Source organism: Geotrypetes seraphini, chromosome 9 (assembly GCF_902459505.1).
Source record: "Geotrypetes seraphini chromosome 9, aGeoSer1.1, whole genome shotgun sequence".
Lineage (NCBI taxonomy): Eukaryota > Metazoa > Chordata > Amphibia > Gymnophiona > Dermophiidae > Geotrypetes > Geotrypetes seraphini.
In genome coordinates, this window is record NC_047092.1 from 157,272,700 (window position 1) to 157,545,151 (window position 272,452).

At 43.3% G+C, this 272,452-nt stretch overlaps 3 protein-coding genes across 12 annotated transcripts; 2 read left to right on the top strand and 1 right to left on the bottom strand.

The window, feature by feature from the left end:
* Positions 1 to 495: 495 nt before the first annotated feature.
* Positions 496 to 140,681, top strand: TSC22D2 (TSC22 domain family member 2). 7 transcript variants are annotated; one of them, XR_004540622.1, is made up of 4 exons: positions 496 to 2,616; positions 42,924 to 43,083; positions 121,610 to 121,661; positions 138,917 to 138,954. XR_004540622.1 is itself a non-coding variant. In XM_033958176.1 (3 exons), the coding sequence occupies exons 1-3, from the start codon at positions 707 to 709 to the stop codon at positions 139,172 to 139,174; spliced, it is 2,220 nt and encodes a 739-aa protein (XP_033814067.1). In that variant the 5' UTR covers positions 496 to 706; the 3' UTR covers positions 139,175 to 140,681. The 7 variants fall into 7 exon arrangements, 3 of the variants coding, with proteins under 3 accessions (XP_033814067.1, XP_033814068.1, XP_033814069.1); XR_004540620.1 differs by lacking the exon at positions 138,917 to 138,954 and adding an exon at positions 83,851 to 84,010 and having other exon boundaries at positions 121,610 to 121,662; XR_004540621.1 differs by lacking the exons at positions 121,610 to 121,661; positions 138,917 to 138,954 and adding exons at positions 83,851 to 84,010; positions 84,589 to 84,606.
* Positions 140,682 to 189,002: 48,321 nt separating this feature from the next.
* On the bottom strand, positions 189,003 to 199,491 carry SERP1 (stress associated endoplasmic reticulum protein 1). 2 transcript variants are annotated; one of them, XM_033958742.1, is made up of 3 exons: positions 199,075 to 199,491; positions 198,907 to 198,982; positions 189,003 to 189,219 (listed from the first exon to the last, which is right to left on the bottom strand). In XM_033958742.1, exons 1-3 carry the CDS (start codon positions 199,213 to 199,215, stop codon positions 189,179 to 189,181), a joined length of 258 nt encoding a protein of 85 aa, XP_033814633.1. In that variant the 5' UTR covers positions 199,216 to 199,491; the 3' UTR covers positions 189,003 to 189,178. The 2 variants fall into 2 exon arrangements, with proteins under 2 accessions (XP_033814633.1, XP_033814634.1); XM_033958743.1 differs by having other exon boundaries at positions 199,132 to 199,461.
* A 108-nt stretch (positions 199,492 to 199,599) lies between these two features.
* Positions 199,600 to 266,001, top strand: EIF2A (eukaryotic translation initiation factor 2A). Of its 3 annotated transcripts, none has more exons than XM_033958741.1 (14): positions 199,600 to 199,743; positions 210,154 to 210,223; positions 213,870 to 213,944; positions 217,869 to 217,987; positions 224,230 to 224,329; positions 230,580 to 230,662; positions 232,490 to 232,563; positions 232,887 to 233,031; positions 236,401 to 236,517; positions 243,400 to 243,971; positions 252,264 to 252,380; positions 257,302 to 257,430; positions 260,719 to 260,784; positions 265,307 to 266,001. In XM_033958741.1, the coding sequence occupies exons 2-14, from the start codon at positions 210,177 to 210,179 to the stop codon at positions 265,370 to 265,372; spliced, it is 1,710 nt and encodes a 569-aa protein (XP_033814632.1). In that variant the 5' UTR covers positions 199,600 to 199,743; positions 210,154 to 210,176; the 3' UTR covers positions 265,373 to 266,001. The 3 variants fall into 3 exon arrangements, with proteins under 3 accessions (XP_033814632.1, XP_033814630.1, XP_033814631.1); XM_033958739.1 differs by lacking the exon at positions 199,600 to 199,743 and adding an exon at positions 209,580 to 209,698; XM_033958740.1 differs by lacking the exon at positions 199,600 to 199,743 and adding an exon at positions 209,669 to 209,780.
* The last annotated feature ends 6,451 nt before the right edge of the window (positions 266,002 to 272,452 follow it).

Consider the following 272,452-nt stretch of genomic DNA (forward strand, 5'->3'; position numbering starts at 1 on the left):
GGAGTTTAGAGCGAGTGACACAGAAGGAGGTGGAGCTGTTGCCGTCAGTGGAAGAATTTTTTTTTTTGTCTATTTTTTTAACACTTCCTCTGCGTTGTTGGTTTTTTGTTGTTTTTTTTTTTCGAGGGAGGTGGTGAGAGGGAAGAGATAAAGGCGAAAGATTTATATTCGCCACCCTCGGGGCCAGTCCTCCTCAGAAGTGCCGGAAAGGTTCCTGGGGCTTGTCGTGTGTCCTCGCTCAGGATGTCATTCGTTTTGGTCTCCAGGTAAAGGGAGAGGTGAGCGGAGAAAGGGATTAGGCCCGCCTCAGACTCTCCCACAGGAAGCCTTGCCTGGAGCCGAATCTGCGACAGCGGCCTGCTGACCACCCCGGAGCCCCGAACTCGGCTGATTTGGTCGTCCGGCCTCGGTGAGGGCAGACGGATCCCCCAGTTCTGAAGGGAGTTAAAAAAGACCGCCTTTTTCCCCCCTTGGATTAAACGAAGGTGGTTTTTTTTTGGGTTTTTTTTTTGTTATCTACTGGTTTATCGCAGAGTTGTGAAAAAGCAACGTGTGGTACAGAGAAGATGTGTAATATATGTACTTGTTTTATCAGACCTTGACCCACTTCTGCGTTTGAGTATTGCAGGCTTTTACGTTGATTTGAGTCGAAGAGAAAAGGAACTCTTAAGAAGAAGGCGGTCCCTAGCGCGGCTAGATCTTCACCATGTCCAAAATGCCGGCTAAAAAGAGGAGTTGCTTCCAAATCACCAGTGTGACCACAGCTCAGGTGGCGACTAGTATCACAGAGGATACGGAGAGCTTAGACGATCCAGACGAATCGAGAACGGAGGACGTATCTTCGGAGATCTTCGATGTTTCCAGGGCTACCGACTACGGCCCAGAGGATGTGGTCGAAAGGAGCTCTTCCGAGGAGACTTTGAATAACGTCGGTGATGCGGAGACTCCGGGCACCGTTTCACCAAATATACAAGAGGGACAAGTGGCGGCCATCCCCAGAAGCTCGGCAGCGGCACAAAGTACCCTTTCTAATGTGCTCCCGCAATCTCCCGGGATAGCCGCCCAGATGCCGTCCAACGTCCCAGGAGGCAGCGGACAATCGGCGGTTTGTTCTGGGCCGTCGAATGTGGCGGTTACGTCCCAGTCGACTGCAGCCACTGCAACTTGTAGTTCACGTTTCAGGGTTATCAAACTTGATCACGGTACTGGAGAGCCATATAGAAGGGGTCGGTGGACGTGTACAGAGTTTTATGATAGAGATTCTGATAACACCATTATTACTCGATCTGGGGATACCATTAGACACACCAGTACATTTGATCAGACTGCTGAAAGGGATAGTGGGCTTGGCGCCACTGGTGGTTCTGTAGTGGTTTCTGCTGTGCACACAGGGCACGGTCTTGAGTCTCTAGCTGACAGTTCTCTTACTGCTGTGTCACAGTTGATCCAGACGGAGAAATTGAGCCAGCCCTCGCAGCAGCAGCAGCACTTTGCCATTGGGCAGCAGCAGCCCTTGGGCGGGGTTCACGCTCAAAGTACTACTCAGTCTATGTATGCTGGGTCTGCAGTAACTAGTCAGCAAATGGCGCCGCAATCGCAGGTGAATGCACACAATATTGTTCAGAGCGGACACAATGGGAAAAGCACGCTACAGCATAATGTAGTGGTAGCGCAATCAAATATGTCTGTCCCTCAGCAGCAGGTGCAACAGACAAACGCAGCTGTGACTCAGCCTCAGCAATTTGTGTATTCCCAGACTCAGATTCCACCGGTTCATCTTCTGCCCACCCAGCCTTCAGGTCAAACGGAATACATTCAGCACATTACAGTTATTCAGTCTCAAGCAGGTTCTGTTATTCCAACTACCGGGCCTTCTGGTCTTCCAGTGAACCATGTGTCTGGCCAGAATCCTTTGCCTGGGGGAGCACAAATAATTGCACAGCCATCTCAGTCCAATGAATCAGTAGGCCAAGGATCAGGACTAATGCAGGGCCTGACGTCTACCAGTCAGTCTGCTATCATTCAGCAACCAGGAGGTGTGGTACAGAAAGGCATGACATCAACAGGACTTGTGCAACAGAAATCTGTGACTCAGCACCAAATGGGTGGAAGCAGTCAAGCCCCAGTAATGTCCAGTAGTCTTCACACTATGGTATCTGGAGTTCAGAATGTGGTCGCTGGTACAACTGTTCCTGGTGTATCAAATAGTGTACCTACTTTGTCTACCACTCCTGTTACTGTGCCAAACTTAACTGTTACTTTAGGACAGTCACAGCTGAGTAGCCATACACCTGTCAGCAGGAGTGCCAGTCTCACCCATCCTGTTGGGCTTCCACTGATACAAGGCACAACAAATGTACATACAAGTCTGCCACAATCTAGTGTTAGCCATTTTCAAACTCAGAATCCATTGTATGGTCACATGGATGACAGAAGAAAATCTGAGCCCCTACCTCATCCACCACTTTCCTTAATTAGTGACAGTAAGCCTTTTGGGAAACCTCCAGTTACAGATACACTCAGCAATCCTCTACATTTACCAGTAACTACACCTATGAATACCCTTGCCAGTTCTATGTTTGGTTTATCTATTCCAGTTGATGGTGATGAAGACAGGTATGACTTTTTGTATTTGTTAATATGTGGGAAAATGATTATTCAGTGTAGATTTTTTTTAAATTGTAAATTTTGGGCAATTACTCTGTCCTTCATAAAGTTGAACATGATTACCATTTCATATACAGTATTGAACTGATGTATTTTATTGAAAATTTAACTTCTGTTAAGAAGGTCTAAGAATAAGAAAAGTGCATTGCCATATACTTGACACATGGTACTATGCAAAAAGGGATTGAATTAAAAAAAATTTGTGTTTGACCATAAAGACCTATTTAGGAGTAGGTACAAATTAAGTTAGTAAGGCATGGACTGGGCACATTTTCTGAATGTTAGTTACCACCAACCTATTTGGCCTCTGAGCTGGGCAGTGGGAACTTTCATTCAGAAATTGAGTATTCCTGAATTACACTTTTTGTCTGTATGCTCCCATGTCATCCTATTCTGTAAATTTAAATAATTTAATAGATTGTGAATTCTTGATTTGAGTATCAAAATAACTTATTTAGGGATGGTTTTACATATGAATTTATTAAAAAACCAAAAAACAAACTGCAGAGATGAATGTACAAGTAGCAGGAATTTTATTGAAAGTCAGTAAAATATTCCCAAAGAATGGCTCTCTTGTACCTGGGGAACGGACCCAACACGATCCATGTTTCGGAGAAACACTCCTTCCTCAGGGGTCAGAGTTGTCTTGTGCTCCACTAATTGAGAACCATATGGATATCGACGATGTGGAATAAAAATCCAAAAACTCACCAAAGTGGCTGATGCTCAGTGTGAACACTGGATTCGAAAGTTAAATCATTATTCCTGAAATCTATTTAAGATTGATCTTCTTTCGATAAAAGTTGGTTGCTGTGGGTTCAGTCAGTAATTGAGATAAAAATTCTTAAATCTCAACAAATGTTTTGTTAAATAGGTTCAGATAACATCCTGGAAGTGTTGTAGACTGTTTTAAGTGCCTAAATGTTCACACTTTCTTGACATCAAATAGTGCGCTGTATATACTCAAATATAAACCAAGATTTTGGGGCCAAAATAGGACCAAAAATGGGGGTCTCAGTTTATGTTTGAGCCTACCATCCAGTAGGGTCCCTTCTCTACCCAGAATCAGCATTGCCTCCACCATCAGCTCCCGCCAAACCAGCAGTTTATCCGCTGACAGCATGCCATCTCTCCCTCTTCACCTCGCATCAAAGAGACACGGCCCACTTCCACCCACCCCCCAGGCCTACTGTGCTTCCCTGGTGGGACTAACAGGGCGTTGGGGCAGGAGTGCTTCTCACTCTTGCCTGTGCTCTCTTTGAGCTGTAAATGGCTGCCAAGACTCCCAGCGGCAGCTTCGTGAGACTGAGCCACTGAAAGTTTGGCATCCATTGTTGGTGCTGAGAGAGCACGGGCAGGAATGAGTGAGAATCACTTCTGCCCCAACACTCTGCTAGACCACCAGCATGATAGGGCTGGTGATCTTACCACTGGGTCCGGAGGGGGGTTGGGCTGTGCCTCTTTGGGGTGGTGTGAAGAGGGAGGGAGGAGTGTGTTGATGAGCAAATTGTTGGGTTGGGGGGACCATTGCGATACAGATGTAGGAGAGATACCACCAGGAGGGTGAGTGGGTAGGATGCCTGAGGGATGTAGGGGAGGATTGGTAGAATATAAAACCTTGGTTTATTTTGGAGTTAGCATTTTTCCCTTAAAACGGGTGTGTGTGTGTAAAAATGGTGTCTTGGTTTATTCTCACCCCTGAATCCGCTCAAGTATCTTTCTTCAGACCCTCAGAAATGCCACCACCACTCCAATAAACTTCATAGTGGTTGGATTTACACATTAAATCCTCACTGGGTCATTTATATTTATGGATATTTCAAATAGAAATGTGTTCTACGATTCACTAAACATATATTTTGAATATAATGCTAATACTTAGCTAAAGTGGTCCTTTCAAGAGATCTATCGCCAACATGTTTCACCCTGAACGGGTTTCATCAGGGCTCAAATCCCTACAAATGATGAATAATAAATAAATAATAATAGATTAGTTAATAAAAGTGATATGACTACCATTCAATCGTCCACTTCTCCAAACCCCTAAAAATCTAATAGGGTATCTTACCTCTATTCACAATTGGTTTCCCAGTGCATGACCACTCCTGATGAAACCCATTCAGGGTGAAACATGTTGGCGATAGATCCCTTGAATGGACCACTTTAGCTAAGTATTAGCATTATATTCAAAATATATGTTTAGTGAATCGTAGAACACATTTCTATTGGAAATATCCATAAATATAAATGACCCAATGAGAATTTAATGTGTAAATCCAACCACTATGAAGTTTATTGGAGTGGATGGTGGCATTTCTGAGGGTCTGAAGAAAGATACTACTTGAGCGGATTTATAGGTAGTGGCCTTTACTAGACCATTATCCTTCAGGAGTAGATGATATTTATCCTCTCATTAATAATATTTTGTAAACTTCCTGGACATAAACTATTTGGTTTATTCTCAGGCTTATATTTGAGTGTATATGCTAATAGTTTAATATTGACCTTTTCTACAAGTTTTATCTTGAAAATGTTTGATTTATTTCTAGTACTATAATAGAATATTTCTTGTTATTTAAACTGCAAGTGCATTACAAGGAACTCATTAGTATTAAAATGAGCATTCTATGTAATGCACAGCAAGGAACTCCCACCTTCTTCATTTTGGCTTGCAAACTTTTCCGGCAGGTCTGAGCTCTTGTATCCTTGTTTTTCTGTCGGGACCTGAGCGCTGATTGGCTTAGGCACTGACGGGGAAGTTGGGGAATTGCAAGCCTGACCCTCAAAAATCCCTAGGGATCCAGTGGATCCTCTCTCGAATGAAAAACTTTGGTGGTTCAGTGGACTTCTGAGCTGGCCAGGCCCCAGATTGACAGTTCTTCCTGCTCCCTCCCCCAGGCTGGTGGCCAAGCTAAACACTCGGCTCTCCCAGTACTTTTATTGAAGTGGTAGGAGGGAGTATGCATTCCTGCCTCCGGGCCTGTCTCTTCAACCTGCTCCTGCCTGGTGCATCCTGTGATGCAATGGGAGGGGCCTAAGTACCATATAAAGAGAAAAACTGAGTGCTCTGATTTGGGCACCATTTATCATAGTGTTTCCAAAGTCTGTCCTGGAGTACCGGTGCAACAGTCGGGTTTTCAGGATATCCACAGTGCATATATACTACCTCCATTGTTTGCAAATCCTTCTTGCATATTCATTGTGAATGTTCTGAAAAAGTGACTATCGCAGGGGTAGTCCAGGACCGACTTGGGAAATACTGATTTATAGAATAGCACTTAAACTGATATCCATGCCAAACAGAGCACAAGGATGTACACCAGCTGAAACCTGGTGTACATCTTTTAGTGAATGCCACTGACCCTCCCATGGCCATGCCTTCTGAGTTTGGTGCTATAAGATTTGCCCTTAGATCTGTATAGAATAATGCTTGGCAAGATGTGCACTCATAATATTGCTAATTAACAACATTTAATTAGTACTGATTGGCTTTAGTTGATTTTAGTTACGCACACATCTCGGTGCACAAGTTTGTGCACCATTTATAGAATTGCCCTTTTGTGTTGATGCAGTTCTAATGCAAGCATTCTGCATTGGCTTTTAAAGCAATATTAAATACTTTGAATTACTTCAACCTACAAAGTTAGGCAAGGTAAAAAAAAACCCCAAAACTACTGATCCAGTGTTGCCATAAATCTTCCTGAAGTGATTGCTGAGATACTATTAAGGCCTGCAAAATAAAGCACTTAGTAGCACAGTTCAGTCATAAATTTGTAGCAGAATTGACTGTATGAAAATGTGGTTATAATAACTTCTTCTGTCTGTTTTTAAGTACAATTTAAGACAATAGATAAAGCAGGAACTAAGTGATTGCATTTTTTTGTGTGATTATTTCTATGGTTACTTTGAAGTGTGACTAACTTACAGAATTATAGATTTTATAAAAACCTCTGGGAGTGTCACGTTAATATTCTAAGCCATTTTATATGTGGTTTGATGTCTTGACATTGGGCCAAATGGGGCATTACTAGTATAATTCATACTAGGAATTAAGATACATGCTATTTCTTAGAAAAGCATTGGCATATTTGGGAGAACAAAACACTTAGTGATGAAAAAATAAAGGGGCAGATGAACAAACTTTACCATGCTTGTAACATTTCATTTAGGCTGGTTTTAGCTAGTCTAAATAAATGTTCTGTGGCCAGTGCATAGAGGCTTTCAGTCACTGCTTTACTGTACACAGAAGCTGTGACCAAAAATCCCATGCTAATGAGTTTGACAGTACTAAAACGAGCTCATTAGCAGATCAGTGCAATGCCCAGAATAGGCACACAGAAAACTCCTGTTAAACTACCCACAGCTCAGAGCTGTTGGTGGGGGTCCCTTGCCTTGCTTTGTTGGTGCCTGAGCCAATCAACATTCATGCACTGACAGGGAAACAAGCCCTCAAACCTGTCCCCTCCCCCAATCACTGGTAGTCTACTAAGCCCAATGACCTGATTGCATCTTGCCTAGTGCATTCTGGGATGCACTGGGAGGAACCTAAGCACCATAAGGAGTATTTCCTTAGATGGTGCTTAGGCCCCTCCCAGTGCATCCCAGGGTGCAGCCATTTTGAAGAGGACATTCCCAGAGGCAGGAGGGAGTGGATATCCCTCCTGCCTACTTCAGGTTGAGCAGATGGTTGGGTGACTGTTGATCTCGGGTTGGACATGGGTAGATGGGATCATTAGACCACTATGGAATTTTTAGCTTGGAGGGGGGAGGTTGGGAGGACTCCACTGGGCATGTGCACACTGTGCTTACTGCACAGCTCTTGTCTTGCTTGAGAAATGTTCCAATCCATCCCCTCTAGCAACTGGTGGTGTTCTGCTACTGTAGAGGAACAGTGCCGGAGTTTTTTGTGTATCTCTACCAAGGTCTTTGTCATTCCCCCCCCCCCATTGTTAGTAATAATTTACTGATTAATTTTGAGGTAATTTTGAAGACTGTAAATTTGATCAGATTAAGGCCTGGTTCTATACATATGTGCCAGATCAGTGCTAAGCATGATTCAGTAAAGGGTGTGCACCCTTTATAGAATTGCATTTAATGCTGATTTCCATGCCAGATTTACACCTGCTGAAACCTGGCATAAATGCTGGTGCCCAAGTTAAGCACAAAAGACCTGGTATTATATATCACATGCACAACTTTATGGAATGTACCTGACATGACTTTGCCCTTCCCATTGTCACACCCTGTGAGTTGCACAGTAGGGGATTTGGGCACTATGCATTGTAGAATAATGCATGCAAATCCTAATTGGTGCCAATTAAAGCCAATTTGTACTTAGAAGCCAATTAAGCTGCATGTGAATCTCGGGATTGCGCCCAAAATGTTGGCACCATATATAGAATCTGGGGGAAGTTTTAACATCACTGTTCAGACAGTTTTCTGAAATCCTTTGCTAAATTTATTTCAAGAACAGAATGCTTGAATACAGCAGAGGTGGTGAGAGCTCCTCAAAATTTGCACATCACTGGGTCCCAGTTTTGGTTCTATAGAGCAAGAAGCACTGTTAGCTCTGGTTTTCAAATTCACTTTTGTGGCCAACATTTCATGAAAAGTTTTCACAATAGTGGTAAATGAAACTTCTTCTTGGTTCTCATCTTGCATCTTATCATGTTCCATTGTTTAATATTTGCTGAGATTTGTACCATTGGCTATTTATTTGGAATGAGCACCCCAAACTTTTTTTAAAGATTTTTTTTGGGGGGCGGGGGTAGCATCTAATGTTAAGGATTAGATTCAGTAAATGGTGCTCATTTGGGCACAGAAAAAAAGTATGCTGACCGCTCTTCTATAAATGGCACTCTGGGTTAGGTGTCGTTTATAGAATTCTGTAGTATGTAGTGCTGCGATCTGAACCCAATTTTGGGCATGAGGAGTTAAACCAAATGATACCTGGTGTAAATCCTTGAGTGCAAGTAGCTGTGGAACCCCAAAATTTTATAAAAGTGAAAGTCCCTGATCCTCCTATGGTCATAATGGTTTTCAATTGTGCACTAAAATATTTGTGTGCAAATCTTTATAGAATATAATTTAACAAGATGTTCATGCATGTAATCCAATTAGCTGCAATAATTGGTTTAGTGCCCAATTATTTCTAGTTATCAGCTCATTACTCAGTTATGCATTTAATTTGGGTGTCATAGAATCCGAGAGTAAGTGTGCAGAATTCTACATAATACACTTGAGTGTGCACCATGCACACAGTATGTGGTCTTTTCCCAGTATTGGCCCTGTGCCCTGTGTGCAAGAATGACATTTAGTTTTGGACCAGCTGCTCATCCTTATTTAATTTGCATGTTCAGTGGTTGGTGAAAATGTTTACAGTGATATCAACTTCAGTTTTTCACAACTGTATGGTAATGTTTGAGTGTGCCACATTTTGTTTTTACTTCATTGCTTTGGAATATTAAAGCATTTATCATATATTATTGAAAAACAGTCAAACCCTGAGACTTGGGACCAGACTTTTTGGTGTTATCTTTGTCTTAATAGGTTAGATATTATTGCTTCTTATTTAAGGAAATACCATATATATGCAAATATAAACTGAGATTTTTGGGCCAAGAAATGGTCCAAAAATGAGGGTTTATACTTGAGTCTTCTCCACCTCTGCCGCTACCCCCCCTCCCCCCCCCGAACTGGTAGACTTCAGTGTATACTCAAATATGTGCCCCACCCCAGCTACTGTCCTCTCTCTCCTTTCCTTCCAAGCAAGAGTAAACCCCTCCCCCCAAGTCTAACATGATTTCCTGGTGGTCTAGCTATGCATTGGGGCAGAAGTAATTTCCACTCGTTCCTGCCCATTCTTTCTCCGCTATGAAAATGGCTGCTGAGTCTTCAGCAGCCTTGCGAGACTGCCACTGGAAGTCTCAGTGGCCATTTACACTGTAGAGAAAAAATGGTCAGGGAGTGAGTGGGAATCGTTCCTGCCCCTGCTAGACCACCAGGAAATCACGGTACACCTGGGGGATTGTTTACTCTTGCTTGGGAGGGAGGGAATGCTAGCTGCAGGCCAATGGGGGTAGGCGTTGGGTACATGTTGAAGTCTGCTGGTTTAGGGGAGGGGGGGTGGCTGCAGCAGGAGAGGGTTGGTGACTGCAGAGGGGAAAGGTTACTGGGACAGAGGGTGGTAGGGCAGCAAAGGGAGGAATGGTAGTATATAAATCCTCTGGTTTATATTTGAGTTAACATTTTTCCCCCAAAAAGGGAGGCAAAAGTGGTATCTTGGTTTATATTTGAATAGGTTTACATTTGAGTATATATGGTCTAGTCTAGTCTTCAGCTTATATACCGGGTCATCTCCTAACAGAGCTCGACTCAGTTCACAAATAATTAAGACCAGAATACATAAAAGAATGCATACCTGAGAAGATAAATGTGAAAGTGCTATCAATTCATCACTTCAGTAGGAAAACCATTAAGATATTGTGTAAACAAAAAGTTTTTAGGGCTTTACGAAATTGTTGTAGCTGACCTATCAATCTTACAGAGTCAGGGAGTTTGTTCCAAGTTTCTACCATTTTGAACGCATGAGATTGGCTAAGCTTACCAACAGATTTAATTCCCTTAATGTAATTAAAAGCTACAAACGTATGTATTAAAGCTTCCAAGCTGTTTCCTAACAGCTAAACAAAAGTAGCAAGTAGAATAAAAATGTTTAATTAGAATTACTATAGAAGTGATTCCTTGAGTGAGTTGAGAATTTGAGCAATAAAATCTACACAGCTTTTGAATACTGATCATTTTGATTGATAGAATTGAACACTGAACACTTTTCTCTACAGATAATAGGGCTTAGATCTTCTGGATTTTCAAATTAAAATGATGTATATCATGCTAAGGGACTGTAAAATCACTATTTTAATTTTGAATGTAAAACATAACTGTTTTTCATTCCATGGCTGCTGTTTGTGTTCTGATTGGTCATGGTCACACTGTAATAAACGTTATCCCACGACAAGCAGGCAGCCTATTCTCACATGTGGGTGACGTCATCCACGGAGCCTGGATGTGGACAGCCTCGCAAGCAGACTTGCTTGAAGAAACTCACAAGTTTCAAGTCTGCTGCACTGTGCATGCATGAGTGCCTTCCTGCCCAGCACAGGGCGCATCTTCTCAGTTTTCCACGGAGCTGAGAAGTCCATCCTTGATGCTCTGTGCTGAACTTAGGTCGCTTCGTGCCTTCTCTCACCGCGGCTCGTGTTTTATTTCTTTATTACCATGTCGCTGTGCTTCTTTTATTTCATAAAAAAAAGTAGAATTCCTTAGCAACAGCAGCAGATGAATCCAGAGACCAATGGGATAGCACATATCTACCAGCAGGCGGAATCCAGAGACCAATGGGATAGCACATATCTACCAGCAGGCGGAGATAGAGAAACTGATTAATAGGTGGTCCTATTGGCTGGCACGCCTCTTGTATCTCCAGTATGCTCTATCTCCCAGCAGGTGATCGTCAGTGAGAACATGAAGACTGCCAATCAAGTGGAGCAAGCTTCATCCAAGGCAAGGCAAATCATAGGTTGCATACGCAGGAGTTTCGTCAGCCGTAAGCCTGAAGTCATTATGCCATTGTATAGATCCATGGTGAGGCCCCACCTGGAATACTGTGCGCAATTCTGGAGGCCGCATTACCGTAAGGATGTGCTGAGACTGGAGTCGGTCCAGAGAATGGCCACCCGGATGGTCTCGGGACTCAAGGATCTCCCGTACGAGGAACGGCTGGATAAGTTGCAGCTGTACTCACTCGAGGAACGCAGAGAGAGGGGTGACATGATCGAGACATTCAAGTATCTCACGGGCCGCATCGAGGTGGAAGAAGATATCTTCTTTTTCAAGGGTCCCGCGGCAACAAGGGGCCATCCATGGAAAATCAGGGGCGGGAAACTGCACGGGGACACCAGGAAATTCTTTTTCACTGAAAGGGTGGTTGATCGCTGGAATAGTCTTCAACTTCAGGTTATTGAGGCCAGGAGCGTGCCTGATTTTAAGGCCAAATGGGATAGACACGTGGGATCTATTCACAGAGAAAGGTAGGGGAGGGTCATTGGGGTGGGCAGACTAGATGGGCCATGGCCCTTATCTGCCGTCTATTTCTATGTTTCTATGTGATGGTTGCTATTCCACTAGCTTCTGGATTCTGGCTGTGACTGGCAACTTATTTCTCCTGTTGAGATTTTCTTTTCAGTGATCTGATATTTCTATTTCTCCTGTTGAGGTTTTCTCTTCAGTGAGACAGGAGTGTCCGGCTGAACGGTGCTGGCTTTAGGGGTTACACCTGAGTACCCCCAGGTCCCTGCCTCACCCTCCCTCCATTGATAGAGGGTCTGCCTGAATCTCCATTTTTTTCTTCTTTCCCTTCATTGCAAAAAAAAAAAAAGGGGGAGACCCAGATACTGCATTCTGCCCCGTTTGTCCTGACCAACCGACGTTTGCCGACTTAACTCTGAACTATCCAACAGCTTGTGCCTTTTTTGTTGGTTCCTGTATACAAGGCGGGTTTCTGAGTTGCGTGAGTACCACAACTGTTGTTTTGTGTCTTGTACGCTGAGGTTTCGGTTGGGCAGAATAGAAATTTGGTATTTCAAGTGTGCATGTCTGTTTTTGGAGGCCTCCGGTTTTGTATTTTGCTAGCCATTGCAGGGAAGACATTTTTTCCGCGCACCGACAATGTGCGCTTCATCTTTTCTGCTATCAGCGGAGTAGTGCCTGAGGCTGTAATTTCAGCAGGACCGAGCTCCTTCGCTGTTGGCAGTGCCGCAGCATTTCACGTGGCAGTTATTTTTGGCGGGCCAAACTCCTTCGCTATCGGCTGAGCTGCGCTGTTTACCAAGGCGGTCATTGTGGGTCCGAGGTGCCTAGGTTATCAGTCATGAATGTGTTGGCTGTTCTTTTTTCTGCAATTAAAAAAAAAAAACAACCAAAACCCATAACAAGGACGCAGTTTTTGGTCTCGGGAAGTGTTTCACCTTGCCTGAGTTTTCTAGTGCGTGCTGGCGTTATACACCTGACTTGTTCGGCGTGACAGCGTGTGTCATGGAGACTTTTACTTGGTGTTTGCCTGCCCAGTTCAGATGCCCTGTGCACCGGTTTGGCACACAGCGCATCGTGGCTGAGTGCTGTCATGTTTGGAGATTGCCCAGTGCTTTATGCGGGTTCCTCCTTCTCTCTCTTGGGGTCTCTTGATCGGGGGTTTGCCTACTGGGATGTTTTCTGTGTCTGCATAGCGCTGCGGGTGTTTGGTAACAGTTCAGACGTGTTTAGTGGTAGTTTACATCTCAATTTCCGAGTTACAGATGATTTATAGAGGGGCGCATGGAGCCGGAAGGCGCTTCTCCTAGTAATGTGACAGGACTGTCTTCCTCTCTTTTTTGAGTGGCAGGTCCTTCAGGTTTCAGACTCTATTGAGAAAATGTCTGGGACCGCCATCTTCTAATTCCTCATATTAGACGGCCCACCATGCAAACAGCAAGTGCTATGCAGCTACTTGTGGCCTGGGGCAACCTTTTGGTGGCCAAGGGATTGTCATTTTTTTCCCTGCACCTACACCTTTGATGGCCAACACAAATCGATTATGATCGTATCGAGTCCTCTTTTTGCCATTTTCTCCCGGGTCAAATCTTTACGCTTGCTCTCTCTATCCCGCAGGTTGATTTCGAGAGGGGCGTAGGATATATGGAAGAGGGTTCTCCCCTTTTTTTTTTTTTTGTAATGAAGGGAAAGAAGAAAAAAATGGAGATCCAGGCAGACCCTCTATCAATGGAGGGAGGGTGAGGCAGGGACCTGGGGGGGCCCAGGTGTAACCCCTAAAGCCGGCACCGTTCAGCAGTATCTTGCTCGCGTCTTTTATGTCTTCACTTCAAATGCAGTACTTCCCCCCCCCCCCCCCCCCCATTAACTTTGCCGGGAGTTAGTGATATTTTCAGTGTTCCGATCTACTCCTTCTGGCATCGTGAATCTGGGTTTTTCGTATGAGTTCCTTTCTTCTTCCGGCTCTTTCAGTTCTTGTCCGGCCGTTCCTGCTGCTCTTCATTCTGTAGGGGTCTTGGCTTCCTCTATAATCTCTTGAGGATATCTTGTGCGTGAGGATATGCTATGATCTCAGGTCAGGGGCTTTGACGATTTTTCAGGATGCTTGCAGCTCTTCAGGGTGATTTGCATACTTCTCCGATTTCCGATTCTTTCTCAGAGTCCTCTGTTTTGAACTTCCTTACATTGCGTTCGTGCGAGTCCTCCTTGCTGTGTTGCTGGACCTTAGGGCTGTTGGTTTTTCATTCTTCCGGAACTTAGGGAAGTTATTCCATTTACTTCATTGTGCCTAGGATGGGGGGACTTGGTCAGTCTGGGGCTGGGTCTCATTCTGCTGAATTAGTTCCTCTGAGTTAATCTTTCAGAGAACACACTGAGAATATTTTCCTTTTCCCTATGGGCACTGACTCAGCACTAACTTCGCTTGTTTTTTTTGAGCAGCGCTATCAGTTTTGGTGGATGCCATTTCGCCTAGCCAGAGCTTCACGAAAGTTCTAGACTTTGAGGGCAGTAGTGGCATTTGGCGCTTACAGGAGATTCAGCTGCTTTCTTAGCTAGCTGCTTGATTTGGACATCTTCCAGCCTGGTCCATTTGACAGACTCACACGGGTGATTTCTTTTTTCCTGTTCTTTGGAAGTGAATCTTCAATTTGCATCGAGCTCTTTTCTCATGCACTCATTCTTGGATTATCAGGGAGATGTTGTTGTTCCAGTAGGGGAGTACTGTGTTTCTTTCCGGAGCCTAGAACGAGGGTTGCTGTATCAGGTTTGCCGCCTTCTTCGGTCACCAAGAGCATGAGCTTGGGTTTCTGTACAGGTTCTCAGTTCTGGGGTGCTGATAATACTGGGATCTTAGGCTCGCTTGCATGTGAGAACGCTACAGCAGTCGCTTTTGTTCCGAGAGTTCCCGGTATCTCCAGGCTCCAATTGTATTTTTCATATGCTCCCCTGGCGTCGCTCAGTATCCTTTGGTGGCTCAGCGAGATTCATCTTTTCAGGGGCAAGCCTCGGTCTTTGCTGACTTGGCACAGAGTCACCAGGCTATAGGTTGGGGAGGTTCAGTGCCTTCCTTCCTCTGCGCAAGGAGTCGGGTCTTCAGGGGCGACTCTGTACTCGATCCTAATTCTAGAATGACGCAGGATCAGGCTACCGTTTCAGGAGTTTCAGACCATTATTCCGGTATGACGATAAGGGTCTTTTAGGACAGTGTTCTGACAGTGGTGTTTCTCTTCAGCCAGGACGTATGTGTTGTACTCAGTGGGTGAGTGAAGTTATGGTTCTACTTCAATGGGTGGAATCTCTTCTTCCTACTCTGTCAGTGCATCATTTTATAGGTCAGGAGAAGGGTTAAAAACATAAGAACATAAGCAGTGCCTCCGCCGGGTCAGACCATAGGTCCATCCTGCCCGGCAGTCCGCTCCCGCGGCGGCCCAAACAGGTCACGACCTGTCTGAATCACCAGAAGGGGCTCCCTTGCCACCTTGGTTTCTCATTGAAGTCCTATCTTCCCATCGAAGTCCTAACCCTCTGGTCTTGCACATGCACGACCTGGTTGGGTTTCTATACTTATTACCTGGTTAGCTTTCTATACTTGTGTTACATCCCAGCTCCTCCCTCAGTATCCCACGATCCCTTTATCCCTCAGGAATCCGTCCAATCCCTGTTTGAATCCCTGTACCGTACTCTGCCTGATCACTTCCTCCGGTAGCGCATTCCAATGTCCACGACCCTTTGGGTGAAAAAAAACTTCCTTGCATTTGTTTTGAACCTATCTCCCTTCAGTTTCTCCGAATGCCCCCTCGTACTTGTTGTCCCCTTCAGTCTGAAGAATCTGTCCCTATCCACCCTCTCTATGCCCCTCATGATCTTGAAGGTCTCTATCATATCTCCCCTGATCCTCCTTTTTTCCAGAGAGAAGAGCCCCAACCTATCCAACCTCTCGGCGTATGGGCAGTGTTCCAGCCCTTTTACCAGTTTCGTTGCTCTCCTTTGGAATTTTTTGCCATGCATTCTGAGTAGTGATCGTCTGTACATGTTACCATGTACAGCGCTTTTGAAATGATAAATAGTGGTAGTAGTATCATCTTCTACATCCTGGTAATTGGGAATTTTTGCTCAGGCGTTCCGGCTCTTTGTATAAAGGTGAGATCCTCATGGCCTCGTCTCGAAGTTCCAGGCTTCCTAGCCTCTTCAGCAGTTGTGGGGAGGGGCAGTCAGAGGGGGTAGCAGCGTTGCTTCTTTCTCGCCTCTGGTTTCTCTTTGTCAGTGTTTTCCCCTGGCTGATGATTGAATTTTGCAGTCTCAAGTTCGCTTTCAGGGCACATTAAGAATGGAATCTTTGGATTGGCTGCTCTATCCTTGCTATGTGGATCTGATGAATCTTCGTCAGCCGAATGGTTGAGATTCCTGGTATCTCTGGATTTACTTACCTGGGGTCTGCTCACCATAGATATTCATCCTAATTTGGTATTACGCCCTGGCTTTTGAAAAGTCATGGTTGACGTGTACGGGTTATGCGAACCTGGTTATTTATTCTCTTTTCCAGGTGAAATAGGCATCTTCGCCTGTGGCTTCTGCTCCCGTTTGGAGGCTTTTCCTTTCCTGAGTACTTCTCGACATTGGCACCCTTCCAGGGTTCTGTGATTTCATGGCTTTCTTTTTTAACACAGGCATATGGACAAGGGCTTAGCGTTCAATTCCCTTCAGCTTCAGGGGGCATTCTTAGCTTGTTGAATGGACTAGGTATCTCGCTCTTTGCTTACTTCTCGGCTTCCTGTAGTTCGGTTCCTAAAAGGGATGCAGTCTATTCGTACACCTCTTCAGAAGCCCTGTCCGGAGTACGTTCTTAAGGTATTTCTTCGCAGTTTACGGGAGGCTTCGTTATTTCTTGTAGCCATGGCTTCAGCTTGGCGGTTTTCTGAGTTGTAGGCCTTGTGCGTAGGGGATTCTTCTTTCTTATTTCTTCTTTACCAATTCTGGGGTGTCAGTTCGGACAGTACCTCAATTTCTTTTATGCCAGTCTCACTTTTCCTTCCTTATTCCTGGGAGGAGGAATGGGGAGGCAAGCTTTTCTTCACTGCATTTTGTACACGTGCGTTGCATTCTCTGCAATCTGTAGGTTTCTTACGACTTTTAGTCGTTTAGATCACCTCTTGGTATTCTTCAAGGGATGCGATGAACGTATGGCAGCATCCCATGCCTCCATCACTCGAAGGGCCCAGGTGGACGTTCTTTACGCTAGCTTGATGGCAGAGAAGCGGTTGTCGGAAGACCTTCATGTCCGTTCCACCGGCGCAGTGGTGCCTACTTGAACATAGTCCAGAGATTTTTTCCTTAGCGGAGTTTTGTCATGCGAGTATTTGGTCTTCCTAGATTACTTTATCTCCGCATTTCCGGTTGAATGTTGGAGGCAGCGTTTGGTGCTTCGATTGTTGCGGATGCGGCGTTTGCTTCCCACCCAGATTGAGGATTGCTTTGCTACATCCCATTGGTCTCTGGATTCATCTGCTGCTGTTGCTAAGGAAGGAAAAATTATGTTCTTACCTGTTAATTTTCTTTCCTTTAGATGCAGCAGATGAATCCAGAGTCCCACCCTTTCTGGATATTGTCTCGTTTTTTTCTTTTGCAACTTTCGTAGTTCGTTGTTATTGATCTTTGTAGTCTGTATTTTTACCTTTTTGAAATTTGTTAAGGGAAATAAGTTTTTTACATGCTAAGCTTATTGATGACTATGGATGCTTGGGCAAGGAGCTATACTGGAGATCCAGGAGGCGTGCCAGCCAATAGGACCACCTGTTAATCAGTTTTTCTATCTCCGCCTGCTGGTAGATGTGTGCTATCCCATTGGTCTCTGGATTCATCTGCTGCGTCTAAAAGAAAGAAAATTAACAGGTAAGAACATAATTTTTCCTTCTTCGTTGTTTTTTTGTTCAGTGATGGCGGGCCTTGCCACACGCCTTCAGCCTGTGGGCTTCAATTTTGCGGTGGCTATTTTTCCTTCTATGTCTCGGCCGGTCACGGGCTTTAAGAAGTGTAGCCAGTGCCAGCGTGTGATCTCTCTCACTGACCCACACCACTGGTGCCTTCAGTGTTTGGGGCCTGACCATTGTTCGGAGTTGTGCGTTCGCTGTGCTACCCTTCAACCTTGAGCCCTTAAACGTCGTCGAGTGCATGTGGAGAAGATTTTTTGGTATGGAAACCCCCCACTCCGTCCTCAGCCTTCAACTCAGTCAAGCCTGCCACAGGATATACTCCTGCTTCCACGATCTTGACTCATCAGACCTTCCTCGTTTGGAACGTCCTCGACCTCAAGTAAATTTGCCAATTCTTCTCCTGAGCTTCCCTCAGGTCAGATATCTCAGCAGACACTTCCAGCAGTAGTTCTCAAACTGCCCAAGAAGCATTCCTCCAAGCCGAAACATCTTCCTCTTCATTCTTGGAGCCTTTATCCTCAGTAAGTGGTCCAGTTTCTGACTCGGATCCACAATTGCAGGCTACCATCCAGACCATTTTGGAACAGGAGTTTGTTCAGTTACTGAGCAAATATAGTCCTGTCTCGACTCTGCTTCCTGCAGTCCAGCCTGGGCACTCGGTAGTCTCACAAGTGGTCGAGTCCTTGCTTGTGCCTCGAGCTGAATCTACACACTCTATGCAAGGAGTCCAGTCTTTGCAAGTGTCTGGTCTGGAATCTTCACACTCTGTGCAAGGAGCCGAGTCTTTGGGAGTGCTTTGAGATACCTTGATCCAAACAACTGAGTCTAGGGAGCCTTGTCTTTGATCTACAGCTTCCAGCCCTTTATCCTCACATAAGACATTGCCCGTTTCGAGGCATAGGGCGAAGTCTCCTTGACCTCGAACATGACTTGCTTCCAGGCAGCACTCTCATTGCCGGTCGAGACACTCATCAAGGTGCAGGTCCTCTTCAAGGGAAAAATCTTCCACATCCAGGCATTCCAGCTCTTTGAGACCTCCAACCCCTCGATCGAGGACACCGATAGCAGAACCTGAGGGTTCCACTTCTCCCAGTGACTCGTCCAAGTCTGCTTATTCACTGGGATATCAATACTCCAGAGAGGCCTCGCCTTCATTTTCTACTCGAGGCGCCTCGAATTTGAGTCCCTTCGAGGCCATCCTCTTGCGGATCAATTGTCTTTTCCCTCCTTCCTCCGTCAAATGGCTGAGGACCTGGATCTTAAATTGGACTCTGGTTCTAAGTACTCTAAGGAGTATTTAGAGAAAATGGGGTTGCCTCAGCCTCCTGTAGAGTCTCTCAAACTCCCTCTTAACAGGCTTCTTTCTCAGACTTTCAAACGAAACCTGGAGACTCCTTATTCCATTCCTGCTGTTCCAGGCAAGTTGGAATCGAGGTATAGAACTATACATTGCAAGGGCTTTGAGAACTCTCAACTATCTCATCAGTCCCTTCTTGTGGAATCTTCCTTGAAGAGGAGTCATCCTTCCACGGTCTATGCAACTGTACCTCCTGGCAGAGAGGGCAGGACCATGGACAAGTTTGGCCATCATCTTTTTATCAAAATTCGATGATGGCCTCCAGAGTTTTGAATTATAATTTTATCTTTACTATTTATTTCAAATATTTTATTGAAATACTCCCTGGTTTTACTAAAGACCTTTCTCAGCACAGGCTTTTAGAGTTCCAGCAAGTCATTGCTATACTAACAGTAACTCCTCCTAGATAAATTCTCCTCCAAAACCTCCACTTAAATAATCTCTTCCTCCCAAAACACCAACCAAGTATTCAGATCCCTGAAATGTAATGTAATCTTATTTGTACTCTAACTGTAATCTATTTATTATATCACACAGTAACATACAGTCAATTTAATATCAAATTTGCAAGTTCTTCTGGAATTAATCCAGCTACCTCTCCTCCCTTGTAACCAAAAAAAACCAAACAAAAACTGTTGTAACTTCACTGGAAATGTCCAGTTAGCTCTTTTGTAATCCGCCTTGAACTGCAAGGTATAGGCGGAATAGAAGTCCCTAATGTAATGTAATTCAGGTTACAACTTCTCCAGTCATCTTATGCCTTTGAGCTTTCCTTGAGGGTCACTGCTTTCTCAGTAGTGATGCACCGCCTTGCCTGGCTTCGCACTATTGATATGGACCCCAACATTCAGGATCGTCTGGCCAATTTTCCTTGTGAGGGCAATGACCTCTTTGATGAATCTATAGAGACCCCCACCAAGAAGTTGTCTGATCATGAGAAATCTTTTGTTTCCATAGTCAGACCCAAGCCTAAGCCAGCTCCTACCAAACCTTCTTGACCTCTTCTATCTTATCCGAGGTGTTATCTTCCCAGAGCAGCTCATTACACTCGAGCACCTCCTAAGAAACCACAACAGCAGCAGAAGCAATAGAAACCTCAGCCTTCTGCTGCACCCAAGGCTTCTCAGCCTTTTTGACTGTCTCAAACAGAGCATAACCTCCATCGTTCTGCTTCTGTCTTCTCCTCTTCCCATAGGAGGTCATCTCCATCATTTTTACCATTGGTGGAAGACCATTACATCAGACCTCTGGGTGCTGTCAATCATCAAGGAAGGATACTCTTCATTTCACTCAAATTCCACTGGAGCTTCCTCCAAGAGAGTATCCTGCCCAGACTGCCCTTCTTCTGGAAGCTCAAGCTCTGCTTCGTCTCCGTGCCATTGAGGAAGTTTCCTTGGAACAGCAGAGCAAGGGTTTTTACTCCTGTTACTACCTAGTTCCGAATAAGACGGGCGATCTGCACCCTATATTGCATCTCAGGGCTCTCAAATTTTTGGTCAAAGAAAAATTTCGCATGTTGTCCTGGCATCCCTATATCCCCTTCTAGATCAGAACGATTGGTTGTGTTCTCTAGATCTCAAGGAGGCTTACACTCACATTGCCATTCATCTAGCTTCCCATCAATACCTCAGATTTCGGGTGAGGAATCTGCATTTCCAGTACAGTGCTACCCTTAAGCCTGGCATCTCCCAAGAGTGTTCACCAAGTGCCTAGTGGTGGTTGCAGCAGCTCTGTGAAACCATCGTCTTTAGGTGTTTCCGTACCTAGACGACTGGCTATCAAAGATTCAACATCTCAGGGGGTTATTGTAGTGACCCAATGGACTACCTGGTTCCTACAAAGTTTGGGGTTCGAAATCAACTTTCCCGAATCCCACCTCCAGCCCTCTCAGAACCTATAGTTCATTGGAGCTGTTCTGGACACTACAACTCAGAGCATTCCTTCCTCAGCAACGTCTGGATGCTCTCCTTCAGCTTTGCTGCAAGGTGTCTTCTCTTCCTTCACTCTCAGCGAGCCACATAATGGTACTACTTGGTCACATGACTTCTACAGTTCATGTGACTCCTTTTGCCAGACTTCACCTCAGAATTCCTCACTGGACCCTTGCATCTCAACACATCACAGTGACTCCTTCTTTGAGGCAGTCTCTCCACTGGTGGATGCTCTCTTCCAATCTCTCCAGAGGCTTGTTGTTTCAAACACCCCTTCATCAGAAGGTTCTCACGACAGATTCCTCAACCTATGCCTGGAGGGCACATCTAGACAGTCTCTACTCAAGGCCTTTGGTCCAACACGGATCGTCAATGTCACATCAATCTGTTGGAACTCAGAGCGATCTTCAATGCTCTAAAAGCTTTTCAACATTTTCTTCACCACAATCAAGTCGCTATATACTTTGTCACCAAGCAGGGAGGCACAGGTTCTCTTCCTCTTTGCCAAGAAGCTCTGCAGCTTTGGACTTGGGCTGTCTCTCACAACATCTTCCTGAAAGCTGTCTACATTCAAGGGAAGAGCATTGCGACCTTAGAATTACAGGGTTCTACGTGACAATTTTTCAGTATTTTTAACTACATAGAAACATAGAAATTGACGGCAGAAAAGGGCCACAGCCCATCGAGTCTGCCCATACCAATGTCCCACTCCCTGACTTCTACTCCCCTATAGATCCCACGTGAATATCCCATTTTCTCTTAAAATCTAACACACTGCTGGCCTCAATCACCTGCTGAGACAGCTCGTTCCAACGATCGACCACCCTTTCGGTGAAGAAATACTTCCTAGCATCACCTTGAAACTTCCCTCCCCTGATTTTCAGCGAGTGTTCTCTGGTTACCGAGGGCCCTGTAAGACTGAAGATATCATCTTTCACCTCTATATGCCCTGTGATATACTTAAAGGTCTCAATCATGTCCCCCCTCTCTCTTCGCTCCTCCAGTGAGTACATCCGGAATTTTTTTAGCCTTTCCTCATACGTGAGATCCCTGAGCCCCAAGACCATCCTGGTAGCCATACGCTGAACCGACTCAACTCTCAACACATCTTTCCGGTAGTGTGGTCTCCAGAATTGAACACAATACTCGAGATGGGGTCTCACCATGGATCTGTACAGTGGCATTATGACTTCAGCTTCTATCTGACATGTAGATATTACAAAACACACAAGGATTTATTGCAACTTAACTGTTCCTTCATTTCATAAGAAATTACATGGTTCTATGTACAGAAATTAGTCTATGTAATTAGGATTACAAGGTTCTAACTGCGAGCCAACTTTCGGTAGAGTTAGAACCATGTAATTCTAAGGTCACGATTATTGTCTGGCAGACAAATTGAGTCGCTTTCTACAACCTCACTAATGGACTCTCAATTCGTCGCCTCTTCATCACATCTTCTCTGTGGGGAACCCCTCAGATAGACCTTTTCGCGTCTCCCCACAACAACAAATTGTCTCAATTCTGCTCAAGGATATGCTTCTGCTCAAGGATATGCTCTCCTCACCGCATGGAGGCGGATGCTTTTCTTCTGGAATGGATGAACAAGTTTCTGTATGTGTTCCCTCCATTCCCTCTGATTCTCAAGACTCTTGTTAAGCTCAAGAACGATCATGCCACCATGATTCTAATAGCTCCTTGGTGGCACAGGCAACCCTGGTTCTCCCTTCTTCAACTCAGCAGCAGGGAGCCATACCTTCTACCAGTTTTTCCATCTCTGCTTACACAGAGTCAAGGATCTCTACTTCATCCCAAACTGCAGTCTCTACACTTGACAGCTTGGTACCTCTCAACATAACTCCTCTTCAGTTTTCTCAACCTGTTCGGGATATTTTAGAGGCTTCACAGCAAGGAGCCTCAAGCTACCTCCTTGTTTTCTGTCTTGGATTATCTACTGCACTTATCTACCTCTGGCCTCAAGTCTATATCCATTCAAGTCCATCTTAGTGCAATTGCTGCTTTACATCAGCCTATTGAAGGGAAACCCCTTTCTGCTCATCCTGTGATTTCCCGATTTATGAAAGGTCTTTTCAATCTCAAACCATCTCTCAAACCGCATCAAGTGGTTTTGGATCTCAATAATGTTCTTGCTCAATTGATGAAGCCTCCTTTTGAACCAATGGCTACAGCTCATCTCAAATACCTTACTTGGAAAGTGGTGTTTCTCTTTTTTTAAAAAAAATTCTTTATTTAATTTTAATTTAATACAATAATCTCACTACAACACATAATCATCATTGAATATAATTCACAGTCTTAATAAACTAATAAAGATAATGCTGCTTATGTATCCTACTATTAAAACAATCCCATCCCCTACCTCCCCCACCCCCCTCCCAAGAGACCTGGATCCCCAATCTATAAGACTAGGATAATATACCTTTCAATTCTTTCATAAAACTTCTTTTTCCATTTGAATATAACTCTCCCATATCTCATTAAACTTTGCCCAATGATTTTTTTAAAAGGGCCAATAGTCTATATTTGTCACAGACTATTCCCAGACGTTCCCTCATATCTTTTAATGTGGGTACTTCTAGCATACGCCATTGCTGTGCTAATGTAAGTCTGGCAGTTATGAATGCCAAGTCCAAAAATTTAGATTGAGAGGATGTTAAACCTTCTATTCTTATTCCCAACAGTGCCCTTTTGGCATTCAGCTTAAGTGGAGTCTGAATTAATCTGCTTACATAGTCAAATACTTGTTCCCAAAACCTCTGTACCCTTTGACATTCCCACCACATGTGATAGAATGTACTTCTTCTACTACAGTGGAACCTTAGTTTACGAGCATAATTTGTTCCAGAAGTATGCTTGTAAACCAAATAGCTCGTATATCAAAGCGAGTTTCCCCATAGGAAGTAAGGGAAACTCGCTTTGATCCGTTCCACCTCCTCCCCCCCCCTTGAGGCCACCGATGCTGCTCCATACCCCCCCTCCCACAATCCGGCATCCTCCCCCATGATTCTACATCCCCCCCCCCCCCCGAGCACCGAAACAAAATCCCTTACCCCGATTGGGCACCAGCACCAATGCATAGAAACATAGAAATAGACGGCAGATAAGGGCCATGGCCCATCTAGTCTGCCCACCCCAATGACCTTCCCTTACCTTTCTCTGTGAATAGATCCCACGTGTCGATCCCATTTGGCCTTAAAATCAGGCACGCTGCTGGCCTCAATCACCTGAAGTGGAAGACCATTCCAGTGATCAACCACCCTTTCAGTGAAAAAGAATTTCCGGGTGTCACCGTGCAGTTTCCCACCCCTGATTTCCACGGATGCCCCCTTGTTGCCGTGGGACCCTTGAAAAAGAAGATATCCTCTTCCACCTCGATGCGGCCCGTGAGATACTTGAACGTCTCGATCATGTCTCCCCTCTCTTTGCGTTCCTCGAGTGAGTATAGCTGTAATTTATCTAGCCGTTCCTCGTACGGGAAATCCTTGAGTCCCGAGACCATCCGGTGGCCATTCTCTGGACTGACTCAAGTCTCAGCACATCCTTGCGGTATGCGGCCTCCAGAATTGCACACAGTATTCCAGGTGGGGTCTCACCATGGATTTATACAATGGCATAATGACTTCAGGTTTACGGCTGACGTAAGCCTGCGCTGAGCTGCCTGCGCTGGGCTGGACTGGGCCTTGAGCATTTTCGCATGCTCAAGGCCTTCTGGTCTCGCTGTCTCAGAGATTCTGAATCTGAGGATCTCGGTGAGAGCGAGACCAGAAGGCCTTGAGCATGTGCAAATGCTCAAGACCCAGTCCAGCCCAGCACAGGCAAGAAGGAGGATCTCAGACGCACCGTCCAGCCCAGAAGAGGGAGGATCTTCGGGCACCGGCATGTCCTATGCGTTGGTGCTGGTGTGGTGCCCAATCGGAGTAAGGGATTTTGTTTTGGTGCTCGGGGGGATGTAGGATCACGGGAGGAGGGGGGATGCCAGATCGCAGGGGGTGGCACTCGTAAATCAAGTCAAACTCTGTTTCCGAGGTGCCGATTTTGCGAATGTTTGCTCGTCTTGCAAAACACTTGCAAACCGGTGCACTTGTAAACCGAGGTTTGACTGTACATCCTTTCCAGCAAGTAGCATCACTCTGCTTGTTACATTTATTAATTAAAACCGGAGTAGTGTACCAACAGGAGTAGTGTACCAACGTGTTAAGAGTTTAATAGCATTTTCCACCAAAGTGGCAGCTCTAGCTGTCTGAAAAAGATGTGATACAATTGCCCCCTATTTGTCTATAGACCATTCCTTCCCCAAGTCTTTTTCCCATGCTTTCATGTATGAAGTTTTATTTACTTTATCTTCATTTATAATTTGATATAACTAGGAAATACACCCTTTTACCACTGGTCCCCCTAACCCTTTTTCAAATTCAGATTTCTTTGAAATGGAAAGTGGTGTTTCTCATTGCTTTCTCATCTGCTCGAAGAGTCAATGAGCTGTAAGCTTTAGTTCCTGATCCACCTTTCAGTTTTCCATCATGACAGCGTGGTTCTCCGTTCTCATCCTAAATTCTTACCTAAAGTGGTTTCACAATTTCATCTCAATCAATCCATTGTACTTCCAGTGTTTTTTTCCAAGACCTCATTCTCATCCTGGAGAATCAGCTCTTCATACCCTGGACTGTAAACGTGCTTTGGCCTTTCTACTTAGAGCACACCAAACCACACAGATCTGCTTCTCAACTTTTTGTCTCCTTTGATCCACACAAGTTGGGACATACATTTTCTAAGTGAACCACCTCCAACTGGATGGCTGCTTTCTTTCTGCTATGCTCAAGCTGGACTGCATCTACAGAGTCGAGTCAGAGCCATGGCGGCTTCAGTAGCTTTCCTCAGATCCACTCCTATTGAGGAAATATGCAAAGCTGCCACCTGGTCCTCGGTTCATACTTTTATCTGTCATTATTGTCTGGATGCTTTCTCCAGATGGGATGGCCATTTTGGCCAGGCAGTATTACTAAATTTATTCTCCTGAATTGCCAACACTCCCACCATCCCATTCTGGTTAGCTTTGAGGTCACCCACATGTGAGAATAGGCTGCCTGCTTGTCCTGGGATAAAGCACAGTTACTTACCGTAACAGGTGTTATCCAGGGACAGCAGGTAGCTATTCTCACAACCCACCCACCTCCCCTGGTTGGCTTCTCTGCTAGCTATTTGAACTGAGGAGACGCACCCTGTGCTAGGTGGGAAGGCACTCGTGCATGTGCGGTGCAGCAGACTGGAAACTTCTGAGTTTCTTCAAGCAAGTCTGCTTGAGAGGCTGTCCACATCCGTGCTCCGTTGATGACGTCACCCACATGTGGGAATAGCTGCCTGCTGTCCCTGGATAACACCTGTTATGGTAAGTAACTGTGCTTTCTCAGATCTAATCCTTGAGGAATGCAAACAGGAATATCCATTGTGGTTATCCTGAAACACAGATCTGTGTTCTAGCTGTTATTATTCTAAAACACGTTACATTTCATTTGTGATTAACATGTTTGATTACACATCCCATTTTCAGCATGCAGTGACACATGCATCTTTCAATAGTCAAGTGAAAAGGAGTTGCCTTCCTGTTTCTAGTGTTTTTTATGAGGCACAGATTGAAGATGGATGTAGAAATTTCAAAGTCTGAGTATGCTGTGTTGATATTGATAATGGATACATAAGCAATTTTATGTTGAATTATTAGTGGTTTAGCCTAGAGAACATTTTTATTAAAATTCTTGCTGGATTGGTAGGACATTAGCCTATTTGAATATAATACATCCATTATTTTGAATTCATAATTTAATTAAAAAAAAAAAATATTAAAGGCTGTGCCTACTGTATATACTTGAATATAAACAGATTTTTGGGCTCAAAAATGGGGGATCTCAGTTTATATTTGAATCTGCCACCCAGTAGTGTCCCTTCTGTGCCCGGAACCAGCAATTCCCCCCCATCAGCCCCCCCCCCCCCGACCCGACAATTTACCCATCGACAGCACTCCCCTCCCTCTTCACCTCACATTGAAGAGATATGGCCCACCCCCCCTCCCGGACCTGGCAGTAGGAACCCCAGGCCTACTGTGTTTCCCTGGTGGTCTAGCAGGGTGTTGGAGCAGGAGCGATTCTCACTTGTTCCTACCCATGCTCTCTCGGTGCTGAAAATGACAAGACTTTCAGCAGCAGTTTTGTGAGGCTTAGTCTCAAGGCTGCCACCGGGAGTTTCGGCAGCCATTTTAAGTGTTGAGAGCATGGGCAGGAGCGAGTGAGAATCACTTCTGCCCCATCTCCCTGCTAGACGATAAGGGAAGCATAGTAGGCATGGGAGTCCTTCTGCCGGGCATGGGAGGGGATGGACCTTGCCTCTTCAGGATGGCATAGGGAGGGAGGGGTGCGCTGACGGTGAGGAAATTCCTGGGGAGGGGGGGCTGACAGCAGGGGAACTGCCAGTGTGGTGCAGGTGGCGGCGGAGGAGGAGGGAGGGAGGGTGGGTGAGTGAGTAAGAATACCTGGGAGATGTAGGGGAAGAATGGTAGAATATAAACCCTCAGTTTACGTTCAGGTTACCATTTTTACTCCCCTTAGGGGAAAAATGGTAATTTAGTTTATACTCGGATAGGTTTATATTTGAGTATGCAGTAATTTAAAATTGATTTCTTGTGTAGTCGGAATTTTATTTGAATATTTTCAGCTACAGTATTAGAACATTTCTTGTTGGGCTTATCGTTTGCACTATATGGTCATCTGCAGCATAAAATGTAAGGTTTTGCATTTATTTGGAGGTATTTATACATCCTATGATGCTGGAAGAAAATGAGATAAAGCAAATTGTTACTTTTTTGATAATTTACATAACTACAAGTTATATAGATGTTTAAATCTATATTGGTTTAATATAGCCATAGACTCATGTGAACTAGGAATAGCAAAAATTTTTTTTACTCTTATTTACTCTTATTTGTATAAAACTTGCATTCATCCTTATTCATAAATAGTTGGTTTTCTGCTCTCCTCTTGTTTAGGACATTTTGTCCTTCAAACATTTAAGTCAACTGACTACTGGGAGCCATTTGCCAACTGTTGGGATATGACATCTTTTAATGTAATATAAATATCATGATGGGTAGGAAAACCTAGCTTTAAAAAAAAAAAAGTCCAACTCTGGATTTAGTTTCACCTTTTTGTTTTTTTGGGGTGTTTTTTTTTTTTTTTTTTTTTTACCTGGGTAGCTTAAGCTTCCAGTGTAGTTAAAATGCACTGGTATTGCTTCCACTATCTAGGCTACTTGAAGGAGATTACCTATGATTGTCATACGTGGATGAGTGGCTTGTTGAAATTTTGCCTGCCATAGGTAGGCATTATAGTACCAGCTATACCAGGTTCCAAAATATGGTAGGCCTGATCTGCGTTTTTGGAGATGAGCCATCGGTACTAACTGGAGCAGTCAGAGATGTGGATGTGATAGTTCTTACCAGTGATCTAGACTTTAATTGATCTGATATGTAGGTTTCAGACATTTGTACAGAAGGCATATATTCTTGTCTCAAAAGTTTGAAAAAAGGCAAGTTGAGATTGAGATTACTATGATACTTACAAAATAAACAGATGACAAGTACTACACAGTTCATAGCACACAATATATTTATATAAAAATACACCAGGAGTACTTATTTATTTTTTTAAAAAAATTTTAGTTCTAAGGCTAGTTACTTGTTCAAAGTAAAGGAACCTACTTTCCAGAGTGCAAGTGCAGTGGTCCAAAAAATCTTGCTCCATCATTCCTCATAGCTCCTAAAAATCTACTCATCAAATTTTCAAGATATTAGGGAAATACTTCATAAGCTGCCTTTCTAGTGCAGTAGGTGTGTCATTCTGGATGAGCGGTTATATCCCAGTGCTTGTGAGCCTTACAGAAGGAATCAACTCTGGATATTTTTCTGAATCCCTCCTCCTTCACAGAGGGCTCTGCTGCCCCTTACAGTTTTTTTTCTTTCTGTGCGTGAGCCAGAAGGAGTGTTTCTGATCTGCTCATTTATTTATTTTTGGTCAGTTTTCTCACATATTTTCCTCCTCTCTTTCGGTGCTGAGAGCTTCCCTAATTGAGGGTCCAGGAGGAGAAGTAGACTGAGGTCTGCAGCTGACAAGCCAAGCCCTTGTGGTACCTGTTAGCCAGCCTGCAGAAGCCTTTTTGGATCTCTGGGCTCTCCTCCAGTAGCATTGCTTTCAGGAGTTGGAGTGCAAGCTGTTAGGCATCTGTAGGGGACTTGGAGTCTTGCAGGATGCCAGCTACGTTTTGCCAACCACAGTCTGCGCGGGTTGGAGGCTTGGTCAGATTGGCAGCTCGAAGATTCAGCATTGTAAGGGCATTCTATTTGAGGCAGTGATTTCTTCTCCCAGATCCAGCTACCTTTGGAGTTGAAGCAGGCTGCAGAACATTGCCAGCATAGGTTACAGTGAGTAAGGCTGTTACAGCCTATGAGAAAAATCAGGGGGGTTTTGCAAATGGTGTGCTTGAAGATTTCTTCCTGTTCCCTGATAATCTCCCTCCTCTAAAATCCTAAAACTGCTAGTTTTTGTTTATCATTTTTGAGGTGTGTTTTGGCCATCTTGTGTTTTGGCCCTCAAAAAAACAAACAAACTTCAAATCAACTCGTTTTGCTTAGCCTCCTCTTTGCTCTTTAGGGCTGAAAAATGGCTGGGGAGCACGTTGGTTGGGGCAATTTTCCTTTCTGGGCTCTGAAATGGCAGTTTTCCTAAGTTCAGGTTTGTGGAGTCCTCTACAGGAGACTCGGTGTTGCCCAGTTTGGTGTTTTCTCCAGAATTTGTTAATTTGATGTGGAGAGCCATTCATCACAACCGACCTTCCAAAGGAAAGTCTGGCAATACTTTAGACAGCGAACTAGGGGGCAGGGGCTCCTAGGATGCATCTTCCTTGCTGGTTGCTACTAGCCAGGCTCTATGGGACCTTTCCAAGGGAGATTCAGATGTCTCGGGATGCGCCTTCCTTGTCGGGGAATGCAGGGTCGCAGTCAGGTGTGATAGACCCTAGTGATGGCTCTCAATCCTGAAGGGATGATCCCACGATTCTCCAGTTATTCAAACCCTCTGCTCTGTTGGATCTGATTACTGATTCACTTTGTGAGTTAAACTTGGACTCCCAGCAGGTCCCCTCTACTTCCTCCTCTATCATGAGTGGTGTGAGTCCAATTGTCTACATTTCCCTGGCATCCTGACGTACTGGTCAATGAGCATTGGGATGCTCCGGAAGGGTCCCTTAAAGCTGCTAGGATTATGCCATTGGATACTGTCGAGCCACCAGCTGGTTTGCTCAGTCTTAAGCTGGCACAGGTTACAAAATGCATCTCCCTACTGAGCAAGGGAGGCATATGTTAAAGGATGTGGAGGATCACAGAGTGGATGCATTTCTCAAGAGGCTGTTTGAAGCATGACTTTAAGAATTAAAATGGCCAGTGTCATCCTTTGTGATTTATGCCTGTCATACCAGGTTACAGAGTCTTGAGCATACAAGCAATAAGCCTTTTACTCCAGCTCCTACTAGCAGGAGTGGATTATGTAGCAGATGCTCTTTATGACATCAGAGTCATGAGAAAAATTTTAGCTTATTCAGTCTCAGCCTGCAGGATTCTCTGGATCAGGCAATGGGTTGGTGACTCCTCCTCCAACACTCTTAACAGACTTCCTTTCAAAGGGCAAATGTTGTTCGGGAAAGGACTGAATGATCTTATGACCAGCGTAACAGATCGTCGTCTGAAATCTTTGTCCAACAGCAGACTCAGAACTTCTAGAGGCTCAGGGCGATCTAATTTTCGTGGCTGCATATGGTCTCTGCAGTATTCAGAAGCCACTTCCCAGACACCCTTCCAGGAATACAGACAGTGAGTGATTTGCCAGATCCAAAAGGAACCAGGCCTCCTGTCCCTGTCCCATGTCATCCTCCAAAAAGACACAATGACACCAGGTCTGGAGCAGTCCCTCAAGATAGGAGGGTGGTTCTTGGACTTTCTACAGGCCTGGGCTCAGACAACATCAGAGAGGCGTGTACTGGAAATCAAGCTGGAGGTCACCCAGCCCTTAACGGACTGGTTTGTGGACTCCCCAGTGAGGTGACCAGAAAACATGGACAGAGTGGAAGCCACAGTGAGAAGGAGGTTGGAGAGTCAGACCATAGAACCTATGCCGCCTGAAGACTCTGGCTTGGGCAGATACTCTATATATGCCATCGTGCCAAAGAAAGACAGACGATTGGAGGCCCATTCTGGATCTTACGTCAATGCAGCACTCAAGGTTCCATGCTCTTGCACAAAGACAGTTTGTTCTGTCATAGTGTCGGTGGCTCTGGGGGAATTCCTAGCTTCTCTGGATCAGACGGAGGCCTATTTGCATATTCCCAAACCGCAAAGTTCCTGAGGTTTCTTGTTTTGGAAAACCATTACCAGTTCTTGACCATTCCCTTTGGCCTCACAACTGCCCCTTGCACTTTCACCAAAGTGATGGTGGTAGTGGCTGCCCACCTGTGAAAGGCAGACTTATAAGTTCATTCATACCTGGACGACTAGCTGATCAGGGCCCTGTCATTTGCCGAAGGACAGCAAGCGGTGTCTCATTTGATTCGAGTTCTGGAGAGCCTGGTTTGGATAGTAAATTTCTGAATGAGTCATTTGACTCTGACCCAGTCCCTGGAATATCTGGGTGTCTTGTTCAACACACCGGATGGCTGTGTCTTCCAGAGGCATGCAGACAGAAGCTTTGCTCTCAAATAATGAGCTTGCTAGCCAAGCCCACTCCGTTAGCTTGGCACTATCTCCAAGTGCTAGGTTCCATGGCAGCCACAATAGATGTGAGCTTTTGCCCAATAAACCACATGCATCCTCTCCAACATGCATTGCTAACACGTTGGTCTCCTCAGACAGACTCTGCAGAGGTCCCTGCCCAGAGGTCCCTGCTCTGGGCTCTGGAAGCCTGGGCCAGTATGGACTGGTGGTTCCGCCTTCAGTCACTAACCAAGGGCATAACCCTAAGCATAGTTTTCCTGGGTAACTGTGAAGACAGATGCCAGTCTCTTTGGTTGGGGAGCTCACTGCAACTGTTGGTTCCCATGGAGAACCCAGATCGTTTTGGTCTTAGGGCATGGCTGTTGAGTGCAAGGCCTTTATCTAAAAGGGTTATTCAGAAGTAATCATTGCTACTTTTCTTTGAGCTAAGAAGCCATCAGCGTTTGCAGCCTATGTTAAGGCCTGGAAGGCTTTTCAGGTCTGGTGCACCAAAGATCGTGATCATAGCAATCCTTCATTCTTTTCATGGCACCAATTCCTGTGATCATGGCATTCCTTCAAGCCGGATTACAAAAGGGCCTAGCAGTGGCATCTGTCAGGGTTCAGGTGGCGACCTCTCATTCTTCTGAACTTGAGGGGGGAAAACAGTCCCCAGCATCTTGCCCTGATGTAATCCGATTCTTGAAGGGAGCACTCAGGTTGTGGCCTTTTCCATCCTGGAATCTTAATATCGTTCTGAAGAGTCTGTTCAAGCCTCCGTATTAGCCTCTCCAAGAGGGTTTCTCTTCTGGACTTCCCAGTGAAGACTGTATTCCTGATAGCAATAGTCTCTGTAAGACAGATCTCTAAACTGCAGGCTCTTTCCTACAGAAAGCCCTTCCTAAAGATCTCGGAGGCTGGGATTTCTATGCATGAGATACCATCGTTCCTACCAAAAGTTGACTGCATTTCATGTCAACCAAGAGGTTCATTTACCTACTTTTTATTTTATGGTTTCAACCAAGCAAGATGATGTATTGCAGAGGCTGGATGTACGAAGAATATTAATCCACTACTTGGAAAGGACAAATGAGTTTTGCCTTTCCAACCATCTTTTTGTTGTAACCATTCAGTCCAGATGAGGGAGACCAGCTTCCAAGGCTTCTATATGCTAAATGGATTTGCATGGCAATTTCGTTGGAGTACATTGAATTGTAGATAAAGGCCAAAAGGCCTATCTGCAGCATCCACTATCTCTTCCTCTCCCTAAGAGATCCTGTTCCACGGTTTCTTGAATTCAGACAGTCTCTACCACCTCTACTGGGAGATTATACCACACATTATCCCAGGACAAGCAGGCAGGTATTCTCACTAGTGGGTGATGTCATCCGACAGAGCCCCGCTACGGACATCTTGCAAGCATGTCTTGCTTGAAGAAACTCAGAAGTTTCGAGATGCCCGCACCGCGCATGCGCCAGTGCCTTCCCGCCCGATGTACCGGGCGTGTCTCCTCAGTTCTTTTCTTTCCGCGGAGCTGAGAAGTTATCTTCATTCTGCGCTGACTGAATTTCAGTTTTTCTTTGCCTTCTTTACCCGCGTTTTAGTTTATTTCTTTGAATTTCTTTCATTTTTACTTTCTTTTTAAAAAAAAAAAGTTAAAATTATTTCGTCCGGCGGTTCGGCCGGGCCGGCCTCGTGGCTGCGGCCTACCGCTTTCGACCTTGCAGCGTCGATTTTCCGGCCTATGTCCCGGCCAATCACCGGTTTTAAAAAGTGCAGCAAGTGCCAGCGTGCGATTTCGTTAACGGACCCGCATCGACGCTGCCTGCAGTGTCTTGGTCCGGAACATATTCCGAAATCGTGCCGGCCTTGTTCCACGCTCACTGCGCGCTCATTTAAGAGGCGTTGCTTGCTTTGGGAGTCGATGTTCAAGATGGAGACTGCCAAGGATCTGTCTGTTTCTACGTCTGCTGAGGTTTCGCCGGTCCGCTCGAAACCTGCATCGACGACTCCCGCATCCAGCATCGTGAAGCCAGCATCGTTTACACCGGCTACGGCTTCAAGTTCAGCTGCGGCGCCTGCCTCCGTCTCCTCGGTTCAGGTACCGCCTTCCACTGTCCCTCCCGTGGTCATCAAAGTGCCCAAAGCTAACAAGCAGAAGCACTTGGCCACGAAGGAACGCGAAGACCGTGCAGGAGGACCCCCTTTCGGTGCGGATCCCTCCTTATCGGCTTCGCTTCGGTCCCTGCTAGAAGCTGAGTTTGTACAGCTTATGCAGACTATGGGGCCCCGGCTTATCGCCAACATCCAGGGTGAAGTCCGGGCACCGGTTTCAGGGGGCGGTCCGCCCCCTCCCCCTCCTCCTCGCCGTTCGATCTCGCTGCTCGACGAGGGGGATCGGCGGAGGGCGGCGGAATCCTCCAGAAGGGCTTCCCTTCCTGATATGCCACCTTTAGAGCCCATCACACCTCCACGCCAACAGGGTGCTGGGGCAGCCCCTGATAATCGGAGTCCTGGGCATACTACATCGCAAGAAGAGTTCTTCCGCACTCCTTACCAGACTTGGGTGGCGCTGCGTGAGTCCGCTTCCTTGCCACCTCTGCGGTCCACCGCATCGAGCCCCATCCATTCCTTAGAGGCTTCGGGGGATCGTGCGATGCACGGAAGATCTCGCTCCCCATCCCGTCACCAGGAGGGGCATCGATCTCGACACTCATCTCGACACTCCTCACGCCATTCCGAGGTGTCTCCGCAGAAAAAAATGCAGCGTTTGGGATACTCATCGTCAGATGCATCCCAGCCGGAGGGACCAGAGTATGAGGAACCATCTACCTCCTACTCTCCATGCCGGTCTCAGCTCTCCCTGGACCCGGAGGCTTCCACTTCGTCTAGTCCATCTCGACGACCGGCCTTGGCAGACCAATTGTCTTTCTCATCTTTTCTCCGACAGATGGCGGATGACTTGGATGTGACTTTGGACACTGGGTCTAAATATTCTAAAGAGTATTTGGATACTATGCATTTGCCTCACCCTCCAGCGGAGACTCTTCGGCTTCCTTTGCATAAATTGCTGGACCAAACTTTCATGCGCTGTTTTGAGACACCGTATTCTATCTCTGCGGTTCCCAGTAAGCTGGATGCTCGATACCGCATCGTTCACCACAAGGGGTTTGAGGGGGCTCAACTTTCTCATCAGTCCCTTCTGGTCGAGTCTTCTCTCAAGCGTTCTCACCCTTCCCAGGTCTACGCTTCGGTGCCTCCGGGCAGGGAGGGGAGAACGATGGACAAGTTTGGTAGACGTGTATACCAAAACTCGATGATGGCGACTCGAGTGCTCAATTACAATTTTTTCTTCTCGTCATATTTGGATTTCTTCTTGCCGGTACTCCGCAAGTTCATCCCTTTCATCGATGCTCAGGCTCGTTTCCAGTTTGAGGAGGTGGTGGCGACCCTGTCCCAGTTGCGGCTGCAGCTGATGCAATCCTCCTACGATGCCTTCGAGCTCTCGGCACGGGCTGCGGCCTGTTCAGTCGCCATGCGTCGCCTGGCCTGGCTTCGCACTATTGATATGGATCCGAACCTCCAAGACGGACTGGCTAATGTGCCTTGTGCGGGAGCGGATCTGTTCGATGAGTCTATCGAGACTGTTACTAAAAAGCTTTCGGACCACGAGAAGTCTTTTCAGTCTATTCTGCGTCCTAAGCCTAAGCCTCAGCAGTCTCGTCCCTCTAGACCGCCTCAAATCTATCAGAGGCGTTATCAACCGAGGCAGGCTCCCCTGGCGAGACAGCCTGCGAAGAGGCAGCCTCCACAGAAGACTCAACAGAAGCCTCAGATGCCGGCTGCACCCAAGGCTACTCAGCCTTTTTGACTCTCTTCCAGGGAGCATAACCGACTTCGTTCTGTCTCCTCCCGTTTTTCCCATCGGGGGTCGTCTCCACCATTTTTGTCATCGATGGGAGACGATCACCACGGACCTCTGGGTCCTTACCATCGTAAGAGAGGGATACTCTCTTCATTTCCAACGGGTCCCCCCGGACCACCCGCCAAGAGAGTATCCTTCCAACTCGACGCAGACCGCTCTTCTTCTACAGGAGGCGCAGGCTCTGCTTCGGCTTCGAGCCGTCGAGCCAGTGCCCGTAGATCAGCAAAACCAGGGGTTCTACTCCCGGTACTTCTTGGTTCCGAAGAAGACGGGCGATCTGCGTCCCATTTTGGACCTTCGAGTCCTCAACAAGTTTTTGGTCAAGGAGCGGTTCCGCATGCTGACCCTTGCTTCTCTCTACCCCTTACTCGAGCAGAACGATTGGTTATGCTCTCTGGATCTCAAGGAGGCCTACACTCACATCCCGATACATCCGGCCTCCCGCAAGTTTCTCAGATTTCGGGTGGGACATCTCCATCTGCAGTATCGAGTACTTCCATTCGGCCTTTCCTCGTCTCCCAGAGTCTTCACGAAGTGTCTGGTGGTGGTGGCCGCTGCACTCCGGAACATGGGTCTCCAGGTGTTTCCATACCTCGACGACTGGCTCATCAAGGCACCGTCGGCTCCAGAGGTCATTTCGGCGACCTTGACTACAATTTCTTTTCTGCAGAGTCTGGGCTTCGAGATCAACTTCCCCAAATCACATCTTCAGCCCACCCAGTCTCTCCCCTTTATCGGGGCTATTCTGGATACCATTCAACTTCGAGCATTCCTTCCTCCTCAACGCATGGATGCTCTCCTTCTACTCTGCCAGTCGGTGTCCTCTCGCCCGTCCATCTCGGCGAGACACATGATGGTCCTCTTGGGCCACATGGCCTCTACAGTTCATGTGACGCCTTTTGCCAGACTACATCTCAGAATTCCTCAATGGACCCTGGCATCTCAGTGGACTCAGGTGTCCGACCCGTTGTCCCGTCACATTGTCGTCACTCCTGCTCTACGGCAGTCTCTTCTCTGGTGGATGACCTCTTCGAATCTATCCAGAGGTTTGCTGTTTCACTCTCTTCCCCACCAGAAAGTTCTCACGACCGATTCATCGAACTATGCCTGGGGGGCCCATCTGGATGGTCTACGAACTCAAGGGTTCTGGACCACTGCGGAACGACTCCATCAAATCAATCTTCTGGAGCTCAGGGCCATCTTCAATGCTCTCCAAGCTTTTCAACATCTGCTTCACGACATGGTGGTCCTTATTCGCAAAGACAATCAGGTCGCCATGTATTATGTCAACAAACAAGGGGGCACGGGCTCGGCCCCTCTTTGTCAGGAAGCTCTTCGGGTCTGGGATTGGGCGGTTCGCCACAACACCTTCCTCAGAGCTGTCTACATTCAGGGGAAAGACAACGTCTTAGCAGACAACTTGAGTCGTCTTCTCCAGCCTCACGAATGGACGCTCCATTCCAAACCCCTTCATCAGATCTTCGCTCAGTGGGGAACGCCTCAGATAGACCTCTTTGCAGCCCCCCACAACTTCAAACTGCCTCAGTTTTGCTCCAGGATCTACACTCCTCTCCGCCTCGAGGCAGACGCCTTTCTACTGGAGTGGGGGAATTGCTTCCTATATGCGTTTCCTCCCTTTCCTCTCATCCAGAAGACTCTGGTCAAGTTGAGATCAGACCATGCCACCATGATTCTGATTGCTCCTCGGTGGCCCAGACAACCTTGGTACTCCCTTCTACTTCAACTGTGCAGCAGGGAGCCAGTACTTCTTCCAGTGTTTCCTTCACTACTTACTCAACATCAAGGTTCACTGCTTCATCCCAACCTGCAGTCTCTCCACCTGACAGCTTGGTTCCTTTCAACATAACTCCGCACCAGTTCTCTCAAGCAGTGAGGGAGGTCTTGGAGGCTTCCAGGAAGCCTGCTACTCGACAATGCTATTCCCAAAAATGGACTAGATTCTCTTCCTGGTGTATTTCCAATGCTACGGAACCTCAGCGAGCTTCCCTATCTTCTGTATTGGACTATCTTCTACACCTGTCCCAGTCTGGTCTCAAGTCTACCTCTATACGAGTCCACCTGAGTGCTATTGCGGCTTTCCATCAGCCTCTACAGGGGAAACCTTTGTCTGCTCATCCTGTGGTTTCCAAATTTATGAAAGGACTTTTTCATGTCAAACCTCCTCCTGTGGTTTGGGATCTCAATGTTGTCCTGTCTCATCTTATGAAGCCTCCGTTTGAACCTCTCAACACGGCTCCACTTAAGTATCTCACCTGGAAGGTGGTTTTTCTGGTGGCCCTCACGTCAGCTCGTCGGGTCAGTGAGCTTCAGGCCCTAGTGGCGGATCCACCGTTCACTGTATTCCATCATGATAAGGTGGTCCTTCGTACTCATCCGAAATTCTTACCTAAAGTGGTCTCCGAATTTCACATCAATCAATCCATCGTGCTTCCAGTGTTCTTTCCAAAGCCTCATTCTCATCCTGGGGAATCTGCTTTGCACACTCTGGACTGTAAACGTGCTCTAGCTTTCTACTTGGAACGCACAAAGCCACACAGAACTGCTCCTCAACTTTTCGTCTCCTTTGATCCAAACAAGTTGGGACGACCTGTATCGAAGCGCACCATCTCTAACTGGATGGCGGCTTGTATCTCTTCCTGCTATGCCCAGGCTGGATTATCCCTTCCCCGTAAGGTCACAGCCCATAAGGTCAGAGCAATGGCAGCCTCTGTAGCCTTCCTCAGATCGACACCGATTGAGGAGATTTGTAAGGCTGCCACTTGGTCCTCGGTTCATACCTTCACCTCTCATTATTGTCTGGATACTTTCTCCAGACGGGATGGACAGTTTGGCCAAACAGTGTTACAAAATTTATTCTCTTAAGTTGCCAACTCTCCCACCATCCCATTGGGGTTAGCTTGGAGGTCACCCACTAGTGAGAATACCTGCCTGCTTGTCCTGGGATAAAGCAATGTTACTTACCGTAACAGTTGTTATCCAGGGACAGCAGGCAGCTATTCTCACGTCCCACCCACCTCCCCTGGGTTGGCTTCTCAGGCTAGCTACCTGAACTGAGGAGACACGCCCGGTACATCGGGCGGGAAGGCACTGGCGCATGCGCGGTGCGGGCATCTCGAAACTTCTGAGTTTCTTCAAGCAAGACATGCTTGCAAGATGTCCGTATCGGGGCTCTGTTGGATGACATCACCCACTAGTGAGAATAGCTGCCTGCTGTCCCTGGATAACAACTGTTACGGTAAGTAACATTGCTTCCACCACCCTTTCCATAAAAATGTATTTCCTTAGATTACTTCCTAGCCTATCGCCTCTTAACTTCATCTTAAGCCCTCTCATTCTGGAGCTGCCTTTCAAATGAAAAAGACTCACCTCATGCTCATTTATGCCACATAGGTATTTAAACATCTCTTTATCATATTTCCCGCCTTTCCTCCAAAGTATACATATTGAGATCTTTTAAGTCTTTCACCATACACCTTATGATGAAGGCCACTGACTATTTGCCTTCTTCAGAACCAACTCCATCCTGTTTGAATCTTTTTGAAGGTGCGGTCTCCAGAATTGCACATAATATTCTTAATGAGATCTCACCAGAGTCTTATACAGCAGCATCAATACCTCCTTTTTCTTACTGGCCATACCTCTCCCTTTGTAACCTAGCAGAGTAGATGTGGTGGCTCAAGTGGAAGGAGAGATATGTTGGACCACTGAATAGGGAAGGGGGGTTGGGGAAAAGAGAGAGGTGTTGGACCAGGGAAAGAAAGCAGGGACTAAGGCAGGGAAAGGGAAAGGCAAGACCAGACTAGATTCCAGACCAGAAAGGGGGAGGAGGGAAAGGAAGGGAGAGTGATGCCAGACTATGGAAAGGAGAGGATAAAGATCCCAGACCATAGGAGGGGGAAAGGGGAAGACTGATGTCAGATCATAGGAGAGGGAAAAAGAGGGAGTGAACAAAGGTAGGAAAAGTGATTTTATTTTCAGAATTTACATCTGCTTCTATATTTTGCACTGTTCAGGAAGAATTGCATTTCTTTCTGTTTCTCTGGTGTTGTACTGCATGCAGAGTGATATATTAGGGTTTTGTTTGTGTATATATTAGGACTTTTGGTTTGTAGTCCTGTATTAGCATAGGGTTTATCTGTGTTCTTTCTGCACAAATGACCAAAGCCTTGTGTTCTGATAGGAATGAATGTCGTGACGCGTTATTGGTGTCATGACCCCAAGTAGGAAGATATTTGTCAGTGGTTTGTCCCAGTTTTTGAAGGCCCTGAGCTGGAGGCTGTGTCCAGAGAGCCTCTGCACATACACGGATGTGCGGCGGCCCTCTAGATGTAGCCTGGAGCTCGGGGAAGGAGACACGAGGTTCATATGGGGGAGGAACAGGGCAGGGCCACATGTCCTCATTTTTTTTAAAAGAGGAATTCTGGTAACCCTACCTCTCAGCCTTTAACTGCTCCAGGTCTTCCTAAAGTAGGGGTTAAAGCTTCCCCTCTCAGCACTACCTCTGGAGCCTCATGCTTTTCAAGAACCATCTCATGTAAGGCCTTATAGTGTGGGAATGACTTGACAGCCTTTTCAGGCTCTTTAGAATCACAGGGGACTCATTCTCAAAGATGGAAACTTCTTCCTCTTTCATCCCAAGCCAGTTATCTTCTAGGAAGGGAGCTCTGGGCCTAGACAAGCTGTTAACTAGGAATGAGGCTAAGGCCTAGCCAGTGGTTCTCAACCCTGTCCTGGGGGACCCCTAGTCAGTCAGGTTTACAAGATATCCCTAATGAATATGCATGTGAGATTTGTATATAATGGATGAGACAGGCATGCAAATGTCTCATACATATTCATTAGGGATATCCTGAAAATTCAGCTGGCTGGGGGTCCCCCCAGGACAGAATTGAGAACCACTGGCTAGACCTATGACCCTAGCCCTTTCAGACATGCCTTTACCTCTGAAGCTCTCTACCAAGTCCTGCTGAACAAGAGACCCACAACCCAAATCCCCCTTTAGCAATGCTTGGGCCCCCACAAGGGGGGCCTTTGGGACTGTAAGAGCATCATTGCTCGTTGAGGGTCCAGCTATCTCTTGCAGGGCTTGTTTTATCTGGTTCAAGCTCTGAAGCCAGAAAATCCCTGGGCCCCCCTTGGAAGAGGGGGCCCAGGCGAGTGAGAAGGAAAGACAACCCCCACATGCATACCCAGTGCAACAGAAGAAACAGCCTGGGTCAAAATGGCCACCATTCCCACAAAGCACATTGAGACCATGGGTCCTGAGGCCATGGAAGGAGGCAAGAACCTTGTATCTCCCCTTCTCCCCACACCACTGGGGCCATCTCTGAAGATTTAAATGGCCCAACACAGGAGGGACAGACACAACTGGCAGATATTTATGTAAAAGCCAACAGAACAGTATTGCAGTGTCTGCTGGCAGACATACCTGGCCATTTAACTGATGCATGCAGGCCTGCCCTCCCACTAGAGAAGCATGGGCCTGGGACTCTATTATCTTTGAATTCCTCCCCCAGTTCTCTTAGGTGCAACACATCTTTTTTTTCAGCATAGACTTTTCCCCAGAAAAAGGAAAAAAATGAACCAGACAAGCCAACTAAGATAGGTGTTTTTATTAAAAAGAAGCCCAGGGGCGATTATCTCAAATAGTGTGACCAGGCAAGGGGGGGGGGGGGGAGAGGGGGATGGTGGAGGGTGATGAGACTCAGCCACTAACCTTATCCAAAAGATGCTATGGGAATACAACTCGGGGTAGCAGAGCCAAGTTCAACGCTCAACCAGGTACGATCTAGAGACTGGATAACCTGGGAGCAGCCCTTTTAGGCCATGGCCACACCCTACTTTGTAGGGAGCTAGGCTAGGGACCAGGAACATCACATAGCATGACCTCCTATTTGCTGAGGTAGAGAAAATGCCAGACCATTTCAGGGGGCACCACCATTAATACTGGTGATGTCACTGGTAGAACTCTGTATTTTTTTCCCTTTTTGTCTCCCATCTTCTGGTGGGAGGAATTAACACCTACTTGTACAGAACAGTGTAGATAGACACCAAGGAAACACACATTCCATTAATTTATCTTTCCCAGAATGAAGATAATCTAGAATTACACTACAAGTAAATGTTATAACCTAAAATTGACACTCATATGGACCCTTTTACTAAACCACATTAAGCATTTTGCAATAATTTAGCAGTTACTTGCATGGTAAACAATGTGTTGCTCTTTTTGTGTCAGGAGGTATGGTGTGGGTTGTGGGGGTGGACATGGAAGGTGCTTGCACTTGGCACATAGTATATTTATTTACTATACTGTTTTACACGTTTGACTTTATTGTAAACCACTTTGGACCTTGTTAAGGATTAAGCAATTTTGTACATATTGAAATTATTAAATCAGTTAACACACTGCACTTAATGTGGAGTTAACTTAGAACCATTTACCACTTCCTAAATAGGAGGCACTAAATGCTTCCATATTAACCAGGAGCAGGTTCAATAGAAAATATTATCCCTGCCCCAAAAACAATTCAGTTAAATTTGAAACTGTCGCAGGATAGAGTCCAAAATTTAAGTTGAGGTAACTGCAAATTTTACCATAGCTTAGTAAAAGGTCTCCATATTGATTATTCCAGTAATCTGTACGTCTATTATACATATGATCAAAATCGATAATATCTCCAGTAGCAAATAAAAATATAATTTTGGTTCAAATTAGCTTAAAAGTAAATTGAAGAGCTATCAAACAATTGATGATAGTTAAATATAAACATACTACTCATGATACATGGTCTAATCCTTTCTCAGCCAAATATTTTTGGTTTTGACTTGAGGTATAGATATGCTTCAAACACTAATTCATTAATGTTTAAGCTTTCTTTATAGTTATTCATATTAAATTACATAAATGCCAAATTTAATCCCTTCAGTGGTATGGTTTGTGGGGTTTTGGGGTTTTTAAGTATGATGTTTTACCCCTGATGCAGCTTGAGGGTGAAACATGGCCACAAAGTTTACTTCAGAATAAATTTACTTTTAAGAATCTTATCTGTGGTGTGGCAAACTTTCTTGTTGACCTTGCAGCCTTCCTGCATTGCCTGCCTCTATGTATTCCTTGAAGCATTAATTGTCCTGATATCCATGGTCCATTTGGCTTTATTTAAAGCATTGATGGATATACCCATGCTTAACTCAACAGGAATATTGATGCTTTACTATGGTCTCTTTGGAGAAAAGGAAGAAATATCCTGTGCCCCATCTCATCCCCCCAAGGAAACTTCTTAACATCATGTTGGATAAACTCTTAGGTATATTGCTTTGCTTTCTGAATTCATCATGAGAAACCCAACAAACTATTGGTGAGTTTGATAAATCACTCTGTTCAAGAGATGTTGTAGCAGAAATTTTTTGTTAGACTAGTATAAACTGTTCAGCTATCGGGGAAACAACCTGATTTTTTTTTTTAACATTAAATCACATCTCGAATGCCACAGATAAGGATTCTTCCCGAATGGATACGTTCATATAGTTTCCTATCCTATATCCACTCTACCGTAACATCATTCTTGATAGTGGGGGAAAAATAAGTTTGAGTGCTTTCTGGACAAGAATAAGGTTTCCCATTTTCCATAGTAATAGCCTTACAAGAGAATTGGAACCCTGACTTTCTGGACATTTAGTTACTAAAATTGTATGATCATTCAGTGAGTTTTCTCATTTGCTAAGACAAGGACTTCTGAATTATAAAAGTAATTTTGCATTTGGAATATACCCCTTGAGCAATGGGTGGGTCTCATTGATATGTTTTTGTACTTGTCCAGAAATTTTTTTTAATGTCGCCATAGCTGAAAATTTTATTTCATATGCTACATAAAGCGCTGACAAGTCCAAAGCTGGAAGACGTCAACTTTAAGTAGTATTTTACCTCTTGGTTCCTGATGCTGTGGGTCAAAGGTTAATACCTGGAATTGTTATTGACTGAAGAAATCTAAAAATCGGAGATCTTCTGGAATGATGTACTATAGCAGTTGGAATTTTTGTAATTTGAGTACAAATGAAGCAGAAATGTCATTTTATAAAATGAGCAATCCTGATAGAGTAGCTTCATTTTTTTTTTTCCTTGGACAATGAGGATGAAATTAGATCCACATGTGACTGATGTCTCTGTGCCAAAGATGGAATATATGCTAGCTTTGGTTAGAAAAGCTTGAAATGCGCAGTCCCTTGCAGGCCTTTTCAGTCTCTCATTATGCAGGATGGGTTGGATGTTCCCATGCTGGAAAGTAAAACATTTGCTATTCAGTTGCAGTACTCCCTCTGTATTCAAATTTCTGATTTTCACGTGCCCCCAGCCTTGTTGAGAAATTTAGCATGATTTTTTTTCTTTTCTTCTTCTTTATGCTTTTGAAGACTTTTTTAAGCTGGTAGCCTTTGTTTTCCCCATAGTGACTGATAAGAGAGCCACAGGGTTCAAATGGTGCCCAGCTTGCAGTTAAAAAAAAATATATCTTGTTGACCACTGAACAGTGTGTCTTTTGGTAGCTGAATATTTGGCATGGTATTCAACCACTAACATGTTCAAATTTTTTCCTAGAGCTATAAAACTGCAAAGTCCCTGAGAGATCTAGACAATTCTATGCCTGCTATTGACAGTCTTCTAAACATTATTCCTCAATGTAGTTGAAACACATCACAGATTCAGTGGGTGAAGTTTTATTGAAAGATGTTTTTTTGCAAACATACAGATTTGTTTTGCTTTTTTCACCTGCATAAGAAAGCAGGGTCAAATGCAAGAGCTATTGCCATGTGTCAAGACTCCAGCATTGGGATTGTAACATCATTCTAGTCTACTCCCCCAAGCAGTATATTCGTGCCTTAATCGTTTCATGGCTCAAGTACAATACCATCTATAATGGCATAAACCACATATTAAGACTTCAAAATGCCTCTGTGAAACTTCTTTGTTAAGCCAAGATTTGTCATCCCACTCCTGGAAAAGCAGCTTCCTATTTCATACGAGATTGTTTTAAAGTACTTAAGCTAGCACAAGCATTTTATTCATTGTCTTGCCACAATACCCATTTGCTTATTGATATCTCTTTAGCTTGCTCTGTTCACAGAATGCCAATCTTCTAATCATTCTTTTAAGACTTCTTCAGCTAGTATCTTGGTTATGCAGCTATCTAGGTGGTACTTAACCAAACTCAGGTGATGCCATATCCAGACAGCTCCAAATGACCTAATAATCCACCCAAATCCATTGTGCTTGTCTAGGTTCCACTAGAACTTTTTTCCTTTTGGCCCCTTTCCCCTTGAACTTTGACCCATCTTTCCCCTCTACACTAAAGTATCTTTTATTCGGTTCCACTCTTAGCTAATGAGCATTGTGACACATGGGACAGTTCTTGGAGGCATGTCTCTTCTGTTTTTCTTTGTTTTCCTGTGCCTAACTAAGTATTCTATTAATTTAACTTCTATTAATTCTGTTCATATGGATTTAAAATTTTATTAAGACTTTTTTGTTTTTCAACTCAAAAAGCAAATAGTTTGTCCTATACATATTTAGGTTTATATTACAATCTTTCATAAACACTTTGGACAAATTTGCCTTCAAAACTGGAGCTTAACATAACTCTGCAAGTTTTATATCCCTGCCTGCCTTCCCTCTTCCCAGTATCTACTTTAGTTTCCTTTTGTTCCTGGATCAACTGTCATTTAGTTTTAAACTTGTCTACTTGATCATGCTGCAGTGCAGTTAGTTTTTCCATTAACATAATAATACCTAATCTTAACAAGTCATATGTAGGAAGGAGTTCACGATACAGTTATAGAACTGGATATTGGGCTCTTAGACATTGGTCTATTTTGGCTTGTGCTTGCTAGGTTTGCCTTTATTTCCTGGTGTAGGAAATAACACACAGCTAAGTTTGAGATTGAGAAGGAGAAGATTGCTGAGATTCCAGGCTTTGGATGGCCCAGAAGGGCTGTAGGCCTCTGAACCAGCTATATTGTCATGTGTCATTTCACAGACTGTGTGAGTTTCTTGCTGTTTTTCTCATAACCTTGAAAGAGGTTTAAGTGACTGGGAAGTTATGATTTTTGCTTCATGGAGTGTTCAGTGTTCTGCAGTGTTCAGAGCAATTAGGCAGAAGCAGTGGTCTTGTCAGAGTGCTTTTCTGGATACAAACCTGGGGGAAGGGTTTTAGTCTGAATACCTTTCCCCCACACACGGGTTTCTTTAACTTTAGACTTATTAGTGCTTGAATTTTTTTTTTTTTTTTTTTTCTTGCACAGCTCTAATTGTCTTATTTGAGCAGATGACATGTACAGTATATCAGAGCACTCTCCTCCCAGCTCAGGGGCTTCCCAGTTTGTGATGCAGGAAAAAAAGGTAGGGGCACCTCAATCATTTTCCAGTCCATAAGGTGCTCTTATGCATGTTACTAGTGGAAGGAAAGATGCCATATTGGGCTCTCAGTAAATCCAAGATGTTGGACAGTTTATATCCTTTCACTGGAAGTACTCATTGTGGAGGCCCTCACAGCATTTCCCAAGAGGACTGTACATGCCTGTGCAGCTGGGGGAGGGGGGGTCTCGACTCTGAGGTACATGAGAAGATGGAGCAGCAGTTCAAACTGGGTTTTTCCTTAGGTGCTGTAGACTTATAGGCATGCGTTTGTGATGGTGACCACTAAGTGAGGCATAGAGCTTGGCTCTGCACAGGGGTATGGGTCTCTATCATTTATATCCCCCAACACCACCACCACACACACCCATACTTACTGCCCTTGCAACCTTGGGTGCTTTCCCCCAGGCTCCCTTGCAGCTCCAGGTAAACAAAATCTGTTTGCCTGGTTTAACTTTATTATCTTCCTTAGGGCAGTGCTGGTCATCCTAGTCGTCTGTGCACACCCAGCCAGTCTGGTTTTTCAGGATATCCCAAATGAGTATGTTTAAGAGAGATTTGCATGTACTGTCTTTGCCAGACTGGCTAAGCGTGCTTTGAAGACTGGGTTGGGAAGCACTGCCTTAGGGAATAAAGCTAATTTTAAAAAATAAATAAAGTTGCTTTTGCATTGCATGTCCATGTAAGCTGACAGGGGGTATGGTGGACTTTCCAGAGTCCTGGGCTGGGGTTGGCCTGAGTGAACCCAGCAGTATCAGGCATGGAACGCGCTACCGGAGGATGTGATAAGCAGGAGCACGCTACAGGGCTTCAAAGAAGGTTTGGATAGGTACCTGGAGGACAAAGGGATTGAGGGGTACAGATAGGAGTAGAGGTAGGTTATAGGGATAGGATTAGAGGTAAGTTACAAAATTAGTCTGGACCACTGTTCAGGCAATAGGCCTGATGGGCCGCCGCGGGAGTGGACCGCTGGGCAAGATGGACCTCTGGTCTGCCTCAGCGGAGGCAACTTCTTATGTTCATGCCAGCTGTCAGGTGCAGTAAGACCTATGGGAGCTGGCAACTGAGATAGTGATCATTTCCATGTGCCCCTCCTGTGCTGAACCATTCTGGAAACAAATCTAGGGATGTCCACGTCTTGGTTGTCAGTCCATTTACTAAGGCATTGGGGCACATGGTTCCAATATTTTTGGCACAATGTCATCCATTTTGTCTTCAAAGGATTTTTTAGCTTTCATAATCCCATTGTGGTTTGGGGAGTTAAGGCTGGTGTGTTCCACACCAACTCAATTACCTGATCACTGGGAGAGTCCTGATGGGGAATCCTGGGCCGTGTTTGGCTCCAGCACTTAGTCTTGCTGGTTAAGCAGGCTCTGGTGGCTGAAGTTGGCTCCTCCCTGCAGTGAGCCAAGCACCATAGGGGAGACCAGGAGTGTGTGTCTTTTCTGAGGACACATAAGGAACCTTCAAGCCCCTAGTTGTTTCAGGCTCTGTTTCTGAGACAGAGGCCTCAGGAGGAGGAATGATAAGCCTGTTTTGGCTAAGGAAGAGCTTTCCCATCTCACTGAGTTGGTGTTAAGACACCCTGAGCCTCTCTAAGAACCCTTTGACCAAGCTGTCAGAGGTAGACTCTGTCTTGGAGGGTCTTACTCCTGAAGCATGTTCTGCTTCATAAGATGCACTTTATATGATGGACTGGGAGACCCCAATGGAATTCCATGAGGTCCTTCTGGAGGAATGCAAATTTAAGCTGCCAAGCCCAGAAGCACAATCTGGGCCCTGGGACTACCTTCAAATATTAGTTCCTTAGTGACCACCTAGGAAGTGATGCCTTGGACATGGGGTACCGGCCTGTCAGGCCAGCCAAAGTTCAGCACATAGTCTAGTGGGACAGTTTGTCATCCTTGGAGACCACTGATGTGAGCCTTCTCAGTTGAGCTTATTGTTTGGGCAAGGTAGCACAGAGCTGCTGGTCCTGCTTTGTGGCCTCTTGGTCCATCACTCAGGTAGGCAGGTTGGCACTGGTGAAATTCCTCTGTGTAATGATAGACATTTGTAATAGCAATGGCTTATATCAAATGGAGCAGTACCAGGAGGAGTCTGGAAGTGGCAACCTTTTGCCTGTGGGCAGAAGAGAATCTGCTGGCCCTGTGAGCATCAGAACAAAACAGATGAAATAATCCACCACAAATACCAGTAAGTCACAGGAACAAACAATAGTGGGGTTGATGGAAACAAAAGGCTAAACTGGTAGCATTCCTTCAGAAGACTTTTTAATGAAATTGACAAAAGCTTTCCTCAATACAAGCCATGTTCTGGCTGTAGAGCCTGCTTCAGGAGTCTAGAACTTAAGATCTGAAATGCATATTGTCTCGTGTAGAAACATCTTACAAATCCTGTGGAAGTGACCTACAACTTCATCCCTTGGATTTTAGCAGTGATCATTCACACTGCTGAATAGGAAAATCAATTCCCTAGCAACAGCAGCAGATGAATCCAGAGACCAATGGGATAGCTCATATCTACCAGCAGGCGGAGATAGAGAAACTGATTTAACAGGTGGTCCTATTGGTTGGCACTCCTCCTGTTTATCCAGTATTCTCTATCTCCCAGCAGGAAAAGGTCGCTATTCAACTAGCTCCTGAATTTTGGCTGTGACTGGAACTTTATTTTCTCCTGTTGAGGTTTCTCTTCAGTGAGACTGCCATTCTGTTTCTCCTGTTGAGGTTTCTCTTCAGTGAGCTGGCAATGCTATTTCTCCTGTTGAGATTTTCTCTTCAGTGAGACAGGGGTGTTCGGCAGAACGGTGCCGGCTTTAGGGGTTACACCTGGGCCCCCCTAGGTCCCTGCCTCACCCTCCCTCCATTGCTAGAGGGTCTGTCTCAATTTTTTTCTTCTTTCCCTTCTCTGTAAAAAAAAAAAAAAAAGAGACCACAGTTGCTACATTCTGCCATGCTTTTGCTGCAAACTGGCTTCAACCGGCCCTAACAACAAGCTTGTGAGTATGTTTGGCTTTTACGGTTGTTTGAACTTCAGTTCTGTTTGGGAGTCCTAGTACTGTGGGTTCTGTCATCGTACATTTAAGGTATGGATATTTTATTGAGGTTAAGTTTTATGACTAGAAATCCGTGGAGGGAGCTGGGACTTCCCGTCCTTTGCATGCATGCGCTTGGTTTTCTTGTTGGTTACAGCACGGCAGTAGCGGTGCGAGTTCATGCTCGTACTTGTTCCCATTGTTGGGTTTCAGTGCAGCAGTAGTCCTTTTTATTCTGAGGCTCTCTTTCATCGGTGTTTGTCACGGCCATGTGCAGCTGATTGTGCAGGTGCCGGTTTATAGCAGCGTGCATGAGATGGGACATGTTTTTTCCGGCGCTGTGGGCCGTTCTTCTGGTTATTCCCCGAGTCTGATTTTCTTTCTATACAAGCCGCGGCAGGGTAAATTTTGCGGGGCTCGAATCCGACTATCTTTCTAGGAGCGTTGATGCAGCGACCACGTGTCAGCGAGAATCAGGCGTGTGCTTGGGTCTCCAGCAATGGCAGGAGAGCTGCAGCGTTCCGGTAGTTTGTTTCCAGCTAACTTTGGTCAGGGTATGTCGGGGCTTCTCTCCTTTCCGGTTCAGACAAGTTGTATGTGTTTCACCAGCTTTGGGACAAGCTTGGGCAGATTTAAATGTCTATGTCTGTGTTCCTGCTGTACTCCCTTGAAGGAAGCTGCTTGTTTAATCGGACTCTGGGGTTAGCACTCAAGGGGTTTACCAGAGAGACTCTCTGACCTGTGCTAGGTCACCGAGTCTCGGTTTGTCTCCGGACTAGAGAGTTGCGTGGGGACAGAAATCCCACCCATCCCCGCCAAAGTCTCACCTGTCCCCGTCCGTCCCCGTGAGGAATCCCTCCATCCCCACCTGTCCCCGCGAGGAATCCCCTCCGTCCCCGTCCGTCCCTATAAACTTCAGAAATAGTTATTTCATTTAATTATGCTACTGAATTAAAGGTTCTGGTAGAAACCCATTTACAAATAAGCAAAAAGACTTTATTAATTTGGAAATATTAATTGGGAAGAATACATACTTTGTAAACGGGTTTCTACCAGAGCCTCTTTTGTTTATAAATTTTTATCAACATAACTAATATACTACTTTATCCTGAAGCAAAAAAAAAAATTAAAAAAAAATAGAATTATTTTCCTACCTTTGTTGCCTGGTTTCTGCTTTACTCATGTTCTCATTCAGTTCCTTCCATCCACTGTCTCTCTTCCTTCTGTGTCTTCCATTTGCTCTGTTACTGTGCCTCTCCCTTTCTCCCCCCTTCCAAATTGGTCTGGCACCTATCTTCTTCCCTCCGCTCCCCCCATAGTCTGGCATCTCTGTCTTCTTCCCTGCCAGCGTCTTCTCCCCACTCTCTCTTCCCCATTTCCTTTCAGCGTCCTTCTCCCCCCCCATCTTCCCCATGTCCTGTCAGCGTCCTTCTCCCCCCCATCTTCCCCATGTCCTGTCAGCGTCCTTCTCCCCCCCCATCTTCCCCATGGCCTTTCAGTGTCCTTCTCCCCCCCTCTGTCTTCCCCATGGCCTTTCAGTGTCCTTCTCCCCCCTCTGTCTTCCCCATGGCCTTTCAGTGTCCTTCTCCCCCCTCTGTCTTCCCCATGGCCTTTCAGTGTCCTTCTCCCCCCTCTGTCTTCCCCATGGCCTTTCAGTGTCCTTCTCCCCCCTCTGTCTTCCCCATGGCCTTTCAGTGTCCTTCTCCCCCCTCTGTCTTCCCCATGGCCTTTCAGTGTCCTTCTCCCCCCCCTGTCTTCCCCATGGCCTTTCAGCGTCCTTCTCCACCTCTCTGTCTTCCCCATGGCCTTTCAGCGTCCTTCTCCACCTCTCTGTCTTCCCCATGGCCTTTCAGCGTCCTTCTCCACCTCTCTGTCTTCCCCATGGCCTTTCAGCGTCCTTCTCCACCTCTCTGTCTTCCCCATGGCCTTTCAGCGTCCTTCTCCACCTCTCTGTCTTCCCCATGGCCTTTCAGCGTCCTTCTCCACCTCTCTGTCTTCCCCATGGCCTTTCAGCGTCCTTCTCCACCCCTTTGTCTTCCCCATGGCCTTTCAGCGTCCTTCTCCACCCCTTTGTCTTCCCCATGTCCTGTCAGCGTCCTTCTCCACCCCTTTGTCTTCCCCATGGCCTTTCAGCGTCCTTCTCCACCCCTTTGTCTTCCCCATGTCCTGTCAGCGTCCTTCTCCACCCCTTTGTCTTCCCCATGTCCTGTCAGCGTCCTTCTCCACCCCTTTGTCTTCCCCATGTCCTGTCAGCGTCCTTCTCCACCCCTTTGTCTTCCACATGTCCTTTCAGCGTCCTTCTCCACCCCTTTGTCTTCCCCATGTCCTTTCAGCGTCCTTCTCCACCCCTTTGTCTTCCCCATGTCCTGTCAGCGTCCTTCTCCACCCCTTTGTCTTCCCCATGTCCTGTCAGCGTCCTTCTCCACCCCTTTGTCTTCCCCATGTCCTGTCAGCGTCCTTCTCCACCCCTTTGTCTTCCCATGTCCTGTCAGCGTCCTTCTCCACCCCTTTGTCTTCCCCATGTCCTGTCAGCGTCCTTCTCCACCCCTTTGTCTTCCCCATGTCCTGTCAGCGTCCTTCTCCACCCCTTCTGTCTTCCACAAATGCTTTCAGTGTCCTCCCCCCTCTGTCTTCCCCATGTCCTTTCAGCGTCCTTCTTCCTATCTGTCTTCCACAAATGCTTTCAGTGTCGTCTTCCCCCATAGCCTTTCAGGGTCCTTCTCCACCCCTTTGTCTTCCCCAGTGCTTTCAGCGTCCTTCTCCCCCCCTCCTTCTCTCCCGCCCCGGGTGCAGCACAGCTGGCCAGGACCCTTACTTTTGTGGCACTTCCCCGACCGACCGACAACAGCCCCGGTCTGACAAACCTCCCTGCCCTTAACCGCGAATCTAAATTTCCTTCTTACAGCTGCTGTAAGAAGGTAATTTAGATTCGCGGTTAAGGGCAGGGAGGTTTGTCGGACCAGGGCTGTTGTCGGTCGTTCGGGGAAGCTCCACAAAAGTAAGGGGACCTGGCCGGCTGTGCTGCACCCGGGGCATTGCGGAACGCCCCCCTCCCTTGGTAGCCACTCGAGCCGCGAGGCTACTCCTCCTTACCTACCCTGCCTGCAGCACAGAGCCGAACAGAAGTCTTCCCAACGTCAGTGCTGACATCGGAGGGAGGGAGGGCTTTGTTTAAGCCCTCCCGTCCCTCCGACGTCAGCGCTGACGTCGGAAAGACTTCGGTTCGGCTCTGTGCTGCAATCAGAGCAGGTAGGGAGAAGAGCTGCGCGACTTAGTACATCCGGCCCCGCAGGATCCCCGCGACCCTAGGGGGCGTCCCCACGGGATCCCCGCGACCCTAGGGGGCGTCCCCATGGGATTCCCGCAACCCTAGGGGGGATCCCGCGGGATTCCCGTCATCCCCGTGCAGCTCTCTACTCCGGACTGGGGCGACATACGGCAACTCACGGCACGGTGAGATCAGCAGTAAGATAGTGCCCTGTATTTCACACAGGTATCTCATTGTCTCTCTTGGGGTCCCTGCAGATTGAGCCTTTGTCTGTTGGTAACTGTCCTTATTTGGACCTCTGTGCTGAGCTGCATGTGTCTCGTAGTGGCACAGGATATATATGCCTAAAGGTAGTACAAACAGTTTCCAAGTTCGGGCTGTCTCTATGGGCATAATGACACTGCGCATCTTCCTGCGGCCAGGATTCTCTTTCTCTATTTCTGAGGGGGCCTGGAATTCAGATTTCCATGCTTATCACGCTGGTTTCTCCTGTCACCATTTTCTCGTGGCACATGTTAGACGGGCCCCCCCGACCAGACAGGAAGGGCTGTACAGCTCCTTTTAACCAGGAGCCAGTTACCTATTCTATCAAACCCGCGGAGGATCACGCGCTATGTGGTTGTTAGCCTCATCCCTGAAGCTCTCATTAGCGATGTGAGTTTTGTCTGTTACCTGTAAGGATGCTGTTGTTTTCCACGGGGCGGTAGATGCAGCATCTTGATTGAGTCACTTTAAAGGACATACGTATTTCTCTCATGTTGCATAGGGTTAGAACTGTTTTCATGGTTCCAGTATATTCCTCTTTACATTGTGAAACTTGATTTTTCCTAGGAGAATCTTCTTGCAGATCCTACAGTCTCATCCTGCCTTTCCCTGACCTTCTGCACTTCATTCTGAGGGGATCTTGACTTCTTCCAATGACTCTTCAGGCTTTCTCATGAGGGAGAAGACGCTATAATGTCAGGTCAGGGGGCTGTGAAGATTTTTCAGGATGCTTGCATCTTTGCATCCTCCTCAGGTTTCCAGTTCGTTCTTGGAGTCTCTATGTTTTGTGTTTCCCTTTTCAGTGATACTGGTCCTCAGGACAGTTCTTGTTGTTCTTCGGGAACTAAGGGACATTCCACTTACTGCATGATGCCCGAGACGGGGGCATTGGGCAGGCTGGATCCCATTCTGCTGAATTAGTTTCTCGGGGTTACACATTTCTGCAGACAACCTGGGAGTATATTTACATTTTCTCTATGGACTCCGAATCGGCACTTGGTTTGCCTGCCTCTCTTGGAGCAGTGCTTTCGGTTTTGGCACATGCCATTTCACCTACCCAAGGCTTCACGATGTGGGCGGTGATGTGGGCGGTGGTACCGTTTTGGTGCTACCAGGCGATTCATCAAATTTCTTCTTGACTGCCTGCTTGATTCGGACGGCTTCCAGTCGGGCCATTTTACTGACACGAAAAGGGTGGTATCTTTTCCTCAGTTCTTTACACGTGCATCTTCAAATTTGCACAGCGCTCTTTTCTCCTGTACTATTTATAGGTATATCGGGGTAATGTTTTTATTCATATAGGAGAGACATGTGTTTCTTTCCGGAGACTTGGGCGTGGGGTCTCGGTCTCAGATTGGTATTCTTCTTCGCTTACCATGACCAAGAGTATGGGATTCTGTACAGTTTCTGGGATCCATATTGCTGACTCCACTGGGAACTTCGGCTTGCTTTCCCCTTCTTACGCTACAGCAATCGCTTTTGTTCTGGTGGTTCCCGGTATCTCAGGGTTCCAATTATTTGGTAGGCTCCTCCTGCATCGCTCTGTATGATTTGGTGGCTCAGCGCAATTTCTCTTTTCAATGCATGCCTCGGTCTTTGCTGGACTAGCTCATGACCACCGACCATCCCGGGCTGTCGGATTGGGGGGCTCGGTGGCTTCCATCCTCAGCTCCAGGAGTCTGATCTTCAGAGGCGACTCAGTACTTGTTCATTCTTCTACTCTTGAGCAGGGTCAGGCTACCTTTCTGGAGCTTCAGATCATTCTTCCGGATTGCCGCTGAGAGTCCTTTTGGTCAGTATTAGGATGGGGGTATTTCTCTACAGCTTGGGCAGTAGGTGTTGTATTCAGTTGGCAGGTGAAGTTGGTCTGCTTCAATGGGTGGATTCTCATCTTCGTCTTCTGTTGGCAGATCCTTTTATGGATCAGGATAAGAGTTTGGATAGACTTTCTCTCCCCGGAATCTGAGCATGGCCCATTTCTTGTATGTTACAGTGTACAGCGCTATGTACGCTCTGGAAAGAGTGCCTGTTAGTAATAGTGTAATCTTCTGCATCCTGGATATTGAGATTTGTGGCTCAGGCATTCTAGCTCTTTTTATGGACATGAGATCTCCTTGACCTAGACCTCATGGCCTCGTCTCTCAATTCTAAGCTTCCTAGCTTCTTCGGCGGACCCAGGGAGTGGGAGTTAGAGGGGGTAACTGCAAGGCTCCTTTCTCGCCTCTGCCTTCTCTTTTTCAGTGTTTTCCGCTGGCTGATGATGGCTTGGATTTGCCATCTCGAGCTCACTTTCTGGACACAGTATTTGTAGAATCTCTGGATTGGCGGCGCCATCCTTACTTATGCGGATTTGATGAGTCTTTCGACAGCCGGACTAAGAAGTTTCCTGGTGTCTCCGGCTTTGCTCGCCTAGGGTCCGACCAACATGGATATTTGTACTACTTTGGTATTACGACCTAGTTTTTTGAAAAATCTTGGCTGACGTGTAAGGGTTATGCGAAGCAAATTGTTTCTTCTCTTATCCAGGTGCTACGGACGTCTTCTCCTGTGGCTTCTGCTTCCTTTTGGAGGTTTTTCCTTTCTTGGGTGCTTCTTAACGTTTGAGCCACTCCAGAGTTCCTTTTTGGCACAAGTGTATTGCCGAGGGCTTAGCGTTCAATTCCCTTCAGCTTCTAGTGCCATTCTTGGCTTGTTACAAGGGCTAGGTATATTGCTCTTTGCTTACTTCTCAGCTTCATGTAGTTCAGTTCCTAAACAGAGTGCGGTATATTCATGCGCCTCTTAGAAAGCCCGGTTTGGAGTACAATCTTCACGTACTTCTCAGTTTACCGAAGGCTTCATTTCATCCTTGTCTTTTGGGACTCTAAAGGGCTGTGCCGTTGAACATGGGGTTTCTTGTGGCCATGGCTTCAGCTCTGCAGTTTTCTATGTTGCAGGCCTTGTTCAACGGGGATTCCTATTTCTGATTTCCGAAATATGGGGTATCAGTTCGGATGGTACCACTATTTCTTTATAGGGGGTTGTCATCCTTTCTTTTATGTCATGCTCGCTTTTCCTTCCTTCTTCCTGGGAGGAGAAATTGGGAGCAGTGCTTTTATTCACTGCATTTTTTGATACGTACGTAGCGTTCTCCGCGAGCTCGGTTTCTAACGACTTTTAGTTGTTTATATCTCCTTTTTGTATTCTTCAAGGGATGCCTCAAACGTATGGCGGCGTCCGAAGTCTCCATCGCTCAATGGGTCCAGGAGGACATTCTTTATGCTTGCTTGCTGGCAGGGAAGCGGTTGGCGAAAGAACTTCATGACCATTCCGCCGAAGCGATGGCTACTTCTTGGGCTCGGCCATAGGTTTTTTCCTTGGAGGAGATTTGTCTCGCGGCTAATTGGTCTTCCGAGAGTGCTTTCTCTCCGCATTTCTGCTTGGATGTGGGGGCGCATGCGGTAGGGGCGTTTTGTGCTTCGGTTGTTGCGGAGGCGGCATTTGCTTCCTGCCCAGATTGAGGATTGCTTTGCTACATCCCAGCCCCACCCTTTCTGGATATTGTCTCTCTGTTTTTTCTTTTGCAACTTTCGCAGTTTGTTATTATGGTAGGTTGTTTTCTGTATTATTGCATTTTGAGATTTGTTATGGGAAATAAGTTTTTTACATGCTATGCCTATTGATGGTTATGGTTGCTTGGCAAGGAGCTATACTGGATAAACAGGAGGAGTGCCAACCAATAGGACCACCTGTTAATCAGTTTCTCTATCTCCGCCTGCTGGTAGATGTGAGCTATCCCATTGGTCTCTGGATTCATCTGCTGCGTCTAAGGGAAAGAAAATTAACAGGTAAGAACATAATTTTTCCTTACTCACAAATGACTTCTTCAACTCCCTGTTACAGGAGAGAAGCAGAGAGGCAGAATCTGTTGGCCTAACAGCACTCCACATTGCCAACAAGACAACATTCAGGCGGACTTCTTTAGTTGATCTTTTCTGGATCTAGGGGAATGGGGCTGGGGCAGGCTGCCTTTCTGTTTCTATTAGACTGATGTTCTCAAGCAGCAAAACCAAGGCAGAGTGCTTATTCAGTCACTGGAAGATAGATGTTCTGATTCAGCAGTGGCCCAGGGAGGTGCCATTGTATGTCTTCCTACCCAGGTCTCTGTCAGACCAGGTACTGAGCAGGATAGCATGGCATTGATTTCTGAAGCTTTTAGCAGTCCCAGATTGGCCTCGAAGGTCATGATACATGAATACTGTTCACCTGTTGGTAGTCAATCCACTTCCCTTCCCAGAGGGCAATGCTTATTCAGGTAGGGACTGGTAGAAATAGCAGATCTGGATCCTTTCTGGCTTATAGTTTGGCCCTTGAAAAGTGATATTTTTGCAGAGAGGCTTTTTACCTGCTGTGATCTTCTCCACCTTGCTTAAGGCCTGCAAGTCTTCCACTTCCCTGGCCTTGTTTGGATTTGGAAGATTTTTGAGCATTGATATGCCCAAGGCTCACTTCTTCTGGGAAGGTACTTATTCTCAAGATTCTTGGGTTTTTGCAGCAAGGGTTTATCCAGGAGTTGGCACTGAACCAACTTAAGTTTCCGCTAGCGGCACTTTTTACTGAGGTAAAATTCTATGCCTTTCCCTTGCTTCTCATGGGGACATTGAAGGAGATAACTCATTTTGTATTCTCCCTTCTATCCATCTTTTCCCTTTTGTGATTTGAATTTGGTGCTGAGGGTTTTAGAGCCTCAGGCTTTGTCTTGTTGGAACCCTTCTTTCTCCTCCTTGGAGGATTCGGTATCCATCCTCACATCCTAAAGTGATCCACCCCCATTGTCATGTAAATTAGGAAGTATGTATGTTCTCCTTTATGAATGAGGAATCTGACTCTACTGCTAAGAGGCTTCACTCGACGCCCAATTTTGCTTAGGTACTTGCAGGAGACTTTCACTTCTCAAATCCTTCTTTGTTGTTTTCCATGGCTTTAGGCAAAGCCATATGATCAAAGCATTCATTGTCTGTTGGATCAAGTCAGCCATTAAGTCAATTACAAGAACAAGGGTGCCTCCAGGACTGAGAGTTCACACAACTTGGGCATCTGCCTGGGTAGAGGCCTGGGCTGTTTTTCTGGAGGACATCTGTTGGGTATTGACATGGCTATTGCTTCCTTTGTGAAGCATTATAAATTGGATTTGTTAGCCAAACTCCAAATGTTGGAGTGTGTGGCACAATGGTTAGAGCTACTGTCTTAGCTCCTTGAGGTTGTGGGTTCAAATCCCTCGCTGCTCCTTGTGACCCTGGGCAAGTCACTTAATCCCCTCATTGCCCCAGGTACACTAGATAGTTTGAGCCTGCCGGGACAGATAGGGAAATATGATAAAGTATCTGATTGTAAACCACTTAAGTTATAAGTGGTACACACATAAATAAATAATAAATAAATAAAACTCCAAATGTACTTTGGCTGAGCTGTCATTTGAGGAGCTTTATTTTTCTTCATACCTGTGAGTGTGCTGGCGTGCAGCCCAGATACTAAGAAAGGTTTAACTTGGTCCTACCTATTAATTTCCTTTCTTTTAGTTAGGGTGTACCATCCTTAGACCATATCTTGGAAGACTGCAGTTGTCAGGACTCTTTGAGATCTCTGTATTTCTTTCCAATGGTGTGTTAGAAAAATTAATGAAATGGGATTTGCATGGTGGAGTTCTTTGGAGTCCTTCCTGTCACGGACCTATTTTTAGAATTACAAGATGTATAGTACAGGCTGGTCCTGTTCTTTAAAGTTTTTCTCCTTGTTACAGTGCTTATTTAGCAACAGCAGCAGATGAATCCAGAGATTAGTGGAATAGCACACATCTACCAGCAGGTGGAGATAGAGAAACTGATTAACAGGTGGTCCTATTGGCTGACACACCTCCTGTATCTTCAGTATGCTCTATCTCCCAGCAGGTGATGTCCGCTATTCAACTAGCTCCTGAATTCTGGCTGTGACTGGAAAATTACTGTATTTTTTGCTCCATAGATGCACTTTTTTCCCCAAGAAAAGAGGGTGGAAAAAAGGTTGCATCCTATGGAGCGAATACAACTTCCCCCCCCACACCTTATTTCAACTACCACCCGCTGCCTCTGGGCTCTGCTGCTCCTGCCCGCGTAAGTAGAGGAAAGGACAGGCGGGTGCAGCGATTGCACGCCGCTGGCCGAGAAGCCTTATCCCCAATGATAGAATTGACGTTGGGGGTAAGACTTCTGGGTCAGCGGTGTGCACTCGCTGCACCTGCCTGGCTTTTCCCAGCAATTTGCTCCCCCCTCGACCCGCTGCTGAGCCAGGAGTCCAAACCCCCCCGCCACTGTTGCTTCGTTGATGTATCCTCACAGCGGCAGCAGCAGGAGGTAATTGAATTCAGCGGACAGGCGGGCTTGGGGGGGGCAGAAGAGGACAAAGGCTGGAAGGCACTGAGGGAAACAGGAGGGAGGGAGGAAAGAATACCGGTAATTGTTGGGCACGAGTGGGGGGGGGGGAAGAGGACAAAGACGGGAAGGCAGTGAGGGGGAATATAGAAGGGAGAGAGGAAGGGACAATTGAGCCTGAAGTGGGGGGGGGGGGAAGAGGACACAGGCTGGAAGACAGTGAGGGGGAATATAGAAGGGAGAGAGGAAGGGACAATTGTTGGGCCTGAGTTGGGGGGGGGGGAAGAGGACAAAGGCTGGAAGACAGTGAGGGGAACATAGGAGGAAGAAAGGAAGGGACAATTGTTGGGCCTGAGGAAGGAAAGAAAGAAATCACCAGACAACCAAAGGTAGAAGAAATGATTTTATTTTCAATTTAGTGATCAAAATGTCAGTTTTGAGAATTTATATCTTCTGCCTATATTTTGCACTATATTTGTCTGTTTTTTCTATAGTTGTTACTGAGATGACATTGCATATTTTAAAAAGTCATCTGCTTTGATATCTGTGCCCTGTCCCTGCCTACCACTAGACCACCAGAGGGGGACAGGGTACAAGACTGGCAGGGAGTGGGGACAGGGTGAAGAGCCTGGCAAGGAGTATGGGATTGGGTGCAGAGCCTGGCAGGGAGAATTTGGTTCAGAATGGGTTTTTTTCTTGTTTTCCTCCTCTAAATTTAGGGTGCGTCTTATGGAGTGAAAAATACGGCAATTTCTCCTGTTGAGATTTCTCTTCTGTGAGACAGGGAGGTCTGGCTGAACGGTGCCAGCTTTAGAGGTTACACCTGGGCCCCCCAGGTCCTTGCCTCACCTTCCCTCCAGTGATAGAGGGTCTGACTGGGTCTCTATTTTTCTTCTTTCCTTCATTGTAAAAAAAAAAAAAGAGCGACCACAGTTACTAAATTTCCATGTCTGCCCTGCTACTGCTGAGTATCCTGCACTTGCCAGCATCTACCGGCACTATCATCAAGGTTGTAAGTATAGGTTTAATTTGTATTAGAGCTGTGGGTTCTCTTGTTTAGTGGTGTTGGGAACTGTGAGTTTGGTGTTGCGTGGGTTAGATATTTTATTTGTTAAAAGCTGCACTTTGTGGGGCAGTACAAAATGGTGTATGCGCCAGAATAATGTTAAAATGTGTGGAAGTGCTTCAGTGAACGGCCTCGGTGGGGTAATTGGGACACCGTTGAAGGAGCTGGTGCCTTCTGCCCGCAGGAACCACGCGCTTGTGTCTTGAGCTGCAGGAAGCGCAGCAGCGTTCACAAATTTCTCCCTCAAACTGACTTGGGACAGTGTCTACCATTGCCGTGTACAGGAGCTTCGGGTGGCTCCGGGTATGTTCTTGCACATTATTGAAAGAGCCGGTGCTTCCCCCCCCCCCCAGAAATCGCACCCTTATTCTGCTGCGATGGCGGGAGCGCCGCACTCTTCATTAAAGTTTATGCCTGAAGCTGACTTTCGTCAGTATATGCAGAGGCAGTGCGGAAATACTGGTTAGAAGGGCTCCAGTTAACTATTTACAGCTCCATTGAAGGAGCCGGTTCCTTCCATTGAGAAGGAGGCGCGCGCTGGCTCTCCTACGCTGGTGTGTCCACCACAGCGTTAATGGAGTGATGGAGTGTCTCCCTGAACCTGATTTTACTCAGTGGCTGCCGCGCTCTTCTGGTTTTTACAGATGCTTGCACTGGCGGTATCGCAGCAGCCTTTGGCAATGGTGCTGCAGTTGGTCTCGGTAGGGATTTTTTCTCCTGAATTCATTTTTGTTTTTTTTCTACTTAGTGTGCTTTAGGAAAGCGGCCTTTCCTGGTCGACGTCGTGGCACTTTCTAGACAAGCTCAGCTTGGTGCTCAGTTACCCAGTTTCGGTATTTCTCTGCACTGGGTCGGCAGTTGCCTAATCACCGCTGAATGAGGTTATCGGCAGGGGCATGCACGATGTTTTGTACGGGTATCTCTCCATCTATATAGCGTTCCCTAAATGGTGAGGCTATGCATGCTTGAATTTTCTTCTTTGGGCCTCTGGGCAGCGCTACATGTGTTTGGGAGTGCTATAGGAATAATTCATAGTAGTACAGTGATAGGTTTCAAGTTGGAGGGGTCTCTAGTAGTGGAGCAGGGTGGCCTGATGGCAAGTTGCCTTTTTCAACAGGCAGGACTCTTTCATTATTTCTAGCACGCCGCAGAATCTCCGTATTGTGTAGCCTGTGGCGCAGACTTCTGAGGAGGTCCTCTTCTCATGGTGTCTGATAAACACCTCCCATATTTATTTTTTCCTGTACACATAGATTGTTTTCCTGTCCACAGATCGTTTGCCATGGGGAGATGAATGTGGCTTCTAGATTTCTCCTGATGCGTCTTCCCTTGAAGGTACAGTGTTTGTTTTTTTCAGGAAGCTTAAGTGGAGTTCTTTTAAACCCTACCAGTCACGGTCCTGTTTTAGCAATTCCAGATTTATAGTCCAGGTTTTTCAGTATTCCACTCCTCCTTCTCTTCATTATTACACCGCGAAACTGGATTTTTCACAGGACATTACCTTTTCTCTATACAGGACTAACAACTCTCATCCAACCCGTACTCTGACCTCCCGCCCTTCACTCAGAAGGGGTCTTGATTTCCTCTTACGTTGTATTAGGCTTTCTGCCGGGGGTGTAAGATCTGATGATGTCAGATCAACAGCCTTTAGTTGTTGTTCAGCTTGATTGTAACTTGAATCTTCCTTTCCCTTTACTGATTCTTTCTTGGAGTCACTATGTTTTGAGTACCCAAAGGTGATCTTGGTGCGAGGTCTCCTTCAAGGATTACTGGATCTCGGGACAGTAGTTCCAGTTCATCTAGAACAGGGGTGTCAAACTCAATCACGTAAGAGGCCGTAATCTAAAACATAGGAAAAACCAGAGTTTGACATGTCTGATCTAGAACAAAGGGGCAAGGGAAGTTATTCCATTTACTTCATAGTGCCCAAGAAAGGGGGATAGGTCAGTCAGGTGATGGATCTCATAAGAGTCGATTAATTTCTCATTAGAATTTTCTGTAGGGTTTTTCCCATATGACCACCATTTTAGCAGTATCTTCACTATGACATCTTCGGCCAGCACTTTCAGTTTAGGCACATACCATTTTATCCAGTCACCGCTCCACGAACTGTTTCAAAGGTGATGGTAGTAGTGGCGGCGTTTTGTCGCAAAGAGGGGATTTCAGTACATCCTTTATTGGTCATCCGGTTCATTCGGGTGTCTTTCAGACATGACAGTTTGACTCTGAAACAAACGTGATTTCTCTTCTTCAATTTTTTTGAGTGGATCTTCAAATTTACAAAGGACTGTATTATCCCTTTCTCATCATTGCAACTTCTCAGGGTGTTGTTAGACACTAAGAGTATAGGATTACGTACAGGTTCTAGGATCCATGATGGCCACTATGAAAGTGGGGCCTTGAGATTGCTTTATGATGTGAAAGCTGCAGCAGTTGCTTCTGTTCAGTAGTTCCAAGTATCTGAACACTGCAATTGTAGTATCTAGTGGACTCATCACGCATATCTCAGTATACGTTGGTGGCTCAGCGAAATGAACCTGTTCAAAACTCATGCCACTAATTTTGATGGACTGTTTCATAGTCAACAAGAAGGCCAATCTGTTGGGTTAGTGGGCTAAGAGCCTTCAATACTCGGATCACTGCTCATGCAATCTTCTGGAGTTGTGGACGAGCAATCTGGCGCTTCAGGCGTTTCAGGTCATGCTTCAGTTCTTGCCGATGAAGGTCTTAGGGCAGTGTCACGGCGGTAACATTTCTTAGCAGCCAGGAAGATACGCGAAGTTCCTGGTTGCTGTGCGAGGCATTGATCCTCCTTCAGTAAGAGGTAGTTCATATTCTATCGGTGGAACACTTTTCAGAATACAGACTTCCTCGGCACCAAAAAACCCCCAAAACTTCTACATCCTGGAAATTGGGAGCTGTCTGCTTAGGCGTTCCAGCTCATTCTATAGAGGTGAAATTTCCTAGAGCTAGAATGCATGGCCTCATCTCGCAAGACAAGCTTCCTCAGTTCTCTAACACATGCAGGGAGCAAGAATCGGCGGGCATAGACAAGTTGGCTTTCATAGTCTATGGCACATTTTCTTTAAGTGTTTCCCTGTGGCCGAGGATTCGATGTGTGTTCCATTTCAGGGCTCGCTTTCATGGCACGGGGAGTCTGATACCTCCGGATTTACCTCACCGTCCATAGTATGCGGATCTGAGGGGTTTGTCGTTGGGCGAACCGTTGTGCTTCTTTTTATCTCCGGATTTTTCTTGCCCTGAGATTAATCAACACGGACATTCATCTCACTTTAGTATTATGGACTATCTCATCTCTTGGAAAGTCACGGATGAGGTATACGGATTACTCGGCGTAGGTTATTTCTACTCTTCTCCAGGCAGCTCAGACATTGCTGATTGTCCAACTCTCTTCACTGTAAACCGCCTGGAAGTTGTAAGATTGTGGCGGTATAGAAAAAATAAAGTTGTTATTATTATCATCATTACATCTGTGGCTTACACTAGCATCTGGAGTGTTTAGATTCTGGGGTAGTTCTCAGAGTATTTCACACTTCCATACTTCTTTGTCCTATATTCTTGCTTTTCTCCAAGAGGGGTAGTTAAGGGCTTAGCGTATACTTCACTTCTGCTTCAAATCGCAACCATTTGATTAGTACAGGGGCCCAGTGTCTCATTTTGCACTTGATTCTGTCTCCTGTAGTTTGGTTTCTGAAAGGACTAAAGCATATTTGTCCTTCTGTTAACAAATCCTGTTCGGACTCAAGTCTTAGAGTTCTTGAGAGTTTGCAGAACGCCCCGTTTAAACCTGGCTCTAATGAGGCTCTACAGGATGTCAGGTTGAAGAAGGTGTTTCTTGGGGACATACCTTCAGCTCGGCAGTTTTCTGAGTTGCAGGCCTTGTCCTGCAGGGATTCGTTTTTGTGAATTACGAGTTCTGGGGTGTCAGTGCGGATATTTCCACAGTTTCTTCCACAGTGTCATCCTTTCTTCTCTGCCACTTACACTTTTCCTTCCTGCTTTCTGAGAGGAGGAAGGGGGAGGTAAGCTTTTCTTCACTGCGTTTCTTAAAAGTGCATAGAAGGCTTCTACACTAGGTTTTTAACGACTTTAAGTCATTTAAATAACCTCTTTGTGTAATTCAAGTGATACAACAAAGGTAGGGCAGCGTCCCAAGCCTCCATCGCTCAAGGGGTTATGGAGAGCATTCTTTCTGCTTACTTGATGGCAGGGAAGTGATTGCTGGAAGAACTTCATGACCATTCAGCCATTCTCAGACTCAGTCCAGAGGTTTTTCCCTTGGAGGAGGTTTGTCATGAGGCTACTTGGTCTTCCAAGAATACTTTCTTGAAGCCTTACAGGTTGGATGTAGTTGTGCGAGTAGAGGATGTGTTTGCTGCTTCGTTTCTTGTAGAGGAGGCATTTTCTTCCCGCCCAGATTGAGGATTGCTTTGCTACATCCCACTAGTCTCTTGATTCATCTGCTGCTGTTGCTAAGGAAGGAAAAACTTATGTTCTTACCTGTTCATTTTCTTTCCTTTAGATGCAGCAGATGAATCCAAAGCCCCACCCTTTATGGCTAAATGCTGTCTCTTCTATTTCGGATCTTTCAGAAGTTGTATTATGGTTGCTAGTTCTATTCTGTGTTGTTTACCTTTGAAATTTGTTATGGGAAAGACGTTTTTTACATGCTAAGCATATTACTGGTTCCGGATTCTTGGGCAAGGAGCAATACTGAAGATACCAATAGGACCACCTATTAATCAGTTTCTCTTTCCACCTGCTGGTAGATGTGTGCTATCCCACTTGTCTCTGGATTCATCTGCTGCGTCTAAAGGAAAATTAACAGGTGAGAACATAATTTTTCCTTTCATGTGGGTTCCATCTCATGGTTCGCTTTCAAGGCACCGTGATCCTGGTGGTTTTCATTTTTATGCACCATTCATGGTATGCAGATTTGAGGAGTTGATTGGTGGGCGAGCCGTTATGGTTCTCTGTTCGTCCAAATTTGTTTACCCAGGGGTCAATCAATGAAATTCATCCCACTTTCGTATTATGGCCTATCTCTTGGAAATTCATGGCTCAACTGTAAGAGTTATTCGCAGCAGGTTATTTCTGTTCTTCTCTGGGCAAACCACCAGTCTACATTTGCGCTTTACGCTAGTGTCTGGAGGGTTTTCTTTTCTTCAGTAGTCCTTAAGGTATTTCGCCCTTCCATACTTCTCTGTGAGGCATTCGTTCTTTTTTCCACGAGGATGTAGCCAACGGCTTAGCATATAATTCCCTTCAGCTTTAGTTGACAACCATTCATTGTTACAGCGGACAGGTGTCTCACTCTTCGCTTGCTTCTCAGTCTGCTGTAGTTCGGTTCCTGAAAGGAGTTTAGCATATTTGTCTATCTCTTACGAAGTTCTCTCTAGAGCAGAGTTTTAGGATATTTCTTGGGAGTTTACAAAAGGCCCCTTTTGAACCTTTGTCTAACACTCTTCAGCAAGTGAAGTTGAAAACAGTGTTTCTTGTGACTATGGTTTCGGCCCAGTGATTTTGAGTTTCAGGCTTTGTCTTACAGGGATCCTATTTAGTGAATTACAGTTTCAAGCGTATTAGTGCAGACCGACCATCTTTCTTCTTAAGGTGGTATCAACATTTCATGTCGAACAGACTCTCTTCTTTCCTGCTTTCCGAGAGGAGGATTGGGGAACGCGCTTCTCTTCTCTACATTTCCTGGATGTGCGTAGAATTCTTCTACACTATCGGCAGATTACTAATGACTTTCAACTTTTGCATTACCTCTTTGTATTATTTGCAGGATGCAAGAAAGGTATAGCAGCGTCCAAAGCTTCCATTGCTCAATGGGTTAAAGAGACCATTGCTTCCGCTTGTTTGATAGTAGCGAAGCGCTTGCCAGAAGAGCTTTTATGCCCATTCAACAAAAGCAATGACAACTTCTTGGGCTGAGTCCAGACATTTTTCTAAGCATTACCAATTAGATGTGGCAGTGTGTGCGGAAAATGCTTTTGGGCTTCGGTCATTACAGAGGCGGTGTTTGCTTCCCACTCAGATTGAGGATTGCTTTGCTACATCCAACTAGTCTCTGGATTCATCTGCTGCTGTTGCTAAGGAAAGAAAAATTATGTTTTACCTGTTAATTTTCTTTCCTTTAGACGCAGCAGATGAATCCAGAGCCCTGCCCTTTCTGCCTCTTAGCTCTCGGTTTCTGTTTCGTGAGTTTTAGAAGATTTGCTATAGTTGATAGTTGTATTCTCTGTTATTATCTTTGAAATTTATGGGAAAGAAGTTTTTTACATGTTAACCATACTTCTGGTTCCGGATGCTTGGGCAAGGAGCAATACTGAAGATACAGGGAGCGTGCCAGCCAATTGGACCACCTGTTAATCAGTTTCTCTATCTCCTCCTGCTGGTTGATGTGTGCTAGCTATCCCACCAGTCTCTGGATTCATCTGATGCATCTAAAGGAAAGAAAATTAACAGGTAAGAACATAATTTTCCTTAAGGAGCCCCTGGTCAAATTTTGTATTTCAGTGCATCCCTAAGTCAGAGGTCTCCAATGTAAAGGGCTGCAGTGTGAATACAAGAAAGCTCTGAGGGCCACCAAAAGATTTCAAGCTTACACATACAACTAATTTTGTAAACTACCTTGACCTGCTTCTTCAGATTAGATATTAAACATTAAAAATTAATACTAATGTTGATTCTACAACACTTCAATGATATGTTTAAAAATTATCTCTTCCATTTGCACACACATGGGTTTGAGACATACATATCCTGACTTAAACATTTATCTTGTATAAACGTCTATGTGCCAGTTTATGCAAGTCTCAAACATGACTAGGGTGTATAAAATGGTCATAATCAACAAATACAGAATTACAAATATATACATGTGCTTGTGTGTCTGGCACATATACACATTTGACTTCTGCTTCTCCAATGGAGAAGATCAAGCTTTCCTATAAACTCCTAGATCTAAAGCATGCTAAAAATTACTAAAATGCTTCATGCAATAACCATAATGTAAATATCAGTTTGTGTTAGATCTAGATCAGTCTCTTGCAGCTCTAAAAGTTATGGTTCATGGATTATATACCATCTTTCTATAAAACAACCAAAGTAGTTTACATTTTGTATGCAGGACTTCCTCTGCCCCCAGTGAGTTAACAATCTTAAGTTTTATACCTGGATCAGTGGAGGATTAAGTTCCTTGCCCAGGATCACAAGAAGCTTTAGCAGGGATTGAATCCAGTTCTCTGGTTTTCAGCCCACTGTGATAACCATTAGGCTACTCATCCACTCCTAATCATGTGAGTAATAGTACTAATGGCTTATAAACCAAATATTAAATTACTCTTTACTCATAGTTTACCATATAAATCTCTGTGATTTACTAATAAGAATGGAGGTACTGTAGTAATGGCTTTTTTTAATTTCATTCAAGATGATTTTATACTATTAGCCTATGCTCTATAAGCAACATTGATTGAAATGCTGTAACTTTTTATTGTAAGAGTGCAATAAATTAAACTGATCATTATTTTTTATAAGACCTAATAATGTCTGTTATGTCAAATGCAAATTAGGCTGTTGTGCAGGTTGGAGAGGGCTTCGATAGCTGGGATAGTTACAATGGGCAGGAGTGAGCTCTGACGGAGATTCCAGTAGATAGAAGTCTGGTATCTATCTTCCCAGTAGATACCTCCCTTGTCACCTGCAGTCTTGAATATTATTGAAGCATCTAGAAAATTATCTACTAGATGCTGTTACCAGTTTGAATGGACACGATTTACCGTACTATTTGGTGTGATCTCCACTCCCTGGATTCAGTCACATGTCCTCTATACTTAAATGTATAAAATCATACAATAACTTAGAAAATATGATTTCTCAAGTTTATTTTGGGAATGTTACACTTTGCAACTGGTTAGCCTTTAAGCTGCCAGTCCCTATGTCTTCATATAGTGCCCAGTTGTAGTTGTGGCATACCTTAAAAGATATGGAATTAAGCTGTTGTATCCAAATTGTCTCTAATCTGGAACAAGTTTTGCTCTTCAACTGTGGAGGCTTTGAATTAGAATTTACAGCTTGGGTAAAATTAGAATCTTGGGTAAAATTAGAATTTAGTTATAAACTATTCCAGATCTAATCTGAAACCAACCCTGCAGTTGGGAAGTTTTTTTTATATTTCCTGATCTTTAGAAAGCAAGTGTTATTCTTCCAGCAGGATAACTGATCTAATTTCATTGGTGAACAAGATATTCCCATAGTTCAGATATTAAACTATGTGACTTCAACAGTTTAAATGGTCGGTATTCTCAATGGAGGAGGACAAACAATGGGGTTCTACAGGGGTCTGTCCTGGGACCGCTGCTTTTTAACATTTATCAATGTCCTAGAGATGGGAATAACTAGTGAGAATTAAATTTGCCAATGACGCTAAGTTATTCAAAGTTGTTAAATCGTAAGAGGATTGTGAAAAATTGCAAGAGGACCTTGGGAGATTGGGCATCAAAATGATGTGTAACGTGAGTAAGTGCAAAGTGATGCATGTGGGAAAGCGGAATTATTAAAAACACAATTGTTAACAGCATTTCTGTAAAATGTTAGGGGGGGTCTTGGTGGCACAGTGGGTTTATTTTAAGAGTAGTTATTTTTAAGATTTTGGTTCGTAATTATTCTTAAGGTTTTATATTTGTATTTTGTAAACTGCCTAGTTCAGTGGTCTCAAACTCAAACCCTTAGTGGGGCCACATTTTGGATTTGGAGGGCCGCAGAAAAAATAGTTAATGTCTTATTAAAGAAATGACAACTTTGCATGAGGTAAAACTCTTTATAGTTTATAAATCTTTCCTTTAACAGTTAAAGGAAAGATTTATAAACTATAAAGAGTTTTACATTATGCAAAATTGTCATTAACTATTTTTTCTGCTGCCCTCATTTAAAGTTTAATATCTTTCCTTTCTCAAAACTGACACATTTCAATCACTATATTGAAAATAAAATCATTTTCCTTACCTTTGTTGTCTGGTGACTTTATTTTTCTGTGCATTTAACTATGTTTCCAGGGCCTTCTTGTTCTTTGACTGTTTTTCTCTCCGTCTTCACTTTCTGCCTTGCATCCATCTTTGTTTCCACTATGGCAGGGACAAAGTAACCAAGGAGTCAGAAAAGAATGTAGCTTGAGAAAAACAGACTGACTCTGTATATTAACACACCTCAAGAGCAGAAACTGCTATGCAAAAATTTTTTGCTCAGAGAAATGTAACTCTAAAGAGGGAGAGGAAACCCCCTCTTGGACGAAAGAGTTTTATCTTCCAATCATTGCTTAATAGATGCAAAAGCAATTCCCACTCAAGGGTGCGAGTAGTAAAAAAAACTGAATAAATCTCTTAATATTGCTGTATGCTTTCAAAAAACTTTCAAACAACTTCAATTCTTGCATTCAGGTTGACACTGGACACTTTACAGTCATGAGGTTGAAAAATAAATAAAGATACTTATCGGGGTCCCGACGCGGCCCCGTTTCAGTATCTGCTTCAGGAGACCCCGTCTGATCAAAGCTGAAAAGGGTAACAACCATAAGACAATTCCAAAAAAGTGTCTGAAATGCAAGGACAATCTTGTTAAAATGCAGTAGATATGGGCTGGAACAATCAAAAGCCACAAACCCATGCATATTTCATGAAAAACTTGTAGCTAGCCTAAAGGACAGGAGCACAATACAGTACATACCGTTCTTGAAATGAAACATCTCTGTGCAACACAGGGTACGGGTCAGGGTTTCGTCAGGGTACGGGTCAGGGTACTTCCCATAATGTCCATTTTCAGGGAGGCCCCAAACCAGCAAACAAAAGGCCGGTAAGAACCAAAACACCTCGGACGCAACCCTGACGTCTAACATCTTCAACCTTTCTCATCGAGCGTTATCTCCCATAGAGATATCTGTTCTTAATAAAGGTTTGTCCTTTGTTCCTACTAGTCGGTACACGGCCTTCGACACCAGAGTGGCCATGTTTAAATTTATAAGATCTTGTAAGCTCAAACATTTCTTTTTTTCAGAAGACATTGCGGATGTTCCTATGGATTCATCCCAAAGTGTCTGTCCAGCATTATATGTGAAATCCTCTTGGTGTCCTCCTGGGGTTGTTGACCCACATATTCAGACCTTTGAAGATCTGATATTAAGAGACATAAAACAACTGGAAATTGGTCCTGTTCATACACGATTTAATTTATCTAGACCACAACATGCAGCAGTACTGTCTTTAGCATCAGATACTGATATTGTCATCCATTCAGCAGATAAAGGTGGTGGAATAGTCATTCAAGACACATGTGATTATGTTAGAGAGGCACAACGACAGTTAAGTGACTCCACGTATTATACACAATTACAAAATGATCCTACTCAGTCTATTCAAGATGTCATTTCTCATGTGCTATTACAGGCTTTGGAAGCTAGGGTCATCACTGACAAAGAATTCAGGTATTTGCATTGTAAATATCCTCGTATTCCAGTGATTTATTTCATTCCTAAGATTCACAAGTCTTTGTCCAGCCCTCCAGGGAGACCAATAGTTTCAGGAATAGGTTCCCTTTTAGAACCTTTATCTGCTTTTCTTGATTTACACCTCAAAGATAGGGTTCCATTGGCCCCGTCTTATGTTTTGGATTCCACCAGTATGATTCAGTTTTTGTCTTCTTTCCAAAACATTCCAACTCATGCCATATTACTGACTTTTGATATCTCTGCCTTATATACCAATATCCCTCAGAAAGAAGCGCTTGAGGTTATCAGAGTGGAGTTACAAGCACAAGGGTTGTCAGTTACTAGGGTACAGTTTTTGCTTGATTTGGCCCGAATTGCTCTCAGCATGAACTATTTTCAGTTTGATTTGGATTTTTATCAACAAATCAAAGGCACAGCTATGGGGTCTAAAATGGCCCCTTCCATAGCTTGTCTTTATGTGTCTCAGTTTGAAAGTAAGTTCCTGTATCCTTCTGAATACTGGGGATGTTTTCTTTTTTGGAAAAGATATATTGATGATGTGATGGCTGTGTGGATTGGCACTTCTGAGGAATTTATATGTTTTTTTGAATGGCTCAATAGCCGGGACTCCAATTTACAATTTACTATGACCGAGGACTTTCATCAGGTCGCTTTTTTGGACATATTCATCACACTCACCAATGGGCAGTTCAATACCTCAATCTTTCGTAAACCCACAGACAGAAATAATTTGTTGCAGTATGACAGCTTTCATCCCAAGCACTTAAGAAACAACATACCCGCGGGACAATTTTTACGTCTCCGTAGATTGTGTTCCACGGTGGAAGAATATGTGCACAAGGCAGATGAATTAAAACACAGATTTCTGGTGAAAGGCTATCCTCTGTCTGTGCTCAAGAAAGCCTATAAACGTGGGTTATATGCTAACAGATCTTTATTGTTACAGCCACAACAAAAATCTGATGCTAGCTCGTTGGTGTTTGTGTTGCCTTATTCCACTTATGCATTCCAAATAAAGAAAATTATTAAACATCATTGGCCTATTTTACAGTATCATGCAGCTTTTCATGAACTCCCTAGATTTGCTTTTTCTAAACCTCCCAACTTGAAACAACAACTCACTCATTCACAATTTTTGAGTTCAGCGACTTCTGATTACATTAGGGGTCAGCATTCACCATGTGGCCATTGCACATATTGTCAGTTCAGTGTTACCATTCAACAAATGTCATTGCCTTCCCGATGCAAGTATACTCAGCATGCCACCAACTGTAATTCTCATCATGTGATTTACGCTATATGTTGCCCGTGTCAACTTGTATATGTGGGAAATACTACACGTAGCTTGAAACACCGCATTGGTGAACATATGAGCCGTATACGCACCGCAGTGCAAGAAGCCCCCCTTGTACAACATTGGCAAGTTAAACATCATGCCATAACTGATTTGAAATTCACAGTTCTGGATCATTACAGCAATGTCAGGGGAGGGGACATAGCCCGTGCATTGTGGAGAAAGGAACAGAAATGGATCTATGATCTCAATACTCTCCATCCACAAGGTCTTAACAATGAGATCGAGTGGGCAGCTTTCCTTTAATCATGTCTGGCACTCGTGATGTACCTTTGGAGTTTTTTGCTTTTTTTGTATTTTTGTGATGTCATTACGTTCTGCACGTCCGGTTTCCCGCCTTTTTGCCGGTTTAAATACGGCTGTGGGTGCCGGCGTTCTGTGTTGCACAGAGATGTTTCATTTCAAGAACGGTATGTACTGTATTGTGCTCCTGTCCGTTAGGCTAGCTACAAGTTTTTCATGAAATATGCATGGGTTTGTGGCTTTTGATTGTTCCAGCCCATATCTACTGCATTTTAACAAGATTGTCCTTGCATTTCAGACACTTTTTTGGAATTGTCTTATGGTTGTTACCCTTTTCAGCTTTGATCAGACGGGGTCTCCTGAAGCAGATACTGAAACGGGGCCGCGTCGGGACCCTGATAAATATCTTTATTTATTTTTCAACCTCATGACTGTAAAGTGTCCAGTGTCAACCTGAATGCAAGAATTGAAGTTGTTTGAAAGTTTTTGGAAAGCATACAGCAATATTAAGAGATTTATTCAGTTTTTTTACTACTCGCACCCTTGAGTGGGAATTGCTTTTGCATCTATTAAGCAATGATTGGAAGATAAAACTCTTTCGTCCAAGAGGGGGTTTCCTCTCCCTCTTTAGAGTTACATTTCTCTGAGCAAAAAATTTTTGCATAGCAGTTTCTGCTCTTGAGGTGTGTTAATATACAGAGTCAGTCTGTTTTTCTCAAGTTGCATCCATCTTTGGCATTAACTTAATATTCAATTTTTCTGCTTTCTTTTCAAAATCTATATTTCCATGTCTTACCTTCCCTTCTATCTCTCTCTTCTTCCGTCCCTATTTCCATGGTCTAACATCTATTTCTTTCCTTTCTCTCCCTCCTCCCTTCCTTCCTTCCTTTCCCCTGGTCTGGCATCTGTCTCCTTCCCTCCCTCAACTTTTTATTTCTTTCACCCTGCCCCCTTCTTTCTTTCTCTCTCTCTCTCTCTCCATGCCCCCTTTCTTTCTATATGTCTGTCTTTCTCTCTCTCTCCGAGCCCCCTTTCTTTTTTCTTTCTCCATGCCCGCCCTTTATTTCTGTCTTTCTCTCTCCATGCCCCTTTCTGTCTTTGTCCCGTCTCCCTTCTTTCTTTCTGTCTCCCTGTCCCTCCCTTTCTTTCTTTATTTCTTCCTGCCCTCCCCCAAGCCACCACTATTGGGGAACAGGCCGCCACAGCCGCAATTGGGGAACAGGCCAATGCCGAGGTCTTAGCTCTCCCTGCTTATCTTCCCCAGCATGGGGCCGACCAATTCTCGCCACCCGACGTCAATTCTAATGTCGGAGAGGAAGTTCCGGGCCAGCCAGGCAGTGATTGGCTGGCCCGGAACTTCCTCCCCGACGTTAGAATTGACGTCGGGTGGCAAGAATTGGTCGGCTCCGAGCTGGGGAAGATAAGCAGGGAGAGCTAAGACCTCAGCGCTGGCCTGTTTCCCAATTGCGATGGCTTGGGGAGGGCAGTGAGAAGGGAAGGGAAGCAGATTGAGGACCCCTGCTTTAGGCGAGCCATTTGCCGATATTCCCTCTAGAGAGACTTCTGCAAGTCCAATTACAGCAGTCGTGGTCTGTACGCAATTGTCCTCTTCACAATTGGAAAACTTGTGAAGTGGAGAGGACAGATCGTGGGCCGCAAAATAGTCCCTGGGGGGGGGGGCCACATGTGGCCCGTGGGCCACGCGTTTGAGACCGCTGGCCTAGTTGTAGACCAGTGGTCTCAAACTCAAACCCTTTGCAGGGCCACATTTTAGATTTGTAGGTACTTGGAGGGCCGCAGAAAAAAATAGTTAATGTCTTATTAAAGAAATGACAGTTTTGCATGAGGTAAAAACTCTTTATAATTTATAAATCTTTCCTTTTGGCTAAGTCTTAATAATATTGTAATTTATAGCTAAAGAGACATATGATCAAAAAACTATTTTACTTTACTTTTGTGATTATGATAAACATACCGGGGGCTTCAAAATAGTACCTGGCGGGCCGCATGTGGCCCCCAGGCCGTGAATTTAAGACCACTGGCTTAGGCAGTCTGAATGGCAGTGGCACCATCTTTGAATTCCTGCAATGCTATCTGTCTACCGGGAGACTGCAGCATCTTATAGGATGGCTCTACCAAGGCCCCTAACACTGCTGCCTTTTATAAGGTTCTCGAGACTCTCAACCCCCCCCCCCCCCCCCCAAATATTACTGAAACCCCACAATCTCAACCCTTAGTGCCCAAGATTTTACCACCTATTTTGAAAATAAATTGTTTATATTATGCCAGAATCTAACCACTATGATACCTTCGGTTAACCTGCTTACCACTTCTATAACATGCCATCTGGCAGCACACTGTATTCACTCCTTCACAGCATACTTTTAAATCCTTAAAATCTACTACTGGCCCTTTTGACATTATTCCTTCTACTGAAGAAATTCTGGGATGCCTTCTGTCCTCTTCTCCTATCCATGATTTCTTTCAGCCTTGCTGATAGCCATGTATCGCTGACCTAGAAAACGGCTGCTATCAAATCCATATATGAGGGCACCTTCAAATCCACCATTGATTGCAGCAACTTTTTCCCCATCATCAGCCCTCCGTTTACTGTTAAGCTGGTTGAATTAGTTGTTCACGCACCATTTCTTGAATTTATTAAAGCAGCTTGTGTTCTCCATCCTTAGTAAACTGGTTTCTACTTATATCACAGCACAGAAACAACTCTTCTAGGTCTTTCCTCCTTTCTCTGGTACAGCCTAGACTGAGCCAAGTCTATCCTCACTTTGGGTCTTTCTGCTGCATTAAGTATGGTGGATCATTTGCTCTTATGCTGTCTCCATCAGATAGGCCTCAGTGACAGTCTTGGCCTGGTTCTCCTCTTATTTCTCTGATCACTCGTACATTGTAAACTTTTGGGGTTGCCTTTTTTTTTTTTTTTTTGTCCTCTGATGTCCCACAGGGCTAAGTTCTTTCCCCATTCTTTTCAATATCTTCTCTCATCATTGCTGTCACTTATTGAAACATTAGGATTTACTCCTTTCTTCTATTCTGATATACAAGTCCTTATTGCTATAGATCCTTCCTGACCATATGCATATAAATAACTCCTTAACTCTGATAAATTCCATGCTGTTAGTGTTAGCAGCACCCATTCTCTTGGATACTGTCCCTGTTCCTCAAGTAGAATCCACAAAGATCTTAGGTTATTGATATCTCCTTATCCACTCCTCATATCACATCTGTTGTGCAATGTTCATTCTTCAAGCTTAAGAAGATTGGATCTATATGTTCTCTTCTCTACTCTCTGTCTTGAATATTCTCATTTATCCCCTTGTCCTTAACCAGATTGATTATTGCAACACCCTTTTCCTGGGCCTTCAATCCAGAGAAGTCAGATGTTTGTAGACCATTCAAACACTAACATTAAGCTGATCATAGGCCATAGAAAGTTCAAACCTATTATGCCCCTCCTAAAGGATGCACACAGGTTACCTGTCTCTTACTGTACTATTTTTTTTTTTAATTTATAAATTTAAAAGTTTACAATATCAATAGATACTAAGGAAAAAAGGCGACTTACAATAATGTTTACAATCATATACAACACAAACATTCCTTTTCAAGCCCACAAATAATTGGAGAGGCATAAAATTATCCAACTAACAAAAAATAAAGAAAATTAGGAATTGATTCAGATTCAAAGAATCCTAATCATTCCACATTATTATGGGAATCTTACACCCACCTATTTCTCAGTAATGAGTCATTAAAGAAAAAAGAAAATCATTTCTGTTCTCGAGATATTAAGAATTGTTGCAATTGAATTGGATCCCAGAATATATATTCAATGTCTTGTAATTTAACAAGACATTTGCATGGAAAATTTAAATAAAAAGATGCCTCCAGAGCTAAGACTCTTACTCTTAATTTCAAAAATTATTTCCTCCTTACTGTACTATCTTTAAAGTTCTGATCCTGGTGTAAAAAAATTTGTTTCCCTGGGGAGCCTTCTTTTCTTGCCCATTTTCTGACCCCATATTGCCCTCACAAAGTTCATTGTTCCTTGCAACAAAATTGTCTGGTTCTCTTATTCTGCTGCCCAATGCTCCTCCATTTTCTCCATTCAGGGCCTGGAGTTTTGGAACCCCACCCCACCCCACCTGAAGATTCTTTCATCTTTGTCGCAATTTAAATCTAGTCTACCTTCCTGTTCATCAGTACTTTCAGCTGAGTTGGGGCTCGAGAGGAATGATGTCGAGTGCCGTGCCTACCTGCTGGTTTTTCCCTTCCCTGCTTTTCTTTTTAGAAACATAAGAGATCCCTTGTGCTTGTCCCATGCTTTCTTGAATTCACAGTCTGTCTCCACCACCTCTGCCAGGAGACTATTCACACATCTACCACCCTTTCTTTAAAAAGGTATTTTCTTAGATTATTCCTGAGCCTATCACCTCTTAACTTCATCCCATGCCCTCCCACTCTTGGAGCTTTCTTTTAGTTGAAAGAGACTTACCTCGTGTATTTATGCACATAGGTATTTAAATGTCTCTATAATATCTCTCCTCTCCTGCCTTTCCTCCAACATATACATATTGAGATATTTGAGTCTGTCCTCGTATTCCTTATGACTTAGACCACCAACCATCTTAGTAGCCTTCTTCTGGACTGACACCAACCTGTTTTATATCTTTTTGAAGGTATCGTCTCCAGAATTGTACACAATATTCTAAATGTCTCACCAGAGTCTTATACAGGGGCACCAGTACATCCTTTTTCCTACTGGCCACTCCTCTCCCTATGCATCCAAGCATTCTTCTAACTTTCACTGTTGCCTTTTTAAACCTGTTCAGCCACCTTAAGATCATCACATACTATCACACCCAAGTCCTGCTCCTCTTTTAAGATTATAGTTTCCCCCCCTTCCCTATTGTATCACTCTAGTCTAGTGTCCCCATTCTTTCACACCCCCTTTTTTTTTTTTTTTACTTTAGTTTGTAAGCTGCTCAGACATTTAGTTTGATGGGCAGGATAGTAAAACCTTCAATAAATTCGGGAAATCCTCATTTCAATTTTGTTTCTAATTCCCATGATAGTAAATTTGGCCAGGTCAGTACTAAAATTAGTTTAAAAAACTGACATTCTTCAGCATCTGTTTCTCTCCAAGCATCCATTTGTGAGGGTTTCGTCAAGTTTGGTTAAGAAACATGGGCAATCTATAGCTTGGCTGCTCTCTCTATGTGGGACAGATTTGAGTCCTGCTTGTCCATGGAGAAAGCAAAGTTTTTCTTAATTGTAACTAGCATTCTCTGGACAACATGATAAATCAGTTACACATACTTTCCATTTCTCCTTGAAGTTAGAAATGTTTTTTTCTAAGACTGATTGAGGGTGCCTCACTCTTAAGATTTAAGAGGGGACTGCTGTGCACATGAGTAGAAGAAACTGGGCTTTTATAGCTCAAGCTAGCATGCGTTCTGTCTTGAATATTGTCTCACCTAGGGTAGGGTCTTTTTTTAACCTGCTGTCCATGGAGAAAACTAGTTAGAGGTAGGTACTATACATTATCCCAGGACAAGCAGGCAGGTATTCTCACTAATGGGTGACGTGATCCAATAGAGCCCCGATGCGGACGCTTCTTTGAAGAAAAACTCGAAGTTTCGAGTCGCCCGCACCGCGCATGTGTGAGTGCCTTCCCGCCCAGACCAGGGCACGTCTCCTCAGTTCTTACTTTTCTGCGGAGCCGAGAAGTTCGTCTTCGACCCTCTGCGTGAAATTTTCTTCACTTGTGCCTTCTAAGTCCGCGGTTTTGGTTTTATTTGATCCTAATTGCTGACTTTCGTTGTGTTTTATTTTTTTTTAAAAAAAATTTCATCGTTCCGTTCGACAGGGCAGGCCATGTGGCCGCAGCCCCGTGGCTTCGATCTTGCGGTGGAGCTTTTTCAGCCTATGTCCCGGCCTATCACCGGTTTTAAAAAGTGCCAGCGCGCGATTTTGCTAATGGACCCTCATCAACGCTGTGTTCGGTGTCTTGGGCCTGAACATCTTCCGAAATCGTGCCGGCCTTGCTCCACACTCACCGCACGTGCTTTCAAGCGCCATTGCGTCTTGTGGGAATTGCTGTTCATGGAGTCCTCGACGGAGCCATCGACCACAAAGGGATCTTCGACATCATCCGCAACTCCACAGCCTACCACCTCTGCGGCACCGAGTCTCATCAAGCCCACCTCGTTTGTCCCGGCTCAGACTCCAGCGCCTGCTGCGATGCCTTCCTCAACCTCCTCACGTCAGGTAGCCCAGCAGCCCATTCCCCCAGTAGTGTTAAAAGTGCCTAAGGCCAAGTCCAAGCACTCACACACTGCTCTGAGGGAACGCGAGGCCCGTGCAGGTGGTCCCATTTCAGATGCAGATCCATCCTTGCCGGCCTCGTTCCAGACCATGTTACAGAAGCAATTTATCGAGCTCTTTACCACAATGGGGCCTCTGCTTCTTTCCCAAATCCAGCCTGGGCACGTGGAGGCCTCCCGCAGGGTCGAGCCCCCTCCAGTGCTGCAGCGGGGAACAAACTCAACAGGGAGCAGAGTCTCTGCGAGTGTCTGGTCTGGCAACAACGCATGCATCGCAAGGAGCAGAGTCTTTGTCCATGCCTCCATTGGAACCGATACACTCGATGCAAGGAGCAGAGTCTTTGCGAGTGCCTCCATTGGAGCTGATTCACTCGATACAAGGAGCAGAGTCTTTCTGAATACCTCTGTTGGAGCCGATTCCATCGATGCAAGGAGCAGAGTCTTTGCAAATGCCTCCATTGGAGCCGATCACCCCGACGGGGTTCGAGCCTCTACAGCAATCACCCCTGCTTCGATCGACCGCTTCCAGCCCCATCCGCTACCTGGGGGCCTCAGCGAAGACCTACTCGCCTCACCCATTGAGGTCGACCCCTTGACACAGTCCGCATCACCGATCGAGGCACTCGTCCAGGCAGGCTTCGCCTCATCGGAAGCAAGCATTCCTGGAGTATTCGCCACCGACTACTACTCCTCCACCGATGCCAGAGCTCGAGGACACGATGGGATCTCTCTCACCTGCTTGATCCCTGTTCCCCATGGATCCGGAGGCCTCAACCTCATCGAGCCCGTCCCGGGGCCCTGCAACAGCCGACCAACTGTCCTTCTCCTCATTCTTTCGACAGATGGCCAATGACATGGACATTCCCCTGGATACGGGGTCCAATTCTCGAAAGAATACCTCGAGTCTATGCGCCTCCCTCAACCACCTGCGGAATCCATCAAGCTTCCCTTACACAAGCTGCTGGACCAAACCTTCACACGGTGCCTCGAGACACCTTATTCTATCCCTGCAGTGCCGAGTAAATTGGACACCAGATACCGCACTGTCCACCGTAAGGGGTTCGACGGCTCACAGCTTTCCCACCAATCCCTTTTGGTGGAGTCCTCACTGAAGCGGTCCCATCCCTCCCAGGTCTACGCCTCCGTCCCACCTAGTAGAGAGGGAAAGACCATGGACCGGTTCGGCAGGAGAGTTTACCAGAACTCCATGATGGCCTCGAGAGTTCTGAACTACAACTTCCATTTCACAACATATTTGGAGTTTCTTTTGTCCGTACTCCAGAAGTTTATGCCCTACGTGGATCCTAGGGCTCAGTTCGAATACCAGGAGGCGCTGGCCTCGTTATCCCAACTTCGGGTACAGCTTATGCAATCCTCCTACGATGCCTTCGAGCTGGCGGCTCGGACCGCAGCATGTTCGGTGGCCATGCGTCGGCTGGCCTGGCTGCGGACCATCGACATGGACCCCAGGCTTGCCAATGTTCCATGTGCCGGCTCAGACCTCTTTGATGAATCCATCGAGGCGGTAACCCAGAAGCTCTCAGACTATGAGAAGTCCTTCCAGTCCATCTTGCGTCCGAAGCCCAGGCCTGCTCCTCCTCGTCAATCACGCCCACCGTTGATCTACCAGCGGTGTTACCTCCCGAAACAAGCTCCCTCCATCCGACTGCCTGTAAAGAGGCAGCATCCGCAGAAACATCAGCAAAAGCCTCAACCATCTGCTGTCCCTAAGGCTTCTCAGCCCTTTTGACTGTCTCAAAGAGAGCATAACCTCTGTCGCTCTGCCATTTTCAGTGATTCCACCTATTGGAGGTCGCATCCATCATTTTTTCCATCGATGGACGTTAATCACCACCGACCTCTGGGTCCTCTCCATCGTCAAGGAGAGATACTTCCTTCAATTCCACCAGGTCCCTCCGATACATCCTCCAAGAGAATATCCTTCCAACTTGACTCAGACCGCCCTTCTTCTTCAGGAAGCCCAGGCTTTGCTGCAGCTTGGGGCTGTCGAGCCAGTCCCTCGGGACCAACAGAACAAAGGGTTTTACTTCCGGTACTTCCTTGTTCCGAAGAAGACGGGCGATCTGCGACCCATCTTGGACTTCAGGATGCTCAACGATTGGTTATGCTCTCTGGATCTGAAGGAGGCCTACACTCACATCCCCATTCATCCGGCCTCCCGCCAATTTCTCAGATTCCGGGTGGGAAATCTTCATCTACAATACCAAGTGCTCCCCTTCAGCCTGGCCTCATCCCCCAGAATCTTCACCAAGTGCCTGGTAGTGGTAGCCGCTGCACTCAGGAACCACGGCCTCCAGGTGTTCCCTTACCTGGACGACTGGCTCATCAAGGATTCCATGTCTCAAGGAGTCGCCCTCGCGACTCAGAAGACAATTTGGTTTCTACAACATCTGGGATTCGAGATAAACTTCCCAAAATCCCATCTACAGCCTTCCCAGACTCTCCCCTTCATCGGGGCGATTCTGGATACTACTAAGCTCCGAGCGTTCCTCCCTCCCCCTCGCATGGAGGCTCTGCTTCATCTCTGCCACTCAGTGTCCTCTTGCCCGTCCATCCTGGCGAGACAGATGATGGTCCTGCTAGGCCACATGGCCTCTACAGTACATGTGATTCCGTTTGCCAGACTTCACCTCAGGACCCCTCAGTGGACCTTGGCGTCTCAGTGGTCCCAGACGTCCGACCCCCTGACTCAACACATCCAGGTCACTCCTGCTCTGCAACAGTCTCTTCGCTGGTGGATGCTATCCTCCAATCTCTCCAGAGGTTTGTTGTTCCAAACCCCACGCCATCAGAAAGTCCTCATGACCGACTCTTCGACTTATGCCTGGGGGGCTCATCTGGATGGCCTCCACACCCAGGGTTACTGGACCAGCGCGGACCGCCAGTGCCACATCAATCTCCTGGAACTCAGGGTGATCTTCAACGCTCTCCAGACCTTTCAACATCTCCTTCGCGACCAGGTTGTCCTCATTCGCACAGACAACCAGGTCGCCATGTACTATGTGAACAAGCAGGGAGGCACGGGATCGACCTCCCTCTGCCAGGAAGCTCTGAAGGTGTGGGATTGGGCGACTCGCAACAACACCTTCCTCAGAGCAGTCTACATTCAGGAGGCGGACAATGCCTTAGCAGACAGCTTAAGCCGTCTCTTGCAACCTCACAAGTGGAATCTCAACTCCACACCCCTTCATCACATCTTCTCCCTGTGGGGAACGCCTCAGATAGACCTCTTTGCAGCCCCCCATAACTTCAAACTGCCTCACTTCTGCTCCAGGATTTACACCCCTCAGCGCTTTGAGGCAGATGCATTCCTCCTGGACTGGACGAATCGCTTTCTATATGCGTTTCCTCCATTTCCTCTCATTCAAAAGACTCTGCTCAAGCTGAAGTCAGACCATGCCACCATGATCCTGATTGCGCCACGGTGGCCCAGGCAACCTTGGTACTCCCTTCTACTCCAACTCAGCAGCAGGGAGCTATACCTCCTGCCAGTTTTTCCTTCTCTGCTTACACAGCATCAGGGATCTCTGCTTCACCCCAACCTGCAGTCTCTACACCTGACAGCTTGGTTCCTCTCAATGTAATCCCTCTCCAGTTTTCCCAACCAGTGAGGGACGTCCTGGAAGCTTCACGGTAGCCCGCTACTAGACAATGCTACCACCAGAAATGGACTAGATTCTCTGTTTGGTGTATCTCCCAGCGCCAGGAGCCTCAACACTCCTCCTTGTCTTCAGTTTTGGACTATCTTTTGCACCTGTCTCATTCTGGCCTCAAGTCCTCCTCGATATGAGTCCACCTCAGTGCAATCACTGCTTTCCATCAGCCTCTTCAAGGGAAACCTCTATCTGCTCATCCTGTAGTTTCCAGATTCATGAAAGGACTGTTCCATGTCAATCCTCCCCTCAAACCGCCTCCGGTGTTTTGGGACCTCAGTGTTGTTCTTTCACAACTTATGAAGCTTCCATTTGAACCTCTTCACAAGGCTCACCTGAAGTATCTCACTTGGAAAGTGGTGTTTCTCATTGGCCTCACTTCTGCCCGAAGAGTGAGTGAGCTACAAGCCTTGGTTGCGGACCCACCTTTTACAGTATTCCGTCATGACAAGGTGGTTCTCTGCACGCACCTGAAATTCCTTCCTAAAGTTGTCTCAGAATTTCATCTCAACCAATCCATTGTGCTTCCAGTGTTCTTCCCGAAGCCACATTCTCACCCTGGAGAATCTGCCCTGCATACTCTGGACTGTAAGCGTGCTTTAGCCTTCTACCTAGAACGAACCAAGCCTCACAGAACTGCTCCTCAACTTTTCATCTCCTTTGATCCGAACAAGTTGGGACGCCCTGTTTCTAAGCGCACCATCTCTAACTGGATGGCGGCTTGCATCTCATTCTGCTATGCCCAGGCTGGATTGCCCCTTGACAGAAAAATCACAGCCCATAAGGTCAGAGCGATGGCAGCTTCTGTAGCTTTCCTCAGATCAACGCCGATTGAGGAGATTTGTAAAGCTGCCACTTGGTCCTCGGTTCATACCTTCACTTCACACTACTGTCTGGATACTTTTTACAGACGGGATGGACAGTTTGGCCAAACTGTATTGCAAAATTTATTCTCCTAAGTTGCCAACTCTCCCACCATCCCATTCTGGTTAGTTTGGAGGTCACCCATTAGTGAGAATACCTGCCTGCTTGTCCTGGGATAAAGCAATGTTACTTACCGTAACAGTTGTTATCCAGGGACAACAGGCAGCTATTCTCACGTCCCACCCACCTCCCCTGGGTTGGTTTCTCTGCTAGCTATCTGAACTGAGGAGACGCGCCCTGGTCTGGGCGGGAAGGCACTCGCGCATGTGCGGTGCGGGCGACTTGAAACTTCGAGTTTTTCTTCAAAGAAGCGTCCGCATCGGGGCTCCGTTGGATCACGTCACCCATTAGTGAGAATAGCTGCCTGCTGTCCCTGGATAACAACTGTTACGGTAAGTAACATTGCTTTTCAGTCTGTTATGAAACAGTACTGTTATGATAAAAGTTCAAATATGGCTCAGTTTCTTACTGTGAACTGAAGTAAAATGTTAAATGTACTTAAACAATTGACATTTAATAAACAGTAAGTAATTTGTTTGCTGTTTCTAATAAAAATTCTACTAGACTTAGAACAATATTTTTTGTTTCAACTTTAAGGAAAGTTGGTTAAAACATTTACTTTAATGCTGTACTAGAACTTTTTTTTAGAGAACAGCTTCGGAGGAGGAATGTGACATAAAATTGATCGCATGGAGAATGTCTAAAGTTGTGATGCCCTCAGTATGGTTGGAGGGTTGTTCTAGCCACTAAGAACTGAATGTTGGCCACAAGGGGTCTCATCAGATGAGAAAATTGGTAAGATGCACTGGATTAGTTTTTCTGTATATCGTACATAGTCATTGTTTTCTGTGGGGGAGGGGGGTTCAGTTCATGAGAAATTGTCACTAGCATACAATGAAGCTGATGTACAAACCCACAATTTCTTGCCAGTCAGTGGCCCCTTGGGGGTGGGGGTTCTACAGAGGCATAGAAAAATTGCATGTGAAAATTGTGGGGCTCTTATAAAAGACCATACCTATCAACAGGTGTGTCTGTGGGGTATTTTTTGTTTGCTAGTAGTTGTGCAAAGGGGTAGTTATGTGATAGTTGAAGAAAAAATTGTTCTGTTGTGTTTTAAATAATTTGAATAAACTTTTGTCAATAGACTACTTGTAAAGATTTCCACAAAGATGGGCATTTTGTGCTTAGGCCCCATCTATGAATAAATTTTAGTACATCAGCTTCAATGAATTCTAACTTAAAAAGCTGATTTGATGGGGAAAAAAAGCCCAATCAATTTTTTTACTTGTTTTCAAAACAAGAAAATATATGTAAAAGTATAAATGTGGTAGTATTTTGCTGCTTGCTAAGCTACTTTTTTCTTTATTGAACAGAAATTAAAAATCCTAAAGTTCTGTGGCTCCTTGTGTGTTCCCAAGTTGGTTACCTTTGTAAATGGTGAAAAATAAGGATGAAGAATATGTGACAAGTTTGAGGTCTAAAAGTGATTAAAAGGAGTTTAAAATCATTTTCTTTTAGTGCTATTTAATTTTTCTCTTTCATTTTATTTACTCAACCAGTTTCTTTTAATATTTTCTTTCAATGCCATTCATCATAGAGAAGGAAATCAAACTGTGATAAAGGGATCTCTGTAATGCACAAAAAGGTGATATGGCCTGTCCAAAATCAATATACTTCTGATATCTTTTAGGTTATAATTGATCCAGATTACCTCAACATAGGTATATTTCTGTCAGTGTCTGGAAATTTAGTACAAGCAGCCTCTGTATAAAGTATATTGATCTCAGATTATCTAAGGCAGTGTACTTATACTTGGTTCGTATCTTATGGGGTAGGTCTTTAAAACATGAAAAATTTTCAGTGTATTAGATTTAAAGAACCCAGATTAAGGTTATAATGAAAATCCTTAAATGTAGCTTTGAGAACCTTGTTTGCTGCCTTTAAGGTGACTTGGTTGTTGATAGATTGAATGCAGGTAATTTAAGAGAAAGCTAACTATTGATGTTTAGAAACATAGAAATATGATGGCAGATAAATGCCAAATGGGACCATCTAGTCTGTCCATCCGCAGTAACTATTATCTCTTTCTCAGAGATCCCATGTGCCTATCTCATGCCTTCTTGAATTCAGACACAGTCTGTTGCCACAACTTCTTCCAGGAGACTGTAAAAAAGTATTTCCTTTGCTTACTTCTGAGCCTATCACCTCTTAGCTTCATCCTATGCCCTCTCATTCCAGAACTTCCTTTCAATTGAAAGAGATTCGACTCATTCACATTTATGCCACATAGGTATTTATTTATTTATTCATTCAATTTTCTATTCCATTCTCCCAGGGGAGCTCAGAACAGTTTACATGAATTTATTCAGGTACTCAAGTATTTTTCTCTATCTGTCCTGGCAGGCTCACAATCTATCTAATGTACTTGGGACAATGGGGGGATTAAGTGACTTGCCCAGGGTCACAAGGAGCAGCGTGGGTTTGAACCCACAACCTCAGGGTGCTGAGGCTGTAGCTTTAACCACTGCAGCACAACAAAGAAAAATGGGAAGTATTTTTTATCATTGTACTTTTTTTAATTGAATTTTCATGGTTTTATTTGTCAGTGTTTAATATATTATCTCCAGAACATCTGTATCCACAGTGTTTGTTTTTGCTTTAACCACTGCGCCAAACTTTCCCCTATGTCTCATTTCCCCTCTCCCACCTTTCCTCTAAAGCAGGGGTAGGGAACTTCGGTCCTCAAGAGCCATATTCCAGTCAGGTTTTCAGGATTTCCCCAATGAATATGCATTGAAAGCAGTGCATGCAAATAGATCTCATGTATATTCATTGGGGAAATCCTGAAAATCCGACTTGAATACGGCTCTCGAGGACCGGAGTTCCCTACCCCTGCTCTAAAGTATACATATTGAGATCTTTAAGTCTGTCCCTATATGCCTTATGATGAAGACCACACACCATTTTAGTAGCCTTCCTCTGGGTCGACTCCATCCTTTTTATATCTTTTTGAAGATGCAGCCTCCAGAATTGTACACAATATTCTAAATTAAGTCTCGCCACAGTCTTATACAGGGGCGTCAATACCTCCTTTTTCTTACTGGCCATACCATGCACCCTAGCATCCTTCTAGCACATAAGTTCTTTACCCACTAAACTGTTCAGTTCCTTTTGGTTTTTGCAGCCCAAATGCATGACCTTACATTACTTAGCATTAAATTTTAGCTGCCAAATTTTTGACAATTTTTCAAGCTTCGCTAGTTCTTTCTTCATGTCATTCACACTATCTGGGGTGTCTACTGCAGATTTTGGTATCATCCGTAAAGAGGCAAATCTTACCTGACAGCCCTTCAGCAATATCGCTTATAAAAATGTTAAAAAGAACAGGTCCAAGAACTACACCCTAAGGCACACCACTAGTAATATCCCTTTCCTATGAGTGATCTCCATTGACCACTACCCTCTGTTACCTTCCACTTAATCAGTTCCTGACCCTGTCTGTCAGTTTGGGGCCCATACCGAGAGCACTCAGTTTATTTATTATCCGTCTGTGTGGTACACTGTTAAAGGCTTTGCTAAAATCTAAATATATCGCATCAAGCGCACTCCCTCTATTCAATTCTCTGGTCACCCAGTCAAAGAAATTGATCAGATTTGTCTGACAATACCTCTAGTGAATCCATGTTGCCTCTGGTCCTGCAATCCACTGGATTCCAGAACCTTCACCATTCTCTGTTTAAAAAATGTTTCCATTAATTTGCATACCACAGACGTTCTGGTCTGTAATTCCCTACTTCTTCCTTACTTCCACTTTTATATAGAGGGACCACATCCACCCTTCTCTAGTCCTCCGGTACCACTCTCGACTCTAGAGAAGCATTGATAAGGTCAGTCAGTGGAGCCACCAGAACTTCTCTAAGCTCCTTTAGCACCCTCGGATGTACACCATCCAGTCCCGTTGCTTTGTCTATCTTTTAATTTAGTTGGTTCCTCACGAACACAACCCTCTAAAAATTGATTGGGGTCTACCACTCCATCATCCCTATTCACATATGTCTTCTGCGGTCCCACTCCCAGATCTTCAGCCGTGAACACAGAACAGAAATATTTGTTAAGCAATTCGGCCTTTTCTTTATCAGCTTCTACATATTCCTCCCCTTCACTTTGGAGTCTCACAATGCCACGTTTTTACTTATTCCTATCACTGATATATCTTTAAAAAAAAAAAAAAAGTTTTGTCTCCCCATTTTACCATGTTGGCTGTTTTTTCTTCCATTTGCATCTTTGCTTTCCTGATTTCTTGACCAGCCTTAATTAACTTTTCCAGATATTTTTGCCTATCTCCCTCTTTCTGTGATCTTTTGTAGTTTATGAAAGTTAGCCTCTTATTCTTTACCTTCTCAGCTTCTACTTTTGAGAACAAAAGCAGCCACATTTTCCTTTTACTTGTCTCACAAAAAAATTTGTTGCTCTTTACAATAACTCCTTTCAGTTTTGCCCACTGCATTTCTACTCCTTCCAGACATTCCCATCCAGTCAACAATTCCTTTATGTAATCTCCCATCCGAACAAAGTTAGTTTTTTTTAAAGTCTAGAACCTTTACTTTTGAATGAGCCCTCTCTATACCCGTCTTAATATTAAAATGTACCATGTAGTGATCACTGAATTCCAGATGATCACCTACTATAACATCAAAAACACTTTCCCCTATTGTAAACACTAAGTCCAGTATGACCCCATCCCGTGTGGGTTCCATTACCAACTGCTGGAACAGTTGACCACTTGTAAACTGAGTCGAACTCCGGGAGATGACCTGGTATATAAACTAAAGATTAGATTAGATTCTCCTTGTAGAGAATCTAAGATCTCCCTACTTCTAGAAGATCCTGCAATAGGGATACCCAAATCAACATCCTGCATGTTAAAATCACCTATTAGCAAAACTTCCCCTTTTTTTAGATATATTCTAAATGTCTACTATTAAATTTCTGTCCATTTCCGTCTGTGAAGGAGGCCTATATTTCACACCAATGTAAATATATTTCATGCCCTCTTTCTAAATTCCACAGTGCCTCTTCCTTGCCCTGCAGATCCTGCAATTGTGTGGCTTTAATATGATCTTTAGCATATCACGCTACTCCCCCTCCTTTTCTTCCTACCCTGTCTTTCCCTGAACAGATTATAGCCCAGTATAACTACATCCCAGTCATGGTTTCCGTGAACTGTGTCTCTGTGATCGCCACTATATCAAACTCATCTTCTTCTATCACTGCTTCTAGATCCAGAATTTTGTTTCCCATTCTTCGAACATTAGTATATACTGCTTTTCAGACATTGTCCCCTTTTCCCATCCATGTAGAGGTATTCAGTGATTTACTTGAGGGCTTATACTCACCCGGTGGCTTTGATCACCCTGCCCCATCACTTGCAGTTTAAAGCCCTATTCAGTAGATTAGCCAGCCTGCCGCCGAAGACACTTATTACCTTCTTTGATAGAAGTAAACCATCCTTGCTCAACAGCCCTTGGAAAATCATCCCATGGTCCAGGAAGACAAAATGCTCTCGACATCATCTACGTAGCCATGCATTTATCTCCAGGATGTGTGCTTCTCTGACTTGGCCCTTACCCTTGCCCTGACCCTAGCACCGAACCTTGAGGGACTCCACTATTCACCTTTCCTTCCTCTGAGCGAATTCCATTAACCACCACCCTCTGGCGTCTGTCCATTGACCAGTTTCTAATCTAGTTCATCAATTAGGGTCCTATCTTTAGTCCGTCATGTTTGCTCTGGAGCCTCCTAAGAGGAACTGTGTCGAAGGCTTTGCTGAAATCTAAGTAAATTACATCTAGCATGTGTCCTTGATCCAATTCTCTAGTCACCCAATCAAAAAATTCAATCAGATTCATTTGGCACAATTACCTTTAGTAAAACCATGTTGCCTTAGATCCTGTAACCCATTAGATTCTAGGAATTTCACTATCCTTTCTTTCAGCAATGCTTCCATTATTTTTCCAATAACTGAAGTAAAGCTTACTGGTCTAGTTTCCTGCTTCATCTCTGCAACCACTTTTTGTGAATAGGGACCACATCAGCTCTTCTCCAATCCCCAGGAACCACTCCCATCTCCAAAGATTTGTTGAACAAATCTTTTAATAGGACCCGTCAGAACCTCTCTGAGTTCCCTCGATAATCCTGGGATGGATCCCATCTGGTCCCATTGCTTTGTACACCTTCAATTTTTGAAGTTGTTATAAACACTTTCTACCGTGAATGGCATTGGTTTCTACGTCATTCTTATGTGTAATTTTGCCAGATAGTCTCTCTCCTTCTCCAGTTTTTTTTTTTTTTCTTCCTTGAAGACAGAACAGAAGTATTTATTCAGCATGTTTGCTTTTTCCTCATCACTCTCCACCTATCAGTTCATAGCAACTTTTAGTCTTGCAATTCCATTTTTCATCTTCCTCCTTTCACTAATATATCTGAAAAAATGTATCACTTTTTTACATTTTTAGCCATTTGCTCTTCCACATGCCCTTTTGCTTCTTTCCAGTTTCTCCTGGTAGTTTTCTGTACTCATCTTGAGTTTTTTAATATTTCACAAACGCCAACTCTTTTGCCTTTATTTTCTCCACCACTAATTTAGAGAACCATATCGGTTTCCTTTTTCTCTTGTTTTTATTTACAGTATTTTCTTCACATAAGTCAGTAGCTATTTTTATTGCTTTTTTCAGCTTAGACCATAGTTTTTCCACTTCTCTTATGTCCTCCCATCCTAACAGCTTTTCCCTAGCAACAGCAGCAGATGAATCCAGAGACCAATGGGATAGCACACATCTACCAGCAAGCGGAGATAGAGAAACTGATTAACAGGTGGTCCTATTGGCTGGCACTCCTCCTGTATCTCCACTATGCTCTATCTCCCAGCAGGTGTGGCCACTATTCAACTAGCTCCTGGATTCTGGCTAGTTATTTTCTCCTGTTGAGGTTTCTCTTCAGTGAGCTGGCAATGCTATTTCTCCTGTTGAGATTTTCTCTTCAGTGAGACAGGGGTGTCCGGCTGAACGGTGCCTGCTTTAGGGGTTACACCTGGGCCCCCCCAGGTCCCTGCCTCACCCTCCCTCCATTGCTAGAGGGTCTGACTGGGTCTCAATTTTTTCTTCTTTCCCTTCTCTGTTTAAAAAAAAAAAAAGAGACGACAGTTGCTACATTCTGCCCTGTTTTTGCTGCACTACTGTCTCTAACTGGCTTCAACCGGCCCTAACAACAAGCTTGTGAGTATGTCTGTTTTTTACTTTTGTTTGAACTTCAGGTTCTGTTTGGGAGTCTTAGTACTGTGGGTTCGGTCATCGTACATTTAAGGAATGGATATTTTATTGAGGCTAAGTTTTATAACTAGAAATCCGTTGAGGGAGCCGGGACTTTCCCGCTCTTTGCATGCACGTGGCAGTAGCGGTGCGATTTCATGCTCGCACTTGTTCTCCTTGTTGGGTTTCAGTGCAGCAGTAGTAGTCCTGTTTATTCTGAGGCTCTCTTTCGTCGGTGTTTTTCACGGCCATGTGCAGCTGATTGTGCAGGTGCCAGTTTATAGCAGCGCGCATGAGACGGGATATGTTTTTTCTGGCGCTGTGGGAAGTACCGCACCATTCTTCTGGTTATTCCCCAAGTCTGATTTTCTTTCTATGCAGGCCGCAGCAGGGTAAATTTTGCAGGGCTTGATTCCGACTATGTTTCTAGGAGCGTTGATGCAGTGGCCACGTGTCAGCGAGCATCAGGCGTGCGGTTGGGTCTCCGGCGATGGCAGGAGAGCTGCAGCGTTCCAGTAGTTTATTTACAGCTGACTTCTCTCCTTTCCGGTTCAGACAAGTTGTTCGTGTTTCACCAGCTTTGGGACAAGCTTAGGCAGATTTATATGTCTATGGCTGTGTTCCTGCTGTATTCCCTTGAAGGAAGCTGCTAGTTTAATCGGACTCTGGGTTTAGCACACAAGGGGATTACCAGAGAGACTCTGATCTGTGCTAGGTCACCCAGTCTCAGTTTGTCTCCGGACTGGGTCGACATACGGCACCTCACGGTACAGTGAGATCAGCAGTAAGATAGTGGCCTGTATTTCACACGGGTATCTCATTGTCTCTCTTGGGGTCCCTGCAGATTGAGCCTTTGTCTGTTGGTAACTGTCCTTCTTATTTGGGCCTCTGTGCTGCGCTACATGTGTCTAGTAGTGGCATAGGATATATATGTCTAAAGGTAGTACTAACAGTTTCCAAGTTCGGGCTGTCTCTATGGGCATAATGACACTTCGCATCTTCCTGCGGCCAGGACTCTCTTTCTCTATTTCTGAGGGGGCCTGGACTTCAGATTTCCATTCTTATCATGCTGGTTTCTCCTGTCGCCATCTTCTCATGGCACATGCTAGACAGACCCCCCCGACCAGACGGAAGGGCTGTGCAGCTCCTTCTAACCAGGAGCCAGTTACCTATTCTATCAAACCCGCGGAGGAGCACGCGCTATGTGGCTGTTAGCCTCATCCCTGAAGCTCTCAGCGATATGAGCTTTGTCTGATATCTGTTAGGATGCTGCTGTTTTCCACGGGGCAGTAGATTCAGCATCTTAATTGCGTCTAGTACGTATTCACTTTAACGGACATACGTATTTCGCTCATGTTGCATGGAGTTCGTACTGTTTTCATGGTTCCAGATTACTCCTCTTTACATTGCGAAACTTGATTTTTCCTAGGAGAATTTCTTTCTTCCTACAGATCCTACAGTTCTATTCCTGCCATTTCCTGACCTTCTGCACTTCATTCTGAGGGGATCTTGACTTCTTCCAATGACTCTTCAGGCTTTCTCATGAAGGAGAAGATGTTATAATGTCAGGTCAGGGGGCTGTGAACATTTTTCAGGATGCTTGCAACTTTGCATCCTCCTCAGGTTTCCAATTCGTTCTTGGAGTCTCTATGTTTTGTGTTTCCCTTTTAAGTGTTACTGGTCCTCAGGGCAGTGCTTGTTGTTCTTCTGGAACTAAGGGACGTTGTTCCACTTACTGCATGGTGCCCAAGACGGGGGCATTGGGCAGGCTGGATCCCATTCTGCTGAATTAGTTTCTCAGGGTTACACATTTCCGCAGAAAAACTGGGAGAATATTTACATTTTCACTATGGACTCTGAATCGGCACTAGGTTTGCTTGCCTCTCTTGGAGCAGCGCTTTTGGTTTTGGCACATGCCATTTCGCCTACCCAAGGCTTCACGAACATTTTAGAAAATGTGGGCAATGGTACCATTTTGGCACTACCAGGCGATTCACCTAATTTCTTCTTGACTGACTGCTTGATTCGGACGTCTTCCAGTCGGGCCATTTGACTGACACGAAAAGGGTGGTTTCTTTTCCTCAGTTCTTTGGACGTGAATCTTCAAATTTCCACAGCGCTCTTTTCTCCTGTACTATTTATAGGTATATCGGGGAGATGTTTTTATTCATATAGAAGAGAAATGTGTTTCTTCCCAGAGACTAGGGCGATGGGTCACAGTCTCAGGTTTGTATTCTTCTTCGGTCACCATGACCAAGAGTATGGGATTCTGTACAGGTTCTAGGACCCATGTTGCTGACTCCACTGGGAACTTTGGCTTGCTTTCCCATTATAACACTACAGCAGTCGCTTTTGTTCCAGTGGTTCCCGGTATCTCAGGGCTCCAATTATTAGGTAGGCTCCTCATGCATCGCTCTGTATGATTTGGTGGCTCAGTGAGATTTCTCTTTTCAAAGGCATGCCTCGGTCTTTGCTGGACTAGCTCATGGTCACCAAACATCCCGGGCTGTCGGGTTGGGAGGCTCGGTGCCTTCCATCCTCAGCTCCAGGAGTCTGGTCTTAAGAGGCGATTCAGTACTTGTTCATTCTTCTACTCTGGAGCATGGTCGGGCTACCGTTTCTGGAGCTTCAGACCATTCTTACAGAATGATGCTGGAGGTCTTTTCAGTCAGTATTATGATGGGGCTATTTCTCTACAGCCTGGGCAGTAGATGATGTACTCAGTTGGCAGGTAAAGTTGTGGTTCTACTTCAATGGGTGGACCCTCATCTTCCTCTTCTGTTGGCAGATCATTTTATGGGTCAGAGACTTTTCTCTCTGCAAAATCTGAGCATGGCCCATTTATTGTATATTACAGTGTACAGCACTGTGTACGCTCTAGAAAGTGTAAATGTTAGTAATAGTGAAATCTTCTACACCCTGGATATTGAGAATTTTGGCTCAGGCTCTTTTTGGTTCCAGCTCTTTTTATGGAAGTGAGATCTCCTGGAACTAGACTTCATGGCCACCATCGCAGGCTGCTCTTTACAGGAGGATCAGCAGCTGAGAGGAGCCGCCACTGGCACTTTTAAAAACTTAATACAAAAATCTTCGGCCGCAGCAGGCCAGCCCGCGGGAAGGGAAGGGGGAGCAGGCCAGATCGCAGGGAGGGGCTGAAACGGAGCAGGACAGCTCAGGTAAGAGAAGGGAATTGCTTCAGCAGGGACCTGGAGGGGAAGGGAAATATCACTGCTGCTTCTGCAAAGGAAAGTGGGGGGGGGGGGTTTATAGAAGGGAATGGGGGGTGGGGGAAAATGCTGCTACTACTTAACAGGGACCTGGAGGGGAAGGGAAATACCGCTGCTGCTTCTGCAAAGGAAAGTGTGTGTAGGGTGGGGGGAAAGACAGAAAGAAAGACAGACAGACATAGGGTGCCAGGGAGAGAGAGAAAAAAATAGCAGGAGGGAGAGAGACAGAAAGAAAGGAAGAAAGAGACAAGAGCAGGGAGAGAGACATAAATAAAGAAAGACAGACAGACATATATTCTAGCACCCGTTAATGTAACAGGCTTAAACACTAGTGTCGTATAATACCACTTTGGGTGAACCTCTTCATATAGTTTATTTTTATGAAAATACATTTTAGGTGCAATAGGAACTTTGGTACAAGGAATTCTACTTATTAAATTATTCATAATGCCTTTCACAACTTATACACAACTTTCACAATTAATATTAACTACTGAACTGATAAATGATTACAGTAGCCTGTCAGGTAGAGATAATGGTGATAATTCAGAGGAACAGTCTTTCAGTGACCCTAGAGGCATAATAGGGCAAACTGACAAACTAAAGAGGAGCAAATTACTTAGACCCAGATGGTATGCACATTGGAATACTGAAATAACGTAAATGAAATTGTGTTCCTGTTAATTTGACACCTATTATAATCTATGGTACCTTAAGATTGAAGGATAGGCAACCTTTTTCCTTTTTTAAAAGAGGGATCCAATGGTGTGGCAAAACTACAGACCAGTGAACCTGACATCTCTGCAACTATTATAAATAAGTGAATAATTCAACATATGTTTATGGTTTAATTGGATAGGACTAATGTGGATTTAGTCAAAGGAAGTCTTGCCTCAGTTTTACTTTGTTCATGCCTTCAAAAGTATAGATAAAGATGACAAAGTGGGTGTGCTAGATTGCTCATTTACTTGGATAGGGTGCAGACTCTCCCACCTCTGCCATGAGTGGGGTCTGTATCACTTTAAAACCAGTGGGTTCTCAAGTGAGGTTATACCCCAGAGTTTATCTACTACCCAATGCCTTTATAATTTTCCCATGTGGCTTGATAGTAAAGCAGCAGGCAGTTGCACTCACCTTTCAATACCTCTCCTCTTTGTGAGTGAAAGCATGGAGAATGATTTGCATACACTGCCTCCATTGTATGCAAATCTTTCTTGCATATTTATTGTGGATATCCTGAAAACCTGACTGGCAAGGGGTTACTCCAGGAACGACTTGAGAAACACTGCTGTAATACAATAGGGTGGGTAATTGCCCTTGTAAATGATGTGCTTGGTTCGATTGGTAGTGGTTTGTATGTAATTTTGGTGCATCTGGTCATATCAGCTGTGTACATGGTTGAACATGCCTTGTTAAGGTTTGTTTTTGGTAGTATTTTTGTGTTTGATACTTTCCTGGCACACAAAAGCCAGGTGATTAAGTTTAAAGGACAGATGATATTCCTGTAGCTGTAAGAATAGTGTTCCACAAGGCTCGATGTTTTCATCTTTTTGTTTTTAAGTTTTTACATGCTTCCATTGTGCCTTGCTCTCTGGGCAGCAGGCTTGCAACTTTATTTCTAGTACAACAGATACTCTATTCCTGAACCTGTGGGTAGTCAACCTCTTCTTGCGAGAACTCTTGTAGGGAGCTTCATTTGCATTCTTTTTGCTCCTCCTCTCTTACCTATGGGCTGTCCAACTTCTCAGTTGTCTTCCTACAAGAGAGACAGTAGGAGCTTGAATTTTCTGCTTGTATTTCTTTTCATTTTAAATTCAGTCTTTTCACTTACTGTTTGCAAGGCTTTTTCAGTGCTGCAGAGAATCCCCTTTGTGAGACAGCTCTGACTACGAGAACGATGACTCTGAGGTCAAAGGTATGCTTCCAAGGGGCAGGTTGCTTTGCAGTGCACCTGCTTGGACATCTTACATTTAACAGTTCAGGGGCTCGGGAACCATTCCCTTGGGAGCAGTGCTCGCCCCAGGTTCATCCTCAGTGGTCTTAAGTGCAGACTGAGTGGCTGCATGGTATGTTTATTCCAGGATCGGGGACAATTGTGTTCCTCTCCCATATTTATGTGCATTTGATCCGGTTTTGGGGTGGGTGGGTTGAGGTCTCCCGCCAATTTGTTAGGACTGAGAGACCAGAAGACACAGGCAGTTCGAATTCCAGGCTTGTTGAGGCAGAGGTTCTCCCTGTAAGCTCTTTGCAGCTTCCATTCTTGCAGCTCCCAGTACACAACATGCCACAATGAGTAACAGGCTGATAGCCTGACAAACCAGATCGGGAGGGGGGCACTTAAAATTGATTTGGGGGTTTTCTGGGGTTATAGATAGGTTCCCAAACCTCTACAATCCCAAAATTGCTGTTTATTTTTCAGTGTAACTCCCCCAGGTCATTTTTGGTGCTAAAATCACTGCCGAGGCAGGCATCTTGGATTTCCTGATTCCCCTCAGGATGGGCCCCAAAGTGATAGACTGGGTCAGGAACTGATTGAGTGGAAGGTGACAAGAAGGTAGTAGTAGTGGTCAATTCAGAAAGGGATTTTACTAGTGGTGTGCTTCAAGGTTCTGTTCTTGAGCCTGTTCTATGGTGTATATAACATGAGTAAAGACCTAGCAAACCTTGAAGAATGTCTGAAATTTGGCACCTAAAATTTAATGCTAAGAAATGCAAGGTCATGCATTTAGGCTACAAAAACCTGAGGGAATGGTACAGTTTAGGGGATGAAGAACTTATGTGCATGGCTGAAGAGCAGGACTTGGGTGTGAGGCCATCCAAGAGTTAATTTTGGTGCAATGGAACTTTTCTGATGCTGGGTTAAAGGAAGCAAGGGCTATATCTTGCCTTTAGCCTCTTTCCTTAAAGGAACTGGAAAGATTGAACTTGCCTAAGGTGAATTCACTAATGGTTGCCGTCGCAAAGAAAATGCTCCCTGTTGAGGGCAGCATTACTCTGAAGGATGTCTAGGATCAAAAACTTGAGTCTTTTGTGAAGCTCTCCTTTGAAGTGGTGGCCTTCTCTTTTCAAGCGGTGATCTACAGTTAGTTGTGTGTAACAGGCAGTGGACTACTTGGCAAGAGTCCCCAGGAATGTTGTAACTACCCAAAATGGAAATGGTTCTTGCTATATGATTTGGTCTGTGCGTTGGCTAAGCAGATGGCCTTGGCAGTCACAGTGAGGCATTTGCTGTGACTCTGTCGCTGGACTGTGGATGCAGTCTCTAAGTAATGCTTGACTAAATTTCCCATTAGGGGGAAGCTCCTTTTTGGAGATGTCTGGAAAAGTTGATCAAGTATTTGCGGAGCACCAAATCTTGGCATCTTCATTAGACAGTCCTTGGGGGTCAACAAGGTAGGCTCAGTCATGAATTTGGTTTAGTGATTCGAAAAGATTTATCATCCAGGGCAGTCCCAGGCCTTTCAGAGACTTCGGTATTAACAGAAGCAGTCTTTCTGTTCAGACAGGTGCCCCTGCAACTAACCTGCCCATGCTGTTAGCCTCCCAATCGCGTCCACTAATGGGCTAATTGTCTGTCTTTTACAGAGAGTGGACCAGCATCACGGCAGATCAGTGAGTCTTAGATATTATTCAAGACTGTAACAACTTAGAATTTGCCTCCCCAATCCAGATTCATTTTTGGAATACCCCTGAAGCAAGAGGTCATGCTTCTGACATTTTACTCACTTCAGGACATTGACACAATATCTCCAGTTCTGGTTTTGGAGCTTGGCACAGGAAGGTACTCCATTTACTTCATGCTGAAGAAAGGGGGGAGGCACCTTTCAGCCCATATTCGACCTGAAACAGATTGTCAAATTTGTGCACATTCAATGTTTTTGGACTGAGACTTTGCGCTACGTGAAAGCAGTAGTTCAGCCAGGGGAATTTCTCACATCTCTGGCCCTGAAGAAGAGCTTATCTGTATGTTCCTATTTGCCTCATCATTTTTCTCCGCTTTGCAATGTTGGATCAGCACTTTCAGTTCCAAGCAATGCCCTTCAGGCTGTCCTCAGCTTCCAGGCCTTCTCCAAGGTCATGGTGGTAGTGGCGGCCTTTCTGCATAAGGAGGGACTCTGAGTTCTTCCTTTATCTGGACAACTGGTTGATCAGGGTGTTCTCTGCACAGGCAAGCTGTTGGGCCATGGAGAGCATAGTCTCCATTTAGGCTATAAGTTGGGTAGTCAGTCACGCCAAGAGTCATCTGGAACCCATGCAGCACCTGGAGTACTTGGGGGATATCTTTGATACAGCCGAGCTCAGAGGTCAAGCTTCAGTTGCAGGTCTGACAGTTGTGGGATCCCATATACCTGGAATTAGATTCAGGTACTCAAGTCTGGTGGCAACACTTGAATTGGTGCTATGTGCTAGGGCCCACATGAGGCCACTGCAGCAGTCTGTCCTGATCCAGTGGTCCACAATTTCTCAAGATTACAGCATCCATCTACTTTGGACATCTTCTGCCAGGACCAGCATGTCTGACCAGCTCCAGCCACCAAATCTCCATTGGTGGGGTTGCCCTTGGTTTCACCACCTTTGCAAGTAGTGGTCACCAATGCCAGTTTGATGGGCTGGGGGCTCATTCTCTACCAACACTCTAGGTCACGTGTCAATCACAAGGCCCTCAGGCCGAATCTGGCCTGGCCTTTTTATGTGGCCCGCAGCAATGCTTCTGAACTTCCCCTTCTCAGAGTCCAGCATGTCCTCCCTCCCACGCTGGTCCAAAGTTGCTGTCATGCTGGAAAGTCTGCCGGCTTTGGCAGCAATTCAGCAGTGTTGTTCGTGGCTCCCCCTCCTGCTTTCTATCCACTGCGGTCCACCTGGGCGGAAACAGGAAGTTGCGTGTCACTGGAGACAGACCACGGCAGGCAAAAAGCAGGAGGAGGAGCTACATACAACACTCCTGAATCGCTGAAGCCAGCAGATTCTTTGGCTTGGCAGCGACATCGGACTGGTGCCAGAGGGAAAGACACGCCAGGCTGTGAGGAGAGAGGGACCGGCGCAGGAAAGGCAAGCTGGGCTGTAAGGAGAGAGGGACCGGTGCTGGAGGGAAAGGCAAGCTGGGCTGTGAGAAGAGAGGGATCAGCACAGGAGGGAAAAGCAAGCTGGGCTGTGAGGAGAGTGAGATAAAAGGAGAGAGGTTGGACCTGGGGTAGTGTGGAGGAAGAAGGAAAAAGATATTTGAAGAGAGAACCATTGGGAAGAGAAAGGGAGAAATGGTGGACCTGGGGGAGGGAGGCAGGCAGGGGGAGAAATGGGATGGTAGGCAGTTGGGAAGAGAAAGGGAGAGAAGTTGAATCTGGAGATGGAAGGGAGGGGGAAATGTAAGGCTGGGGGTGGAAGGGAGAGAGAGATGCAGTATCTCTCTCTCTCTTTTTTTTTTAATTTCCCCCCCCCCCCCTTCCATCTCATTGTTCAGCATCAAGGAAGGGATGGAAGAACAACAGAAAAAAGAGGGAGCAAAATGTTGGACCAAGAGGAGAGAGGAGGAGAGATAGGAGGAAATAGGAGGCTGGGAAAGGAGTGGGATGGGAAATGGGAGAGCTACAGAATAAGAGAAGATGGAAAATTGATAGGTAGCTGAAAATTTTAAAAGAAGGATGAGAAAGAGGGCAAGATTTGAGTGGACAGAGGCAGAAAAGAGAAAAGGAAAAAAGTTGAAAGGGAAAAATCAATATGTTGGAGACAGGGACGAGCAAGAGAGAAGAAGAGAAAAAAAATGGACAGCAGACACTGGAAAGAGAATTAGAAGATAGACAAAATCAGAAAGAGAAACAGGGACTAAAAGCAAAATGACAAGACAACAAAAGGTAGAAAAAATAATTTTATTTTATATTTTGTGATTACAATATGTCAAATTTGAAATGTGTATCCTGCCAGAGCTGGTGTTAAGACAGCAAGCGTGAACTAGGACCTAAAAGAGAGGAAAAGTTTTTGTTATTTATTTTGTAGCCGTCGTGGGGTTAGAGAAGTTGTATCCCTATACTTCTAATAAGATTAACCCCCTCCTTTACTGGCACGCAGCGTGGGTTTTGGCGGCAGTTGATCCAATGCTTACAGAAGTCCTGTGAGCATTGGAGCCACCACCAGCACTGGGGCCCACATTGTGCGTCAGCAAAGGAGGGGGTAAGTATCTTAAAAAATCCGGCCCATGACTTAGCCTGTGTGTTAGATTTTGGCCCCTTATATGATTTGAGTTTGACACCCCTGCTGTAGGTGAATGGATCAATCAACTGGAGTTGTGAGCAGTGCGCTCGACTCTGTTGACCTTTTGTTCCAAGCCTGTTGGATGTCACTAAGGTGGCCTATATCAGCACAGTGAGGCACTTGCGCTGCACAATTGGTGGAAGAGGCTCGGCTCTTTTGCAGTGGGTGGAGCAGATATTCTCCTATTTGCAGCTCACATCGCTAGGACAATTCATGTTGAAATGGATTTTCTCAGCTGGACAACTCTGGGTCCAGCAGAATGAGAATTATCCCTGTTGGCGTTTCATCTGGTGACTCAGGAGTGGGATGTTCAGTCTTGGGACCTGATGCTGTTGTTCAGCAATGCCTAGGAGCCCAGTTTAGTGGGGATGGATGTTCTGCTTCAACCCTGACTGGCAGCTGATCTGCTTTATGTTGTTCTTCCTTGGCCACTGATAAGAGTTTCACAGAATCGGTCGTCATCCGGATTGGGCGATTACTCTGGCCATGGAGGCCTTGGTATGCAGACTGGTTCACCTATTGGTGGATGATCCTCTAAGGTTGCCTTCAGCGCCGGATCTTCTTTGCCAGGGCCCGGTTCACATGGAAAAACCAGTCCTGCTTTGGTCTTATGGCCTGACTCTTGAGCAACAAACAACTACAATATCAATGGTAATCTATTAGCAAAATAATAAAATTAAAATGAAGACCATTCGCAAAAACTCAAAAATGGACATACTATTCACACTATTCTAAATTTCTTCATATGGACTTAAATTAAATAGGGAGTACTTAATTTAAATTTTGAAATACTTAAATTAAATTTAATTTTATTAGGGGACAAGCCTCAGACTTAGAAGTGCCTTTTCCCATGCTGGGACTTCTTCAAGAGAAAAAGAAATAACTTATTCTCCTGCCTCCTCATAACATCACCGGCTTGTTTCCCACCTCCCTACCAATTAAATTAATTTTTAATATTTAATAAACTGATGCTATCAAAACTGTCTTAAATCTTATTATATAAATACTTAGAAACTTCATTAATTTATTAATTACTTTATAAAATTACTTTACTTTAAAAAAAAAAAAAACTATTTAAATACTTCACAATTAGCATGCCATTTTCGAAACTCACAACCAACCGGTTCTTGTAATTCTCAATTCATCAAATCATTCTCATTATTCTTGTTCAAAACTGTCTTTCCCTTATATTTCATTTGATCTCATTACATTGATTCAACTTCTTTTCTTCAGTTGTCATGTAGTTAACAAAATTTAATAATCTACTGAACGAACTTCACTTATTTAAGGTGCATGGTGCCAAAAAACGTCAGTGCTATAGAACTCATACAGTCCAATTCATATTTCCTCATTTGTTAAACAGACTTCAACTGTTTAAAAGTGCATAGTGCAGAAAAACTTCAAAACTTATACAGTCCAATTCATAGTTCATTTCAGTTTAACTTGTAGCATTCATTTCAGTGCATCTCTACTTGAAACGTTAAACTCAATATAGCTACTATTTCATGTGCTATTATAAATACTTAGCTCAAGTTGCTCAAACAGAGCCAGCGTTGTTGCTTGTAAACAATATCCGACAAGGCCTTAGTTTCGCGGGACAGACCTTTTTTTTACCCGCTGCTTCAGGGAAGTAATTTGCGCATCACTAATTCAACTCTCCATAACTGCGTTGGCCCCGAGAAAGAAGGGGTGTCTAGATTCAGTAATTACTACCTTTTGTGCAGGCTTGGAAGTAGTCTATATCAGTGGTCTATGTCAGGGTTTGGCATTCTTTTTGAGTCCTGGTGTTCGCAGAGAACAGTTTCACCTCTTCAATCTTCCTTTGCTGCAGACCTTGGCATTCTTGCAGGAGGACTGTGTGAAGGGTCTGGCAACTGATTTGCTCAAGGTATGGGTGGCTGCATTAGCTTGTTTTGGGGTCGCTTGCAAAACTCTTCTCTAGTATCCTATCTGGATGTGGTCTGTTTTTTTGAAAGATGTTAGTTGGGTGAGACCTGTGTGCCACCCCTGTCTGGAATTAGAGCCTCAATATGGTACTTTGGGTCTTGCAGGGGGGCTCCCTTCAAACTGCTTCAGAAGGCTATGATGAAAGATCTCACCCTAAAGGCAGTGTTTTATGTGGCCATTACTTTGGTGTATCACATTTTTAAACATCAGGCACTTTCCTGTCGGGACCCCTTTCTTTGTTGTTCGAAAGGGGGGGGGGGGGTTATTTTTGCACAATTCCTTTCTGCCTATCTCTAGCTTTCACTTGAATCAACCATGGTTTCTCCTGTCTTTTTGGGAGGAAATTTACTCTGGGCATTTTGCAGTAGCTGTGACTTTCTGATGTTCACAAGGTGTTACTGTAGTATTTTAAGGGCACAAATGAGTTTTGTCACTTGGAATACCTTTGTTTTGTACAGGAGTACTTCTCGGGGCACGGCAACTTCTAAGGCAACACTTGGTGAATCAGGGAAGCTGTGTCGTCAGTGTATGTGTTGGCAGGGAAGGTTTTGCCCTTGTCCCTGCAGGTGCACTCGGCTTTGGCATTATCTATGACTTGGGCTGAGTTGTGAGCCTCTTTAGAAGAGATTTGTAGGTTAGCCACATGGTCCTCTTTGCATGCGTTTTCCATGCATGACAGCATGGACAGAGGCCTCTTTTGTGGCATCTCTTCTTTCATCAGTGTTGTCCAATTCCCACCTGGGAATGAGGACTGCTTTGCCTTCATCCCATATGTCTGGATGCGTCTGCTGCTGGTTGTTGGGGGAAAGAAAAATTCTTACCTGATAATTTTTTTCCCCTTAGTTTCAGCGGACATATCTAGAGCCCCACCCTTGTGATGGTAATACTGCCTGTTCTGTCTGTCTTTGTTCCTTTGTAGGTAGATGCCACTCTCCTGAATTTGCGTGGTTTTTTTTCTGGTTAACAGGAGGGAATCCTGTTTGTTTTTCTAGGGACTGTTGGCTAGCTCTTTCTCCTTTTTGAATATCGAGGGACCAAGGAGCACACTCTCTCTGCCTGCTGGTGGCTGGACTTATCATGCATCTGGATTCATCTGCTGAGACCAAGGGAAAGAAAACTTATCAAGCAGTGACATACCAAGAAGGGGAGGGGGTCTACCCCAGGTGCTGCTAGGGCCAGCAGCGGCTGCTCCCAGGGCCAGCAGCGGCTATGTTCACAACTTGCTGCTCTTGCTGGGTTCAGGCCTTCCTCTCTGCCAGATCCTGCCTTTGCAGAAGCAGGAAGTAGGCGGGACCTGGCAGAGAGGAAGGACTGAACTCGGCAAGAGCAGCAAGTTGTGAACGTTGCTCTGCCAAAGAAGGGTGACAGAAGAAAGGGAGGGGTGGGGGAGAAATATACCTGATTGGGGAGAGGGAGGGAGAAGAAAGACCAGGGAAAGGAGAGGAAAAAGATGCTAGACCATGGGGAACGGGGGAAGGAAAGGAGATGCCAGACCATGGACGGGGCGGATATTAGGGGAAGGAAAGGAGACAGATGCCAGACTAGGGGGAAACGAGGGGAGAGGGAAAGGAAGGAGGAGAGATTCCAGAGTATGGAGGGAAAGAAAGGAGACAGATGCTAGACTGTGGAATGGGAAGAAAGGAAAAGAGAAAGATGCCAGAGCATGGAGTGGGTGGAAACGAAAATGGAGATGGGGTAAAGCTGAAATGAATTGTGTACAAAAGAGAGAAGAGGTACAGGATACAGTTTATGTAAGGGGCATAGACAGAGGGAAGATGCCATATGAAAGAGAGAGGGCAGACAGTGGATGGAAGGGGCAGAGAATATGGTGATTAAAGCAAAAACAACAAAAGGTAGAAAGGAGTTTTTTTGTTTCTTTAGAATAAAGTAGTATTGTAGTTGTATTGATAAACATTTATAAATAGAAAATGGAAATCAGGCAATCTTTTTATTGTACTAATTTTAATACTTTTTTTCTTTTTTTTACTAACTTTCAGAAACTAAAACATCCTTCCTCAGGACAGGATACCATAACAGCAGTATACTGTACTGACCTGAAGGAGGTTTTGGCCTCTGAAAGCTAATTGAAAAATGGATAAGTCCAATAAAATGTAATGTAATTTATTTCTTATATACCGCTAAACTCCGTTAGGATTCTAAGCGGTTTACAGAAAATAGACAATAGTATGCAAAATGGTGTATTATGGGGCATGTGTCACTGTTTCTGTGGTGTTGGCTTTGTATGCAGAGTCTGGCTTCCTGACAGTTCAGTTTAACTTTTGTCTAAATGCTTCTGTTTTCAGTTTGATTACTTAATCCATACTGGGCAAGGATTTATCTGTGTGCATGAAAAGGATATGATTTTTTGTTAGCATTGATTGTGCAGGATTGATCTTTAGTAATCTGGCTTATTTAGTTTTACAGTATTAATGTTCTAGTGCTCACTACCGTGTTTAAGATGCTTCCTTTTCCTAGATGCATCCTTGTTGTGTGACTCGTAGATTACAAAAAAAAAAAAAATTATATAGAGGGGGGGTGTTAAAAAAACCGATCGGCTCTGGGTGTCAAATATACTATGTGCACCACTGATATCAAGAAGACATGTTTTCTTTCCATCTGTACCTGCTTGAGCAGCTCATGACCCCTAGGAAGAGGAAGCAGAGGCTCCACAACGATTAATGACTTCTATATACCATGGCCCTCAGGACCAATCCAGAGATACCAGAAGAATTGAAAATGGATGGCGCACAGCACGCTATCTTCCAAAGGGCCCTGTGATCAAGGGACCATTGTGGAAATATGTGTAGGAGCTCTTTGGCCAATGTTGCGCTGAACCTGCTACCATCCTGTGGCTGTAGAAGCATTCTACTTTGACATTCCTGTTGGAGGCAGTTCCTACTGGTCCAAGAGAAGCTTAGAAGAATGGCTGAGCCAGTTGTACTCCCCTGAATCCAACAATGAATGGCTTGTTGCAGAAGCATACTGGAGTTTTCCAGGGAGCATCATCGATCAATGGAAGAAATTTCTCTGTCTTCTGTTAAGGGAATACTAGTGCTGTTGGTTGCTAAGGAAGAACTGCATTTATCTTGAAAGCCTAGCCCTGAGGGAAGCAATAACTTGAAATTAATAGAACTGAATATTTCCAAACACACTAAATTTGAGATGTTTTGAGAAATTCCAATAAAGTAAACTTGCATCTGAATTGGATTGTGACGTAACCTTTATACTAATTCAAATGTAGGACAGATTGGTAGAGACTGAAAGTTGTCAGTTGTCTGGTGGCCCATGTGAAATTAGTTGGTGGTCTCTTATCTTAAAACATAATTCAAAACCACTGGCACCAGTGGACAGTTTCAGTAAAGGTCAAATATATACTCGAATATAAACTGAGATTTTTGGACTGACCACATATGGAGTATACTGTATATATGGGCAACTGACCACTTGGTACAGCTGTCCTCTTCCTGGTGAGCTACAGGGTCATCCTCTCTGAGCCACTATCCACATACATGCCCCCACCCCCTAGACACTGATCCCCATATATCCGTTGGTACTGCTGCAGATTCGCTGATTTCCATGCACCCCCAGAGCTGCTGACCTCCATACACTCATGGATTGTGCTGTCACCAATCTGCTGTATGTTGAACTGGGCGGAGCCTTGAGCATCTGCGCATGCTCAAGGCCTGCTGGCTTCCACCTTCTCTGAGAATCACAGAGGAGGCAGGAGCCTGCAGACCTTGAGCATGCACAGATGATCAAGGCTTCGCCTGGTTTAACATACAACAGATTGGTGACAGCACAATCCATGAGTGTAAGGAGGTCAGTGGCTCTGGGTGTGCATGGAGGTCAGTGAATTTGCAGCGGCAGCAGCACCAACAGATATTTGGAGGTCAGTGACTCAGGGGGTCGGGGCATGTATTGTGGATAGTGGTACCTTCACCTCACCCACCCCCCAGGCAGGATAGCGTCAAGTGGCATACCAGGAGTGTGTTTGGGGGGGTTGCTTTGGGTTCTCTGACAACTGCTGCTGGCGTCGAGAACCTCTTCCAAGCAGCAGAAGTGTTCCCAATTCACTGCTCTTGGTGTTGGGCCTTCCTCTGTGCCGGATCCTGCCTTTGCGGAAATAGGAAGTAGATGGGACCCGACAGAGAGAGAGAGGCCCGACACCAAGAGCAGCAAATTGTGAAGGTTGCACTGCAGACTGGAGGATGACGGAGAGAGAGGGGAGAGGTGTAGAAATGCTGCACCTGATTGGGGAGGAAGGGTGAAGGAAACCCAGGGAAGTGAGAGGAGATGAGATGCCAGACCATTGGGAAAGGAAGGAAGGGAAGGAGATGCCAGGCTATGGAGGGGGAGGAAGAGATGCTGGGGGGGAGGGGAAAGAAGACAGATGCCATGCTAGACCAGGGAGAAAGGAAGGAAAGGAAAGAGGAGATACAAAAGCATGGAAGAGGAGGGAGAGAGGGAAGAGAGAGGAGAGAGATGCCAGGGCATTGTGGGGGTAGAGGGAAGGAGACTTGAGATATCAAACCATCAGGAAGGAAGGGAGGGGGAGGGAAAGATGGACAAAAAGGAGAGAGATGCCAGGGCATGGGGGAAGGGAAAGGAAACAGATGCCAGACCATGGGGTGAGTTGGGGTGGGAAGGAAGGAAAGGAGAAGGGAGAGATAACCAGAGCATGGGAAGGGAGTAAAGACAGAGAAAAATGGAAGGAACAGAGAAAGAGGACAGATGCTGGATGGAATGGAGAGTGAAGAGAAGAGCTGAACCAGAACTTACAGAAACCAGAGCTTACAAAAGGTAGAGAGATTTTATTTTTTATTTTTAATTGCATTTTATAATACATTCAAAGATAAACCTTGAAGGAAATACAGAATTTCAGATAAAGAAGATTAAGTAGAATCATTAACATTACTAATACAGTCCACTTAAAGAGGAGAAAGAAACAACACTTTCTATGAGAAGATAGATTCAAATAGCAAACAAATAACAGGAAATATGGAGTGAACTGTTAATCAAATTCAATGGTCATTGAATTTGATTAACAGTTCACTCCATATTTCCTGTTATTTGTTTCCTATTTGAATCTACCTTCTCATAGATTTTTTTGTTGTTTTAGAATAAAGTAATATTGTAGCTGTATTGATAAATATTTATAAACAGAAAATGGGAATAAGGTAATTTTTTTTATTGGACTAATTTTAATACATTTTTTACTAACTTTTGGAGATTAAAATCCCGTTCCTTGAGGTACTAATAAAAATATTGAATGTTAAAAAAATTGTGTTAAAACTTATGGCAAGGATGTCTTTGCAGACTGGCTCACCAGAATCACCCAAGTTTCTAATCTCAGTTTATATTAGTCAACCTTGTCAACCTTTTTCCTCCCTTTTTTTTTTTTTTTTTTTTTTTGGGGGGGGGCAGGGTCAACTTGGTTTATATTCGAGTATATACAGTAACCAGAAGCAAGAGACTGAATACTTCTACCTTTTGAGAAATGGTTTCTTTAGAGAGGGTTTGAGACATGCTGGTGAAGATGCAAGGAAGGGCAGACAGCATGGACAACCTTCAGTATCACATCTATGAAAAGTTGTTAGACTCCTACTATTCACTTGAAATTTAAAAAATAAAAATCCTGTTTACTAGGATTACTAATAACAAATCAAGTATAGAGACGTGTGATTTGTTAGCTGAGTCATTTGAGTTCAAATTAAGAACCCTGAAGCCCAAAGTAGTATTTATGTAAACAGATCTTTTTTTATTTTGAGTTAGAAACATACAAATTCATCAGCAGAGAGTATTTTACCATCTTTTAATGTGATAGTCACCTGCAACTATGAGTCATTTAATTTGCAATTAATATATTTGTGCTCACATTTTCCGTCCTTTTATTAAAGTAATGAGCTAAACGTTTAGCTTACTTTTTAATGAATATAATTGTGAGAATGCAACTTTGCTGTTTCTACTTCAGTATTTTTAAAACAATGGCGGACATTTGAGGCTTTAAAACTTTTTTTAAAATTTTAAAGTAAACATCACTGATATGCTAAACTTCTTTTTTTTTTTTTTAAAATATACTGTATATAAAGAAAAATGCCTTGTAGCTTGTTTAACTTTTAGGGGTCCTTTTACTAAGATGTGCTAGTGCATCTTAGCATGCGCTGAATGCTAACACAGCATTTAGCACGTGCTAATTTTTAGCGCACGCTAAAATGCACTAGTGCGCCTTAGTAAAAAGGACCCCTAAGTGAAGATATCAATAGTCTCAGACTTGTTGCTGCTTTGTAAATAATGTAGAAGAAAACTCAAATTAAGCAGAATGACTTTTTAAAATTTAGTTGAACCTACTACAATTAGCAAATTTTCTTTGTTTTGATACAGATAATAGTAGTATTTTTTGTTTACTTTTGGGTCCTTTTACAAAGCTGCACTGCATTTAATGTGTGCTGTTAGGCAGTGCAGATTTGTAAAAGCCTGCCTTTGTATGCAACTTAGATTCATCATGATAGAAAAAAAAACCTTTCATTGCTACTTATTACCATAGGAGAGTTAAAATCAAGTTATCCATTGAATATGAAAATTAGAAGGTAAATGGGCTATAAAATTTTGGCAAATTCTTGTATAGTGGTTAATGAGGAGATGCGATCATATGCTACTGATTCAGTACAATACTGACTGCAGTATTCAGTTGACCATGGAAATAGTTGGAGAGCTCTGCTTAACTGTTTCTTCTTAGTTTTCTCATTAATTGATCACTTTGTTACCAGTGTTTAATTTTAACTATAACTCATCCTCAAATTTTTCTTTTTTTTTTTTTCCAAAATGAACCATGGGTGAACTGAGGACATGAAGTAAATTTTGTGCATAAGATACCAAGAGTTAGAAGTACAGTGGTATCTCGGTTTACGAGTGCACCGGTTTGTGAGTGTTTTGCAAGACACTCAAAACATTCGCAAAATCGGCACCTCGGAAACCGAGCTTGCCTTGATTTGCGATCCAGCACCCTCACCCCCGTGATACGGCACCCTCCCCGCTCGCGTCGCACCCCCTCTCCCCCCGCTGCGATCTGAAATCCCCCAGACCCATTCGAACACGCTTCTTACCCCCATCTAGCCACCGGCACCGGCATGTCCTGTGCGTTGGTGCCAGTGCCTGAAGAGGACGCAGATCTTCAGGCACCGGCACCAACGCATAGGACATGCCAGTGGCCAGATGGGGATAAGAAGCGGCACCAACGCACAGGACATGCCGGTGCTGGTGCCAGATGGGGATAAGAAGCGTGGTCGGGCGGGTCTGGGGGATTTCAGATCACGGCAGGGGGAGGGGGTGCTGGATCATGTGGGGGGGGGGCTTTTGGGGGGAGCAATGCCGGTTCTCGGGGGGGGGGGGGTAGAGCAGCGCCACTGGCCTCGTGGGGGGGGGAACATATCAAATGAGTTTCCCTTAGTTCCTATGGGGAAACTCGCTTTGATATACGAGTATTTTGGTTTCCGAGCATGCTTCTGGAACGAATTATGCTCGTAAACCAAGGTACCACTGTATAATCTTTCTCAGCTACAATTGTATGTTTAGGTTTTTTTTTATTACTGCAAATAAAACAAGCTGAATTGTTTTGAAGTTATGCATCTCTTTCAATATTCTGAGGGTACAAGTTGAGGTCCTTGTTCAAAGCTGAGCTGACCTTTCTGATTTGATTTGGTTCTATTACTTTCATTGTTTAATGCAATGTTATATTCTTTCCCCCTCCCCTCCCCTACCCAAATGCCTGAACTGGAGAAGGAGAGAACAGGCTAGAAGTGAGAATTTGAAAATTAACAGCCCTGTTTTTTATGTAATATGAGTATGTATTCACTTTCTAATGGATGAGAAGATATTAGTTGGAAGATTGATAGTATGCAGACTGCTGACATGTAAGACACATTATTTTAAGAAATTTAGCATCTGTGTAGCCATTACTCTTTGGTCTCTAGTTTAAAGAACAACAGAAGAAGGGCTTCCTCTCTTCCACCTTGCTATATACAGTTACTGATGTGGGCCATTTAACAGCCATAGCTTATTTGCAGATAGCACACCTTTTTATTAACCTCTATTGGTGATAAAAGTTGGTGCAGCCCTGCTGAAGGAAGAGTTTGCAGATTTTGCCTTCCTCGAGGCAGCCACAGAAAGGATTGCTTTCTGTGCTTAAAATGGTCTACAGACATAATTGTCTGGGTAGTTCACCATATTCTTTCAGTTTAGTTAAATATCAGAAAAAATACTGCTAAGCTGGGTTTTTTGTTTCTTTAGCATTGGTGCTCCTTTATTTTAACAAAGTTGGTTGTGTGCTGTATTCTAAATAACTGTCTAATTATAACTGTGAATGACAGCTTATATTTAGATTGAACTCCTAAGATTCTTGTACACATCAAAATATTAAATTTCTTACTAATGTATATGAATTTTAGGATAATTTGAAATTGTTATCTAAAACTATTCATGTAATCTGTTAAAGCTGCAATACCCCCCATGTAACTTAGGTGAATATTAGGTCTCCATATTTTTAGACTGGTAAATATCACTTATTTGTAAATGTGTAATACAGAATATGGGATGGGCTTTTAAGTATGATAAAAGAAATAGAAACTATTGCTTCTCCATGTTTTGATCTTTACTGAGGAAGGAAATCTACAGTATATTAATATTGTAAGAATGCAGTAGCAGAAAATACAATGAAGATGGTAGACAATTTATTGGAGAACAGATCAATTTAATCTATACGCAATGTGGCCGTGTTTTGCCTAAAAATAGGCTGGGGGGAGAAAATGAGCAAACACATTTTTTTTAAAACAAAAGAAAATCATACATAATTTAATAAAAAATTATCAAACAAACCTCGAGATACTCATTAAAAACATATAAATGAATCCATAGACAGCAGTAAAGAAACCATAGTGAATAAAGGCCCCCTTTTATCAAGCTGCATTAGGGAAGTTTTTTATTGCCGGCCACTGTGGTAAAAGCTCAAACGCTCATAGGAATTCTATGAGTGTCTAAGCTTTTACTGCAGCGGCCGGCAATAAAAAAAACTTAACACGGTTTGATAAAAAGGGGGCTAAGCTTGGCAAAATCTAGAAATGCACAAAGCAGCACAGTTATCCCATAGGAAGTAGTAGTGAATCAGCATGTGAGCATAATTAGCAACAATAGAGAATTAAACTTTGTTTTCTATAAACAATAGTGATTGTTTGATGTAATCTTTGCCTATCATTTCTGTAACAATAGTATTTTCTTGGATGTATATTGAAATCATATAACTTAATTGAAAAAAACTCTTCTATTAATGAATAGTGCTAACAGCCACAGTTGTCACAGCAGGGATCCCCACAGTGTATCAGTTGAAGTAAAAACAAATATAGTTGTAACAAAGAGTGGCTCTGTAAGGGTCAAAGGTTACTAAAACTAAAAAGTTTATAATTCCAAAGAGTAAATGTCTGGGGCATTACCTGCTGTAAAAGTTAGCATCAAAGCTGATCTGGTAATGGATAAAAAAAAAAAAAAAAAAGATTTTAAAGCAATCCTGCTGATTTTTCTGCTACTTTAAAAAATGAAAGAATCCTGTACCTTCTAAAACTTTAAGGTGTGCCCTTCTATAATCACTAAGGAACACACAAACTTGCTGCTTAGAATGCCCATAAATCACTAACGCTTAGATATTCTAGCATTTCAACTGCCATTTTGTGCATTCCAGTGATGCAGTGACGGTGTCATCGATATCGGGGCACATCAGAAGAAACTCTGAACTTACAATTGTATTAATTAAACATGAGAGCTTCTAAAACAACAAATATAACAAAACCATAAATAGTGTGCCAGAAAAAATATACAATAAATAAATATGTACATCAAATAACACTTTTTGTAAGCACACAGTAAATAAGTAAACAAGCAGTAACTCAAAATTTTATAAGATAAGTTTCAAGTTTTATTAGGATTTTATATACCGCCTATCAAGGTTATCTAAGTGGTTTTACAATCAGGTACTCAAGCATTTTCCCTATCTGTCCCGGTGGGCTCACAATCTATCTAACGTACCTGGGGCTATGGAGGATTAAGTGACTTGCCCAGGGTCACAAGGAGCAGACTAAGGGAAAGGAAGACTTGAAATACATAGAAAACTGGCACAGCAGTTTTGATCATACAGTAGAACATAAAGTAGTAGTTTGCCTTTTGAGGTTTGAAGGGACTCCTCATTAACCCCCCATCCCTTTTACAAAACCGTAGCACGGTTTTAGTGCCAACCACAGTGGTAACAACAACACTCATAAGGTCATAATACCATATCGATATTTCCTAATGCACTTCTTGCTAAATTCTGCAATATACCATAATCAATATGAAAATTTACTTGTTAAAATTGTGGCGATAATTTGTGACTTTTTGCTAAATATCTTTCCTATTGGTGCCAAAAAAACCACAGAAGCATGCCACAGTATTTTATATCAGCTGCAACCCCTGGAAAATATCCCTGGTGTCTAGTAGTCTTTCATCCACCCACTTACAAAATTCCCTAATGAGAATACCTTGCCTAGGCCTTTCGGACTCCATATCTTCAAATTCAGGCAGGAGTTATGCCAGTGTCATCTGCAAAATAGCAGTGCCCTGCCTCGTAGCACATCCTGCTGCCATTTTGCAGATGATATTGCTGAAGGCAGTGAGTGAGCATGGCTTCTGCCTCATTTAAGGTACTTGTTGGGGACCCAGGTAAAAGGTTCCAGGGTGAGGTGGGGTCCCAATAGCCTACCAGGGAAGGGGGCCACTAGATAGACTACCAGGGCAAGTTTGTTTGTTTTTATATGGGGAAGGGGGACTGTTCAGGATGGGAAGCAATGCAAGAAGCAATCCAGGGCAAGATGGTCAGGTTGGAGTGAGAGGAGTGCTGCTAGACTCCTGGTCCTATTCTGCCAACTTTTCTACTTTGCCCGAGTCATGGCAAAAACTTTTCCATGCACAACTTCTGTCAAACTTTATGGCGATGAAATAATCACTTAATTACATGAATTTAATACAGTGTGTGGTAATATGTTTCCATGTGATAATGTTTCCATGTGAGTTAACACCTGTGATGAAACTTTCTGCATTATAGTACTTGGTCAGTAAACTCATCATAATGTTTCATGCATGGGTCCTTCAGGAAGGTTCATCCAGGATTAGCCATAGTGACTACATGGGGCAGTTTTCTAAGATGGTGACTAGGTGTTTACTATCATGAATATGGAATAATAGTCGTGTTGCAATTTGACTTTCTAAAAAAGTGGGGAAAATTTAATAGTCACTATTGCATGGATTTAGATGCAATACATAATGCAATTAGAATGGATAAAACTAAAATCCAGTTACATTGCATTATGCATTGCATCTAAATTTGTGCAGTAGTGACTATTAAACATAAGTAACAAAGTACATCTAAGGGTCTCTTTACAAAAAACAAAGTGAGAATGGAACACGGCAACACTGGCTTCCAATAAAATGTGGTGTCAGGCAAGAATGCATCTCGTCACCTTATCTGTTCAACCTGTACAGTGAAACCATCTTCAGAAAAGCAAATTTGGAAGAAGAGGGTGTCTGTTTCAAAGTTGGTGGCTGAAATATTAATAACCTGCACTAGTCAGATGATACAATACTCATCACCAATATCAAAGAAGACATGCTATATCTACTGAGAAAAGTCAAAGCCGAAAGTCATAACATGCTATTAGAGCTGAACATAAGCAAGATGAAGATCATGAACATGGAAAATGATGAAAATCTTGAGCTTGAAGGTGATTGAAATCCTTTTCAACTTTTGTTCTATCTCCTGGGCTCTTTTGTAAACAAAGAAGCAACTAGCAGGGAGGAAATACTCTGCAGAATAGCTCTTGGTTGCTCTTCAATGAAGGCCTTCGACAAAAGTATTCAAAGGCAAGAAAGTAACACTCCAAATGAAGATCAGACTTGTCCACAAACTCATTTTCTTAGTAGTCGGTTACAGATATGAAAGCTGAACACTATGGAAACGAGACACAGAGAAGGTGCTAGAGAACGATTTTAGGCTTGCTTTGAACCACCAGAAGAACTAAAATCGATTTTGGAAGAGATCAAACTGGCTATGTTACTTGAAGCCCAAATGATGATGTTAATAACTATTTTCTTCACACCATCAGAAAGAGACCACTGGAGAAGGATATCATGTTTGGGAAGATCAAAGGAACCAGGCAAAGAGGGCAACTTGCAATCAGATGGCTGGACACATTGAAAACAACCCGCTGGAGGATTTCTTTTTAGCACTGCAAATCATCAAGTCTGTAGGATTCGAACACAAGTTGATGGCATCTAACAATAACATGCAGCATTCTGTGCACCAATAATGGTACTGAAGCCCTTTAAATCCCTGTGAACTTTGGGACAGGTATCGCAGTGGCCCACACTAAACGGCTTTGTAAAAGAGGCCCTTAGAAAAATATGAATAAAATTACCATATTTTCCACTCCATAAGATGCACTTTTTCCACCCCCAAAAAGGGGGTGGAAAAGTCGGTGTGTCTTATGGAGCGAATACACATCTCCTCCCCCTCGGTACCTTTTTTAACTGGTAGTGGTCCAGCGTGGTCTCCTGCTGGACGGCTGCCTTTCTGTTGCAGAGCAGCGCACAATGCAGGAGTGTGACTTTTGTGCTTCCTGCCTGGTCCCGTGCCACTCTGTGATTGGCTGAGGTCAGTTCTTTGAGAACTGACCTCAGCCAATCACGGAGCAGCGTGGGACCAGGCAGGAAGCACAAAGGTCGCACTCCTGAATTGGGCGCCGCTCTGCAACAGAAAGGCAGCCATCCAGTAGGTGACTGCGCTGGACCACCGCCAGTTAAAAAAGGTACCAGGAAGGCTGCAGGCTTTGGGCTTCCCAGCACCAGACGCACCTACGTGTAGAGGAAGAAAAACCAAGAAGAAAAAATTCTGCCTAATAGCACGGATGTCCAAGTGCCAATAATCAAAACCAACTTTCTGGACGTGCAGCAACACTTCTAAGCTGCTGTGCATCCAGAGCTCAAAAGGGTGTGTTGGGAGGTGTGTTATGGGCAGGAATCAGGCAGGCTTCAACCAGGATGTAACTGTAATTAAGCTTTCCTAGAGGGAACTTAGACACCGGCAATTAGACCTGTTTGAGTTGCATCTAAGTTCCACAAAGGTGCCCAAACTGACAAGAAGACCACTGGAAAATTTAAGGCATGACCCCCTCTCACCACCCAAAGAGCAAACCCTCCCCCCCAACCCCCACAGGCTTCCCATCAGCTGATCACGACAGAAGGAATTCCCATCAGCTGAGCTGGTTTGGGGGATTCCTGGCAGCTCAGCTGATGAGGATTCCCTGCCAGAATCATCTGAGCCGCAAAGCCCTATACCCCTTCCCCTGACATCCCCCAACATTCCTGGGCCCTCTCCCACATCTCCAGGCCCCCTTTACCTTTGGTTGAGAAAACGGCAAGAGGGTAGCCCACTCCCTCCTGCCTACAAGCCCGCATGCTGCAAATGATGGGGCTTCCCCCTCCCACTGCATCTTGGGATGCAGTGGGAGGGGCTGAAGGCTCTGATTGGCTCAAAAGGGTTCTACAACTCAGCTGATCTTGGCAGGGGGAGTCCCCATCAGCTGAGCTGCCAGGAATCCCCGAAACAGGCTCAGCTGCTGTGATCAGACAAGGTAGTTGGGTATGTCTACAAAACTTGCCTCAGACTTAAGCTCAGTTTTGATTATGCTCCTCCATGTATATTATATCATCTTGGAGGTGATATGCTTTTAATGTGCAGGCTTCTTCTTGTTCATTTGTTTTGGAGTTGTTGGGGTTTTTTGTCAGCTAGGTGAAATTTTACACGGTTCCAGAATCTTCAAGCTAAGCATGATTTTCCACTAAGTATATTTTTAAATAGTCAGATACCGTTACTTTCTGGAAAATATATTTTAAAGCAGTTTGGAGAACTGAGTGTAAAACCACCAGATAAATGCTTGGTACAGTGGTACCTCGGTTACTCATCGTTAATTGGTTCCAGGAGCCGTGACAAGTATCGAACATGATGAGTAACAAACAAATTTTTCTCATAAGGAATAATGGAAATAAATTTAATGTGTTCCCAAACCAAAGACCATGCATATTTTTAAGGCAATATGTAAAAAGATAGGGCTGTTTATTAATTTGTAGGTTTATTTTTCATATAAAGTAATGATAAATATAGTACTGTACTTGGATTAAATAAAATAAAAACTTTACCTCTTGAGAAGAGTCCATGGGATGGTGGGAGGAGAGGTTAAAAGGAGCGTTGCTTGGAAGAAGAGGTCCCCCTCCAATAGGACATCGGGCACTTGGACATCAGGTGTTCTTTCTCTTTTCTGCCTTTTTTCAGCTTGCACCACAGACTCTGATATAGGGCTCCTTTTACAAAGGCGCGCTAGAAGGTTAACGCGTGTAATACCATGCGCTAAACCGCCGGCCACGTGAGCCGCTACGCCTCCTTTTGGGCAGGCGGTAATTTTTAGGCCAGCGCTGGGGGGTTAGTGCATAATGAAAATTCGCACATGTTAACCCTGCTAGCGCGGCTTAATAAAAGGAGCCCATAGTCTTTGTTACCTTCACTAAAAATTTATCCAATGAGTCACGAGTCAAACAACACTGACAAGTTCTAGATTGTGTCGAGTACCAGGACACAAATTCTCTGTCAAAATGTGCCTACCAAATTTGACGAATTTCAAAGCAGTCTAGTACCGAGGTACCACTGTATCTGGGAACCACTGCACTGTCCATTGGGACTCATCTACTTTGCTTACCAAACTTATCCTGGGGGAGCCCACTACTAGTCAGGTTTTCATGATATCCACAGTGAATATTCATGAAATTTGCTTGCATCTCTCATGAATAATTGCTGTGTATATCCTGAAAACCTGACTGGTGGTTCTCCCAGGACAAGTTTGGGAATCCAGGGGATATGTGACTAAGGTGTGGCAAATCCATTAACACACTTTAGTAAAGGGAGCCCTTAGTATATTTTTAAATAGGGGAATGTGTGGCGCAGTGGTTAAAGCTACAGCCTCAGCACCCTGGGGTTGTGGGTTCAAACCCACGCTGCTCCTTATGACCCTGGGCAAGTCACTTAACCCCCCCATTGCCCCAGGTACATTAGATAGATTGTGAGCCCACCAGGACAGACAGGGAAAAATACTTGAGTACCTGAATAAATTCATGTAAACCATTCTGAGCTCCCTTGGGAGAACGGTATAGAAAATTGAATAAATCCATATACCATTACTTTCTGGAAAATAAGTGTTCCATCTTTTAAAGCAGTCTACTGATCTACAAAGGGGTCTCTAGGAGTAATCCTGAATACTGTCTATGGCCTGTTAGGATCTAGTTATTTAGGGTTGCCCTCGTGCCTTTCCCCCCCAAAAATAAAAGGTTACATGACTCACCCACTTCTCTTCAACTTGGAGCAGCTTACAAAAAGCTCATAGCAAGCAATATTTTTAAAAAAATAATAATTAACCTCACTTTAAGAGAGATTTCTTTTTCAAAATTGAAGGGGAAAAAAAAAATCTTGTTTAATTTCCTTACCTCCCAAAGGTGTTAGGGGCATAACCAAAACAATCCCTGCTGTTCCATTGTGCACTCATAAGAGGATTGAAGTAAAGCGATTCTTCCCAAGGGATAAAGCTTAAACAGGACCTACTCCAAACTCCATCTTATCCCAAGAATGCTTTCTCCCCCCCTTCATCCTCTTACTACACCCCAATATTTTACACACCTAAAAAACCTAAATTCACCAACATAGCAACTTAAAATTTCAAATTACAGTAACATGATGCCAGCTTAACAACTGTCTAATGGGCAGTCACCTGCAGCTTCTGGATTTGTCTAGATACTTAGGGGTCCTTTTATCAAGCCGCGCTAACCCCCGTGGCCGGCTAAAAAAGTAACGCCTGCTCAATGCAGGCGTTAGCGGCTAGCGTGGCAGGTGGTTTAATGCACGTTAAACCCCTACCACAGCTTGATAAAAGGACCCCTTAGTGTCGTTTTCCAGCATGAGTTGTTGGGAAAGTTAACACTATTATCTTCCTTAGCCCCTATTACAAGTTAAATCCCTATTCCATTATCTTTTAGTAACTTTAAAGTTTCTTTATATGTCTTTTTTTTAATAAAATCTAGTATCTTAAATCCAATTTAAATAAACTGAATTTTTTTTTAATCCACCTTGGTCAGTAGGGATTCATTGGTGCAAAGCACTTGAATTTCAGTTTGCCTTGTTCAGTATGTGTAGGAGGAAAGCCTAAGCTATGTCCCCCTTTCCATATTCCATAATTTTGAATAGCAAAAGACTACAGCCATTCTACTACCACTTGTATAGTTATGAGTTTAGTTACATTTTAAATTGTATAAAACTTTTTCCAACCTTAACATGTATAAGAGAATGCATTTTCTTTATAGTAGACCCTGATCTTATTGGTGGTTCTAGAGTCTGTCTGCAGAATATATTTACCATTTATTGTCACATTGTCCATTAAATAGATTAGAAGATAGGGAGCCAAGGTCTTAAGCAGTTTAACTGTTTGATCTGTCCATTGTAGCATTGTGTGCTTTGGGAGGAGAAGGTGAGCTTGCTTGCAGGGAATGAGCTGATATAGTGGTTTTCCCTCTTAAAGTGATAGCATTTCTAATCTGCCTGCTGTACTTACAATAAAAACATGAGAAATAATGCCACAATTAAGATATGTTCCTTATCCTAGGTTGTGCTCCCTAGTCAGCAAATGGAGGCAGAGAACAATTTTAGTGTATGCCTGAATTCTGTCCATATTCTCTGCCTGCAGTAGAAACGATTTTGGGCCTGACTCCCCAGTAGCTGAGTCTATAGTCAGTCCTGTAGTGATGAACCCTTAGTTTAGGGATCCTGCTCAAAGAAGGGGATCACTGTGATAAATAGGTAGTGTTGCCCCTCCTTTTTTCTTGTCATGGTGCTTGGTCTGCTCTTTCTGCCTCTTCCCTCATCCCTTTCCTTCTCCCACCCCTGGGGATAGGGGTGGGAGGAAAGCAGGCTGCTTTTCAGCGTTGTGCTGGGCAGTGGAGGGACACCATGCTGCATTATGGTACACCATAGTTAACACAAAACAAAGGGAAAAATTCACGTTTAGTGATCTCACAACAAAACAGACCAGTGAATTATATATAGCAAATGCCACTATCTGGTTTTTATTACAAAAAATGAGGCAAACACCTTAGATGTATCAAGCTAGGGACTCCAACTGTCCCAAATTCTAGGACTCACAAGTTAAAGCTCCTCTGGGCTTAAGCAAATCATGGGTCAAAAACCTCCAAAATGTACCCATTTTTTAATGTTTAACATTTCATAGATATCCAAAATACTGAAACAGATTTTCAGAGATAAAGCCATAGCACTGATCTTTAATAGGCAGTTCTTGTCTGAGATCACGCTGTTGAGAATGAATGCAGCAGAGTATAGTAGCCATGTTGCTTCTAGTCTTGTGGCTGGCAGGACTTTCCTGCTGGCCAGAACAGCCACTTTCTATCACAGAAGAGAATAAGTTTGTTAATTTGGCTCTTTAGGTGAGATGGTATCTTCCCTTCTGTATTACAGAAGTGCCATCACAGGATGTGGAGTAGAGAATGACAGGGTGACAAAATTCATCACCGTTCCCGTCCCCGTGGATAACCGCAGGAAACCATCTTCATGTCATTCTTTAAGGAGAGAGGGAAGAATCAGAGTATGAATGGCCACAACCACTGACCCACAAGCTTTGCTTTGAAGAATGCTGGTGTAGAAGGACTGAGGTTGAAATAGACACTAGAAAATGACATGGGATTATTTCCTGCGGTTATCTGCGGGGACAAATTTTGTCACCGTGTCATTCTCTAATGTGGAGGACCCTATTGGATTGCTTTTGTTCCCCTGCCATTCTAGTCTTGTTAGTCTTTATGATAGAAAGGATACTATCCATGCCAGGACTTTCCCTTGAGATCCAGTTCTTTGCATCTTGATATTAGCTTAGCAGTGTGTGTTGGACTTCACTTTCTTTTTAGAGCCCTTCAAGGAATTTTTGTGTAAAGAATTGCAAGACTATTGGATAATAATGATCCTAAAGATATAAGCACGAAGGGTTTATTGGGAGGCAGCTAAAGTGATCTTATATAGCAAAATTATGCTATGAGATTGGGGAAAATGAGAACTTCTGGAATTAACCCAGCAATTGAAAAAGCTTAAGGTTTACTATGCGGTCAAAATGCACAACACAGCCAACAATACCTACCGTAGCTGCCTGGAAGAGAATTAGATAAGTGATTTCTTAGATAAGAGTGATCCATAGTATACAGCTGTACAAGTACAACCTACAAGACTGGAAAACTCCTCACCTTACTGGTAAAGCAGCAGATAGCCAGACAAATGACCACTAAACTTAAAGGCTCTCTGGGTAGGGTGATCATGGGGGGTGGAGGGGGAGGAGGAAATGAAGATATACTGGCAGAATTTGTCCAGTTTTATAATAATACCCTATTTGATGAGGGTAGCTGATATAACTCGGAGGGACAACTTTTTCTACAGTTTAATCTTCCCCATGTTACATCTGAGCAGGTAATTACCCAAAATCAACTTGTCAGGCTGGAAGCTAGGCGCATTGCTGCTTATTAGCACTAAAACCCTGGCCATTCCATGAACATCGCTCAGCCACCATGTAAACTTGATGTAGCAATGCTACCAGTTTTTTTGTTACCTCTTTTTTTATTGTAGAAGAAACATTTAATCCTCCTACCTAGTTTATTTCACTGCTTTTGTCCCAAACTTGTCTTATTCTGCCAGTTTTTGGTTGCCATAGTGATCTCAAAAGTATTTCTTCATGTTTCCTCTAAACTTCTTCCTACAATTCCATACTACATCATAGTTCTTGCTTTTGAGTAGAAGTCATTTGGAGAAATAAAATTTGCTATTTAGAATTTTTAATTTGCAGAAAAGATACAGTATGTTTCTCCTAACCATGCTAGCTGGATTTCTCTATACCTGCTTGCCTGTTTTCTGAATTCTGTTGTCTTTATTTTTGGTCTTATTCCTAGGTTTTATCTTACATTTTTTCCAGTTTTTGGAACACAGTATTCAGCTGTTCATGTTTTTGGTACAGTTCTTGGTTGTTTTGTTTTTGGTTTTTTTTACAAGTCTGCCTCCTATTCTACGTTCCAGTGCATTTTATAATATTGGTGAGAAACAACATAATTTGGGAAAGGAATGATCCAATATCTGGGTAGACACAAAATTTATTATCACAATACCCAGTTGAGGCATTCAGATCGAACTTCACATTCAAAGTAATCCAATATTGTTGGTCAAATGAACTGAACAGAGAGGGATTTTCTTTATTGGTACATAAGGTATTTAATGTGTGACTCTAAAAGGCAGCATTACATTGTACATATACTGTATTTAAAAAATTGGAGTTAATGAAGAGGTTTTATAACCTTGAACAGTGCTCATCTTCAGAAATAAAATATGGGTGAAGAAAGTGTTACTTCTTTAATTGGCTAAATGTTTTGCTAGTACGGCTGTATAAAATTTCTATCCTTCCAAGTCTAGTAGAAGAAAAGTTTTTAAACTTTATTTTTTTTTTCTCCTACAGTGCATCTGGTGCAAGTGTTGTAGCCATTGACAACAAAATAGAGCAAGCAATGGTAAGTATTAAATATATTTTAAAGTTGTTTTCTAATAAACATCTCTTAATATTCATACAAGCTATTCGGGAAATTCAAAAGTTTTGGGGCAGCATTTTGAATAAAATATGTGGATTATTTTACACTTACATCATCACATTCTTGTATTTCTTTGTGCTTGTATGCATTTTTGTCGGTGCAGCTGACCTGGATGGCAGAGGAGACATTTTTTAAATGGAGTGGTACCTAAACATTCCATTGGATTGCAAAGAATAATAAAATGAAACCAAGTGTGCTAACATCTTTTTGATATTTCCATCAACAGATTTCAAAAGATTGGGTTTTACAGTTTAACCACAGGGTGCTGTTGTCCCAAGGCAACAGGTATTGCTGTGCTTCTCTACCACTAGATGGCCAGAAGCATGTGTACTTGCATTAGACCAAAAATGGTCTTATTGTGTAACTCCATTCATATCTTCAATAGCATGTAGCTTGCAGATGGATGGAGAATGGTTGGGGTAGGAGAATTTACATTGGCTTTATGGCTAGTGTATGCTCATATGCTTAAGCATGTAAGAGCATAAGAATTGCCGCTGCTGGGTCAGACCAGTGGTCCATCGTGCCCAGCAATCCGCTCATGCGGCAGCCCTTAGGTCAAAGACCAGTGCCCTGAGTCTAGCCTTATCTGTGTACATTCTAGTTCAGCAGGAACTTGTCTAACTTTGTCTTGAATCCCTGGAGGGTGTTTTCCCCTATAACAGCCTCCAGAAGAGCATTTCAGTTTTCTATCACACTCTGGGTGAAGAAGAAATTCCTTACGTTTGTATGGAATCTATCCCCTTTTAACTTTAGACAGTGCCCTCTCGTTCTCTTTACCTTGGAGAAGGTGAACAATCTGTATTTATCTACTAAGTCTATTCTCTTCATTATCTTGAATGTTTCGATCATGTCCCCTCTGTCTCCTCTTTTCAAGGGAGAAGAGGCCCAGTTTCTCTAATCTTTCACTGTACGGCAACTCCTCCAGCCCCTTAAGCATTTGTCGTTCTTCTCTGGGCACTTTCAAGTAGTATTGTGTTCTTCATGTGTGGCAACCAGTGCTGGACGCAGTATTCCAGGTGGGGGCGTATCATGCCCGGTAAAGCGGCATAATAACCTTCTCCAATCTGTTTGTGATCTCCTTCTTAATCATTCCTAGCATTCTGTTTGCCCTTTTGCTGCTGCCGTGCATTGCACAGACGACTTAATTGACTTGCCAACCAGTACTCCCAAGTCTCTTTCCTGGGGAGTCTCTCTGAGTACTGCACCGGACATTCTGTATTCGTGTATAAGATTTTTGTTATATACCTGGGTACACTAGTATCTCTACAAAGGATGTTAAGCGCCAGTCAAGCACACTTACGTACCTATAATCCAGGCAGTTATAGAACCACCCCCTATATGGATAATGTCATTGAAAAATCCAAACATATGAGGCTTATACATTATACCACTATAAATGTATAAATTCATTCAAATATTGATCTTTAGGTATTACCTTATATAGCAACCATTAAAAAAAAAGAGCAAAAGCTAGATTGGCAGTTGCTCAGCTTCACAACAGTGATTCAGATGTGTTTTGTTTTCTAAGAGCCAGCCCTAGCAGTGTAAGGCTGAGGGAGAGAGAAAAATTGTAGAGCATATCTTATGGAATTATTTCTAACTCCTCGATGCATCTGTACATGTAAGATGGTGTAGAGGAAAGGGGAGAGACAGTTTGAAAGAAGCAATTCCCTCACTACTGTTCCAGTATTTTTTATGCAGCAGCATAAGAACATAAGAATAGCCTTACTGGGTCAGACCAATGGTCCATGCTACCAATACAGGGCAAGCAGTGGCTTCCCCCATGTCACTTCCCATAAATACACATTGGGCTATTTTCTAGGAGGTGGGAGGAGAATTTGTTTTTCTGGAAACCCCGCCCCTGTCCAATCTATCCCAATTTCAAACTTGTCTTTTCCCCTGTTTTTCTCCAGTGCCAAATAAATGGTAGTAGTAGTATTAAGTTTATACAAACATTGGGAGGGTTATTTCACTCTAGTGAGATAGGTGAGCATTCTTAACCACTTTATATATAATTTCTTCTTTTGAAACTGTTTATTGAAATGTATCATAAGTACAACAACCACATATGAGTAACATACATCTGTGTATACATAATAGTGCAGATTAACAAACATGTTGAACTGCTATATTGTATACATATACAAATGAGGGGAGACGTATAGAGCAACAGGCATAAAACAAGAAGACAACTCCTCTAAAGCACAGTCCCATGTAGTCCTTCGGAGGGTAATAACACTGTAGGTCAAGTAAATACTCTCAAACAAATAACAGATTAAACCTTGTGGTAAGATGCATTTATTTTTAGTTCTACCACCTCCATCTGTGGCGTCTTTGGGCCCCATCGCTTTCCTCCTGTGTCGCTATTATATATTTCTTTCTAACAAACCTTTGGGTTAGAAAGTTTGAAGTGCTGATTATAAACATAAATTTCCAACTCCTGGAGGAGCTACCATTCTTAGAGCTTTGTTCAATTTCAAATTACAATTTTTTCAGTTAATAAAAAACAAAAATAAAACACAACATCCTACTTATGCTGATAGTTTAAAATATAGACATAGAGCTAGCATAACATTGCCAAACTATATTTAAGCATTTGTTGGATGACATTGGACAGAATAAACAAGCATATGTTGCAGCTAAACCCAGTTCTAGTACAGAGACTAAAGAAAAATGTTTAATGAAATCTGTATATTGTACTAATGACAGGCTCAACAAATTGGCACTCAGCATTAAAAAAAAATGTTATCTTATTTTAGGTACTCCAATAAAAACCAATTAGAGTATTACATAAATATACAGCCTCCAAATTCTAGAATTCATTTTAAAAAAGTCTAAGTATCAATAATAATCTACAATAAATTCATAAAATTTCAAATGGTGAAAATTTAATATTTATAATTAACATATTACAATCATTATTACTACTCATACGTACATACACCCAATGTCCATAGAACACCCCTGTATCCCAAATGCAAGTGGTTTATCACAGCCTTTCATTTCCAGTTCAAAAAATATAGTTTTGTTTTGTTTTTTTATTTATTCAATTTTCTATACCGTTCTCCCAGGGGAGCTCAGAACGGTTTACATTCATTTATTCAGGTACTCAAGCAGTTTTCCCTATCTGTCCCAGCGGGCTCACAATTTACCTAATGTACCTGGGGCAATGGGGGGATTAAGTGACTTGCCCAGGGTCACAAGGAGCAGCGTGGGTTTGAACCTACAACCCCAGGGTGCTGAGGCTGTAGCTTTACTCACTGCTTTATAAATCTCTGATGTTCTGTTGATGACAATAGAATGAATAAGAAATAGAATGGAGTGCAATTTAGTTATAATTAATTTGGGGAATCTCAAATCAAGTTCAATTAACAATCAGTGGTAACATCAAGTATAGAAATATTTGGAATTTAAAAGAGCAGGTTTGTTTTTGATAGGGGTTCCTTTTACAAAGGTGTTCTAGCGTTTTTAGCACACGCACCGGATTAGGGTGCGCTATAATGTGTGCTAATTGAAAAACTACCACCTGCTCAAGAGGAGGCAGTAGCGGCTAGTGCGCGCAATTCCGCGCATTAAGGCCATAACGCACCTTTATAAAAGAAGCCCATAGTATGTGTATTGATCTGGGTTTGGTAACCCACTTTGTCTGCTGCAGTCTTGATGTGGTTCATAGTGCATATGAAACAGGTATGTGATTGATAATTTAAACTTCCAGAGCTAGGTGTGAGATTCTAGAAGACAGTAGAATTATTTCTCTTTAGTTGCATTGTTGCAGAAGGAATCCACTCCAGATTTTTCACTCTGCCTCTATAGTACTTCACTGATCAGTTTAGCACCATCTACAGTTTTTTCGTTTTGCAACACATGGATGCAGTTGTGTGTGTTCTGCTCTCCCCATTTTATTTTAATTCAATATAATTTTGTCCCCTTTTCGGGTAATTTAATTCTTGGAGTGATTTTAAAGCTCTGCCTTCTTTAGAATTCATAGACTTCGGTCTGTAACTGACAGGCCAATCCCTTTTTGGTTATCTGTTGGCTAGCCGGCATAGTTTTATCTGGAACTCAGGGCCATTTGACCAGACAAAGACCGCATCCGTGGTGACCAGTCTCCAGAAGCTGCTATAGCCAACACATCACAGCTCTAGCCACATAACCACTATAGATGGCAGTCTGAATGCTGGATGGCCCCACTAAGAATGCTAGGCAGAGTTGCTGCTATGTTATGAAATTCTTGAGGGTTGAGCCCCCCACCCCTGGATAGAAATGCCAGTTGTTTTTCACTGCCGTTGCTAGTGTATCCACCTTAGGGAGCATATAGTACTTCTTGATCTCCTTGAGCTAAAGTCTAAAGGTGATTGAGTACCCTGGTGCCCACCATGTGGAGGAGAAAATGCTTTGAAGACTTCACAAGCAGTGGATACCCCTACATGGGGTCCATAGCCATAGACTAGAAAGATTCTTGTCACCTCATCAATGAAACAAGACTATTTCTCTGTATGAAAGAGACGGTTCACATTTGACTGCTGCTCAGCCTCCTGAGGAATGGGACTCTGAATACGAATTTGCGGTAGACTGAGTGTCCGAAAGGACCTCTGAGTCCTCCAGCGCCTCTGAGGGTACCATCCCTTCTAGGACCCTCAAATCAGATCTGTCTCTTGACCCCAAAATAGGCATTCTGCTAGTTCTTTGCCTCCACCCTCTCTGGAATGAGAGGACTCTGTACACCTGCAGAGCCTGCTTGACCAACTAGACAAGCTCCTGGTGCCAAAATACCGCTGGAGCACCAGGAGCAGGACCGCAGAAGACACATGCAAATAGGAACAGAGTAGTGGTAGACCCTGATCGATTTTCAGAGGGCTGTGTTTGTGAGGAGCTAGCTAAATTAAAGGTAGACAAAGTGATGGGGCCAGATGGTGTACATCCGAGAGTGCTGAAGGAAGTTCTGGTGGACCTTTTCAATGTTTCTCTAGAGCAGTGGTTACCAACGGTGGACGCTGAGAATTCTAAGGGGGGCATTTTATGTCCAAGTCATTTTGAGGGGGCGTTGAGGACCAGCCACTACCCCCTTGAGCAATTGATGAATCCAGTGGCCACTGATGGCAGTACTGTCGCTTTTGTTTTGATTCTTCAACTTTTTGACGCTTCAACTTTTTGTCACCATGGCAACGTTCTCACCAAGTCCTGCGCGACTGCCCCAAAGCTTCTTCTCTGATGCAAACCGCCCAGGTGGAAACAGGAAGTATGTCAGAGGAGAAACTTTAAGGCAGTCACACGGAACTTGGTGAGAGCGTTGCTGCGTCCAGACACCTCAGAAAGAGAAAACTGAAGAGCACCTGTGAAGGTGAGGGGAAGAGGTTGAGTGGCGCTGAAGGGAAATGGAGGGTGGGAGAGGGGAGAGAGAGGGAAGCAGATACTGAAGGGAAGTGGAGAGAGAGAGGGTGGATGGAACATAAGAACATAAGAATTGCCGCTGCTGGGTCAGACCAGCGGTCCATCGCACCCAGCAGTCCGCTCATGCGGCGGCCCCCAGGTCAAAGACCTGTGCCCTAACCGAGACCAATCCTACCTGCGCTCGTTCTGGTTCAGCAAGAACTTGTCCAACCTTGTCTTGAATCCCTGGAGGGTGTTTTCCCTTATAACAGCCTCTGGAAGAGCATTCCAGCTCTCCACCACTCTCTGGGTGAAGAAGAACTTCCTTACGTTAGTACGGAATCTATCCCCTTTTAACTTTAGAGAGTGCCCTCTCGTCCTTTCTGCCTTGGAGAGGGCGAACAATCTGTCTTTATCTACTGAATCTAATCCCTTCATTATCTTGAATGTTTCGATCATGTCCCCTCTCAATCTCCTCTTTTCAAGGGAGAATAGGCTGCAAGGAAGTCTGGGAGATCTATACTCAAATGGGATGTGTGGGGAAAAGGTGGGAGATGGGAACCCACACCTCTTGAACAAGATCCTGTGTGACCTAACTAAAGCCTCACTTGGTAGTGCTAAGAAGTGTGACAGGGGGACTGCAGAGCCAAGCTCCACACTCAACCAGGTACAATCCCAAGACTGTGACCTGGGAGTGGTTGTTAGATTCAACTTTGCTGTGTAACTGTAACCAGCAGAGTGGGGAGCTAGGAGCTGCTGAAGGTGGAGAAAAATACTGACAGTTCCAAGGAGCACCACCGGTAGAATTTAGTTTTCTCTACTTCCACCTGCTGGTAGGAAAGGATAACACCAAACTGGGCAGAATGATGGAGCTGATGCTAAGAAATGGTAGATTGGTAAATCTCTGAGCATCTGAATTCTTTATCATAATCATTTGATCATCTACATCTGAAACCTATTCAACTTCCAACATATGGCTAATAACTACAATCTTGTCCAGAAAACAGCGGTGGAGCTCTTGTACAATGCTAAAAAAAAAATTTAGGGGAAAAAAAATTTACACCATTATTTGAACAGCACTGGCTCCCAGTTAGTTTCAGGATCCAAAAGACCAAGAAGACCTTGCAGTAACCTGGGTAGTGTCATAATGAAAGATAGTAGGGAACAGAGATATTCATCTGGAAAATAATTTTAGTTCTTTTTTTTCCTGTGTTAAAACATGGAATATTCTTGTTTTATTCCAATTCTGTCAATGCTGTAAATTTTAGCTCTTATTCGGTTCACAAAATCACAGCAAATTTCACTTTTTTTGTGAGCAAAACAGACACAATTGCAAACAAATCAAGGACAGCCCTCAAAATATCACACTTAGTCGTCCCCCCATGTAAAACATGGCTTAGTGCTTTTCTTGGTGAAAAGCCAAACCAACAGCACAATGTCCATTTCCAAGCAACAAAGCCAGCAAATAAAGAAAAAAATAAAACAAGAACAGGCTTTAGAATATCGTAGCAAATAATTTAGTGCTTTTCCAGAAACCTTGAAACCTATACAGGCAATCCTTAGCATTAAACTGTAGTCCAGCTTAAGTTTTTACCTTGCTGACTCCTGAGATTGTAAGATTTCAGCTTCTGTTTTATGGAAATGCTTCACATGTTTTCTAAGATTGGTTAGGGTTGTTTGTTAGGGTTGCTGTTGCTTGAAAGCCTGATTATCCCAGACAAGCAGGCAGCAAATTCTCACATGTGGGTGACATCATCCACGGAGCCCTGGTACGGACACTTTAAAAGTGCATCACCACTTTTAAAATTTTTAGAAAGTTCACAATTGCCTGAACCGCACGAGCATCTTCCCACCTGATGTAGGCTCGCAGTACCTCAGTTCTTAGTTTTGGAGCAAAGAAGTTGTGTTTCTTTTAACTCTGTTCCAATTTTGTGCTTGCCTTCCCGCTTTGTGAATTTTTTATTTAGTTTTTGTAGTTTTAAAATTTTATTGTTCATATTTTCTCCTTTCTAAAAAAAAGGAAAGGGGAGAGAAATATTTTTTCTTTTTCTCTCATGGGCTTTGCCCGTGAAGGTCTGGGGTTTTTTCTTCATCCATTGAGCTTAATTTGGCTGACGTGGTCTTTCCATTCTTGTCCAGACCGTTAATGGGCTTCAAAAAGTACTACAGGTGCGAAAGTCCAATTTCTATCACCGACCCACATAGTTGGTGCTTACAGTGCCTTGGGTGGAATCCTGTACTCAGTGTTCTACCCTGCAGAAGTGTTCAGTTAAAAGCCTTAAACTTCAACAGGAGAAACTGTTGTGGGACCGGCATGGACACCGATAAGACTTCATAACCATTGACATTGAAGGCATCGATATCGGAAGACCTTGCATCATCTGGTAAGCCAGCTCAGAAGCCACCAGCTTCTCAAACAGTGTCGTAGGTCATTCTTGCATCAAGTCTCTTGATGCGACCAAGCAGTGATACTCTCTCTTGCGGCTTGCCTCTCCTTTGAGATGTGCATTTAGGGTCATCCTTTCTGAGGCAAGCTGCAGCACCGTTGATACCGGCAGACAAGCCACAGGTACTGGTGCTTTCTTTCCATGAAAAGCTCACTGAGTTTTTCAAAAGGGAGCTGGGTGATATATTCAAACTACATGTACCAACATTGACTCTCTCGGTACCTGTCCAGCCTGAGCATATGGCCACCAGGTCCTGTGGTACCGCAAATGGTTCCCCAGTGCAACATCGACAGGGATATTCCTTATTCTCGATACTTAACGCCTCAACATTGATCATCTCATCGGAGGTCATTGAGACATCAACTCTTCTGTTTGTCACCTTGATATTCGAAGTCCAGAAAGCACCAGTCTTCATCACATACTTCTTAATGGAAGAGGGCTTCATGTCATTCGTCCCAATCAGATCAGTACCAGAGTTGTCGAAAGCATCGATTCCCCTTGATACATACCTTCACCAAAGCCTATTTATGACTCTGTCTTAGTCTGAATCGGATAGGGACTTTTCTGTTTCTCCAACTGAGGCTTATGATACTCTTTCAGACAAGTCTCCTCAGAAATCCCCGCCTAAAACAAGATCCCCTGCTGAAAGGATCTCTTTTACAAAATTGATAAGACAGTTAGGCAAAGACTTGCCTGTCAAACTTGAAGCTGATTCTGCCTACAGCGCTGAATATCTAGAGGCTCTAGATTAAGATGAGCCTCCTAAGGAACTTCTCAAACTACCATTGCATGGTATTCTCAAAGACATTCTTCACAAGAATTGGGGAAATGTCTTTGACCATTACAGTTGCTCCCAGAAAACTTGATTCTGTGTATAAAATTGTCTTCTCCAGGTTTTGATAAGCCACAACTTCAACACAACACTTGGTTGTGGAGTCAACTCTGAAAAAAACATTTCCATCACAGATCTACGCCTCAGTCCCACCAGGACGTGAAGGGCGCACTATGGACAAATTTGGATGTCGCCTTTATAAGAATTCCATGTTGGCAAACAGGGTCCTTAATTAGAATTTTTATATCTCCTACTATGTAAAGTACCTTGTTAAAAAATTACCTTCTTTTGATAAATATATTCAATCAACATCTACAGGAATTTCACAATATATATTCTATACGCTCTTTCTTGCTAGATGATATATAGCTAGATATAGACATAGACATAGAAATAGACGGCATTTAAGGGCCCACGGCCCATCTAGTCTGCCCACCTTAATGTCCCTCCCCTACCTTTGCCCTGTGAATAGATCCCATGTGCCGATCCCATTTGGCCTTAAAATCAGGCACGCTGCTGGCCTCAATCACCTGTAGTGGAAGACTATTCCAGCGATCAACCACTCTTTCAGTGAAAAAGAATTTCCTGGTGTCACCTCGTAGTTTCCCGCCCCTGATTTTCAACGGATGCCCTCTTGTTGTCATGGGACCCTTGAAAAAGAAGATATCTTCCTCCGCCTCGATGCGGCCCGTAAGATACTTGAACGTCTCGATCATGTCCCCCCTCTCTCTGCGCTCCTCGAGCGAGTATAGCTGTAATTTGTCAAGCCGTTTTTCGTATGGTAGATCCTTGAGTCCCGAGACCATCCGGGTGGCCATTCTTTGCACCGACTCCAGTCTCAGCACATCCTTGCGATAATGCGGCCTCCAGAATTGCACACAGTATTCCAGGTGGGGCCTCACCATGGATCTATACAATGGCATAATGACTTCCGCCTTACGACTGACGAAACCCCTTCGTATGCAGCCCATGATTTGTCTTGCCTTGGACGAAGCCTGCTCCACTTGATTGGCAGACTTCGTGTCCTCACTGACGATTACCCCCAAGTCTCGTTCAGCTACCGTTTTTGCTAGATCTGCTTATGATGCTTTTGAATTATCATCTATAGCTTCAGCTATGTCAGTGGCGATGACACGTCTGGCATTGCTGAGAGTCTCAGATATGGACATCAATCTTCAAGACAGATTGGCTAATATTCCCTGTTTGGGAGATGAGTTTTTTGGTGACTTTATTGAAAATGCTACACAAAAACTCACGGACCATGAAAAACATTGGGATACTTTGGTTAAAACCAAGTCTAAACCTTCTTCCACCTCTAGACCTTTCAAGCTGCTTTCTTCTTATCAGAGACCTTACTCAACAAAACCTGCTTCACCTCGTATGCCTCAGCAGAAGCAAAAGCAACAGTTTCCACAAAAGTTTCAACCAGCAGCTTCTCAGAAACCTACTCAGTCTTTTTGACGGGCTCATGGAGAGCATAGCTGCTGTTTCTCTTTCTCAGCCTCTTCCCCAGCCAATTGGAGGCCGACTCAAGTTTTAATATCCACACTGGGAATTAATAACAGACCCCTGGGTTCTAAAAGTCTTTCAAGAGGGATACTCTCTTCATTTTGATACTTTACCTCCAGATCATCCTCCAAGAGAGTCCTCTTTCAACCATCGACAAGTCGTCCTTCCTTCTTCGGGAGATAGACTTTACTTTTTCTGAATGCGATAGAAAAAGTTCCACCTGCTCAGAGGAATTGGGATTTTTACTTCTGGTATTTTCTTATCCCAAAGAAGACAGGAGGTCTACATCCAATTTTAGACCTCAGGGGCCTGAACAAATTTCTGGTGGTAAGTTTCGCATGTTGTCTTTAGCAACCCTATATCCCCTCTTAGATCAGAACGACTGGCTATGCTCTCTGAATCTAAAAGAAACCTGCACTCACATTCTAGTTCATCCAGCCTACAGAAAGAATCTCAGGTTTCAAGTGGCGCAGTCCTACCTTTCGACCTTGCATCCTCTCCCAGTGTATTCACCAAGTATTCATCACTCTGAATGAAATTCACTAGAGCGTGACATGAGAACTTCCTGCTAATGGGCGGGAGCCTTGACCCTGATGAAAATTTTGAAATATGGGATGTCGGTGGAGGCACTCCTATAATGCACTTTAAGAATAAGGTAAGTTTTTAAGCATTTATAATACTTGAAATTTAAGTTGAAAATAATAAAAATATAATTAAAAAAAAAAAAAAGTTTTTAAGCATTTTCTATTTATTACTGCTAAGTTTGCACTTTATGTATAGGAAGAAAAAGTTTATTTAAAAAATATACAAAAAAAAAAGGATCCATTGAAGATATTGGCTCATATTATCCTTCTATGAACTCTAAATAAAGGAAAGTGAGCCCTTTGAGGATTCTACACACTTTAGAAACATATTCAGTGGTTTATAAGATAGTATTATGAATATATTCTGATATGCTAGGAAGATTTGATGATCTATGAATATTTGAAAAGTCCCAGATGAAGTTTAGCCAAATAATGAACTGAGTACATTTGGGTAGTAGTAGCAGCAGCAGCGTTACGAGCCCAAGGTCTTCAAGTGTTTCCTTATCTTGACAATTGTTTGATAAGACGCCACGTCTCAAGGGGTGTTTGCAGCCACACAATCCACAATTCTCTTGCTTCAGCAGTTGTGGTTCAAAGTCAATTTTCCCAAATCTCAACTTCAACCCTTTCAGACTCTGCAGTTCATAGGAGCTCTGCTTGACATCGTTCATCTCAGAGCGTTTGTCCCTCAGCAAAGACCAGACAATTTGATTCACCTTTGCACTCGGGTTTCTCACCTCCCATCAATCTCGGCCAGACAGATGGTGCTACTGGGCCACATGGCTCCACGGTTCACGTTACTCCTTTTGCGAGACTGCATCTCAGGACTCCTCAATGGTCTCTTGCATCCCAATGATCGCAAGCTTTCGACCCATTGCCTCACCAGATTACACTTACATCTTCTTTTTGTCAATTGCTACAGTGGTGGATGAATTCTTCAAATCTCTCCAGAGGGTGGTTGTTTCATAACTCCTTCACATCAGAAAATTCTGACCACAGACTCATCCAACTACACTTGGGGAGCTCATCTGGATGGTCTTCGTACCCAGGGTCACTGATCTCCTCAGGAACAACAGCTCCACATCAATCTCTTGGAGCTCAGAGCCATATGCAATGCTCTCAAGACTTTTTGCAGCACATTGTGCCTATCAGGAGGAAATGATTGGTTACAATCAGGTAGCAATGTATTACATAAACAAGCAAGGAGAAACAGGTTCTCTTATTCTCTGTCAGGAGGCCTAGAAGATTTGGCCCTGGGCAATTGCTTGCAATGTATTTCTCAAAGCAATTTACATTCAAGAAGAAAAGAACACTCTTGCAGACAAGCTCAGCAGGTTCCTCCGGTCTCACGAGTGGATGCTCAACTCTATAGTTTTACATCAAATATTCTCTCCCTGGGGGGGGGACTCCTCAGATAGACCTGTTTGCATCTCCTCTCAATCACATGGTGCCTCAATTTTGCTCCTGACTGTACTCTCCTCAGCATCTAGAGGCAGATGCCTTTTCTTCTGGATTGGACGCACAAGTTCCTCTATGCGTTTTCTCCCATTCTCAAGACGCTTGTCAAACTCAGACAAGAGTCAGCCACCATGATCCTCATAGCTCCTTGGTGGCCCAGGCAACCCTGATTCTCCTTTCTACTTCATCTCAGCATCAAGGAACCAATCCCACTTCAGATTTTTTCATCTCTTCTCACGCAGAGTCAAGGATCTCTTCTGCATCCCAATCTTACACCTGACAGCCTGGTACCTTTAGAGATGACATCGGCTGACAGTCATCTTTCCGATTCTGTCAGACTGATCTTGAAAGCATCAAGAAAACTGTTCACACAGCAATGCTACCAACGAATATGGACACTGTTTTCCACTTGGTGTACTCTTCATCATCCTGATGCTCCATCCACCTTCGGTACTGGATTATCTACATTTATCCAACTCGGGCCTTAAGGTCACTTCTATTAGAGTTCATCTCAGTGCTATTAATGTTTTTCACAGACCAGTTGAGGGTAAACCTCTCACTGCTCATCCTCTCATAGCCAGATTTATCAATGTCAAACTACCTCACAAACCACCTCCAGTGGTTTGGGATCTGAAAGTGGTTCTCTCTGAACTCATGAAGCCTTCTTTTGAACAAATGTCTTTGGCTCATCTTAAATATATCACTTGGAAAGTGGTTTTTGTTATTTCTCTTACGTCTGCTCTTCGAGTGAGCGAGCTCCAAGTGTTGGTGGCAGACCCACCTTTCAGTCTTCTACCATGACAAAGTAGTACTCCATACACATCCAAAGTTATTTCCAAAAGTAGTCACTGAATTTCATCTCAATCAATCTATTATACTACCAGTATTCTTTCCCAAGCCTCACTCTCATCCTGGAGAAATGGCTCTCCATACATGGACTGCAAACGAGCTTTGGCTTACTATTTGCAAAGGACTCAATCTCACAGAATGTTTCCTCAATTGTTTCTCTTAACCCTAATAATTTGGGCCAACCGGTATCCAAGAGAACTATTTCCAACTGGTTGGCAGCTTGTATCACCTTCTGTTATGCTCAGGCTGGGTTGCCACTGGGGAGTCATGTCACAGGGCATAAAGTCCAAGCTATGGCGGCTTCAGTTGCTTTCCTTCGTTCCACTCCTATTGTTGAAATCTGTAAAGCTGCTACTTGGTCCTCAGTTCATACTTTCACATCTCACTACTGCCTGAAATCTTTTTCCAGACAGGATGGTCACTTCGGCCAAGCAGTATTACAAAATTTGTTTTCTTAATGGCCAGCACTCCCTCCATCCCATTCTAGTAAGCTAGGGAGTCCCACATGTGAGAATATGCTGCCTGCCTGTCCTGGGATAAAGCACAGTTACTTATCGTAACAGGTGTTATCCAGGGACAGTTGGCAGATATTCTCACAATCCACCCACTTCCCCTGGTTGGCTTCTTAGCTTGCTTACGGAACTGAGGTACCGCAAGCCTACATTGGGCGGGAATGTACATGCGCGATACGGGCAGTCACAAACTTTCTAAAAATATTAAAGTGGCGATGCATTTTTAAAGTGTCTGTAGCAGAGCTCTGTGAATGACGTCGCCGACATGTGAGAATATCTGCCTGCTGTCCCTGGATAGCACCTGTTACGGTAAATAACTGTTTTTTAGGCACATGCTTTTCTTTGTATTTTCACAGTATTCAAAAAAATCCTACATGCCACTTTCCCTTTTATGTCCTGCAAATAACTTGGACTTGCCTCATTTTATTCTCCCAATGATACAGAAATTGCTGCTCTTCGGCTGCACATTTTTTAAATGTATTTGTCACAGAAAAGTGTTCTTCAGCTACACAGATTATAGTGGGTGGATTAGCTATTGCTGATTGTGGTGTAGCTATGTGTGGGCCAGAGTGGGCCGGGGCCAACGCACTCAGAGCTGATATAGTCGACAGTGGCACGGTGATGGGTGCAATCTTTGATCAGCTCAACTCAACTATAGTGGTCCTGCTGCCTGCAGATGACACAGAAAACACTGTTCCTCACCGTCTGTATTCTGCTGTATGTATCTGAGACCACTGACATTGGGACAACCACACATATTCTATTTGCAATGTATGTGCAAAGAACAAACAAGTACAATTGTCGGCAGAAGTCAGAGACTTCTGGGTTTTGCACATATGCTGAAAACGGAGCATGTGTGGTTACCAGCTAGCAGTCTCAGGGAGACAGAGCAGACTGAAGAGCAACATTTACAGCATCATCTTCAGCTTGCAAGGCTTGGTATCTGTGCCAGATACAAGCTAGAATGCACCAGCACAGGTAGGAATAGGACTGAGATGAAAAAAGCACACAATCAACATTGCTTATTTTTGTTACACTTTTAAAAAGAAAATTATACTTTTTATTCTATTTGGGTCAACAAATTTTTATTTTCATCCAATTTTTGTTATGAAAAAAAAATTATATTTTTAGTTCTAGTTTACAAGAACTAATGACCTGAAATTTTCATTCTGATTATTATTTTCATTAAATATTACTAGTGATCAGATCCATGGTACATTGAAAATGGAGTGGAACTGGGTACAATTGAGGAGGTTAGTCTAGGTTAGCTGAAGTTAGACTGGCAAAGGTTAGGCTTAGATAGTGATGCTGGGAAGGAGAGTCAGAACTGTCTCCGAGTCTGCCTGAATTGGTCAGTGATCCAGGTAGGGATGTACCTGGGTGCTCTGGTGTCTCAGATGGGCCCACCACCACCTTGGAAAAAGGGTACATGGTGCTGTGACCAACCTGAAGGGGATAGCCAAAATCTGAAAAATGATGGCCAAGCAGACACAAGCGGAGAAATCACTTGTGATGCTCCAGAATCAGAATGTGCAGGTGGGCCTCTGTGAGATTCAAAGAGTTCAGGCAGAAGCCGATCAAAGGATTTCCATACAAAAGTGCGTGATGTGGAGACAAGCATTCATTCTCTTTAGATCCAGAAAGGACCAAAAGAAGTCTTACTGCTTTGGGACCATGAAATAAAAGAAATATCACTGTGGCTCCTTTTTTTGCTTCTGGGCACGAGTTCCACTGCTCCTAGCTTGAGAAGATGCCACAGAATAAGAGTGACAGCCTTGCACTATTGCTTTGAACCACAAGAAGACACCAAAAAGGTATTGGGCACTGGGTGGGCTAATTCCAGGGAGTATCCTTTCTTAATCTCCATAAACCACTGATCTGAGGTGATTCATGCGCCCTTGTAATGGAAGAGGGGCAGCCTTCCCCTAAATTGGAACCACTGATGGGCCTAGCAACTTCAACCCCTCAGGAGGAGCCTGAATCACTGGACCTACTGGCACCTAAACCCTGGTATGGCAAGCTAACTGAAAATGCCCCCCCCCCCTCTCCCTAGAGTGCCCTTGAGATACTGAGAACCCTTTTGCCTCAGCTCAGGAAGCCAGAGAAGTCATGCATCCCTTATATCCTTCACTAACTCTTCTATGATGAAGATCTGGAAAGAAAAACAACCTCCCACAAAAGGGCAGCTCACTGAGGACTACTTAAAAACCATATCTATGACCCAGTGGCATAATCACAGCCAGGAAGGCTGCCTCAGATTCCAGTCGAATACCTTCTGGGGTCTCCTAGTTGCCGCAGTCAACATAGCCCTCATGGATGACAGCTTGGACTCCAGAGAAGTCAAAGAAGGTCAGCTTGAACTGCTTCTCTACCTATTTGTGGTGGAATTCCCAGAGAGCAGAGCTCCCTTGTGTGGGAACAGTAGACTAGTGCATCCACCTTGGTAAACCAGTTATGATCCACTTCCTCAGGGACAAATGTGTATAGACTGTCTAAGGTCCTGGCCTGCAGGGAGCCCTACCCCACCAGCATAATGCAGGTGAGGGCCTTGTGAAGCAGAAGGCTTCCTTGTGTAGGGTCAGTAGAAGGAAATTTGAAAAACCCAAGGGCCTATGTAACCTCATCAGTAAGATGAGCTCCTATCAAAAGAGCTGTATGACATCGGACCGTTTCTCTTCCTCCCCTTTGGAAATGAGAGTCTGAAAGAGCCTTCAGGAACCACCCAGGGTATCAGGAGCACCCAGTCCCCTCTGTAGTGTTTGGGCCCCTAGCCAGGACTTCAAGGGCTCCAACTACTGCTGCCTTCGGAATCAGTGTCTGCCTGAAAGGTTTAAGCTTTGGAACCAAAAATCCGCCAGGGATCCCATTGCCTCCCTCTCCTAGCAGGCAGACCTGGGGTGAGTAGAAGAGGAAAGCCCTAGCCCCTCCTCTCCAAGCCCCAATGGAGGGCTGTGGGCTCTTCTGCTGCAAAGCAGCTGCAGCAGGAGAGAAAGATGAGGAAGGCAAGATGGCCATGGTTTCTGCTAAAGTTGTCAGGATCACAGGTTTCCGACTCCATGCAAGGAAACAGATGTGGGTTCAGCAATATTACAGCAGGAAGAGAAAATGGGTAGTCTGGGTGTGTCTCTCTTCACCTGCAGTAGGGTTTCCCTTCTAGGGAAGCTCTTAACAGGCTACCTAATATGTAACATATTTTAAGATAGATGACACTATTTCAGCTGTCCAAAGATAAAGTAAAGTATGTGCTCAATTTTTTCTATAGGTACCAAATTGCAAAAAAAAAAAAATTTTTGTTGTTCTGCATATTTAGCATGCATCTTCCCTTCTCTTGCTGTTTTGATAGGCTAATGCAGAAGAGAAGAAGCAGTTATGTGATGCTTGAAGCAGAGGCTGTGATTGACTACCAGTGGTATTAGAAATGTATTAGTACTGTCAAGTTTGTGGGACTTCAGTATAATGCCCCAGTTGTTACTGTTGTTTACAATAACTTTTTATTTTCAAATACACACATTTTTAGATCTGAAAAATGTTGATGCAGTTCTTTTCAGTCTACAAAATGCACCAATGTAGCTTAACAGTTTTACTATACATCTAACGTTTGTGATATTGTTCACAGGATCTGGTAAAAAGCCATCTGATGTATGCAGTCAGAGAAGAAGTGGAAGTTCTGAAGGAACAAATAAAAGAATTGATTGAGAAAAACTGTACACTTGAACGAGAAAATGCACTATTAAAATCTCTTGCAAACAACGACCAGTTATCGCAGCTCCCTTCCCAACAGGCCAACCCCAGTAGTACATCACAACAAACAGTGACAGCACAGCCACTGCAGACAGCGCAACCTCCACAACAGCCAAATGTCTCTTCAGCATAAAGCTTTTTGCTACCTTCAGAAAAAACAAACCTGAAAACAGTCTATCCATGTGTGCCACTGATTTTTCTCTCCATTTTATATGAAAGCAAGTAGCCATGCTTCTGTTGTGTGTTTGGCCTTTTCAGTATTAGACAATCATTCTACAAGAGCTTGCCCTCACTTTGAGATGTCATGCAGTGCAACTGATGTCCATTATATGCCATCAATGTACAAGAGAGGGTAGTAGAAAGGGTTGTAAGTGAAAATAAGTCTGCATTTGGGTGCACATGGGGCAGAGGGATGGGATCCCTCAAATCTTTGGTGGCTATCCAGTGGTTTCCATTACCAGTGGATTATTCAATGTCATATTGTATACAATTCATCTGCTCTCGAGCCACCATTCTTTAAGTAACATTTGCCTCCGTTAGTTTCACTTATTTTGTTTTATTTATTACAAGGCTGCTATTTCATAATGTGTATGAACAATGTCACAGAACTTTTTTTTCTTTTGTTTGTTTTTGGAGAATAAATGTAAGTATATCAGTAAAGGAATTGATAGATGGGATTGTGTTTAGTAGGTAAAATGTTTAGGCAATAATTGAACAAAAGTATCCTGATATATTTCTAACACTAATGGCATTTTACCTTTGGTATTTATTTGCAGTAGTTCAGGCCCAGTTTGAGTGTAAATTTTGTATAGTGTAAGTATAAACCTTAGAGCATCTGTACAGGTAGTCACCAGTCCTCATGATATGCTAATTGGGCTGTTTTGATGAAGAAAACTTTACTCATTTATGTTCCTGCTTTTTGATTCTGAGAGAGATTGTCATGATTCTTCTGCTTTAGAACATTTAAATGATTTTTTTTTTTTTTTTGAAGGGTGGGAATAAAAAAAAAAGCTGTGAAATTGTTCAACCTACTTTGTAACCAAAGAAGCAAAGCTGTGTAATTGATTTTTTTTTTTAATTTCATAATGCACATTCTATATGTATTTTTATTTAGTGTTTCTCATTCACCATTTTCTTTGCTGTTTAGCATGATCTGCATGACTTATAATCTTTGAACCACTTTCTTACCTCATGTTTTATTCAGCACTCTTATTGTAAAATGTACTAGTTTGTGAACTGTCGAATGAACAACTGGTCTTGGTGGAACTGAGCTAGTGTACAATACACTAGTAGGTTAAAATAAAAAAAAAAACAAAAATGAAGTGAGCCATCTTTTTGTTCATTTAAAATGGTGTTTTGAATTTCATATGCAAAAAAGTTTTGTTACATTGCAGATTTTAATGTATTTAATAAATGCAACATGCAGATTAAGTGCAGTGTATATGGAGTATTTAAATTTAAAAAAATGTACATTTCATAAATAGTTTCATTTTGTGTATACTAACACGTGTCAAAAATTAATGAATAAATATATATTTTACCACTTTTTGAAATTGTTTTGTTAAACTGTGACTGTTAAGCTTAACTTCATATCAACATAACTTCAAGACTTTGTATTAAACATCTTATTTTTTATTTACTGTAATGTTTGCTTGCATATTTTAAACTTAATTTTCTGCTAATATTTTATAATTATAAACTGATTTTATTTCTTTACCAGAGCAAGCCATGGAATATTTGTTAATAATGCATATGGTTTCAAGTACTCCTTTTGTGCAGACTTATTGTAAATTTGCAATGGCTCTTCTAGGAGATCCAACTATTAAGTAGCATCACTGGGCTGTACTATTGAATAATATTTCCCAAGTTCTATATCTGTATTGCAATTATTTTATTAAAGGGACAGGTTATCTGTTAAAAAAAAAAAATTCAACCAACCTTCTGGTACTTGCTACTCGGTGTTTCTGATTAGATAAATCAGTTTTCCCAACTAATTTGAAAAGTTATCTGCCAAGTATATACTCACACTGAGCTTGTGCTACTGTCAGTTGTGGTCAGATTCCTCAGCATATACTTTTTTTCCACTCATATGGAGCAAGTTTTCACCGATAGAAGCAGGAGAAAAGGGCAGGCGCATAATGCAAGCTGGAAAGCTGGTGCATGCGTTAGCTTTAATCAAGACTCCATTAACTGAACAAGGCTACTGCCTAAGGTGAAAGCTGCTGTGGTATGACAAAGATCAGCTGCTGTTAAAGCAAGTCTTGATAGTTGCACCAACTCAAAGAACAATTACGTTCTTTAACCTTTAGACAGGATGAGTAGTTTCGAGGTCACCCTTTTACCTATTAAGTGCAGAGCTTAGTGTGGATTCTGTATGTTTGTTGATTTGTTGTGGTCACCCTGTAGAGGAAGGAGTCTAATACACAAGAAAAGTCTGTGCCCTGTGCAAAGGCTTAGGTAGACAACACACTGCTGATTAAAATGCAACAATGAAGATCTGCTGATACACCAGCTTTCTGTGGTACAACCAAAGTAATTTACATTTTACATGCTGATTTCTCTGTCCCCAGTAAGCTCACAATGTAAAGTATCACCTTTTAAACCTGATGCAAAAAAAGTGTGCAGAAGACATGAGGGCATCATTGTGTGATTTGAGGGAAAGTTAAAACTTGTTCTGTGGCTAGCAACAGTAATGGTTTCCTCCTTTTTATTGGAGAAAATGAGTGAATTAAAAAGTGAGGATGAGCTAAAGTGATCGGTTTCTGGGAAGTGCTATGACTGTGAAATGGGCTATGTGCTCAACTGCAGAAAATTACATAATACCTTATGGCAGAATATACATTCTAGATGAGCACATCTAATGTGCATGTTCTTCCATGTTCCAATAAAATCTGTATAAAATATGTTGCTGCTAGTGCATATCTGATGTATATGTATTTCCATCATGATTGATACACTTGCCTATATTTGTGTACAAATTATCTGCACATGTTCCATTTTGCTGTATCGGGTATATACATTTTTTCCACATGCAAACTGTGGTGAACTTTCGAGCACAGTTCTTAACACATGGCTTATACTGACAGAAAGGACCTGCCACAAAATGACAGGCAGTCACAGTCCCTCTTTGGCATACTGCTAATGGTACTTGCCTCTCAGGCTGTACTGCTTCAGTGACCTTCCTTGTTCTGTGCTGTCTGCAAGATCCCATCATTCTGCTAATTATTATCCTTCCTCATTTCTACACACTAGTTTCTCTCAATGATGACTTGTATCTATAGTTCATTGACTGGTCCAGGGTTGTTGACCATGACCTGAAAAATCTCCTATTGTGTATGGTGAGAGGTGTGTGTATATACATAGATAGATAGAAAAAGTTTGTTTAAAAATATGTCCAAATATGTATGTTAAATGGTTGGTCTGGAAGTGAGGATGTTGGAGTGATCATGATTGTTAAAATTTATCAAAAATTTCCAAGAGGGATGTAATGCAGAGGTCTTCTCAGAAGATTGAGGGGGGGGGGGGGGCTCCTTGGTCTTCCTTCTGATCCTTCTCCATCGCATGAAAACAGAAATGTTTGAGTTCTCTTTCTTTGTGATTTTGTACAGGGGCTGGCCAAATCTATCTCATTTGAGCTGGAAACTGAGGATGAGCCTAGAATAGAAACAGCACATTGTCCAGGTGCTCCTCTCTCTCTCCCCCCCATAAATCTGTGACAGTACCTATGCATAGAATCCTGAAGCTGGCACAAGTGGTGGTTTACTCAACCTATATATATTCAAGAAATTCTAGCTTCCTTACCATTCCATGATGGTTGAATTGGCTCTCAAAAGGGCCAAGAGTATGAAGATCCACCTCTCTCGCAGAGGAGTGAGAATCTTGGTCTATTAGGAAAAAGGATTTTCAAAATGTTATGCTTACATCCTGCATAGCCTTATACTGGCTCTTAATAAACATGCACTTTTAGAACAGAACACTGAACTCTGACAGCTAGTTGACTGCTAGTAGCCATAGAGCAGAAATTCCAATCGGGGTGAGCAATGATATTTTCAATAGAACAGCCAGAGCCTCTGCAATGAGGATTGTGCTTCTGTTTTGAAGAGAAGTTGGCCTTTCCCTGCTGTGGAGAAAGACTTTTTTTTTTAGTGTGTGTGTAAAAAAGGCTGCTAATTTCATCAAGCAGTGTTCACCCACTTAAATCACTTTCCAGGCCCATTCCCAACTCAGCCTTCATATCCATAAGGTATTTTAGCAAAAGGCAACAGAGATCCTACTATCAAAAGCATTATTGACTGGCTATTAAGTATCACCATCAAACAATGGCTGTAATGGAAATATCCACTCACCTCAGCACTTCTGGTCATCCTGGAAAGCAGAACTCAAGAAAATAAATCCAGCTCCTTTCTGTGGTAACAATATGGCACTGCCATGGCATCACCACAACTGTTTTCTCATTTTTAATGTAAAATGTTTTGGCCTTCATTACCCATTAACTCGTGGTATTAGGTACATTATTAATATTAGGAATGAGAGGGGAAAAGTATGGGGAGCTCTGTGTGTTTTTATCTTTATTAACATTTTAATACTGCTTAAATGAATATAGATATTCAATTTAAAGCAGTTTACAATGAGCAAAGTTACAATCACCTTAGGCGTGTACAGATACCAAGAACAAGTACAGTAATAGTAACTTTTAGGAACTAACATACCTTGATTAATACACCCACATTCCCATCCCCGAGCACTTCACAACTGCATGCAGAGACATGTCAACAAAAGTATTCAGTGACTAGTGGTGTCTTCAGCTTTTGTTTTGAATTGTCTGATATCTTTTTCCACCTGTAATTCCTTAGGTAGGGCGTTCCAGAACACTGGGGCCATTACTGAGAACGTTCTTGACCTAATGCATTCATATTTAATGTCTTTGTGGGAGGGGATCTCCAGCAGGGGATCTTGTCCAGAGTATAGAGCCCTTGATGGTGCATATTTGCAGTCTGGTGAACAAATATTGAGGTTCCGCTAAATGCAAGGCCTAAAACGTGAGCAACAGGGTCTTGAGTTTCACCCTGTTCTCAATTGGGAGCCAGTTTAATTGTATCTTTTAAAAATATATATCTTTATTGAGCAGAGAAAGGCAAACAAACCAAGAAGTCACAAAAGTGTGCACAGAAAAATGTAGATCAGAAAAGGCACAAAGCAGTTTAAATTTTATCCCACCCCCACACAAAGCACAAAAGATAACCAGCAGGACAGGTTAATTGTCTTAACAGTGGTGTGGCACTCCTCTGCCGTGGTTCTCCCAGCAAGAATCTTGTTGCAACGTTTTGTACTTTCTGATTCTGTCTAGTCATAAACTTTGGTAGTCCTAACAGGATGGCATTGCTGTAATCAAAGACTGACAGAACAAATGAGACCATTACATTAGTAAGTGCCTGAAAGGAGAGGTATAGTTTCAGATCCAGGATCCACAGGCATTTTTATTTTACTATTTGCTGAACCTTTATGCATAGGGTTACCAGATTTTGAACATTTAAAAGAGGACACGTGGCCCCGCCCCTGTTACACTCTGTTCTGCCCCTGGCCCTACCCCATCCCACCCCATTCTGCCCCCAGTCACACCTCCGTTGCTTCCCTGAGTTCAGGGCTGAACATGCACAGATGCAACATGATGATGTCATGCATATGCATGCGACATCATCAATGATCATAACACATCCATGCATGCTCAGATGCCCTCAGACACGGCCCTGAGCTCAGGCTTTCCAAAACCCAGGCAAACTGCTGGGTTTTGGAAATCCACCTGGGCATCTGAATAGTCCTCTAAAAAGAGGGCATGGCTGGGTTTCCCCAAACATCTGGTAATCCTATGTATGGTCATATCAAAGTTTGGGCCCACCCATACTCCCAGATCTCGCACCCTGCCCACATTTGACTATTAGAGAGCCATTCAGTATCAGCTGAAATTATCTCTTTCTCCCCATTTATTAATCAGCAGTAGCTCTGTTTTTTCTTTATTTATTGCTAAACCATTGTCCTGAAACCATTCAAATATTTTCCCCAGACCTAAATCCTTTTGAATTCCCTTAAGGAATTAAGCAGCAACGAGCCCTTTCCTTTTGTTTTTTTTCCTTATTTGTCTTTCGTTCCTATCAAAATTGTATTTCTAACCCTATTTCCTTTTGTCTCCTGTCTGTCTCATTTATCCCTTTTTTATTTATTAAATATAACAATTTATAATACATACAGTATTCTAAAGCAATATGAGTCCACATCAAGGAAAAGAGAGAGAAAGCATGCTTAGAGATTTTAACCATCAAAGAAGAAAAGAAAGAAAATATATACTGTCTGTAGATAACTTATTAAGTTTTTGTTTGAACATCCGTTTCTTTATCAGGAATCTCTCCAACTGATCAGGTTCAAAAAAAGCATATGAAATATTTAAATAAGTGACCATACATTTGGCAGGAAATTTTAGGAAAAAAGTTGCTCCCAAGGATAATACTCGAAATTTATATTGAAGAAATTGTTTCCGCCTATATTGGGTAGCCCTACAAACATCCAGAAACATTTATAGTTTCTGCCCAAAGAACAGGAAATCTTTTTTTAAGAAATAATTTTTCAAAACAACACTTTTACAATTTTCTGAGGCAAAAGTTACCAAGAGGGTGGCTCGTTCAGAAATTTCATCCTGAGTTGTTTCAAGAAATAATGTTAAATTTTCCAGTGGATCTTTCTTCTGATCAGATCCACCAGAAGCTCCTCCCTCTTGGTTAACTAACCCTCTAGTTGGAATATAGAAATATCTATTCAAAACTATAGTTTCAGCATTGCTCAATTCCAGAACCTCTTTAAAATATTTTCGAAGTAGGATCTCTGACGAGAGCAGTGAACATTTGGGGAAGTACTAGTCTGCTGTAGCAATACTATCTGAGAGTCTAATTTTTTTAACTGTTCCTTCTAATTGATTAATTTTCCCATCTATAAATTCCATTTTGGACACTATTTGATCTGAAAAAGCACAGAGCTTTTGTACTGGACCCTGTAGTAGAGCTTCAGATTTCTTAACCACCATCCATACATCCATTAAAGTAATATTCTGGGGAATTTCCTCAGTCAAATTTCCACTAGGAAACTCGACTGGTTGTTGTATCATTTGGTATGAGGCTACATTCTCTCCAACGGGATCCCTTTTTAATATGCCAATTATTAATTGATGTTTCTTTGTAATTGCTTGCTTTTTGTAAGTATTAATGGTATTGTTAATGGCTTTTTTATTATGTTCATGCTCTTTTTTTATATATATATTGTGGCGGGGCCGGGGGTAAGCCTAGCGCTGGCAACCCGGCTCCCGCCCCAGGCGTAAGGACGGAGCGCTCCCAGGAGGACTCCCACTGGATAAGCAGTAGAATAATTAGTGGAGACTGCGTTCTTGGTAAAGTTCAGCTTTTATCTTTATTACCCCTAGTTCACAGCACTAGGGTTCCAGTAGTCCCTCTGGTCTGAGGAGACTTAAAACAAAACATACTTTCATAAGGTTTCTTCCTTACAATACAGTCCAGCCTGCTGCCCAGGCAGAAAAGCCAAAAAAATAACCAAAACGTTTTCTCCTTAGTTTTGCTCCTTTTGTTTGGAAATACTTCAGGAAGCTCTGTGACCTAACCCACCCGAAGTCCAATGCCCCCCACTACCCTATGCTCCTGGGTAGGAGCTAGGGAACTTTATATAACCCAACCTTTTATGACTGGTGTAAGTCCCCTCCCGAAAGTTCCCTGCTTCAGGGTTACACAATGTCAGGTCTCTGAGTTCCGTTACACTTCTCGGGGAAGTTAATTAAAGGTTCTCACCTCCTTCCCTTTATCTACATGGCCTCCCTCTCAGGCTCTAAGTGATTCATTCACACATGCTCACAGTTCTGCTACGGGAGAAAGAACGCTACACAAAGATACATTCACTTTCATTCCCCTCCCCCATTCATACCTTGTTAACTGTGATTCTCGAGAAGATCCCATACTGCGAGACTGCACTCCATCTCACTGCTTTCAGATAGCTCTCCCTCTAATTCCATTAGGGAATCTCCGCTTTCTGAGGCAGGGTAAGAACTCCCTTCAGGGACAGCTAACGGCCAGCCCTGCCCTGGAGGTCTTTCTACTCCCCTGCACTTCTGCTTAGGAGTCAGAAGTCTGTTAGCTCGGGAGGGTTGTAAGACCAGCTGTGCTTTAGCTAGGGTCTGGGACAGAGACCTCCTAGCAGGCTCTTTCCTGCTTAGCACGGCATGTCTCTCTCCTGCATTTCTCCCGAGTGTTCTCCCCTGCAGTCTTCTTACCAATCTCCTCCCTAGTGTTTCAACCTGTGCTCATTTTATGCTGTAAGCCTAATCCCACTCTCCCTCTGGGTTCGTCCTGCTTGCCAGCCACACCCCTCTCATTAACCATGCCTGTGCTGGTTTTCTTTACTAGAGGTTTTTGTTGGAGATTTGCCCAAGGTATTATAAAAGGGATTATAGTGCCCTAAACCAGATGTTATGGTTTCTGCCCTTCTCTCTCTGTCTTGCCCTGCCTGTTGGCTCTTGGTGATAGGTACAGGATTACTAGGCAGCTTCCTGGGCTTAGGAATAGGGGCCAGCCTTTGCAAGGCAGGGTTTAAAGCTGGGTTTAAACTGCTGACAGGCTCTTCCCTGTCACAATATTATAAACTCACTTAGAAATTAGATAAGCGATTAAATCAAATTTTAATAAAACCTTGAAACAGCATCTGGATTATTTATCGGGATGATCATAAGAACATAATGGCCTTACTGGGTGAGACCAATGGTCCATCTAGCCAAGTATTCCATTATCACAGAGGCCAATCCAAGTCGCAAGTACCTGGCAAAAACCCAAATAGTAGCAGCATTCCATGTCACTGATCCAGGGCAAGTAGTAGATTCCCCCATATCTGTCTCAACAGTAGACTATGGACTTTTCCTCCAGGAACTTGTCCAAACTTTTTTTAAACCAGCTACATTAATTATTTTTACCACATCCTCTGACAACAATGTTCATTCTCTGAATGAAAAAATGTTTCCTCCTTTTGGTTTTAAATGTATTACTCTAACTTCATCAAGTGTCCCCCTGGTCCAGTGTTCTTCAACCGCCGGTCCATGCACCAGTGTCAGTCCACAAAAATTTCTTGCCGGTCCATGAAGGATTCGGGTCTTCTCCACAAACTGCACACTAGGCAGGAAGAGAGGCTGCATTGTCGGCGTCAGCTAACTTGCAACTTCCTGTTGCTGTTGCGTATGCCGGAACTCCCTCCTGCCTTTGCCGGGTCTCCTGCCTCTTATGCCTTCCACCTTCGCTGGGACTCCTGCCTTCGCTGCATATGCTGGGCCTCCTGCTGCTTATGCCTCCTGTTTTTATCTTGTCTCCGCACCCCTAGACCAGCAGCAGCAGCTGTGTGTGCTTTTAACTTCGGCACACAGCTGCCCCTAAGCAGTAGTTGAGCCGTGGTTTCATGAGGTATCCTTGGCGCTTTTGCTAGGCTGGCATGCTTCGATGATGCAATGTGGGCCGGCCTACCAAAGGCTCCCAAGGCAGCCTCATGAAACCGCGGCTAAACTACTGCTTAGGGGCAGCTGTGTGCCAAAGTTAAAAGAACACATAGCTGCCACTAGGCTAAAGAGAGGAAACATTTGCTGGAGAGGGGAGGGAAGGGAGAAGGGGTACTCCTGGACAGGGGAGGCGGGAAAGCAAAGGGAAGAGAGTTACTGTTGAATAAGGGGAGGAGGAAAGGGAGGAATACTGCTGGACAGAGGAAGGAAAATAGGAAGGAAACAGCTGGCAAGGGAGATTAGAGGAGGGGAAAGAGCTAGGATGGAATGGAGAGATCAAATGAGGGAAAGGGGAGAGACAGGAATGAGAAATTAGAGAGAGATTGATGTTGGGAAGGGGGTCAGATGAGAAATAAGGAGAGAGGGACAAAGATGCTAGATGTGGTGTAGGAGAGATAAAAATGAGCAGAATGAATCATGTGAAAAGGAGAGAGGGGGTACAGGCTGGATGGAAAGGGGAGAGGGGCATAGAAAGAAGGCAGATACCATATGGAAGGGAGAGAGGGCAGACAGTGGATGGAAGGGGTAGATGCTGGATTGAAGAGACAGAGGGCAGATGCTGGATGGAAGAGAGTGAAAAGAAAATGGAAAAAAAACCAGACGACAAAAGGTAGAAAAAATAATTTTATTTCTATCTTGAGATTAGAATAAATCAGTTTGAAATATGTATCCTGTTAGAGCCTGGTGTTTGACATAACTGGGGACTGCAAAGCCCAGGCAGTGCTTCTTTAGCTTCCAGCTGGCTTAGGGCTCTCTCTGACTAGGGGGCAGTTGCCCTAGTTGCACTCCCCTAACACTATTCCTCTCATGTATGACTGCGGTATTCTGTTAGCATGATATTTCTGTGTACCATTCTGTAATAATTTGGCTTATTCAGTTTTCTTAATAGTAGAGGGGATATATATGAAGGGGAGGGGAGACAAGGGTTTTGTTGATCCTTGCTCTGTATTATTTGTATTTATAAATGACAATTGTACAGAATATTATTTCTTTTAATATTTTAATAAAATACATTCAGTATAAAATCATAACTATTTGAGGCTTGTGCGGATGGGATCAGATGGTTTGTGGGACTAAGCTTGCAGGAACGGGGCAGAGATGGTTTTTTTAATTTCAGTAGTTTGCCGGTCCATGAAATAATTATTTTATTTCCACTGGTCCATAGGTGTAAAAAGGTTGAAGAACACTGCCCTAGTCTTGTAAATCTTGATGCAGCAAAAAAAAAAAATCAATGCACTTGAACTTGTTCTAAACCACTCATGATTTTGTAGACTTCAATCATATCTCCCTTCACCGTCTCTTTTCTAAGCTGAAGAGCCCTAACCTCATTAGTCTTTCCTCATATGAGAGGAGTTCAATCCCCCCTTATCTTGGTCGCTCTTCTATGAACCTTTTCTAGTGCCACAATATATTTTTTGAGATAAAGAGACCAGAACTGAACGCAATACTCAAAGGTGAGGTCGCACCATAGAGTGATATAGAGGCATTATGACATTCTTAGGCTTGTTTACCATCCCTTTTCTAAGAATTCCTAGTATCTTGTTTGCTTTCTTAGCCACCACTGCCACACATTGGGTAGAAGGTTTCAGCGTATTGTCCATGATGATACCCAGATCTTTTTCTTGAGTGCTGACCTCCAAGGTGAACCCTAGCATCCAATAACTATGATTTTGATTATTGTTCCTAATGTGCATCACTGCATTTGTCTACATTAAATTTTATCTGCCATTTGGATTCAAACCAGAAGGGTGGACAGTTGTTAGCTGATAAACTTTTTAACATTTTTATAAACGATATTGCTGAAGGGTTGTCAGGTAAGATTTGCCTCTTTGCAGATGATACCAAAATCTGCAATAGAGAAGACATGCCGGATGGTGTGAATAACATGAAGAAAGACCTGGCGAAGCTTAAAGATGGTCTGAAATTTGGCAGCTAAAATTTAATGCTAAGAAATGCAAGGTCAAAGAAACATAGAAAATGACGGCAGAAAAGGGCCATGGCCCATCATGTCTGCCCACTCTAATGACCCACCCACTTAACTTCTTCCCCCAAGAGATCCCACATGCCTATCCCATTTTCTCTTAAAATCTGGCACGCTGCTGGCCTCAATTACCTGCAGTGGAAGATCATTCCAATGATCAACCACCCTTTCAGTGAAGAAATACTTCCTGGTGTCGCCATGAAATTTCCCGCCCCTGATTTTCAGCAGATGCCCTCTTGTGGCCGTGGGTTCTTTAAGAAAAAAGATATCATCTTTCACCTCGATACGGCCCGTGATGTATTTGAACGTCTCAATCATGTCTCCCCTCTCTCTACGTTCCTCGAGTGAGTATAGCTGCAATTTACTCAGCCTTTCCTCATACGGGAGATCCTTGAGTCCTGAGACCATCCTGGTGGCCATTTGCTGAACCGATTCAGCTCTCAGCACTTCTTTTTGGTAATGTGACCTCCAGAATTGTACACAATATTCCAGATGAGGTCTCACCATGGATCTGTACAACGGCATTATGACTTCGGGCTTCCAGCTGACGAAACTTCTACGGATACAACCCATCATTTGTCTAGCCTTGGATAAAGCTTTCTCCACTCGATTGGCAGTTTTCATGTCTTCACTAATGATCACTCCTAAGTCTCGTTCTGCTGCAGTCCTAGCTAAGGTCTCACCATTTAGGGTGTAAGTTCTGCATGGATTTCTGCTGCCTAGGAGCATGACCTTACACTTTTTGGCATTGAAGCTTAATGGCAAGTCGAGGAACAATGTTCCAGTAAGAGTAGGTCCCGCGTCATACTGTCGGGCAATGTGCTTTTGCCTACTATGTTGCATAATTTTGCGTCATCGGCGAATAATGTTATTTTACCTTGAAGCCCCTGAGCCAAGTCCCTTACGAAAATATTAAATAGGATTGGGCCCAAGACCGAGTCCTACGGCACTCCACTGATCACCTCCGACATTTCAGAGAGGGTACCATTAACCACCACCCTCTGAAGTCTACCGCTTAGGTAGAGAGAACAGTACAGATTAGGGAGCGAAGAGCTTAGGTGCACGACAGAAGAGCGGGACTTGGGTGTGATTGTATGTGATGATCTTAAGGTAACCAAACAGGTTGAAAGGTTGATGGCATAAAGTAGAAGGATGCTAGATTGCATAGGAAGAGGTATGGCCAGTAGGAAAAAGGAGGTATTGATGCCCCTGTATAAGACTTTGGTGAGACCTCATTTAGAATATTGTGTACAATTCTGGAGGCTACACCTTCAAAAAGATCAGTCTAGAGCAGGGATGCCCACACTTTATGGGCTTGCGAGCTACTTTTATAATGACTAAGTCAAAATGATCTACCAACAATAAAATTTAAAAAAAACAACACAAAGCACACTGAAAGGCAGAGAAAATGTTAATTATTCATATTCCGGGTTTTTTCAAAGAGGTCACAGCAGATGACTCTATGCAATGTCACCTCAGTAACAAAATACAAAAATAGACAAATACACCCCCTCCCTTTTTACTAAACCACAATAGTAGGTTTTAGCACAGGGAGTTACGCTGAATGCCTCGCGCTGCTCTCAATGCTCATAGGCTCCCTGCGCTAAAAAACGCTATGCGATTTAGTAAAAGGGAGCCATAGTGCAAAATATAGACAGCTAGGACTTCGATAGGACTTTTATTTGTCTTTTAACCTGTTCGTTTATTTTTAATGCTGTTTTGTAATTTTTACCTGCCTCTTTCTTCAATAGCCTCTCTCAAAGACCCTTCTGCCGCCGCACAGCGGCGGCCCGCTGAGGACTCCTCCCCCTTCCGGTATATGCTCCATATATTCAAGCACTTTGCGGCGCACTTATCACTAAGGACTGGATATCACTCAATTGCACACCACTTTTATTTGTCTTTTAACCTGTTCGTTTATTTTTAATGCTGTTTTGTAATTTTTACCTGCCTCTTTCTTCAATAGCCTCTCTCAAAGACCCTTCTGCCGCCGCACAGCGGCGGCCCGCTGAGGACTCCTCCCCCTTCCGGTATATGCTCCATATATTCAAGCACTTTGCGGCGCACTTATCACTAGCAGTTCATGCTCCTTAATGCGCTCCTTTGTGCGCTACTTTTTTGTGTTTTTAACATTAATAATTTCAATACCTCGCTCTACCCGTTCACTTCTACTGGTCTTCTCTCTACGACACTTCCTAGGCATCTTTCAGGTTTAATCCTAGTAACTCCTCTTTCTAATCACTTTACTCATACACTATTTTCCAATCTACCCAATTCTATAATGAATACTCAAACTTTCCCTATTCCTGCAGCATGGGGTCACAGACCCTACAAACCTGTTAAATCACTAGCCTCCTCAAGCAATCGTGAAAGAACACTTTTTCCATTAACTTCCACAACTAATACTGACTTAACCTTTAAATACCTCTCTACAGCTTCCAATATCTCCCATTTGAATATTGGATTAATTAATGTCCGTTCAGTTAAAACTAAACATCACTTATTGAAAGATTTAATCTCCTATCACTCTTTTGATGTACTTTGTCTAACTGAAACCTGGTTAAATGAAGGAGAGGAAGCCTACCTTTCCTACATTTGTCCCCCAGGATTTTCCTATTTTTTCAATCACCGCCTCTATAAACGTGGTGGCGGTCTAGCTGTTATTTTCCGTATATCTTTATTAAAAGATTCTGACCATTCTCCTATTAATTCTCCTATTGAATTTCTACAATTCTCTTTCCAAATCAAACCTAAACTTGATGTCTTACTTCTCTACCTGCCTCCTCCAATAAATAGTATAAATCTATCTGAATTACAATCACTTCTTTTTGATTTTGGTTCTTCCACCATTAACCCTCTTATACTCGGTGACTTTAATATTCATTTTGATGATATTACTGACCATCAAACCAAAACAATTCTTTCTTACATTAATCATCTTGACTTACATCCCTTAATATCTGAGCCTACACACAATCTTGGACATACAATTGACATGGTTATCATCCCCTCTACATCAATAGAGAATTGCTCTTTAAAGTTCTGTAACCCAGTTCCCTGGTCTGATCACTATCTATTATCAATTTTGTATAAATTCAACAATCCAAACCCTCAATTACCCACAAAAACAGTTATCAAATTCAGAGATTTTAACAATCTTTCATCTGACATAATTTCGGATGCTCTTCCATTAGACTTTCTTGATTTAAGATCCTCATCTCTTGAAAATTCTGTACAAATGTGGACCAAAAACACACTACAATTACTGGACAAAGTAGCCCCACAACAGACAAAAATCATCCCGGCAAAAAAAAACTTTAATCCTTGGTACTCAGCTGAACTTAATCTTATCAAACGGCAATTAAGATCTCACGAACGTAAATGGAGGAAAGTTAAATCATCATCGAATTACGAATCATTTAAGACCCATTCCAATTTCTACAAAACAAAGATAAATCAAGCAAAAACTAAATATTTTTCTGGATTAATTCAAAAAGCTCCAAACTCCTCTTCTTTATACCGCATAATAAATTCAATTCTTTATTCTAATAAACAAAAAAACTTAAACATCGAGATTAATCTCACAGCCAATGATCTTGCGCTTTATTTCATTAAAAAAATAGATGACATTAGATCATCCTTCATAATTAACTCAACCTCCAAATCTAACCTACCAACTATTGATGACATCTCATTCTCTTCCAGATGCTCCTCCTTTAACATGCCTAGTCTAACGGAATTAAAATCTATCATAAATTCTATTAATATAAAAGGCTCTAAGACTGAATCCATTCCTCCTTTTCTACTTAAACGTTTTTTTCATATTTTTGGACCACCAATACATACTTTAGTCAGTGAAAGTTTAGCACAAGGCATCATGCCAAATGATTGGAAACACTCAATTATTCACCCCATCTTAAAAAATCAAAAAATCAGTGCTGGAGATTGTACAAATTATAGACCCATAGCTAATATTCCATTTTTAGCTAAATTGACTGAGAAGGTTGTATTCAATCAGATATCCGACTTCATTGAAAAAAGTAATGTTCTTCCTCCTAATCAGACAGGCTTTAGACAATATCATTCTACGGAGCATTCCTTAATTGGTATGACAACTTCCATTCACTACTTTTTGGACCACCATCAGTCAGTTCTTTTAGCTTCCTTAGACCTCTCGGCGGCCTTTGATACAATTGACCATGAATTATTAATAGACAGACTTCAATCAATAGGCATCTCAGATCAAGTGTTAGCCTGGTTCCAATCTTATTTCACAAATCGTACTTCTGTGGTCTCCTTCAATAATACAACTTCTGACTCCTTCTCTTCTCAGCATGGTATACCTCAAGGTTCCATATTATCTCCACTTTTATTTAATATATTTCTGGCACCTTTGTTGACTTTATGTCAATCCATCGGCTTCACTACATTCGCTTACGCCGACGACATACAACTTTTACATCCAATCGACCCTAATAACTTTTCTGATATAACTCTAATTAATACAAAACTCGAAAAAGTACACCACTGGTTAAACATGAATCGTCTAGCACTAAATATCACTAAATCAAATATACTGCTTTTTCCTTGGAAAGATAATCCAACATTTATCTCACCAATATCCATACTTGGACTTCCTTTACAAGTGGTACAAAAAACTAAAATTCTCGGAGTTATTTTTGATAACAAACTTTCCTTCCATGACCACATCAATAGCGTCATTAAATCTTCATTTTTCAGACTTAGACAAATACGATCAATCTCTAAATTATTCAATACTGATTCTTTAAAGATACTCATTCATTCTCTCATTATATCCAAATTAGATTATTGCAATGCCCTGTTTAAAGGTATTGCCCAAAAGGAGATCAAGCGTTTGCAGATCATACAAAATACAGCTATCAGACTTATCACAAAAGCTAAAAAATTTGATCATATTACTCCTCTCCTCAAGGAGGCCCATTGGCTCCCTGTGGCCCACAGAATAATCTACAAGCTCTGCTTACTTACATTTAAATCCCTTCTATTTAAATCTCCGGCATTCATTTATAAATTACTAATTCCTTATTCTTCTAACAGAACTTTAAGATCAGATAAACAGCGCTTATTAACAATTCCCTCATTAAAAATAATTAATACACGTCGACAATATATCTTTTCAGTTACAGCGCCCCAAACCTGGAATTCTCTCCCCATCCATTTACGTGAAGAATCTAATTTGGACAAATTCAAAAGTAATCTTAAAACTTTTTTATTTAACGACGCTTTTATTATTTAATTTTATTCGGTTTTTTCTTTTATATCTTTACAAATTTCAGAATCGATTCATTTTATTGCTATAATAATTTTCAATCTTTTCCCCTCTTATCCCACCCATATGTGTTTTCCCTTATTTGTTTTTTTTACTCTGCTCAAATATATTGTAATTTCTCCCCCTACTTACCCTAATGTTTCCAATTAGTCCTGCAATTAAATTGTTTTGTCATGTTTGTTTGTTCTTTGTACGTTTTAAATATTGTAATTTTAAACATGTGTTAATCGCTTTGAAATTGATAAAGCGATCAATCAAATATATATTAAACTTGGAAACTTGGAAATGGGAAACCAAGGTGGCAAGGGAGCCCCTTCTGATGATTCAGACAGGTCTTGACCTGTTTGGGCCGCCGCGGGAGCGGACTGCTGGGCAGGATGGACCTGTGGTCTGACCCGGCAGAGGCACTGCTTATGTTCTTATGTTCAGATATAAATTCTCAAAACCGACACATTTTGATCACTAAATTGAAAATAAAATCATTTTTCCTACCTTTGCTGTTTGGTGATTTCATGAGTCTCTGGTTGCACTTTCTTCTTCTGACTATGCATCCAATCTTTCTTCCTTTCTTTCAGCCTCCTGTATGTTTCCTCTCCTCCAGACCTCATTCTCTCCCCCAACTTTTTCTTTCTGTCTCCCTGTTCCCCCTTCTTTCTGTCTCCCTGTCTGCCCCCTTTCTTTCTTTCTCCGTGCCCTCCCCCAAGCCACTCGGTTTGCTGCCACCGCCATCGGGGAACAGCCCCCAAGCCACCGCCGTCCCAAGCTTTCCCTTCAGAAGCGTCACGCTGACCAGCATTCCGCTCCCTGATGTCAATTCTGACGTAGGAGAGGAAATTCCGGGCCAACAAGGCATTTCTCCTCATTCCATCCAGCCTGAGCCCCATCTCTCCTTGATTCATCATTTCCCTTCTGTGTCTGTCAGAATTACCATTCCACCTATTTTCCAGCATCACCCTTCTTTGTGTCCATCTCATCTATATCCCTATCTCACCACTTTTTCAGAATCTTCATTTGTCTCTGTCCTTGTCTTTACCCCATGTTCACCATTTACCCTTTCAATGTCTTTATCTCCCCCCCACACACACTTTTTCAGCATTATTTCTATGTCTCTGTTTCACCTCCTCTTCATGTCCCCTCTGTATCTCTATCCTTATTCAGTAGGTCGTGCTTACTCTTTCTCTTCTTTGTGTCACTATCTCCATTTTCAGCTTTCCCCCCTTTTCCTTTGTTAATGCACCCTGTAGCCAGAATTTTTCCACCCTCCCTCCAGCCCAGCCTAGTATGAAATATTTCCTTTTGTTTCCCTCTCCTCTCTCTTTCTCTCTCTCTTCTGCTCCCTCACCCACAAGTCCTGCACCTGGCCCTCTCCCTTCTACCTGCACCTGGCAAAACCCCCCTGCTCCGCGGCTCTCTTAAGCAACTCGTCAGCAGCGGTGATCAAGACAAGCTGCCGACATCGAGGTCTTCTCTACGAGTCCTGCCTTTGTGGAAAAAGGAAGTTGAAACAAGCGGGACTCGCAGAGGGTAGGCCCCGACGTCAGAAGCTTGTGTCGATCGCTGCTGCTTTCCCTGCCGAGAGAGCCGCGGAGCAGGGGGTGTGGCCGGAAGCAGGGAGAAGGGAGAGGGCTGCTGGAAGAGGTAGAAGTTCCGGAGTATGACACCGACCCGGGCCAGGATGATTTATTTTTCAGGCTGTTGCTGCTGCCGCCGCCACGCCACCACAACCCTCCCCCCCCCCCCCCCCGAAATGACAAAAACAGCCTAATGCCCGGCGTCGGCGTCTTTGACGTCGGGGAGAGGAAGGCTGATAGGCCCGGTAGATTGGGACGGCAACACGAGTCTATCACAGAGCCCGGGATGGGCTCTGCGATCGACTCATGTTGCCTTCCTGAGCTACCGGTCGATAGCGATCGACACGTTGGGCACCCCTGGTCTAGAGGAAGGCTACTAAAATGGTGTGTGGTCTTCGTCATAAGGTGCTCGGGGCAGACTTAAAGATCTCAATATGTATACTTTGAAGGAAAGGTGGGAGAGGAGAGATATGATAGAGACGTTTAAATACCTACATGGCATAAATTAAATGCACATGAGTCGAGTCTCTTTCATTTGAAAGGAAGCTCTGAAATGAGAGGGCATAGGATGAAGTTAAGAGGTGACAGGGAAAAATGCTTGAGTGCGAATAAATTCATGTAAACTGTTCTGAGCTCCCTTGGGAAAACAGTATAGAAAAGTAAATAAATAAAATACAAAGCTGAACATGTATTGGTCAACAGTCAACCTTGTTAGTCAGATGGTTAGTGACTCAGCTGTTTGAGGATGCTAAAGTGGGTGAGGTTAGGATGAGGTATAGAGTGGAGTGCAGCAAGTTAAAATCCTTGGAGTGTGTTGGCAACACCTGTGTCAGCATTAAACGGACAGTGGGGCACTTTTGAGCACTGCAAGGAAGGAGTCCTTCACTGTGTGGCTCTGGTGCAGATGTATCAGCTGTCTCCCCAGTTCTGCTGTTAACTGATGGTTATGTGAACAATTAATACGCTTCAGGAATTACATACCCCCAAAAAATCAATCTGCAAACTGGGAATACTCTATAATATTTAAGGCGAATACAATACATTTACAGTATAATTTAACATGTACTGCTGCTTAAAAAAGTAAATTCTGAAATTACTCATGAGGTCTAGTAAATAACAATAATGTGAAATTCCATAGGTATAGGAAATCTGAAATTTTCTTGTCACCAATAATTTGCTAGAGCAGACACATCATCTTCTACACATTTTACACATCATGAATCATTAGGACCCAAGAAACAGGAAATTGCACAATGCGACCAGCATGCAAGCTCCAGGTGTACAGCTTCCTATCACACAGTCTCACTAATTGCAAGAGTCAATGATACAGTTTGATCCTGGTGCTTTCAGCAGGTTTCTGTACCATGTGCAGGGCTCAAAGGAGGTCAACTGAAGAAATACAGGACAGGAATGTGACTGCCTGTTTGTTTGCAGAAGGATATGAATACAGACCACTACCAGAGACAGCATGTAGGGCTGACAACTGACTCTGCTTTGCAGAATCTGATTGAGATACTGGTTTTATTCCTTGTGCATGCAAGTGCTTCAAGTTATTTATTAAAAACAGGTTATATTTACAGTAAAGGAAGTGAGTTTATTTTAATTATGAAGGGACTCTTACTAAAGTTTAGCATATGCTATTGGGCCCCAAAGGCAGCTTAGATACATAGGTATGTTATCTAAGATGCATAAAACCCTGCATAATCCTCTGGGCAAACAGATTGTATCCCTTTAAGGCAATGGTCTCAAACCCATGGCCCAGGGGCTGCATGTGGCCTGCCAGGTACTATTTTGAGGCCCTCGGTATTATAAAGAATGATTCTTTATGGAAAACTTGTGCCTTAAGTGTATGTCGGTCACATTCTGGAATGTTGCCCGCCTCACTGCTGTAACCTCACGCAAGCACTTTCCTGCGTCTGTACGCGATTGGCCTCTCCACTCCACCTCACAATCATGTACAGGCACAGGAAAGCACTTGCATAAGGTTACAGCAGTGAGATGGGCAACGTTCCAGAACGTAAGGTAACCATTGGATGCAGTGCAGGTTGTACATGTGTCCAGTGCTGGAGGAGGTGAGAGCTGCGGACGCGACCACCGGACACTTAAGGCACAAGTTTTCCATAAAGAATCATTCTTTATAATACTGAGGGCCTCAAAATAGTTGGTCCAAAATCTTGTCTCTTGCAGTTGATACTTTGATAGTTTTTCACTTTCTGCATGTTGCACTGCTTTCTGTGCATACATGTAGCTGAAATTATCAGAAGCAACGAAAGATTTATAAACTACAGTAAAACTTGGATTGCAAGTAACTTGGTTTGCAAGTGTTTTGCAAGACAAGCAAAACATTTTATTAAATTTTAACTTGATATACAAGCAATATATTGCAATACAAGTACATACAGTATACACACATCACTACTGAGCCGATGGTTCTCTCTTAGAGAATGACACGGTGGTTGTTACCCGTGGCTAGCTGTGGGTAACCCGCCGAAACAGGGAAAGAAAAATAGTAGTCGCTTCGGGGACGGGTACAAGGCCATTTGCCGCCCCGTGGAGCGGTGAATGGTCTTGTCTCCGCAGTGAAGCATCAAGGATCGCGCGGTCCAGCAGCCCCCACCCGCCTGATCGCAGCGTTTAGCCAGCTCCCTCCCTCTACCTCACCTTATATGCTGTTTGCCGGCTTTCTTTTTCCCGAGCCGCACGCGTTCAAAAAGACGCGCATGGTGGCTGCGCGAGTTAATCAATCTTCTCCTCTGACGCAACCGGAAACAGGAAGTTGCAGGAGAGGAGAAGATTGATCAACTCACGCAGCCGCATGTGCACGTCTTTCTGAACGCGTACAGCTCGGGAAAAAGAAAGCCGGCAAACTCGGCATATAAGGTGAGGTGGAGGGAGGGTGCTGGCTAAACGCTGCGATCGGGTGGGTGGGGGCTGCTGGACCACACGATCGCGTGTGTTCCCGGCTCACACTAGGAAGCAGGGAGTGAAAGGGAAAAAGATTCTGGGCCAAGGGGATGAAGAGGGAAAGACAGAAACCCACAGCAGGAAAGAAAGGGGAGGACAGGCAGGTGAGCCAGATGCTGGATGCAGGGGTTGGGGGGGAGAAAGAGGGAGAGAAGCTAGATGGGGTTGAAAAGAAGAGACACACTGGTATGGAAGAGGAAGATAGGGGAAATCTGGACACAGGAAGGTAACAGAAAGAGGAGAAATTATGTGCATGGGGCATAGGGACAGAGACATAAAGGGGACATACATGCCATGGGGATGGTATATGGACACAGGAGGAGGGCAATGCCAGATACATAGGGGAGATATTAGAAATGGGGAAAATAGGAACACAGAAGCGAGATGGTTTGTGGGGATGGGACAGGGACCGAGCTCGCAGGCTCCAGCGGTTTGCACAAATTACATTGTAACATGCCAAAGCGGGCCGGTTGTTCTGTCAATGTTGGCAGCCCTTTAGTTTAACCTTTACTCCTTATGTTCAAAGTCAAATTTGGAACACTTAGTTTGTTTACTACTTGCTTTATTATTTTGTTATTAACTTTGAAGTGATTACCGCTGCTGCTACTCGGGTGGAGTGGGTGGTGGGGGAGGTTGGGGATTGGAGTTGACTTATGCCTAAAATTCTGTTCTCTATTGTGTTTTGTATTACCATTTGTGGTGTTTAATAAAAATGATTTAAATATACATTGTAACATGCCACGAAAATAAGAGGGAGGGAGTTAGATAGATAAGTCACGCGAGAGGAGCTGAAGGGTGGTAGAAAGGAACAGATGGTGAAGGAGGGAGGGAAGGGTGGTGGTAGAAAGGAATAGAACAGACATTGAAAGAGGGTAGAGAGGAACAGACCCTGAAGGGAAATGTGGAAGACAGAGTGGGGAGAAGACGCTGGAAGGGAAGAAGACAGATGCCAGACTATGGGGGAGCGGAGGGAAGAAGATGGATGCTAGTCCAATTGGGGGGTTGGGGGGGGTGAAGGGAGAGGCACAGTAACAGCAAATGGAAGACGCAGAGAGAAGACACACAGTGGATGGAAGGAATTGAATGAGAAGATATAGAAACCAGACAACAAAAGGAAGAAAAAAAAATTCTCTTTATTTATTTATTTTTTGCTTTAGGATAAAGTAGTATATTAGTTGTGTTGATAAAAATTTATAAACAAAGCCCTGCCAGCTGAACATCTCTTTCTCTAGTTCAGCAGCCAGAACTTTGATTTATAAGAAAGGAATAAGCTAAATATTGCAGTACTAAGGCTTATATGGATGCTGTGGGGACGGTGAAGGGGATGGCGGTGATGAGGCGGTGAAGGGAATGGCGGTGAAGAGGACGGTGGGCCAGGGACGGGGCAGTGACGGGGGCAGATTTTTCCCCCGTGTCATTCTCTATTCTCTCTCTGACGCTGCAAGAGTGTAGTGACTGTTCTAAATGAGTGAGGTCTTGCAATACAAGTACACATAGTATTTTGTATTAAAGGTTTTGAGTTTCCATTATTTCCTATGGGGAAGTTCGCTTTGATATATGAGTGCTTTGGATTACAAGCATGCTTCTGGAACAAATTATGCTCGCAAATCAAGGTTTTACTGTATAGTTTATAAATATTTCCTTAATTGCTTCTGATAATTTCAGATAATCCACATTATGGATTTTTAGGTACTTACCTCATGCAAAGTTGTCATTTCTTTAATAAGACATTAACTATTTTTTCTGTGGCCTTCCAAGTACCTACAAATCCAAAATGTGGCCAAACAATCAAATTGTGCGTAACTTGCAATGCACATAACGCTGACACAGGTATGCCTAGAAGAACCAGATTACAATAGTCAAACTGTTTGACAGATTCCCAAGTGACATCATTTGTTCAAGATTCTGCTAAAATAATAATAATAATAATTTTATTCTTGTATACCGCATTACCATGGAAGTTCTATGCGGTTAACAGATGAAGAGACTGTACATTTACAGCGAAGTTACAGTTTCGTAAATGTTACATTTACATTTTAGACGATACATATTCGGTCAAATTACCTTTACATTTTAGACAATAACTAAACGGTGAAGTTATTTTGGCAGCTAGGTTCTATGTTCAGAGTAGTTACATTTGCTATAAGTTCGATACAGCGGCGTTACAAATAGCAGTGTTATATGAGGTGGTAAGGGTCTAGGGGGGAGAGGTCAGAAGAGAAGGGAGGAGGAGGGAGGATAGCCTAAATTCAGCTGGCAATTTTGCATACCCTACGATTTAGGCATTATTCTAAGGGATTGCTGGTAACACAAATATTGTACAACAGGTGGAAATTCTCAGATACATGTTTGCAGATTAAGGTGGAGAAAAGACTCTACTGTCCCCTTGTTTTTTGCTGCCCAAATGCATGACCTTACATTTCTTAGCATTAAATCTTAGTTACCAAATTCCAGACCAGTCTTCAAGCTTTGTTAGGTCCTTTCTCACACCATCAAGGGGTGTCTATTGTAGATTTTGGTATCACTTGCAAAGAGGCAAACCTTACCAGACAGCCCTACAGCATTATTGCTTAGAAAAATGGGATGTTTTATTTACAAGCCTGTGGGTGGCAGCACTGGCCTCTTTTATGGTTATGGTCTGTAGGTAGATTAGAGGAAAACCAGTTATATATACATAATTTGGAAAAGATTTTTTAGATATTTTTATTTGATTTACTGAAAAAAATAATTAGATTTGACATGACTCAGTTGCAATCAAATTTCCAAGAATAATGGAGGTACTTCTATAAGTACTTCAGATTTCAGTCACCATCCATGAAAATTGCAAACTAATCTACCTATCAATCAGTATTTAAGGATACGAAGGATAGGCTCTTCCTTTTGAGGATTTTAAAGTTAAAGCTGTGGAATTAACTCACCAATTTTGTGAAGGACACAATTAGCAAACACTTTACACTCAGAAAACTGAACAATTCTGTGTTATTATACCTTTTATTGCATGGAGCATAAGAATACACAGATGCTAAGAGAGGTTACAGGGGTTCTGGTAATAACCATTTGGAATGACAGCAGATAAAGGTCAAATGGCCCATCCAGTCTGTTCACTCGCAGCATCTATCTCCTCCTATCGTTAAGAGATCCCACATGCCTGTCCCACACTATCTTGAATTTAGACACAGTCTTTGTCTCCACCACCTCTACTGGAAGACTATTCCATGCATTTGCCACCCTTTCTGTAGAAAACTATTTCCTTAGATTACTTCTCAGCATCTCACCTCTTAACTTCATCCCATGCCCTCTCACTCTGGAGTTTCCTTTCAGTTGAAAGAGATTTGCCTTGTATATTTATGCCATGTAGGTATTTAAATGTCTCTCAAGAATCCAAATCGCAATAACAAGATATAAATACAAATGGCAAAAAAAAAAAAAAAATTGTTATTAGCCTAGTGGTGGAGATACCCAATGAAAGTACATTTATAATAGGTGGAGAAAAAACCTCAACTTATCAACGGCAACCCAATGAGTTCTTAAGCCAGTCCTGCTCTGTATCATAGGAAAAAAAACTCCACACATTTCAAAATGTAACTTTTCAAAACGGGACCAAAGCCACCAATGTGCACAGGGAGCCAGAAAAAGAACAAAACAGTTCACTTATCTTCTGACGATGACAACAACAGCAGCGAGTAGATCTTCCTGTGCCTTCTACTGATGGTGAGATCGTTGTTCCAGTAAATCAAGTTTTTTGACAGTGACCCCTATGAACCCGGAAGTATAAATTCCAGTGCCATTCTGAGCCGGGTATGGACAGAGCAGGAGAGAATGTGATTGCCCTGACGCAGCCGTTGTTCGGCAAAACAAGAGCCTTGTTGGTGACATCCAGTTCCTTGTCTTTTTTCAGCGTGAGAAGTGCTATAGCAAAAAGATCTACTCACTGCTGTTGTTGCCATCGTCAGAAGATAAGTGAACTGTTTTGTTCTTTTTCTGGCTCCCTGTGCACAGTGGTGGCTTTGGTCCCGTTTTGAAAAGTTACATTTTGAAAAGTGTGGAATTTTTTTTCCTATGATACAGAGCAGGACTGGCTTAAGAACTCATTGGGTTGCCGTTGATATATTGTTGATAAGTTGAGGCTTTTTCTCCACCTATTATAAACGTACTTACATGGGGTATCTCCACCACTAGGCTATTTTTATTTTTTTTTTTGCTGATTGTATTTAAATGTCTCTATCATATCTCCCCTCTCCTGCTTTTCCTCCAAAGTATACATAGTGAGATCTTTGAGTCTATCCACATATGTCTTATAATGTTGACCAAACTTTCTACAAAAAAGAATTAATATTTTTCAAACAATGCTTTAAATATTAATTAAAAACATCACAATCAATATACCATACAAACTCATAAACACGGGATGCCTAGAATTCTCCAGCAGTGCTCCTAAGTTGAAATAAGCAATCATCTAAGAGTTCTAACAGTCCATCACAATGAAGGAGTACTTATCTCTTAAAAGTTCTTATCCGAAATTCTTATCTTCTGGAGTCATCAGATCATCCTGGGCTCAGCTGCATCTTCCAAAGTGCTCAGTGCTCTCTCACAAAATCTCAAATGAAAAAACCACAAGTGAAAAAAGTTCATTCAAAAACTCAATTTTAAAACAGTCATAGTCCAAAATCATCAATCCAACACATCTTGTTCATAAATCCAAGAGGTCAATACAATTCAAAAACCTCGAGTCTTCCTCAACACAGTATGCAGTCTCCGGTAGTTCTTTGACATCATACGTGTTTCCCTTCCAGCTTTTTCAAGAGGAAGATATATGTAACACTCTGAAAAAACAGCCATATATCAATATATATTCAAACTTTAAACAGCAATATCAAATATTATAACATCTCATTAAACACATACTTAGCAGACAGCCTCACATTGGGACAGAGTCCCCTGCAGAACTCCATGGCGGCACAGCCATCTCTGAACACTCTCAAAGCAGTCAACTACACTCCCATACTGCAGAACTTATACCACATGATTGGCTACTTACTAAGCTGATTGGCTACTTACTAACAACCCAGAGACCATTCAACAACTTTATTTAGCCCCCTTGGGGCCACCGTATCCCAAGTAAAAATAAATCTCTGTTCACAATTCACTAAGTGTCTGGAAAAATCCCCATGAGCAGCATGAAATTGCCTTAACACTACAAATTTTAAATCAGACTCCTGATGATGTTTAGCCATCCAATGCTCTACCAGAGGTGCTTCCTCCTTCTTATTGCGTAAGCAGCTCAGATGTTCTGCTATTCTAAGTTTAACCACATGACGAGTTTGGCCTATATACATTAAACCACACGGACAAATGATGGCATATATAACATGTCTAGAAGTACAATCAGTGTATTCATACAACTCATACTTTCGATTACCATGGTGTATTGGCACACTAATAGTTATTAATGCATGCTGACAATAAACACATTTCCCACAAGCATGATGTCCCCTATTTTCATTGGAAGACAGTGTTTGAGATTCAGGTTTATTTTATTAACTCCCCTATTCCTCTCCTTATGCACCTAAACATCCTTCTAGCTTTTGCCATCCCCTCTTCAACCTGTTTGGCCACCTTAAGATCATCACTTACTATCACACCAAAGCCCCGCTCCTCTTTCATGCACAAAAGTTCTTCACTGCCTAAACTGTACCTTTCCCATGGGTTTTTGCAGTCCAAATGCATGACCTTGCATTTTTTAGCTTTAAGTCTTAGCTGCCAAATATCAGACCATTCCTCAAGCTTCACTAGGTCCTTCCTCATGTTATCCATACAACTAGACTGTCTCAGGTCACATTCAGAATGCATTAATCGTAGTGCACTTAATCAGCACAGATCTTTTTAGGTACTCTTTATAAAGTAGAATCAGGCCCTAAGGGCTCCTTTTACGAAGGTGCGCTAAGCGTTTTAGCGCACGCACCAGCCAAAAATCTACCGCCTGCTCAAAAGGAGGCGGTAGCGGCTAGCGCATCTATTCTGCGCATTAGGACCCTAACGCGCCTTCATAAAATGAGCCCTAAGTCTTCATTAACACATGCTGTTTTCCAGTACTCAAGTGCCCTCTACTGGTAAGTTCATCAGGAATATTCACGGAAGACCAAATTTTGGGACTTTGTCACCAATTTTTTTTTTTTACTCTAGTTTAAACTTTTTTGAAAATAAACATTTTTAATGCATTAGAATTTTTTGATGCATGTAAATCAATTTTATGTACACTAATTTGTATGTTAGATAATTGCTGAAATGGCTCATCAAGACAGAAATAGAGAATCATTAACATTTAGAATCACACTTGATTTTCATTTATATATGATGCATATAAAGCAATGCAAAAATGAATTAACATTTGATTCTTTATTATGACAGACTTTATGGCCCAGATTCTGTAAACAGTGCTGTTATCGGTAGCCACCTCAAAAGCAGATGCAAAATTAGGCACCGGAAATGTAGGCCATTGACATGAATCACACCTCCAGAGGTACCTACCAGCACCTTATGCCACTCTTGGTGTTAGCCATGCCTACAGCGGCGTTAGGTACCAGTTGGTGCCTCCAGAAGAGCGATTCCAGCGCCGTTTTTTTAAGCACCGGTAGGTGCCTTGTAATTTCTCTTAGGTCCGCTTTGAAATGGATTTAACTTAGGTGCCAAAAGGAAAGATTTATAAACTATAAAGAGTTTTACCTCATGCAAAGTTGTCATTTTTTAATAAGACATTAACTATTTTTTCTGCGGCCCTCCAAGTACCTACAAATCCAAAATGTGGCCCTGCAAAGGGTTTGGGTTTGAGACCACTGGCCTAAGCTATCATATAACATGCTAGGAACACTTAACTGAAAGTAAGCACCTATGGCTCAGTGGTTAAAGGCAGCTATGTTCTGAAGGTCATGGGTTCAAAGGATGGTCAGATACCCCAGGGACATCTAGTTTTTTTTAGTGACAATCTGCTTTCTAGGTGCATATTGATGATGTCATAGCGATGTCAAGATTGTGCATCAGACACATCCATTTGTTCTGAAGAATAGCTATTCTGTGAGTAGTGCATTTCCTTTTATGTGCTTAACATTTTGGAAATGAGGTTTAGTATGCAATATATATTTAATGTGCTTTGATTGAGGAACACAGAGGCCAAAAGGTTTAAGAGTTTTTCAAAAACAGCAGAGGAACTGGACAAGTTTGAAGATACATATTTGATATACCGTAGTTATCCTAGAGAAATGACTGCTTGTAAATCAAGAGGATATAAGCTTGGCTTTGAAATTGATATGCATTTTACTATCTATGTGTGGTGCATTGGTTAAAGCTGCAGCCTTAGCACCCTCACGTTGTTGGTTCAAATCCTACTCTGTGCCAGAAGCAAACTTAAAAAAAAAAAAAAAAAAAAGGATTAAAAGATAAATATAATATAATAAAATAAAATAGTGGTGCCAGCATTTCATTGCATACAATTTTAATGAAAAAACATAAAATTGCCATTCTAATGACATCATAATAATGAGCCGTAATAACGTTATAGATGTTGTGTAGACGTCTATGTGACAGCTAAAAGGCAATTCTCTACAGGACGTCTAACTTTTTAAACACGCTGTGCGCGATTCTCTATAGGGCATCTATGTATTGTAAAATCACGCTCAGCTGGACGTCTAAACCACGCCTAAATTTTAAATGTCCATTACAGAATTTAGCCCAAAGTTTCCAAGCCACAATGGGGGTTTTGTGGGGGTTTTTTTTGTTTACTTTTGATTTATGCCAAGTGCTGATTTTAGATATACTTAGCCCTCTTATCTTTCTTATAGATTTCATGTATGCCATCTACTTTTCAACAACAAAATGTACTGAAGACTTAGATCATACCATAAGAACATAAGAATTGCTACTGCTGGGTCAGACCAGTGGTCCATCATGCCCAGCAGTCTGCTATCGCAGCAGCACTTAGGTCAGAGACCAGTGCCCTAGATGAGACTAGCCTTACCTGCGTACGTTCTGGTTCAGCAGGAACTTGTCTAACTTTGTCTTGAATCCATGGAGGGTGTTTTCCCCTATAACAGCCTCCGGAAGAGCGTTCCAGTTTTCTACCACTCTCTGGGTGAAGAAGAACTTCCTTACATTTGTACGGAATCTATCCCCTTTTAACTTTAAAGACTGCCCTCTCTTTCTCTCTACCTTGGAGAGGGTGAACAACCTGTCTTTCTCTACTAAGTCTATTCCTTCATTATCTTGAATGTTTCGCTCATGTCCCCTCTCAGTCTCCACTTTTCAAGAGAGAATAGCCCCAGTTTCTCTAATCTCTCACTTTATGGCAACTTCTCCAGCCCCTAACCATTTTAGTCGCTCGTCTCTGGACCCTTTCGAGTAGTATTGTGTCCTTCTTCATGTACGGTGACCAGTGCTGGATGCAGTATTCCAGGTGGGGGCGTACTATGGCCCAGTACAGCAGCATGATAACCTTCTCCGATCTGTTCGTGATCCCCTTTCTAATCATTCCTAACATTCTGCTCGCCCTTTTCGCCACCATTGCTCATTGCGTGGACAGCTTCATTGACTTGTCGACCAGTACTCCCAAGTCTCTTTCCTGGGAGATCTCTCCGAGTACTGCACCGGACATCCTGTATTCATGTATAAGATTTTTGTTAACAACATGCATCACCTTATACTTATCCACGTTAAACCTCATTTGCCATGTCGCAGCCCACATTCTTCTGTATTCACTTGTATTCTGTTTGCTAATTTGTTCAGACCTCATGAACAAAAACTGAACAACAGAAGTGGTGGAACAGAAAGATGGAGAGAAATGGATTCCAGGGTTTCTTTTTGGGTGTTTAAGAGACAAAAATATATTTCCTCTATGAACTATGCAACTGGTCTTTATTGGATGATTTTAATATGGGTTGTGTTAGGATCTGTGGGCCCTGCTGTTCAAGACCAAATCACCAGAACAAAAATCAATAGCAATTGTAATATCATTAAATCAAAAAATAAATTTGACAGGAAAGTCAATGTCAGATTTTAAAAAATAAGCCTGTTGTTTTTGACCAAGATGTATAGATAAACAGTCTCTAGGCTCTATTTATATTTCTTGAACACTGAAAGGTCTGTTCCCAGTCCAATGAGGCAATTTGTGCAGCTTTCACCTCTTGTACCTGCAAGACCTAGGGGAAGATTCTCAAAACTTAACATTGCCTTTATCGCCAGCTGGTTTGGCGTGCATGTATTTTAGTGGCAGATTATCAAAATGGCTTACTGTGGTCTTTTCTGAGCTTCCTAGCAATCTCTGATTCTGCCATGCAAATGGACTCATCAATATTTAAATGAGCATGCTGGTTAATTCTTCATCATCACCAAGTGTTTCTCCAAGCATGGCGGCAGCTTTTGGCGAGCAAAAATCAGTGACTGGTGCAGGGCTGCCGGTACTGTGCTAGCACTGTGAAAAGTGCATATCTGGCATATGTTTTGACTGTCTAATGAAACAACAAAAAAATTACAAGCTTCATAGTATTATAGTAGTTGTATATGCCCCATGTATTATAGGTGTGCCTTATGTGTTTCTGGCTGTGGCTCATGATAAAATTTGACATTTAAAACAAATTACAAGATTTACATGAATTATAGTAGTTGAAAACTGATATTTACATCTCCTCTCTCTTCCCTTTCATCCAATAGCGCTGGCACGCCTATTCTGCTCCAATAAGGCATGCACATGATATGTGTACTTATGGCGTTGCTTTTCCCAGCATAGGTGCACATTTATGTCTCTTTCGTGGTGCATTCTGTGCATGTGCCAATCATTATCACCAGCGATGCATCCCAAGTAAATTTAACGAACCTTTGCGATTCTCTACCAACCTCATTTGCATGCATTGGTTTTTGAGAACGACTCGCCTTTTTGAAATTGCTAGACTAACGACTATGATAGCAACCCATCAATTTTTACCACAGAGTTTTGAGAATCTTCCCCTAGTGTCAGCAGGAGAAGGAGATCCATTGTTCTCCCTGGCCTCAGATGCAGTCCTGAGCAGTGAAGGCTATTAGTTGCATCAACCACAGTCTTTGCCTGATGATTCCAGAACACCGGCTTGAACTGATGACACATTTGGCTGGTGCTAAAAGAAAAAGGAGATATCAGATCTACTTACATTACATTACATTACTGATTTCTATTCCGCCTCAACCTTGCAGTTCTGGGTGGATTACAAAAGAGACAACTGGACATTTCCAGGATAATTACAAAGAGACTTCTGGACATTTCCAGAAGAATTACAAGAAGAATTGTGCAGTACAGTTTAGGGAATGGGATACGGCAGGGAAGATTAGGCTATTCCTGTGGGTTTACAATTTGAGATGCTGTACAAATAGGAGACAGTGCAGTTCCAGTATATGTACAGTTAGGGAAGCAGTTGACATGCTTGAGGCTTTGAAGAGAAGGGTAACTGGTGAAGGGGGGAGGATGGAGGAGTTACGCTGAGGGGAATCCAGGTTAGAGTTATGACAACTGTATAAATTTTTTGAATAGATGGGTTTTGATTTCTTTGCAAAAAGTTTTAAAGTCGCTTGTTATCAGCAGGTTGGAGATAGTGTGGTCCAGTTTCGCTGCTTGCTTCACTAGAAGACTGTCAAATATCTTCTTGCGCTGGGTGCCTTTGAGTGGGGGGTAGGTAAAAGGAGTCTTAGTTCTTCTTTGTCTAGTGGTGAGGTTTTGGTTCAGGTGGTTGTTTAGGTAATTGGAGGTTGTGCCATTTATTGCTTTGAATAATAGACAGTATAGTTTGAATTGAATTCGCGCTTGTGTTGGTAACCAGTGTGAGTCTAGGTAGGCCGTGGTGACGTGGTCAAATTTTCTTAGAGAGTAGATCAATCTGAGTGCAGTGTTTTGGATTGTCTGTAATTGTTTTATCATTGTTACAGGGCAAGGCAGGTAGAGGATGTTGCAGTAGTCCAATAGACCTAGTACTAAGGATTGGACTACGAGCCTATATTGCTCTTTGTTAAAGAATTTTCTGATTTTTCGTAAATTGCGCATGGTTAGAAATGCTTTCTGGATGGTCTTGTTGATATGGGCCTGCATTGTGCAGCATCTATCTATTGTTACTCCCAAGAGTTTAAGGATGGGTTGTATAGGGTATTTGGAGGTGTTAATTTCTAGTTCTGTGATAGAGGGGTTCTTATCCTTTTCTAGCAGTAGAAATTTCTGTTACTTCTGTTAGGAGGCAACAACTGCAATGGCCAGTGATGGAGATCACGCCACATGGAGGAGTGGAGGCCAGCTGAAAGGGCTTCCTTAGAGATGCAAATGGACAAAGTCTAATCACACTGTTGGAAACACCTTAGCCATGGTGTGCTATCCAATTTAGGGCATGCTAAGCGCTAATGCATCCATAGGATATAATGGACGCATTAGCGTTTAGTGTGCGCTAAATTGGCTACGCGCCTTAATAAAAGGACCCCCATAGTTTTGAAAATATTTGGAAACCTAATTTTGTGGATAAATTGGTAGCTACATGGGCAGCTGCAAAAGATTACAGATACAGCTGGACTCCAAGAATGAGGAAGTGGGTAATGTAAAAAGAGGCTGGACTTTCAGAAAGCCATTTGACATTTTTAAGTGCACTTTTAGGGGATTAATACTTAAGTACATAACTGGAGAATTTTCAAAGCTTAGCAAAACATTTAAATTCATATTTGACTAGCTGCCCAATATCTGAAACAATTCTGCCTTTAAAATAGATTTGAAAAATATTTAAAGGAAATACTTCAAACAGCATCCTAAGTTCCAAAAATTTGTAATCTCCCTCTGCCTACAAAAGAGATAAGACTAAGAAGTAATTTGAGGCTGAAATTCCTAGATGCTCATAGACCAGTGATTCCCAAAATTGTCCTGGGGAAAGCCCAGCCAGTCAGGTTTTCAGTATATCTGCAATCTATAATAATAAAATGCTAGCCGCGCATGCGCACTCTCGCCACATGTTCCCTGAGATCTGATCTGTCATGCTAGGCGAGAGTGCGCATGCACGTTGCACTTCACCAACCGACGATCGCCTCCACAAGCCCGCTCCCAGCCAGCCAACGATTGCCTCCAAAAGCTGGGACTGGGGCACAAAGAGCGCCTCCTGCCTCCCCCCCGGGACGAACTGAAAAACGGAGCCGAGAAGAGTCCAGCAACTTTCCGAACCGGCTCTTGCGATGATCCCGCCGCCCGGGATCCGAGTCCTTTGTCGCCCCACCCTTCCCTTCCCTTCCCACAGATCCGACTATGAACCTGGCGATTCCAGCGTGTGCAGCAGTCTTCACACACTGCTTCGGGCCCTTCTACTGCCCTGATTTGCTCTGCCGCGTCTCTGATGATGTCATCAGGGACGTGCCAGAGTAAATCAGGGCAGTAGAAGGACCCGAAGCAGCGTGTGAAGATTCCTGCACACGCTGGAATCGCCAGGTTCTTAGTTGGGACCGCGGGAAGGGAAAGGGGGATAGAGGAAACGCTAATGCTGCTGCACAGGGAAGTGGTGTGGGGGGAGGGAAATGGAGGGGGAGGGAATGCTGCTTTGGACAGACAGACAGAGGGAGGAAGGGAGACAGAAAGAAAAGAAGAAAGACACAGGGGCAGGGAGATACACAGAAAGACAGACAGACAAAGGGGGCCAGGGACAGAGACAGACAGAAAGAAAGACAGCAGGAGGAAGAGAGAGACAGAAATAAAGACAGACAGACATATATTCTAGCACTTGTTAATGTAACGGGCTAAAATACTAGTAATGAATATTCATGAGTTAGATCTGTATGCATTGTCTCTATTATATTCAAGTCTAATTCATGAATATTCATTGTGGATCTATTGAACCCCAGAAGTCAGGTTTTCTCCCAGGACAGGTTTGGGAACCACTGCCTTAGAAAGTCTGAAATTAACACCTATTATGAAAAACTCTGTGGATGTCTAGATTATTCCTTCTACGTATTTTTAAGAACCTGATTGGCTTGAATGGCTCCTCTTTTAGGCATAATGATTTTTAAAAAAATTTTATCAGCAGCATATTCACAGCATTAGTTAAGATTACACAGAAAGAAAACTGTTTTGTCTGATCAGGCCTAGAATTCCAGAATTTGGTGCCAAGTTTGCTGAACCTCTTTCTTAGGGAGAAGCTCTCTACATCTTTTTCCTTCTGTATCCCTGAAATATATTATATCAATGGAATGCTACCATGCAAGTTTTGGGTAATTACCCCCTTTTGCCAGCATGGTGTAGAAGGGGGATGGGACTTGATATATTGCTTTTTGTGTGTGGTTTACACAATCAAAGCGGTTTACATGGGGCAATGTAATGTAATGTAATGTAATTTATTTCTTATATACCGCTACATCCGTTAGGTTCTAATGAAGTGTTAAGTGATTTGCCCAGAGTCACAAGGAGCTGCATTGGGAATTGAACTCACAACTTCAGGGTGCTGAGGCATCTGCTCTCTCCGCTATGCCACTCCTCCGGTTTAAGTTCTTTTTGGGTCCAGGTTGATGAAATTATGTACACTTCCCCCTCCGTATTCACGGTGATTGGGACTGGACTGAACCGCGAATAACTTATCATATGGTGTTTCAGCCTTCCCTGCCCTGCCTGTGGCCTCCTTCAAATTGAGCCCGGCACTGCCATGATGGGTCCTCCTCAGCAGCTGAGAGAGATGGGGGATGGTGGGCAGGAGGAGCCAGGGGGTACCTCTTCCCTGGCCGGAGGAAGCCATACTCATGCTTTATTCACCAGCTCCTGCACTTTCCACTTATTCAGCATATCGGCAGCTTCCCCACAACGGGAACGGACTGGCCTCGGCTGGTCCCTACGCGGTCTCTGGAACCGGACGGGAGCGCGGAGGGGGCAGGAGAGGGGAGGCAGCCCACCTAATCCCTGGAATCCCGACAGAGCAGCTGTGGCCTCGTGCTCCTGCCTCCAAAGCCGGTGCAAGTTCAGTTGCTTAGGTAGAGAGTCACGGCATGCACTTTACGACGCTCTGTGTGGGAAGGCACGTCCTCTCGCAGGGCAGCCCTGGGAGGTGTAGTTCGTGGGGACAGGAGCAAAGACTTTGCTTCCTGGTTTTTCAGTTTACAGTAGTTCCTGTTTCTGCACTCATGGGAAAACCGTGAATAAACAAAATTGCAAGTGCAGAAACCGCGACTACAGAGGGAGAAGTGTACAGTAGAAGCTAGAATAATGCTCCAATATTGGGCTTTGACCACTGCCTTTGCCTGTACGCATTATTATCATGTGGAGGTGGATTTTAAAAAAGACGTACAAACTGAAATTGCAATGTCCTGCTTGGGATGTATCATTTGCTATTATTTTAGAACATGTAGGAATTGTTACGTAAGAGCTGGTTATATACAGCAAGATATATATGTAAATGCAGGACATACCCACACTTGTATTTTTGTTTTTTTCTGATGCTGACAGAGAGCCCCATATACTTTGCCAGTATCACTTTTGGGTTGAGGTACAAAAAACACTGGGGGACTGGAGTACTACACCTAACAAGGGACAAACCAAATAAATAACAAGCAACTTTCAGCTAGACATCCTCAGGAGCAGGTGTAAAGCCTGAGGGTGTCATTAGCTGACATACAAATGCATTCCCCTTCTGGAATTGGAAATGCACCTAAAGTATATCTCTTCATCCCATTTTAGTCCCACCCAGACCACACTACCTTCCCAACTTCATACATATCTGAATTTTGGACACGTCTATCCTAACTTTCTAAAAACTGGGATTTAGATACATATAGATCTAAATGCAGCTGTATGAACATCTAAAAAAGGAATACAACTTCAAAAATGACCAACATAAGATTCCTCCTCTTAAATGCACATATCTCAAAAACAAAGAAAGCCTATTGTCAATGCAAAGACTGTTTGCAGGCCTGTGGTGATAAACTGATAAAAGCTGATAGAGAAGTATCACCTATCCATTGTTTGCAAAGGTAGGAAAAAGCCACGGAGTTTGCTCCTCCCACCTCTCTTGGCAAAGGTCTTGTCTTTATTACAAGAGAATAAATACTTCAGTTAAATGCTGTGAAACTAGCTAGATGATGCCTAAAGTGGGACAGCTAGGGAGAAAGAGACAGACAAACTATGTGACTGCAGGCGTTTTTGTAAATTTTTAAGCATTAAGGAGTCCTTTTGTTAAGCTGCAGTATAAACAGGCCTTAGCGCTGATCTTTGCTGCAGCCATAAAACTGCCTTTTTTTTTGGGGGGGGGGGGGGGGTTTGCATTAATAGCCACGTGCTAACGTTGCCATTAGCATGTGAAGCAAACACATGTCAGTAGGTATACATTAATGCCCAACACAGTAAAAGAACCCTTAAATTTTTTTTTATTTTTTTTTGAAGAATATATTTTATTAAATTTTCAGAAATAATCAAAATACTCAAATATACATGGTGTACAACAGAAGAAGTGGATACCAGAACACATCCCAATTTCACCGTATATCTGAGCCTCCCCCCCCCCACTCCCACTCCCAATCCCACAGCCTAAACAAGCACTAAAAATAAAGATCCATTCCAGTGCAGTCCCAACAAAAGGCTCATACATTCAACAAATGGCTACGAGCTCTAGGTGTTAAAGTGTCCCAAAATGGTGTCCAACAAAGACAAAATAACCAGCCCAAGGCAGAGTCCAACGATGAAAAACATAATCTCTCCATGGATGCTTGGTGTATCATCAGAGTGCGCCAACGGGAGAGCGTCGGAGAATCAGAGGAAATCCAGCATAGCAAAATCGCTTTCTTACCCAACACTGAGCGAGCAAGAAAGCTCCGAAACCCCTTTGGTGCAGACAGGGGAATATGGTCCAGCGTAAACAACATCACCGGATCCAAAGCAAATTTGTAATTCCACATGGTTTGAATATGACCACAAAGCTGCTGCCAAAATGCAGTGATCCGAGTGCAGGACCAAAACTGATGTCAAGAACCCTTAAATTTTAAAAATGCAACCAACTCTGCAGAACTATGCCACATGCACCATTTACTGCACAGACTGATTAACTTTTAATTGTATCTACAAAGTAGTATCTTGCTCCAGTGAACAAGAACATGTGATAGCACAGAATTCAAATTTAGATGCCTGCTAACTGAAAAAAAAAGTTATTTAAAAAAATGAACTCAGCACTTAACCTAGTTCCTTTCCAGTACATTACATTAGTGATTTCTATTCCGCCAATACCTTGCGGTTCAAGGCGGATTACAAAAGAAGTTTTCTGGCCATTTCCAGAGGAATTGAAGAGTAGAGCGAGTTGCTTCAGAGAACTGGGGTGAGTCTTGCGGTGTTAGTTTGTCTTCAAGGATGTCTTGCATAGGATGGTTTTTATTGCTTTTCTAAACGATTTGGAGTCTGGAGTCGTTATCAGTAAATTGGAGAGTTGGTAGTCTATTTTTGCGGCTTGAGTGGCTAGAAGGCCATCGTAGTTTTTTTCGTTTGACGCCTTTGATTGGGGGATGAGTGAACGGTTTGAGTTCTCCTGTGTCTGGCTGAGGTAGTTTGGATTAGGCCAGGGGTGTCCAATGTCGGTCCTCGAGGGCCGCAGTCCAGTCGGGTTTTCAGGATTTCCCCAATGAATATGCATGAGATCTATTTGCATGCACTGCTTTCAATGCATATACATTGGAGAAATCCTGAAAACCCGACTGGATTGCGGCCCTCGAGGACCGACATTGGACACCCCTGGATTAGGCGGTTGTTTAGGTAGGCTGGGCTGTCTCTGTTTAAGGTTTTAAATAGTAGGCCGTAGAATTTGAATTGTATTCTTGCTCAGGGTAGGATTAATTCGTCGAGGGCCCCTAGGCACACAAGTCCATTGGGCCCCCTGCCCCACACCGCCTCCTTCCCCACTTCTGCCACGCTCTCATTTATTTACCCATTTTCTTATTTACTTCTTTATTTCCACTTTATTTCTTTTATTTTAAAATTCAAAACAAACAAAGATTACCATACCAGTGCCAGTGTAGTTTTTCTTCTATGCAACCTCCAAACATCTCTGACCAAATCCCCCCGGTTCACAGTCATAAGCGCGTGGGACAAAGCCGAACCAACATTAGAGAGCAGACAATTGAGCACAAGCCTCCAGCGCACTGCCGTAAAAGTTAATTTTAAAGAGCTCCGACAGGGGGTATGAGGGGAGAACCCCCCCCCAGTTTACTTAATAGTGTTCGCGCTGCCGTTGGGGGGATTTGGGGGTTGGAACCCCCGTTATAGAGGAAACGTAACTTTTCCCCTATTTTTTTAGGGAAAAAGTTAAGTTTCTTGTATAATGTGGGGGGTTGCACCCTCCACATCCCCCCCAACGGCAGCACAAACACTATTAAGTTAAGTGGGGGGGGGGTTCCCCCACACCTCCCTTCAGAGCTCTTTAAAATAAACTTTTACGGCAGCGCACTGCAGTCTTGAGCTTAATTGCCGTCACCATTCGCCCTTCCTTCCTAGAGGAAGAGATCTTCAGCTGGCAGGGCTTTGGGAAGCCCACCAATTTACATTTTGCATTTAGGTAGGAGGCATGGGGCATGACAGAAAGAAAATTCAGTGCCCGCCATTTTATTGGACTAATGCATTTCTCAATTAGCTTTCTGAGGTTAAAACTACGCGGTTTCCATATCACATGCATAAAATATTGTTTCCCTCCGATTATCACATATAACATAGACATGCCAAAATAACAACGTTAATCATCCCTGTTATAATAGGGATAGGGCACAAATTCAATCAATTCAGAAGTACAAACAAGCTTTAAATCATACATTGATGTCAGAAAAGTTCTAAAAGGCGATTATCAACTGAAATATATCTTAGCATAAGAAGGCATTGGCAAATAATTGAGTTTTCAGCATTTTCTTAAAATTCATCCTCCCCACACAAAACCGCAGGATACCAGGCAAGGCATTTTCTAGTTGTACGCCAGCCACAGATATCATTGTGCTCTGATCCTAGCATGTATAGTCGACATTCTACCCTCCAAACTCAATTTCATCCCATTTACATCTCTAAGCTTTCTATTAATAAACAATTATCAACACAGCTACAATAATACTTTATCCTAAAGCAAAAATAAATAAATAAAACAAATATAATTTTTTTTCTGCCTTTGTCTTCACAGATATGGAGGGCTATGTATGTTAATGCACACAGCTTGGGCAATAAAATTCTAGCATTAGAGACTGAGATAACAAACGCCAATCTTGACGTGATAGCAATATCCGAAACCTGGTTCACGGAATCGCATGGGTGGGATATGGTTATACCAGGGTACAACCTACTTCGTTGCGACCGAGAGGGTAAATTGGGAGGAGGAGTAGCGCTATACACTAAGGAAAGCATCAAAACCACCAGAATCACAGATGTTAGATACACCGGGGAATCTCTCTGGGTGAACCTGGCCAGAGGGAATGAAAAATGCCTATACCTTGGGGTGATATATAGACCTCCCAGGCAACAGGAGGACAAAGACATGGAATTAATCGAGGATATAGAGAACATCACACTGCGCGGGGACACAGTAATGCTAGGAGACTTCAACATGCCAGATGCAGATTGGAACACACTCTACGTGACTACGGGTAGCAGCAAAAGAATATTAACCTCCATAAAGGGTGCACGTCTCAAGCAATTGGTATTGGAGCCCACCAGGGACCAGGCGTTACTAGACCTAGTTCTCACCAACGGAGATAGCGTCACGGAAGTCTCAGTAGGAGACACTCTGGCCTCCAGCGACCATAATATGGTATGGCTCAACCTCAAGAAAGGTTTCCCTAAGACAAACACAGCAACAAGGGTTCTCAACTTTAGAGGCACAGACTTCAACCGCATGGGAGATTTTGTCCATCAGGAGCTACATAAACAAGCAATATCTGACAATGTGGAGGATATGTGGTCGTCTCTGAAGTCCATCCTACACGAAGCAACAGACCGATACATAAAGACAGTAAGTAAACGCAGGAGAAACAAAAGACCCCAATGGTTCAGTAAAGAAATTTCAGACCTAGTTAAACAGAAAAAAAGACGCATTTATCACCTACAAACATTTAGGCAGAGAGGGGGCGAAAGAGGACTATCTAGACAGATCTAAAGCAGAGAGGGGGCGAAAGAGGACTATCTAGACAGATCTAAAGCTGTCAAAACAGCAGTCAGAGAGGCCAAACTCCGAATGGAGGAAGAGCTAGCACGGAAAATTAAGAAAGGGGATAAATCTTTCTTCAGCTATATTAGTGACAGGAAAAGAAACAAAGATGGGATAGTATGCCTGAAGCAATCGGACGGTAACTTTGCGGAATCAGATTCTGAGAAGGCAGAACTACTAAACAAATACTTCTGTTCAGTGTTCACCCGCGAAGCGCCGGGAGCTGGTCCACAGCTGCAAATGGGAGATAACCAGAAAGACCCGTTTCAAGATTTCGAATTTACGCCCAGTAGCGTCTATGACGAACTATCAAGACTCAAAGTAAACAAAGCCATGGGACCGGATAACCTACACCCCAGAATGCTCAGGGAGTTAAGGGAAGTCCTGGCAGAACCATTATCTGTTCTTTTCAATCTTTCCCTAAGCACAAGAAGGGTCCCCTTGGACTGGAAAACCGCCAACGTAATCCCACTCCACAAAAAGGGTTGCAGGACAGAGACAGCAAACTACAGACCAGTGAGTCTCACGTCTATAGTGTGTAAACTCATGGAAACACTGATCAAACAGAATCTTGACACAATCCTAGATGAAGAAAAACTGCGTGATCCACACCAACACGGGTTCACCCAGGGTAGATCCTGCCAATCTAATCTGATTAGCTTTTTTGACTGGGTTACTAGACAACTGGACGCTGGAGAGTCACTGGACGGGGTATATTTGGACTTCAGTAAAGCATTTGATAGCGTCCCTCATCGAAGATTACTGAACAAGCTGAAATCGATAGGATTAGGAGACACTCTAACTACATGGGTTGGGGATTGGCTGAGCGGTAGACTTCAGAAGGTGGTGGTGAACGGTACCCCATCCGAAGCATCGGACGTGATCAGTGGAGTGCCGCAGGGCTCGGTCCTGGGCCCGATTCTATTTAACTTATTCATAAGAGATATGACGCAAGGACTTAGAGGAAGGGTATCACTGTTCGCCGACGACACCAAACTTTGCAACATAGTAGGCAAAAGCTTATTACCTGATAATATGGCACATGACCTACTGTTGCTGGAACAATGGTCAACTACTTGGCAGCTAGGCTTCAATGCTAAAAAATGCAAGATAATGCACCTGGGTAAGAGAAACCCGCATAGAACTTATGTACTAAATGGTGAGACCTTGGTTAGGACCACGGCGGAACGCGACCTAGGGGTGATCATTAGTGAGGACATGAAGGTTGCCAATCAAGTGGAGAAGGCTTCCTCCAGGGCAAGACAAATGATGGGGTGTATCCGCAGAGGTTTCATCAGCAGAAGACCTGAAGTTATGATGCCGTTGTACAGAGCCATGGTGAGGCCTCACTTGGAGTACTGTGTTCAGTTTTGGAGACCACACTACCGAAAGGACGTGCTGAGGATCGAGTCGGTTCAGTGAACGGCCACCAGGATGGTCTTGGGGCTCAAGGATCTCACGTATGAAGAAAGATTTAAAAAATTGCGGCTGTACTCACTTGAGGAAAGAAGAGAACGGGGAGATATGATTGAAACATATAAATACATCACAGGACGCATCGAGTCAGAAGATGATATCTTCTGGCTCATGGGACCCTCGACCACCAGAGGGCATCCGCTGAAAATCAGGGGAGGGAAGTTTCATGGCGACTCCAGGAAGTACTTCTTCACTGAAAGAGTAGTGGATCATTGGAACAGACTCCCACTCCAGGTGATAAAGGCCAGCAGCGTGACGGATTTTAAGAGAAAATGGGATACTCACGTGGGATCTTTAAGGGAGTAAATTCAGGGGAGGGGATACTTGGAATGGGCAGACTTGGTGGGCTATAGCCCTTTTCTGCTGCTTGTTTCTATGTTTGTTGTCTGGTTTCTGCTTTCCTCATCTTCTCATCATTCTCTTACTTCCATCCAGTCTGCCCTCTCCATCCAGTGTCCGCCCTCTCCTTCTTCCATATGTCATCTTCCCTCTATTTCCCTTCAATAAACTGTCTATCCTTTACCCCTTCTCTCCTTTGTGCATGATTCATCTCAGCTTCACCCCCTCTCCATTTTTCTGGTCTGGCATCTCTATTTCCTTTCCTCCCTCCCCCATTCCCTAGCATCTCTCTCCTCTCCTTCTCTTCTATCTCTACCTCTCCCTCTCTCTCCATGGTCTGGTATCTCCTTTCCTTCCTTCCATTCCCTCCTGGTCTGGCATCTCTCTTTCCCCAGACCTTCTTCCCATCTGCTATTTCTTTTTTCACCTCCTTTCTTTTTTAGTGCCAAATAGACAAAAGATGGGAATGGATCTTTCACATTCAGCTTTCTTCAATTTTTCTGCCTCCTTCTCAAATCTGTTTACGTTTTCTTCTTCCCTTTCCTTCATGTGCAGTATATCTCCTCCCCTTCTATATGCAGACTTTCCCTTCCTTCCATGTGCATTTCCCCTCTCCCTGTCCTCCTATCCATATGCCAAATTTCCCCCTTCTCCCCATTTCTCTCTCTCTTTACCCCCACCTAGCATCCTCCCCATCTCTTTTCCACCCTCTCCCCCAACAGTGTGACTATATGGCTCCAGAAAAAAAGGGACGGATTGAGACATCCGGGTTTTACTTCCATTGAAAGCAACCAAGATGTCTCAATCTGTTTTCCTTACTTCCATTGCTTTCAATGGAAGTAAAACCCAGATGTCTTAATCCATCCCCTTTTTTCTGGAGCCATATGGTCACACTACCCAACACCCAATTTTGGCTATCCACTGGCTGACGTCACTCTTCCTGGGCAGGAATCGCAGAAAACTTGAAGAGGATCCGGGCCTGGCAATGCGGCAGCAGCAAACCTTCCCTTGCAACTTGCAAGCGGTGCTGCTGGGGCTCCAAGGCTGCCCTCTGACACGATCCGCCCAGGCGGAAACAGGAAGCTGCGTCAGAGGGGAAGCTATTGGATGAGCACAAGCACAGCTTGCAAGTTGCAGGAACGGTTTCAGAACTTGCTGCCGCTGCCGGGGGAGGAACAATGCCTCTTTTTCACAGAAGGGGGGCCCAACGCAGCTGATCTTTCTGGGCGGGGCCCGACACTGCCAATCTTTCTGGGGGGGGACCCAACGCTGCCGATCTTTCCGGGGAGGGCTGTCGCTGCCGATCTTTCCAGGGGGGCCTGGCGCTGCCAATCTTTCCCGGGGGGGGGGGGGGGGGCCGTTGCTGCTGAAAGGGGAAAAAAATAAAATCAATTGGAGTCCTGTTTGTTTCTTCAGCGGGCCCCCCTGACAACTTCAGGTCCTACGCACGTGCCTTTTGGGCCTATTCATTAATCCGGCCCTGCTCTTGCTTGTATTGGGAGCCAGTGTGAATCTAAGTATGCTGCCGTGATGTGGTCATGTTTCCTCAGTGAATAGATAAGTCTTGTGTGAAAACATCTACAGTGAACAGCTTAGAAGATATTTGAAATAATTCAAATTCCATCGGTATCTGTTCAGAAATGGCTTGATGTTAAAGGCTCTCCAAGGGGATAGATTCCATACAAACGTAAGGAAGTTCTTCTTCAGCCAGAGTGGTAGAAAACTGCAACGCTCTTCCAGAGGCTGTTATAGGGGAAAACACCCTCCAGGGATTCAAGACAAAGTTAGACAAGTTCCTGCTGAACCAGAACGTACGCAGGTAAGGCTAGTCTCAGTTAGGGTACTGTTCTTTGACCTAGGGGCCGCCGTGTGATTGATCACTGATCTGACCCAACAGCGGCAATTCTTATGTTCTTTGTGTGTAGTGGCTTACAGTTGATTGTTGTTCTTGATATTTTGCATAGGATCATGGTCAATTTGGGGTTGTTTTTCTAATAAATGATATTTTATGTAAAATGCTAACTGACATATATATGTATTGAAGTGCTACTATCTGCAAAAGCAGCTACACTGAATAAATATATTTAACTAGTGTTTAAGCCCGTTACATTAACGGGTGCTAGAATATATACCTGTCTGTCTTTGTTTATTTTGTCTCTCTCCCTGCTCCTGTCTCTTTCTTCCTTTCCTTCTCTCTCCCGCCTGCTATTTTTCTCTCTCTCTCCCTGGCACCCTTTGTCTGTCTGTCTCTCTAGTGCCCTGTCTGTCTTTATTTCTGTCTGTCTCTCTCCCTGGCCTCCTTTGTCTGTCTATATTTCTTTCTGTCTCTCTCTAGTCATTAAGCCCGTTACATTAACGGGTGCTAGAATATATGTCTGTCTGTCTTTCTGACTCTCTCCCTCCCGCTGTGTCTCTCTCTCTCCCTGGCCACTTTTCTCTGTCTGTCCCTCTCCCTGCCCCTGTGTTTTTCTTCCTTTCTTTCTGTCTCCCTCCCTCCCGCTGTCTGTCTGTCATTATTTCCCTCCTTTTCCCTGTGTAGCAGCATGTTCACCCCATTTCCCTGTGCAGTAGCAACAGCATTTCCCTCCTTTCCTCCCCCCCATACACACACTTTCCTTTGCAGAAGAAGCAGCGGTATTTTCCTTCCCCTCCAGGTCCCTGTGAAGTAGTAGCGGCATTTCCTCCCCCACCCCCCACTTTCCTTTGCAAAAGCAGCAGCAGTATTTCCCTTCCCCTCCAGGTCTCTGTGAAGCAGTAGCAGCATTTTCCCCCCACCCCCATTCCCTTCTCTTACCGCAAGCTGTCCTGCTCCATTCAGCCCCTCCCTTCTCTTAACTAAACTAAACTAAACCTTAGGTTTGTATATCGCATCATCTCCACATTCGTAGAGCTCGGCACAGTTTACAGGAGGTGGGATAGAAAGGAACTACAATGAAAGGTAGAGGTTTACAGGAGATGGGAAAGAAAGGAGCTACAATGAAGGGTTAGAGGACCAAGTATGAAGAGTTTTTTGAGGGCTTAGGATGTCATACATGGAAAAAGAATCAGATTTTTGAGAATAGCCAGGTCTGGCCTGCTCCGTTCAGCCCCTCCTTCTTCCCTTCCCACGGTGTAGCCTGCGTTCCAGTAGCTGGAGTCCTTTTCTTTTTCGTCCCCCCCCTTCCCTTCCCGCGGGCTGGCCTGTTGCGGCCGTAGGGTTTTTTTAAAGTTTACAAGTGCCGGCGGTGGTTCCTCTCATGATCCCGCCAGCGTCGGAAGCCTTCTCCGAAGCTGGTGCAGGCTCGTGAGAGGAGCCAACACCGCAGCTTGAGAGGTGGAGAGCAGGGAGTCTAGCGCTGCCGGCCAGTTTGACGAAGTGAGGATGGGAGGGGGGAGTCGCTGCCGAGACCGCTATGTTGGACGGAGGGAGGGACCCTTGTATGTGCACATGCGTGCTCTGCCGACCACGGAACTACAAATAAGGCAACACGGTGATAGAGTGCGCATGCACGCTTAGCGTTTTATTATATTAGATGATACAGATGTTTAAATACTTGAAAGGCATTATTATAGAGCCAAATATTTTCCAGAAAAGAAAAAATGGTAAAACTAGAGGGCATTATTTGAGGTTTCGGGGAGGAAGACTTAGGAGCAATGTTAGGAAATTCTTTTTCACGGAGAGGGTGGTAGATGCCTGGAATGCCCTCCTGAGGGAAGTGGTGGAAAGGAAAACGGTGATGGAATTCAAAAGAGCGTGGGATAAAAATAGAGGATCTCTAATTAGAAAACAAAGGATGTAAATTAAAGAACTAAGGCCGGTATTGGACAGACATGCATGGTCTGTGTCCCATATATAGTGATTCGGTGTAGGATGGGCTGGGGTGGGCATCAATAGGAACGCCACTAACTTGGAACATGAGGATGTTACTGGCCAGACTTTACGGTAAATATCCTGCAAAGAACAGGATAGTTGGATAGGCTGGAGTAAGCTTGGATGGCAACTTCAGCATTTGGAACCTAGGACAATACCAGACTTTGCAGTCTATAGCCCCGAAATATCAAAGAAGAGACAAGTTAGTTTTAATCATGTATTTTTTAATGGGTATAAATTATGGCCAGTCTAGATGGACCATTCAGGTCTTTATCTGCCATCATTTATCAGTTACTATGACCTGCCTATTTAGGGATGCCTACCGTAAATGAAAAAGGAATATGCCATTAGTACACGTGGCCAGAGAAATAACTAAGAACCGCTTTTACGAAATGATATCCCCACCCTATTGTTCTCTTCACCCCCTCTTACCTCCCTTTTAATTTATTTTATCTCGATGTACTTTACTCCTCCTTACCCACGGACCCCTTTGTTACCATATGTCTCCATTTGTTCTGCCCTCAATATTTTAACTATGAAATGCCCCCCTTTTTGCTTTGAAAATGTAGTATTGTAAACCATCTAGGTAACCATTGATAGAGAGTTTTGTTGCTGTCCCTGTCCTAATCCTATAAACTAGGCCCTAATTGTACAAGCCTCAAACACTTATGATTTTAAAATATTTGAGGCTTGAGCAGATGAGGACAGAGCTTAGGCACTGGTGGAATGAGGCATTACGACATCACAATCTGAGCTCTAGCATGTTGCTACTTATAATGTTAAAGTGTTTGAGGCTTGTGCAGATGAGGACAGAGCTTGCAGGAATGGGGCAGGGACAGGAAAAGAACTCATGGGGACAGAACGGGAAAATTGAGTTCCTGCGGGAATGGTGAAAAATTTGGCCCGTGTCATTCTATACTTGTGAGACTATAGAAAATTGAATAAATAGTGTAAAAAGTTTCAGCCTCTGATAATCAGAGCTGGTATTGTGACATCACAATGCCTCATTCCACCAATGCCTAAGAGCCAACCTCATCAGTAATGTCACAATGGCTTGATTGTCCTTTACTTGGATCACTTTTACTACATTTTGATTTCTAGAGTAGTAGTGTAGAGAATAACACTAGGACAAATTTGTCGCCATCCCCACAGGAACTCAATTTCCCCATCCCATCGCCGCAAGTTTTGTCGCTGTCCGTCCCAATCCTGTAAGCTCTGCCTTAATTGCACAAGCACTTATGCCTTTAAAGTGTTTGAGGCTTGTGCAGATGAGGACAGCGCTTGCAGGAATGGGGCAGGGACATGAAAAGAATTCACAGGGATGGGACATGAAAATGAGTTCCCGTCAGGATGGAAAAATTTGTCCTCATGTCATTCTCTAGGGCTAAGGGCCTGCAGCCCTTAGGAATATACCCCCTGGATTCTGGGTCTAGGATGATTTATCACAGCCATTTCAGCATGATGAACTGACCACAATAAATTAACCATTTTGTGTGTGGGGTGATGCCCCCCACACCCTCCAAATTATACTGCAATACGCCCCCCATAACTCCCCCCAAGAATTAGACCTACAAGCAAGTCAGAGCAGCAACAGGGCGAGGGGAGCCAGGGCCCTGGGGGAGAGGTGCTAGCGGGGAGGTTAGGCCAGAGCTTTCACTTGCTCGTTGCATGGGGAAAGGTGCTAGCAAGGATGCCTGGCCAGAGCTTTCAGCTGCACATTGTAGGTACCAGGGAGGGGACTGGGACATCTGTCTATGCTGCCTAAAACCCAATTCTTCATGGCCATTTCATCGCAGCCACACTGAAATGTTCCGCAATGAAACGACCGCCATGAATCGTCCCATTCTGCTGGATTCTATATATGATGCCAATCCAAAACGTGCACCCAATGAAACTGGCTAACAAGTCAATTAGTGCCAATTATTGGGTGCCAATTGCTACAAATTGGTACCAATTTGAATGTGTGTGAAAATCTTGCTACGTTATTCTATAACAATGTGCGCCCAAATCCCATAGTGCACAACTCAAAAGAGAGTGTGACCAAGGGAGGTACATGGACAGGTCAAGGGTGCTCCTAAAATCTGCCAGCAGTGTTACCAGGAAGGTACCCCCAAACTGGGCATCAATATCGGCGCTCGGTGCTATTAATGGGTACTCATCTTGGAGTGCCAATTATAGATTAACATAGTGTCATTTACCAAATCTAGCCCACAATGGGTTGCATGGCAATTAGCACATGCTAATTGTTAGTACACCTTAGTAAAACGACACCCTTTCGCTAACATAAATTAAATGACATGGATATATATTATATAAAATAAATAATGGCTAAATATTACTGTCCATAGAATTAGGGACTACTGTTTATAATAAAGACTTTTATCACTGCTTGGAAAGACTCCTTCCTTGCCTTTTTGTTTGGCTGCATATATCCCAAGGCGAGGTGCTCTACTATTTGCCTGTCTGTCCATAGAATTAGGCAGAATGTCTATGCTCTACCTTGGCACTACATCTCTCCCTCCATATTCGTGGAGGTTAGGTGCAGAGCCAGCCTGCGATTAGGGAAAAATCACGAATAAGTTTTTGGGCTCTAACCCACCTTCCTCCTGCATCCCCGGGACCTTACCTGGTGGTCTAGCAGTGACGCGTGAAGGAGCGATCTTCCTATGCTCCAGCCCCGTGCAAAGCCGTCATCAAAATGGCTGCCATGAGTTCCCATTGTAGCTTTCTTGGTGGCTGCAACTGCAATTGGTAGAAGTCCCGGAGAGCTATTTTGAGCATCGGAGGTTGAACTAACTTGCAAGTAAAACTGACTATAACTAGTCTTACTTGCAGTTAACTTTTGAGCATCTGGGTCATAAGCAGACTTTAAATGTCCAAGGTCCGTCTTCCTTGTTGGTAAATACTAATCTGACCTATTTGGGAGGGGGGACATTTTATGAACAATTCTTTTTTTGTTATAGAGACAGATAGAAAGAGATGGGTCCTCTGTTACTTTTACAAAGCTATATCATGCTTAATGGCACACCATCATCACCACAACTAGCTGAAAACACTGCAGCATCCCATTCATGACAAAGTGAATCCTCTTCCACTGACACCAGCTTACTTCACATACCCAAAAAAGATGCAATAAGAAAAGTACACACTTTCCAAAGGGTTCAAATTATAATCACCAGTTTCTGATGCTTTTATTTGTAGGCACAGCTTTGTTGCCAAAACCTCCGCCAGCCCTTCCCTCCCCTCTTTCCCATGTGGATGATCCTGCCACAATACAAATTTTTTTTAAAAGTGCTTAAGAGGCCACAAATCCATCCAGAACTTTCAAACAACATAAAATTCAACTTTAGCTGTAATACATGAATAAGATATTTGTTCCACTTTGATAAGCAACAACGTAGCACAATAAGGCACACTTGCACAAAATGCAGAAGTGATTTTTGCTTTTGCCTTGTTTTGTCATACTTAACTGATGAACTGGTTTATGCTGCACATTGGAGAATTACCATGAAATATTCATGGCCGACTACACCAAACATCTGTAGGGTACCTAGACTGAATATAATTTTGATCTATAAAACATGAGTTTACACTTCACTTGTGTTCCCCACCTGCAGACCATCACTCTTTATTGCTTTTTGCATATGGTGCTTTTCAAGGCACTGAGGCACAGGCTAGAAAACTTGGAATGACGTTTGTGAGGAAACCTGGAATGACTTATGTGAAGGAAGATACAGTGAAAGTTGTTCTGGAACAAGCAGGTAATTCAGAATCTGTTGCTAACCAGGTCATATGTCAAAACTCAGGAATGAAAGAGATTTCAAGTTCAAGTTCTGTTTCACAGGAAAATGGAATGATGATCTTCCAAGATAGCAGCTTCACATGCCCATTCTGATACTCTGAATAATTTGGAAAATAGCTGTGGAAGACAAATAAAGTACATGTCATTTTATCAGCTCCTGAATCACTGTGCAGATAACAAATACACAAATATACACAAGTCTTGTGAATTTACTCCCATAATTCCTGATTTCCAGTTTTATCATTAATAAGCTATGGTAAGATACTTTATCCCCTCTTACAAAAGAAAAATGGTGAAAGTTTAAAATTTCTAAATGTATTTATTTTCAAAGTATGTTTCTTTTAAACAGTCAGCTTTGTATACCAATGTGTGCATATGCCATTACAAAAGGACATCTGCTTCACACAATCAGAATTTGGTGAAATATGTTGGCAGATAGCCCAGAAGCTGAGAATTTGTTTTAGAAACAAAATACAGATCTCTAGAGTTTGAAAGCTAGACATGCTAAAGACGCAATGTTCACAGTCCTTGAGGAGAAACCTGCATTGCTGAACACCCCAATGGCCAAAGAGTAGCAGCTTTAAAGTGGTCACAGGCTATCTTCCTTTTCAACCACTAGAGGGTGTGCGATAGCCACTCAATAGCTAAAAAGGTGAATGAAAACTATGTATCTGGCAGAACCAATGAGCCTTCTCTTTCAGAATATGCATCTTCTACACCTAAAAGCAGCTCCTCCAAAATACCTATTAGAATTCTCAGGTCCCTCTCGAACATATGGAAAATTTGGTAAGGACAAGGCACAAAACACAAAAATTACTGGAAACAGACAAATATTTAGGCCCATGGGCATGCTTCCTTTTGGAAAAGTAAACCAAAAACCATTTTTCCCTAGCTTCAACTTATCTGCCTCAAGCTAGGGTCTCTTCTTCTGAAGACATGCACGGGAGAGGACTTCTGGGAAAAGGAGTAGATTGATCTACAGAAATAATGGCCTGGGTGAGATTTTTGGTAAAGAGGCCAATTATATCAGGCATACAAGTTATGGAATTATTTATTTAATCAGAACTTTCTATACCGCTTTTAACTGCAATAACAGAGCAAGGCAGAGTATAGTCTAAACTAGTATAAATGAAAGGAACTACAATTTGCAGACAGGATAGTTACAATCACACTAAGATCCACTCGTCACATAAACAGACATAATAGGATTAGGGGAAGAAGAAAAGGAGAGAATGGAGACAGATCTAGCTGAAGTTGGAGACTAAGCGACCGTCCTCAGTCTGTAAATGCTTGGTCAAACTGCCAAATTTTAAAAACAGCTTTAAAGTTCTTAAGTCTAGGATTTTCTATGAATGGCTAGTGGTAGAGAATTCCATAATGCTACTTTTTATTGAACCCATTCAGTAACAATTTGGCAACTGAATAAGATAGATGTTACAGGGAAATTATATACATCTTGAGTAAAGTAACCGGGCAAAGCTTGAAGAATGGTCTGGAATTTGGCAGCTGAAATTTAATGCTAAGAAATGCAAGGTCATGCATTTGGGCTGCAAAAACCCAAAGGAACAGTACAGTTTAGGGGGTGAAGAACTTATGTGCAAGACAGAAAAGCGGGACTTGGATGTGATTGCATATGATGATCTTAAGATGGCCAAACAGGTTGAAAAGGTGATGGCGAAAGCTAAAAGGATGCTAGGGTGCATAGGGAGAGGTATGGGCAGTAGGAAAAAGGATGCCCCTGTATAAGACTTTGGTGAGACCTCATTTAGAATATTGTGTACAATTCTGGAGGCTGCACCTTCAAAAAGATATAAACAGGATGGAGTAGGCCCAGAGGAAGGCTACTAAAATGGTATGTGGTCTTTGTCATAAGGCATATGGGGACAGACTTAAACATCTCAATCTGTATACTTTGGAGGAAAAAGGCAGCTCATGGAGGTGATGGAGACAAAGACTGTGTCTGAATTCAAGAAAGAGAGAGAGAAAGAAAGAAAGAAAGAGAAAGAGAGAGAGAGACCATTTGGCCTTTATCTGCCATTGTGTTTTTGATACTGAGCTCTGAATGTTCTTTTGATATTTTTGACCCTATATCGGTGTCAGTGCTCAGCGATTCAACTCACACATATTTGGATGTTTCATTGCATATCTAAATTCTGTGGTGTAATTTGATTGGACTCCAGAAAGCGGCTGTTCATTACCAAAATGCAGACCATGTTGATTCCACACCATTAATTTTTGCTGTGCTTTATGGATTGATTTTTTTTCTATTACAAAACAGGACCTCTACTCTAGAACTACTATTGGTATTCAATCCACCAAATGACCCAGCTGTCTTACAACCCTATATGGTTTCTCAATATGAACATTACTGTGATGGACTAGAGCCATGGCTGCTTAAGTGTCCCCCGTGGCAGCAGGAATCAGAAGACCTATTTCCCTTTAACTTTTTTTTTTAAGCTTAGAATGCCTACTGGTAATTTAATAGGTGTCCCATTTTTAGGGTCAGGTATGTGAGACAGCAGAGTGATACAGACTGTTTGAATGAGCCCAGTGGCATAGCGAGAGTGAGATGCACTCGGGGCGGTGGTGGCCCTCCCCACCCCCTCCTGCCACACGCCCCTTCCTTTTCCCCATATCTTTAACATTCCCAGCGCGAGCAGCAACCCCAACCTGCTGTTCGCGCCAGCTCTTCCTCCGATGTCACTTCCTAGGTGCAGGTCCAGGAAGTGAAGTCAGAGGAAGAGCTGATGCTGGCGCGATCAGCAGGTTGGGGTTGCTGCTCGTGCAAGGAACGTTAACGGGAAAGGGCATGCGTGCGCAGTAAAGGGGGTGCGGAGAGGACAGGTGCCAGCGCCCCCACCAAGACATCTGGGGTGAACTGCCCCCCCCTTACTACGCCACTGAATAAGCCAAATTTGTGCACCACTAGACTTAAACAGTAGGCACTTGCAAGAAAAATCATCTATATTCAAAATACTCAATTCTTGATTTGTAGGTGATTTTTAAGACACTTTTTAAAATAAATTTGAAAAAGTGCAATGGGGAAACGCTTCTTTATCACATATGGTGAAACACACCTACTGCTCTTCCACTGCAAACACAGACTGAGAAACACATGCAGGTTAGTCCAAAGTTTGATAATGTTAGAGGATTGACCCCAAGGATTTCTAAGTGTGACCACACTTTAATAGTTTAGTATGCCTCACAGTGTTATTACTTGTATAGCATTACCAGATACAAGCAGTGCTTTACAGAAAAACACACAATAAAACATAGTGACATGGGGTCTTGAGGTTAAGCAATGGGGCTGGTTGCAAGGCTTGAGCCCTCTTGAGAACCTCAGAACTAGAAGAGCCCAAACAGCGTGCACCACTTATCTTGGGGTGCTCACTTTACATTCATCTCCCAAGGCTCAAGAGATAAATTACTTGGCAGCATTTTGCAGGGAGGGGTTATCTTGATTACACCTAGAAGCTGTGAAAGGAGCAATTACCACCCTGAAAGGCCAATTTTAGATAGATCTTTGAGATCGGAATCAAGATATCTAGGTCAGGATGTGATGTATGTGCAGAAGTGCATGTGTAGTTGCCAGCAGGAGGTGAAGTATGGACACTTTCTAATGATTTAAAGTGACAGTACACTTGGCAGTGTCCATACCCACATGTGAGAATATTATGTTTGCTTGTCTTCAGAGAATGCAAATTTAAGTGTGCAAAAATATAGCAGCATCAATGCTGCAACTTCTGCAAAGAGGGTCTGACACTTATAAGTAGATGTGGTAATGTTGCACATTTTCACATATAAGTGCCAGCATTCACGCACAAAGGGGCTAATGCAGAAAACCACATAGTAAAACCATGCATGGATATTTCAGCACACAGATTCTACTGAGAACTTAATTCTGTGCCATACAGAAAGAACATAAGAATAGCCTTACTGGGTCAGACCAATGGTCCATCAAGACCAGTAGCTCATTCTCACGGTGTCCAATCCATGTCACTAATACCTGGCCAAAACCCAAAGAATAGCAACATTCCATGCTACCAATCCAGGGCAAGCAGTGGCTTCCCACATGTCTTTCTCAATAACAGACTATGGACTTTTTCTCCAGGAAAGAGTCCATACCTTTCTTAAAACCAGCTACACTATCTGCTCTTACCACAACCTCTGGCAATGCATTCCAGAGCTTAACTAGTCTCTGAGTGAAAAAGTATTTTCCCCTATTGGTTTTAAAAGTATTTCCCTGTAACTTCATAGAGTGTCCCCTAGTCTTTGTAATTTTTGACGGAGTGGGGAAAAAAAAAATTTGATCCACTTGTACCCATTCTACTTCACTATGGATTTTGTAGACTTCAGTCATATCTCCCCTCAGCCATCTCTTTTCCAAGCTGAAGAGCCCTAACCTTTTTAGTCTTTCCTCATACAAGAGGAGTTCCATCCCCTTTATCAACTTAGCTGCTTTTCTTTGAACCTTTTCTAGTGCCGCTATATCTTTCTTTCAAACGATGCAAAGATAATCCTATAAGATCATCCCTTAAGACTCTCACTAGGATCCTAAATTTAAGTGGGCCCTCAGAGATGCCACCATTATACTCAATTATAGTTTCATAGTATATGGCTTTAAGCATCAGGTCCAATATTTACCAGTGTTATACATGAAATAGATAAAATGAACCATTATCACTTTATCTATTTCATTTATAACATCTGGTCTGGGCTTCCACAATGGTATTTTTAAATAACATCCATGCCCGATTTACAGTACTAACCTTTGCAAATGATCCTTTTAGCATCTTTTTAACAATTTTCCTTATCTTATCATAGCTACCCTTTCAAAAATTAAATGCCTCTACGGTAGATTTCTTTTGCGATGTCACTCTCAGTATCAGCTCAAATTTGATAATGTTATGATCACTGTTTCCCAGCGGATCCAATACAGTTAACCCATGTACTCATGAATTCCACTAAGGACCAAATCTAAAATAGTTCCCCCTTTTAAGCTAAATTATGGAAAGCCCACCCAGCACATGTGCATGAAGGTTTTGTAGTTAAGCACTCCTTGTTATATATGTCTGGACAAAAACAAACATGTTAGCACAAATCAGCATCTATTCAGTCAAGCAAAAAAATTTTACAAGTAAAATTATGAGGTTGATATTTATGCATAAAAGAACAGGTACTATGGTGTGGTTGCTCACACATGCACATGATTTGTTTCTTCCAGTCAGTTAAAGGTGCAGAGGAAGACAAAACTGACAGTTAAATATCAAAAACTGGTATGGAATCCTTTCTGCTAATCCTTCTACACAGCCTTTGGACCTGGCAAAAAAAATTATTGTGCTGTCAATGTGTAAAAAGCCATCGTTTCTGTCTCTGAATTGTCACAGAATACTTGTTACCTCATTACCATATATTTAATGCAATATGCAGCCATGCCTTCTGTGCAATTTAAAACCCATAGTTAACTTCTCTCTGCGACCCCCACAATTAGGCTTTCTGTATCAACCTGATAGTGGGGCCATTTTACAAAGTTTCAAGTTTATTAGGATTTTATATACCGCCTATCAAGGTTATCTAAGCGGTTTTAACAATCAGGTACTCAAGGATTTTCCCTATCTGTCCCGGTGGGCTCACAATCTATCTAATGTACCTGGGGCTATGGAGGATTAAGTGACTTGTCCAGGGTCACAAGGAGCAGCGCGGGGTTTGAACCCACAACCCCAGGGTGCGGAGGCTGTAGATCCAACCCCTGTGCCACACACTCCACAAATTAATCTGTATTAGGAGGGAGGTTATCAATGTGGGTTACCTTTAATATGGGTTATTTTACTGTTAACCTCAGTTATAGCTTTTCAGTGCCATATAAATGCTAAGTAGTAGTTGCATAAAATGGGATATGTTCTAAACTAGAACAGATTAATGGAAAATAACACATCTTAACAGTAGTGTATGTTGGTAACTTCCTCCCTAAGTGCCACAAATTAATGGGTCCTTTTATTAAAGCCGTTAGAGCAGCTCAGTGTGGTACATACTCTCCGATATCTACAGGACCTGTCTGGGCATTGAAGCATTTTCCATGCTGCATAGCATTATTAAAAAAAAAAAAAAAAAAAGGGAGGGTAAATAAACTGCAGCCTCATTAGTTATTATTTATACCTTCAAATTAAAAATATAACAAAAGGTTCTAGCTTAAATGAGCACTTTTTAAAAGTCTGTGTATGCCTCTAAGACAGTGGCGTACTAAGGGGGGGGGGGGGAGGTCCGCCCCGGGTGCAGCCTTAGGGGGGTGCACAGCCGGCACGGTCCCTATCGCGCTCCCACCTTCCCAGCGAGAGCAGCAAACCTCCCTTCAGTAGTGTCGGCTGCTTCGCGGCTTTCTCCTCCCTCTGCCACGTCACTGATGACGTCATCAGTGCCGCTTCACTGGCAGGAGACAGCCGCAAAGTACACTACTAGAGGGAGATTTGCTGCTCTCGCTGGGAGGGTCGGAAAGGTTCACTTGGGGGGGAGAGATAGGAGGGTCAGCGGGGGTTCGGCTGGGAGGGGGAGAAGCGGTCTGCCTCGGTGCTCCAAGGCCTGGCACCATTTCTTTCTTCGGGCAGCAGCAGCAACTTTTACAATTCGCTGCTTTTGCTGGCTTCAGGCCTTCCTCTCTGCCGGGTCCTGCCTACTTCCTGTTTTCATGAAGACAAGACCCGACAGAGAGGAAGGCCTGAAGCGGGCAACAGCAGTGAATTGTGAATGCTGCTGTTGCCCGATGACACCAGGCCTTGGGTGACAGAAGGAGGAAAGGGAGCAGAGGGGGAGAGAATTGGGGAGAGTGTTGCTGTACCCAACTGGAGGGAATGAAAGGAGATGCCAGGGCTTGGAGGGAAGAAGAGACGCCAGGGCATGGAGGAAGGTATGCCAGATCAAGGGAAAAGGAAGGGGGAAAGGAAGGAGGAGATGTCAGAGCATGGAGGGGGAGGGATAGATGGAAGAAAAGGAAAGGAGAGAGATGCCGGGAATCAGGGAAGGGATGATGCCAGACCGTGAGGTGGGAAGGAAAGAAAGGAGAAGAGAGAGATGCCAGAGTATAGGGGAGGGGGTAGTGACAGAGAGAGAAAAACGGAGAGGTGACAGAGTTGAAATCAATCATGTACAAAGGAGAGAAGGGGCATGGGATAGATAGTTTATGGAAGGAGCATGGAAAGAGGGAAGATGCCATATGGAAGAGAGAGAGAGAGGGTGCACACTGGATAGAAAGAGCACAGAGGGAAGTGAATGGAAGGGGCGAGATAGAGGGTGAACAGTAGATGGAAGGGGTAGAGAGAGGGAAACAGACACTGAATGGAAGTGTGGTGGAGAGGAAGGACAGCTGCTGAATGGAAGTGTGAGGGAAAGGGGGAACAGATGCTGGAAGGAAGTGGGGAGGAGAAAGGAAAAAAGGGCATATGCAAGATTGAGGGAAGAGGATAGAGTTAGTTACTGGAAGGGGTAAGGGAAAGAGGTGGCAAGCTATAGGTAGACACAGTGAAAGAGGGAAATTAAGGACTGAATAGTAAAAAAGAATTTAGACAGAGGCAGAAAAAAAATTGAGAAGGAAGACCAGGGAAGAACAGGAGGAAGGGAGCGGAGAGAGATGCCAGAGTAGGGGGGAAGGAGAGGAGACAGATACCAGACCAATGGGGGTGAAAGGAGAGATGGAAGGGGGAGGCATACAGTTTCTGGAAGAGGCATAGGAGGAGAGAAGATGCCATATAGAAGCAGAGAGATGGCAGACAGTAGATGGAAGGAAGAGAGTAACAAGAAGATGAGGAAAGCAGAAACCAGAGAAGACAAAGGTAGAACAAAAATTTTCTATTTATTGCTTTAGGAGACATGTGTCACTGTTTCTGTGGTATTGCATTGTATGCAGAGTCCAGCTTCTTGCTGGTTCAATTTAACCTTTGTCTATGTATTTCTATTTTATCCCCCCTTTTACAAAACTGTGGAGCGTTTTTTAGCGCCAGCCATGGTGGTAGCAGCTCTGATGCTCAGAATTCTATGAGCTGTTACCACCATGGCTAAAATCCACACTGCAGTTTTGTAAAAGGGAGAGGGGTAAGTTTGTGATGACATTCCATAATAGGCGAAGGTGTTCTGTGTGTTCGAAAGACATGGTTTTCTGTTAGGATTGACTGCAGGATTTATCTGTACTAGTCTGGCTTGTTTAGTTTTACAATGGGTGTATTGCTGTTATACTTCTCACTGCATATGTAAGATGCTGCCTTTTCCTAGGTACTCATGTGTAACGTGTGGCTTGTTACTAAAAATCATGTTTTTCGTACAGATGGGGGGGGTGCCAAAAAATGATGGGCCCCGGGTGTCACACATGCTAGGTATGCCACTGCTCTAAGATAGTAGAATTTATTAGCATATAAGTATATTAATGAGGAATAGAGGTATAATTTATTCAGTCTGCCCATAGCATCTCCAAAATCTCTGAATCCCAGCCATCTCCTTTTCGCAACTGTTACCGCAGGTTTCTGAAATTGTTAACACATGGAAATACTAAGGAGGTCATTTATAAATTAAGTCAGAACAACAACAACAAAAAAAGAATAGCGAGGTCCTACATGAATCTACTGACATACCAGTGAAAAATACAAGTAAAATGTTTTTTAGTTACAAAAAAAGACAGATTCCTAGGAACAAAAAAAAAAAAAAAAGAGAATGCAATAAGATTGAAATACCACAAACAGAACAGATGTCCTAACGATGAATCCAATAAAAACATCAAGAGAAAGGACAGAAAGATGCTTCAACTTTTGACACTATAACAAGATTGGATTCACTGATTTAAATACAACTTCTTATGACAGTGTTAAAGTAGTTTACACTAAAAACATTAAATCATTGACATCTCTGACATCATTGACATCTCTGTTCATTGTTCATGCAGCTTTGTGAACCACACTTGTTATTCACTGTATTTACTTGTATTTGTTAAAATTAATAAACAAATTGAACTAAAAAACCAACATTACATTGAATTTCTAATACGATATAAGATTGTTAATTCTTAATAAATAATAACCCTTCACACTGCAAATGGCCTCTCTATTTGACAGAAAACAGCAAATGTGACTGGAGAGCACAAGAGCAAAGACAGCAACCAATTCGTTTCATCCCTACCAAACAGCTGCTACAGGACAAGAAATGAATCCTATAAACCTGCTGGAAACTGTGTTTACCTATGCAGCTGCAAAGTGCAACCCGATCACCCATTTATGTAATCATTTTAATCCAGTTATCAGTGGAGGAGGAAATAATTCACTGCAAATTTTGATTCACCGTCCTTACTTAGAAAAACAAGTCCCAATAGTTTTCTAATCCTCGATGCAATATGCGCAGTTGGGAAACTGCCATAAGAAAACGAGCCACCGTTTAAAGCGGCTCAGGTGCGCATAGACTTGCCACTGGCGTGAAAGGCCGAGTGCACCAACCGGGGACATGCACGGAAGGTCACTCACTATCTGCAGCGGATTCTGGGAGGCTAGGACACGTCAGATTAGAAGCAGGGATCCCAGGTATCCGCTGTGTCATGCAAGTGCCTCACTCTCTCGCCCCCCACACCCCAGGAAACACCACCTGCAGAGGTAACAGCCGGAGCAGCACGGTTCAGATCTCTGCTGCTCCCCCTCCCCCCCCCCCCCGGGAGATCCACGTCAGATTTAGGGGCTGGAGCGGCGGCTCTCACAGCTGGTGTTCGATTGAACTGCTCCCACGAGATTCATGTCAGCTTCGAGACTGATGGACCCGACCCCCCCCCCCCCCACTCACCGGATCCACAGACGACAAAGATGAAGAGCGCCAACAACCACGGACCAACCGAAGACTTCTCCTCCTGCGCATTCCTCTGTGGGGGGAAAACAACAACACATAAACCCATCAGTTCATCCCCCTCAGACCCGTGTAAGCGTCGTCGCCCCCCCTCGCACTGACAGCTACCGGAGGAACTGTACTCGGAACGGGCCCGGCCCCCAGCTGCCGTCTGGGCTCTCTCACCGAGGTCTTGGCCACGTTGCCCCGCTGCGTGATGTTCTTGCTGTGCTTCTCGTTGGCCATTCGGATTCTCTGCTTCGCCACCATTGTCCGCCGGTCTCTGCCGAGCTACGCTTTGACCTGTGAAAGGAGGAGCTGAGGAGGGGGGGGGCGGGTCTAACAGGTGTGTCGGCTCGGGAGCAACTCTGCGCCACTCTCTGTAACCGGAAGGGGTGCGGGTCGGTCACTCACGGCTCCCAGGTCGTGGCACAGTAAACAGAAGTGAGCGCTCCGAGCTGCCAGCGTAGGCACTCCACCAGCTCCGCCCACTCCGGAAAGATGTCACAGGCCGCGCTTAAGCTCGGCCGCGAGCTAGGCTGACGCCTCTGTGATGTCATCGTCCCGTTCCCGCATGGAGAAGTGCCACGCGCAGTGTTGGGCGGGGTTTGTTGGCGTTGAGAGCGTCGTAACGAGGCGCTCGCTGATAGTAGGCGCAGTTGGAAGCGTCTAACGCCATGTGAAATCTCAAAAAACTGCTCTTATTCTAGAGAGGTGAAAACATTTCTTAAATGTGGATACGGCTAAACAGCAGAAGCAAATCCTACCGCAATTAATACAATAGCAGGTACCAAAACGGTATGTTTTACTAGGGGTCCTTTTGCTGACAATGTAAGAACATAAGAATAGCCATGCTGGGTCAGACCAATGGTCCATAGCCCAGTATCTCTGTTTCCACAGTGGTCAATTCAGGTCACAAGTACCTGGCAGAAGCTTCTACAAATAGTAGAAACATTCCATGGTACCAATCCCAGGGCAAGCAGTGGCTTCCCCAATGCATGGACTTTTTTTCCAACCCTGCTATACTAACAGCTGTTACCACATTCTCTGGCAATGAGTTCCAGATTTAATTTCTTCCCGTTTACTTTATTACCTTTCCATTCAACTTCATTGATTGTCCCCTAGTCTTTGAAATTTTTGTATGAGGAAAACTTGTCATTTTTACCTATTCTACACCATGCAGGATTTTATAGACCTCAAATCATTTCCCCTTCAGCTGTCTCTTTTCTAAACTTAAAAGCTCTTTAGCCTTTCCTCATATGAGAGACATTCCATTCCCTTAATCATTTTGGCTGCTCTTTGAACCTTTATTAATTCTGCTATTTATTGAGATGAACATAAGAATTGCCACTGCTGGGTCAGACCAGTGGTGCATTGTGCCCAGTAGTCCGCTCCTGCGTTGCCCCCAGGTCAAAGACCAGCGCCCTAACCGAGACAAGCCCCACCCGCGCACGCTCTAGTTCTGCAGGAACTTGTCTAACTTTGTCTTGAATCCCTGGAGGGTGTTTTCCCCTACAACAGCCTTCGGAAGAGCGTTCCAGTTTGTCACCACTTTCTGGGTGAAGAAGAACTTCCTTACGTTTGTACAGAATCTATTCCCTTTTAACTTTAGAGAGTGCCCTCTCGTTCTCCCTACCTTGGAGAGGGTGAACAACCTGTCTTTATCTACTAAGTCTATTCCCTTCATTATCTTGAAGGTTTCAATCATGTCCCCTCTCAGTCTCCTCTTTTCAAGGGAGAAGAGGCCCAGTTTCTCTAATCTCTCACTGTATGACAACTCCTGCAGCCCCTTAACCATTTTAATCGCATTCAATTTTGGTGCTGTAATACTCAATGTGAGGTTGCACCATGGAGAGATACAGAGGCATTATAATACTTAGGCCTCTTTTTACAAAATTGCGATAGCAGTTTCTAGCATGGGGAGCCATGCTGAATGGCCAGCATTGCTCCCGACGCTCATAGAGTTCCTATGAGCAACGGGAGCAACGCGGGCCATTCAGCGCGACTCTTTGCGCTAGAAACTGCTATTGCAGTTTCATAAAAGAGGGGGGTTAGTCTTATTTAGCATCTTGTTTGCTTTTCTTGCTGCAGTCACACTGGGTGGAATATTTCAGTGTATTGTCTATAATGACACCTAAATCTTTTTTTGGGTGCTGATGCCTAAGGTGGATCCTTCTAGCCTTCTATGATTTGTATCATCAAGTTTGCAGATGACACAAAGCTATGCCGGGCAATCAGGTCACAAAAAGACAGCGAGGAACTCCAGAGAGATTTGAAACAACTTGAAAGATGGGCAGAAATGTGGCAGATGAGTTTTAATGTAGAAAAATGCAAAGTGATGCACCTGGGCAGCAAAAACAAGGAGCATGAGTATAAACTGTTAGGTATAACATTGGGGAAGAGCCAACAAGAAAGAGACCTGGGGGTACTGATAGACAGGACCCTGAAGCCGTCGGCTCAATGTGCAGCGGCGGCAAAGAAAGCTAACAGGATGTTAGGCATGATAAAGAAGGGAATCATGAGTAGATAAAGGGAAGTCATAATGCCGCTTTGTAGAGCAATGGTCAGACCACACTTGGAATACTGTGTCCAACACTGGTCTCCATACCTGAAGAAGGATATAACACTGCTGGAGAGGGTGCATAGGTGAGCGACGAAGCTAGTAAAAGGTATGGAGAACTTGAGCGTCAAAGACCGCCTCAGAAAACTGGGATTATTCACCCTTGAGAAAAGAAGACTGAGAAGGGATCTGATAGAGACTTTTAAATTACTAAAAGGAATCGACAAAATGGAGCAAGCTCACTCACCAGCAGGGGGAAAGGATGGTGAACAAGAAACAGCGTTATTCACATTGGCAAATGTGACTCAGACTCGGACCAGAGGTCATGGCCTGAAGCTGAGAGGCGACACGGCCAGGACAAATGTCAGAAAGTTCTGCTTCACATAGCGAGTGGTGAACGCCTGGAACTCTCTCCCAGAAGAGATGGTGGAGGAAACCACCATTCTAGGATTTAAGGGAAAATTGGACGCACATCTTCTTGCAGGACACATTGAGGGATACGATTGACTAAGGTATTCGCCAGAGTACGCCTGGCTGAGCCTCCGCGTGTGCGGATCACCGGACTAGATGGACACCAGGTCTGATCCGGTGTAGGCATTTCTTATGTTCTTATGTTCTTCACCTTACATTTGTCTGGATAAAGTTTTGTCTGCAATTTAGATGCCTGATTTCTGATTTCCTAGGGTCTTCCTGCAATCTTTCACTGTCCACATGTGTTTTAACAACTTTGCATAGTTTAGTTTCATCTGCAAATTTAATCACCTCACTTGTTCTGATTTTCTGATCATTTATAAATTTTAAATAACACCAATCCCAGTACAGATCCTTATGGCATTCCACTATTCACCCTACTCCATTGAGAAAAACAGCTATTTAACCCTGCCTTCTGCACACTAACAATTCGTGCATGCTAAATGCTAAGAAACTCATTTTATCCCTATGGGTATCTTAGCATTTAGCACATACTAATTTGGTTAGCATAGCTTAATAAAAGGACCTATGTACACATAAAAATGTACAGGTGGACAGGCTAATACAAATTAAAAGAATCCAGGAAAATTAATATCGGCCCCAAAGTATCTAGTATGAACACTTCAAAAATTACATGGTAAAAAAAAATGAATAGCTGTTATCCTGAGTAATAAACATGTTTTTCAGGTGTTTTTTTTCCTTATAGGTTTGGGCTTTTTTAAGCATTTTGTGCTGTGGTACCTCAAAGATAGAGGTGTGCATAGGTACAGGAACAATGGGTAATCTGCAACAGTGAATGGGGATAGGGACAAAAGTGAATGGGAATAGGAGGGAATGGGAACCAGATTATATGTCCCTGTGCACACCTTGATTCAGAAACTTGACACTAACATCTCAGCTTAAAAAAACATTTAAAGAGGAGCTTAGCTTGAAAACTGATACATTTCAATACAATTGGTGACAAGGGAGAACACTAAAACTGGTGAGAATAGCAGTTGATGTCTTTAAAGCATTTTGGCAGAATATAGTATGCACAGAACAAGTGTCTCATCACGTGATTTCAAAATGAGGTCTGGATAGGTTATGCAGGTCATAATCTCGGTCTCGTACACTCATGAATTTCAGCCATCAAAAACTGAAGTTGAACTTCAGCAGTATTGCTTTCAAAATTGTTAAAAAGAAGGGTGAAGCAATGCCATAAACCAGGGGTGCCCAAAAGGTCGATTGCGATCGACCAGTAGATCGCGAAGGCAATGCGAGTTGATCGCGGAGCCCATCCCGGGCTCTGTGATAGACTCGTGTTGCCTTTGCATTCTACCTGCATCCCGACGCCGTAAACAGGATGCACAGAAGCTCCTGGCCGAGCAGCCTTCCTCTCCCTGATGTCAATTCTGACGTCGGAGAGGAAGTTCCAGGCCAGCCAGTCGCTGCCTGGCTGGCCTGGAACTTCCTCTCCAACGTCAGAATTGACGTCTGGGAGAAGAAGGCTGGTCGGCCCGGCGCTTCTGTGTCGGGAAGCAGGGAGAGCTTGGGGCGGCGGTGGCTTGGGGGCCTGTTCCCCGATGGCGGTGGCAGTAGCTTGGGGGAGGGCAGGGAGCCAGAAAGAAGGGAAACAGACAGAAAGAAAGGGGACAGGCAGGGAGACAGAAAGAAAGAAGGGAGACAGAAAGAAAGAAGAGGGTCAGGGAGAAAGAAAGAAAGGGGAGGGGGCAGGGAGAGAGGAAGAAAAAGTTGGGGGAGGGAATGAGGTCTGGAGGAGAGGAAGCATACAGTAGGCTGAAAGAAGGGAAGAAATATTGGATGCACAGTCAGAAAAAGAAAGTGCAACCAGAGACTCATGAAATCACCAGACAACAAAGGTAGGAAAATTGATTTTATTTTAAATTTAGTGATCAAAATGTTTTGAAAATTAATAGCTGCTGTCTATATTTTGCACTATGGCCCCCTTTTACTAAACCGCAATAGCGGTTTTTAGCGCAGGGAGCCTATGAGTGTCGAGAGCAGCGCAGGGCATTCGGTGCAGCTCCTTGCACTAAAAACTGCTATTGCGGTTTAGTAAAAAGGGAGGGGCGTATATTTGTCTATTTTTGTATAGTTGTTACTGAGGTGACATTGCACAGAGTCATCTGCCTTGACCTCTTTGAAAAAACCCTGAATATAAATGATAATTAACATTTATGTGTGCTTTGTGGTTTTTTTATTTTATTTTTGTTGGTAGATCATTTTGACTTGGTCAATTTAAAAGTAGTTTGCAAGCCCAAAAAATGTGGGCATCCCTGCCATAAACAGACTGTGAACATGGATAGCAGATCAAACTGTAGCTGAGGTGCAGTCAATTGCTGAACCAGCAACAAAATATCTAAAATGAGAAAACTTGGAAGGAGATTTTTTTTTGGAGACATATGAAAGAGTCAGGAAACAGATTTTATGACTGAAGTGATACGCACTTATCGAGCTTGAACAAGGAATTCTACTTGTCTCTTACTACCTACTGACAACAGAATTCCTGTGTCTGGCCAAAACTAATACACGTGGCCTGCTCCCCGCTTGCAACTCCTGTCACCAGTACATCATCAGAATGTACTTTTCGCTTTCAGGACGAATAGTTGAGGAATGTAGAACAGAACTAAGCTCTCTAGATCAGTGGAGGCAGTGCATGCAAATCTCTGTTATGAATATTTATGTTGATATCCTGAAAACCTGACTGGCTGGGGGTCCCTCAGGACAGGTTTGAGAAACATTGCTCTAGCTGGTTTAATATTTTTACATAGTTTAAAATGATTGTTTTCTCTCACAGTCCGTGCTAATAAATAATGTTTTTCTTGCATATTTAATAAAGCTATGCCTTTTGTTTTGTAATACATTTTAACAAGTTATAGGAATTGTAATACATTTTAACAAGTTATAGGATGCATTTTTTTGTTTTGCTTGAATTTACAAGATCTTTTATATGTGGGTTGGGTATAGGGATGAGGCAGAACTGGGGGAGGGGGATTGGGGATGGTACGTTGAGTAGGGATGGTGTGTATCTATCAAAGAAGGGAAAAAGTGTCTTCAACAGCAGACTGGTCAACCTACTGAAGACAGCTTTAAACTAGAATCATTGGGGCAAGAAGATCAAAGCCCTCAGGTAAGTGAATCACAAATAGGAAAAGGGGGCAATGTCTGGAAAGCAGCATATACTAATGCTCAAAGTATGGGAACAAAGTTTTGGATGTAGAGGCTATGATGGAAGAGACTAACCCTGTTTTACTAAGGTGCACTAAGCATTTTAGCGCGCATTTAGTGCGTGCTAAAGTATCCATAGACTAACATGCACATGTTAGCGTGTGGTTAGTGCGCACTAATATTTAGAGCGCGCTAAAAAGCATAGCGCACCTTAGAAAAGGAGCCCTAAGTTGAATTTAGTGTCAATCACAGAGATGTGGTTCAGGGAGAACCATGACTGGGATATAGTTATACTGGTCTATAATCTGTTCAGGAAAGACAGGGTAGGAAGAAAAGGAGGGGGAGTTCCATTATATATGTTAAAGATCATATTAAAGCCACACAATTGTAGGGTAAAGTACTTTGGGTCAAACTGTAAAGAAGGAATGGAAAATATACTTACATTGGTGTGATATACAGGCCTCCTTCACAGAAAAAGTAGACCGGTATTTAATAGTAGACATTCAGAATATAGCTGTAAAAGGGGAAGTACTACTAATAGGTGGTTTTAACATGCCAGATGTTGATTGGAGTATTCCTATTGTGGGGTCTTGATCTAATTTTCTGGTCACCCAATCAAAAAATTCAATCAGATTCATTTGGCATGATTTACGTTTAGTAAAGCCATGTTGCCTCAGATTAACCCATTAGATTCTAGGAATTTCACTATCTTTTCTTTCAGCAACGCTTCCATTATTGTTCCAATAACTGAAGTGAGGCATAGCGGTCTGTAGTTTCCTGCTTCATCTCTGCGACCACTTTTGTGAATAGGAACCACATCTGCTCTTCTCCAATCCCCAGGAACCACAATAGGACCCACCAGAACCTCTCTGAGCTACCTCAGTATCTTGGGTTGGATACCATTGCTTTGTCCACCTTCAATTTTTCAAGTTATTCATAAACATTTTCTTTCGTAAATCTGTTTTGAATGTTTGGCTTTACATTTGCTTCACAGTGGTCAAAAATAGTAAAATTTCTTCAGCAATTAGTACAAGATCATCCCTTCACTTGTGGAGATAGAGAATACTGAAGTACCAGTGAGCAGACCATCATATTAGAGAATGACACGAAGATCCCACCACCCCACCAAGACTCCAAAAGACAGCCTTGGTGGTCTGGGGAGGGTCAGCTCAGAACCCACCCAGTCCCTCCCCCCATACCTCATTGTAGAAGCTGGCAAGAGGGATGCTCGCCTCTTTGAAATGGCAGGTCTTCCCCTTCCTGGTGCATGCTGGGATGCACCAGGGAGGAGCCTAAGGCCCTGATTGGTCTGGATACCTTAAGCCCCTCCTATGGGAGGGGCCTTAGGTATTTGGGCCATTTAGGGCCTTAGGCCACCTTCCTGGCGCATCTTGGGCTTGCTTTTTTTTTTTTAAATGGGGCAGATATTGTGGTGTGTAACACATGCACAACATCTGTACCCATTTAAAAAAAAGTATGGTATGTTATATTCATTTCAGGGCTGAACTTGGGGTAGGACAGGTAAGCGACTGGTCTTGACTAGTCACTTTTTTTGGATCACTAAAAGCAATCACTTTTTTTGTGCATTGGGAAACCATGTTAGAGAATCAATCGCTCTGCTAGTATACATGACATTTCAATATTAATGACCTTATTTGCATTACCGGATCAGAGATTGATCAATTGTGCACAAAACCACACAGTGAGCTGTTTTGTGCATCAGGTTGACAAATCTGATCGTTGTCAATCGTTGACTTTAGTGAATCTGACCCTCTGTCCCCTACCCCACTTCCCTGACACTCGGATCAGAAGCCTGTACATTGCCCCGCAGTTTTGTTTCTGTTTTGTGATTACAACATGTCAGACTTGAAATGTGTATCCTGACAGAGCTGGTGTTTGACAGCAAGCGTGAACTAGGACCTAAGAGAGGAAAAGTCTTTTTTATTTATTTTGTTTACATCACAGAGCCGGCATGGGGTTGGAGAGGTTGTAACCCTATACTTCTACTAGGACTAAGGGGTTCTTTTATTAAGGGGCACATTTAGCGTGCACTAAATCGGTTAGCGTACCTTAATATAAGGACCCTAAGTATTTTAATTAAAAAATTTGGCCCGCAACTTAGCCTGTGTTTTAGATTTCGGCCCCTTATGTGATTGAGTTTGACACCCCTGATCTAAGGACTCTACTCAAGATGCATAAAGGAAATTAACCTTTCTCCTTTCCCCTGGGCCTCTTATACTTTCTGGCTCCCTGACTTCTTTTCATGTTGCTTCTCCCTAAGGAAGAGTTACTTATATTAAGGTGGCTCTGGCATTATGAGTATCCAACAGGGGGGGTGGTAGTGTTCTATAGACTCCCTCTCTTATCCTCTTAAGCAGGGATCTCAAAGTCCCACCATCCAGTTGGGTTTTCAGGATTTCCCCAATGAATATGCATGAGATCTATGTGCATGCACTGCTTTCAATGCATATTCATTGGGGAAATCCTGAAAACTTGACTGGATTGTGGCCCTCAATGAGGGACTTTGAGATCCCTGCTCTTAAGGACTGTGAGAGATCTCGGGATCTAGCTAAGTACTTGGGACCTGGGTGGGCTACTGTTGGAAACAGGATGCTGGGCTTGATGGACCTTTGGTCTGTCCCAGTATGGCAATTCTTAAAGATCCTTGAAGACCGGAGAAGTGCCACAGGATTGGAGAAAGACTGATGTGGTCCTTCTCAAAGGCAGTAACAGAGATGTGGGAATCTACAAATCAGTGATCATTATTTCACTGGTGGGAAAACTGATGCAGATGCTGCTGAAGGAAAGGAGTTAACTTTCTACAATGGAATGGGATGATTCCTCATGTCCGTTTCATCGCAGATGCAATGAATTGTCCCTTTACAGGAAGGCAGGGCTTCAGGCTGCAAGCCGAGTGACAAGAAAGCTCTGGCAGTAGCTTCTCCCCCAAAGGCCCGGGCTCCCTACCAGCCACCACAGCAAAAACACCCCAGGCCCCTCTCTGGTACCTGGGCCCCCCGCCAGCAAAGATGCAATGCAGCACCACCGGTGGCAGCTTCTTCCCCCAGGCCTGGGCTCCCTACCAGCCACTGCCACCTGTTCCTCGGCCTCACCTTGTGGCCTGTTGCTCTGGGCCTGTGGTGAGGGTGTGTGGAAAGGCATCGCCCCCCCCCCCCAAAAAAAAAGCAACAACAAAAAAACCCATGCTGAATCAGATTCATTGCCTCGATGAAACAGCCACATTCAATTGTCCTATAGACCCTTTCTACAATCCCTTGAATTACAAAATCCAAGGCAACATGGCTTTACCAAAGGCAAATCATGCCAAATAAATCTGTGATTTCTTTAACTGGGTGACCAAAGAACCGAACTGAGGGCATGCGCTGGATGTGGTGCTCTTAAAAATCCTTTGATACTGTTCATAGGAGACTTGTGAATAAACTGAGCAGCTTAAAGATGGAATCTGAAGTGGTAAATTGGATCAGAAATTGATCGACTCCCTGCATTGCTTGAATTGGCATACACAGTATTCTGAATGCCCTACAACGTACCAAATTTTGTGGTCACATCAGATAGGACCCCAGAAGAAGATCTTTGTGATCGAACACGGACTGTGTCGAGGACATATCACATTTTTACTGTTTATTATTAGATTGTTTTATTGACATGCACCATTTATTGTGAAGACTTTTCAATAAACTATTGCATCAAGATAATCGATTCTGCAGTTTTCGTCCTTTGTGCTGGTAAATTGGATCAGAAATTGATCCACTCGAAAGAAAGTATGAGCAGTGGAGTACCTCAAGGATCCATCCTGGAGCCAATTCTGTTCAATATATTCTGTGAGCAATATTGCCAAAGAGTTTAGATTGTAAGCTCTTTCAGGGACTGTTTCTTTCTTCTTTCAGACTCTACAGTGCAGCGTACATCTGGTCGCTATGGAAATAATTAATAGTAGTAGTAGAAAAAAACAACCCGAAAAAGGTTACTGTACTATGTGCAAGTCTGATGAGTTTGGAATATTGTGTACAATTCTGGACTGCACCTTTTAAAGTATATAAACAGAGGACAGTTACTAAAGTGGTCAGTGGTAGCCAAAAGCCCAGGAAAGAGCCAGCTTCAGTTTCTAACAGATCCTTCACTGGGATCTTAACTAAGAATGAAAAGTCCGACTTCTAATGCGATTTCGCAGCAAATCCTTGAAGGCTGGGCAGGAATCTGTAGTCATTCTCCGTGCACTAGACAGGAAACAACGTTTCTCAAGACCAGCAAGTCCCAACCCTACATCATTTTTTTTTTTTTTTCTGTCATTGACAAATGCGGAACAAGGTAAAAACCAAGATCTCCGGGATTGGTGCAACAATATCGCACGCCGAGCAACGCAAAGGAGCATTGCAACTTCGGCGTAGGAATCTTTCCACATCGACAGGTCGTGCGTCACCTTAGTGGCTACGTACGGTATTTCTTTCTAGGCTTCACTGGTGAACTTTGACCCCGCTGTGCGGGGAAAGTCTTTCCGGTCCAAGATGGCGCCTCGCACACCGCTTATGGCAGGTGGGTTGTGTAACTTTGGAAGCGATCGAGCCTCCGAAAGCGTTTCAGAAATGAGCAGTTTAAATCACATTAAAGTTGCAATGTAAGCGATATAAGTAGATGTAACTTGCTTAATATGTAAATTAGACATTTTTCCCTATGATATGAATAGGCTAACAATTTCTGGTTTGACAGCTTTTGTGTGGTGAATGGTAAAGCAAAAGCTACAGATTTTCACGCCACGATATATTCTAGAGCAACAGTATTCTAGAGCAACTTGTACTAATAGTATAGTTACAGCAAAATAAACCAGAACATTATTACAGTGCATTAAGTCTAAGGTCAGTGACATAGCTAGGGCTAGTTTCCAGGTAAACTCGTTTAGTCCTCTTGTCTTTTTTTCATTACAAATTTTTTGGAGTACTTATCACTGCATGGTTTTTACTACTTTTGTTTATTGTATTCCTCTTTCTTAGTCAGGGGTTCTGAAGGGCTCTACATGATAAATGGCCCCCCGAGTTTTGCAGAACATGAGGCTTTCCCAAGGTATGTGTACTGTTTTCTTCAATAATTTGCATTTAATCCTAAGTAGCAAGTTACAGATATGAAGGGCTTATTGCAGTAAGCAGTGTATTAGACCAAGCTACGATGCATAAATATCGGTGTATAATAAGGTTGTCAACTGGATCTGGATTCACAGTGCAGGATTGATCCAGTCCTGGGTTTACCCCACTGTTTGCTGGGACTTGTAGCGTTAAGGAATGCAGTGGGGAAATCAAAAGAACAAGTCCTGTGAATCTGAACCCACACACACACTGATGCAGTAAACTAATGGCATGCAAATTACAGCAGCTTAAAAAAGTGTGTGCTAGGGGGAGGGGAGAAGAGAAACAGTATACTGTTGTATTCTGCAAGCACTTTATTGCATTGTAAATAAAATGTTTCCCTGTCTGTGTGTAAGCAGAAGGAGACTAACTCATTATGCACTGGCAGAAAGGGGAGATATTAAAGCCTAATGGTTACTACAGTGATCTGAGAATTAGTGCGAGTTTGGTTCAAACCCCACTGTGGCTCCTTGTGATCTTGGACAAATTGCTTAATCCTCTAACCCTCCATCACCTCAGGTACAAATTGTAAATTGTAAGCCCACTATGGACAGATAAAATGCCTTCTGTAGCTGAATGTAACTCACCTTGGAAAAAGATGAGGTTGAAAGACTGTCAGACTTGGCCTTCAGACATTGCCCCCCCCCAATCTGTCATCTCTAGGATTATCTGGTCCAGGGCACCTGGCACAATGAGAGATCATGGATGAGCCAGTCCCTGATCTACTTAGACTGTACTTTTCAGATCAGATTTCCCTAGTCTGGGGAGGTATATATATATATATATTTTTTTTTTGGGGGGGGGATGCTACCATTGTTACCATTTTGAAAAATGGCAGATTGAGCCTTAATAGTGGGTCAGGATGCACCATTAGTGATCAGTATGTCAAATAAGCTATTTTTCATAATCTCAGCAATGACAAAGGGGCACTCCTGATCACTTCCTCTGAGTCAGTTAAATATAATTGGGGGGAGGGGAGGGTTTGGTAATGTCTACGTCAGGGGTCAGCAATCTTTTTAAAATAAGGAGCCGATTTATCCTAAAAATTTGACCCAAGATTTATGAAGAGCCGCAATAGATAGAAAAGAGTTGATGACCACTGAATTATCTGGATCAGGCCTCCCTGTGCTAGGTGCCCTGGGTCAAATAGCCTTTTGGAGGGTGGGGTAGCAACTGGACTCCTTTGGGTCACAAATCCTCTGAAAGTAAAGTTGAAATGAAGACAAAGGCCTGGATGCACTAAAGATAGTTGGTAATACTGACTGGTTCACTGTTGGCTGATTATCTGGCCGATTCTGAACTAGCGATCAATGCACTACGAAGTTTGCATGCAAATGATTTGTACAATTGACACATGCGCAGAGCCCTAACAGCACTGACAGGGGAAGCAGCCTCCTGTCACTTCTGTTAGGGCACTGCAACTCCCCAAGGCTGTGAAAATGGCAGGAGGGATACCTACTCCCTCCTGCCAATGTGATTCCTCCTGCCCCACAGCAGCGATGCGGCAGGAGGGATGCTCACTCCCTCCTGCCTATTCGACTCCCTCCCCTGCGGCAGCGATATGGCAGGAGGGATGCCCACTCCCGCACCACCCTCTACCCTCCCCCTCCACCAACAAAAAGGTAGGAGGGCCTCCTCGTACTTTCTCAGAGAAGTTGGAGCAGGATGGAAGCTCAGTCCATCCTGCTCGTAAGCTCGCTTCTTCTAAATGGTGGGGCTTGCTCTCCCTGGTGCATCATGTAATGCACGGGGAGGGGTCTAAGGCCCTGATTGACTTAGATGCCTAAGGCCTTGCCCCTTGGGAGGGGCCTTAAGAATCTAAGCCAATCCGGAGTGGGCATCCCTCCTGCCTTTTTCAGGGGGGGAGGGTATAGGATGTTTGGGAGGCACCTGGAGCAGGAGTGGGCCTTTGGTATTAGGAGGGAGTGGGCATCCCTCCTGCAAATTTTCTTTTGAGGGGGAGGGGTTCGGCATGGCAGGAGGAAGTAGGCATTCCTCCTGTCATTTTTGCTGGTGTGGGGGGCCATTTCATGGTGCCGATTTGTCGGGGAGGGAGGGCTATCATTGGTGGTGGTGGGGGGGTGGTGGTGGTGTTTTGTTTTTTCTTCTGGGTCAGATATATTACGTAGATATTGGCTGTCTACATGGTTCTGTTTACTGAAATGTATACCTCACAAGCAGTGCTTGAATTGACTTTTAATCTTTATGTAGATAGATATGGAAATGGCCCAGTTCTTTTTTTTTTAGGCTATAGAGCCTATGAACCCATGCATAGCTGAAATAATGTAAAAAGTGGACATGGCTCTCTTGTTCTGAAGAGATTATATGACGAATAATCCCTTTTACTAAACACAGAAACATGACAGTAGATAAAGGCCAAATGGTCCAGCTAGTTTGCCCACATCATCCATTATCTTCTCCTCTCCCTGAGAGATTCCACGTGCCTGTCCCTTGCTTTCTTGAACTCTGACAGTCTTTGTCTCCACCACCTATAGCAGGAGACTATTCCATGCATCTACCACCCTTTCTGTTAAAAAAAAAAAAAGTATTTCTTTAGATTACTCCTGAGCCTATTGCCTTTTAATTTTAACCCTTGCCTTCTCATTCTGGATTTTCCTTTCAGTTTGAAGAAACTTGTCTCATGCGTATTTATGCCACATAGGTATTTAAATGTCTATCGTATCGCCCTTCTCACGCCATTCCTCTAAAGTATATAAATTGAGATCTTTGAGTTTGTCCCCGTATTTCTTATGACATAGATCACCGACCAATTAGTAGCCTTCCTCGGGACCAACTCCATCCTGTTTATTTTTTGAAGGTGCAGTCTCCAGAATTGTATACAATATTCTAGATGAGATCTCACCATAGTCTTATACAGAAAGAGACTCGATTCGTGCGCATTTATGCCACCTAGGTATTTAAACATCTCTATCATACCTCCCCTCTCCTGCTATTCCTCTAAAGTATACAAATTGAGATCTTTGAGTTTGTCCCCATATGCCTTATGATGAAGACCACGCACCATTTTAGTAGCCTTCCTCTGAATCGACTCCATCCTTTTTATATCTTTTTGAAGGTGCGGCCTCCAGAATTGTACATAATATTCTAAATGAGGTCTCACCAGAGTCTTATACAGGGGCATCAATACCTCCTTTTTCCTACTGGCAATACCTCTCCCTATGCATTCAAGCATCCTTTTAGCTTTTGCCGTCATCTTTTCAACTAGCCACCTTAAGATCATGCATTAACAGATGGCTCAAAGCTATAGAGTAGGACATGCAGTATTTAGTTCATGCTAATGTCCGTTAACATACAATAAGCTTTAGTATAAGGGCCTCAAAGAGGCAAAACAAAGTACAAAGGATTATAAATTCCTAGCTCAGTTAAAAGGGGTCAATTTATATTATCTGCATGACTAAATTTCTCAGCTGTATTTGTGGACTAGAATAGATTGTCAAATTAAGACTTCTTAAATAACACACATTTCCTGAACAGTGCATTCTATGAGTATCTGCAAGCTGCCTACTTGGATAATCTTCAGTCATGCAGTTTACTAAATGTCAGTAATGTCTATGATTCCATTTTAGGGATTCAAGGAAAAATTGTAAAGTTTCTACTTTCAGTAAGGATGGAAGCCTGTTTGGTTGGTCTAATGCAGAAACGTAAGTTTACCTTTAAGAGATTGTTGAATTTATTTACTTAGGAAAGATCTGTAAGTAAAAATAAATGGGTGATTTGTTGTTGTTATGGATATGATACAGGGTTCCAGTGCACTGTACAAATTATTACTTTAGAAAGATGGGGTGGGTTGCCTGGCAGAAAGACTCTGTCCCATTCCTATAGGAAAAAGGAACCATTTGTTATCTAAGTACACTTGGATAAACTGAGAGTAGAGGGAAGTGACTTGATTTGCCCAAAGCCACACAGTACTATTGAGGGCTAGAATGTGAATCCAGTTCTACAATTTCTGATTTAGTGCTTTCACAAACCATTCACGTTTCCCATCCTTCATCTCTTTCAGAAGAATACAATAATTGCTGATTGAAAATGTATGGACAGTAAGCCTTGCTGTGTTTTTAATCCCTGGTTTAGCTCAGGATGGGAGAACAGTTCTGAGTAAAAACAGTTGATCTGATGACTTGGAGGGCAAAACACTGATCTTCTACAGATGGTTAGTCTAGGTGGACAAAATAGGTCAGCTTTTTCTATTTTCACCTGAAGGTCTATGGCTAAATGTGTAATTTGTTTCAGCATATATATATATATGCTGCTTTTAAGGTGAGAAGGAGTTTTCCCATTCATCGGGCTAATCTCAATACCATCTCTAACATATATATATATATATATATATATATATATGTATATATATATATATATATATATATATATATATATATACAGTACTCCCCTGAAATTCACAGGGGTTCCAATTCAGGAACACCTGTGAATTTTGAAAAACCGCAAATGCGATTTAGAAGCAGATCGGAGGCAAGAGAGGGCAGCTGGGGTGCCAGCGGGTGCTGAAAATCAGTTACTGGATCTTCTTAGTTTCCAGAAGAGGCAGTCGGAAAATACTGCAAAAGACTGAGTCCGCGAACTGCGATAGATAGATAGAGAGAGAGAGAGATTTTTCTTTTAAGACCAGGGCATTTTATAATAAATTACATACAGGTAGGCTTCTAGTCCTACAAGGCTGAAAAATCTGGCCTTTGCAGTGGAATTTTCTTTGGTAGCTGTTGAATTTCAGAAGTCAGAAGCTGCATATGTGCTAAGTATAAGAGGCTCAGAAGCTTCTCCAAAATCCAGGCTGGCACACAAGAGTAGAGAGCTGGATTATGCAGCACTGACAGGTTAAGAACATAAGAATAGCCTTACTGGGTCAGACCTGTCTTCACGGAGGCCAATCCAAGTCTCTAGTACATGGCAAAAAATAGAATAGTAGCAGTATTCCATACTATCGACCCATGTCTGTCTCAACAGTAGACTATGGACTTTTCTTCCAGAAACTTGTCCAAACCTTTTTTTTTTAAACCAGCTACACTAATTGCACTTACCACATCCTCTGGCAATGCATTCCAGAGCTTAGCTGTTCTCTGAGTGACAAAATATTTCCTCCTTTGAGTGTCCCCTAGTCTTTGTAAATCTTGATGCAGTAAAAAATCAATCCACCTGTATCCGTTCTACACCACTCAGGATTTTGTAGACTTCAATCATATCTCCCCTCAACTGTCTCTTTTCCAAGCTGAAGAGCCTAACCTTAGTCTTTCCTCATACGAGAGGAGTTCCATCCCCTTTATCATCTTGGTTGTTTTTCTTTGAACTTTTTCTAGTGTCACTATATCTTTTTTGAGATAAGGAGACCAGAACTGAACACAATACTCAAGGTGAGGTTTGGCTGAGAATAGGGCAGGCACTAGGACAGTGACTTAAAGCATGAAGTCCTAGAGGAGTTAAATAGAAAAGATTTTAAATATCTGCTTTCTCTTATCAGATCTTCAATATGATCAGAAAGAAATAGCTACAAACTTATGTTGTTATTTCTTAAAAGCTATAAGTAATACTGTTTTTTTAAATATTATTTTTGGTATCTGATATGAGCTGCTCATCGAAAATGCTAGAAGTTTACTGTTGTGGGGTGGTTATATGCTTGGCATTCCCCTAAGCATATGTTTGGAAAAAAGTCTCTTCCCAGTGGTCAAACTGCCTTCTCTTCCCTCCCATTCCTGTTTGCCTATCTGTCCATGATAAAGAAAAAAATTGAACTTCCTACCTCTGTTTTCCTTCTTCAAGTGAGAGAGATGGGAAATTAATCTTCCTCCCCTTAAAGGCTTCTGATGCCAAGCTGGCAGGAGGAGGCATCCTTATCTTTTCTCTAATTATTATTATTTTTAAACTTTTTACAAAATAACTTCAAACATTGCAGCAGCAATAAATAAAACACTGTAGTTCTTCAATGCATGGCAGCAATGAGTATAAAAAAGCAATACATATGCACACCTTAGTTTGCAACAGTTAAACCCCTCTACCCCTCGGATGCTTCCCTTACACCTCAAGAAAGTCACACTGCTGTATTGCGTCTCAGGCTTCCAACTTCATCCATGTATTCCTTGACAGTTTCCAAACTGTCGCAAACAATCTTAGACAGTTCCAGTGCAGAGCTGTCAATTTTGGCATTAGACATACATAATTTATTTTTCACAGCACCTGCTATAGGGAGGAAACTTCAGAAGTCTTCCAGTGAGCAGCCAATACTGTCCGAGCTGTTGTAACTATGATTTTTTTTTTTTTTGTGCCTTCCCATTGGCATGGAGTAACAAAAGCTCTGTGCATGTATGAGTGCAGCCAGTGACGTATCGAGGGTGAGTGGTGCCCCCTTTCCCTTCCCCTGTACCTTTTTAATTTTCCAGGCATGAGCAACATTATGAACTCACTGCCCATGTCGTGTCAGCTATCCCTCTGATGTCACTTCCTAGGCCCGGGGCCCGGAAGTGACGTCGGAGAGAGACGACACTGACGCAGGCAGCAAGTTCGTAATGCTGCTTGTACAGGGAAAATCAAAGAGGTTTGAGGGAGGGGGGGGCGGACATGTACGGGGGTGGTGGTGGAGAGGAGAGGAGGACAGATGCCAGCACCCCTACTAAGACTGCACCCGGGTCAGACCACCTCCACCCCCTTTACTATGCCACTGGGTGCAGCATAAGCCAGTCTCTCTGATCAGTATCACAGTAATCTCCGAGTATCTTTGCATCTTAGGAAATCCAGCAGATGTGTGTAAAAGGTCCCCACTTGGCCATAATTTCTACAGCAATGTTCATCAGTAGTATGGTGCTGTACTGTCTCTTTATTCTCTCAGGTGTTAAAAAACTTAGCTTTAGGGCAGGGTGGATGTGGAATGTTCAAATGCAGGTAATTATCACTCCTACCCTCTCTGTCAGTCCCTTTGCCGATGTTTAGCTAGCTGCCGTTTCACCTTCAAGCTGCGTCAGGGCTATGGACCGATTTTTGCGGCATTTAATTCTCACACTCACCGTGGCCATGCATCATTCCTGAATCTGCTGCAGGAGAAGTGTAGGAGTCTGTGCCACTAGAAATTCTGCTCAGTGAAATCAAATGAAGTACAAGTCGTACGTAAGTTAGACATCTGTACTTGGGGACTGCTTGTAGTTGATTTGTGCCTGTGCTATGGTGTATCTTCCCCCCTGAGAGAAGCTGGGAAATCTCAGGTACATTTAATACAATTACTTACCTGAATTAGCTATGTACATTCAAAAGTGAAAACAAGCCATCAAGAGTAGCAGATCTGATAACCCATCAGCAGTTTCTAGATTATACTATACCATGGAGCATGTCTCTTTCAATAAAACAACTATTTTAAATTCCACCTGAGGCTGTTTGTTTGCTGCATGATTAAATGCACAGGCCTTTTTTAATGTTCTCAAGGCCTGTGATCTTTTTGTTGTCTAAAATGAGAATTGATAAAGATGCATTTTTCTGTAAAGACTGCAGCACTAAAGGTGGTTAATTAATAGCTAGTAAAAATGCTCTATCTAAGCATGCCCTGTTGAAATGACCTCTTTTGCTTCCAGAATAAATATTTTGAATGTTGCTGATGGCAGAGTTCTGCAGTCATTTGATCTCCCCAAAGCTATTGGCCTTGAATTTTCTCCAAAGAAGACTGTTTTGGCAACGTGGCAAACATACAGCTGTAAGTGACATTGAGTGCTAACTTGGTCTGAGCAGATTAAAAGTTTGATTGTCGATTATTATTGTCTTTTTCAAATTTATTGTTTAATAAACTTTACCTTTAGCCCTTGTTGGGTATAAACCTGACCAATGTATAAGGGGGGGGATGGAGGAGGGAAGTTTTATTTGGGTTTTTGGGATTGAGGTCACTGAGGGAGGGAGATAAAATATGGGTACTAAAGAGGATTCAAGGCAGATAATGTTAACCATATGAGTTAGTCCAGGCCTCCAGTACTTAAAACTATTTGTTGGTTTGATCATTTTTTTCTTGAGTGAAGATGGAGGGGATATACTTAGATAATGTTTGATGTTGGATAACTTTCTGAATCTTTGTACTCGATCTGACCATTAATAACAAAGATATAAATATATTATGGATTGATAAGCAATACATTTTGAAGAAATACAATGTTTTGAACGTTGAAGTGTGTACTGTTACTGGAGAATGACTGTGTTTTTGAAAGAGATGTATAAGTCAATCGTCGGATCAAATTTGAGGAAAGTATGCGTTTCATACTTGCTTGTCTTCCTTTAACGGTTCCTATGTATTACTTTTTCCAAAGCAGAGCTGCCAGAAATGACATCTCATTGCTGAGAGAGTTAATAATTGGAGATGAATGAGATAGTATGATGATTCTGATTTCAGTGCAGGTTATCTTTGGGGATTCCATGCATTCTGCATAATACACAAGTATAATACTACTCAAGTTCCCTGTGGCCCCTTAGTTTTCATAGGGAAACCCTGCTTCCAGTGGAAACAGTATAGAATTCCTTACACAGTAGCGTAGTAAAGGGTGGGGAGCGAACTGCCCTAGATGCTGTTTTAGTGGGGGAAACTAGCAGCTCTCCACCCCCCTCCTGCCACCACACTGGCACGCTGTCGAAGATTTAAAGAGGTAAGGGGGAGTGTAGGGACTGCACTGGAATGGACTTTGTTTTATTCAATTTTGTTTAGGCTGTGTGTTGGGAGTGGAAATGGGAGTGGGGCGGGGAGGGACACTCAGGTATACAGTGAAGTTGGGCTGTGTTTTGGTAACCAATTTATTCTGTTGTACACCTTGTATATTTGAGTGTTTGTACTTTTTCATAAAACGCAATAAAATATACTTTTCAAAAAAAAAAACAGAGGTAAGGGGGAGTTGGCTTTCCATCTGACATCACTTCTGAGTTGTGGGGTCAGGAAGTGATGTCAGAGGGAAAGCCAACTCCCACGTGAGCAGCAGGTCAGAAAAGCTGCTTGTGCTGTCGAAGATTTAAAGAGGTACAGGGGAGGAAGGGAGGGCACCAGTGTGGCGTGGGAGATGGGGAGGAAGCGGGGGGTGTAGAAGGGGGGGGGGGCACAGAGGAGGGCGTGGGGATGCCTCTGCCCCAGGCGCCTTCTGTCCTCGTAAGAGGCATCAGTTGTTTCTCTCAGCTCCGCCTCGTTGTTTCTCTCCTGGGCAGTGTCCTCTCTCTTCAAGTGAGTTGAGAAGGTGTCTTTTCCTCTGTCTGCACTAGATTTGTTCTTTCCGGGTCTTAATCTGATCTTTTTCGAGACTTCACTATGCTAAGAGGTTCCCAGTAGTCCCGGGTCAGCTCTACATGGGAGAAGAGTCAGATTTTGGGGTCTGAATCCAGGACGACCACTTATTTAAAAGAGTACTTGCCTGGCCAGCCTGCTGCAACACTTGGAGCGGTGCCAAGTGCTGGAAAGCATTCTGATTAGAATCGTGCGGGAGGGTGAGGGAGCGAGGGTTTCGGGTATTGGAATCTGAATAAAAGGCAACCCAAAGAGCCAGCCTTGATTGTCTGAGGCAGAAATTCCTTCTCCATTTCCAGCTGCAGTGAGAAGCTGATGCAGGAACAGTACATGGCAGTTCTGTGAGTACAGCTCATTACTGTCTAGGGGAAAATCAGGGTGGGTCAGAAATTGGCAAAACTAAGGTTTTCTGGGGTTATCCCAAGGGTCCCCCACCTATTTTCAGCATTTTGCTCCCATAGGCCTTTTTTTAGTGCCAAAATGCTGCCATGATGGCCATCTTGAATGTCCCAATTTTATTTTAAAAACCTCTATTTGCCTTCAAAACACCTTCATATTGGTTTAAATCGATTTGTAATGGACTCCTCAAGTGGTTTTACCTCTATCATGTCAAGCTTGTGTTGGATGGGTGCCTAAGGATCATCTGTGTATGAGTACCATGGGGCAAGCAAAGTGGTTGGGAACCATAGGCTTAGCCCCCTCTGGTCCCTTTGTGGGTCATGAGTCACAGAGTCAAAGAAAGCGCAAGAGCTGGGTCTCAAAACACTATGTATCGCTGGTGAAGCATTGGAAGCACCTGACCCTGAGAAGAGGTCCCTGGAGGATTCAGGTCAGGTCTTTGACCCCGAGTTTATGTCCCTGATGTGTGAACACCTACAGGATGTCAGCAGGGAGGTGCGCAAACAACATGTATACATTTTTTTAAGATTTATTTTTTTTAATGTAGTTTTGAAATTTACAGATCCACAAGGCATTATGCCATATATACTGGTGACTGTATTAATAACAACTTTACCCAGGTTTAATTTTATGTTTCGGTGTATAATTTATTCTGTCAGTGTGTTCTGTATAATTGTTGATAGTATGTTTTTGTTTACAACATTTACAGTGTCTTCGCTTTGGTGATGTATTTTGCTTATGTTTTTAATTTGGTTTTATATTTTAGTGTATTTCTGTCCCCTGAGACAGGCGTATGATAACACTGAAATATGGTGCCGGGTCAACAATTTTGTGGATCCATACAATAAACTTGTGTTATAAATCCTTTATTGGCTCTTCTATATCAGAAAATACCTTTGTCCAAACCCACTTTTTCTGACTGCACAGAAAGGACCCTTTCACAGTCTGAGAAGCTGCAGGAACCAGAGGTCCAGTCAGAAAAGGACTGGGGTGATTTGGGGGTTGTACACTATCTCATTGCTCTACAAGAAACCATTCTCTTTGGAGGATTCTGTTTCATAGTTTGGTGCAGACAGCCAGGAATCGGTGGCAGCCCTAGACCAGGGAGAGGATCTGATGGTGTGAAGACTTTTCAAATTGTCAAATTTAACTGAAGTTATTACAGTTTCTTTGCGGGAGTTGGATCTAGAATCCCTGCAGGTCTCGGCCACACAGCTTTCACTGTTGTTCAAGTTTCAAATCTATTATAAATTTGATTGATCGCTTATTCAAAATTCTAAGCAATGAACATATCGGTAAAATTACAAAATTAAGGGGGCAACCAAACAAACAGAGTACTAAACCTTACAAAACATATTGAAGATTAACTTTACAAACATAATAAAACACAAAGAAAGGATGGGAAAATATTTATAGAAGAGAAGACAATTATGGTAAAAAATAATAGGAAGGGAAAGAACAATGAACCTCAGAAGTTATGGGATACGCCAGAAGGTCCTTTAACGGGGGCAAAGGCAATGGCAAAACTGTATCCCATGGCTTCAGAATTTCAGCAATTGTTTACACTATCTAAGGTGGATTCGCTGGGAGTGCAGGTTACTAAATGGACTAAATGTGATCCTGAAGTATATGTAGGATTGCAGAATAGATTTGATCCTCAGAAGACAATTTGAGGCACTGGCTTTAGGCCTTAAGACAGGAGCCGCAGCATCCTTTGTGGTGCATGCCTGTCTGAAAATACGCCAGAATCTGGGCATGGAGGAGGTGGTTTGCCCCCCGTTGTCCTGGTGGGGGTGGATTATGTGGCTGACACTATCTATGATATGCTCAGAATTTTGATTTAAAGTCTCAGCTTATACAGTCTGCCCCCGCAGCATGCTCTGGATCAGGCAGTGGGTAAGAGATTCAGTGTCTAAACCTACTTTGAGCAGACTCCCCTTTTAAATGCTCTTTAGCAAAGGACTGGATGACCTGATGACAAGTGTAATGGGACATCATCCTAAATCCTTGCCAGATAATAAACCATGAGGATCAGGCAGCTCCAATCGTGTTTCCTTTCATGGCTACAGAAGACTGGGTTATGAGTCTACAGGATCCTCGTCTCAAAGGTCCTATCAAGGATCTAGACAAAGGTTTGATAACTCCAGGAGAACGCAAGTATCTGGCTTGCATCCCATAGCCAATTCCCAATGACGCCAGGTCGGCTTCCGAGTTCCCCAACATAGGAGAGAGACTTTCAGAGTTCTGGGAGACTTGGGCACATATTTTTTTAGATCAGTGGGTGCTGGGCATAATTTGAGAGGACTACAAGCTTGAATTTTATTGCCACTCCTGGACCTCTTCTTGGACTGTCCACTGGGAAGACTGGAGAAAGCTGTGAAGGTTAGAGTGATGGTGCACATGCTGTTACAGATTGGAGTCATAGAGCTGGTTCCAGATTTAGGCTCAGGGAGATACTCTATATACTTCATTGTGCCTAAGAAAGACTCAGATGATTGGAGGCTAATCCTAGATTTCATGGCAGTCAATGCAGCGTTGAAAGTTCCCAGATTCTGGATGGAAACTGTGAGATTAGTCATTGCTTTAGTGGCTCCGGGCAAATTTTTGGCCTCACTGGATATGACAGAGGCTTACTTGCAAATTCCCAGATCACAGAAAATTTCTCGGGTTTCATGTGCTAGAGAAATATTTTCAGTTCAGTTCTCTTGCTGGCCAAGGTTGCACGAGAGTGCCCATTATAATGCTTCCTGTCTCAAATCTTCAACTGAAAAACTGAGGGGCTTTCTTGTTGTCCACCAACACGACGAGATCAAATGTTGGGCGCACCCAGCATCTCACAAAGCAGTTGAGCACCCTTTTTGGGACAACGCCCATTTCCCTGGATCCAGCGTCCTCCTGCTGAGGTAGTCAGCTTGGACATTGTCCACTCCCACTACATGTGCCACTGTTATTGCCTACATGTGGACTTCTGCCCACCAAAACAATTGGGCTTCCAGCTTCAGAGCAGAACTCTTGGTTCCCCCTTACCTGTTAACATACACTACCACTGTAGCATTGTCTGAGGAATACTCTGCTTTGCCTTTCAAACGTGTTTGAAAAAAGTGGAGAAGTGAAAAGAAACAGGACTTGGTTTTGAGGTTGCTGGATGTGCTTGTCTTTTATCTTGAGGTGACAAATGATTTTAGGCTCAGACCATCTGTTTGTCTTATTCAGCTCCAATCGTCATGGAAGACCAGCCTCTAAGGCTTCTATCTCTCGATAGATTTGCATGGCGATCTCTTCGCCATGCAACCACTAGTCGCCTTGAAAGCTCATGCTTCCTGAAGTGCATCTTCTTTTTGGTCAGAGTCCAGGGCAGGACAGCCACATGGAGTTATACCTTTACAAAGTTTTATAGAGTGGATGTGTCAGCACAAGCGGACATGGCCTTTGGGTCCTTGGTGCCTGTTGCAGCTCACCTGTCCTGCCCTAGACTTGAGGGACTGCTCTGGTACATCCCATCCATAAGGATTCATATGCAATTTGCACTGGAAGGATTAAGTTCTCACCTCGATAATCCTCTTTCATGTAGATCAGCTTATGATTCCTTATGCCCTGCCGTATCAAAGATGGATACAGCCTACAAATAATAGTCTGGGTTGAATTTCCAGTGACTTGACTTGTGACAGCCAGAAGAAAAGAAAAGAAAATTATTATAAGGCAGTGGGTTAGAGTTCCACTGCTCACTGCATGAGGCTTTTACAGATTTATACAAGTGTTAGTGCTGGTTGCACACAGGTAGGTTGTGAGTTGGTTTCACCTTTAGTTTGCATTTGCAATGTTTATTTGCAAAGTTAACGTATCGGGGAGTCACCCGATCCCCTCCTTGTTATCATTTCCTCTCTTTGCTTTGTTATGAACTGAAGAGAGAGGGTACTACCCAGGGATACAAGGAGGTAGAGCTGAGAAAAATGATTCATGGTTTCTACAATCCAACTCTTATAGCTATAGATTCAAAAAATATAACAAAAATCAATGTTTTTCATAATGTATGAGCTGTTGACTTAACTGACAAACTGCTGAAAGCCTGAGGAAAATTTAAGAGCTGCCTTCAATAAAGCTTTTTATTTTTCATGAGCACTGAATGGGAAAGAGTCATTTAGGAAGAAGGACCTATATAAGAGAGGTCTTTGATCCACCCTGTAATAGAGGGAAGGGTTAACATTTAAAATGGGAAAATGGAATTGTTTTACAAAAAGGTAAAAATTTTTGTATGCTAATGCTGTTTTTCTTTTCTTTTATTGCAGCAGGTAAAGATGGCACTCAGGGGGTGCCCAATCTGCAACTTTTTGATGTCAAAACTGGCAAATGTTTAAAGTCTTTCATCCAAAAAAAGATGCAAAACTGGTAAATATACATATATATTTTTTAATATTATCCTTATTTTGCTTTTTTTTTTTTTCAATACCAATATAATAGAAGAAAGATGAATATGATAAATATTTGTGCACACTGCCATGGAGACAATCTGTCCAAGAAGTAGTATTGTATAAGGAATAAATATCCTCCTGGCCACTCAAGCAGCCAAACTAGACAACTAAATCGCCAATCTACTGACAGCATCCCTCGACTACAAGACTTTTAGAAAAGAAATAAAGACCATACTCTTCAAGAAAATTCTGAAAAAAGAAATAATACCGCAAGTCTCAAACTCCACCTCTCACTAAAACCAACTACCCCAAACAAATAACCTTACCCATTTCTCACTCTTTTTGAAAATGACCAATTTTTTTATTTTTAGTAAGTTCTTGTTGTAATACATCTTGGATAATTCTTTTGTAATCCGCCTTGAACTGCAAGGTAATGGCGGAATAGAAATCCCTAATGTAATGTAATGTAATCACGCTGACAAACACTTCCATCCCCATCATTTGGATGGATTAGGTAACCATCAGTCTTGCCCTTTCAACTGAGAACATATCGAACCTAGAGAATATAAGAATAGCCTTACTGGGTCTGACCAAAGGTCCATCAAGCCCAGTAGCCCGTTTTCACAGTGACCAATCCAGGTCACTAGTACCTGGCTAAAACCCAAAGAGTAGCAACATTCCACGCTACCAATCCAGGTCAAGCAGTAGCTTCCCCCATGTCTTTCTCAATAACAGACTATAGACTTTTCCTCCAGGAATTTGTCCATACCTTTCTTAAAACCAGCTACGCTCTCTGCTCTTACCACAACCTCTGGCAATGCGCTCCAGAGCTTAACTATTCTCTGCGTGAAAAAATATTTCCTCTTATTGGTTTTAAAAGTATTTCCCTGTAACTTCGAGTGTCCCCCAGTCTTTGTAATTTTTAACGGTGTGAAAAATTGATTCACTTGTACCTGTTCTTCTCCAAGCTTTCTCAAACTACAAGAGCTGAAACCATCTGATTGCAATTAGTTTCTCCATCTTGTATATTCTCCAAGCCCACAGATGCAAATCCAGCAATCTGAAAGATTGTGCCTCCTTTTACTAAGTTACTGATGTAAGATAAACACCAAACATAAGGTGCTTTACCAGCTAAACATACAGCAGTCTATATTTTTATCTGGATTTTGCAGATCTGTTTCCAGTGTAATAAACGTGTCCTCTTTTTTTTTTTTTTCAAGGGAAGCTAGCCATAAGGGTATATCCAGGGTGGGCCAAATATGGGTATACAGTATTTATTCATTATTTCTTTTTGTTTTACAGGTATCGAATAGGTGTATAATACAGTATTGAACAATAAGTAAAAGTGAAACAATGTAACTGATATAAAAACGTCACATAAATGTTATTTATGACACCTATAAAATAAAAAGAAATAATGTTTCTTGTACAATCCCACTTTATTCCAGGACCAGTGGGTTATTTCCCTCCTGCCGCCAGGGATCTGTAGAAAGCCTCAAAATGTTTGAAGCTTTTATCCCCTTCCCTTCATACCTCATCACTGAGCATGCTCCTGTCCCCAACAGTCTTCTTTCCTACAAGCCAGGCTGTAGGAGCTTATCTTTTCTGCTCGTATTTCATTTTGTGATATTTCATAGAATGCCTTCCCAGGGCAGAGTGGGATGGATTCATGCCTCATTTGCGGTGGATGGTTGTCGGATGTGCAGCCATGTTCCACGTGTGCTGCAACCTGCGAGGGGGGGTGAGATTTGCCCAAAAGCGGGGCCTTCGACCCCCAGGGAGGTTCTTCAAGCCTCAGGGGACCCTGGGGAGTGCGCTGGCAATGTTTCAGCGAAACACAAGCACGAATCCGGCAAAAAATCTAAAATATCTTCAAAGCATTCCAAATCTGAGGTGCAGAAGTCGGCTTCCGCCGCGGAGGATGGTTTTCCCCCAGAATTTGTGAATATGCTTTATCAGGCATATTTAGTTAAAGTCTTTACCTGTTTCCCTTACACTGTCCTCTGTACCGGTCACAGGGACCCCTTCTCCGAGGGAACAGTCTCTTTATTCTTGCCTTCTGCAGAGGCACCTGGAAGTACATCGGCTGTGCCCGCAGTTGTGCCAGACATTCTCTCCATTCCTCTACTTTTACTGGCCGGTACTGCGGCGGTCACAGATGTGGCGAATCTGGTGGATATTCAGGATATGGACCCATGTAGAGCCTGTGATTTGGGGGAGGATCCCACAGTGCGCAGATTCTTCAAGCCTGCACATCTTATGGATTTGATCTCTGAATCTCTGCAGGAATTGAAGCTGCAGTAGGAACTTCCAGCCACTGCTGAATGTTCCTTCATGAGTAACCAGAGGCCACAATCTGCCTCTTTTCCTGGTCATCCTGACGATGTTCACATTCTTGCAGATATCGGGATACTCCAGATGGTCCCTTGAAATGTGCTCGAGCCATGGCGTGGCTTTATCCCATGGCAGATGTTTTAAGAAGCGCTTTGTTTCCCTGAAAGTGGATTCTTTGGTGGCATAGGTCACCAAGCGCACATCTCTTCCCACCGATGAAGGAATGGTCCTGAAAGATATCCCAGGATGATGCATGGATTTCATCCTTAAGCATCTGTTTAATTCGGCTGCGGCTGGTGTTTAAAAGCGGCAACGGCCTCCTCCTTCGTGGCTCGAGCATGTCATTCCAAGCTGTGCCATGATCCTGACACTATGGTGCTTCGTGATTTGGATTTTCTTATCTCCAGAGTGGATTGCATGGCTGCTACCTTGAACCCCAAAAATGGAATTGGCTAACACTTTTATTCTCCTGGGGGGAATGTATGAAATGAAAAAATGCTTTAAGTAATGGACATCAGTATGAGCCCTTCTGGCGTCTTTCTAAAGCTTAGCTCGTTAGCAATCCCCACTTCTGATAAAGGTGGCGAAACGGAGCTCTGTCGAGTGGTGATATTTATTTCTACAGACAGCTTATACTTCAACAAAGATTCAGCTAAGTACTTTTGTGCAATAGAGTTCTGAATTAAATTCCCCACTCTTCATGTGATGTTTTGAATTGTTATAAGGGAACATGAACTTCACAGGGTCTAAGCATTGCTTTTGACTCAACGAATGAATTGCACTCTTATCGATTAATTTGAGTGGCAATACTCATTCCTAAAGATAGCATATATTTTTATAAAGATTCAACGAAATACTCCTGTGCAGTAAAGTTTTAATTTAAAATTCCCTCCATATCAAGTGATGCTATGAATTGTTATAAGAGAATATGAACTCTATAGGGTCCAAGTATTGTTCTTATTTCAACACATGAATTGCACGCTTATTGATTTCAAAAAACCTTTTTATCTATTTTTGTATGAACTTTTATTGTTAGCTTCACGTTTAACTTGTTTCAGCATTAAGTACTTCTATTGAAACACAGGAAATTTTATGAAATATTTTGAAGCACATTATGGACTATTGCACTATTTTCTGTATGGATTTTTGGACAATATTTGCACTTGCACTTTAAGAAATTTTCTTGATTTTGTGACTCATCAATTTTTTCATTGCTCCTTTTCCCTTGGTGAGAATGTTTGAAAATGAATTACACTATTTGATTATATAAACAGGACCAAATGATTTATGAAGCAGTTCTTATTTAGATTGATGTCTGGTGCTGGTCACTAATGAGTTTCTGCCTGAGCCCATAATCTCTCGTTTTGAATCTGAAGGACTCATACTGATGTCCATCACTTAAAGCATTTTTTCATTTCATACATTCCCCCCAGAAGAATAAGAGTGTTAGCCAATTTCATTTTTGGATTATTGAACGGACAGTATTGGCAACATTAGTGTCTAAAGGGTTTTATCATTTGGGCTGTTTTTGATACCTTGTACAACGTCTTGAAAGTTTTTGCCAAGCTGGATGCCTATTCTGTTTCGGGATGCAGAATGCTCTGGATCTGGCAATGGTCTGGTGATTCCTCTTCTAAGCCCACATTGTGTGGGTGCCCTTTAAGGGTTAGCTTCTGTTCAGCCAGGGTCTGGATGACCTTATGACCAGTGTTCAGGATTGTAAACCCAAAGCTTTGCCTGGGAGCAGGTCTGCCCTTCTATGAATTTGGGGCCTTCTAGTCTATATTCAGGTCCTTCCTAGGGACAATAGTCCTCTTCATCTGCCAGGCCACGCTTCAGTGGGTCCTACCATCAGCAGTTCGCGGTAAGTCGGTCTGCAGCTTCTGCTAAGAAACAGTTCTGATACCAGGCCAACATTTCTGCGCATCAGGGGCAGTTGTCGGCCTTTCTGGCGGAATGGCATGCCATCACCTCCAATCGCTGGGTTCTGGAGGTCCTCAAAGATGGCTACAAATTGGAGTTTCTCTGTCCTCTGACCGAGTATTTTCTGGATTCATCTGCAGGCCACCCTGAAAAGGTGGTTCGAGTGCAGGCCATAGTCCGCAGACTTTTAGTTCTTTTGCGGCAATTGAGCCCGTGCCAAAGCAAAACTTGGGCTCTGGGAGATACTCGATATACTTCATCATTCCAAAGAAAGGATCTGACGATTGGAGACCAATCCTGGACCTCAAGGTGGTCAGTGCAGCCCTGAAGGTGATGGCGCATGGAGATGCGCTCCGTGATCGTGTCGATGGCACTGGGGGAGTTTCTAGCCTTCCTGGATCTGACGGAGGCATATCTCCACATTCCTCTTTTCCTGGACCACTAGAAGTATCTGTGATTCCATGTTCTGGGGCAACATTTCCAGTTTGCGGCACTGCCTTTTGGATTGGCGACGGCATCCCAGACCTTCATCGAGGTAATGGTGGTGGTGGCAGCCCATCTTCGCTCCCTGGGTATCTTGATTCACCCGTATCTGGATGACTGGTTGATCAGATCGCCCTCGCTGTCTGAGGGGAGTCAGACTATCCGGCAGGTTTTACAGTCATCTGGGCTGGGTGATCAACTTTCGATTTGGAGTACCTAGGAGTTCGATTTCACATGGGTCAAAACACAGTATTTCTATCCATGTCCTGTCAGGAGAAACTTCAACAGGTTATCAGAGACCTTTTGGCCTCTCCGATCCCGACAGTGTGGCAGTATTTCCAGGTCTTAGGGACCATGGTGGCAATGATCGATGTGGGCCAGGACCCGTCTGCATCTGCTGCAGGAGTCTCTGCTTTTGTACTTGAATCCACAGCGGGACCCATTACATGCACCCCTGCCATGGACAACGGTGGCGTACAACAGTCTAGCATGGTGGTTGAGTCCTCTCTTGCTGTCTAGGGGCCTTCTGCTCTGGATCTCGGATTGGGTGATCCCTGTCGATGGATACAAGTCTCAAGGGCTGGGGAGCAGTGTGCCAGTTCAGGGCCGGTGGGCGCCCTCAGAGCGCAAGTGGTTGATCAATTGACTGGATTGCGCCATGCTGAAACATCAGCACCAGAATTTTAAAGCCCAACGGGGCCCTCGTTTCACCATCTCAAATAAGGCTTCTTCAGGGGAAGGTGCTGGTGTTATTCAATCATGAAATGCATTCACAAAATGGCATTGGGCTTTAAAATTTTGGTGCTGATGTTTCAGCGCGGCGCAATCCAAACTACTGCAGATAGTGCAGCACTATCGTTGTTTGAATCTATTTAATGAATATCTGAAATTAACAAAAAAAAGTTAAAAATTAAAACACACAAAAAATCAAGCTTTAGCATTTTAAAGTCCAGTGATTGAGACATGACCTGCTACATTTGCTTGGTAAAAGCAGCATTGTTGCCTGAAAAAGGTCTCTGAGGTTGTTTTTTCTCCCATTTTGCAATTACTTGTACTTTATTATCTAGAGGTGTATTTGGGATTGGATCTGTTTTTGATAGTGACACCTGAGTTGCGTTTTTAGGTGGTGTTTAGTCAGAGTAAGGAACCCCAGAGTAAAACAGGTTTAAGACTTTTTTTTTTTTTCAAAAACTATCAGTACATTTAATTGAGTTTGAGTTGTGCGTCAACAGTGACATTTTGCAGTGGTGGTCATTCCTTTTACCACTGTATGCCAGATCACGCTTTTATGAATTGAAGTCTAAATTATAGCTTTAGTTTGCACCCTCTAAAGTGCATGCTGATAATTCAAAATGAGTGCGTTACTTAGCAGAGCTCCTGATAACTTGCCATATTTTATGTACCAGTGTAGATTAGATAAGCTGAATAGGGCTGAGGCTGCACACGTGCTTGGTTGTCTATTGGTTGTTTTCTCTTTGCTTTCTCAGGTGCCCATGCTGGATGGAGGATGAAAGTATTTGTGCCAGAAATGTAAACAATGAAGTGCACTTTTTTGAAAATAACAACTTTGGTATGCCAACACTTAAGAAATAAAGTAATTTATTTGTTTAAAATTGTTTATACACAAGGCCTTAAATAATTTCAATCTCTACTGATTTTTTGTTTTTTATCTTTTTTGGAGCCCCTGAGAAAACTGTCCATTCTGTCAGTTTTAATTATCTTATGAGTGTATTCTGTATGATGGATGAGTTTTTATGGAACTAAGCTTTTGAATTTTGAAACTAAGAAGACTTGTCTTGTTGGTATGGGTCATCTTGATGTTAGTGCAGGCAGTCCACAAGTTACAGACACCCGACTTTAGAATGACTTGTACTTAAGAACACAGTTGTGGCTTCATTTGATTTCACTGAGCAGTATAGACTCCTGCAGCAGATTCAGGAATGATTCATGGTCACATTAAGAACAGTGTGTGGTTGTGCATGCAGTTCCTTAGAGGGAACTCTATACTATAACCCTTTTGTCAGCTTGGAGCAGAGGTAAGCAGCAGGAAGCTTAAAATCTACAAGTTCTGAGTTGCATACAAATCTGACTTAAGAACCACAGCCTGGTTCCTACTGTTCTGTTTTCTCTCTGACATAGCCCAACATTTCTCAGCATATTCTGATCACTTTAATTTAGTAAAAGCAGCAAATTTCTGAATTAAAGAAGGGTTTGACCTTTGACAGCTGTATTTTTGGATAGGTGTTTACATTATTATATGGTGAATAGATGAAGTAAATTTTTGATGGTCCAAAAAACCTATTAACTCATTTTACAGTGTTATAGATACTACTGTGTTTCCTCCAAAAATAAGACAGGGTCTTAATTTGTGCTCAAAAAAATGCACTAGGGTTTATTTTCAGAGAATGTCTTATTTTCAGGGAAACACGGTATCTATCCTTGACATTTGCCATGTTATACCTATCTCTTTGTGCACCGGAATATCACCATCATCAATGATGACATCATCGGTGACGCAGCAGAGGGAAGTCCCTGGTGGGAAAGGCCTGAAGCAGCTTCACTATAGGAAGTTTTCAAAATCCACAATTTTAATAAGATAATCTCATCGTCCAAGGCAATCCTGCAATGAGTTGCTGTCTTCCCCCCCCCAAAAAAAAAATAAAAATAAAAAGCAAACATGGCATCTGGGTTTATATATAAACATTAATCCCTTCATTAACCAATCGAAAACTTCTTCTCCCAGTCAACCAAAGCAATTTTAGCTATTCCATATCTTCATTCAAACTTCTAGGGTGGAGAGAGTCCAGTGTGTATATCCAACATTATTAATGGAAGTTTAATTGAATCACAGTCACCTCCCAAAATGCTTGGTGGTACAGTGTCAGTTATTCTTCAGTTTACCTCCTCTATCCAGTGAGACATAGCTGTCAAATATGTCACTAAAGGTGCTGATAAAGAGCTTAATTTTAAGTGACTTATTTGTTCATTTAAACATAGACAGATATTTCTCTTCATTATGCCTACATAAACCCAAGGGCATAAAATCACATAAGATGATTTGCAATTTGTGTCACTTTTAGCATGTATTATAAAATTGTTAGATGTCGAAGAAAAACCGTCTCGCAGTGAAGCACACTATGCTTATTAATCACAGCTTATGGACTCACTATCCTATAAATGTTATATAAATGCAGTTTTTAGTGCCAGCCGCGGCGGTAACAGCTCCGACGCTCATAAGAATTCTATGAGTGTTGGAGCTGTTGCCGCCATAGCTGGCGCTAAAAACCACACTATGGTTTTGTAAAAGGGGAGAGGGGTTTAGTGTGTTGTATAATTAGTTTCAGTATTGCCTTTGAATGAATGCAATTAACCTAATGTTGCCATTCTGGTTCTACAGATACGATTGTAAATAAACTCCATTTGCAAAAGATTAGTGATTTTGAGTTATCACCAGGACCTCAGCCATGCAAGGTATGGTGCCTATATGTATGTATAAGTTGTTTTGGCGTGGTTATTCCTTTCAAATAGGATATAAAAATAGCTATTTTTTTTCTTTTCTAAGCATTTCTTTCCCCTGGAGCATGCAGAATCTCTCTGGGTGATGCATGCTTTGTTCCCCACAGTGCAGAAATAAATAATTTTTGTGTTCAAGTTATTTTATCTCCTAGAGAATATATTTTAATAAAACAGCATTGTGTACTTGGAAGTGCTGCAATAATAGAATTTGAAATTTACAGTTGTAGCTAATAATAATGCCACCTCATGTTTGTTAAAGGAATTTGTGTTTTCTTTAGGTCGCCGTGTATGTACCTGGAAGTAAAGGTGCCCCTTCTTTTGTAAGGCTTTACCAATATCCCAACTTTGCTGGGCCTCAGTCAGCATTAGCCAATAAAAGCTTTTTTAAAGCTGATAAAGTGACAATGCTGTGGAATAAAAAAGGTAGATATTTCTATTTTGTCTGTTGCTCTTCAGTCGGGCACGAATAAACAGTTTTACATAGAGTTTTTCTTGATGTGGAAACTAACCATTCTAATTCTGTGAAAGCTCAAATTTGACTTAATTGTCCGCTCGAGTTAGACATGCCTTGCCCATGTAAGTGCAGAAAAAATTGGCACTTTCATATGTAATTGCATTCCGTGATATTCTGTAAGGTATCACATAAGTAGTTTAGTAAATAACCTGATTGGAGGGGGTATACACATTGGCAGAGGGAGGGGTATGAGTGTCTCCATGTTATGTGTGTAACACATGTTGCATGACACGTTTGTGCTAGTATTCTGTAACAGCATCTTGGTTCACAGGTACTTTTATAGAATTGGTGCTCTGCCTGTGGCATTGGCATGTCTAACTAGAGGTGCCAAGAGATATACACTTGCCTCTCTTGATTTTTATAGTACAGTTGTTTAAAAAGGTTGAGGCACCCTGGTCAACTTTTTTGTTTCAATGAATCCCTTATAGGGAAATTCTAAAACCAACGCCTAAACTTAGGTGCCAGTAGTCACCCTACTGGCGCCTAAGTTAGAAACAGTGAGGTTGAAGTGCCTGCTGGCATCTAAATAAGAGGTGCCGGAATGCACCTACCTAGGTGCATTAGGCTGCCAAATGCCAAAGTAAGCCTGGCCAATGCTAGAAGTGGCATTAGGCGATCTAAAGCACCTACGTAGGCGATTTACACAAAGATATGCACCAGAAATGTAGGCCCGGAAAACCCTGAACCAGCAAAGAGCTCCCCAATTCCTCTCTCACACCCAAGCACCAATTCTCCCCCCCCCTCCCCCAAGCACCCCTCCAAAGAGAGCCCCTCCTGCTGAGCCCAACACCCACACCCCCCTCCAAACAACCCTTCACACCCCCTTTGTACCTTTGGATGGAAAACCGACAGGAAGGATGCCTATCTCTTCAAACTGGCGGGCCTTCTCCTTCTCGATGCACCCTGGGGTGCACTGTGAGGGACCTAAGGCCCCTCCTTATGGCCCAGGCATCTAAGGCCCCTCCTTGTGTAAACATTTCATGCAGCATATGTAATGCATGAAATATGCGTAAATTGGAGACACAGCCATACCTCTCCTCTGCCAATATGTATACCCCCTCTAATCAGGTTATTTACTAAATCACTTATGTGGGCAGGGCCATAGGTGGCTGGGCCAATCATAGTCTTAGGCCCCTCCCAATACATCCCAGGGTACACCGAGAAGGGAAAGACCTGCCATTTTGGAGAGGTGGGCCTGCTGGCAGGAAGGAGTGGGCATCCCTTCCAGTTTTCCATCCAAAGGTACAGGGGGGTGTAGGGGTGTGGAGGGTATCGGGTTGGGGGATGAGTGGGTGGAAGGGAGGGAGAGAGGAATCGGGGATCTCCCTGCTGGTTCAGCTAATCACAGCAGGGGAGTCCCCAATCAGCTGAGCTGGTAGGACTCCCGAAAGCCATGGTTTTGGGGAGTCCTGCCACCTCAGCTGATATGGGATTTCCCTGCTGCAAACAGCTGTTGGCAAGCTGTGGACTATTTTCAGGATCCCCCGGCAAAGATAGGTGCCAGACATGTAGGCCAGGGGTTTTCAGACCTACAATTCCAGTGCCTATCTTTGCACAACAGCAACCAAATAAACATATGGGGAAAAAATAATCTTTTATAGACGCATTTTCTCCTAATTAAGGAAGAACCTTGCCATGCCTGATCATTTGGCTAAGACAGCTCACCTTGACAAATTTGGGTAAGCTTTGATAAGAAATACTATAAGGTACATCTGGAGACTGTCAGAAATAACAAATGGAATACATAAAATCAAATTCAGGGTAGGTAGATTATGATTAGTAATAAGATGGGTTTTATGATTGAAGAGGGAGGAGGATATAAGGGATATGTGTGTATGTGGTGGGGGGGAGAGGAGGGAATGAGACCAAAAAAGTGCCTATTTTGAAGATTGGATTGTAAAGTCAGATATGCTATGCTCTTGTGTATCTTTATAAAATACTGGAACAAATCCAAGAACAATTACAGGTAATGTTTAGTTTAGTAAATGTTTGTATAGTATGCACCTGTACTCTATTCAAACTCCACCCTAGAACATGCCTACTCCAAACACCTGTACACTTGTGTACAGTAACTTTATAAAAGGCATATGTGCCTATATGAAAATGATTTTATAAAATTCTACGGAGGAGGTTGTGATGCAGCATGGCCAGTGGCGTTGATTCCACAAGCTGCTGATGAGCAGAAAGACACCAGGGCTACTGAAGGAACACATTTCACCAGCTGTCAAGGAGTGTCTGCCGGTCGGCACCCCAAGCATTTCCAAATTCATGGGAAGGCTGGCTGTTCTGATCCACAGTGCATAAGATGAGTTTCCAAGTTTATCATATTTTGATATACCACCCTTCATTGGACGTCTGAGCAGTTTACAATTTAATAATAATGATGAGAGGAAGAGGTTAGAAACGGGATGAAAAAGGAACTACAGTATATGATAGAATAAAAGGATATGGGGAGGGAAGGAGAAAGCTATTCAACTGGTGTAGCAGGCTGTCCCTTGGTTGTTCTTATGAAAGAAGAAACTCAATAAAAAGAATTAAAAGGAGGGACTTTGACTAAAGGCATCATTAAAAAGCTTTCAGTTGGGCTTTGAATTTTTCTAGGAGAGTTCAAATCTAAGATAGGAGGGAAGGTAATTCTAGAGAGAAGGTCCTACAATGGAGAAAATAATGCTGGTGAATGGTATCATAGATTATGTGATGAGCATTTGGAATGGCCAGAAAGTTTTGTTGGGAGGACCAAAGAACCTGAGATGGGGTGTAGTGGATAAGGTAGTGAATAGCGATCAAGGAAAGAAGGGGTGCGAGTCTGTTTAATTTTGTATACTAAGGAGACTATTTTGTAAACTAGTCAATGTGTTATCAGAAGCCAGCTAGCCAACCCACAAATTTTGAAAGAGCTTGCAGTTCTGTCAGGTAAAAGAAGGATTACAGCATGGCATTAGGGAAGGGAGGGCAGGTACATAATAGGAAACATGCTGAGTTTTTAAGACATCCATAGCATACCTGCCCTATTTGTTTCAAAGAAACACTCTTCAGGCTCTCCCTTTTTATCTTTATAACTTTTAAGGGAAAAGCGGATTAGATAGAAGAATGATATAATTTAAGAGATTTCATTTTGGGGTGTTTTTCCCCTGATCTTGCCCCAGCATTCTTGGTTGACTGCTCTAAGTTTTGCTCAGTTTTCTGCCATAACTTTGCACAATAACATTCAAAGGTTAATATGTATATCTCTTCTTTTATATGCCTTAGTAACCAAAAGTTCTGTTTTATCTTTGTAGCCACTGCAGTATTAGTGACAGCCAGTACAGATGTTGACAAAACTGGAGCATCGTATTATGGAGAACAGACACTTCACTACATAGCAATGAATGGAGAAAGTGTCGTTGTACAACTTCGTAAGTGGTGGTGGAGTGTTGTTGTTTTTTCTTTTAACTTTGTATTTTATGCATTTTTGATAAAGACCATGCTTTATAGACAGAAAATAGGCCTTTTATCAAATAAAATAAATAAATAAATTGAGACTCTGGTAACAGCATCTAAAGTCCAGTGAAAACAGACCAAAGAGAAAGATATATACCAAATAAAAATAAAAAGCAAATTGACTATATAGTCGATGAGCCCACCACATATGCTAATGGTTTCAGTTCAACCCCAACCACAGCTCCTGGAACAGGAGCACATTTCATTTTCTCATTATGAAACATAATTGAAGGAAGGGAAAGGGACTGGGACTTGATACCGCTTTTTATGGTTGCGTATTCAAAGTGGTTTACAGATTTTGCAGATACTTTATTTTGTTATCTAGGGCAATGGAGGATTAAGTGACTTGCCCAGGGTCATAAGGAGCAGCACTGGGATTTGATCCCACAATCTTAGGGTGCTGCAGCAGCAGCTCTACCACTAGGCTAAATTTAGCAAATATTAGCAAATTTTAAGTAAACATTTACAAGGAAACAAAACAGCAACGGAAGCCCCAACAAAATAGCCCCTTCTTCCATTGCTAGAAATATGTCTTCAATCTCGTTTACTTCTACACAGATCAGTAACCAGTCACACTTTGATTCATATACGAAATAATGTCATTACAAAAATATGAGAATAAGATATCACTCCTGCTTGTTAAAAAAAAAAAAAAAAAAGAGATGCTCCTTGGCTAAATCATGCTTTTTCAGCCTCCACATGCTGAGGAAAGTAAGATCCTATTTTTGCCAACAACATTTCGCCGTCCTTGTCCAATCCATCATCCTCTCCAAATTCTGAAGAGAAGGGATTTTCCCAGTTTGCCTGCATAGCGAATACCGTGTAGAGAGGGGAAGGATAATTTATACCTTTGGGCGGGTCTGGTAGAGTCAGGACTCGAGGAGTTATAAGATAGTAGGATTAAAGGAGGAAGGATGCCATGAATGATCTTAAAAGCCAGGCAGGAGCATTTGAAATGGATTCTGGAAATCACTGGGAGCCAGTGAAGTTTGGCTTGGAGTGGGGAGCCATCTACTTAAGCCTATCAAAAAAAAGTCTTCAAAGACTCCAGCTAATCCAGAATACTGCAGCCAAGTTGATCTTTGCAAAACGCAAGTCTGACCATGTCTCCCCACTCCTAGCCAAACTTCACTGGCTCCCAGTGATTTCCAGAATCCATTTCAAATGCTCCTGCCTGGCTTTTAAGATCATTCACGGCATCCTTCCTCCCTTAATCCCACTATCTTATAACTCCTCGAGTCCTGACTCTACCAGACCCGCCCAAAGGTATAAATTATCCTTCCCCTCTCTACACGGTATTCGCTATGCAGGCAAACTGGGAAAATCCCTTCTCTTCAGAATCACAGGTCTTTGGAACGACCTTACTACCCCGCTGCGGAACCTGGGCTCCCTCCCTCCCGCAAGCAACTGAAAACCTGGCTTTTCACTAAAATGTAATTCTGTCCCTCCTTACTCTTCTCTTCTATATATAAGTTCATGTAAACCTTTTTTTCCCTTCTTTTCCTATATTTTAAGTCCTTGTAAACCATGCCGAGCTCCACAACATCCGTGGAGATGATGCGGTATATAAACTTAAGGTTTAGTTTAGTTTAGATGCCCTATTCTGCTTGCCTATTTGAGATCTCTTAAGTAAACCAAACAGATATCTTTCTACTGGGGTAAACAGAGACATAGACGTGCAGGCAAAAATATGTGCTGTATTTAATTTATAGTTTTCCCCCCTCCAATTTTGGCTTTATACTTATTTGTTTCAAGGTAATCTTACTAATTAAGATTTGACTGCTTCTGTTGCCCAAGCAATGAAAAAAACCCCCAACATTCATGGCAACTACCCTGACAATTTAAATCTCCAATAACAACCTATACCCATTGAGAGCATCACTCAAACTACCCCTAAACCTTCCAATTATCTGGGTACCAGTGTTAAGCAATGTATCACTTTTGCTTCCCCCCACCCCCCACACACATCAAAGAGGCAGTTGATCCGTCCTGACACTTACCAATGTTATCATTTGTAGTATAGTGCCAGGCAGGGGTGATTCCCCCCCCCCTTCATTCCCAGCCCCATTACGCCAAAGCAAAGGTAGCTGTAGCTCCTTGACTAGAATACCAGGAGTTAAGCTATATGCCAAAGCTTCCTGCTTCCACTACTCTGCAATTATAAAGTTGGGGTTTAAAATTTTTTTACAAAAATTAGGCTGTTCTCATTCAACAGGGGAGTAATCCAACATAAGTCTTTTCCTTTATAGAAGAGGCAATAAAAACCTAGCTGGGCCTCTTGTAAGAAACTCATATGGATGTGCCAAGAACCAATAGAAGTAATTCATTAGTGAACGCTCAAATACAGAGATGCCAAGTTATCCAATTCCAGGAGGGAGACTTTTTGTTCAATTTTGGTTTTGAACTTGCATCAAAAAACAATGTGAGATTTATAGTCTCTGATTCTACTCTTTAAAATCCTTGCTGCAGGTCCCAAAATATATCATGATTTGGGTTGTCAGAAAGCTAGAAGTTTTTTAGAATTTCCTTTTTCAGCTGTGAGCGTTCAAATTTAGCTGAGTTCTTGTATCAGCATTTTTATTTAGGTGACTTGAGTCGATCTTTCAGTACCTTTACTTTGGCTGGTTCATTCTGTCATAGAGTTCATAGCAAAGATGCCTAGGCTTGAATACTAGACTGGAACAAAGCAAAAACGAGGACTGCTCAATGTAAGTTTTAATGTCACTATACCTTCAAAAAGTGCATCCAACACAAAAAGGAAAATGAATACATATTGAAAGCAAAGAAATTGACAAGATGCTGGAATCCTGAGCCCTGCGAAAGTAAGTTGAAAACCAGGAACCAAATGAGAACTGGAGAAAAAATACTGAAGCAACAGGAAGCAAGTCCAGAGGGGGGCCAGAAATGCTCAAGCCTGCCCTAAGCTAGTCCTTACTGCCAATCTGGAACAGGAACTAAGATTACCAGAAATACAAGACACAGCCAGAAGTGGGCTGGCTATAGCCAGACTCTCAAGAGGTGAGAATAGCTCTTCTAATAACTCCTCCTGGAAGGCAACTGCCTTCCAACCCCAAAATCACCTTGTGTTAGATAACAGGGGGGGGGGGAGTTAAATTTAACAACCCTTCTGGTTTTTTCATGTTTCGAATTAGAAGTGATATGAAATGCGACATTTCCCATGTTTCAAATGAATGCACATTTCTAGAATAAAATAAGCTTTGTGGACTTGGAGAAGGCTATTTTCTGTAACTTTTAAGACGGTTTCAAGTTATCATTAAATAAATCAGCTGGAGAAGATAAGAGGAACTTTAGGAAGATTAAAGATTTGAAGCCTTAGGAGTTAGTCTCATTATCTATCGTATGTTCTCAGTTCTACATAATAACATTTCCTATGTTGAACAAGATTTAATTGCACTATTGAAGTGTTAACCTAATGGTCTCGGACTTTTCAATCCTCTTAACTTGAACCATAAACTTTTCTTCCTGACTCTGTGAATGAGAATAAATATCCAAAGCAACAAATGCCACATAACTTATAGTTTGCTGCAAGGAAGACAAGTAATTAAAATGCTCCCAGGAGTTATGGAGAGTACTTTTTCCCCTCATTAGCAAATTCGCATTTGTAGAATACACAGATGTAAGGATTCTATCAGTCTTAGTCGATCCCTTCACCCAGTCAGTGTCCCCATTACCATTACCTCTCTTAATGCAGTTGCTCCCAACTCAGGAGTCTCAGCAGCATCTGAGGACATTATGCTCTGCTTCACTTCCGCTGATCTTGTGAGAGTCTGGGCACTGTCACTTCTCCTGAGAGCAGAAGATTGGAGGGTGGCCAGTGTTCGCCAATTTTTTAAAAAAAGGTTCCAGGGGAGATTCAGGAAGTTACAGACCGGTAAGCCTGACCTCGGTGCCTGGCAAAATAGTAGAAACATAAAAAATAAAATTGTAGAACATGTAGACAAACATGATTTAATGAGACGGAGTCAGCATAGGTTCAGCCAAGGGAGATCTTGCCTCACCAATTTGCTTGACTTGTTTGAAGGTGTGAATAAACGTGGATAAAGGCGAGCTGGTTGATGTAGTGTATCTAGATTTCCAGGAGGCTTTCAACAAAGTTCCTCATGAGAGGCTCCGGAGAAAATTAAAGAGTCATTAGATAGGAGGCAATGTTCAATTGTGGATTAAGAACTGGTTATTGGACAAAACGGGTAGGATTGAATGACTATTTTTCTCAGTGGAGGAGGGTAAATAGTGGTGTGCCGCAGGGATCTGTGCTGGGACAGGTGCTATTTAACTTACTTATAAATGATCTAGAAAATGGAACTACAAGCGAGGTGATTAAATTTGCAGATAACACTAAACTGTTCAAAATTGTTAAAACGCATGTGGCCTGTGAAAAACTGCAGGAAGATCTTAGGGAATTGGAAGACAGGGCATTCAAATGGCAGATGAAATTTAATGTGGACAAATGCAAAGCGATACACATTGGGAAAAATAATCCAAATCATAGTTATTGGATGCTAGGGACCACCTTGGGGGGTCAGCACTCAAGAAAAAGATCTGGGTGTTATCATAGACAATACACTGAAGCCTTCCGCCCAATGTGTGGCAGCAGCCAAGAAGGCACACAGAATGCTAGGAATTATTAGAAAAGTGATGGTTAATAAGACTAAGAATATTATAATGTCTCTGTATCGCTCAGTGGTGCAAGCTCACCTTGAGTATTGTGTTCAGTTCTGGTCCTCTTATCTTAAAAAAGATATAGCGGCACTAGAAAAAGTTCAAAGAAGAGCTTCCAAGATGATAAAGGGGATGGAGTTCCTCTCATATGAGGAAAGACTAAGGTTAGGGCTCTTCAGCTTGGAAAAGAGACAGCTAAAGGGAGATATGATTGAAGTCTGCAAAATCCTGAATGGTGTAGAACGGGTACAAGTGGATTGATTTTTTTTTTTTTTTTACTGCATCAAGATTTACAGATTAGGGGACACTCAATAAAGTTACAAAGTAATACTTTTAAAACCAATAGGAGGAAATATTTTTCACTCAGAATGGTTAAGCTCTGGAACGCGTTGCCAGAGGATGTGATAAGAGCAGTTAATGTAGCTGGTTTTAGAAAAGGTTTGAAGAAGTTTTGGGAGGAAAAGTCCATAGTCTGCTGTTGAGACATACATGGAATGATAGAATGGAATACTGCTACAATTTGGTTTTTTGCCAGGTACTTGTGGCTTGGATTGGCCTCCGCAAAGATGGGATACTGGGTTAGCTGGATCATTGGTCTGACCCGGTAAGGCTATTCTTATGTTCTTATGTAAATGTTTCCATTCATTGGAACAGAATATCCTTGTTCATCCAGTCACGATGGAGGGAATTTGGGAGCGCTAGAGATTCTGATTTCAATATATTAAGCTTAAATCTGGAAAGGTCTCCATACTCTCTAATGCTCTCTAGTAAGACCAGAAGAGACTGCTGAGGCTCAAACAGATATACTAAGAGATCATCAGCGTATGCTGCTGTTTTAAAATGGTGTGCTCCCACTGTCATACACCTCATCCGTGGATTGTTTTATATCTTTCCAATCAATGGATCAAGAGACAATATAATTCATTTGTCAAAATCTGTACCTTAGGTTACAATAGAGGGCACAGATGGCACTAAGAAAAAAGGGGCCTATTCCATATGCCTGAAGTACATCAGATACCCCCACTTTACTGTTGAATGCCTTGTTGGCATCGAAGTTGATAAGCATAGATGGAATTCTCTCCCATTTAGCCTTTTCAAGAGCTACCAATATTTGTCTTGTATTCCTTGATATCGGTCTTCCAAACAAATCCTACCTGCTGTTCTGAGACCAGGGAGGACAGAATTCTCACCAAATGATTAGCAAGAATCTTCACCAATAGTTTAGTTTCAAAATTGAGCAGCGAAATAGACCTGTAAGATTCTGGTTGCTCCATATCCCTCCCTGGCTTTGGAAGAACAATTATCTGTGCTGTATTAAGATATCTAGGCAAAAAGCCTTGTGCTACTTCCAGTTTAAAAACTGATGCCAAAACTGAAGCTATCTCCTCTCACAACAATTAATAAAATTCCATGTGGAAGCCATCTGGGCCAGGTGCCTTCCCTAAAGGACATTGCTGAATTGCCCATTCAACCTCACTTGCTGATACTGGGATTTCCAATTTAGCAGCATCTGGATCTGAAAGCATTGGCAATTCTATGCTATTAAGGTATACCTCTCCCTTAAAGGTTTGTTTGGTGTGTTTTGTTTTTTGTTTATTTTTTTGCACATTATGAGCAGGATGTCCCAATTTTGACTTGGACGGTCTTTTGAAAATGCCCCTCTCTGAATGCCCCACTGTAATAGGCAGTAGTTCACAGTTTGTGTGTTTAGTGGAACTTGGTGAGATTAGTTGTTCACGCAGATCTTTCTGCTCTGTCAGGGAGCAAGATGAGAATAAAAAGTGAACTGGCTAAAATTCAATTTTAGTGTATGATCTTAAAAATAGGAATGATTTCTACTTTTTTTTTAACTTTCCTGTTTAACACCAATTTTTCTCTGTGGTGCACAGATTTATTATCCATTGCTTCTCAACCAGATTTTCATATACATGCTGTGTCAGTAGAGTTGAATCAAATGACAGCATTTTCCTTTTATCAGCCCTACTGTGGTGTCCCTTTCACGGTAACTGTACTGGAGCAAAAATATCTGCTTATAAGCATACAGATTTCATAATGGCTCAAAAATAAGTAGATTTTGTTTTGTTATTAACAGTAATCTTATTTTTTTCCGTTTTCAGCAAAAAATGGTCCTATTTATGATGTAGTATGGAATTCAAATTCAACAGAGTTTTGCGTTGTATATGGTTTTATGCCTGCCAAAGCTACAGTGTTCAACCTAAAATGTGATCCACTTTTTGATTTTGGAACTGGACCTCGTAATGCTGCTTACTACAGTCCACAGGGACATATCCTAGTGCTGGCAGGCTTTGGAAATCTCAGAGGACAGATGGAAGTGTGGGATGTTAAAAACTACAAGCTCATCTCCAAACCAGTTGCATCAGATTCAACATATTTTGCTTGGTGTCCCGATGGGGAACATATGGTAACTGCTACATGTGCCCCGAGATTGCGAGTTGGCAATGGGTACAAGATTTGGCACTATACCGGTACTGTTCTAAACAAATACTGTGTGCCTTCAGATGAGGAATTGTGGGAAGTTTCTTGGCAGCCATTTTTGGATGGAATGTTTCCAGCAAAATCAATAATATATCAGGCCATTCCAGGTGAACCAGCAGATGCAGAACCAAAAGCTGCTCAGGCTTATAGGCCACCAGCTCTGAGAAACAAACCAGTAGCTAGCTACAAGTTGGTAAGTAATTAGTCCTCACCATTCTCTTTGACTGCAAATATTTTCAGTTATTTCAGAAAATATGTAATATGGTGTTTAATTTTAGAGCTGCATTTTGATTAAAAATTGTAATCACGATTAATCACACAATTTTATTTATTCGTTTCCTACTGCAGTTTCCCGTGACTCTGGGCAAGTCACTTAACCCTCCATTGCCAGAGGTTCAAAATAAGTACCTGTAAAACACTTTCTTTGTAACCACAGAAAGGTGGTATATCAAATTCCATCTCCCCTATCCTAAAGGATTGTTGATCTCTCTTCCTCCCACCCCCAGAAAAGGTGATGGCGAAAGCTAGAAGGATGCTAGGGTGCATAGGGAGAGGTATGGCCAGTGGGAAATAGGAGGTATTGATGCCCCTGTATAAGACTTTGGTGAGACCTCATTTAGAATATTGTGTACAATTCTGGAGGCCGCACCTTCAAAAAGATATAAAAAGGATGGAGTTGGTCCAGAGGAAGGCTACTAAAATGGTATGTGGTCTTCATCATAAGACGTATGGGGACAGACTTAAAGAGCTCAATCTGTATACTTTGGAGGAAAGGCGGGAGAGGGGAGATAAAATAGAGATGTTTAAATACCTACATAAAGTAAATGCGCATGAGTCTAGTCTCTTTCATTTGAAAGGAAACTCTGTAATGAGAGGGCTTAGGATGAAGTTAAGAGGTGATAGGCTCCGGAGTAATCTAAGGAAATACTTTTTTAAAGAAACGGTGGTAGATGCATGAAACAGTCTGGAGATAGAGACTGTGTCTGAATTCAAAAGGGCCTGGGATAGGCACGTGGGATCTCTCGGAGAAAGAGATAATGCTTACTGTGGATGGGCAGACTAGATGGGCCATTTGGCCTTTATCTGCCATCATGTTTCTGTTTCTATATCTCCCTTTGTAAGCCTTCTGTTTCCTCTTCCCCTAGATCCATTCTCTCTTCCCCCTCCCCCCACCCCCTAAAAAGTAACACAAGCTTGGTGCTGAGCAGCACTAAGCTCTTTTCATGGCTGCTGAAGTTCACTGCCTCAGTCATAGTTTCCATCGGTGGCCCTTCCAATTCTGCTCATGGATCTGCAGCTCATGCCTCCCCCCCCCACCCAGGGTTCATCATTTGCCACCTCTCAATCTCCCCTGCCAGGCTACCTTAAAGGTGATCTTTTGTTGGTCCCTGGAAGTGGCAGCATTGCACATATGTTGTCTGAAGCTTTCCGCCCTGTCCTGCCTAGGTTGAAACAAGAAGTGATGTTAGAGGAGGCAGGATGGAGCAGAGGAAAAGCTTCGGATCAGGCTGCAGGTAGCCTAGTGCAATATTGCCACTGGCAAGGTTCAATAAAGGCAACCTTTAAGGCAGAGTGGCTGAAGGAGGGGGTGGTGATCAATTACGGATGATGGAAAGGCGTTGAGGACAGGAGTTGGGAGTAAAATAGAGCAGAAGAGGCGTTTGGAGGAAACGGGAGACACTACAATGTGATTGATTTTTTAAAAATCATTATTGATGATTAATGCATTAATCGCAGAGTTAACTGCAATTAAAATGCAGATCTAATTCCATTCAGTTTGTCCTATGTAAAAGCGGACTGTGCTAAGTATTGTTATGTTTATTTCGTGGAAATGATGATAGTCAATAATATCTTCTAACTAGTTTTCCCAGAAGGGAATGGGCCACAAACTTGCTCTCCTTCCCTTCTTCTCTCAAGCCAACACCAGGCCAGTTGAAGATTAGTATTTTATGAGCAAATCTCTGATCTATGTTTAAAGGCTGCTAGGTTGTTTGCTAAAGGTTTATTTCTCCTCTTTGAAAGCCGTCTAGTAATCATATACATCTATTAGTAAACAGCTTAACAGCTTTGAATTTAGGGCTTGTGCAGTAGTAGGCAGTTCTCCCATAAACAAGGAAAACCCCTTTAATATATCTGGCCCTTGGCAGCAAAGCTGAAATAACATCTTAGTGCTTGTCAAGATTTTTTTCTATTTCTTTCGGTTCAAATTTACTTCTGAGCTATATTGGCATTTAATAGTACTTAAACATAAAATGTAACAACACACCTTGAGCTAACACTGAAAAATTTATGAACAAAATATCTAAATAAATGAGCATTTTTTTTTTATATTGCCTCATGAGCACAATCAAAATGACATGCAGTGACTATTGTCTGCTGGCTCCACTCTCGTCTCTGTTGTTCACATCACAATATCTTATTGAGCTGCAGGAGGATTATTTTCCTAATTCACTTTAAGCTGTGTTTTTTTCCCAGGAGTTTAGTCAATAATTGCACCCTTGGTTCCTTTGATGCTATTATACCTTTGTAAGGGCAACTTGATCTGACTCTTGCAGTGGGATATCCTGGTTCACCCTGGAATCTTGAATACCTTCAGTCAGGATAAGGCTTTTTAGCCATTCTTTTTTTCTCATCATCGTTTGGGGCATGATTATCTACTGTACCTCTGCTTTTATTGCTGCTGATCACGATGACAGGAGGAGCTACCTACTAGCCCTGTCGTCCTCTGCTGCTGGGACACAGCTAACAATTTGGATGCTGTACTGCCAAACAGTTTCAGTGTGTTGAAACCCTGATAATGAGCTCTGAGTGGAAGAGGAAGATGTAATCCGGTGCATATCTGCTTTTCTCCACCTACTTCAGGCCCAGTGGTAGGAATGAGGATGTTGGAGTCTGGAGAGATGAATGGGATTAGTTAGAGTGGGAAAATGAGAGGGCTGAGCGAGGCGACTGACTGGAGCAAGCATATAAGGGGACTGGTGGGATGTTTGTATATGAGAAAATGGATCAGTGGGGGGAGGTGTGATAGAAGTCCTACAGGGTTACCCAAAGGACAGTAACAAGGACAATGCCTAGGTTCTGATGCTGTTTTAGGTTTCCATTAGAGAATGACACGGGGACAAATTTTTCCCCATCCCCGCAGGAACTCAATTTCCCCGTCCCGTCCCCGTGAGTTTTGTCCCTTCCCCATTCCTGTAAGCTCTACTTTAACTGCACAAGCCTCAAACACTTATGATTTTAATGTGTTTGCGTCTTGTGCAGATGAGGACAGAGCTTAGGCATTGGTGGAATGAGGCATTATGAGATCACAATCTGAGCTCTAGAATGTTGCTACTTATGATTTTAAAGTGTTTGAGGCTTGTGCAGATGAGGACGGAGCTTAGGCATTGGTGGAATGAGGCATTATGAGATCACAATCTGAGCTCTAGAATGTTGCTACTTATGATTTTAAAGTGTTTGAGGCTTGTGCAGATGAGGACGGAGCTTAGGCATTGGTGGAATGAGGCATTATGACATCACAATCTGAGCTCTAGAATGTTGCTACTTATGATTTTAAAGTGTTTGAGGCTTGTGCAGATGAGGATGGAGCTTAGGCATTGGTGGAATGAGGCATTATGAGATCACAATCTGAGCTCTAGAATGTTGCTACTTATGATTTTAAAGTGTTTGAGGCTTGTGCAGATGAGGACGGAGCTTAGGCATTGGTGGAATGAGGCATTATGACATCACAATCTGAGCTCTAGAATGTTGCTACTTATGATTTTAAAGTGTTTGCGGCTTGTGCAGATGAGGACAGAGCTTGCAGGAATGGGGCAGGGACAGGAAAAGAACTCACTGGGACGAGCAAATGAGGATGGGGAATGGGGATGGGGAAAAATTTGTCCATATGTCATTTTCTAGTTTTCATCATGTTATATATGTATCTACATATATATTCTGCCTCTATAGTTGGTTTTTCTCCTGTTTCCCTTAGGTTTAAATAAGAGTTTTTCCAGCACATTTTTTTTTGTAAGAAGTTGTTTATTTGGGTTTTTATGGCTTTGAGAAATGTGCATCTCTTATAAAACTTTGAATTTTTGCAAGAGGAAAGGTATTTTTGTTTCTCTTTCTCTAGTGTTGTAATCCCTGTGGAGTCTGATTTTTGTATGTTTCTATTTTTAATTTTTGGTCTCTGCTGTGAGACTCTGACTGTGTTGTGAATGTGTGACCAAGGTGAAGTATTCTGATGGTGTCTCCCAGTGGCGTAGTAAGGGAGGGATGGAGGGGGCGACTGCCCTGGATGCCATCTTAGTGGGGGCACCGGCACCTCTTCTCTCTACCCCATACTTCCTTGGCTCTTCGCCGGCACAAGCAGCATTTTCAACCTGCTGCCTGCACCGGCTTCGGCTCTCCTTGTGAAATCACTTCCGGGTCGCGGAACAAAAAAGTGACCTCAGAGGGAAAGCCAAGGCCGGTGTGAGCAGCAGGTTGGAAATGCTGCTTGCGCCAGTGAAGAGGTACAGAAGGAAGATGCACATAGGGCAGGGAAGGAACGAGGGGGGGAGGGAAGAGTGGTGTGCACCTCCACCCCGGGCATTCCCTACCCTCGTTATGCCACTGGTATCTTCTAAGTCCAGTCCTTTCTTCTCTCCCCACTCGAGCCCCTCCAGCTTCTGACCCCCTTCTGCTGTTCTTGCTTTTTCCCTCTTCTCAAGCAGGCACAAAAGAAGAACCTCTTGTCTTGGGATAAAGATGCACAAACAGGAGAACGACAAGGTGGATGTCTCGATCAACCAAAATGGGTCTTTATTTAAATAGTACAAACATTAAGAGTCTCAACAAGGATCCCTGTTTCGGCACTACTGAATAACGCTTTCTTCAGGGGACACTGGTTTATAGGGTACTGTCCAAACATGCGCTGAAACAAAACAGCTAGGCGGTCCATGCTATTTTGCTACAGCGCATGTTTGAACAGTGAAGAAGGCGTTATTCAGTAGCGCCAAAACAGGGATCCTTGTTGGGACTCTTAACGTTTGTACAATTTAAATAAAAACCCATTTTGGTTGATCGAGACATCCACCTTGTCTTTCTTCTGTTTGTGCATCTTTCCCCCTCTTCTCCCCATGCTTGAGATCCCGCTCCCTTATCCAAATATAACAAATTCAGTTATACAGAAGCATAAGCAATATTAGGAAAGTATTTTTATAATGAGAGATAACATTCTACATTATTAAATATGCAAATATATCATACAATTTTCACTGGGAACAGTACTCAGATTCTATAGGTGGCACTCCTTTTTTTTTTTTTTCTCTCTCTCTCTCTCATAGTCTGAATTGTGCAGCAGTAATTACTGAAGTGCTTACCACATTATATGAGTAGAAACTAAAAGCTGTAAATTTCCACCATGACTTTTTGTGATTGGGTGTATATTGAACTGAAATATTGCTGCCTGGATGTGGAGTTTGTCACGTTTTTGTGCCTACAGTTGAAACTATTCTGGTAACAAAGCTCTGAGAGAGAGCCTGAACAGGAAAGATTTTGAGGAACTAAGATGGTTAAGGGGCTGGAGGAGCTGCCGTACAGCGAAAGATTAGAGAAACTGGGCCTCTTCTCTCTCGAACAGAGGAGATTGAGAGGGGACATGATCGAAACATTCAAGGTATTGAAGGGGATAGACTTAGTAGATAAGGACAGGTTGTTCACCCTCTCTAAGGTAGGGAGAACAAGAGGGCACTCTCTAAAGTTGAAAGGGGATAGATTCCGTACAAATGTAAGGAAGTTCTTCACCCAGAGAGTGGTAGAAAGCTGGAACGCTCTTCCAGAGGCTGTTATAGGGGAAAACACCCTCCAGGGATTCAAGACAAAGTTAGACAAGTTCCTGCTGAACAAGAACATACGCTGATAGGGCTAGTCTCAGTTAGGGTGCTGATCTTAGACCAGAGGGCCGCTGTGTGAGCAGACAGCTGGGCACGATGGACCACTGGTCTGACTCAGCAGTGGCAATTCTTATAAAAAACTTCAATGAAAATAAAAGCAGTGTTTGGTTTGGAGACCAGGAAGCATCTGACACCTGCCATTTGAGCTTTCTAAGGGGGAACAGAGTGGAACTCTTACAGCAGCAATCTAACTAAGCTTCCTAGAGCAGTGATTCCCATCCCTGACCTGGAGGACCACCAGGCCAATCGGGTTTTCAGGATTGCCCTAATGAATATGCATGGAGCAGATTTGCATATCTGTCACTTCCATTATATGCAAATCTCTCTTATGCATATTCATTAGGGCTAGCCTGAAAACCTGATTGGCCTGGTGGTCCTCCAGGACTGGGTTGGGAAACAATGTCCTAGAGTTATAGAAGTGTTCGGTAGTTCCTTGGCACAATTCTGATTAGAAACTCAAAATAAATGGAATATTTTAGGGGCGTGTCAAGATGGTGGCCTGGCATCAATGAGCAGTGTACAGACTCTCCATTAGGCTTGCCTCAAGCTACTTTTTCTACTTATTTCCTGCCTATGAATATGCCTCATATGAAGAGGAAGGAGTGATCAAAGCTGTTTCCTTGCCGATACAGCAGCAGCAATGTACCATCGGGGCTGCAGCATTTGGTTCTGGGGACGAGGGCCCTGCGTTGCAGCATGGTGAATCACACGCAGCTTTGGGGCAAAACGTCACTCTTTCTCCCCCTCCCCCCCCAGGATTCCAGTCCACCGCCGTGTCCAGTGGTGGCAAAGGTAGAACCTTACCTCCTAGTAATGGAAGAGCAAGCTCTAGGCTTGGGCCCTGAGCAAGCAGGCTTCCCTTGTGGCAATGAGGCCCCTGCTCTCGGTACGCCTCACTTCATAAGTTGCTTGTATTCATGCAGCCAAGGAGTTTTCAGGAATGATACGAGTTAATCTATGTGTTTTGAGATTTTTATTCTATCTTGCGCCATAAAGGAGCTTCTGTGCCATCTAGTGGATTTTCATCTGAGCCCCTGAGGCAGGCTTTGTTTCAGAAGCCGAAACACGGACCGTGTCGGGTCTGGAAGGATGTTTGAAGAAAGACTGATTATCATATATGTTTAATGTTTCAATAGATGATTGTATTCAATAAACTCACTTTCATCTCAGGTTAACATGTACTGTCCTTCTCCCCATTTTTCTTTGTTGCTATATTTACTGTGGGCTGTATTGCCTTGGTGTTTTTTTAGATTGACCTGATAAGAATCATGGCTAGCATTATTTTCCTTGTTCAGATGAATAGTGTCACTGATACATCATATGTAGACAAAACAATTTTCAAAGTCTTTTAATAAAGTAAATAGCAATTTGCCTGGGTAAATTGACTTGTCTGAAAATTGCCCTCACTCAGTCAAGCTAAATATGGCTCAGAGTTACACAGAGGGCGATTCAATAATTGGACACCTCCAAATAGGCATCTGGGGGTGGGGGGGCATACAGTAGAAGTCTATTCTATTAAGGAAAGTGGGGGGGCCCTATTTTCCTTTAATAAAATACTAGTGTAACTGGGTATTAATGCACCTAATGTTAAGGTGCTTACACTTATGCCAACTAAGGAGCTGGTGTATGTGTGAGTGGTGGGGTGTGCATAATTAACAGTATTGTGTCAGTTATACACATAAATGAGAGCCCTATCTGTATCCCGGCCTTGCAGACATGTGCTTTGTAAGTTAAGCATGTACTCACAGAATAGCAATTAGGTGCTATGCTAATAATTATGCACATAAATGCTAGTATTATAATTATTCCACATGTAATGCATGCATAAATGTGAGTATCTAGATTATAGAATTACCTCAATAGTGCTTGTAATATTAGCTGAAGTGCAGAAAGGCATTCCCAGGGATTTTATAACATAAAATCCCTGGGAATGCCTCTGCCAGGATGGACCTCAGGTCTGACCCGGCAGAGGCATTGCTTATGTATCTTATATAGAGGATTATTATGCAGGTCCTGGACCTGTTGGGCCGCCGCGTGAGCGGACTGCTGGGCACGATGGACCTCAGGTCTGACCCGGCAGAGGCATTGCTTATGTATCTTATAATTCACATAGACTGTATTTTCAAGTCTATACATATTTTTTCTCTCCGGGAAGAAGGGGAGGGTGATAAGGGGTAAAGGGCAAAAGTCCCTGGCTACCTTTATACTCAATGGCAGTTTTCAAAGAGAAACTGTGTGATCTTTGCCTTTGAAAACTGGATACCAACTATACCAGCAAACTTTGTATTAAGGTGGGAATTTTGGAAAATTACTTCCATTGTTTCACTAAGATTTATTGGTGGGAATTAGCTATCTAGAGGTTTCTAGAAACCTACTAAAGAGAATTCAGACTGTTCAAAATGTAGCGGTTCATTTTAAGACAGAGCCATTGGATGGAATTACGTCCCCTCCTAAACTATTCTAACTGGTTTGTGCCCGCATATATGACTTTCTCAATACTAGCTGATTAAACTGGTACTAGATAAAAGATTTAAATTGCTCAACCTTATTCTTTGTGTATGTCATAGCATGAGGAAGAACCACCTCAGAATATGAAACCACAGCCTGGAGGCAATGAGAGACAAATGTCTAAAACAGCATTGAAAAACCAAAAGAAACGAGAAGCCAAGAAAGCGGCAAAACAGGTACTACTCGTCAGTCTCTGAACTGCAGTCTAGAAAGGGCCAGTGTGTCTTTTGTTTGGTAGATGAACCTGTGATCACCTACCAGAAGTGGGTGGGATTATAGAAAGCACATCCATTTTAACATGACTGCCTTTTTTTTCTTACTTAGAGTTGATTACATAGCATTGGGAGTTGAGTTGTTGATAGGATTGTGGATATGCAGTTCTACAAATGGATAAGGCTGGTGTGACCATTAGGCAGACCAGCTGGTTGGCTAAGGCAGCAATAGTTTTAGCAGGGAGATGGGGAAGGGGAGCAATGCATAGTTGTTATCAAAGCAAAATAATAGGATCTGACAGCCACATGCAGACTCAGAGAATCATTAGCATGTATGTTTATCTCACAGGGAGGGTGGGCAGGTAAATGACATATATGCGAGTGAGTGTGTGACACACACACACGTGTTTTTACAAGATCATTCTTAGAGGGATGATTGTGAAGTTATCAAATTTTTTTCTTTGGGGGGGGAGACGAGGAGAATGAAAGATAGTTAAGAAAGGAGTTGGGAAATCTGAGAAGGGGGAGAGTGCTAATTCGTAAAATGTGTCTTGAAATGTATTTTGTGCACGTGGATGGCCACTGAGCCTCCCACTTACTTGGGAGGCATTGGAGGTTCGTGGCTTTCACAAATGTAGAAAACTTTTTCTGATGGTTTGGAATAGTTACATTCAAAATATAATACCAAAAGGGAGAAATCTTATTTTAAATACTTTATAATTTTAATGGAACAAGTGCCTGATCTAATAAATCCTTTCTCCTTTTTCTTTGTTTCGCTATTGTAGTCACCAGAAGCCATAAGAAACCAGGCTGACGGTGATAATAGGTTCACAGGCCCCAATGTTCAAAGCTCCAATACCACGGTTTTAAATATTGTGGGTGAGCGATTTTTCTTTATCGGGTGATGATCAACATAATAGCATGCAAATTATATGCATGCTATTTGTGCGGAGCAGCCCTGGTAAAAAAGGGAGTGGGGGGACCTGTGCCTGGTGCCTATTCAGAAGAGCAAAGGTAGGCACAGCTCCTCCCTTCTCCGTTCCTGTCAGCTCCATCCTGCCACTGCTGCTGCTCTCCCTCTTGCAGGCATATCTTGATCCCGGCTCCAGAGCCACGATCAAGATGAGCCAACTGGGAGAGCAGGGGCTGCCAGCTCAGCTGCAAAGGACTTGTTGTGCACTCACACAACATACGCAAAACAGCTGCGCCCATTTAAAAAAAAAAAAAAAAAAAAAAGTCCTTTGCAGCTGAGCCAGAAGCCCCTGCTAGCTCTCAGCTGATTACTGCTCTGGAGTCGCAATAGATGAGACAGCAGGGAGAGCAGGGGCTGCTGGTTCAACTCCAAAGGACTTTTATTTGTTGGTTTTTTTTAATGGGCGCAGATGTTGTGCATGTGTTGTGTGCCTCACACAGCATATGCACAACAGCTACCGGCAGATCGAGACCTGCCAGAAATTTTTGCCCCATAAAAGGGGATGTTTCCTTTTGTGCATCACAGGGAGAGCTCATTTAAATACTGCCGAGTTCCTTTTGATGCATTTACATAGGATTCTCGATGTTTGCTACGAGGATCAGTAGCAGCCACGAAGAACTCTTAAATATCGGGAGGAGCGTTTCTCTGCCAGTAAGAATGCTTTAACTAGTCTTACTGGCACGGAAACCTTGAGCATTGGGGCCACTGTGTTTTCCTGCAGGATTAGGGATGGGTTGGATTGGGAAAGGGGGAGGGGAGATTCATTGTTTACTAATGGATTGGATTGTACTGGGTAGCCTTTTAAGTATGTGACTATGAAATATAATATATCATCTATCACTATAATCACAGTTCCAGCTACTTATTACCAATAAATTATAAAATTATGTTGTGAAGTGCTCAAACCCACAACCAAAAGTGCTTAGTATTTAATAAACAAAGCAAGGTTTGCAAGTGGGACCATCACTGCACTCATTGGTCCCAACTGCTAACAAAAGATTATTATAGCAAGTTACTTAATACTATTGATAGAATTTGAACTTATTTAAATGTCCATGGTGGCGGTGCCATGGCGGTTGTTCAACTTCAGCGACTTGCTCATGCAAAACGTATGACGATAACATTGTTACTCCCGAAGCTGCTCTTGTCAAGCTGTCCCCCTGACTCCAGTTTCGCTAACTGCATGCTTCATCTGGAGGGGACGCTTTCCACAGCTTCTATTACATAATGGGCTGTCGGACCAACGTCCGATTGATTGCTGCTAACAAACATCAAAATTTTTTTTAGTTAACTCCCAGTATTTTGAGAGTATTAAATATAATAAAAATGCTTTACAGTAAGACAAGTTGGAAGGGGGGTGCAAGGCTGATAGATTTTCTAGGGTGCCTAATATTCTTCCACCAGTTCTGTAGATGAAACTGCAGTACTACTTACTGTACAGGAGTTTCTTGCTTGTTAAGTTTTCTTTTGGGCAGTTCTAGATGAGAAGAATATAGGAAGGGCCTGATTTCTGAAATGCTATTTTCAGAACCACAACTTTATTTAATAAATGATTAGAATTCATTTGTATTAATCTTTCTTCCCCTGGCAGTTGTCTCCTGTTTTTATGATCTTTCAGCCTAGTTAGAACTGGGCCTGTGACACTGTGACTTTCATTCACAACAGTCTGTGGTAAGAATAGCCTTACTGGGTCAGACCAATGGTCCATCTAGCCCAGTATCCCGCCTTCACAGTGGCCAATCCAGGTCACTAGTACTTGGAAAAAACCCAAATAGTAATAACATTCCATACTATCAATCTAGGGCAAGCAGTGGTTCCCTCCATGTATGTTTCAATAGCAGACTATGGACGTTTCCTCCAGGAACTTGTCCAAACGGCTCTGGTAATGTATTCCAGAGCTTAACTATTCTCTGAGTGAAAAAATATTTCCTCCTATTAGTTTTAAAAGTATCTCCCTTTAACTTCGAGTGTCCCCTAGTCTTTGTAATTTTGGATGGAGTAAAAAAATCGATCCACTTATACCTGTTTTGCACCAGTCAAGATTTTGTAGACTCCCCTCAGCCGTCTCTTTTCCAAGTAGAAGAGCCCTAACCTCTTGAGTCTTTCCTCATATGAGAACAGTTCCATCCCCCTTCAACCTGTCTTCTTCCTCGCCCAAACCAAATTGAACTACTCACAACCACTAATTTATTTATTTCATCCAATTTGTAGACCTCACATCTGGTCAGCCTGACTTAAATGTGGTGAGCAGAATAAACATACACAGTAAAACAGACAAATAGCACAATAAAACCATATGGAGAGCCAAACCCCCCCATTCGGAAAGCAGCAGCATATGATCCTATTACCTGTCCTATGACCCAAAAGCACATCTTGCAAAAAGATGGCCCTCGTGCGCCAGTTGCACAAAGTACAAATCTGAAGTACCACCAGGTCTCTTTGTGTAATAACTTAAACATCAAATAGTACATTTTAAACTATCCATCAAGTAATAGGAAGCCAGTGAAGGTGACGCAGCATGGTTGTCTAGCTTAGCCAATGCAACAATTTTTCCCCCAAACTCACTGCAGAGCATGGTACTCGGACACTCTGAATTTGTACCTATAAAATTTCCCCAGGGAAAGCAGGCATCCACATTTATACCCATTCAAAAGCCAGTGAGTATAAGTGCCAGTTCCTTCTTGCTTTGCATTGTTTCCTGAGAACACCTATGCAGATATCATGTAAAAGTATCTGTGCATACCCTGGAGCAGTTTCATAGCACCCTACTTGAGCATGTAAAGTGCCGTTCTATATGCCATTGGTAATCTGAAACAATGTCATATGACTCTCCTTTAAGAAGATGTGAAATTTCATGTTTATTTTAATGTAAAGTGAAGATTTACCTCTTCAGTTTTTGTGATGGGTCAACATAGAGTAGCTGTTCGCAAGCACATATTGTTACTGTAGACTTCCATGCTATCATGTACATATCTACACAGGACAAATAAGTCATAAAAAAAGCAAAATAATTAAATGCTCTTTTTTTCCCCCTTCCCCTACTCCCACTTTTATTTTATTTTAATCTCAATGTAATTTAATTCCCTGGTGTACTTCCCTATTAATCATGTACGTTTTGTCAGCCTTATAACACCCCTCCCACCATTTCTTTTATTTTAATATACAATACCTATAATTCTATGTTCATTTTAAGTTATAATTTATGAAACTTATTGTAAAGCGTTTAGCCATTTCAAATAAACGGTATATCAAAAACCAATAAACTTGAAGCAGCAAAGTATCCAAGCAAGTAAAACAAGTATACAGTAGAAACCCAAATGGATATAGTAAAGCTGAAGAGACAAGTCTATACACTTCTCCCTCTGTATCCGCGGGGGTTAGGTGCAGAGCCGGACCACGAAGTGTGAAAAACCGCAAATAACTTTTCGGCCGGCTCTAACCCACCCCCGCCTCCCTCCTGCATCCCCAGAACCTTACTTGGTGGTCTAGCAGTGAAGCGGGGCAGGAGCGATCTTCCTATGCTCCTGCCCCGTGCAGAGCCATCACCAAAATGGCTGCTGTGAGTTCCCGTTGTAGTCTCGAGACTACACAAGTCCCGTCCCCACGAGTTTTGTCGCTGTCCCTGCTCCATTCCTGTAAGCTCTGCCTTAACTGCACAAGCCTTAGACACTTATGATTTTAAAGTGTTTGAGACTTGTGCAGATGAGGACAGAGCTTGTAGGAATGGGGCAGGGACAGGAAAAGAACTCGCCGGGACAGGAAAATGAGTTCCCGCGGGGATGGGGAAAAATTTGGCCCTGTGTCATTCTCTAGTTTGACCATTCCAAGACTCCTTGTAAGGCAGTGCTCCAACAAAGAGAAGGATGCCCTACTACCAAATAAACCTTCTCAGAACTACTTTTACCGATACAGGAAGTGAAAGCAGAAGAGACTCAGGAATTTGCATCAGAGCCGGTATCGCCGATTGTATCGCATGTCTTCACAGCTATCCCAACTTCAGGTGACCCAGAGACAGACAAAAAGATAAAGAATCTGAAAAAGGTGAGAGGTAGACAAACAAGGGTACAGTATAATTTGTGGATACTGGATATCTGTTTTTCTGGTTGAGAGTGTGTTAGAAACCTTGTCTAACACAGTCTCAATTCTCCCCCACCTCCCTCCTGTCACAAAACACCAGTGCAGCAGCGGTCCTGAACCGTCAAGCCCTCTTTCCCTCCCCCTCTCTCTTCCTTACCTGAAGTACAGTGGTCAGCAGGAAGCAGCCTCAAAGCTGGCTACTCGCAGCCAGTCCTGGCAGGGCCTTTCCTCTGATATGTCAGAGGAAAGGCCCTGCTGGGGTTGGCTGCGAGCAACTTGTTTTGAGGCTGTCTCCTGCACTTCAGATAAGGAAAGAGAGAGAGGGAACGAGGGATTTTGTGGCTCAAGACCACCACCTGCTTCTGCCACTAAGTGGCTTGAGGGAGGGCTTTGCAGCTCAAGACTGCTGCCACACTAGTTCTTCAGAGTGGAAGGGAGGGGGATTCGTAGCTGCTGTGGGGCTTGAGGGAGGGAAGGAGGATTTATGACTCAGGACGCTGCCGCACTGATGCTTCGGCTTGGGAGGGAGGTGGGGTTCACGCCTCAGGACTGCCGCTGCTTGTAGTTCTTTGGGGCTTGAGGGAGGGAGAATGGCTCAGGACTGCTGCCGCTGGTGCTTTGGGAACATTTTTTTTCCCAGCGCTGATTTTTTTTTTTGCCAGTTGGGTGAGAGTCCCAGTTAACTGCGACTGTAATGTATTTTATATGGATGGTAACCTACTGTGTTAAAAGGAAGAGATCATTTGAAGGCTGTGAGGAAATGTCCCCTGCAACTTGGAGTTTGCCTACTGCTGCTCCATCACAGTCTATGCAGAAAAATTCAAGATTGTAATGACTGAGACAAAATGTCATTAAAGTAATGGAGCAATTGTAGTGAAAATGTATTTCTAATTACATTAACTAGGAATTGAGTAAATGGTTGGTGAGCTATCCATCTCCTTTTGACCAATGGCCACTGTGTAACAGATGGATGTAACTTCAAGGATACACACCCCCAGATTCTATAAAGGTTGTCCAAAGGGGCACACAGATTTGAGCGTAGATCCCAGATGTGAGTGGAAACTAACTATTCAATTAGTTGCTGACAATTACTGGTGTTAGCACTAATTATGAGTTATGTGCACATCGGCCCTACCCCCAATTCTGTAACTTGGATGCCTAAATTTCATAGCATGCAACTCAAAAGGAGGCATGGCCTTGCATAGGCAGGTCAAAAGCATTCCCAGAAATTAGGTGTCATGTTATAGAATACTTGGATTTCCACACCCAACTGCTATCAGTTGGGCACGAGGATTTATTCCAGGTTTCATCAGGCATAAGTTCTTGCACCCAATGTTGAACCCATGAATCCACTCCTAAGTGCTAGTCTATAAAGGTTTCTTGATGTTAAATGATCTTTCTAGAATTGGCACTTAAGCCAGGATTCTCTATAGGGTGCCAATATTGGTTGCTGCCTAAAAAGCGGCTGCCAATCGCATGCCACTCACGCGATAGTGCCCTGTAGAAAATCACGCCTCCATGAAGAAGCACTGGAAATGTAGGCCAGGGTTTTTTTGGTCTACATTTCCGGTGCCTATCTTTGTCATACATAGGCGCTTCCAGCATTAGCCATGCCCTTAGTGGCACTAGGCGGCCTAAAGTGTCTATGTAGGCGCGATTAAAGCACATATTATTTAGGTGACATTAGGCACTTTAATATTGCGTTTTTTTGCTGTTTTAAACAGCATTTGCTAATTAACTTGGCGCTGGTAGGAAGCCTACTGGCGCCTATGTTTTAAGCGTTGCTTCTAGAATTTCCCCCTTACTGTGGATCTTAACAGTGCCTAACTTTGGGCACTATTTACTGAATCTGGCCCACAGTGCTTGGCAGATGATAAAACAGCTGCTTTACGTAACTTAATGTTGAACGAGAACAACAGTGCCAAGGCATTTGGAGATGCCATAGAAGACACATGTTGCTTCTGAGCAACAATGCCTAATAAAGGGTTAAGGAATGGAGTAGGAAAAGCTATTTGTAACTGGGGAAACAGCAGTGCACTGCTTATAGACATGATTGTTCCAAATAATGTGTATGTCCAGGCAGAGAGCTGGAAAGAGGGGGAGCTGATTCAGAGATCCCTTTTCTTCTTGGTTATCTACTTTTGTAGTGATAACTACATGGAAAATTTAAATTAATCCTCAGAGAGGGCCATCGGGGTGAAAGTCATTAATAGTATAAGATGTTAAAGAGTGTTCTCTGTTGGGAAAAGATATTTTTCTCTCTAACTGTGAATTTCTTCTATGTGATGCACTAAAATACCTGGAAGAGACTCCGTTTGCTTTGGTCTAGGGCAGGGATGTCAAAGTCCCTCCTCGAGGGCCGCAATCCAGTCGGGTTTTTGGGATTTCCCCAATAAATATGCATAAGATCTATTAGCATGCAATGAAAAGCAGTGCATGCAGATAGATCTCATGCATATTCATTGGGGAAATCCTGAAAACCCAACTGGATTTGCGGCCCTCGAGGAGGGACTTTGACATCCCTGGTCTTGAGTCTGACTTTGGCAGTCTACATGATCGCTTCATATAAACTGCCAATGTAAAGCATTTTTAGTAAACCTAAGCTTCTAAGTTATTTGAAATGCAAGTACAATATAAACTAATTAAAAATACAGGTACATCTACTTCTTACGGACTGGGTTTAAGGAATGAACAATGAAGTGCAAAAAGCAGGAGGAAAATTCTGTATGCAAACCTGTGTGCAAAAACACACTGCTGGACTTTTGCTACCATTGTTACATTTCATGACTGAGCCAAAAGCATAGCGGCACTTTTTTATACAAGTTTTGTTTGATTAGTTTTTTAATGGAATTTTTCTGCAGCTCCTGAGAGAAAATAAAATCATTGGGCAAAAGATGATGTATTGTTTCAAAATTATAAAAATAAAGGGTTCTTTTTACAAAGCTGTGCTAGTGATTCCTGTGTGACAAATGCGATAAAACCCATTCAGTTCTTATGGACTTCATCACATTTGCTTTATGGGAATCGCTAGCTTGGCTTGGTAAAAGACGGCAAAAGTGACTTGTAGACCATATATTTCCCCTCTAACCTTCCCTTCTTCCTTCCTGCTTTTCTTTTTGCTATATCCTTAAATCTGGCTGTATTTTTCCTCCCTTCAGTTCGACTAGTCATTTTCAGCAGAGATTGAAAACAGCTTCCAGCTTGCATAGAGCTTTTCTTTCTATTCTCACTTTTTTTTCCCCTAAATTTTAGAAAATAAAAGCAATTGAACAGCTAAAGGAACAGCAAGCATCTGGCAAACTATTAGAAAAAAACCAGGTAAGAACTGTGTCATTGCTTGAAGTTAGTGTTATATCACCGTGCTTTTCCAAAACAACCTCCCTTAAGTGTGTTCAAGTTTAATTTTACTTTTTAGAGAGATGGTCCTGCCACTGCTGCCGCTCCTGTTCAAAGCGGCCTGCTGAGGTTCACGGCCGGCTGTAGCGAACCTCAGCAGGCCGCTTTGAACAGGAGCGGCGGCAGCGGCAAGAACCATGGATGGAGGGAGGGGAAGAACGGGAGGGGAAGAGGAAAAAGAAGGGCCATGGAGCAGGCAGGAAAGGGGGCTGTTTTGGTGGGAAGGTTGTGCTGAGTGAAGACAGCAATGATGGGGGGGGGACAGAAAGGGGCCACGGAGCAGGTAGGCATTGCAGAACAGGGGGAGAAAGGGGGCTACTTTGGGGGGAGGGGTGTGTTGGGGGCAGACAGCAATCAGGTGGGGGAGGAATAGAAGGGGGCCACGGAGCAGGAAGGCATTGCAGAAAAGGGGGAGAGGGAAAGGGGGCTGCTTTGGCAAGCAGGGGGGCCAGGGAGACAGACAGAAAGAAAGAAAGACGGACAGACAGGGGACTAGGGAGAGACACAGACACAAAGAATGACAGACAGACAGCGTCCAAGGAGAGAGAAACAAATTAAAAAAAAACTAGACATACAGACATCTACTCTGGGCGGCGGGAGGAAGGCAGTGCGGAGCGCTGCTGGCAGTGGCTGCCGGGAGGAGGGCTTCGAGCCGCAGAAGACTGTCCCCCAAAGCCCCTGCGGAGAGTCAGGCCAACCTCTCCTTCTTCACCGACGCCGAAGAAGCTACATCTGTCGGGGCCTCCCCGCTGCGCCCAATACACCCAGGTCCCGCTCCCTCTCGCGCTCTGAGCACTCACGATTGGCTGAAGGGTGTTGTGCCGGTGCTTCAGGTACAGGGGGCTGCTTTTGTTGGAGAGGTGTGCTGGGGGCAGACAGCTTTGGTCGGGGGTGGGGGAAGACAGAAGGGGGCCATGGAAAGACAGTCAGGGAGAGGGAAAGGGGACTACTTTGGGGGGAGAAGTGTGCTGGGGGGCAGACAGCTTTGATCTGCGGGGGAAGACAGAAGGGGGCTATGGAGAGACAGTCAGGGAGAGGGAAAGGGGGCTGCTTTGGGGGAAGAGGTATGCTGGGGGCAGACAGCTTTGCTCTGGGGGGGGGGGGGGTACAGACACAGGGACACAGACACGAAGAATGACACACAGGGGGCCAGAGAGACAGACAGAAAGGAAAACAGACAGACAGCGTCCAAAGAGAGACAGCCAATGTCCAAGGAGAGAGAAACAAATAAACATAGACAGACAGCGGCCAAGGGGAGAGAGAGAAAGAAAGACAGACAGACACACACATCTATTCTAGCACCCGTTAATGTAACGGGCTTAAAGACTAGTAAAATATAAATCTCTTGTCCTCAATCATAACATGTATCATTTATGACTATCTTTATACCTTTCTTGCTTATCAATTTCTTATTTACCATCACGATATCTGAAATTGTCACAAAACAACTACCTATTTTTTCATCATGTTTTGATACCATTATAACAAAAATGTTCAGCACTGTAGCTCCTAAACATTGAAATTCTTTGCCCATAGCCCTAAGAATAGAACACTGCCATTTGAAGTTTAAACAAGAATTAAAGATTCATTCGTTATATAGTTTGTATATATACATTTCCCCCTCCCGATTTGTGGTTTCCCCAATCGCGAATTTGGTTATTTGCAATTTTTTTTTTTTTTTTTGCTCCTTGAATTTTTAATTCAGAAACCCTGCCCCAGACTTTACCTGGTGGTCTAGCGGCGACACGAGGCAGGAACAATCTTCCTATGCTCCTGCCTCATGTGGAGCCGTCATTAAAATGGCTGCTTTGAGTTCCCGTTGTGGTCTCGAGACTACAACAGGAACTCATGGCAGCCATTTTGATGACAGCTCTGCAAGGGGCAGAAGCATAGGAAGATCACTCCTGCCCCGCATCGCTGCTAGACCACCAGGTAAGGTCAGGGAGGCAGGAGGGAGACGGGGGTGGGTCAAAGCTGGCCCCAAAAAATTATTTGTGATTTTCCCTATTTGCCCCTAACCCCCATGAATATTGAGGGTCTTCTGTAGTATATCCCATCTATGGCTACTCCTGTCTTTGCTTCTCCAAGAGACGAGACACAAACCACGATGAATGTTCTCTTCTTGATTTTGATGTAATTTTATAATCATCGTTCTTTCTTTGCCTCTTTCTTTCCTGTTGAATGTTTGTAGTTCTTTCCATTCTCAATATTAATGTTTAATAATTGAAAATTGTTGTTTGCTCTAGAACAATTTCAAGATCTAAATAAACTTGAAACATTTTACCAATAGTCAAACTTTGTGATGGTAGTATGATGGTGTGGGGATGCTTTGCTGCTACAGGACTTGCTAAATTTTCCATTATTGAATCCTGCATTGTATCAAAAAAATTCCATGAGCTGTCTGTGAGCCGAAGCTGAAGAGTAATTGGGTTTTGCGGCAAGGCAAAGCAAATTTACATCTAAATAACTGAGGGGAGACAAAATTAAAGGTTTGGACTGGTATAGGCACTGTATGGATGAAAGCCTATGAATATGTCTGAATTAAAGCAGTTCTGCAAAAAGAGTGGGCTAAGATTCTTTAACATTGATATGACTGATATAAAATTATAGGAAGCATTTGCTTACAATTATTGCTGTTAAAGGTGGTGCAACCAGTTATTAAGTTTAGAGGGCAGTTACTTTTTCATAAAGGTGATATGAGTGTTTGCTAACTTTGCTCTTTAAATAAATGAAATAATAATTTAGAACCTGTATTATATATAGTGGTACCTTGGTTTACGAGCATAATCCGTTCCAGGAGCATGCTCGTAATCCAAAACGCTTGTTTATCAAAGCAAAGTTCCCCATAGGATATAATGGAGACTCAGACGATTCGTTGCTACGGCTCCCGTGACCGACATAAACATGACAGAACTGGGGCTCTGAGGCACTGGGGCTCTTTCCACAGCCGAACCAACCAACCTTCTTTTTCGTTCGTTTTGTGCCATGGGAGCCTACCTTTGTGCCGGCTTTCTCCTCCTTCTTGCCACAGTGCTCATTTAAAGCCATGGGTAGCGGTTCCCACGTGCCCCCCTCCCCCCCCCCAACCCCCCCCCCCCCCGTGGCCAACCCGGAAGCCCTCCTTCTGCTGCCCCTGGATGATTGCCTTCTTTCCGGCTCCCTCCTCCTTGCTTTGGTGTTCGCTTGGGGCTGTAGGCGGTAGCTCCTGCATGCCCCCCCCCCCCCCGCGGTCAACCCATAAGCCCTCCTTCTGCCGCCCCTGGATGTTTGCATTCTTGCCGGCTCCCTCTTCCTTGCTGTGGTGTTCGCTCGGGGCGCCGGCAGCAGCTCCTGCATGCCCCCCACGGCTGACCCGGAAGCCCTCCCTCTGACGTCGCAACGTCAGAGGGAACGTCTCCAGGCTAGCCGCAGGAGGCTTGCAGGAGCTGCCGCCCGCTGCCCCGAGTGAACACCACAGCAAGGAGGAGGGAGCCGGCAAGAAGGCAATCATCCAGGGGCGGCAGAGGGAACAAACGCATTGCCCTCGAGTGGGCCGCACGGGGCAGCAGGTTGGACACCCTTACTTTGGGACATGCTCGTATAGCGAGTCAAGCTCGGTTTACGAGTCGCAGATTTTACAAAATGTTTTGCTCGTCTTGCAAAACACTCGTAAACCGCGGTTTGACTGTACTTAGGTACCTTTGGTCTTTTGTGTAAAGATCGGAAACCAATCTGTATGATATGCATATGCAATAGTAGGCGCAATCAAGAGGGGATAAAAACTGATTCTCGTTTCTTGTAGAAAACCCTCCATCTCTAATGTGGTAGACCGAAAAGTTATATAAGAATTTCTTCATAGAGTAGTCTTTCAGCAGACGTAGGGCCCCTTTTACAAAGCTGCGGTGGCGAGTCCCAGCGTGGCAGATGCAACACAGCCCAAAGGAATTGAATGGGCTGCATTGCATTTACAGCACATGAATGACTACCACAGTTGTGTACAAGGGGCACATAGTGAGGACAAAAATCAGAATGGAATTTTTAAAAAGTCATGGATCCAGCAGTTGGGCTTGACAATCCTTATCATTCTTTATTGTTAATGTTATTTATATAGCTCTCTCTCATCTACCCACTTTTCGTAAAGTACTGAAGACATATTTATTTCAGAAATTTACTAATGATCCTTCATTTTCAAATAATCAAAAAAGATAAAATTCTGGCCTAAAAGATATAAGGGATCCTTTTACTAAGGCGCGCTAATATTTAGCGTCCGCTAAAATGACTAGCGTGCCTTAGTAAAAGGCCCCCATAGTTTCTGTTCTAATCTCCTGTATAGTTTTATTGTTAACCAAGTCGAGCCCTCCTGTTGGGATGAATTGGTATAAAAAAAATCAAAGATTAGATTAGCTTAGCTTATTTCTTTTCTGACATGTTTTCTATATAATAATTTTGTGCATTATATTTCCAGCTTGAAAAAATTCAAAAAGAAGATGTGTTGTTAAAGGAACTTGAAGATTTAGAATTGGGTATTTAAAACTTCTGGAATGTTTGCTCCATGGAAATTTTATACGTTGAGGACTTCCACGTGGTAGAGACCGCATCCGGTTTACAAGTGGTTGCTCCAGAACTGCTTACATTTGCTGCATGTGTAGAGATTGTACTTACTTTTGTGTGCAAATCAAAAAGGGCATGTGTATGTGCAGCTTTCTTCATTGCCTTACTCTGCTGTGCCCTTTTGGGGGACAGAGCCACTGGGCATGGTGGTATGAATAGTCCCCGTTTTCAAATGACATTTACCATAAATTATTACTTGGATTAGTTATGCCTGTGCCCATCAACAATTATACCTGAATGAAAACATTTTGGGCTCCTTTTACTAAGGTGCGCTAGGGCTTTAATGTGCGGAATAGCGCACACGACATTGCCATGCGCGCTAGCCCTTAACGCCAGCATTGAGATGGCATTAGTTCTAGAAGCGTAGTGTGCGGTAATTTCCTGCGTGCGCTAAAAACGCTAGCACACCTTAAAAGGAGCCCTTTGTTTCCACACCCAAAGAAGCATTTGTATTTTTATAGTTTTGAACAATTTAAGAATGTAAATGTGAGTCAATGAGTAATAAGGTTATTCAAAATAATAAAATCACTCTTTCAACAGTTAAAATAACATTTTTGTTGGTATTAACTGGGTCAGAACTTAAATGATTTAAATCCATGCAGACTATGACAAAATACATGACCTAGGGTCAATATTTATTTATTTATTTAATTTGTTTTATATCCTGTCTTCCCCAGAGAGCTCAGAATGGGTTACAAAGTAAAGTTTAAAGGGTCAGCACGGGTGTAGATACACATCTCCCTCATTATTCGCGGGGGATAGGGGCAGAGCCAGACCACGAAAAGGGAAATACCACGAATATCCGGCTCTGACCCACCCCCGCCTCCCCCTGGCATCCCGGCCTTACCTGATGGTCTAGCAGGCTTTCAGGGCAGGAGCAATCTTCCTACGCTCCTGCCCCGTGTAGATCGCCAATAGGAAATGGCTGTAGGGAGTTCCCGTCATAGTCTCGAGAGACAACGGGAGCTCACGGCAGCCATTTCCTATTGGCGATCTGCACGGGGCAGGAGCGTAGGAAGATCGCTCCTGCCCTGAAAGCCCGTTAGACCACCAGGTAAGGCTGGGATGCCGGGGGAAAGGCAAAAATAGGGGGGGGGGTTTCCCCACCCCCCCTGAAAAAATCACGATTATGTGAAATCGTGAGTGGGGAAACTGCGAATGGGGAGGGGGAAGTGTAAAGTGAAATTACCTGACTTTGGCTTACAGCCTTGGTGCAGTAGTTAAAATATGCAAATTGCAGTGATACAGATCAAATTGCAGCTTATAAGAAACAGGAGAGACTACTAATTGCATTGTTTCAGCTTGCATGTCGTTGCTGGAGAGCAGTGCGTCCTACTCACTGTAGAACTCTTTTTTCACATTTATGCTCCAAAAACAGTGTATCAATGGTTATTATAACCATGGTTGTTATAAATTTTTTTTTCAGTCTAGTCTTCATTATCACATGGATGGGTAGTGTCTGTCAATGTAGTTTTTAAAAATTATTTTTCAGTATAACATTGAAACACTGCAGAGTTCTACTAAATATCTTTAACAATAACAATTATTTCACATAGAACAGGGGTCTCAAACTCAATATCACATAAGGGGCTGAAATCTAAAACACAGGCTAAGTCGTGGGCCAAATTTTTTTTTTTAAGATACTTAGAGCTCCTTTAACTAAGGTGCACTAGCGTTTTTAGCCCGCGCAAACCATGTGCTAAATGAAAAATACTAACGCAAGCACCTGACCCTGTCCACCCACATATCTCAAGTAGCCTCTACCTCCTTCTACTACCTTCGCCAACTGAGAATGATCAAACCCTACATCTCCACACCTAACCTAGCCTAACTCCTGTATGCCTATGTCCTCTCTAGGATGGATTACTGCAACTCCCTATTTTTAATGAAGTAGCCAAAAAAGACCTCAGGCACCTCCAGCGGTTACAAAATGCAGCAATCCGCCTCCTACATAGCCTCAACTACCACGATCCCATCTCCCCAGCTCTCCGCGCTGAACACTGGCTTCCAATTAATCAATGCTGTACATTCAAGGCCCTGGTAATAGCGCATAAAAGAATTTACACCACCACCCCTACCTCCATAAAATCCAAGCTAACCCTATACGCCCCCACCTGTCCCCTCCGCTCTGAAATGGAGAAACGCCTATGCACCCCCCCAGGAAGGTCCCTCCTGTCAGAAACTGCCCACAAACGCTCCTACAGCCACTTCATCCCCCAACTCTGGAACCAACTCCCCACATAAAACAGACTACAGAACTCGTTGATGTCCTTCCGGAAAGCGGTAAAGACCCTCCTCTTCAACTAAAATTCAACCACATTCTACGCCTCACCCCCTTAAATCCCCCTACCCTTTAACCTCTCTCTCCATTCGAAACTTCTACTTAAATTGCTGTACAGTCCATTCTTAACCTGTACTTAAATTACTGTATAGTCCTTGTATTTAAACCACTGTATGGTCTTTGAATTGTCCAAATGTATTTAAACTACTGTATGGTCTTTGTACTGTCCAAATGTACTCCACTGTGAATGTTTGCTTGTAGACCGTTCTGAGCTACTGGGAGGACGGGATAAAAATCTAAATAAATAAATAAAATAAACAGTGTGCGTGGCATTGTAGCGCGCACGCTAAAACCACTACTGCACCTTAGTAAAAGGAGCCTTTAGTCTTAGTAGAAGTATAGAGCCTTCCTTACCCTGAAACACCATTCCAGCGATTCACCTGGTTATTTTCACCTCATAGATGTTACCATACTTAATCCTAACTTTATTCAAATAGTCATTCTAGGCATAGACAGCGGAAAGCTTTTTTGTTTGGGGGGGCCCAAAAGCTCCACCCCAGACCCCCCCCCCATAATAGTACTAATTGTAATACTATTGTTCCATTCATTTTTCATATATACACATAATATAATCTTATTAACACATGATGGTTAACTACAAAATTAAACTACACAAAGCACACTGTATGATTCCTACCAGAACACAGATAACCCCTGTGCAAATACGGGACCACAAACTAAAAGTACTAATATATACAAATGAAACCGTAAGATTCAAGACTCTGCATGCAGTACAACCCCAGAGAAAAAGAAACAAATGCATTTCTTCCTGAACAGTGCAAAATATAGACAGCAGATGTAATTTCTCATAACTGACACAATTTAATCACTAAATTGAAAATAAAATCATTTCCCCTACCTTTGTTGTCTGGTGATTTTGTTTTTCAAACCATCTTTTCCCAGTCTCTGGATGCACTTCCTTTTGTCTGTGCTCTTAACTGTGTATCCAGGGCCACCTTATCCATTTGCTGGTTTTCTCTCCTTCACTTTCTGCCATATATCCATTTATTTACTTAATTTGTTTTATAGCCTGTCCTCCGAAGCTGTACAGAGTGCGGCCTGGCACTTCAGGGCATATGCCACATCCATCTTTAGCATTAGCTTTTTTTAAATTTGTAATATCATGTTTATTAAGACAGAGAGTAACCATAAACAGTGCAGATACAGAACCACAAGAGAAGCATAAAATACAGCCATGCTAACAAATACACCTGTGTGAAAGATAGAAAGAGAGCGGCTGCAGCACCAAATACAGCAACCTGAGAATAGCAGCAAACAGTGCAACGAGTAAGAGCACAACTGGTACTGCAAACTGGGTACCTCTGTCATTTTAAGTAATACTCTCACGGAATCCCCAAACGATTCAACTCATACTTATTCCCATGCAATTGAATCGAGACATACACATTCACCCCCGCATCCACACCCCCACACATAACTCAGTCCTCAGTCATGCAGGATGTGGTCCTCCAGAGCGTCATTACGGCAAGGTATGGTACAAAAAGAAAGAACAGGAGGAACACCCAGATAGGCTCCAGTCCACCAAAGTCCCCTTCCCCCCCCCCCCCAACGGGACAAAGGTAAATTGGTACATTTCACAACATGTGTGGTAAGAAAATATAAGACATGAGAAAACATAAAACATTATAAGACATTGTATGAGATAATGAAAACTTGCTGAGAAATGTATTGTATATAGGACAAGCAACAGATGAAGTGCACAAACTCCATTTACAGACATTAAATAGCAAAATATTAAAATTTCAAAGTATCAAGCACCCCTCCCACAGTCCGCAATAAGCTTTCCACATGGCTTGCTGCCGAGACGAATAAGAGTCCAGTTCATATCAGGCTTGCTGCTTCATCAGGGCGATCCACATAGGCTAGGAGGGGGCCTCCTCAGAGGCCCAAAATTGCAGAAGAAGCTTTTACCCCAATAATATAGCATGCCAGACAAATTTTTGAGAGTACATGTCCAATCCGTGCTGGAGCAATTCTTGTACATCCCCCAACAATAAAGCTGGACCATTCCATGACAAATCACAGTTAAGTAGACTTTTTAAGCATTTGTGTATGGGGACCCAGAAATGTAATTTCGGACAATCAAATAAGGAATGAAGAAAAGTTCCCCTCTGAAGTTTACATTTAATACATAGACTATCAGACCAGAGGCCCATGCTGTGCTCTCAGGAACGGGTGAGATATTCTCTATGTAATATTTTGTATTGGGTCTCTGGCAGGGACACTGCCTTAATATAAGAACAGAGTGTGAAAAAACTGCTGTAAGTCATTTGCAGAGACCCCCAACCCCAGCTCAGCAGATCATTCCTGGGCTAGATAAGTCAAGCTATCCTCTCCCAGACCATCTCTGCCAGCTACATACCAAGTGGATATCCTGTTTGAGGAAGTGGCAGTAGAGAGAAAGACCATGTCCAATTTACCATAGGCCCATCGATCCCCATGAACCCGGGTCAGAGATTGATAGTAATGTTGGATTTGAGTGTACGTGTAAGAATTAGTAACAGAAAAATTCCAAGCAGCTCGCAATTGTTTGAGGGAAGGGTATAGAACACCCCCCCACCAGTTGTAGAACGGCACCCAGAGTTGTATCCCTCTCTTCACGGCCCTTCAATACCGCAAGTCCACACAATCTGGGGACAAAATCAGGGTTTCGAATGAGAGCTAAGAAAGGAGATGCAGTGGGCAAGGAACCCTGCTGCAAACACCACTGCCGCCAGGTATTCTGAAAAGGAAGCATAAATGGGAAAGACGGGGCATCGTGTCCCCTGTGACCCTGTCCCCCCTGTGAATAAAGTAATAGACAGAGTTAGGCAAACAGCACTCCGCAAGGAGATTCAAGGGGGAATTACGCCGGGAGGGCACCAATTGTTCGTGGATCCATCGAAGGAGTACCGCTACATTGTAAATACTAAGAACAGGTAGGCCTGGGCCATCCCGTGCTTTACTTTGGGATAATTTCAAAAAACTAATGCGAGCCACCTTGCCATCCCAGATAAAAGCCCTTATGATAGACCGATAAAGTTGCTTGTCAGCATGGGTGAGCCATACCGGAATGGTTTGAAGTGGGTATAACAACTTGTGGAACAGTACCATTTTGACCAATCCTACTCTGCCCATCAGAGAAAGTGGAAGGGATCGCCATTTGTGACAAAGTTTTGATTTTGCCTATGTTAGCAGTATAAAATTTACTGAGGTTTCTATACAACATGCCCAAATATTTTAATTTCCCAGGAGCAATGCCAATACCAAGCTGCACACACCAGGTCGCTGAAGCGGGAGATCCAAGCAATAGAGCCTCCATCTTATTGAAATTAATTCTGAGACTGGAGAATGTGCTGTATAGCGTGATAAGAAACATAAGAGATGGAACATTCCGGTCAGCATATTTGACATATAATAACATGTCGTCACCAAACCCTCCAACGAACATGAATCACCAGGGGTTCCAAAAAAGAAAAGAAACTGAGAGAAAGGGCATCCCTGTCTCATACTGCTGCCCAATGGAAAGGGAGCAGACACTCCTCCATTCACTAACAGCTGTGAATTTGGGCTGTGATATAATGCATACACCCAAGCAAGAAAATCACCCTGGAAGCCAAATCGTTCCAAAACCCAAAAGAGGTGGGTCCAAGATACCATATTGAAAGCCTCCATCTTACCTTACCCTTATCTTACTCTTTTTGAAAATGATCAATTTTTTTAGATACCATATTGAAAGCCTCCATCTTACCTTACCCATATCTTACTCTTTTTGAAAATGACCAATTTTTTTTTTTTTTGTAAGTTCTTATTGTAATACATCTTGGATAATTCTTTTGTAATCCGCCTTAAACTGCAAGGTAATGGCGGAATAGAAATCCCTAATGTAATGTAATGTAAATCAAAGCCCGATCAGTCGGAATGTAAGAAGACTGCAACACCGCCATCACCTTCAACAAGTTCATGGAAATGTGTCTACCTGGCATGAAACCCACTTGATCTTCATGTATAAGCACTGGGAGAAAGACATTAAGACGCGATGCCAGAATACTATCCAGAAGCTTAATGTCTTGATTCAATAGAGAGATTGGTCGGTAGAACTGGAGAGCATCTAAGAGCCGGCCCGGTTTAGGCAAAATAATAATGTGTGCCCTATTATGACAGTCCCCAGACGGGGTTTCCGTGCAGAGTCCCATAAAATAAGCTTGTAAGGTTGGAAGTGCCCTGGGGCCCAACCCATCAGGGCCTGGTGTCTTGGCTAATTTAAGTTTTTTTATGGCCACTTGAATCTCTTCCCCAGTGATTAGACCATTAAGATTGGTGCATTGTTCCTCGGTCAACTTGGGCATGTCTATAGTTCGAAAAAAGGTTTCCCAGGCCGCAGCATCATCTGGCTGTGCTGAATATAGATCTGTATAAAATTTCACAAATTGCTGTGTGATTGCCTGATGGCCGGTGTGCAGCTTAACCTGTTTGTCCTTAATAGAGGTTATAATATATCTGGCTTTAGGTGGACGCACCAGATTGGCTAGCAGGCGCCCCGTTTTGTCTCCCCAGCGATGTAACTTATATTTAAAACAAATACTGCGATTCACCCTTTGATCAACAGATCATTAATTTGAGCTTTTAAAAGGCCCATAGCATGCTTGGTTGCATCAT

What these genes read in the sequence shown, in the direction of transcription:
- TSC22D2 (XM_033958176.1), top strand. Translation starts at nt 707, where the DNA reads ATGTCCAAAATGCCGGCTAAAAAGAGGAGTTGCTTCCAAATCACCAGT. An exon ending in GTTGATGGTGATGAAGACAG is followed by an intron (nt 2,617 to 121,609) that starts GTATGACTTTTT and finishes TTTCTCCTACAG; the next exon opens with TGCATCTGGTGCAAGTGTTG. An exon ending in ACAAAATAGAGCAAGCAATG is followed by an intron (nt 121,662 to 138,916) that starts GTAAGTATTAAA and finishes TATTGTTCACAG; the next exon opens with GATCTGGTAAAAAGCCATCT.
- SERP1 (XM_033958742.1), bottom strand. Translation starts at nt 199,215, where the DNA reads ATGGTGGCGAAGCAGAGAATCCGAATGGCCAACGAGAAGCACAGCAAG. An exon ending in TTCCGAGTACAGTTCCTCCG is followed by an intron (nt 198,983 to 199,074) that starts GTAGCTGTCAGT and finishes TTCCCCCCACAG; the next exon opens with AGGAATGCGCAGGAGGAGAA. An exon ending in CTTTGTCGTCTGTGGATCCG is followed by an intron (nt 189,220 to 198,906) that starts GTGAGTGGGGGG and finishes TGTCTTCCACAG; the next exon opens with CTATTTTCCAAATTATTCAG.
- EIF2A (XM_033958739.1), top strand. Translation starts at nt 209,671, where the DNA reads ATGGCGCCTCGCACACCGCTTATGGCAG. An exon ending in TTTTGAAAATAACAACTTTG is followed by an intron (nt 230,663 to 232,489) that starts GTATGCCAACAC and finishes CTGGTTCTACAG; the next exon opens with ATACGATTGTAAATAAACTC. An exon ending in AATGCTGTGGAATAAAAAAG is followed by an intron (nt 233,032 to 236,400) that starts GTAGATATTTCT and finishes TTATCTTTGTAG; the next exon opens with CCACTGCAGTATTAGTGACA.